The following is a 282,689-nucleotide window of genomic DNA, read 5'->3' on the forward strand; positions in this document are numbered from 1 at the left end:
GCTCACGGGCAGTCAGCCCAGACACTGGGCCCGAGGCCTGTCCCTGAGACCCCTCCCTCCGCAGGACATGCTGGGCCGGTGCCACCCGCTGCTCGCCCTGGTGGGGCTGCTCTGCCTCGGGTCCGGTGAGTCCTGCCAGGTGACCCCACGCACATCCCATGGGGAGAACAGGGCCCGCCTCGTGTCCCCTGGGACGGAAGTTCCCGGGTGGCTGGGAGCAGGTCCCAGGCGGTCGGGGGGGCGGGGGCTCTGCCACTGGGGGCTGACGCGGAACCCCCTCCTGGAGGCCGCCTCCCCCTTTCTGGGCCTCCCCGACCCTCCTGCTCCCCCACTCACCCCCGAGGGGCGGCCCAGGGCGGGCAGCGCCCACTCACTCGCCGGTCTTGCCCCCAGTCCTTGCCGAGGAGTGCACCAAGTACAAGGTCAGCACCTGCCGGGACTGCGTGGAGTCGGGGCCCGGCTGCGCCTGGTGCCAGAAGCTGGTAAGTGCCCGGGGCGGGGCCCCTTCCTGCCACTGAAGCCAGGGGCACCCCGAGGTCCCCCGGCTCCCTTTTCTCCTGGGGGCAGGGGTGGCCCAGAGGCCGCCAGGCTGGTCTGAGACCAGGACAGATGGACCCGGCCCAGGGGCCACCTGTGCCCCGAGGCAGCGGCCCAGGCAGGGTGGGCTGTGCGGGGGCCCTGGCCAGACACCCCACAAAAGAGGCTTCCGGAAGGGGGGCAGCAGCTGGCCCAGGGTGCTCTGAGCAGCACCCAGTGCCCGGGGAGGGGACAGTCCAGCTTCAGGGTGTGGAGGAACTGCAGAGAAGTTTCCGCTCTGGGGCTTCAGCTCCTCTCGTCCTCAGCTGCGGTTCGTGATCTACTCAACACCGCAGGGACAGAAAGGCCACAGCCCCAGACAGCCGGGGCTCAGGGTGAATTCCCGGGCCCTAAGCCCACAGCGTCCTGGGGCAGCCCACCTCCCCCTGCAGGGGGCTCCCCCGGACCCCCGCCTCCCCCTGCCGAGGGCTCTCCTGGACTCCTACATCCCCCTGCCAGGGGCTCCCCCGGACCCCCACCTCCCCCTGCCGGGGGCTCTCCCGGACCCCTACATCCCCCTGCCAGGGGCTCCCCCGGACCCCCACCTACCCCTGCCGGGGGCTCCCCTGGACCCCCACCTCCCCCTGCCGGGGGCTCCCCCAGACCCATTCTAGGCTTGCTTTTCTCTGCGTTCTTGCTCACGCGCTTCTATGTCTTGAGTACCTAAAACAGCGACACGGCTCCAAAAGCCAACGCAGCGTAAACAGCACACCCAGACCCCGCCCCACCTGCTGCTGGGGCCACCAATCCGTCTCCCTTGGTGCAGGCGGCAGGGACACCAGGCACCTTTTCACACTTTCCGAACCCAGAGGCCTTTGGGGGACAAAGTATCAAGAGGAAAGAGCCCTGGACCCAGACCCTCCCCTGCTGCTTCCGTTTCCCTGTGAACCGTGAGGGGCTGGGCCCACAGCCTGGCCAGGGTCCCGGTGCCTTGGGACGGCCGCCCTGGCTGAGAGGGGACACCTGTTCCCTGGGGACAGAGGTTCTGCTGATGGGGGCTCGAAGCCCTGGGCCAGCTACCAGATGCCGTCCGCGGCTGCTCCTCGCACCTGAGTCCTCGTTGCCGCTGGAGGCAGCGGGTGGGTGCCGCCTGGGAGCCTGCAGGGAGGGGCTGCAGGAGGCCGGGGGTCTTCGCTGGCAGCTTCCGACTCCCCCAGCCCTACAGGGACCCTGTCCCCAGTTCCGGGTGCAGAGGAGGAGGGGGACCCTGAGGGTCAGCCGGCCTCCTGCAGCCCCCGCAACGTGGCCCCCACGTTTCTCTGCCCTCATCCTGACCCCCGACACTCCTCCCCCAGAACTTCACAGGGCCGGGGGACCCTGACTCCATCCGCTGCGACACCCGGGAGCAGCTGCTCAGGCTGGGCTGCGCGGCCGATGACATCATGGACCCCAGGAGCCTGGCCGAGGCCCTGGAGGACCGGGTGGGGGGCCAGAAGCAGCTGTCCCCACAACAAGTGACGCTCTACCTGCGGCCAGGTAGGCTGGGCCTCGGCGGGGTGAGCTGGGCACACTGCGTGGGGTGTTCCGGGGCCCTGCTTTGGGCGAGGCTGGATGGCAAGGTGGCCGGGGAGGCTCAAGGACTGCCGGGCACTCAGGGCCAGAGTCTGAGCCCCCACGGCCTTCCTCTCCGTGCCCAGGCGGATTGTCCCCAACCCCACTGTCTGCAGCTGGGTGTCTGGGCTCCCTCATAGCCCTGCGTTCTGTGCCTTAAAAGGGAGAGCGGGCCATTTGGAAACACTATTCTATCCCCCTCTCAGAAGGCCGTGGTCCTCTTAGCAGAGTAAAGGCTCTGATAAGTCCTGCAGCTGAGAGACCTGGGTGACTGTTTAAACCTGCATCACCAAACTGACCCGACCAGAGAGCCGTGTTTCAGAATGCAGTCCCTGTCCGTGCTCCGAGAAGCGCCCTCCCGGGAGAGGCCTGTGGGGGAGCGGTGGACGGAGCAGAAGGCCCGGGGTGGGCGGCTCCACGCTGACTGGCTGGTGCCCAGGCCACGGCGAGGCCGTGAGGGAACAGACGGCCGTCCCTGAGCGCTGCGAGCGGGAGGAGGCCCCGGGCAGCACCCAGGGAGGGGTGGCCTTGGACGGCGGCCGCGGTGTTTGGCCGAGGAGTCCCGCCCTTGGGAGCAGCCCGGGCAGAGGTCCACTGAGTCGGCCCCGGGGCAAGGTGGGCCCGGGGACAGTCGGGCGAGGGCCAGCAGCAGGGAGGAGGTCCTGGGGCCAGCTGTGCGCAGGGGCCAGGAGCCCGGGGGCGGCAGGGGACCTATGCCGGCCCTGGTGTCCCCACCTCCTAACACCGTCACCTTGGGGGTGAGGCTTTCAGCATATGAACTTTGGGGACACAAGCACTCAGGCCACAACAGGTGGACGCTCTTGTGTAGTCCTGTCACTTAGGACGGGGACGTGGGGTCTCCCCCTACACAAGCGTCACGGGTGCCCCACGTGAGCCTTGACGGCGTAGCTGTGCGCCTGGGCTGTGCGGTGCGCTTGGCGCCCCCGGGCTGCGCCTGCCGGCAGTGACGGCACCGGGCACTGCGGGCCCCTGCGGCACGGTGGCAGGCACCCGCGCTCCTGGCCACATCCGACACGGGGAAGGCCAGCGAGACACGGCATTGAAACCTCAGGGGGCCACCGTGGCACGTGTGGCCCTTCCTGGACCCAACGTCACTGCACGGCACACGACCGTTTGGGGACTGTGTGTCCTTTCGCTGACGGTCACGTCCACCCGGGCGTCCTGTGTCTGAGTCTCGCCTCCTGCCAGGCGCGGGGCGTGGGGTCTGCGGGGTCTGGGCTGCCGGAGGGGGCATCAGCACGCGGCCTGGGCCTCACTCCGGCGTCCCCGCGGCAGGTCAGGCGGCCGCGTTCAACGTGACCTTCCGGCGGGCCAAGGGCTACCCCATCGACCTGTACTACCTGATGGACCTCTCCTACTCCATGCTCGACGACCTCATCAACGTCAAGAAGCTGGGCGGCGACCTGCTCCGGGCCCTCAACGAGATCACCGAGTCCGGCCGCATCGGTGAGGCCCGCGGCCGCTGCAGGCCCTGGCTCCGTCCTTCCCCGCTCCCCGGGCTGCCCCCGCCCCCACACACCTCCAGGGCCAGGTCCCCAGGGGCCAGGCGCTGGGGCTCCCCCACAGCCTCTGTCCCGGGGTGTCCACAGGGCTGCAGGGGGCCCGTGTCCCCGCCAGGGCCACATCCAGCCACTGGCTCCCCGAGACCCACAGACACCGTCCGGCCCCCACTTGCTCTTCCCCTGCTTTTATTTGGTTTTGGGTGTGTTTAAAAGACAACCGTCTCACAGTGCTGATTATTAAGCATTAAAGAAGCCAGAAGCATGCAGACCACACGGTAATCACAGCACTGACGTCACAGGCACAGCGAACTCCGCCGGGCCGAGCGTCTCAGCGCTCCACACGCACTGACTCGGTGCAAAGTGCAGGTCTCGACGCACACGCGTAGGGGACCAGGGAACCTCCCACCCCACCCAGTGCCGCCCCCCAGAACAGCACTCTGCCGCCTTCTCCATATGCAGGACGCACAACGCACACTCAAGCACGTGAATGCACGCTCACTCGGCTGCTCACGCCCTCGCTCACATGTGCACACACTTGTGCTCACACTGTACATGCCCACATACATACCTGGTCACACGTGTGTGCATGCACATGCTCACACAGTCATGTCCCATGTATGAGACCATGCATGTGCAAATGCAGACACACTACCATGCATGCGTGAACACACACTTGTGCTCACACTGTACATGCCCACATACATACGTGGCCACACATGTGTGGAAGCACATGCTCACACAGTCATGTCCCATGTATGAGACCATGCGTGTGAAATGCAGACATACTACCATGCATGTGTGAACACACACTTGTGCTCACACTGTACATGCCCACACACATACGTGGCCACACATGTGTGCAAGCACATGTTCACACAGTCATGTCCCATGTATGAGACCATGCATGTGCAAATGCAGACACACTACCATGCATGCGTGAACACACACTTGTGCTCACACTGTACATGCCCACATACATACTGGCCACACGTGTGCAAGCACATGCTCACACAGTCATGTCCCATGTATGAGACCACACATGTGCAAATGCAGACACACTACCATGCATGCATGAACACACACTTATGCTCACACTGTACATGCCCACATACATATCTGGCCACACGTGTGCAAGCACATGCTCACACAGTCATGTCCCATGTATGAGACCACACATGTGCAAATGCAGACACACTACCATGCATGCATGAACACACACTTGTGCTCACACTGTACATGCCCACATACATACTGGCCACACGTGTGTGCAAGCACATGCTCACACAGTCATGTCCCATGTATGAGACCACACATGTGCAAATGCAGACACACTACCATGCATGCGTGAACACACACTTGTGCTCACACTGTACATGATCACACTCACAGGTTCACATGCACACAAAACACACAGATGTACACATGCATGCCTGTGCAACACACACACTCACGGGCCATCCTGGTTTCTCCCTGCATGAGATAGGGAAACAGGCTCTGCCCTCATGCCACCCACTAGCCTCCCTGTCCAGGGCCAGCCCATCACCTCCCCAGCCTCACCCGTGTGCCCCTCAGGCTTCGGGTCCTTCGTGGACAAGACCTTCAGGCACGTGCTGAAGCTGACCAGCAACGCCGACCAGTTCCAGGCCGAGGTCGGGAAGCAGCTGATCTCTGGAAACCCGGACGCCCCCGAGGGCGGGCTGGACGCCATGATGCAGGTCGCCGCCTGCCCGGTAAGGCCACGCCCTGCGCGGGTCCCCGACTTCCCTGACTTGGAGCCTGCGTCGAGTAGGGACCACCTTAGGGACTGGAGCCGAGGGCCTGCGCCCCGCCCGGGACACCACCGCCAGCCTGGGCCTGGGGACAGCAGCCCCCACCCAGGTCACCTCCCAGCGTCCCAGGCGGGAGAGCGAGGGGGGAGGGAGGATGGCGGCGGGGCCTGGAGATGGCCGCACTTCCAGTGCCAGCTGTGAACACGTTGGTGACCCAGACACGCCTTCTGAAGCCTGAACACACACGGGCGGCAGCCCTGGTCCCGGCGGGTCCCCTCACCCATGTCCCGCCCACTGTGTCCGTGGACGGTGCTCACAACAGAACCGTCACCATTGCGTGGGCCCATGATCCAGGTCACACACGGTCCTCACCTTTCCCTGCGGGCCCTGGCCGTGCTGGGTCACCACACAGTCGTGCACTGTGCACACGCGTGTGAGGTCACAGTCTAAGACACGGGTTGCCCCCAAACACGTTCAAGGGGCCGTCGGTGGCAACCTCAGCTCCCCGCCGCGGTCCCAGGTTCTTGCTTCTCTCGCACGGCGTCGGCACCGGGTGGGGGACACTGTCACACGGGCTTCGTTCCTGCCTGGGCGCCACCTCCTGGGATTCACCCCCCGGCGGGACGCTGGCGCTGCGGAGGTCGCGGCCCTGCCCAGCCGTGCGCGTGCGTTTCCAGTGTCCTCGCCGCGCGCTCACGGCGTCTGGGAAGCGGCTGTCGCGGCAGACGCTCCTCAGGCCGCTCCTGGGCGCTGGCGTCCGGCTGGACACGGGACCCCGAGGACAGGCTGGCCCGGGCTGGGTCCGCTCGGCCACCGTCTCCGCCAGCCTCGGGCCGCCCGCGGCCTCTGCCTCCTCTCCTCCCAGCTGTGTGAGGGCACAGTGGGGAAACCGAGGCAGGTGACCCCTCCCCTCCTCACATTTTCTCCTCAGGAGGAAATCGGCTGGCGCAATGTCACGCGGCTGCTGGTGTTTGCCACGGACGACGGCTTCCACTTTGCGGGCGACGGGAAGCTCGGTGCCATCCTGACCCCCAACGACGGCCGCTGTCACCTGGAGGACAACATGTACAAAAGCAGCAACGAATTTGTGAGCGCGGCCCCTCCCCGGCGTCCCCCGCGGTGCTGCCTGGCAGGACGAGGGGCTGAGCGACACCCTCAGCGGGTGGAAGGCCCTGTGGCCACTGGCCATTCATGGGGGTGACGAGGGCAGGGTCACCACCTCGTCAGAGCCAGGCGCCTCCTTCCAACCTAAATAGCAAGTCCTTGAAGAAATTTCCAGAAGCCCCTAGAGGCAGTGTTTGGTCTCTCAGGACCAGCCTCAGGCCGGGGGAGGCGGTGGGAGGTCCAGGCCGAGCCCCAGCCTCACCCTCGTGCGCCAGGGCCCTGCGTCGCCGCCCTGCTGCGGGCCTGGCCGGTGGCGGCACTGCCAGCTCTGGGCCTGTGGAGTCGGGCGCGGCGACCGCCCCAGGCTGCAGCTCGGCCCCAGCCCCGTCCCTCCCACGCGGCCCCCCACCCTCCAGTGCCCGGGCGGGGGTGGGCCAGGGGCGTTGAGGAAATGAGGCTGGAGAGGGCAGGAACCCTCTGGCTTGGCCTCAGGGCCACCATCTTTCCCGGGGATGTCCTTGCCGGCTGTGACACTGTGCCGACACGTCCTGAAATGGCAGGCTCTGGGGGCCGCAAAGGACTTTAGAGAGGGACGGCTCGGGGTCCTCCACCTGCAGGCGCGGGCGGGGGCCGAGCACTTGGCCATGACGGGGCGGGAGGGGGAGCCGCCTCCCCTGCAGGCGCCTCTGCGGGAACCCAGGGCCCTGTGGTGAGAAGAGCAGGTGCCACGTGGGGGTGTCGAGGCATCGCCCCCGCGCCCCAGCACAGACCCCTCCCAATGCCGCCCTCGCGGCTGCCAACCGCGACCCTCGGGCGCGGCTGCGCCACTCGACTCCCCTGTCAGTGCGTCGGTCGGGGAGCACTTAGTGTCCAGCACCTTCTCAGTGCACCTCGGTCCCACTGGTCCCCTGGGGTCCTGCCATTCGCGCATCTGTGCACCTTCCTCAGCAGAGGCGCCACCAGCCGCGCAAGGAGGGGCCGGGGCTGAGCCGCGGCAGCGCCCTCTGGGCCGTGGGCAGTGGCTTCCGCAGGCGGGAGGGGACAGTGGCGGCCGCGGGCCGGTTGACCTGCGTCTCCTCCCCAGGACTACCCGTCGGTGGGCCAGCTGGCGCACAAACTGGCCGAAAGCAACATCCAGCCCATCTTTGCCGTGACCAAGAGGATGGTGAAAACCTACGAGGTGAGTGCGGTCGGGGTCTTGGGCGTCGGGCGGGGCCGCACTGCAGCAGGAGGACAAGGCCCAGCGCCACACGGGCCCAAGCGCCACTGCCACGTGCTGGGCGTGGGCAGCCAGCCTGGCCCAGCCTCGGTTTCCCTGGTTGAGAAGCCTGAGGCTTCTTTGCAGATGACAGGATATCTGCACGTGGACACAAGAAGGAATTTTTCCCGGTCCCTAAAATTAACAGCATCATCCTGGTGTCAGAGGTGATGTCCCCAAGCTTGCTGGGACACAACAGGGACGGGCGTCGGAGGCTGACGCTGCGGACGAGGCCAGGGCAGGACAGGATGGGCCACCAGCCCAAGCATGCGCCCTTGGTGAACAGCAGGGTCAGGACCGGGGCCACCGGCTGCCCAGCCCAAGGCACCAGCAACTTCTCCACGCTGCCTCTGCCCAGGACGAGGCAGGCTTCCAGTTAGCCAGCTCTCCCTCAGGCCATGGAACGTTCCAGGCACGAGTCTGGGGCCTCCCCTCAGTGGGCGAGTCTGGGCAGCTCTCTGAGCATCCACTTCAACCCGTCCAGGAAGACAGGGCAGCAGAACTGAGGTGAGGGGACCACGAGCAGGGGCTCTGGAGGCAGCCCAAGCAGGGCTGGGACAAGCCTTCGCTACACGCCTCCACCAGCAGCAGCAAGGACCAAAGCAAACGCGACTTGGGCCTTGGCGCTGGCTTTGAACCAGCCCGTCCGCCCCGCCTGGAGGAGGACGCGACCGTCTGCAGCCCGTGCCTGGGTTGGGAAAGTGCAAGTGGAATCAGGCCTGACTTCCCCAAACCCCCACGCCCAGGGAGCTCATCTCCACGCTCCCACTGTGGAAACCGAGGCCCCGGGGAGGAAGCCAGAGCCTGACTCATGTTGTCGGGGTGCCCTCGGCCCCACAGCCCCCAGAGCAGAGGGCCCCCCCACGTCCACTTATCTCCGAAGACAGCGGCCGTTGGCGTCACAGAGTGTGGAGCGGCTGCAGGACTGAGAAAGACGACGTTCCAGTGGTCAGGGTGGCACCCTGCAGCCCCTTGCTCCCTCTGCCTGTGGGCGTGCTCCTGTCCTGTCAGCAGTGGCCAGGCAGGCACAGGCTGTTTCCAGAGCACTGACCAGTACTGTGTCCTGCATTTCTGCCGCTATGACATGTGTGGCCGGCCCCGAGAAGACAGCAGGGTGCTGGGTGACGCCTCCAGGGTCAGTTCAAGATGCGCAGGGGTTGCTGGGGTTCCCCAGACCACTCTCAGGTTCCACGATTTGCGGGAAAGACCTGCAGAACCCAGCAAAGCCACTAAGCTCAGCGGTGGTTGCTTACAGCGGAGGACACAGGTTAAAGCCGCAAAGGTAACAGGTGCACAAGTGGCGCCCAGGAGAGAGCAGGCCCAAGCTCCCAGGTGTCCCTTCCCTGAGGAGGGGTGACAGTGCTTCACCCTCCAGCAATGATGTGTGACATGCTCAGAGCACTGTGCAGGGAGGCTCACCCAGGCCTTGGGGGCCAGGGTTTTTACTGGGGGTTGGTCACAGAGTTGGGGCTGACCCCTGTCCCCAGCCCCTCCGAGGGTGAGCTGACACTGCTCAAGGCCCCCTCACACCACACCGCGGGGGTGTCTGGTGAGGCGCAGGGCCCCCCCACACCACACCACTGGGCTGTCTGGTGAGGCCCAGGCCCCCCCACACCACACCGCGGGGCTGTCTGGTGAGGCCCAGGACCCCCCACACCACACCGCGGGGCTGTCTGGTGAGGCCCAGGCCCCCCCACACCACACCGCGGGGCTGTCTGGCGCTGCCCAGGCCCCCCCACACCACACCGCGGGGCTGTCTGGCACTGCCCAGGCCCCCCCACACCACACCGTGGGGCTGTCTGGTGTGACCCAGGGCCCCCCACACCACACCGCGGGGCTGTCTGGTGAGGCCCAGGCCCCCCCACACCACACCGCGGGGCTGTCTGGTGAGGCCCAGGCCCCCCCTACACCACACCGCGGGGCTGTCTGGCGTGGCCCAGGCCCCCCCCACACCACACCTCGGGGCTGTCTGGCGTGGCCCAGGCCCCCCCCACACCACACCGCGGGGCTGTCTGGCGTGGCCCAGGCCCCCCCCACACCACACCGCGGGGCTGTCTGGCGTGACCCAGGCCCCCCCCACACCACACCGCGGGGCTGTCTGGCGTGACCCAGGCCCCCCCCACACCACACCGCGGGGCTGTCTGGCGTGACCCAGGCCCCCCCCACACCACACCGCGGGGCTGTCTGGCGTGACCCAGGCCCCCCCCACACCACACCGAGGGGCTGTCTGGCGTGGCCCCGGCCCCCCCACACCACACCGCGGGGCTGTCTGGCGCTGCCCCGGCCCCAGGTAAACAAAGCGCCCGTCAGGCAGGACACCCCAAGGGCTCGAGGTCACCTCCCAGGGCCCCGGCCAGGGCCAACCGTGCAGGCGTGGGCAGCCCTGCCTGCTGCGTTGCTGTGCATAGCAAGGCCCGGCCGGCGGGAGGGAGCACGCACCGCCCTCCCGGAAGGAGCCGTCCGCTCACGGCAGCCTGCCAGGGAGGGTCCCGGGGCCGGACGCACCCCCGGGTCAGACAGTCCAAAGGAAGGAAGACGACGGTCGTCCTCGCGCTTTGTGAAGCCTGATGACCAGGTCTTCAGAGTCAGAGGGCCGCGGTGGGACAACCCAGACCCAGCTCTGCTCCTCGCACCGGGACAGCCCAGGCCCCCTGCTCACCGTGAACGCTGTGTCCCCTCTGTGAAAGGGGCGCGATGCCCACCTGGGAGGCCCTCGTGGGGGACGGAGCTCACCCGCCCAGAAATTCAGAGAGAGCTGCCCCACAGGGCCCAATTATCCTCGTCCGGACAGTGACCGCAGTGACAGCCAGTCCTCGCCTGGGGCCCGTCACCGCCATCACCATCGCCATCCACATGGACAGACAGACCCGCCAACCGGCCCTCCCCCTGCCTGAGGCCCTGCACAGCCGTCCGCACACCGCCCCCCTGCTGCTTAGGGGCGAGGGGACGGGCCCGGGGTTTGGGGAGCCGTGTGGCCCTTGAAGGGAGCTGAGCTGGGCAGGGGCTGGAGGGGGGCCGGCCGGGCCGCCTGCATCGCAGATGCCCCGCCCACCCCGGGGCCACGCGCCAGCTGGAACTGGCCTGCCACGGCCACTGTCACGGGGACACAGTCAGTGTTAAAATTCACTCACGTAAACTCATTGAAACACTCAGAACTTACCACTCCCCGGCGATTCTACCACATTTTACTGCCATCCGTGCGCTTGGGCTGCTTCCGCCTACTGTCCTTCGTGGTGGGACGCTACCCAACGGTGGCAGCCACGTGTCTCGTCCCAGCTCAGTGAGGCCACGGGCCTGAAATCCACCAGGCTGGCAGTGCTTACACCGCGGCAATGAGCAGGCGCCACGACGCACGGCTTCTACTTCCCAAGAGCCAGGGGTTACTGACCAGCGCGTCACTGCAGGTGGCTCTAACTACGGGAATAAGCAACCGTGTGGACGACTGTCGGAGCCATTGCTCGCGGGCGGGAGCCCCTGGGGCAGAGGTTCCCGTGGCACCAGGTCCTAGCTGTGCCCTGCTTGGTCTTGCCCGACAGAAACTCAGCGAGATCATCCCCAAGTCGGCCGTCGGGGAGCTGTCTGACGACTCCAGCAACGTGGTCCAGCTCATCAAGAACGCCTACAACGTGAGTCCCCCTGCAGAAGGGTGTTCCGGGGGGACAGCCCTGCCTTCTAGGGCGGCTGCAGCCTCCTGCAGCCCCTCGGGGCCCAGCCCTCCGGCCTCCCGGATGCCCCGGCCTGGCCGCACCCCACAGGAGCCCCAAATCCTCTCTCGCTGGTGGTGTGGAGTATGCTGGGTGCTCCCTGAAACACGAGCTGCGACCCTACCCCTTCTGGGCTCTTCCCTGCTGGTTCCTAATGGAGAAGTGGGGGGTGGACGGCTGGGGGGCTGGGTAATGCCCTGGCTGGGAGGAGGCCCCAGAAATCACCAGGGGGGTCTTGGGCCCTACGAAGCCAGCCTCAGGTCGGAGCATCTCCTGGGTGTTGGCTCCCCAACGCCCCTCGGCAGGCCGCGGACAGGCCCTCGTCCGTCACACTCCTCCCTGGCGTGTGGCCCGTCCAGCTGCACCCAGGGCTGCTCCCCGTGGGGCCCCACCAGCCCGGTGGGCACAGGCGGGCACCACACTCCGCTCAGCGCCCCGGCCCCCAGGTCCCCAGCCGCTCTGGAAATCCCGCCCCCGTGAGAGACGTCCGGGCGTCCTGGCCTGCGACCCTTCCAGGCCAAGCATCCTGGTGGCTTGACAGGGCCCAGCACCTGGGGACCCCCGACAGATGCTCCTGTCATTGAATTAAACCAGAGCCCGCGGAGGGGGTGCCCCGTGCCGCTCCGGCCTCCTGTGAGCCCCAGACCCCCAGAGCAGGCTCCCCAGCGCCCAGCCACAGCCCGGCCCGCCTGTCCTCACACAGACGAGCCGGGCACCGCCGTGACGGCTCCTTCGCCTGACCACGCCGTCTGCCTCTCCGTCTGTCTCTCCTCTCTCCTCCTCTGTCACTGTCTGTCTCTCTGCCCCGCAGTCTCTGTCTCTGTGTCTCTGTCTCTGTTTCTCTCCCCATGTCTGTCTCTGCAACTCGGGCTCTGAGTCTCCGTCTCTCCCCGTCTCTGTCTCTGCGACTCGGGCTCTGAGTCTCCGTCTCTGCCCCCGTCTCTGTCTCCGCGGCTCGGGCTCTGAGTCTCCGTCTGTCCCCGTCTCTGTCTCCGCGACTCGGGCTCGTGAGTCTCCGTCTCTGTCCGTCTCTGTCTCCGCGGCTCGTGAGTCTCCGTCTGTCCCCGTCTCCGTCTCCGCGGCTCGGGCTCTGAGTCTCCGTCTCTGTCTCTGCGACTCGGGCTCTGAGTCTCCGTCTGTCCCCGTCTCCGTCTCTGCGGCTCGGGCTCTGAGTCTCCGTCTCTCCCCATCTCTGTCTCTGCCGCTCGGGCTCTGAGTCTCCGTCTCTCCCCGTCTCTGTCTCTGCCACTCGGGCTCTGAGTCTCCGTCTCTGCCCGTCTCTGTCTCCGCGGCTCGGGCTCTGAGTCTCCATCTCTGCCCGTCTCCGTCTCTGCGACTCGGGCTCTGAGTCTCCGTCTGTCCCCATCTCTGTCTCTGTGACTCGGGCTCTGAGTCTCCGTCTCTCCCCATCTCTGTCTCTGCGACTCGGGCTCTGAGTCTCCGTCTCTGCCCATGTCTGTCTCTGCCACTCGGGCTCTGAGTCTCCGTCTCTCCCCATCTCTGTCTCTGTGACTCGGGCTGTCCCGTCACTTAAGTGACCTCTCCGGCTCCTGCCCTGTGCCGGGCCCTGGGGACACAGGGCTGAGCCGTCCCCAGGGGCTTCGCGTGTGTCCACGCTGGTCCCTGCCGTTGGCCTGTCTTGGGGGCGGAACTTGGGCGTTGGCAGCCCGGCCATCCCGTGGTGCTCTCGTGGCCTGTGTGTCGTCAGTCCACGCTGGGACCGGGGGGAGGTGGGAGACAGCCGGGTCCAAACCACTGGGAGGGCAGGGCCAGGACGGCAGACGACTGAGCCCTGGGCACGCCGCTCTCTGCCCGCAGAAACTCTCCTCCCGGGTCTTCCTGGAGCACGGCGCCCTCCCCGACACCCTGAAAGTCACCTACGACTCCTTCTGCAGCAATGGAGTGACAGTCACGGGCCAACCCAGAGGGGACTGCGAGGGCGTGCAGATCAACGTCCCGGTGAGCCTGGCCGTGCCCCAGAGGGTCCCCACCCAGCACACTGGCAGGGTCCCGGGGACAGCTGGAAGGATGGAGGGTCCCTGTCCCAGTATGGTGGCAGGGTGCCGGGAACAGCTGGAAGCACCTGGGGTCCCAGGGCGCAGGGGCAAGCCGAGGCCCCATGGGGACAAGCGGGAGGGAAGCAGGCAGCGTGCACTGGCTGGTCCAGTTTTCTGTCCTTCAGACGTCCACTCTGCCCAGGCGACGCTTCCTTGTGGAGTCTGTGCCAGCAGTGTCGGGGGGGACGCAGGGAGGGCTGAGCACACTCCTCGGCCCCCGAAGTCGCACCCGAATCTCTGGGTCCCGCCAGTGTAGACTGAGCGAGAGAGTGAGGACAGCGACCCAGGGGGCGGGCACTGCACGGCAGGGCAGGTGCAAACCAGGAATCTGGGCCGGGTGCCGTTTCTGGGTTTTGGTTTGTTTTGCTTTTTTGACAAAAACGTTAAGGCATGGGCCACACAGACTCCTGGAAATAGGCATTATTTCCCTAATATTTTAGGTTTAAATTTGTTATCCAATCATTCGATTTTTGTTGTTGCTGGCTGAACTAATATTCAGCGAAATACTTGCTTTCGTCGCATCTTTAACATGACATCGGAAGTCCCCACCTTGCCCTGCTCCCTCCCGGGCCCCGCAGAGGCCAGTGGGTGAGGGGACGTGAGCAGGGTCGTGACCTGCCTGCCCGAGGGCCCCGTCTGAGCCCTGCCACTCCCCTACAGATCACTTTCCAGGTGAAGGTCACGGCCACAGAGTGCGTCCAGGAGCAGTCATTTGTCATCCGGCCGCTGGGCTTCTCGGACACGGTGACCGTGCGTGTCCTTCCCCAGTGCGAGTGCCAGTGCCGGGACCAGAGCCGGGAACACAGCCTCTGCCAGGGCAAGGGCTCCTTGGAGTGTGGCATCTGCAGGTGAGGCAGGTGCAGGCGGCCCCCAGCACCCCTCCCCCACCCCACAGGGCAGGCGTCAGCAGGTGAGGCAGGTGCAGGTGGCCCCCAGCACCCCTCCCCCACCCCACAGGGCAGGTGTCCCCAGGTGAGGCAGGTGCAGGTGGCCTACAGTGCTCCACCCCACCCTACCTTTCGGGGCAGGTGCCCCAGGGCCCTGTCCTGCAGGAGCAGGTGGAGAACTGGGATTTGCACCCAGAGCCGTCCGCAAGCCCTTGCCCTTGCATGGGCACCCGCGATGCCACCTGCACTCCCCAGGCTCTGGCCATGGAGGGCCCACGGCAGGGGGGCTGGGGGGCAGGGGCCTCTCACCAGAGCAGGGCGACCCATCTCAGGGGTGCAAGGAGCCCTGCTGGATGTGCTGGGGCAGGTGACTTTCTCCACCCACCCTCACTTGTCCCGTGGGCCCACCTCTCTGTGACCTTGGGGACCCAGGGTCATCAGGCCGGCAGCCCTGGGGCACGCTGCAGCCAGAAGCCCTCCCAGGGCAGGTGACCACTCGGGTAGCCGGGGCTCTGCGGGGCCCCCTGGGATGTGCACACACCCTGAGGCCTGGGGGGCGCAGTCAGGAGCGGGTGTCCCGCCTCAGGGCGGAGGGAGGGCACAGGTGTGCCCAGTGGGAGCTTTATGTGACACGGGCCAGGGCCGCTCCAGCGGCCATCCACAGAGGACTGAGCCCCCAGGATGTCCTCTTCCCACCACTGTCCACTCCAGTCCCCACCTGCTGACCCCATGAGGTCCTGCCTGCCCTGGGCTAGACGGCTGTCCGCCCTGTCCCTGTCCCCACCTGCTCAGGAGCCCAGAGCCACAGCCTGCCGGCCCAGAGCTGCTGGGTGACCCCCAGGTGCCCACCCTGTGCCCCGCCACCTTCCCCTCCTGACTGCTCTGCCCGCCAGCGCCTGGTCGAGGTGCCCTCCCCACCCCTCAGGCCCCTCGGCCCCACCGCTCCTCCTGCAGCTCAGGACAGTGGTGGTCCCTGTGGCTGTCCCTGTGCCCACCTCAGCAGCCGCTCTGCCCGCCGTCCTGGTGTGCAGCTCTCGGGCGGCCTCCCTGAGGGGCAGAGAGGACGACCCGGTGGGAGTGGGGCCGTTGGCAGCGGGGCCGACCGCGGTCACCGAGATGCTCTGCCCCGCGGCCTCCTCCTCTGGGAGGCAGGACAGCCGCGCAGGGGTCGTCTCTGGCTGCCTGGATGCTCTCAGCACCTGTGCGACAGTGGCTTGGGGCCTGCTGTCCTCGTCAACTAGACCCCTGTCCCGGATCCTCCCGCAACCTGCCCGGGCAGCACACAGATGCGCCGGCGGCGGGCGGGAGTGAGGGCGAAGCCACGGCAGACGGCGGCGCCAAGTCCCCGCCGGCCAACTGAGACCCTGGGCACGGGGAGCAGACACTGGCCGTTCGTGGGGCGCCAGCGTCCCCGCAGGTGCCGTGCGCACAGCCCAGGCCACAGCTGCCTAGTGGGCCTGCCGAGCCACCGTGCTCTCGGCCAGGGTCACGTGTCTGCTTCCCTCTCCCACGTCCTCGGAGGGACACGGCTCTCTCTGCTGGGTGCCCGGGGCCTGCCGCGTGCTTAGCGCATGGCACGTGCTCAGTAGGCCTCGAGCAAGGAGCGCGACGTGCACAGCGAGTCCGAGTGCTCTCAGCCTAGGACGGGGTGGCTGTCCCGGGTGGGGGCGGGGAAGACCTCTGACCCCTCCCCCGCCAGGTGCGAGGCTGGCTACATCGGGAAAAACTGCGAGTGCCAGACGCAGGGCCGGAGCAGCCAGGAGCTGGAAGGAAGCTGCCAGAAGGACAACAGCTCCCTCATCTGCTCGGGGCTGGGGGACTGCATCTGCGGGCAGTGCGTGTGCCACACCAGCGACGTCCCCAACAAGCAGATCTACGGGCGGTACTGCGAGTGTGACAACGTCAACTGCGAGTGCTACAACGGCCAAGTCTGCGGCGGCCCCAGTGAGCCTGCGGGTCCCTGCCCGACGGGGGCCTGGCCAGGGAGGCGGACCAGCCTTGACCGTGGTGGGGGGGCTTTCTTCTCCACGTGCACTGGAGGCCGAGTGTGGGAACACAGGGAGGGGACGTGGGGGACAGATGGACAGACAGCACGCATTTCGCTGAGGCGCTTGGCAGCAAGACCTCGGGTGACCCTCCGCCCTGCCCTGCCTCAGTTTCCTCATCCCCATGGGGAGGGCCCCAAGGGGCGATGGTCCCAGCCCACTCGGGGTCCCACTCACAGGGGCCACACGGAGGCTGGACGGCCAGGAAGCCTCGGGGCTGGGGGCGGGAAGGCCTGGCCGGTGATCCGGCGCCCGTGTCTCAGCACTTGTGCCCACCGCAGAGGGGAGCGGCCCGGGCGCTGTGCGGGGGCTGCAGGAGGGGCCCGGGCGGGGCGGCGGGTGGACCTCGGTCCCTGGGCCCGGCAGGAGGTGAGCCTCCCACCCGCTGTCTTCCAGAGAGGGGCCTCTGCTTCTGTGGCACCTGCCGCTGCCTGGAGGGCTATGAAGGCTCCGCGTGCCAGTATGAGAGCACCGAGGGCTGCCTGAACCAGCGGAAGGTGGTGTGCAGTGGCCGCGGCCTGTGCCACTGGAACCAGTGCGAGTGCGGGTACCCCTACCAGCCGCCCCTGTGCCTGGAATGCCCGACCTGCCGCTCGCCCTGCAATTACAGGTGAGTGCAGCAGGCCGGGCAGCTCCCCACTGTCCAGGGCCACCTCCCGCCGGGCTCCCCTGGGAGCACCCCTGAGCCTGCTGCAGGGCGGGGTCCTTCCAAATGCCCCTGGGCTGGGGCCTCTCCCAGGCCTCTCCTCCCCCGGGTGCACATCTGTGGCCCGGGAGCAGCTGTCCAGGCTCCTCCACTCCGTCCCCACCTCACTCATACCCTGCCCTCGGCCGTGCAGGTACCCCCCCCCTCACGGTGGGCACACGCCCGAGCCCCCCACCTGAGCAACCTCTAACCCCCCCATCCTGCCACACCCACGCCCCTGCGGCCTCGCTCACGCGGGCTCCCCGCAGCTCCTGTGCCGAGTGCCTGCGGTTCGACAAGGGCCCCCTGGGGAAGAACTGCAGCGCGGCGTGCGGGAACCTGCAGCTGTTGGACGTCCCCGCCCAGAGCGGCGGCAGGACCTGCAAGGAGCGGGACTCGGAGGGCTGCTGGATGACCTACACCCTGTGGCAGCAGGACGGGTGGGACCGCTACGACATCCATGTGGATGAGAGCCGAGGTGGGGCCCGCGGCGCGCGGGGTACAGGCAGGGGTCTCCGCAGACTCCAGGGTGCAGCAGAGGGAGGGTCTCTCTCCATGGGCCAGGCGGCCCAGCGGGCTGGGGGGCCGTCAGGACGCCCTCGGGACACACAGGGAGACTGCAGGCTGGTCCTCCTGCCGCCGCCCCCACCGCCTCTCCTTTCCTCACCCGACCCGAGTCGGGCTGGGGTAGCAGACGCCCATCCCCTGGGGACAGCGTCACTGGGGTCAGGCCTGCCAGAGCGCCACGCAGCGAGGCTTGAGGGAGGCCGGTCCCAGGGCTGGTCCGTGGCCGCTGCGGGGGGTCCCCTGGCGGGGATTTGAACACCCCGGTGCTCAGGTCTCAGTCCTGGAGAGGCTGAGGGGGGCCGGGCAGAGGGACCCTCTGGCCGACCAAGTGCTGGGCAGTGACCGTGGGCCCGAGGGCACACACGGGCCAGGTCAGAGAGGCAGGGACTGACGCTCTGGCGTGTGCTTCCTCCTTAGAGTGTGTGCCCAGCACTGCGGCCATCGTGGGGGGCACGGTGGCGGGCATTGTGCTCATCGGTGTCCTCCTCCTGGTCATCTGTAAGGTCCTGACCCACCTGAGCAACCTCCAGAACAAACCCTTTCAAGAAGGAGAAGCTGAAGTCCCAGTGGAACAACGTAAGTGGCCGTCCTCGGGGGTCCCACCTGGAGGAGGCGCCTCCCACACTCCCACCTCTTGCCGCGGGAGGCCGTGGTCACCGCACGTGGCTGCGCAGGCCTCCCCGAGCAGCCCTCCTGAGCGGCGCTGCTGCGGGTGGCCTTGGCCACGGAGGCTGGAAGCCGGACGGCCACCCCCCTTCGGGCTCCTCCTCGAGGCCACGGCTGCCATGTGGCCCTGGTGGCCTCGGGGGAAGGTCCTACCCGAACACCTCCCCACCCAGCAGTCCGTGTTTGCGTTTCTCACCAGGATAACCCCCTTTTCAAGAGCGCCACCACGACAGTCATGAACCCCAGGTTTGCTGAGAGTTAGGAGCCCTTGGAGAAGAGAAGGCTGCCGGGGCCGGCCAGACGGGACCCCTCCAACCACGTCACCCCCCTCGTGCGACCGTGGCACGGCGGCACCCATTAACCACAAATCCACTGTTTTTCCTGCCCTCGGCATGACAGACGTGGCCAGGTGTTTACCCAGACGCCCCGGAAGGCACAGCACCCCCCCCCCATGGGCACCGTCTTCCCAGACACGTGAGAAAGGACTGCCGAGTCCTGGGGGGCTGGATCCGTGGGTCCTGTGTAAGTTAGGACAGCAGTCTGATTAAAGGTGGCGCAAGTTTATTTATTATTCTATAGATCTATTGATGTGGAAATGTTTCAGGTATAGACGCCGAGGCGGCCAGCGTTTGGGACAGAGCACCTGCAGAGAGGGGCTGCCCGGTGAAGGGAAGTAGGCAGGGGTGCTCTTGGATACCTCTGCATACCAACCTACACACATGATGCCACAAAGAGTAACTTTTGAGGCAAGAACGATTCCCAGGAGGTTCAGACAGACCATCCCAGATCTCGCACAGGTCCAGGAATCGCTCTCGTTCTCTCCAGCCGGCGTGGAGTGACTGCACGGAACACACGTGGCATCCAACAGGACACCGGGAGGGCCACACCTTAGACATGGGACGAAATCACTCCTAGGGAGAGGCTGCTGCAGACCTGCCCCAACGTGATTAAAAGTGAACCTGAGAAAGCTCAAATTAGTCTACACGTGCCTTAACTGCCTACCAAAAAGAGGGTCATTTTCTTCGCAGGAATATAATTAAACCCAGCACTCCACAATGAAAACTTCACAATGACAGGCACTCAGTCAAAAATTTACTAGACAGGCCAGGCACAGTGGCTCACACCTGTAATCCTAGCACTTTGGGAGGCTGAGGCAGGAGGATCACTTGAGCCCAGAGAGACCAGCCTGGGCAACACAGTGAGACCCCATCCCTACCAAAACAAACAAAAATTATCTGGGCATGGTGGCATGTGCCTGCAGTCCCAGCTACTCAGGAGGCTGAGGCAGGAGGGTCACTTGAGCCCAGGAATTCAAGGTTACAGTGAGCTATGACTGCGCCACTGCACCCCAGCCTGGGGGACACAGTGAGATTCTGTCTCAAAAAACAAAAAAAAATTGCCAGGCATATTCAGTAGCAGAAAAATATGTCCCACAAGCAGAAGAGAAATCAGATCCTCCTTGACTTATGACAAGGCTGCGTCCGAACAAACCCACTATTAAGTTAAAAAATCCTAAGTGAGCCTTCGTAAGTTGGGGGCCATCTGTGGTCGACAGAACAGACCTGGAAATGACAGAGATGAGGGAACCAGCAGAAAAGGAAACAACTATTTCAAATATACTCGATGTGCTCAAGGGTTTTTTCAAAAGCATGATTATGACTAGAAGAGAAATGGAAAACACTTTTAAAGACCAAAATCAAACTCGTAGAAATGAAAAATACAATGGCCCACGTGGAAAATACTCAGCCTTGAACTAACAGCAGCTCAGAAGAAAGACGTGAACTTGAAGATGCGGAAATACAACCCGCCCAGAACGAAGCACAAACAGAAAATCGCCTAGAGAAGGCAAGCGAGGACCCACGGGCCTGCAGTCGCAAGCATCGTCTCCGTGAGGATCGGCAGCTGCGCTCGGCGGGGAAGAGCTGAGCTCGTGAACAGCTGGAACATTTCCAAATTTCACAAAAATGATAAATCCAACAGATCTCCAGAAACCCAAGCAGGATAAACACACCCCACAAAGCACATTAACTAACCAGATGGCAGAAAAGCAGTGGAGAGAAAAGTCTTAAAAGCAGCCAGAGAAAACAGACACATTATGTACAGTAGAGAAAAACTGTGTGTATCAGTCACATAAATAACCTGAAGAGGAAATATTAACATAAAGAATGGTTAAGCAGGAACCGAGGGTTTCCACGAGAGTGCAAGGACACTCCGAGACACAGGCTCATGAGGTCCAGGGAGCAGCACGACCACCAGGACCAGGCGACAAACCTAGACTGCACCAACTCTCGGAACCCGCCACGGCTGAGATTCGGACCCGGCCTGACGCGCTGCGGTTGCGACGTGCCCCTGTGGAGCTTGCCGAGGGGCAGCAGGCCGGGCCGAGCAGCAGGACACCTCCTGCCGGGGCTCAGCAGGACTCACCGGGAAGCCAGCACTCGGCACGGGAGACAGACTCACTGGGGGCTGGACGGGGGCCAGGAGACTTGCCAGGAATCCTCCCCACTGGGGTGCTCTGGAGACTCATGGGGAGCCACCAACTGGGTGCTGTTAAGCTCCTGGAAGGTGCCACTGGGCACCCCCATGCTCCTGGCAGAGACAGACCACAGAAGCCAGGAGAAGCCAGCTCACTGGAACCAGGAGCAGCAGGGCCCCCCGGCTCCCTCTAGTGACAGGGCTTAACACTGCACCAACTGGCAAAGGAGAAACGCAGGGAGGGCCCAGCTCCAGGACCACAAGGCAGGGCAGAGAAGGATGCACGGAGAGGACAGGCGAGCCACTGAGAACCCGCATGGAATAAAAAGACGCTGCTGGAGGCCAGGCGCGGTGGCTCCCGCCTGTAATCCTAGCACTCTGGGAGGCCGAGGCAGGCGGATCGTTGGAGCTCAGGAGTTCGAAACCAGCCTGAGCAAGAGCGAGACCCCCGTCTCTACTAAAAATAGAATGAAATTATCTGGACAACTAAAAACATATACAAAAAATTAGCCGGGCATGGTGGCACATGCCTGTAGTCCCAGCTACTCGGGAGGCTGAGGCAGTAGGATCGCTTAAGCCCAGGAGTTTGAGGTTGCTGTGAGCTAGGCCGATGCCACGGCACTCTAGCCAGAGTGACAGAGTGGGACTCTGCCTCAGAAAACAAAACAAAACAGAAAGACTCCACGGGAGACACCGTGCAGGCTAGAACACAAAGCAGGAACATCTCTGAAGGAAGAAAAATTTTTTAACTGTCGGCGTAGAACTCTAGCAGTGAAAATGTCATTCCAGAACGAAGGCCACAAAAGGAATCCAATGGAGGACAAGACCTTTCCAACAGATGGTGCTGGGCTGGGGACATGCAGAGCCAAAACAGAAAACAACTTAAACAAAAATTAACTCAGAATGGGCTTAATGTAAAACATAAAACTATGAAACTTTAAGAGAAATACTTTAGGATCTAAAGCTAGGCAGAGAGTCCTTGGACTGGACACGAAAAGCATGATCCAGAAAAGGAAAAATTGCTCAGCTGGACCAAGTGAAAATTAAAAACATTTGCTTACAAAAGACCATTTTAAGATGATGAAAATGCAAATTAAATACTGGGAGAACATACTTGCAAACCACACGTGACACACAACCTGCAGGAAGAACTCACAAAACAGGACAATTAAAATAACCAAATTAGAAAAAGGCAAAGCACATGAAGGGACGTGTCACTGAAGAGGACACACACAGCCATCAGGAAACAAAGAGTAACGGCAAACGCACTGCAAACCATCAGAGCGGCCAGCACGTCATAATACAACAGTGGCAGTGGCAATGTCACAGGCTGGTGAGGAATGTAAAATGGTGCAGCCACTTGAGAAAATAGTGACACTTTCTTGTGAAATGACACACGTGCTTCCTACAACCCCTCAACTGCACTCTGGAAGCGTTACACCAACAAAATGAAAATTTACATTCACACACATTTTTTTAAAAAAAACCCACGTGTACTTGAATTTCACAGTAGCTTTACACATAATACCACACACTGGCAGCAATCCAGATGCCCATGTGCCAGGGCAGGCACACACCCAGCAGCCAGAACAAGCTGCAGCCCGTCACACAACGGGACACTCCTCTGCCATGAAGAGCAAGGACACATTGACACAAACCAACGATCTGGACAGATCTCTAGAGAACTAAGCAGAATCGAAAAGCCAGTCCCCAAGGTTACACACTGCACGATTTCACTTACACGGCATTCTGGAAATGACAAAATCACAGAAGAGGAGAAGCAATTGCCAGGAGTTAGGGCAGGGGACAGAGGGAGTGCTTGGCTATGGCAAGGCGGCCAGAGGAACACCTGGGGCAGAGCTGTTCCACACCTGGGCCACGGTGGTGGTCCCACGCAGCTACACACTCAAGCCACGTGAAACACAAAACAGGGCTCAATGAATCTAAAAGGAGTGAAATCAGCCAAGTATATCCTGGGACCACAATGGAATTTAAACCAGAAATCAGTAGTAACAACAAAATCTGGGGGAAAAACGCCAAACGTTTGGAAATTGCACACTTAGCACCCATGGATCGAAGAAATCACAAAGAAAATGAGAAAGAAAATACAGCATCAATGGACACAGGACACGGGAGGAACACAGGAAGCTCCTCTGCCCCGGTGGCGCCCTCATGGCGAGTCCACTGGCGCTGGCAGGAGCCCTCGGTGCCTTGCCCTGCCGACCTCTCTGTGGGCTGCCTGAGTGTCCCCGTGACCGTGTGGCTGGCTTCCCCCACAGTGGATGATTCAAGACTAGGTGATCCAAGCATTTTGGGGGGTTGTTTGTGTTGTTTTTTTGTTTGTTTGTTTTGAACAGAGCCTCACTCTGTTGCCCGGAATAGAGTGCCCTGGCGTCAGCCTAGCTCACAGCAGCCTCAAACTCCTGGGCTCAAGCGATCCTCCTGCCTCAGCCTCCCGAGTAGCTGGGACTACAGGCACATGACACCACGCCTGGAGAATTTTTCTAATTTTGGTAGAGATGGGGTCTCACTCTTGCTCAGGCTGGTCTCAAACTCCTGAGATCAAGTGATCCTCCTGCCTCAGCCTCCCAGAGTGCTGGGATTACAGGCGTGAGCCACTGCGCCTGGCTGACCCAAGCTTATTTAAGGTGATGTCTCAGAGAACAAGGTCAAGCCTGGGTTTGGATCCCAGCTGGGCAGCTTTGCTGGCGCGCACGCACACGCACACACACGCGCGCACACACACACACACACACACACACACACACACACACACAAGTCCACGGCCACTGGTCAGCACTTCTGCATAACTACACAGTGTCACACGTTTTGGTCCTTCACAGTTACTTACAAACCATCTCAACCGCAAAGGCTGAGCACAAGAATGTCCAGGATTTTCCATCCTGAGGAAAGGGTTTAGAATTAAGGATCAGTATCTTTCTCAGCTAAACACACGCATAACACGGGCCAGCAATTCCACTCCATAAATACACCGAACAGAAATGCTCACGTACATTACAAAAGACGGGAACCAGAGTATCGGCATACTCACCGCAGCACTGTTTCTACCAGCCCAAACTGGAAATTAACCAAACGCCCATCAACCGTGAACGGACACACTGTATCGTCACACAAGGAGCTGAATGAGCCACCAGCACAGTGACAAGGTGGCTGAATCCCACAGAGGCTGAGCAAAAGCAGCCAGAAGCAGTGACAGGTAACTGTCATCAGGCTGGCCACCGCTCCTGCGAGTGGCAACGACCAGAAGGGAACATGGGGAAGGGGGGCCTCATGTCGGCTGGCAAATGTCCCATTTCGCGGGGGTGCAGGGACACGTATGTATTCAGCTGGGCAGATTCCAGTTTGTGCATTTCATGTACACTCTCCAGTTGAATATTCTATGTGCTGTAATCAAAATGGGAAGACAAAGTGTTATAATTAAGAAACATGATTTTTTTTAAATCAATATAAGAGGTAGAACAAAGTCCAAACAATATCCCAAAAAGTAACACACAGAAACTAAAAAAATAGAAAATAGCAGATACAGATAACAAAATTGAAGGGGCAAGAAAGCCAGCCCCCGACAGTGGTCAGTGATGACCTCAGGGAACAAGGACCCACCTTACAAACCAGGAGGTGGCAGGTCCACAATCGCCGCACAGAACGCAGCCGGCCACAGGCAGTCGCAGAGGTCAGAAACAGCCAGGGGTTAAGACGTAAAACCCTCTAGATACAACCTCTGGATCTCGGTTCAAAACAACCAACTGTGAAAGAAATTTCTGGGGCGGCTCGGGTGTCGAAAACACAGACTAGCCAATCAGTCCGGGTCCCAGCAAGAATAGGGCCGCATGGGCTGAGACCTGCAGAGGGCCGTAGTGGAGGGAGCGACACCTGCAGCAGCGAGCCGCTCCTGCCTGCCCTGGGGCGGGGACAGACTCCCCCTCTCCGCCCCTCACCCCCCACGCTGGCTGCCGGGCTTCCGCTGGTCAAGCCCACCCACAACCGAGATCAACGCGTGTCCTGAGGCAAAAGTGGCACCCGCAGATCTGAGTGAGCAAAGAGAGAAGACTGGCCAGCTGTGCACTCGCTTCTGACTGACGGGGCACTGTGGCCGCTGGGAGGTCATTTAGATACCGGGCAGCACAGACCAGGAAATGAGGTAAAGCGGTGGCCTCTCAGGGGAAGACACCGGATGGTGGGAAAGCGGGGGAGGGGTGGGAGGAGGGGGCAGAGGACGGGGAGTGGGCCACGGAAACTGCCAGGCCTCCAGTGCTACGTGGTCTCTGGTGTACACGTGTGACTTTGATGAGAGTAAAAGTCACTAAATTGCGAAGACTGGAAAGAGTGGTTCCTGGGGTCCCCCTCACTCTAATCTCGGCTAACCTGGCACTGCCACATGTGGCCTGGTGCGTCTGAGCCTTCCAATCTCTCAGCCACACCCCTGTGCTGTCCAGGGACACGAAGCCACGGGGGCTCCCTCCCAACCCGAGCCACTGGCCGAGACGACCACGGTGATTACCGTGACTCCGAGACACCTGGCCCACCGGAAACACACACCGCGTGTGATGAGAAACGAGGGCATGGTGCACACGGGAGGAACAGGCTTTTCTAGAGAAATTCACCAGCTCGTTTTTAATACACACGGATTTATAAAAGGGACCTTAAGTTAGGAGCCGACAAACTTTTCTGTCAGGGCACACAGACGTTTCAGGTTTTCCAGGTCACTTGGTCTCTGTCGCACTTTGCTGTCATAACAAAAACCAGACGCACACACGAGACACCGGCAGGTGTGACTCCATCCCAGTCAAGGTTTATTCAGACACTGAAATTTGAACTTCATGATTTTCACATCATGAAATATTATTTTGGTTTCAATTTGTTTTCTATCATTTTAAAAATGTAAAAACTATTCTTAGCTCACAGGGCCATAAAATCAGGCAGGGGCAGCGTGGGACCCGCAGGCCTGTGTGCCAAGCCTGTCTTGAGTGAAGACACTGACAAGACCAAACCTGAATTTCCCCTGAAGCCGAGACCTCAAAGCAGATCACTGAGAACACGTGCCCCTTGCCAGGGGCCCCACAGTGCGAACGAGCTCCGGTCCCTCACACGGGACGACGACCCGGGCATGGCCCTCTGCTCTGGAGCTGCTGCAGCGCGGGAGACGGGGCCTGGGCGTTTCACAGACAGCACTGTTTCCACTAATGTTCAAAGAAAAGGCACTTATGAAAAATCTGAACCATTCCAGCTTTTGAAATACACAAAGAATTTTGTCTCTAAGTCCCCGGTGAAACCCCACGCCAAAGTCATCACCAACGCGCACAGCTGCTCCCACGTCTGAGACGTGACCAGAGTGGGCGGGAGCAAACCAGCTGCCCGGCAGCGAAAGAACCTCATCGCACAGCCAACGCTTCGGTCACAACAGCGCGTGCACCAGAATGCCTGGCTCAACATATTGCGAAACTTGTTCCACGTGTTGTGCTAAACATTTCTGGAAAGTTGCAAAAACCTTGTCCTTATTGATTGGTGATTAGAATTCGGCTAACAACCTGGTTGCTTTGCAGCCTATGCAAAGGTCAAATCAAGTAAATAAACAGGCATGACATCATCAACCATTTCCCTGCAAACCTGGGCTCCTAGCCTCGCCCGTGTCCTCACACTTCCCGAAGCAAATCCACCTTCTGGGCCAGCGCTGCCTCCCAGAGCTCCCTGTGATGACAGCCACGTTTCTGCACGTCCCACGTGGGAGCCACTCGCCACGTGCTGAGCACAGGAAAGCAGGCTGCAGCTGGGAGGAGCAGAGGAGTTAATTCTGCCGAGTCTCAAGGTCCCCACGTGGCAAGTAGCCACCTGCATGGCAGCACAGCTGGAGGGAGACGGGGCAATGTGAAAATGTTTTTGTGGCCAACACGTCACCACGCAACGCCTGCCTGCAGGTCTCCCCTGGAGAAAGACGTGGCGGCATGAATGGTGCTGTGGGTACAGCAGAAAAATCCACAAGTGCCTCTTCCAGGGGTTCGCTCGGCCTCCAACACGAAGATACAGTGCTTGGGGGCGCCTCCGCTCCCACCCTGCAGTCTCCTCAGTTCAGCCAACACCCTGCGCGGCTCCCCTTCAACAAGGGGGCACAGACACCCACAAAAGCCTGTGTGCAGTGCTGCAGAACATTCTAGAGCCCAAGAGACCATCATGTCCCCTGAGCCATGCTGGTTAGGACCTAACAGCCGCCACCTTGTTCTTCTTAAAAGGAGCTGCCAGGGTGAGGGGGAAGCGACAGCGGGCCCTGCTGTCCCAAGCTATGAGAGCCACCACTGGCCACAGGGTCAGCAACTCCAGGCCGCCGGCCCCGGCCTCATCCTCTTGGTCTGCCCGTTGGGCCCAGGCGGGGGGCTCTGCCGCCGCTGCCGCTTCTCCCGCTGCTGCTGCAGTCGCTCCTCTTTCTTCTGCAGGTAGGAGGTCATGTTGTCGAAGGTGGCCTTGTAGAGACCGCTGAAGCTGGCGTCGGCACCAGCACAGCCTGTGACAGGGAACAAGAACAGGCGCCAGGTGGGGCGATGACGCGAGACTCAGCCTCCAGCAGGGGCCCCCGCGTGCCCAGAACTCAGAATTCCCGCAAGGCCCTCCCACAACAGGGAATTAACCTGGCAACACCCAAAGTGGACTGTGGACGGGGCCTTCTGAGATGGCTCCCATGGCGCCCACCTCCTGCACCTACCCCCGGCTGACCCGGGGACCAGCTCCCGACAGAACGCGGCACCCTGGGAAGCCAGGCACCGAGGCTGGGCCTGCACCCGCCGGCGCTCTCCCACCCGCGCGGCGAGCTGCCCTCTGGAGACCGCGCGGCAGGCCCCGTTCCTCCCTGGTGCGTCTCCTCCCCGGTGTGCCTCCCCCTGTTGCGCCCGCCCTCTGGCCTTCTGGGTGGGGACACAGAGGCCACACGTCCTATTCGCCGGGTCTTTCCTCGCTCCTCAGTGGGCCCCCACGTGGGGCGGTCTGTGATCTGCTTCTCTGCACAGTGCTGGGTCCCCCCGCCCCCGTCCTCACCTGCCAGCATGGCCCAGTGCCCACGAAGAACGCCGGAGACTGTCTGCACCACGGCACTTTCGGGAACCGACTGAAGAGGACAAATGGGACACGTTCCTCAGGAAGGAAGACCGAACACCCAGCACCGCTCGCAACGCCCGCTGGGTGTGGCCCGGCTGCCGGGCTGGGCAAGAGGTCAGGGCCAGCAGCCTGGTGACCCCAGCGCTCCCCATGAAGACCCCATGAGGAAGCTCCGCATCCTGTCCCGACTGGCCCTGCACGGGGCCAGCTCTTCCCCGGCTCAGGGGCCCCAGGCGCCTGGCGGCCCTCATCAGGCAGACGGCTGCTTTCCAGATAAAAAGATCTGAACGGTTTACGGGCATCTCCAAAGCTTTGGCAGAAAAATGGGGCTCGCAAAGAACCTCCAACATTTCATCCGCCTCACCCCCAGCAGCCCTGTGAGACGCCAGACAACAGGTGTCACAGGGCACCGTCCACGGCCCTCACCCCTTCCTCCGCCCGGGAGGCTCCTCGTGCCTGAGTGCCCAGCCAACACCCAGGCCGAGGCCACGCTGACAAGCATCAGCAAATGCAACTTCTTCACCAAAGCGTGGCATGGGGAGCCCCCGGAGAAATATGCCACTGACGGCAACCCCCCAAAAACAACTGCTACGGCCATCACCACTGGGACAAGCCTGCCAGGCACTCAGCTTCCCTCACCCACACCGAGGCCCCAGGCCTCTGCCCCTCAGGACACAGCCCCTGGGACCCAGAAGTGACCGAGCTGGAAGAGGCTCACGTGCAGAACCAAAACCCTCGCCATCCCCTGCCAGGCCTACTGGCCCACAGGGCCCGGACGTGGAGAAGCCACCGAGTCTCACCTGCCACTGGCCGTCCACAGGCCTGCAGAGCACCAGCGGGGCCTCCTGGCAGTCCTGCAGGGCCCACAGCCCCCGTGTCTCCTCAAAAGCCACGTCCCACACCCGGTGCTGGAACGACAGCCGCTGTCTGTACAGCAGCTGCTGCCTGAGGGCGTCGAGCTGGAAGACGTAGACCTCAGGGATGCTTTCCGCGAGAAAGACAGGACGATTACTGAGGCCTCGGCCCGTATGGGCATCATCCCAGACAGCACCCAGCACCCAGTCCCTGGGGACACCGTTGTCAAGGGACAACAGAGCCAGAAGACCCAGCCGAGCTGCTCCCAACTCCGTGACCTGAGACAACCGTGACATGCCACGTGTCTGCCCGTACGCTCTAGGCGACCTGCTGCACAGCAACAGACAGCCGATGCTGGGCACAGGGAGAGGGCGGGAAGCTGCCATCCCGCCGTGTCGCAGACGGAACTCTGGTGCTGGGCTCGGTGCTGCCCGGCCAGCACTGCCATCCTTGCGCCTGTGTCCTAATTTCTAAAACACGCCGAGGAACTTCACCAGGCTTGTCACGAGGACAAAGCGGGAAGTGCAGGAGGCACCAAATACCATACTGGGACACAGCTGCTCAGGAAGCATCAGGGGAGTCGCGCTCACGCCCCACGTCACCCGTGAGCCACCAGCCCCCAGGTGGGTTCTGTCACCCTCAGTTCTGCGGTGGGACTCACTGAGGTGGATGCTACCGGGACTGACCCGCAGGGGAACCCTACCACACTCAAAAGACCACATAGAGGCCACTGCTACCCGCTAAGCCCGTGGGTTAAGCGGCGAGTAAGAACACTAGCTTAGAAAGAACCCACAGCCCACACAGCAATCGCCAAAACGCAACATGTCCCAGAGGGAGGTGTTGTGCCAACATCACCGTCCACAGCCACTGAACTGAGAGGACACAGCCCGAGGGCCGACGGAACCCCCCACACCCCGTTACCGCCCCTGCAGCTCTGCGCTCACCAGTCACACAGCAGCGCCACGCAGCTCTCCCGGCGCCAGAACGCGATCCTGGACGCGGCCAACCTCTGAAAGGAACAGCAGCTGATTAACCACGACCACCTGTCGGGACCCAGCGTGGGCCGTTCCGATAAAACCAGGAACAAACCGAAAGATGCTCACAGATCCCACCCAGCATCAGAGAGAAAGAGGAGATAATGCTAGAACATTCTGGAAGGCAGAAGGGCAAAGGAGCGCAACGGTGACTCCCTGGTTCTCAAATGGACCGAAATGCCAAGACAGACGGCAAAGGCCGTTCTGCTGCCCCGGCCCTCCCTGAGCATGCAAAATGCCTCCAAAAACCAACAAATGGGTCAAAAGACGAGAAGGGGGGAGAAGACAGTGCACGCGGAGAAAGAACAAGATTATTAATTATGGAGACAACTGCCCGTGAGCTTCCACACTTCCTGGCAGAGGAAATACTGGAAATGAACCCCCATCACCTGACGTACGGAGGGAAAGACCTGGGGCCCGGCCTGCGGCTCTCCGTGGGAACGGAGCTGACCCACCAGGACCCTTGACCGACGCCGGGCGCTCATGGTGCTGTGAGGTCACCCCCAGGTGGACAGCCCTGCCCCGCTGGCAAACCCACCTCAACACTCTGAGCTCAAAACCACTACCTTTCCCACTTCCAAGCGGGATCCGAGGCCTCTCTGTGAACTAGCCGTCCGCGGCGAATACGGTAAGGCACACGCTGTCTCCCACTCCCGTGCCCAGACACCGTCGGAACGTTCCCCCGCGCTGGAAGGCGGCTGCCACTGACAGCGGCTAGGCGACTTTCCCGCTCCCCCCCCGGGGTGGACACAAACAGCTACCTTCTGGCTCCAGGGCTCCGCCGGCTCTTGCAGACTGGCCAGGTGACAGCAGTACAGTTGGTGACCACTTTTGTACTCCCAGAGCCTCAGGGTGCCATCCTGTACACACCAAACAGACAGGTCAGCAAGCAGGGTCACAGGGCTTCCGCCAGCTGTGGGTGACACAGAGGACGGCGGGGGTGCACTCGATGACAGCCAGCACCACCTGACCCACGAAGGGCTCCCTGCTCGCCTACTGTGCGAGGAGCTCTCGCAGAGCAGCAAGAAAAACAGGTGATCCCACAGCAGAACGGGCCAAGGACACTGACAACCAGACTGTCACACGCTAGGGGGTCGAGACCACGTCTGTCGTGCTCGGGCCAGGCACACGCGTGTACACACAAGGGTGCACTGACACGTCCAGGATCATGCGCTCACACAGGGACACGTGCGTACTCAGGAGCATGTCACCACCGTCCCACTTCACTGTTCAAAAACGGTGGAAAGGACAGGACCATCAGCCACCATGGACAGTGTCGACTGGCATGAGCTTCAAGGACAACAACATGTGCACCAGGGCTCTAAAGTAATCATCAGGAAAAAGAGTTTCTATTTAAAAAACCGTCATTCCAGCACCGATCACAGTGGAGGAAATGGAAAGAGCCGGTGCGTCTGTGAGTGGCAGGAAACTCAGAGACAGAGCTGGGACACGCCAGCACCCACCGCAGCAACCCCCGCGGGACTGAGCACAGACAGGCGCAGACTGAAACTGAGGGGACAGTGGCATCGTCTGCAAGTACTGTTAAACGACCAAAACAAAAAGAGGGAAACTATAATAAATACCCCAAACTGCTAACAGCAGGTATGTGTCCAGCGGGTGCTGGGATATGAGTGTGTGTACACACAGCCATACACACCATGCACACACACCATGCACGCACACACACACATACACACACCCCTCACCACAAATCTGGCAGACAAACATGAGACCAACACACATATCTACAGGTATATACACTCATGTCCAAACCTCTCTACAAGAAAAAGGTGTTTAAAAACCACGAACCCACTAGGACAGACAACAGGCAAAAAGAGAGGAAAAGACAATAGCCGAAAGATGTCAAGGAATCCTGTGACACTAGAAGCAAATGAACAGACTGCCCATGGAGAAGGACGCTCTGTGACAGCGTGAGCGGCAGACCAGGCAGGGGCTGCTGGCCAGAAGGCAGGGGTGACGGGGGAGCTGTGCGAAGTCTTCCCGAAGAGCAACTGGACCTCCCGATCCCTGCCCTCAGCCCCCCAACTCCAAGCCAGCAGAAGACAGAGCTTCACTCTTTGGGGAAGAGGAGCCAGAGGGGCCATGGTCTCAGGGATGTCAGAGACACACTGAGGAGAGACACCTCCTAGGACGCTGGGGACGGGCGATGACCTGAGGCGAGAAGGAAGACCAGAGACACTGGGCACCCGCAGAAGAGATGGACGGACCCACGTGCACTGCAGGGTCCCACAGGAGGTGGCTGGGCCCACGCCCAGACACCTGCCCGGACACCTCCAACGCACCAGCAGGCACCTTGTCCCTGACAGCAGGCAGAAGGGATCCCGGACACCTGAGGAAAACCTCCAGCGAGCAGGCACACACACAGCTGAGGAGACCAACCCACGGCAAGGAGCAACTGCGAGGAGAAAACACACGCTCCACCTCAGAGAGATACAAAGACGCTGCACTCAGAGTCCAAGGATGGGTGGGCAGCTGTAAAAAAACATTCTGAAGACAAGAAAGAGCTCTTGAAAATTAAAAATGACACAATAAAAATCATTTTTAGGCTGGGCATGGTGGCTTACACCTGCAATCCCGGCACTTTGGGAGGCCAAGGCAGGAGGATCACTTGAGCCCAGGAGTTCAAGACCAGCCTGAGCAACACAATGAGGACCTGTCTCTTAAAAAAAAAAAAAAAAAAAATGACCACGTCCAGGGACCTCAACAGCTGATCAGCAGGTGCCCTGCTTCGAGGGTGCCCACCCTGCCCTCCACGCAGGCTGGCGGGTGCGTCCAGCTCGTGGGATGGGCCAGACCTCCAAGAGTCAGAGACGGTCTCCCTGTCAACTGTCTTCAACTGAGATCCGGACACTCGTAGATGGAGCAGTAGCCCTCGGAGTGGATGCCTTTCAGACCCATTCCAGTTCACCACATGTGCGAACGCAGCCCACGTACATGCACACATGCACACACACACACGCACACACACACGCACACACACACACACACACAAACACACACACACACACACACACGGGGCCCTGGATGAGCAGCTGTGAGCGAGGAGCGAGCCACGGGCAGCTCTAAGAAACAAGCACCATCCAGTGTCAGCCACTGATGACTGGGGACACGCGGACTTCAGAACCACAGCTGGGAACAAGGTGACCCCCACACAACTGGCCCTCCCCCACCCCGCGGCAGCCCTGCGCAAAGCACTTACCCCGGAGGAGGACAAGAGCAGCTCAGGATGACCGGGCACCACAAGGATGCGGCTCACAAACCTGTGGCGAGAGGAAGCGGTGTCAGCCGCCCCAGCGGCCTGCAAGGCGGCCGCCTGCTCATTTCAGGGAGAGAACCCTTCTCCGTCCCAGCCCCCAGCCTCCAGCAAAACCAGGCAGGATGGGGAAGAGGAGCACATGGAACCAGGGGACAGCCCCTGCACAGGCTGAGGCAAGTCGGACCCACACCATGTCATCCTTGGGTTACCAACAACATGACAACCTCTAAGCAAGGGTAGGGTCCTGGGCCCGGCGGCACCTGGAAGGCTCCCCGGCACCCATCCTGCCCCAAGGCACCTGTGCTGGAGCCTGGAGCCAACAGAACCCAGGTGAGATGCAGAAAACGGACGGACCGCAGGGGAGGGCAGCCAAGCCGACAGGCAGCGTCGGATCAGAGCCCGACAGCCCCTCACTGACAATGCAGACTCTGACTGACCTGGCCAGACCTGTCTCTGCCCTGCCCAGCCCACCCTCGAGGGCTCAGCCTGCAATAGCACAGGACACAAAGTCCCAGCCCCTCTGCCACCAAAAGAGCCACCAAGAGTCTAACGAGCCACCCAGCTCTCCTGAAACCCATTTGGATGTGCTGGTCATGAACGTGCACCTGCAGGGGGACAACCCTGTTTTTCTTCCCTGCGCTAGGACCACCCTGGCCCTCACGGAGGGCTGCCTTCCACAGAGGCACTGAAGTCCCACTCTCAGGTCCTTCAAAAGGAAAAACAACCACCCTACACCCAGGACAGACAGAGCACAGCAGGCACATTACAGAGGGTACCTGTGGCCTCACAGTTCTCAACAGGAAAGGCTGGAAACCACGATTTCCACAGGTTTGAAACACAATTTTAATAAATAAATTATTAATATTTGTTAATATTTATTCAATCACAGAAGTATCCACTGAGCACCTACTCCACGTCAGGCCCTGTGCTGAGCACTGGAGACACAAATGAACAAAACTGACCAAGAAAACACCAGGACGCTACAGGCAAAGGGCTCAGAACAGCGCTGTCTGGCAGAAATACAATTCCAGCCACAAATGTGAGCCATGGATGTCACTATAAAGTCACGAGCCGCCATGTTAAAAAACTAAGTAAAAACAGGTGAAATTGATTTTAATGCTATGTTTTTATGGAACTCAATACATCCAAGTGATGGGGCACTTTCCGAGGGCTGGGTTGAGGAGACCCCTGAGGAAGGGGCAGCACCGAGGGGAAAGTGCAGGTGAGGAGCCGTGTGGGAAGAGCGCTCCTGGCAGCAGACGCAGCATGTGCAAAGGCCCTGAGACAGGAGCACGTGCCCAGCTGGGTAGGGAACTGCAAAGACCCAAGTGAGACACAGCAGAGGGGAGAGGGCCAGGGGCTGGCAGGTCATAAGAACCTCAGAGCTGCAGAATTAAAGAAAAAATAAAAGCAAGCTACCACAAGGTATCATACAAACAGTGGCCAGTGGCCTTCTTACAGATCGACTTTCTGTGTTCCACTCAAACATCAAGAAAACACAAGCAGGCCAGGCACAGTGGCTCACACCTATAATCGTAGCACTCAGGGAGGCCGAGGCAGGAGGATCACTCGAGGTCAGGAGTTCAAGACCAGCCTGAGCAAGAGTGAGACCCCATCTCTACTAAAAATAGAAACAAAAAATTAGCCAGGTGTAGTGGCTTGCACCTGTAGTCCCAGCTACTCGGGAGGCTGAGGCAGGAAGATCAGTAGAGCCCAGGAGTTTGAGGTTGCAGTGAGTGAGGCTGACACCATAGCACTCTAGCCCAGGCAACAAAGCGAGACTCTAACTCAAAAAAAAAAACAAAAAACACGAGCAATCTCAGAATTGAAGATTGAACTGAATCCCTCCAACTTCTCCCACTGCCTCGAACAATGTATTTTAGAACATTTCAGCCAATAAATAAACTAAGCACTTTTCCTTTGCACAACTCTGCTCAGCCTTTTGCCTGCGAAGGCGAGACTCCAGAACGCCTCCCACGCACGTGGAACCCAGCTCCCGACCGAGAGCTCCTCTGCCACAAGACAGAGTCACAAGGCTCAGAGGCTGGGTTCAGAGTGTGCTCCTCGTCCCCCAGCACATCCATCTACTGACCACTAACAACCGCCAGGCACTGCCCAGAGACCTCTGTGCTGAGAATGGAGTTTTCCGGAAACACGCCCTGGTCAGGAGGCCAACGCGGCCCTCACCAGTGAGGACAGACAGGAGGCAACGGCTCAGAGTGAGCTCCGCTCTCCCCAGGCTGCTGCAGGCCACAAACCAGCGGTGTCTGCAGTGCCCAAGCACAGGGGGCTGGTCTCGCCCGGCAGGGCCTCACCAGCTACGACAGCACTTGATGTGGGGCCTGCGGGACAGGAACCAGGTCCCTTGGGCAAAGGGGGCCTGCCAGTGCGCCACCAGCTCCCAGCACCACAGCTCCGCTGCATCTGTCTGGAACCTGAGCCTCTCTGTGCTGGAGGGGACGGGAGCGGGGCACTCACTCTGTGTGGCCGAGGCAGAAGGACTCGATGCTGTGGGGTGCCGCCGCCCAGCTCACCCGGATCTTCTCGTCCCGGTCAGCAGTGAGGACGAAGCTGTCGTCAGGACTCACAGCCTGTGTCAGAGGGGGTTAGAAAAGCAAGAGCCGCTTGTTTGCGCACGCGCCACCATGGAAGCACCTGAGTTTTCTCCAGTGAGGAGTCTGCCTACCCACTGGCCCTCTTCCCTCTCTGGGCAGGTCCCCAGCCGGGACAGTCAGCCCTCGCTCCTCCTCGCTGGGCCCAGTTCCCACGGAGGCTCAGAGCCCCATCTGCCCATCCTGTTCCCCCGACCCCAGCACACGCAGGCCCAACTCCTCTTTCCACCAGGCACAGCCCGCCGCACCCTTCTGTCTCCAGTGCCCCAGGTCGCCTTCCCCGAGTCCCATGTCCAGCAGACACCCTGTCCTGTGAGGTTCCCTTCATACCCCACCCTGTGTTCCTGCCTGTCCCGTGTGGGTGGACCCAGTTCCACCCCCAGCTGTGGGCCGCGGCCTCACTGAGCTCTGGGGGTCCCGGGGCCTGGGATACGTGGGGCAGGGCTGCTGGGAGGAATATCGAGGAGACATCCGTAAAGCACATGGCACCGCCCGGCCCAGGGCTCGTGGCGTGCCTGCCCCTCCCACCACCCTCCCTCCAAGGCTCCTGACCTGGGGTCACCTGGGGCCCGACTAGAGCAGCTCCTCACAGCTGGGACCGTCGCCCAGCTCCTAACTTGCCTTGTCCGCCCTGCCGGCTGCTTCACCTGCCCAACCTCATTCCCGTCGCTCCTCTGCGCCCCAGTACACAAGGGCTGTCGCAAGGCTCCCCAGAGGCTCAGGCGCACAGACCCAGGCCTCCTCGTGGACGCGCCGACCTCCGCCGCGCCTGAGCCCCGCCTGGAGCAGACGCTCATTCAGCGCACCCCCACTTACCACGTCCAGCAGCATAGACAGGTGCCCAAGTTCAAGACGGCCACACCCATGTGGCTCCGACACGGAAAAGGAGTAGACGTCTCCAGACTTGTCGGCCACCAAGACCTTGTCCTCGGAGGCGGTGAAGGTCAGGGCCGTACACCTCCGCACCACGGCCCTGGAAGCCCAGAGACACTCCCGGTTAGTTTCCGTGAGCCGGACCCTTCGACGCCGCGGCTGCGTGCTCTGTGGCCCACGGCGCACGCTCTTCCCCGGCTGCAGAGACGGTGCCCGAAAAATAGAGGCAACGCAAAGAACTGGAGTGAAGTCAGTGCCTTACACAAATTTTACTTTTATAATTTTTTTCTTTAAGGAAATTACTCCCAATCAGGGGTGGGGAACCTGCGCCCTCCTGATTTCAAGACTGTTCTTTCTTAAGCACCAAAGGAGGCAAGAAAGCTTCGTCCTTCCCTGCTACACCTTTTAATGAAAGGATTTGTTCTATAAAATGTGGATTCAGCTGAAAAGCCGCGTGCAAGGATCCAGAAGGCTACGTGGCGCCCCGGCAGTGCCCCGGCAGTGGCACTGGCACGGACAGAAGCGGGCACAGCCACCTAGGGCCCTCCCAGCCTTGCCGTGCCCCCCGTAGGCCACCTGGCCCACACCCAACCCACCGCTGCTCCTCCAGCCACACCAGACCAGGAGCTCCCCAAGGACTGCTGTGCCCATACTAAGGTGAAGTGACCTTGACTCCTGTCTCCATCTTACTCAGAGCTTTCACAGCCACCCAGACATGACAGGGTTACCATCTGTGACACCTAAAGAGTACCTGCAACTCACTGCCCACCCACCACCCCCCAGCCAGGCCTACACACGCCACCGGGCTCAGCCTCCCCACACCTCTTAAGGCAGTGGCCACCCTTCGAATGGTGGGGCTCACTTCTGGTACCCCGGGTCCAAGCCTTAGCGCCGGGCACACCCTCTGTGTGGTGAAGAATTAACCTGGCCTTTGGCCGCATCTCCTGGGAGGTAAATTCTAGGAAGAGTAGGGCCCTTGGGCCCCACAACACAGCCCAGCATGATTCAGGACAAAGGTCTGGGGCCACGCAGTACCCACTGTACTTCTGGAGGGGCTGGGAACTAAGGTAAGGCACCCGGACAGTATGTGATCGAGTCCCAACAAAAACTCGGGACACCAAGGCTCGGGCAAGCTTCCTCGCGAGTGTGGTCACACATCAGTGCCAGGAGAGTAACACCACCCACACCTCCAGGACGGGAGCCCCTGGATGCGCCACATTGGACACTTTCCTGGACACGGCCCCGCAGGTCTCCTCCCTTGGCTATGTCTGGACCTTCTCACTGTAGTGAACAGTAACCCTGAGTAGCACAGCTTGCAGTGGGCTGTGCGAGTCCTTATGGATCAGTGAACTTGAAGGTGGCCTTGGGAACCCCAAAACTTGTAGCTGGGGTCAGAAGCGAGTGGTTTTGCAGACGACTCCTACAAACTCACATCCGCTGAGTCAAAATGTCTGGAGGTACCAAAGCAGGGAGAGGTACAGGGAACATACCGTTTTAGCAGCGGACACTGGAACTATCCAAACTGTCCCGTAACAGGGACGGACACAACGTCCACAACAGACTGCTGTGTGGGGAGACACGGGCTGCAGGCAGCACATGCTGAAGGCTGCAAGGTTACATGTACAAACATTACATGTGCAGAGGAACACGGAAGGGCATGTGCTTGCGCCCCCATGTTTGTTCACACGGGACTAAGGGGGATTTTCTTGTTCTCACTTGTGCTTCTCTGTGGTCTCCCAATTTTCTCTATGAACCAAAATTAAAGGAGAAAACTGTAAAAATTAACATGGTAGGACTGTGCCACACCGTATTTGAGGGAAAGCAGTCAGAACTAAGAACCTACTCTCAACTTCCATGATCTAACTTATCACGGCTGACAGAGAACCCGGAGGAGACCCTGCGAAGGGCTCCTAACTAGCACGTGAATCTCAGAACAGTGCCAGTTTTCAACCTCGAGCCTTTGCAAAGTTCGCCAGCTGAGGCAAATGTGCTGGAAAACACCAACCCAAAGTCTCAGGGGTTACTGTGCATCTCACGTCACACCTGTACTACTCAAAGTCCACGTGGAAGTGAAACTTTTGTAGATGGAGTGATTTAAAAAAATAAGTTTCCTAATATATAAAGAGCTCCTACAAATCAATTAAAAAGGAACTAATCCCAGTGGAAAAACAAAGGATATTTTTAAAAACTACACAAAATACAAATGATTGCTAAGTGTATAAAAAGTTGGTCTGCCTTACTCATAGTAAGTATACAAGATACCATTTTTCTTCTACCAGACTGTCTAAAATTATATAGTTTGATGATACCATGGGTGTCCAAGGTGGGAAACAGAGACACTCTTAAACTCTGGGAAGTAGAGAAATAAGCCCCTTTGGAAGGCAATTTGGGATTATCTATCTAAATTATAACTGTACCTACCTTTTGACCTGGCAGTTCAGGGGAATTTCTTCTACAGATTTATTCACAAATGAGAACTATTGTTACTGGGTATGATTATTCATTGAAGCACACTTTGAAAAATCAAGACAGCAAAATGCAAGTGAAAAACATCCACCATCAACAGAGGGACAGTTAAGAAAACTGCTGTAGACCCACACAATGATTCCAGACAGCCGCATGATCCCTCTGGATTCTAACTCTTCGCCAGGGCTATAACCTGTGCTGACGTCTGCCTCCCTTCTTTCTGATCCATCCCTCCAGATGTGCCTTTAGAAGCCTCAACAGCCTAAGTTTAATTCTCCTTCCAACACAATCCTTCAGTCCTAGAAACACCCAGGTCTCCTCTTACCCAGGCAGAACACCCCATCCTCTGATCACTGCTCAGGTTCCTTCACCAACATGGGTGACCTGCCATAGATTCACGAGATCTAATGAGGGAGTGGGTCAGAGGGCAATCTGAGCTCTATTACATCCCGCTGCTCGGAGTGTAGGCCACAGCCCAGCAGCATTGGAATCACCTGGGGGCTCGTCAGAATCACAGAACAGAGGCCAGTCATGGTGGCTTATGCCGATAATCCTAGCATTCTAGGAGGCTGAGGCAGGAGGATCGCTTGAGGTCAGGAGTTCGAGACCAGCCTGATCAAGAGCAAGACCCCATCTCTACTAAAAATAGAAAATTAGCTGGGTGCAGTGGCATGTGCCTATAGTCCCAGCTACTCAGGAGCCTGAGGCAGGAGGATCTCTTGAGCCCAGGAGTTTGAGGTTGCAGTGAGCTATGATGACACCACTGCACTCTAGCCTGGGTGGCAGGGCAAGACCCTGTCTCGGAAAAAATAAAAAACAAAAAACATATGGCCCCAACCAGGCCAAATGAATCAGCATCTGCACTTTCACAAGATACCCAGGCAGCTCTTATGCATGTCTGTGTCAGAGCTTGGCCAAAGCCTTTACTTTGGCAAAGGAATCACCATTGGATACCTTTACATCATTTAGTTTTTAATTTTTGGGAGCCAAAGCCCTCTTTAAGAATCTAACGTGAATTATAGAAGCTCTGGACAGTAGCTGGTATCAGAAAAGCAAGAATAACTGTTATGTACTAAACTGTATCTCCCAAAATTCATATGCTGAAGCCCTGACCTACCCAGTACCTCAGAATGTGAGCTCCCCAGAGGTGACACAGAGGTCACATGGCTGGGCCCTAATCAATCTCACTGGTGTCTTTATAAGAGGGGATGAGGACCAGGCTCCGTGGCTCCCACCTGTAATCCCAACACTGGGAGGCCAAGGCAGGAGGATTGCAGGAGGCCAAGAGTTCGAGACCAACCTGAGCATCACAGCAAGACCCTGTCTCAACAAAAAAATAAACAAACAGGAGGAGGAAATGAGGACACAGGCACACAGAGGGGAGACCATGTGAGGACACAGACAAGGTAGCCATCTGCAAGCCTAGGAGAGAGGCCCCACAGGAAACCAACTCTGTCCTACCAACACCTTGATCATGGACTGCCAGCCTCTAGAACTTTGAGAAAATTAATCTGTTGTTTCAGTCCGCTAGTCTGTGGTATCTTCTTTAATCGCTGAGAGGTGAAAACTCCAGCCCGCCCTCCTTCCCACAGGTTGTCCCAAGAAACTCAAGCCAAGGCCAAGCTATTAGAAAGCTCCTGTACCTGCAGCGATCCCTGTGAGAGGCTCAGGGCCGGACACCTCAAAGCCACCATGAGGACTTCACCCTGACCTCAAGAACACTTCACACCTTCTACATCCTAAACAACTTATTAATATTGCAGCTATCCTAGCAAGAGGATGCTGTTTACAGGCCTTTCAAGATAAGGACAACGTGAATTCACAGCAGTTAGCTGGAAGCAGCCATGTAATATCAATTATAACCTGGACACATGGCAACATTTAAAAGTCATCTTCTTATTGGCAAGCCATCATTGCCTTGGGAGGGGAGCAAGAGGGTGCACATGGGGTGAGACTGATGCATTACTGCATAGTCCTTTGTTTAATTTTGTCGTGTTTTAAGTTTTTTAACCATGTGCATCTATTACTTATCTGATATACAAAAACACACATATATAATAAGAACAATGCAGGTCAGGTGTAGAGGCTCACACCTGTAATCCCAGCACTCTGGGAGGCTGAGATAGGAGGATCACTTGAGGCCAGCACTCTAAGACCAGCCTGGGCAACACAATGAGACCCAGTCTCTATAAACAATTTTAAAGTTATCCATCTCAGGAAAGAAGAACGTTAAAAAAAATTTTTTTTAATTAGCTGGGCGTGGTGGCGTACATCTGTAGTCCCAGCTACTCAGGAGGCTGAGGTGGGAGGATTGTGTAAGCCCAGGGCTGGAGGCTGCAGTGAGCTATGATGATGCCACCACACTCCTGCCTGGGACAGAGTGAGACTCTGCCTCTAACAGAGGAAAAAAAAAACAAACAACACCATGTTTGAGGGCTTTATTTTAACCTGACTGGAACAGGGGACAGAATGGGTATTCCTTGCTTTTGATGCCACCTAGAATTTGGCTTTTTACTCTTCTCTTAGAAATTAAGATGAAATAAAAACCTAAACAGTTTAGCAGAACCCAATATGGGTGTGAGACAGCTACAAAGGGAAATTCCACAAGCTTAGTAGTTCAAACAGCATAACCTGAGTGTTTCTCTCTGATTACCAATGGACAGTTAAGCCACGCAGCTTCACGGACAAGGATGAGGGGCCCGGGCGCTGACTCTGCTCATGTATGTGAGTTTACATCAATGTCACAAAATGGTGAGAATGGCTGTAGCCCTCACTCTATTAAGGAAATTGAAAACATGCATATTAGGAGACTGTCAGAGCCAACAAAAATGTAAATCTGCCCAACACTGTGTACCACAGCGTCACCCACCTCCTCTCACCAGGACAAGGTGGCAGTGAGAAAAGGCAGCAGCTTTCACAAAGCTGCAGGGTTCCCTCCCTTTCAGAAAGTGACAGAGAACACGCAGAAGCGCAAAGGCAGGCAGAACACTTACAGGACTCTGCTGCAGAACAGGGGAAGGGGAGGCCCAGGAGTGTCGGCGTGCTGGCCCGTGCTGCTGGCCTCCCCACCACCCTTCAGACACTTAGAGATAAGAGCACTAAACCCACCCGGCTTAAAACTGTGGGGCAGGCACCTCAACCTATCTATAACCCCAACAGCTACATGGTGTAAGCTGACATCCTGTTCCTGCTAATCACAAGGCTAGAGCAACACTGTGGAATACGGGACAACACAGTGGCCAGGGGCACTGACCCTGGAGCCAGAGTGACCAGCCAGGGGGCCCAGCTCTGCCTTTCCAAGCTGGCTGACCTGAGACCAGATGCCCAAATCCTTGCCACCAAATGTGGGAGAGAACAGTGCCCTTGTCACCCCCTAGGGCTGTTATGAGGATCAAATCAGTTAATACAGAATCAGTTAACAATACAAAGCACTGGAAACAGTGCCTGGTACCTAACTGGTGTTTATCACTGCTGTCACTATCGCGACAGGCATGCAAGTACAAGGAGTGCACATGACATCTTAATTATCCAGCATTAGCATTTCATACCTGACACTCAGACATTGCCATGGTTTTGTACGGAAAAGAATCAGACGCTTACTGTCATCGGTTAAAGCAAAATAGCAGCCAGACTCGGAGAAGGTGGATGCCAGAATCACACCGCTCCCCGGGACGAAGGGCGGCCCATCCTCCCTGAGAAAGAGAACAGGAAAACGATTAGGCTCCAACCGAGCAAATACAGCTGCATTCCGCAATGGCCAGCTCAGTGATCCTAACGTGGGCAGAGGTAGAAAATGGTAAGAGTTAAGAGGTTCATGTGGCCAAAATATTAAGACACATTAAGGGGACATAGGGAGGGTCAGAACAGCTCCAATTTGACAAGAGTGAAACATAACTGAACAGAAAACCTCAGCACACATGCCACAACCCACACAGCTGAGCTGGCAGGACCCCCAGAAAGCACAGTGCCCGCCCCTCCTGCAAAGGGACTAATCTGAGGCCAGAGGTAGGGATAAAAGCACATTGAAAATAATAACGATAAATCAAACTGAGCCACAAACCAGTTACACTAAAGAAAGCCACCACACACAAAATCACACATTCTTTCATCTTTCAATGAGCTGAAGTTAATTTCCCACACCCGCCTCCAATGCATTTTAAATGTTCACCATTATTTCAAGGAGCCAGCAAGGGAGCTGACTGATGACAGAAACTAAAAGTATTTAGAAAAGTCCTAATAATGTGCACTTAATGCCTAATCTGGAAGTTGCTTCCACATTTCTTTCCTGAGGTGGTACTTAGTCGTTACCACTCAGCCAAGTGACAGAAATTAAGAATTCAGCAAGTAGGACAACAATTATTTAATACTTCTTAGGCTCTCTGGTCTCATTATTCAAACCATGAATCAGGCCCTGAAAAAGCTTCCCCATCATCTCACCCTTTATTTTCTTGTGACTTCTTCTCTGCAGTGCTGCAGTCATAAACAAAGAGGCTGTTGTCATCGCTAAAGAAAAATAACAGAATGATTTCAAAAGGAACACTTTGTTAATAAAAATGCTGATTTCCCCCCAACAAAAAATATCTGCATATTCATTAAATTACGAGTCTTATCCACGACGTGAAAGTTGTCTAGGCACAATAATGCAAGGAACAGTTAAAGAGCTTTATTTGCTTAATCTCCCATTTGAATCTGTCACACACAACCTGCATGTTTCTGTCCAAATAAAATTAGTTCAGTAAAACAAATGGAGGAAAAAACACTCAACAGATTAAAATACTATTCTTTCAGACACCAGAACATCAATGCAACCTGGTTGTAAGAAATTATGGGCCAGGCGTGGTGGCTCACACCTTGGCCTTTGGAAAGCCAAGGTGGGAGGATTACTTGAGGCCAGGAGTTTGAGAACAACCTGGGCAACACAGTGAGGCCCCATCTCTACAAAAAATTATTAAACATTTACCAGGAGTGGTGGCACACACCTGTGGTCCTAGCTACTCAGGAGGCTAAGGTGGGAGGACCACTTGAGCCCAGAGTTCAAGGTTGCAGTGAGCTTATAATCATGCCACTGCACTCTGGCCTGGGTGACAGAGCAAGACCCTCTTTTTTTTTTTTAAAAAAAAAAAAGGAAAGAAGAAAAAAAAGAAATTATGTTCTGATATTGTTGAGTTTTCAGTGGGATTTTGCACAGATTTAAAATAGGCATTTCTTGTTTAGAAAAATGTCTCACCTACCAAAAAAGCTCCCATGACCCCTACACACTTACCTACACAGGAATTACCCATCGTCCCCACTGATTAAGTTCTCTATGGTTTATTCCGCCCCGCCCTGTCACATATAAGGTATCTTGTACATATTTATAGTCTTTAGAGTGACTGCACCAAAACAATTTCCACCTGGAACACAGGACTGTAGAAAGAGAACTTGTCTTCCAAGTCCAAAACTTTGCCAGCCACCAGATTTCCTCAAAGGGCACGGACTAAAGCAAGTATTTTGAGTCTAATACACCAGTGGCTCAACTGTGCCATGTACTACACTGTGAATCTCTGAAACTAAGTAATCCGGGATGTGACAGGTTCCGAACTGATTTTTTTGAAATCTCAATTTAACATCAAATTGGCTTTTTGAAACTAGACGTTTCAAAGAAAATACTGTTCATTTGACAGACACGTCCTGTTTGAGTACGGAAGAATCACCCACCGTGGGAACGGAAACAAGGGGCTGAAACTGACCACTACTAATTCCCCCGAGGCTCCTGGGTCAAGATTATTCAAACAACAAATATTTACTGATTTAAAAATCGCAGGCGTCATCCTCGCACTGGGGATAACGAAGGCAGGGAATGAAATTGCAGACAGCAAAAGCAGACTGGCGTGACGGGCTACTAGGGAGCTGCGCCCTCGGGTGCGCAGGTGTCGGAGGAAGCAGGCACCACCGCAAGGAGAGGCAGGCGAAAGGGAGTGCGCTCGGAGCTCAGTGGCAGTGCACCGACAGCCCCTCTCCCCAGGGAGACTCGGGGCCCGGGGTTCTCCGAATGCCCCAGAGCGCTTCTGGCCCACCCCGCCCCAGCGTCCGGATGCGCCCGGGCCGAGCGCCGCAGAGCCACACCCAGGGCGCAGGGCCCGGGGCGGGCGGTGAGGGGCGCAAGGCCGGGGCCCGGGCGGGCGGCGCCGAAAGCGGACGCTTCGCGCCCGGAGAGCGGCCGGCGAGGCGGCTGAGGGCTCCCCAGCAGTCGCCCCAGGGTAGAGCAGCCCCAGCGGCGCGGGGCGGTGGGGTCGCCGGGGCTCCCCCCTCCCAGACCGCCTCACCTGCTCGCGGTGGAGGTGGCCAGGAGTCGGCCGCCACCCCGCACCACCAGCGTCTGCCCGCACACCGCCAACCCCGCGGAACCCGCCATGCGCCCGCCGGTCGCGCCGCCACCCGCGCGCCCCACCCATGCCCCTTCCGGTCGGCGCGGGACTGTGACGTCACGCGCAGGCGCCGCGAGGGGACGCGACGCCCGTGCCTGCGCGCACGGAAGGCGCTGTGCGTCTTGCGCCTCCGGGGCAGTTTGGGGTCATTGGCGGCGGGGGCTCGGCTGCTCCCCGAGTTTATGCGACGGAACACACGTCACACGCGATTGCAAGCGCTCGCCTCAGGTTCGCCTTTTCCCTCAGGCTGGGCACGGCCGGCTCTGGATCTCCTTCCCGCTGTAGCTGGCGCGCCGGGGACAAAACCAAGTACCTACTTGGTGCCCAGTAAATAAATGTTCCTCCAAGAAATTAGGGAGATTGAGTGAATGTCAGGTCCAGGAGGGGGTCAGGGCTGGGGTGGCTGGAAGTCAGCTACTTAACCTGTACACTTAGACAAGCCACAAACACCCTACTCTCCAAGTCTCCCAACTGGAAGTGATATTTTCAACCCAAACTATGGTTATTTTCTAGTGTTCTTCCTAAGATCCCCCAGTCTCATCTGATCGCAGCATCACGCTCAAAATCGAGGCTATCCTGGTCCATTCAGGGTCGGAGGTGGCTTCTCCCAGGCAGCTCCTCTCCAGCCAGAGACCTGCCCACTAGAAAGATGAATTGTCTACCCTACACACTCAGTGTATGGTGGTGACACAGGGAACGGTAACCACAATAAACATGTCTGTGTGAAAAAAAGGGGGAGAACAGGAGACACAGAGTGACCCTGGTCCACAGCGACTCTGAAATCCACTTGGAAGTAGTCCTTGACTGGGCCCCGCACTCTGCGTGCTGGCAGGATCTCCCCAGCCTGTATGTCAGCAGGACTCTTGCCTTTGCCCTCTTGGGTGTCCCTCTTTTTTCAGCACTTTATTTGCTGTTTTGAAGACTGTGCCCTTTGAGCAACTTTCTCAACCTACTTCCTGCCTTTAGCAAATTGAGGGCCCAGAGGCCCTTTTTCACTTTAAGCTGTCCAGTCCACGTTACACCAGCTGGCAGGGCTTTGTTCAGTACAACTCCCTGAAATATTTTGTGGCCTTCTCATAAATCTGACTCAAGTGCACTCCAACCCCAGAAGCCACTGGCACTGGTCTTTTGACACAAGCCTCTCCTTTAAGATTTTCAAGAAATCGTTATGTATTGCTGAAAGAGTGTACTAGGCACCATTTAAATCATTAAAATCACATTGGCTTCAACATTGTTCTTGAGGCAACTATTTTACTGGCCCCACCCTGAATTTGATATCTGTCCCAAGTTTTAACTTTGAGAATTTTTTGCCAACAACAGAGTCTGATGATGAGCATCCCCTGCCCACCCCCAATCCAGCATGTCCTCTAAATCCTGCTTGAAAACTAGCCAGTTGTGTTTTCTTTTTGTTTTGTTTTTTTAGCACATTTCTTTTCTATAGTGTCTTAATATATTCAGGTAAAAGAAACAGGGTAATTTCAATATTATGCCAACAGATGAACTTGGTCCAAGTCCAAGAGTTTAGTAGGTACCTTTTTCTTTAGTCCATGTTGCTGCAGGGCAACAGTTTTACCAAATCCTGCACCACAACACAGTATCAGTCACTATTTATCCACCTCCTATAGTTTTCTCACCATTGTTCCGGTGTTCACTACGAATTTCTTCACTGGTTTTCCAGTCTTCTGGTCCCAAGCTAATGCCACATGTTATGGCAGCACCCACTTTTCGGTACAAATATCTATAGCATGCACACCTCCATGGTAGTCCTATATGTAGATCCACAACCTTATGAAAATTACAGCCATGTTTGTAATCGATCTACCAGATAAGACTAGAGTGAGTGTGGACCTTCCTTTTTCCATTAAGAAACTCATGGATTGTTTCCTGTGTTGTACTTCTAGTCCTGTCCTGAGTGAAAGGTATTAGGAACCTGGGAATCCTTGAGTTAGAATAATAGGACAATGGGCAAAAACTCGGCATTTAAATCTTGACATACTGGCAAGACAGGAGGTAAGCATTGTCTCAAGGTCCTTGAGTTTTTTTTTTTAAGTGTACAAAAACAAAAACAGAGACCCCTTCAATTTTATGGTGGTTGTAATGGGTTGAAACATGGTACCCCAAATATCTACCCCTGGAACCTGTGAATGTGACCTTACTTGGGAAAAGTGTCTTTGCAAGTGTCATTGAGTTAAGCATCTCAAAATGAGATAATCCTGGATTTGGGTGGGCCCTAAATCCAATGACTTGTGTTCTTATATGATAAAGGAGAAGACACAGAGGAGAAGGCCATGTGAAGAAGGAAACAGATTGAAGTTACATGGCCACAAGCCAAGGATCGTGGGCAGGACCAGAAGCTAAGAGAAAGGCAAGGAAGAATTCTCCCCTAGACCCTTCACCAGGAGCATGGCCCTGCTGACACCCTGACCTCAGGCTCTGGCCTCCAGAAATGTGAGAGAATTAATTTTTATTGTTTTAATCCGCCTAGTTTGTGTAATTTGTACATGTCAGTGGTTTTTTAGTATATAAACCAAATGTGCACTCATCACCGTAATCAACTTTAGAACATTTTCATCACCCACAAAAGAAACACTGTGCCCATTAGCAGTCACTCCCCATTTCCCTCTCCTCTCAAACCCCTGGCACCCATTAATTTATTTTCTGTCCTGCGGATTTCACTATTCTGAGCATTTCATATAAGTGGAATCATATAATATGTGTGATGTTTTGAGACTGGCTTCTATCACTGAGTATAATGTTTTCAGGGTTCATGCACATTATAACATGTATCAGTACTTTTTCATTTTTTATGGCTGAATAATATTCCATTGGATGGATATATCACATGTATCTTTGGCTGTTATGAATAATGCTGTTACGCACATTCCTCTAGGGATGGAATTGTGGAGTCAGATGGTAACTCATGTAAACTTTTGAGGAACTGCCAGACTGTTTTCCCAAGTGGCTGCAACACTTAATATTCCCACCAGCACTACATGAGGATCCCAGTTTCTCCACATCCTTACCAACACTTGTCATCATCTGTCTTTTTGATCCCAGCCATCCTAGTGGTGATAAAGTGGTATCTCATTGTGGCTTTGATTGCATTTCCATAATGACTAATGATGTTGAGCATCTTTCCATGTGTTTATTGTCCATTTGTATATCTTCTTTAGAGAAATGTGTATTGATAGTCCTTGCCCATTTTATAGTTGGGTTATTTGTCTTTTTGCTATTGAGTTCTAACAATTATTTATATATATATGTATATATATATATATATATATACACATATATATACTGTGTGTGTGTTTTTGAGACACAGTATCTCTCTGTCACCCAGGCTAGAGTGCAGTGGTGTTAGCATAGCTCCTGCAACCTCAAACTCCTTGGCTTAAGCAGGTCTCCTGCCTCACCCTCCCAAGTAGCTGGTGTGCGCCACCAGCCTGGCTAATTTTTCTGTTTTGTAGAGATGGGGTCTCACTCTTGCTCAGACTGGTCTTAAACTCCTAGCCTCAAGCAATCCTCCCACCTCGGCCGCCCAGAGTGCTAGAATTACAGGCGTGAGCCACCACACCCAGCCTTATATATTCTTGATACAGATTCTTTGTAAGGTATATGACTTGTCTTTTATAATTTATTTAAAATTATACTCCCAACAAAGTCTTATTTCCTGACAAAGATAATTATTTGTTTTTTTCTGCCAATAAAAAACAGTCCAAAACAATGTTACTAATAATCAACAATACTAATGAAACTTCTGGGTGATAGACAAGATTCAACATTGCAGCTGCCTTTGTCTTTTGAATGCATACTCTCATGCAGGGAGGGACCAATTACTGTGCCTGGTGAGGTGGCTCACGCCTGTAATCCTAGCACTCTGGGAGGCCGAGGCAGAAGAATTGCTTGAGCTCAAGAGTTTGAGACCAGCCTGAGCAAAATCGAGACCCCATCTCTACTAAAATTAGAAAAATTAGCCAGGTGTGTTGGCTTGTATCCCAGCCACTTGGGAGGCTGAAGCAGTTTAGTTTACATTCTCAATGACTCTCCAACTCTGAGTCAGGGATCTGTACACAGTCAATTTAAACTGTGGAAGGGCTTCTTTCCCTGTGGATGTTGGAGGTGTGAACTAAAATAAAATAAAATCTTAAGGCTCAATCCCGCACCAGCTGACTGAATGGACCCCCTCATGGCCAAAGGAATATCCTAAAACTAAATTGCCCACCATGGGAAGGGAGGTCAGACATGCCTCATCATGTCCCCCTCCCTTCTTGAGGACATCCTTTGTAACCCATTAACAGGCCTAAGAGTATGCAAAACAAACCTACAGGTCCCCATTTTACACAACAAATATATGTCTGGTGGTGTATCTCTGATAAACAAACAGTTACTTATGTTAAAACATTCCAAGCCTTTAGACAAAGTTTCATATCTTTAACCAACTACAAGTCAAAGAATCTTTAAACCCACCTATAACCACCACCCCCTTGCCTCAGAGATGGCCCTTTTCAGACCAAACCAATGTATGCCTCCCACATACTGATTTATGACTTTACCTGTAACCCCTGTCTCCCTGAAATGTATAAAACCAAACCCTAACCCAGCCACAGAGAGTCTACGTGCTCAAGGCTTCTTGGGCGTGGCTTCGGGTCATGATCCTCAAATTTGGCTCAGTGTAGATCTCTTTAAAATTATTTTACAGAGTTTGGCTTTTTTTCCTGTTAACAGATGAAATACGGGGTACTGGGCAGGGGGCAAGGGAGTTTGAATGAATAGGAAGAGAACCTGAAAGCTCATTACACCTACTCCACAATTATGCCTGACTTTGGGGGCAAAATGTTTGCTCTGAAAGTTATAGACATTCAGGTAAAATAAAGCCTCCATTTCCAATCTGCCTAACTCTAGTATTGGTGTTGGCATAGGCCAAGAACAAGCCCCAGCCACACAGGAAGGGCACTGAACGGTGGTGCCCCGTTGGCCGCAGGGTGAGAATCTGATGTGACGCCGCAGCTGTAGCCACGGAGGGAGGCTGGGCGCGTGACGTGGGCCCAGAGGTAACGTGCCGAGGAGCTTAAACCCCACAAGACACGAGCGCCAGAGCGCCAAGGGCATGATGTGTACGGCTGTGCATCCGGGGAGGATTTCAGACTCAAGGCTGAGCCGACAAAGGCAAAGCGAGAAGCGGTCAGGTGGAAACTCAGCCTGATAACTACCTACCTGCGACGTCCACGCACCCCAGCTAAGAGAGCGCGGGGGCCTCGCTTGGCGGGGACAGCAGCCCGCGCGGGCCAGGCCTGCACCTGCCGGGGGCTGACCCTTCGCCCCCGCCTCTGATTGGTGACCCCGGTCCAGGGGCGTGGTCTCGAGGCGCCGCAAAGGGAACCTGGCTGGGGATGCGCGCGCAGGCTCGCAGCCTCTGCCACGCCCCAGCTAGCCTGTGATTGGTGAACTCGGCCCAAAGGGCGGGGCCTGCGGCGCTGGTGCAGGCGCAGCTGCCGCTTCCCTGCCGGGTGCTTCCAGGTGTCACCGCTATGGCGGCCTCGCTTTTGCTGCGGCAAGGACGAGCTGGGGCGGTGAAGGTAAAGAACCCTGCGCCACCTGGAGCCCTGTGGGGGCCGGGGTTGGGGGGGCGCGGCGCCGGCCAGGCCCAGCCCTGCGGGCGACCTCCGGCCGCTGACCCGCTGCCTGGGCCTAAGCCGAGGAGGCCGGACGAGGTCAGGCCGGATGGGCGTCCCGCAGCCCCGCCGCGGCGCGGGCTGAGACTGCGCGCGCCCGGTGCAGACCGGCCCCCTGCGCGGATCACCTGGGGAGCTCCTCAGGCGTGCGTGCCGGGGCAGCAGACGGCTGCCGACGTTCCCGGCGATCCTGCTGCGCCGCCGTGACTTCTGCCAGAACCGCACGGCTTCTCTGGGGACGACATCTGCCTTACCCAGACGAGAGAGCACATGAGGGAACTTACAGGGACCTAGTTGACCCAGTAACTTACCTGGTAGCCGTTAAGAAGCCAGCTTACATTACCTGAGCCGTGAAAAGGGGAAAGAGGGCTTTCTTTCTCTACATATAGAAAGCTAAGGCCACTTCACTATTTTAAAATATAAAAATTGTTATTTCAAAATAAGTTACCATTCACTGCAAGATAATTTGAGGTACAAATGAGGGGAATCCATTGTCCACCATTTACTTCTTTAGGTATCTAGTTCCTGAGAATGTTTTTCAGCTTTTATATGTACAGATAAGCACACATAGACATGCTTACAATCATAAACATAAATGTTATGTTCATATGTGCACATGTTCTGTGTCTAGCTTCTAGAACATTGTACTATCTAGCACTTAGTAGGCCTTGGTATCTGCTGAGTGAATTAAAATGATATAAAATGTTTTTCACTTATATTGCAAACACTTTTGAAGTAGTTATTATTTATCTACATCATTTTTAACGGCCAGATAGTATTTCTTCTCCTTTGCTTTCTCCCCTCGCCCCCCGTACTTCAGTTCAGTAAAGATACTTTACTTCCCAAATATTAGAAAACATTTGACAAAAACATCCATAGTATTTTGGCCCAGGCACAGTGGCTCATGCCTATAATCCCACCGGGACACTGCGGTGGGAGGATCACTTGAGGTCAGGAGTTCTACATCAGCCTGGGCAAAATATGGAGAGCCTTTCTCTACAAAAAAAAATTTTTTTTTAATTAGCTGGGCATGGTGCCATGTGCCTATAGTCCTAGCTGGTCCAGAGGCTGAGATGGGAGGATCACTTGAGCCCGGGTACTAGAGGTTACAGCGAGCTATGATCGCACTACTGTACTCCAGCCTGGACAATAGGGTGAGACCATGTCTCTTAAAAAAAAAAAGACAAGACATGTAATAACATTCATTGGGTGTCTGGCAGATGGGAGGGGGGAGGAGGGTATGGGTATATTCACACCTAATGGGTGAGGTGCACACTATATGTGGGATGGACACATCTGAAGCTCTGACTTGGGTGGGGCAAAGGCAATATATGTAACTGAAACATTTGTACCCCTGTAATATGCTGAAATGAAAAAAAAATTGAAAAGAAACAGTTTGTAGGTTAATAGATAACTGGAGACTACAAAAAAAAGTATAGGAGAGTGGCCTTTCTTTTTTTACAAAACTTTATTTTTTAAAAGTATACATTATCATGCTTGTTTTCACTCAGACAAAAATACTACAAGATGTTATGGGTATAATAACAGAGGGTAGGTAGGTGATGTCCCATCCACATTTTGGGAGGACCGAATAGGTTAATGTCAAGTTTCCCATCACTCCTGCTCTTCCTCTTCCCACGTGGCTTACTGTACAGAGAAGGAGGTTCTATAATGGAAGAAGATATGATCGCAATCTCAATGTTTATTAATAGTAAAAAATAATGATAAATCAACCCCTTACTAGTAGTACCTGCCTCACACACTGTGGTGGCTGCTTTATACAAATTAACTTCATGCATTCCTATTAAATACGTACCATCATTATCCCTCCTTTAGAAACAATTTGAGGGTCAGAGAGGTTAAATAAATTGGCCATTAAGTGGCAGTCAGTTCTCATTCAGCGTCACTATCTCTAGAAAACAAACCCAGAGGTTTTAAATTTTATTTTTTAAGGGGCTTGGCTATTTGTAGCAGAAGGAATCTGCAATCACATATTCTTTATTTTTTATTTATTTATTTATTTTTTTTTGAGAGAGAGTCTCATTGTGTTGCCTGGGCTAGAGTGCCATGGCGTCAGCCTAGCTCACAGCAACCTCAAACTCCTGGGCTCAAGCGATCCTCCCCACCTCGGCCTCCCAGAGTGCTAGGATTACAGGTGCAAGCCACCATGCCTGGCCAATCACAAACTCTTTAATCTCTACTCCCCAGCACAGAATAAACATTTATAAGGATGGCGTTGAAATATTTACCACTCCCTCTGCAGTCTTCCAGACTTTTTCACCTTTGTGCTTTTGCTTGAGCACTATCTGGAACATTCTTCTTGGATGGTAGAGCATTTCCACAGATCCAATTCTTACCTCTCCTTCCGATTCCCGCTGCTTTTCAGAAGTCTTCCCTGATCCCTGCCCAGAAGCACTTCACTGCATTTCCCTCTCACTATATCAGAGTATCTTAAAAACATACGTCAGGACCGGTACCCTTGCTAGAGTGTCCCATCTGTAGGAGGGGAACTCGGCTTAAACTGTCTGGGCCTAAGTTTCAGGTAGAGGATTGGAGCATGGCTGATTATCAAGCTGGCTTCCTCCAGAGGACGAGGACACTGAGGCCTGGAGAAAGTTCTCATTTGCTCAGGTTCTCACAGTGACCTGGATCAGAACCCAGGACTTGTATGACCACAGTCTGTGCACTTTTCACTCCCTGGGCTGCCTCAGAGGACGTGAACACGATTCTCTGCTTGCCCTTTCATTAACCTGAGTATTAATAGTGATTGCCCTCAACTTGGGTGTTTTCTTCTTGCAACTTTTTTGTATTTTCCAAAATTTCCATAATACACATACATTATAAAAATTTTAATAACCATTAGAAGTATGCCGTGTGAATACTTTGCATTTATATGTAGTAATACATAGTATTCATCTATAGTAATTCCTGTTATAAATAATATCCTAAACATCCCTATTTGTTCATTCTTTTGTCAGACTATGTTCCTGGAAGCACAGGTGTTTCAAGGATTTGCTTCCACAGTTCCTCTCTCTGCAGAATCAGGGAAGAGTGAAAAGGGACTGCCACCAAATTCCAAGAAGCAAAGTCCACCAAAAAGTAAGATTTTATTGGTAGTCATAAGGGAAAGAGACTATACGGTAAATCGATCATTCAGCCTTCCAAGCATGAAAATGAATTTTACCAGCTACATAATTTATGGCTCTTCATTTTCAGCAGTGTCCAGATTATAATCGGACATAGATGTGAGTAACAGATTTTAGACCAAACACATCAGTAATATAATAGCGTTTGACTCAGTGTTTAGCCCTGAACTGATGCTTTCTGCATTTTCTAATTGCCAAGCTTCAACATGGGGCGAGTGGTGCCAAGCGCACAGGCTGGGGCAGGGGGGACCTTTTCATGTAGGAAGGCCACATTAATTTAGTTCTAATTAAATAAGGCCACATTCAAGAAACTTCAATTAGATATACTTAAAAATGTACATTGTTTTTTAAAAAAATCTTACTTCTATGTACTTAATAATTTCAAAAAATGAAAACTGTTAATTTTAAAGTTAACTAACCTTTTAATGACTATTGTGTCTGCTTTTTGTTGGAAAGCATTTGAATATTTGGTTGCAGCGTGGAGGTCCGAAGTTTCAGTTGGTCCTCTAGATGGGTATTAGTCATTTGTGACCTTAAGGGCATCTTGATTTGGGTTAGGTAGGAGAATGTAGATTCACAGCAATAAGTGGTTGAAAAGCATTTTTTGGGCATGTTGCTGAAGGCATGGGTATTCTGCATTTTTCCATATTTCGATTGGATCTTTCTTAGCATCAAACAATGACTTTAAAATGTCATTTACTGAGAGCTCAATCAATTCCATCTGTAGTTCTTTAGGTGCTTTGGGGATATTAACTAGGTGAGGCTGAAATGCTTATTTGAGTATGATGTCATGCTTCTCAAAGTCAGTGAACCTTTCTTTGTGGTCTCCAAGTAGTAGGTCTATAACAGCTGCCTATTCTTCAAATGATTTGTGTATATTATCCTGCTCATCAGTGACCTTTGCTAACTGGGGAAAATGTTTGTCAAAAATTTCCTTTTGAAGAAGTATTTTGAAAAAAGATAGCTTTTTTCCGAAATTTTTTGATTTTTTGCCACATATCATGTATAGACTTGGTTTTACCTTGCAATGAAATATTCAGGTCTTTTGATTTGACATGATAATCACACAGAAATACCGCATTCCTATAGAAATCTTCTTTTTTTATTTTTTTACCTCCTTTTACTATCATTCCCAAGAAATCTTTTTTCAATAATTCACATTGCTGATTCTGTCCTTCATAAAATTTAACTATTTGTTCTTGCAGATAGAAAATTTTGGCTAACACCTGTCCCTGTGATAGCCAACGCACTTTAGAATGATATGGCAAATCCACACTGAATACCTCTTCCTTCAACTTTAGCATGTTACAAAACTAAGGATGCTGTGTTGCATTTGCAGGAATATGGTTAACAGTACTTACAACTTGTTGCTAAGTGTCACTTAAAATAGCTTTAGCACAGATTTTGCTGATGCAAGATACAATGAAGAGAAATGAGAGCATCTGGATCTGTTAATACTTTTTTTAATCTGTGCAATAAACCCTCCATGTTTTCCTGTCATGGAAGGTGCACTGCCTGTACATAACACTTACTAAATTTACGAAATTCAGTCCAACTTCATTACATTTATCTTGAAAGTTGTTGAAGGTATCTATTCCCCGTGTTCTGTTCGCAAGAATGCCCAAAGCGAGTAACTCTTCTGTTATGACCCAAGTGAAGTATAAAAACCGTTCAGAGTCAGTAGTATCGGTTGATTCATCCAAAGCAATTGAACAGTATATATTTTCTTTTTGAAGTATTGCATGAAGTTGTTCTGTTAAGTTGAAGGCTAATTCATGCTGCAGATCAGTTATGGTTCTCCTTGAAAGAGACAGTTGTTTGTACTTTGAAACGTTGTCGGGCTCTAAGCATCCTATGACTTTGACAATGCATTCTTTCACAGTTTCTACATCACTGAATGGCCTCCCTTTTTTCCCCAAGTATATAAGCTACTTTATAAGTAGCTTCAGTGGCATTGTTTCCAGGTCCTGTGGCTGCTTGAAAGAATTGTCTTTGCTTTTGCTTTTCATCTTTTAATTTCTGCAGTACAACCTTTCACACCTCTCTCTCTAATTTAAAATATTTGTGGTCCTTATGAGTGTTACAATGCAGATGAGCATTGAATTTCTTTAATGTTGACATTGCAGTATCACAAAGCAAGCAAATCATCCTATCTGTAGCAGAGACAAGATAATATTGCAACTCCCAATCCTCATTTAAAAAATGTTTTCTTCCTTCAGCATTCTCTTGGGTTTCTTTGACATGATGGGCTGTTAAGCAGACAATTAAAAAATACTGTCTAGCTGGGCAACTATTCACAAATTCCACCTAAAACAGAAACACAGTGCACTGTTGTCAAAACCTGATAACAGACTAGCATACTTGACCCCCATAAACTCTGGCCAACCAGGCTAGCACTGTAGTGGCATCAGTCAGGCTGGGGAAGTTAGAACTCTATCATGAACAAAGCAGCCATCAATTTAGACTTCATGTCTTACTGATGTTCTAATTGTGCCAGTGTGGTAGGATTATTTCGGTGAAACTTATTTCATTATTCATTTTAAAAATAAAATAAAAATATAAAAGATGAACAAAAAAGTATTAACAAAAATAAAAGGATTTGTTCTGTAAAATTTGGATTCAGTCAAAAGGCTGCACTTAAGGACCTAGAAGGCACATGTGGCCTTAAGGCCGCAGGTTCCCCACCCCTGGTAAAGGCTATTTGGCATTTAGATGACCCTGACGTGAGTGAGATTCCCCACCTTACTTTCCTTCCCTCAGTTCTGACTTTTTTCCGTCTCTTTGAAACCCATCTGTGGTTTCCCAGGCTTTGCTGAATCACAGTCCAGGACTGCAGGCATCATTTTATGACTGAAGGGAAGTTAAGAGCAGGCAGTTTCCCACTGTGACTCACTTTGCTGGCATAATGTCTGATCTATTGCCAGCTTCTTACAGTCATTTTGACTTTTATCACCAGTTTTTTTTCTTTTTTTTAACAGTTTTTTAAACTTTTTTTCCCTCCCTTAGTGTAGGAATGTAGCATATCCTTATTGAAGGAAAATAAGAAATGCAACAGTATATTTTAAATGCTTCTCTTCTGGGAATAATTTTATTTTCTACCCCCTGCCCATTATTAATAATTGATTATGATGCGGGTGCATTGCACTTAGCCTTAACTGTTGAAACCCTAGTTTACTCTTGAAAGAACATACAGTACTAACTGTCTCTTTGCAAATCCTCAGTTTTCAAATGGGGTTGTAAGATGAAAATTGGGTTTGGTCTTACTCTTCATCAAAATACCATTTCCTCAGTCTGAATGTTTCAAAGTATTTAGAATCTTTTGTTTTTTTCCTCCTTGGTCTGTGCACAGTACATGGGTAGGTTTTTGAATACATGCGCTTTGTAGAGTTTGCCAGGCCCAGAGCACCTCTCATAGTGTGTTGACCTGCGCTGTGGACACCTACCGTCTTGGTGTCTGCACACCCTGTTGGCTTGAGGCCTGAATGCCACAGGAACATTGTTTATTTAGTTCCGTCCTATAATACCTGCCTCGTTTTTAAACCCATTTGCTCTTTTCTTTTTTAATGTATAAATTTTTAATATGTATCTTTTTTAAAAACATAATCAGAATACCATTATCACACCTAAAAAATGTTTGCGACAAGAATGTCAGTTAATTTCTGCATTATATGTGGTATGTTGTTTTTTGTTTTGTTTTGAGATGGGGTCTTGCGATGTTGCCCAGGCCAGACTCGAACTCCTGGCCTTGAAGGATCCTCCTGCCTCAGCCTCCCGAGTAGCTGGAACTACAGATGTGCACCAGCGTGCCCAGCTTACACCTGGCATGTTTTTGACATTGTTTAAATGTTTATTGATGAACAACTAGTTGAATTTCATTATAATATAATCCTATCATTTGGTGAATTTAATCTCATGTCTGTAATCTGACTTCATAGATTATGAATTTGGATTAAATGGATTTTAAAGTATCATGGCAGAACCAAAGAAACGTGTCTGTATGGAGTGGAAATGCGGTGTTCTGTCCTGTGACAGTTTGGGGTGAGGTTATAGAGGGGAACCCTGAGCTGGAGGTTGGCCTTGGGCTCTCTTGAGCATCTGCCTCTGGTCGCGGTGGGCTCTGCAGGCCTCCGAGCCTTGGTTCCTTTGTGTTCGAGCGAGATCAGTGTGCCGGCCTGGCTGGGTTGTTGTGACACTGACTGGTATGTGACGTGTGTGTGCGTGTGTGTGTGTGTGCGCGCGCTGCATAAATCACAGAGTGCTTTCCGGTGGGAAGACAGTTTTCAGAACTAAACTGTCTTCAACGCACATTACACTGGTACCCTGTAATTTTAAAAAATTCCCTGTACAAAGAAAAAGAAATAATGCTCTAAATGGACACAGGCAGGCCTGTGTTTTCCCATGAGGTGTCTGTGATTGGTAAGTATAAGACACAGAGATGCTTTCGCCCTCCCGTGGCACACTGCCAGATCAAACCCCTCCAAACCACAACTGGCAGAAGTTTCCTGCATGCAGGTGGAGGGACCTGAGGCTCTCACGCTGGGGTCACATCTAGTCAAGGGGCTGCCTTCAGGGCAGGACCCGGGGGCTGGAGAACATGCTCTGCTTTTTCCGTCAGAGTTCCAGCTTTCTGCAGCACATGCGATCCCTGAGGACAGCTGCCAGCACAGATGTCAGGGTCCCCGCGTTCTCAGAAGTGCACCCTCTCAGGGAACCACCTGGCACTGCAGCTTTGTGGTTTCCTTGAATCCAGTCATCAGGCAGAACTTTGCAATAGTCAGTAATAAACTGTTGATTGAGTGAGTCAAGAAGCCAAAGTTGATTATCCATTTCCAGTCCTTATTTCAGTTTTAAAAGTGAGGAATCTGTTTGCTATTTAACTCTAACAGTGCCGAGACCTGTTCTAAGCGCATTCCATATATTACCCAGGTCTCAGGCAATCCTGTGAGCAGATGCTCCTGTTATCCCCGTGTTGCAGACAAGGAAGTTGAGGCGCAGAGAGACTCTGAGCTACCCAGGGTCTCACTGGTGTGAGTGGTGGACCCTGCACGTGAACCCTGGCGTTCCAGCTCAGCAGTTTGTATTTTAATCCCTGTCTTGCGTCTGTAAAATCCCAATTCTCGTGTGTTAACTGGAAAAAAAAAAACAAAAAAACTTTTTACAGTCAAATACTTGTTAAAAAGAGAAAGGCTTAATTAACATATAAAATTTGAGTAATTTTATTCTTTAATGTCATGTTTAAATGCACCGTTGTTTCTGAATGTGCTTTGTTTGAGAAATTAGTTTTGTGACCTGTTGACAAGATACGGAAGTATTTTAAGGTTGCTAATCCATTGCTAACACCATAGTCATTTTTGCTTTTGGTAGGGGGACCACTGCAAACTTGAAGGTCACGCTCTCACTTCTCAGCAGAGCAGAAGAGAGATTCAGGAAACTTACGTTCTGTCTTGAGAGGCGAGGGAAGCGCTCAGGGACGCCTGCCTGCCGAGCTGTTCATCAGCACAGCGTTTGTGCGCCTGCGATTGACGTAGGCTGTTGTGGCTCTGAGAGGTTGGAAACGGTGCCTGGAAACCCCCATCTTACGCTAGTCTGATTTAGGTGGCTTTGTGTTTCATTCCACAGTCGTCCCTTGGTTCCAGGACCCCCCACGGATACCAAAATCTGAAGTTGCGCAAGTCCCTGATATAAAATGGTATCCTATTTGCATATAACCTATGACATCCTCGTGCACTTCAAATCATCTCTAGATTACTTATAATTCCTGATACAATGTAAATGCTATGTAAATAGTTGTTACATTGTTTAGGGAATAATGACCCCAAAAAGTCCATACGTGTTCAGTACAGAAGCAGTTTTTTCTTCTCTGAATATTCTCAGTCAGCAGTTGAATCCTCAGATGCAGAATGTGCAGATGCGGAAGGACAATTGTACTTGTCTTCCAAGGGAAGCCACTATGAAAACTGTCAGTATGCTGGCATCCTGCCTCTAGACGTACGTGAGGCAGTCAATGCACACAGTGGATTAGGTAAAGTTGTACGTACACTCAGAGTGAGTATAAGTTTAGATGATGGTGTAACCTCCCAGGGGACACGGTTTCTGTGCTATTTGTTGAGTGCAGACTGGGTGTCGCTGGCAGCAGCTGCAGGTCATCGGGGCGAGCTTCCTTCTGCATCACGAGGAGGGGGCTGGGCCTGTGCTGCGGCAGGGCAGAAACTGGCTCTTGACAAAAAGCAAAATGAGTTGCTGTAGTCTGTGAGCCCTTCCAGGGGTTCTCCCAGTAACTGGCATGAACAAAGGAAATCCTTATTTCATATGATACACAAACGACTCCTTTTCAAACAAAATTTCTAAGTCATTTTGTTGTTAATCCCATTTCAAATTTTCTGTCCATTTTCAGTAGGTAATAAATCATCCTATAATGTACTTTTACTGTTCTTTACAGTTAAAACAATCTCCACAACAAATTTTGGAAGATTCACTTGTTATGATTTTTCTATTTAATGTAGCCTATCTTAGCTGAGCTTTACTTTAAGTTAATTTTTCATACTTAGAAAATTCATGTTCAAAATAAAGACAGATTAATGATCAGGTGAGTGGGCTGGCACGGTTGAAGGCTGGCCTCACAAGTAGCTGGTAGGCCTTTCTGAGCTGTGCCAGGTTTGGTTTAGAGGGACAGGGACAGAGAGATCAAGCCAGCATGTACCCCTTCACCCCATTTTATGTTTAACATGCCCGGAGCTCTGTGTGAATTCCGAGAGTGACCTTCATCGGCACCGACTCTAGGGAGCCCGCATGCAGATTCCAGGCCAGCACAGAGCCACAGATGCCGACGGGCTGTGGTGCTGCTCATACTAGGGGTGGCCGTGATGGGGGCAGGGAGGTGGTTCTGGTGGGGGTGCTCATGACAGGTGGTTTACACACTCCCCTGCAGCTCTGGCTCTTCAGCCATTGCCTCTCACAGTGCCCATTTCTGATTGATTGTGACTCCTCAGTTTTCTTTGGTCATTTTCTTTCAGTCTGTTAAACATAGGTTTCTGAACTCAGAAAACAATTAAAAACCCATTTGGATACCATTAAGATAGGGCAGTTAGGAGGATATTTTTCCAGCTTAAACAAGTACGATTGAGATCTTTTTAGTATAAAATCAACTACTAGACATAAAGACTCTGGATTTAGAGGCTGTTCATCTGTAATATTTTTAAAAATTTGGAATTTTAAATTTGAAAAGTAATTTAATTTATAAACACTTGTCCTATATTTTTCTTATAATCTGTGTGGTTGGAAAAGATTTATCACCACCTGAGGAAATTGAATGAATTAGCTCTAATCATTATATTATTTGAGGCCAGGTGTGGTGGCTCACCCCTGTAATCCTAGCACTCTGGGAGGCCGAGGTGGGAGGATTGCTTGAGCTCAGGAGGTCGAGACCAGCCTGAGCAAGAGGGAGACCCTGTCTCTACTAAAAATAGAAAAATTAGCCAGGCATTGTGGCATGGGCCTGTAGTCCCAGCTACTTGGGAGGCTGAGGCAAGACGATTGCTTGAGCCCAGGAGCTTGAGGTTGTAGTGAGCTACGATAATGCCACTGCACTGTACCTAGGGTGACAGAACAAGATTCTGTCTCACCAAAAAAAAATAAGTAAATAAAATATACATATATATTTTATTTGAGGGCTAAGCATGGTGGCTCACACCTGTAATCCAGCATTTTGGGAGGCTGAGGCAGGAAGATTGCTTGAGGCCAGGAGTTCAAGACCAGCCTGGGCAACATAGCAAGACCCTATTTAATTTAAAATTAGACTGGCATGGTGGCATGTGCCTGTAGTCCTAGCTCCTAGGGAGGCAGGAGGATCACTTGAGCCCAGGAGTTCAAGGTTTCAGTGAGCTACAATCATGCCACTGCACTCCAGCCACTTATTCTATTTTTTACAGCTTAAAAATCTGCTATTTCCAATGATATATGTGATGTTAAATTATGTTAGGCTTCCTTGGTATTATAATACTATATATATATATTTTTTTTTTTCTGAAGAAATCCCCAAATGACTTGTGTAATTTTGAAGAACTTTTCTTCCTTTTTAGGGTGACTTGACTTGAACTACATCATCCCTACCCCCAACCCCCTCTTAAACACAGATACATCCCTCAAACCAGGCTCTTGCCTGTACTTTTGCCTTGCTGTTCTGTTCCGAAAGTTCAAGTTCTGAATTTCTTTAATATTTGAGAAGCCCCAGTTTTTTAGGAATTCAAGAAATTGTACATTGTAAAACTTCAATGGTCATCTGAAAATATCTTTTTAAGTTAGTTTATAAGACAGTTTATCTTAAATTTGGGGGAAATAGTTTTAAAAATAACTATGGTTAGAGAAGCTGTCAGAGTGAAAAATGGAGACAAATTTGTTACTACTATTAGTGAAAATACTCGTTTTTAGGTTTTGCAGCCACCAAGGAAACCATCCCCATTCCTTCCTGCTGCCTCACCCAGGAGGCTCGGCTCTCGCTTGAGAGTGGGTTTCCGCGGAACTGTCCTGGGATGATTGTAGTGAAGACGTTGTAAATAACAAGTTGATATGTCATGAAATGTCTATGGTTTTGACTGATGAGTTTGTTTTTGTTAAATATTAAAAGTATTCCTCTTTATGCCATTTCCTAGATGTAGTGACACCAAAGGAGAAGGGCAAGCTGCTGGCAGCCCAAGCAGCAGCTGAATTGTCTAGAAACGTATCTTCACCCAGTCCTTACCCGTCAGTCACAAAAGGCGGGGTGGTAGCTAGCCCCAGCCCCGATGACAGCCCGCTGCGCGCACACGAAGGGGTTCCGAAAGTTTTGTCAAGAAAGACTTTGGTAGAGTTTCCTCAGAAAGTTCCGTCTCCATTCAGAAAACAGGGTTCTGGTTCAGAAGCTCGTCGGAAGGGCCAGAAAGTGACAGATGATTCATCTTCATCTTCATCTTCATCTAGCTCCTCTGATTCAGAGTCTGACGAGGAGAGTGACGTCTCAGAGGTTGGTCCTCGAGTGGCGAGCAAAGGCAAAGGAGGGTTTCGGAAACTGGAGGTCTCTCGTGCCTTTGAAAGCACAGCTCCCCAAATGGCGATATCAGCAGAAGAGAAAACCAGGGCGCAGAAGCCTCACACAGACCTCACCCATCCAGAGAAGCCCCGTCAGCCAAAGAAGAAAGGGACCACCATTAAGCTTTCAGAGGATAGAAAAGATGCTAAACCAAAAACCATGGCGCCCAAATCACAAGTACATGAAGAGTTCCTGAAGCAAGATATAAAAGAAAAACAATTGCAGAACATATTTAGATCAAGTGAAATAGATAAGGAAAGCCAAAAGCCATTTGAAGTTAAAGGAATCTTACCTGACCACACAAAGTCAGGATTGTCTGCACAGCCGGCCGGTGCCCCAGCGCCCACCCTGGGAGAGAAGGCCAGCGTGGAAGGGCAGCCGCAAGCCGCTCCTCCTGGGGCTGGAGAGACACATCTGGGAAAGCAAGTGCCAGAGCTTCATGGGGAGGCAGCTGCCCCCCTGCTCAGGAAAGAGCACTCGAGGAAGCAGGTAATAGGAGGACACTTGAAGGCTAGAGAAGAGATCCTGGAAGATCAGGTACCAATAAGGGATTTGAAGTCAGTTCCTGCTGAGAATCAAGATGCTTTTCATGAAAAGGCCACAGTGCTAAGGCTTGAGAGTGAGGTCGTGGAAGACTCTGCCCTGCCAGCGGAAGACTCTGCCCTGCCAGCGGAAGACCCCGCCCTGCCAGCGGAAGACCAGGACGGCACACAGGGTATACCTTGACTTGTGCTTGTGACCTCTTCTGTTCCCTGAGGGGGGGTTGACTCTAAAGAACTAGTTTACATTTCTCTGTGATTATAAAGTAGTATTCATATCAGATTTTATAATAGAAATATGGCCTATAGCACTGCCCCAGCTAAGCAGAGCAGTGTGTCTTAATTCTGGGTAACACATCTTAATGTACAAAATGCCTAAGATATTTTAAATTTATTTTAAAGTGAACTTGGTGTGGTAGCTAGTGCCTATAATAATCCCAGCTACTTGGGAGGCTGAGGCAGGAGGATCACTTGAGCCCAGGAGTTTGAGGCCAGCCTGGGCAACATAGCAAGACCCCATCTCAAAATATAAAATGAAAGAGTATGTCCTTGGCACTCTTGACTATTTCTTAACCAATATAATGTTTGAAAAGTGGCAGTTTAGTGTCTTCACCCTCAACTTTTGAGGGTGTCCAAGTGTTCATTTCATGAGCTTGCAGAGCATCTAAGTGAAAAGGGGGTTCTCCTATATAACTTGCCCAGTGAAGACCAGTGGTTACACTTGGTATATAGTGTTCAGGTGAATCAAACCAGATGATTGCTTTTAGCATCCTTATGCACTAAAGCAGTGGGTGTCACACAAAGGCAGCCACGGACTGCAGAAAGCTTTCTTTTCACTAGACGTTTCTGTCTCTGATTTACCTGAAAAATACACATAGGCTGCTTTATTCTTCTATAACGAATTTTATGAAGGGCTTTTAAAGGGAAATAGTGTTATTCCTATTATGTCACCATTTTCTTGGGCACTAAACCTGATAAAATGTGATTGTTTTAGGTGGGTCATGGCAAACTTGAAAAGCAGGACTTCTTCCATTTTAGAATCTGGCTCTTCGAGTCTTCCTTGAAATGCATTATTGCCAACAAATCCAGCTCCTTCTGCGTCTGCTGTTCATTCTTTTTAAAGCCGCCTCAGGCCTAATTTGCATTGCCTGGTACATTATTGTTGGTTACATTATGTTGACAGGATTTATGTGTTTTCTTCCCTTTCCATTTGCTCCCTCTTTCATTAATATGCAAAGTGCTGCTGCTCACCAGACTTCTCCAGACCTTAAGGTCGCATCCCTGGTGCTGCGTTCACAGTCTTGCAGCCCTGTACCAGGGAGGAGTGCCAAAACCAGCAGGACAGAAGATCATCAAGAACTGGGGACTCTGAGATTGCTAACCTTTTTGAAAAGAAATTTGCTTCTAATATTTCAGGGATGTATTATTTCTCAAGTATTCCCTTTACCCTTCAAAGGCTAAAGAAGACACCCAAGAGCAAAGCCCGCTTTTCTCGCTGTGTCTGTGCAGGGCAGACGATCTCTCACTGAGTCACCCCTGCCCTTTGTACAGCGCTGCTTGCCTTCCAGGGGGATTGGTTTTGGATGAGAGTTCTGTAACCCACACCTCCCTTCAGCCGCTTTCTCTGTTAACTATGATAATACATCCCACTTTAAAGTTGTACCAACACCACATGGAAGACAGTCAGCTTATTGAGATTGAAAAGATGTCACCTCTTTAAATAAAACATCATTTTTATTTAACACAACTAAAACAAAAAAACAGAGCTTTTGATATTAATCGAAATAGTGAAAAAAATACATTTTGCACGCAGCATGAGTCAAAGTTGAGACAGCCCTAATGACCTGAGTTCCAGAGATTTTGTTGGTAAGAATCTTAACCCAAATGTTAGCCTGTCATCTCAGGAAGCTTTATTTTGCTATCATGTTGCATTTCACATTGCAGGACAGCAATATTTCTTTTGCTTATCAAATGTTTAGGTGTATGGTTTTTAATTATTTTTTCCATTTAAAGATACAAAGCTAAATTAGTATTTTTAGCCTATGAATCTAAAGTATTCCAATAGTTTTTTCAAAAGTTAAAGCAACAAAACCTACACATTTCATTTCATTCCCCTTAACTCTGTTGTTATAATAGAATTTATCTGATTGTATTCAGAGACTTAGAGTGCTCCCCTAGTTTCTGCTTTTCAAAAGTTTTTATAGGCCGGGCGAGGTGGCTCACACCTGTAATCCTAACACTCTGGGAGGCTGAGGGGGGTGAATCGCTCAAGGTCAGGAGTTCGAGACCAGCCTGAGCAAGAGCGAGACCCTGTCTCTACTAAAAATAGAAAGAAATTATCTGGCCAACTAAAAAATATATATATAGCAAAAAATTAGCTGGGCATGGTGGCGCATGCCTGTAATCCCAGCTACTCGGGAGGCTGAGGCAGGAGGATCGCTTAAGCCCAGGAGTTTGAGGTTGCTGTGAGCTAGGCTGATACCATGGCACTCTCTCTAGCCCAGGCAACAAAGCAAGACTCTGTCTCAAAAAAAAAAAAAAAAAAAAGTTTTTATAAATGGTTCATTTCTATGTAGACAGATTTCTTATAGAAGCAATTTTTTCCATGCATCTTTAAGTGACCTGAAAGTCCTTCCATAATTGCCCTTGGCATTTTCAAACTTCTGAGAAGTCTGAGTCCTAGAAGTACACAAAGTAAGATGTTAAGACACATTCTAACAACTATTCCATTTCTTAAATTGTTAAGGCTATATGTTTTAGGATAAATTTTCAACTAATACCTTTATTTTGCTTTTGAAGATACTGTGGCTTTCATGGGTTTTCTCTTCTAATTAGACAATTTGTTCTGCACAGATAGGATTGCTGGAGAATGACTGGTAGACACGTACATGGGAGCCCAGTCGTTCATAAAGAGCCGTCCTCATGGGCGTTCTCACGGTGTTGTGTTCCCTCCACAGGGCCCGCCCCAGAGGCTGCCGAGCCGTCTGACAGCAGCACCTACAAGAACCTGCAGCATCATGACTACACCACGTACACCTTCCTCGACCTGAACCTCGACCTCTCCAGGTTCAGGATGCCACAGCCCTCTTCAGGGCGTGAGTCGCCCCGACACTGAAGGTCCTCAGTCGAAAGATGCATTTACGTCATCTTTGCTGCATTCTTGCCTGCAAAAATAAAGTCCATTCGAGTCACAAAGCCCAACTTGCATAATTGGTTTCCCTTTTACAGTTTTAATAGTGAGTGGTGTATCAGGAACACTATTGGTGATTGTTTATTCAACATATATTTAGGAATATCTACTCTGTGCAAGGAATTTTTCTTTAATTATAAGGTTATGACTAACTGGACAAATCCATAAAATTAGAGAATTGTGCTTTTGAGCAGTGTAATTCTATGCTGAGCGTAGTCATTTTAGCATTAAACTGAAGAACAGGTAGGTATCAATAGGTGTAAGTGAATTCTAACTTTATAGGCCTAGTTTTTGATAAATTGGAAACGGGAGTTTTAATTTTAACTAATTACTGCATTGCAATAAATAGTACTAAATTACAGTGTTTTATTGTCAGAAAAGGAACAGTCATTTTGTTCACCCCTCTTAGGTATTTGATGCAAACTCAGGGGAGTGTTTCAGTGGTGAGATGGGGAAGAGGTGACAGTTTTGTACCATCCAGGGACAGCTTTGCCCCCACATGGCCACGGGCAGGCTTGGAACTAATGTAGCTATTTAGGGTTTCTGGGTTGGCCAGAATCTTGCCTCACTTGTGATAACTGTAGCTTCACGCACACCTTGGGGAGCGGAGAGCAGCACAAGGCGTCTAAGCACCGGCCACCCTGTGGGAACGAGACGTCAGTCTGACTCAGAGAAGCTTCCAAGTGCAGACGAGGCTGTTGCTGACTGAGAGCTGAAATAAGACACTTGCATCTGCTCCTTAGAGCCGGTGTGTTAGGGCCCAAAGTAGAAGTGTTTGGTCTGCGCATATGTGACATTTTTCCCATGTTTTGCAGTGTTGTGCTCACACTGTCTTTCACGGGCTTGTTCATGAGCCCAAACTTGTGGGTTTTATTTCATTTGAATTCTGGTCCTTGGCCTCTCGTCAACTTACAGCAAACTCAACACAGTGTATTTGTAACTTATGATTCATATTTTTATAATCCTACATGTCTTAAAATTAGTCCAAGAAAGAATACAAAATTGGAAACTAGTATTGTGATCATCTGCCTCAGATTTTGTTACCACCCAAGAGACTTAGCAACTCAGCAAGATGATTCTAAGCACATTTTTTATTATAAAAGTAATAAAACCACATTACCAAAAAGAAAATAGAAAATATTATATCTCAAATCCACTATGCTAACCCAGCCATTATTGACATTGTGCGTGTTTCCCCAGTGGTGGTGGTTTGGGTTAGATGTAGCCATTTAATGTATGTGCAGTTTTCTGTCCTGTTCAGACTTTTCTGTTTTGTCATTTAATTGCTGCTTGAACTGGGGTCTGTGGAGCCCATGTGATGTGTGCTGATGCACTGGGGGGGTGAAGCCTGGACTGTTGGGGCCACAGAGTCATAGAGATTCTTTTTATATTAAAATCAGTATGAATATATTTAATTTCCGTATGTTTTTAAGATGAAGCATGAGGCTTAAATAAAATTCTTCCATTAGAACTGGGCCCTTGGGGCTAGTCTTTCAGCCTGTGAGCTTGGTTTCCGTCCTCCGCCCACTGAAAGGGCTCAAGTGATAACCAGCACCAGGCGAGGCCTCTTTTCTGACCGGCACTGCCTGATGACTTGATATTCCATCTGGTGGCAATGCAGTGGTTACCCACGGAGTCCGCTATGGGGTCTCTGCTAGTTCCCAAGTTCTCTTAAAGAGCGCTGCCAGAAACAGCAGCGTGGACATGACTCATTCTGTGTTTTGTATTGTTGCCTTAAGATGCATTTCCAGACGCTGACCTGGAAATGAATCAGTGTGAACACTAGTACTGCTTTCATTGCTGCTAGTTTAATACGTTTGAGTTAAATAATTGTTTTACCTCCTTTTATATTTTTCCTGTCACCTGAACCTTGGCGACTTTCTAGACGTTTGTTCTGTTACACCTGGTACAAACGCCCTTGAACTGGAGGAGATCGTGTGCAAATCACATCCAGCCCTTGCTAATTACAGCTTCTCCCCTGATGCTCACGGGCAGCTGGCTGGTAACTGACGAGCAGCGGAGGATCCTGGCTCCTCTAATTCTGCTGCCAAGCACGTGCTTTGTGTTATAATAGGTTATGTTCTCCTGCGAGTCTCTCAACTTGCATTCAAAACCCGGAGAAGTGCTCACTGAGTTACAACTCACCACCCAAGGTATCTGTCCAGAGCCCTAAGCCTTGCCCATGGGAAACAATCAAAGGTTTGTAAAATGAGTCCAACACGCAGAATTTACTACACCCTGCAGAGAGGATGCGTGAGCTCTAAATCATACAAGATTGATTTGTTCTGTTGAAGCAGGGGTGACAAACTGTCTATAAGGGGCTGGATAGTAAATATGTGACTTTGCAGGCCACACAAAATCTCTGCCACACAGTCTTTTTTTTAATAACCCTTTCAAAATGTAAAAACTGCTAGCTTACAAAAGGGCAGTGAGCAGGGTTTGTCTGTGGGGATGCAGTTTGTCAACCCCAGTATTAAAGGGGCCACCATAGGTGATTTTAATTTAATAAAAGGGCTGGCCAGAGGTTAGATTAAAATGAGTGGGTGTGTTAGGTGCCCAGCACCCTCGGTTCCACCGCCTTCTCTCCCTGCCTCCCCCACGCGGTGCCTTTACTCTAGAGGGATCTGAAACACTGGGGGACACAGAATTAGCAGCTGTAATAAACATTACTGTAAATGCCTACTGTACGCGGGGCACAGCCTAGACCGTGGCTTCAGAGAAGATGCAAGCAGGAGGCACAAGAAGGGCACTGGACGGTGACGTGCCAGGGTAAGCGAAGTGGAGGCTGAGAGGTGAGCTGCTGGGGAAGAGATGAAGATGGGTATTTATCAGAGCAGCCTGTCTGGAACCTAATGCCTAACCCAGATGTCACCAGGAGCACAAAGATCAGTGGAGGGAGCCCTGGAGCATGGTCCTCAGGCGTTTTCAGGAAGCTGCTGTCCCTTGGTGTTGCGGGAGGCCGTGGTTTGAGAGCAGACCCAGCCTGCATAAGTAGCTGGGGCTGCACCCAGAGTGTTGGGCTCCAGCCCTAGGAGAAGAACTAGCGATCGTGTTATCATGTTTTATTTAAAAAACAAACTATAATTTGTCCGAAAAACTCCAAAAAAAAAAAAAGGTGGGAGGGTGCAGCAGCAGAGATGAAAAAATATCGGTAATTGGTGACGCTGGTGCACATGGGAGTTCATACTTCCCTCTGTAAGTGTTTGGAAACTTTTATAATAGAAAGAACTTTAATAATCCTGCTGGTAATGCGGAGAACAGAATAGGAAAGGAAAAGGCATGAGGCAGAGAGGGGAGCAGGACGCTGCGATTTCCCCCAGACAAGAAGTGGCACCTCGGCAGTGCCCAGGTAGCTCAGAGCTTCTGGCGGTCGCAGCCAAACCGTCACTGTGAAAAGCTGATCCCGTTCATAACCTTTCTGAGAGTTGATGAACACAGCTGTCCCCTCACACCCTCGCCAGCAGGCGGTGGCATCGGTCTCATATTTGCTCATCTGATAACTTACCCACCCTTAAGTGGATGAGCGTCATTCTCTTCAGCCTTAGAGGCATAAAAAGCAGGTTGCTTTGATAACTGTGTCCCTGAATATTGTTCAATGTGCTCTTTCAATTACTTGGTACAATTCTTCCTTCATTTTGAACAAATTTTTCTATAGTATATCTCTAAATACACTTTCTTCTGTATTTCTTTTCCGTTTGCTTGGTGATCCCATTGTTGTCTCTCCTCCGTTTATCCCACCTTCTCACTGCCTTTATGCAGAGCACTTACCACCTACGCAAGCCCTTTGTGGGAGGAAAACTAGACAATGAAATCCAGCCAACCAATAAATGAACTCACATTGAAAACTCAAGAATTGAAGTCTACTCTAAGAGGACTGGGGCCAACCCTCGAGCCCACTCGCGCGTACAATTAAGACTAAACCAGGGAGACTGTGATGCAAGACAGGAGGAAACTGTTAAAAACCCTAGCAAAGTGAGAACGATACAAACCAAGACTGGAGGAGGGACGAGGCACTGGGGAGCTGCCTTCAGAGCAGGGTGGTCAGCACTGTCTGTGGTGGAGGCCTGGAGACAAAAACACAGACTCCCAGCTCTTAATGGTTCCTACAGTCTGTTTCTCAATCTTAGCAGGATTTATGAGGAACCAGTACCTCCTGAAAAAACATTTATCTGAAGTTTAGCGTTCCTTCATTTTACTTCTATTTCTTCTCTGTTAAATTTAATAATGTACAATACTTTTTAAATTAATTAATTTTAAATTGACAAAAATTGTATATATTTGTCATGTACATGCGGTTTTGAAATATGTATACATTGTGGAGTGGCTAAATTGAGCTAATTACCATGTATGACCTCATGCACTTTTTTTTTGTGATGAGACTTAAAATCTACTCTGTTAGCAATTTTCAAGAATACAACATGTTGCTATTAACTGTGGTCACCATGTTGCACAATAGATCTCTTGCACTCACTCCTCCTGTCTCGCTGAGGATTTTTACCCTTTGACCAACATCTCCACAATCCCTCCCCACCCCAGACTCTGGTAACCACCGTCCCACTCTCTCCTTCTACGAGTTTAACTGTTTTTAGGTGAGATCATGGGATACTTGACTCTCTGTGCCTGGCTTATTTCACTTAGCATACTGTCCTTCAGATTCACTTATGTTTTCACAAATGACAAGATTTTCTTTTTTAAGCCTTCTTGGTATCCCATGGTATATACAGATCTCATCTTCCTCACGCATTCCCTCGCTGATGGACGTTCAGGTTGGTTCGGAACCTTGGCTATTGTGAACAGCGTGCAGTGAACACGGGAGTGCGACAGCCCTGTGACCTACTGACCTCAGCTCCTTTGGATGCATACCCAGTGGTGGGACTGCTGGAGCATATGCTAGTTCTAATTCTAATTTTCTGAGGAACATGCATACTGTTGTCTACAATGGCTGTACTAATTTGCATTCTCACCAGCAGTGTACAAGGGTTCCCTTTCTCCACATCCTCACCAACACTTACCATCTTTCATCTTTTTGGTAATAGCCATTCTAGCAAGTGTGAGGTGATAACAAATTGTGGTTTTACTTTGCATTTCTCCAATGATTAGTGATGTTGAAAATATCTTCATATATCTGTTGGCCATTTGTATGTTTTCTTTTGAGACATGTATATTCAGGCCCTTTGTCCATTTTTAAATCAGGTTATTTGTTTTCTTGTTATTGACTACTTTGAGTTCTTTATATAGTGTGGATGTTAACCCTTTATCAGATGTATGGTTTTTACAAATATTTTCTCCCAGCCCATGGGTTATCTCTTCACTATGTTATTTAATTGTTTCCTTTGCTGTACCTGGAAGCTATTTAGTTTGAAGCAATCCATTTGTCTATTTTCACTTCTGTTGCCTGTGCTTTTGATGTCATATTCAAAAAATCATTGTCCAGAGTCCAGGCCAATGTCACAGAACTCTTCCTCTAGTTGTTTCATAGTTTTGGGTCTTATATTTATGTCTTTAATCCATTTTGAGTTGATTTTTATATATGGGGAAAAAATAAGCATCTAGTTTCATTTGTCTGCACCGTTTATTATATTAAAAAGACTGTTCTTTCCCCATTGTGTGTTCTTGGCACTTTCGTCTGGGCACTTTTTAGTAGTAGATTCAAAATATACTACAAAGCTATAGTAACCAAAACAGCATAGTACTGGCATAAAAAGACACATAGACCAATGAAACAATAGAGAGTCCAGAAATAATGCTTTTTATTTTTAAAAAGTGTTGAATGAGTTCTTTAATGCACAAGAGCAGATTCTTGTACAGAAAACACTGTGCAGGGCTTTAAAAAATTAATATCCAATCTTATTAAAAACCTAATTTTTTCTTAAAGATTTAAGTTTATAAATCTTACAGACCTATTTATAATTATAGTCAAATTTTAATAAACAGTTTAAACTTAAAAGTAAGGTTTTACTGAACATGCATTTCTTAATGAAACGGATTAGAACTTTTTTCTCAATTACTTCCTATATTCATAAATAAATATTGCTTAGGGCTATAACAAGTTCAATGAAAATTATAGCATTTGAGGAGCTCTCTTTAATAAAAATAATACAGAATGATAAATTCAAAATTAGGTATGAAAGTAAGTATCTAAATGAGAAAAATAGCTTATAAATTTTATAAGCTGATGGATACCATAAACATCACAAAATCCTCAAAAATAACATTGTTTTTTATATCAACTGCCTGACAGGCCTCTCTATGTTTCAGGCAGTTGATAAAAAATAATTTCTGGCTACAGACTTTTTGATTGCTTCTTCACATGACAATTTCATAAAACTATTTCACTAGAATATAAAGATAATTCAGTCTTTTCCTCCTGCACAGTTGATCAGAACTTGTTTTCTGATAGTTTGGAAACATAAAAGATGTGACTTCACACACAGATGCCCTTGCTTCAAACACAGGAATTCTGATAAATTTTATTTCACGTGACTTCCAGCAAAATAGAAAAAGTAAGGCACATAGTTCGTTGTATATGCTGCAATTATGGAGTACGTTCCTCACAGGAGAGAAATTCTGTTCGTCTGAATATGGACGAGAACAGAATCCTCTGCACAGAATTTTCATGATTGAAAGAATTTTCTACCAACTGGCTTCTGGCTCTGTGCGTTTCAAAATGTCCTTCTCCTTCCCCGACCCACCCCTACTAACAGGCACTGGAGGATGTGGTCTCTCACATCCATGTTCATGTCACAGTACACGCTCTGGTACCGCCGTCACGTCAGGGCGTGGGGTCAGTCGCTCAGTGGGAAGCAGAAGTCGATGTCGTCCCCTCACCAGACAGCTGTCACAGCTGAGCCGTACAGGGACGTCAGTGAGAACCCATGAAGACAGCCCATGAAGCCCACGCTAAGTGTCCCCATGCTATGGTCTGAATGTTTGTGTCCGCCACATTCATACGTTGAAATCCCAATTCCCAAGGTGGTGGTGTTAGGAGGGGGGGGCCTTTGGGAGGTGATTCGGTCCTGAAGATCCGTAAGAGGCCCCAGAGAGCTGCCGGCCCCTTCTGCCAAGTGAGGACACGGTGACAAGGACCGTGTCCATCTATGAACCAGTTACATAGCTTTGAGATGATTCCAAACACATGGTTTGCTACGTGAGTGACATGTTCTTTGCCGTGATAAAAACCTGAAATATACTCCCCTCCTCTGGAGAGTGTTACGTCACACGTTGTCCAAGCCCACGTGGGAACCGCCGACTCCAACCCACATCCAGACCGAAGAGGCTCTCCGCGGGCCTGGGCAGTGGGCTGCACTCTGTTGACCTTTGTGCCACTCTGGGAGCCCTGCCAACACTGGCACTGCCCTCTAGCGATGAGGGACCTTACGTGTCCTTGAGGGTCTCTGCTGTGTTGGTCACACCAATCTCTGAGAACCTCTCGAATAAAGGTACGCCTCAAACTTTAATCAGACTTTGCTCTCCACAGCGGCCCGCCCCCATCCTGGAACTGGTCTTTAATAATTTCACTCACTCACTAGTACCTAATGTACCTCATCTATCAAGTGTTCCGTGTGAGGTCGTCCTCGTTACTCTCCCTCTCTGTAAGGATTGTGAACAAAAAGAAAAAACCCTCTTTGCATGGTTAAACTGTGTGGTTTTTGAAATCATACTGTGATCATGTTTTTTTTTTTTTTTTGGAGACAGGGTCTCGCTTTTTTTCGCAGGCTGGAATGAGTGGTGTGATTATAGCTCACAGCAACCTCAAACTCCTGGGCTCAGGTGATCCTCCTGCCTCAGCCTCCCAAGTAGCTGGGACTACAGGTGCACCACCATGTCCAGATAATTTTTCTATTTTTAGTAGAGACGGGGTCTCACTATGTTTCTCAGGCTGGTCTTGAGCTCCTAACTTCAAGTGGTCCTCCCACGTCAGCCTCCCAAAGTGCTGGGATTACAGGCGTGAGCCACCATGCCTAGCCCATCTCCTTATTTTAACCATACAAAACAACCAGGAAACAGACCTCACCAGCCACCAGATCTGCCAGTACCTGGATCTTGGACTTCCCAGCCCCCAGAACTATGAGAAGCAATCATTTCTGTTGCCTATGTGCCATGCAGCTTGTGGTCTTTTGTTACAGCATCTTCAACAGACCAGGACAACTCCCACTCAACTGCCCCTTCACCAGGTCCCAGTGTGCCCACCACCACCCCGGCTGCAGACAGAGGGCAACGTGACTGAGGCGGGGGACGGAGAAGAGCTACGCCAACGGTCTGTGGCAGAACAGCTGACCTCTGCAGGTCTGACAACAGCACGCGACTGTGGGAGCCACTGCTGGGCCCCACCCCTGCCCCAGCAGCTACGTGGGAAGCCCACCCCTGAGCCCCACACTGTGCGCCCACAGGGGTCCAACGCGTGTTGACGTTAGAGCCTCAGCACTTCCCCGTCCAGCTCTCCTAAATCAGCCTGTGCGTGGCAGGGATGAGTGACAGCAGGGAAGACGGCCCCAGCAAGGAGACGAGTGTGGGTTAGTGTCCAAGTATCTTCCGGCACGAATCAGTGCCGTGTTCTTCCCATGAACCTGAGGGAAGCACAAGGCACTCATTATCTCTGTTTCTTCGACTTGAGGACGTCGCGTTGGTCCATTGGAGATAAACACACGCTCTTTCCCTGTCTCCTTGAAGTCATGCAAACTGTGCAGCCGAGACCCACTGAGAGATCACGCCCAAGCGCGTCCTCGCGGGAGAGACACAGCGACACCCCTCGGCTGGCATCCCAGGTGTGCGTTTTGCAAGTATCGAATATTCAAGTTCTGCGGTAGACAGCCAGGTGAGGTCTCGGATTTGCCAAAAGCTGCTCCTGGGATGAACCGAGTCACCCTTCAGCACTTCCCACTTTATCTCTGCTGTGGGGTCCTAGGACTCTTCCTCATTCTCTCTCAGGAGGTGGAGGAGGCGCGGTTACAGTCGCCCCCGTCCTCACTCCTGCCTTCTCCCTGCGACGTGCACACACAAACACCCAGCCTCTCAACACAGGCCAGAATACCCCGTGTCTAACACCACATTTGGTTGTTAACAGATACATAAGACCAGGGAATCCCAACACAAAGCAGTGTTAAATGTTTGAGGTGATGGATATGCTAATTGCCGTTGTGTAGGTATGTCAAAATATCACAGTGTGCCCCATAAATATGTACAAGTATTATGTATCTATTGACAATAATAATAAAAGAAAACAAAAGACCAGGGAGGACATAGCCATGCGACATGGACATCGCAGCACCTCGATGACAGGCGGCCTCGCCCGGTGTGTTACGTTGTGTCTTTGCTTTGGTGCCCGAGAGATGTTTGCATGCCTGGGACGATGCCCCCAGAGTGAGCTTGCCAATGGGGGAAGCGAGCCTGTCATCTGTGAAGGGGGCACCGGGTGCTGGTGACAGGGGAGGTGGGTGAGCAGCCAGCGACCCAGCAGGAGCGCCCGCTGTCGGGAAGAGCACACTGGACAGGGAAGGTGAGGCTGCACCCTCATCCCTCCAAACGACCCAGGCTGGGCCCCGCGAGGTCTCTGTGTACCTTTGGAGACCGCTGCTCTGCAGCGTATTAAAAATACCTTTCATTTGCACGGGGCTTCACCACTTGCAAAGCAGATATCAACCTAAGCGGTGTTGGGGATGAAACGGGAAAACTCAGTGGACCTCCGGCCAGGGGGGCGGCCAGGAAAATGGGCGTCCTGGGAAGTGGGCTGTTTGGCTCCAATTAAGAAGCAAGTCTTTGTACCAAAAGAGGTTGAAAATGTCTGTTCTGTTGTCCTGCTGAATCCTGAGCCTAGCAGGGAAGATGGCAGGCAGGACAGATCTGGGGAGAAGCAGAACCAGCGACACGGTTCCCAGTCCGACAACTCAAACAGGCAACCGGCATCTTGCAAACCTGGGAAGAAAGTGGCTGGCAGGAGGGAAGCTTCTTTGCACTTTCCTAGTTAGCTGGCCTCCCGGGCAGGAGCCTCCTGGATCCCAAGGGCCTCAGAGCACCTTCCCGGGCTGGTCCACTCTGTCCCGGGAGTGGGAGCAACGCTGCAAGGGGTGAGGTCCTACTGCTCAGCATGGGCACCCGCTAGCTAGTCTTTTTTTTTTTTTTTCCTTCCCTCTTTCAAGCACTGGCTTTGAAACCTTATGAAATCCAAACAGGTGGGGGCCCAGGTAAACAAGCATGTCTTGATGTTTTTAGTTCATCAGAACCCTTGCCAAGGGTTTTATTTTTAAAAGTAGAGCTTAAACTATATTATCCTCAGCTCTGAGCCAAGCAGAGGAAGGCAAAATGAAACACTGTCTCCTGCAGGACACGCAGACAGTGGCAGCCGTGTGACGAGGGAGAAGGTGCCCTGCAGAAGGATGTTCCGGCGCTGGAGCAAAGCTCGCGCCGCCAACCGCCGCCTTCCAGAAGACAAGTTTTAAACTATGGAGTTTATGGAAAAAAGAAAGAAAGAAAGAGGAACGGGCCTTCCTGCAAACTGGCCTAAGCCCTGGGGACTGCAAGTTCCGGAGACACCTGTGAGGACAGGGGAGGGGCGGGAGGAGGGGCTCTCACGTCTGCCCAGGGAGCCCCTGCCACGCTGTGGCCCCGCTGTGGCCTGCGGGGACTTAGAGCAGCCCTTGTCCTTCTCAAGACCTTTGGTTTCTACCCTGTCTCCTTTTCACTGAGCCACCGCGTCCTTTCAAAGATCCTCATTGCACAGCCAGACGCAGAGTTGCAAACTGACGTCATCTGCGTCCAGGGGACATCCTGAGAGAGCTTATGGTGCTTGGAATATTTTTAAGGTTTATTTTTTAGCATCTTTCCATGTTCTCTGTACATGTTTTGATTACTTCATCTAAAACACACAATTCTCTTTCCATACTTGTAATATTCTTGGGGTTTCCACTTCTCCTTTCTCCTCTCAATGTATTTTATATTTATTGTTCTTATGATTAAAGATTTGACAACAGGATAGAAAATTTTACGTAGTGTTACTGGATATTCAAAGTTTTGGATTTTGAATTTATTGTTGGAGTTAGGGTGTCATTAGAGGAAAATATAACAAAAAGGGACGGTACAATCGTGCGGTATTAGGTAATGTATATTGTACAAGTCTGTGTAATGGAGAGTTTTTATCCATCATAAAATTTTCAAATGACTCGCAGATGTGTGGCCCTTGCAGCTGTTCCTCCCTTGCTAATGGCATTAGGCTGTGACTCAGAGAGGAATTTTGTGCCAAGGAATTCTGGCCGCATCTACGGCTCTTGTGATATTCCCAGCGAGGAAATCATTCACTGTCGCAGGGGATGACGGCTGGGAGGGTGGCTGGTGAAGGAGGAAGACCGGCCTCGGCACATTAAGAGGGATGTATCAGCCTCAGAATTCTTACCATGGATTTACTTGAATCTTCTGTTTACGAGGCCTGCTTCTTCCCGGGCAAATCCAAGTGGCCTGTGAGCAAAAGGTGGGAACAGAACTGCAACTGGGAGAGCCAATGCTCCCCCCACGCTTCCAAGATGCCCAAACCTGCTCATGCAGAACGCGGTGTTTGAGGTTCCCTGTGCACCCTTGTGACGTCCCCTGATAGTCCTGGCCCCCAGTGGGCCGCAAGCTGGACTCAGTGTGGGAACCACCCCAGGGTGCCGGCTGAAATGCCCATTTCTGATTTAGAAGGCCTGGGGTGGGGGCTTTCAAATACAAGTGAGGAAACTGATTGTATTCAGATGACTGCAACAGGGAGCAGCCCAGGATGGAAAATCCAGGTCTTGGCCAGGTGGTTGCACCTTAGCCTTGTGTAGGGCAGACCAGACCAGTCATAGGCAGGGCATTTCCAGCGGTGGTTTGTTTTGCAGTCCAGGGAGGTCTCAGGTGAACAGCATGTTTCTGTCTCGCTGGTCTTGTAACAGGGGGAATGGCCTGGAAAAAAAGAGCAAAAATATTTTCTGTCTCTAAAGCCGCATCCCGGCCTCAGGCCGGCGGCTGGGAGGGGCAGGGTGAGTCTTGTGTTATTTGTGGGACACGAGATGGCCCAGCCCGGCCCAGTGAAGGGAGGTCCTGGGCGGTCACGAGATTGTCTTTAGCAGAGATGGGTGATCGGAATTATCAACTGTAATTGTCCGAAGCTGAGAACCCATCCTGTAAAAGCTCTGTATTTCTGTGAATATTCTGAGACGAGAAGGTCTGCCATCTTTCCTCCTTTGCCGGCAGAGTAAGCTCCCGTTCCTTCCTCCTCCAGCTGCTTGTCCCCATTCTTCTTTGGCCTCATGGACAAGTGCTGAGGTTCAAGAGACAAAGACCGGGAAGGCGGAGGGCCTGGCTCTGTCGCGGTAAACACGGGCACCGTCCAGGAGACTTAGGAGCGGACGGTGAGCCTTATCTAAGCCAGGCAGGAGGGACGGGCTGGAGGGAGGGTGCTTCTCCAGGTGGCTGTTTCCCGAGCCCCCAGGCCCGGGTGGGCCCCTCACAGGCAGTGCCAAGAGTCTGCGCTTTGGGCGACTCAGGACAGGCGGGCCTGCGCCACCCTGCAAGAGACTCCGCTTAGAGCCGCAGAGGAATGCAGGCACTGCCCGGGGTGCCTGGCGAGCACCGTTGGCACCTCGAGGTCCGCGTTTGCGGTTGTGATGACCTGAGCAGCCAGGCAGGGCTTGGGAGAGGCCGGGACGTCCAGGAGCCACCTGGCTTCCCTCCAGCCTTGCTGTAATTTCTGCTCACAAGGAGGATTTGTAAACTTTTCGGCCCACGGGCCTACGTGTCCCCCATGTTGATGGCACACAGAGCGTCCCCAGCAGGGATGGCCTGCCAGGTGGGGGAGCCGTGGCCTCTGCCTCCTCTCCTAGGCGACCTTCACTGGCCCCACCCCCTTTCTCAGGACATCTCTGTGACAACTGTTAGTTCTGGGCAGGTGACTACTAGTTAGTTAGTGCTGGGCAGGTGACTGCTGCTCGCTAAGGGCCCCAGGCCGCCACCTCCCCCATCCCCGTGCGCCCCTCGGGGCCCAGTGGGGTAAATACCGCACGCACACACAGACCTCGCGATCCGAAGACACTTGGGCAATACACTGTGCCCTAGCTGTGGCTAAGGGATGCCGCGGTGTCCCCGGGGCCACCAGGAGCTGGGAGCCCACCAACTGAAGGCCACGGGAGCAGCTACTAGAACCCCAGGTGGCAGGGAGGGGGGCACGTGACATGGCAGGGGGACGCTGCTCCCAGGGGAGCCCAGCACAGAGCCCTGACCTCACATTCCTCCGAGCCTGACTGCTGGCAGGTGCCTCCCACAGGCCCAGCGTCACTGGACACCAGAAGGGGAGGGAGCCCAGGGAAGAGCCCGTGTGGGTGGCCCCCGAGGGCACAGAGCAGAGGGACACTGAAGACACTGAGGGCCCCAGCATCGGCTTCCCTGTGGGGACCAGGCCAGCCTGTGCCCTGCCCCTCAAAATGCCCTGCCAATTCTTGGAGAGAGTGCATGGGGACACTCGGGGGACCCCTCTCCAGGGGGAGCCCCTCTGGTGGGGGTTTTCTCAGGGGATGCCGAGGGTATTTTTGTTTATTGCCTGGTCTTTCTTGCCTTTCTCTTCTTTCCTTCTTTCTTTCTTTCTTTCCTTCTTTCCTTCTTTCTTTCTTTCTTTCTTTTTGTTGTTGTTGTTGTTTTGAGACAGAGTCTCACTCTGTTGCCCGGGCTAGAGTGCCGTGGCATCATCACAGCTCACAGCAGCCTCAAACTCCTGGGCTCAAGCGATCCTCCTGCCCCAGCCTCCTGAGTAGCTGGGACTACAGGCATGTGCCACCATGCCCAGCTAATTTTTCTATTTTTAGTAGAGATGTGGTCTCGCTCTTGCTCAGGCTGGTCTTGAACTCCTGGGCTCAAGCGATCCTCCCTCCTCAGCCTCCCAGAGTGCTAGGATTACAGGCATGAGAGCCACTGCGCCCAGCCAGTTTTTCTTTATATTCTTTGTTAAAATACGTTTAGCCTAAAGCTATCTCCCTGCATATTTTAAGTTCGGCCTAAGGGTCTCCATGTGCATAGTGCACTGTCCCCTTGACCGAATGTGTAAACAGACTGGGACCTACTCTTGTAACAAGAGGCTGGTCTTGGCCAAGCACAGGCAGCCACCTGCTCAGAGCCCCAGCTGCCATCCGAGCAGCCGTTTCTGAACCTCACTTCCGCTTTGTGTCCGTCACTTTCCTTCCATCCCTAACGTTACCGAGCCGCGGCCCTGCAGTCCTCTGACCCTGTCCTGGTTGGGGGATGCCCCTCCCGAATCACACTCCGCTCAGTTACGCTCTCAGTGTGGACTGTCTGAAGTTGTCTTTTAACAGCTTCTACAGTTGAACCTCGAACAATGTGTGTTGTTCGATAAATCTAACACAACTGTTTTAAAACATAAGCCAATAAAAGTGCGACCACAAGGAGACACGGCAGAGCTGCCGACAGCCGTCCCCAGCTCAGGGAGAGCCTCCCCACGACCCCCTGAAAGGGTGGCCTGGGACTGATTGGCCTGGGGGCCAAGAAGAGAGGACTTAGGACCCTGGACACTGCGGCGGGACCTGGGGTGGCTGTAGGACTGACAGTAACCAGGTAACCGTGGAATGTGGTCATGTTGGGCTGGCGTCTATTCTCAGTTCTTGGTGTGCTCTTGGCGGGAGAATGACCGGACACGGACAGCAGAGCCTGCTGGAAACAAAGTTTATCGAGGAAGAGCGAGACGGGTTTACAGAGCAAGAGCAAGACACGCTCACCACAGACAAGGAGCAGGCCCTGTCACAACAAGAGGCTCTGGTTACCGTCTGGGGTCCTGTTTCACACTGTCCGGATTGGGCCCTCCCCGTGGCTCAGATGTCACCATGGAACCACTTTGATGGACAGTAAATGACATGATAATTAGCCTTAGGTTACTCTGGGTCACTTTCCAGATCCTGCTGTGCCTGGGCTGCCTGGCCCGTAGGCTGGGGGATTCCTTGCGTTCCTTAGCAGGTGGGCAGCGCTTCCTCCTTCCCCAGGTGAGGCAACTGCTCGGGGCAGCACCACGGTGGAGTGGCTGCTTTTGTTCCTAGGAAAGCCGGGGGTCCCTCACTGTCCACCTAATAGTCACCCACCGGGAAGCTCACGTGGGAGCTGTCATGTTTCTCGGGGGCTTGTTCTGTAGGCATGAAGGATGGGCCGTGGGCCACCTCCCGAGGGTGGGAGGTCAGCCCGACACCTGGGAGCACAAAGTTCCAACCCTCCAAAGACACGGCTGCTCCTTCCCGCAGGACAGGCCCCTCCTGAACCAAGGGTCCACCGTGAGTCACCTCGTGGGCCTCAACTCAGGTGTGGTCCGAGGTGCTGCCAGGAACACGAAGACATTCCTATAACTTGCAAAGTCTGAGGACTTAGAGGCTCCGTCCCAGGAATCGGGACAAAGACCAGCCAAACCCTTTGTTACAGGACAGCTTCCCAGGGGCTCTGCAGGGGACAAAAGACGGCCCCCAGATCAGCCTTCCCTCCTCAGGCCCCCCTGGCAGTCACACTCCTACCGAGGCGTCCGGCAGCACTGGTGGTGCCCAGCGGCAGAGACCGCTCAGGAGAAGCCCCGGGCAGGTGAGGTGGCAGGTGTGGCGGCAGGTGGGGCGGCCGAGCGAGAGCCCAGCGTTCTCACAGGCGCGGCTCTGCTGCAGACGGAACAGCAACAACGACTGAAAGTATTTTTAGAGCTGCAGCTGATCCAATGATCACGCATTTATTCTTTATGACTCCTTCTGTTTGGATTTTAAATAACATTCTTATGAGAAAATGTAACTTTGGGGATTTAGTTTCCTATTTATTCTTTAAAAGGACTCTGGTTTTGAGTTTCAGGAAGTGAGCTCTTAATTTATTTAAATACTTATGGACTGAAACAGATGAATTTTTCTAATTAATCCGTTTGAGTGTCATTGCCATGACTGGGCTTTTGGAGTAAGTGACAGGCTTTCAGGTGCAACTGAGTCACTATGTTCCGTGCACATATCTAAGTCAGTGCTCGGTGGGACAGCTTGGTGTGACTCGAGGACCGAGGGAGGAGAACCACTCTTGGTATTGACCTTCTCCACAGACTCTGTGTCATTTTGGATGAAATTCTTAACTTTTCAGTGCCTCTATTTCCCCGTAAAATGTTATAAATAATACTTGCCCCTACTGCAGTAAAATAACATGATGTCTGGGATTTGCTTTAAAATACTTAAGGGGAAAAAAGGATGGGAAATACATGAAATAGGATTGGCACAATGCTAAAAATTTTACAGCTGAATGCTGGCTGTGCGGAGTTCATTATACTCTTCTACCTTCATGTATGTGGAAATTTCCAAAATAAAAAGCAAAAGAAAATAACAATACCTGGCCCTGCCCGACACACAAGGACACCATGACTTCAAGCACTGTCCTCAGGGCACCTTTGCTCCTTGGAGAAGGATGGCACACAGGTATGAGATCAAGTTGTTACTCTGTGGCCCCAACATCATTGCATCACACTTTGAGGTACTGTTGACAAGGAGACAGAAAATAGATTAGAACCCATGGGAAGAAGGGCGGCGAGAGACAATAAACTCTCGAAGCAGGGGACGCCGCTTGGGGGGTTTCATCTCAGCATGAAGAATGGGAAGCCCATCTGGGCAAACTGGGGGTGTAGGAAATAAATTCACAATGTATCCAAAACATGCTGCCATGTAGCTGGCAGTTTACGTCCGGAGTTCCTTCTGTGTCGCATTTCCAGTGTGGCAAATGAGAACTAATGCATTTTCATTTATAAATCACTGGTTCCCAGAGGCAGCTGAGCACACGGCGTAAAAACAAGCTCTTGCAAAAGCTGGTTAATTTCCACCACCCCAACTCATGGTAACGTGTCATGGTTTGTCAAATTTAGGGAATTAGTGAGATGATGCGAGAACCCAATAAATCAAGGAAACTGTGCTAGCACAACACAAACTCCATATTGTGAAAAGTGCAGTGTGGGTTATAGGATAGAGCGTGTAAGTATGTTTCGTAATGGTGTGCATGTTATTAAGAATCAGTAATAGCCAGGCGCCGTGGTGTGTGTCTGCGGTAGCCGGGAGTCCGAGACCAGCCTGGGCCACATAGGGAGACCCCATCTCAAGAGAAAACAAAATTAGTAACACAAACCTTGTCCCTACTTGGAAAGATGGATATTTGTTTTGTTTCATTTTGCTTTGTTTTTATGTTCTCTCATTCAGTTGAAGAACGATGTATATTTGAAAATAAATTATTGTTGGTTTTTTTAATCTGCTGATCTTTCTATTATATAATGGTATAAAGAGAATTATCTAAACACTAGTAATAAACCTATGGCAAAACACTCAAGAAAAGAATGTCTTGTTAATGTAAAAAACCCCAATTCTGTAAAATAATTCAAAGAGGTTTACTATGAACCTAATATGTGTGACCATTGGGCCCAGGGGTCCACAATCCAAGAAGCCTGGAGCAAGAGGTCCCGAGGCTGCAGGGTCACAGTTTGGTTTTATACATTTAGGGAGACAGGACTTGCAGGTGAAATCATAAATCAATACTGGGGCAGGGTGCGGTGGCTCACACCTGTAATCCCAGCACTCTGGGAGGCTGAGGCGGGAGGATTGATCAAGGTCAGGAGTTCAAGACCAGCCTGAGCGAGACCCCGTCTCTACTAAAAATAGAAAGAAATTATCTGGACAACTAAAAAATATATATATATAGAAAAAATTAGCCGGGCATGGTGGCGCATGCCTGTAGTCCCAGCTACTCGGGAGGCTGAGGCAGGAGGATCGCTTAAGCCCAGGAGTTTGAGGTTGCTGTGAGCTAGGCTGACGCCACGGCACTCACTCTAGCCCGGGCAACAAAGTGAGACTCTGTCTCAAAAAAAAAAAAAAAAAAAAAATCAATACTGGGGCCGGGCGTGGTGGCTCACGCCTGTAATCCTAGCACTCTGGGAGGCCCAGGCGGGAGGATTGATCAAGGTCAGGAGTCCGAGACCAGCCTGAGCAAGAGCAAGACCCCGTCTCTACTAAAAAAATAGAAAGAAATTAACCAGACAACTAAAAATATATAGAAAAAGTTACCCGGGCGTGGTGGCACATGCCTATAGTCCCAGCTACTTGGGAGGCTGAGGCAGTAGGATTGCTTGAGCCCAGGAGTCTGAGGTTGCTGTGAGCTAGGCTGACGCCACGGCACTCTAGCCCAGGCAACGGAGTGAGACTCTGTCTCAAAAAACAAAAAAAATAAAAAAATAAAAATAAATCAATACATGGAAAGAGTAATTGGTTTGGCTGAAAAGGCGGGACCCCTCAAAGGCTGGGTGGGGCCTTACAGGTTATAGGTGAGTTCAAAGATTTTCCATTTGGAATTGGTTAAAGAAATAAAGCTTTGTCTAGAGGCTTGGAATCTGTAGAAAGAATGTTTCAACATACGGAAGTGTGTTAATCAGGGAGCAAGCTACAACATACTGACTCCAAGCATTTTGTAAGCAAATTGGTGGCCAGCAGGCAGGACCTATCCTTTGCCTGGCAGGGCCTTGGGTTCTGTCAATAATTTAGTGCATTTTTGCACAAAAGCTCTGTTTTTTCAGTCTTAGGGTCTCTGTTTTAACAGTAATGCTGGTCATTCGTTACGTCTGAACCCCAAAAGGGAGGGTATAACAGGCACGTGAGGCGTGTCGGACTGCCCTCCCCTTCAGGGCCGGGAATTCAGTTTTAAGGTTTGTCTGAGGTCCCGGTGGCCTAGAGGGAATCCGTGCAGTCGGTGGGTGGCTTAGGACTTTATTTTCGTTGACAGCCGCATCACCCTGCCAGCACGGTTCCCTCCCAGACCCGGATGCATCTGGTCTGCATGCAAGAGGCACCTGCTGAGGGTGCCAGGCCGGTGCCCGCGCCTCCTCAAGGCCTCCGGGACTCCCCGCTGTCTCCAGAGAGCATAACCATGAAGAATTATTTTGAGAACGAGCAGACTTAGGAGAAGCTCTAAAAACAGACAGGAAGGTACCTTGTTGTCAGGGAAATGTACGTTTATAAAGGAGGTCTCTTTTGCAAGGGTGTTTCCCTCTGTATGTCAGAAACAGGAGGACGACTACACACGGGGTGGGGCAGGTGGCTCACGCCTTCCATCCCACACTCCGGGAGGCCACGGCGGGAGGATCACATGAGGCCAGGAGTTCTAGACCAGCCTGGGCAACACAGTGACACCCTGTCTCTACCAAAAAATTAGCTGGGCATGTTACGGAAAGCTCAGCACCTGTCCACGAGGCCTCATCAGAAGAACAAGGACAAGTGGTTTGAGGAGAAGGAAAGGGAAATTTATTAATTTGCCAGCAAATGAGGAGAATGTTAGACTCTCATCTCAAAGGAACATTTTCCTATCTGTAAGCAGAAGTACAGAGCTTTTAAACAGGGTTTTCAGCTCCAGGTGATTGCTGTTTACCTATAGTTGTTGGTTCTGATCTGTCCCATCTCTGGCAAGGACAATTCCGTTGAGCCATCTCCTGTGGTACAAAGAGTGAAAGAACACATTCCCCTGCCCCTAAGATCACTCGCCTCAGGCAGGAATGCAGGTTTTAATTCCCAGAAAGAGTGGGGGAGGTTTGAAAGAGACAGCCTGTAAAACATTTTGTTTCCCTTTTTCAGGCCGTCCCCTCTGTTACAGGCGTGGTAGCACGTTCCTGCAGTCCCAGCTGCTCCGGAGGCTGAGGCAGGAGGATCACTTGAGCCCAGGAGTTCCAGGTTATGATCATGAGCTATGATCGTGCCACTGCACTGAAGCCTGGGCAACAGAGGAAGACCCCATCTGTACAAAAAAATAAACAAGGGCCAGGCATGGTGACTCACGCCTGTAATCCTAGCTCTCTGGGAGGACGAGGCAGCAGGATCGCTTGAGGTCAGGAGTTCGACACCTGCCTGAGTAACAGCAAGACCCCATCTCTATCAAAAATTTAAAAACTATGTTAGGTAGACAGCAAGGGATTCTGGGTCTCCTAGGGATGGAAGTGGGTGCTGCAATTCGTCCCCCACAAACGGCTTTCAGAGAGGCTCATGGGAGATGCACATGCACAGTAAGACTCAGGTCATGCAGCTCCCAACTGTCCAATCACAGTGGTTCCATGGTGACCTCTGAGCCACGAGGGAGGTCCAATCTGGGCACTATAAAACAAGACGCAGAACATAACCAAGGCCCTTTTTTTTTTGCACCCTTCCTTTTGCTCTCCCTTTGCTGTGACAACGGAGCCAGTCATCATCCGTGGCGTATGTATCTCGCCCTGTAAACCTATATCTTGCTCTTGCCCTACAATCCTATCTTTCTCTCCTTAATAAACCTCATTTTCATGCTTGTCTTACTTTGGTGTGTCTCGTCATTCTTTGGCCATGAGCACACCAAGAACCGACATTTTCACACTGAAACCTGACAATTAGCCAGGCGTGGTGGCACATGCCTGTAGTCCCAGCTACTCAGGAGGCTGAGGCAGGAGGATCGCTTGAGCCCAGGAGCTTGAGGCTGCAGTGAGCTGTGATGACACCACTGCACTCTAGCCTGGGTGAAAGAGTGAGACCCTGTCTCTAAAAACAAATTAAATACATAAACAAATAGATAAATCCCAAGGCATACTGTGCTTAGCCAGCCTTACCCTTGCTCACCACACTTGCCTCATATGGGTCGCCATCCCATAACCTGCCTCCCCACACCCGTCCTCCTTTGTTTTAGCTGAAGATGGTATTTAAGCCCAAATTCCAATCCATGTCTTTAAGTTTACTCACTCCTGACTTTCTCCCATGTATACATGACAGATACATGTTAATAAACTTCTGTTTGTTTTTCCCTTGTCCATCTGTCTTTTGTAACAGGGGCCCCAGCAAAGGAAAAGATTTTTCCTCCCTACACATTTAAGCCTGGAGAGCAGTGACCAGGATGAGGACCAGGACCTGGGGCTGGTCTTGAACTTGCCCAACACTTTTCTCCCATGTAAAAGCACCTGGAGAAGTTCCTTCCAGCTCCAGAATTCTGGGAGTGCATTCTCTTTCCTGTTAACAATTCTATTCTTTAATCTTTCCACTGATCCTGACTGATATTCGCACACACACATAGGTGCATTTATTCATAGGTGTGTGATCTCTGTGGAAGCAGCAATGGTTTCCCGGGCTAGAGTGCTGTGGCATCAGCCTAGCTCACTGCAGCCTCAAACTCCTGGGCTCAAGCAATCCTCCTGCCTCAGCCTCCCAAGTAGCTGGGACTACAGGTACACATCACAATGCCTGGATAATTTTTCTATTTTTAGTAGAGACAGGGTCTTGCTCTTGCTCAGGCTGGTCTCGAACTCCTGACCTCAAGTGATCCTCCTGCCTCGGCCTCCCAGAGTGCTGGGATCACAGGCCTGAGCCACTGCGCCCAGCCTGCTTCATTTTTCTTTATCCTTATTGAAAGTATGTTGCAGAAACAGAAACTATGTTCTCAGATGTCTCAAGGGATGGTAAACATTCATTTCAGCACCATTGGGAAAACAGCCAGGAATGTGGGGCTTAAGAAGAAAAAGAAGAATTTTTCCAGACTGATGCTCCTTTTTGTGCTAACTGGGATGTCCACACCAGTGGGCGGTGTGCCACCCCCGCCTCCCTGTGCCTTTGGTCACTCAGCTTCAGCCTCCCCAGCTGGCCCTCAGGAGACGGGTGGTGGCCAGGCCACTGTGCCCCCTCTCACCCTCCCCCTCCTGTCCATGCACCCACTCCTCCTCAGCCAGGCTGTGGGGGGCCAGAGCCCCTCTAGGTGAGAGTGTCCGAGAACTTGGGGGCCTGTGCGGGCAGGAGGGCAACCTGCACAAGTGGCCCTGCTGTGGGCACAAACAGTTAACCATCGCAGGGACCAGAGCTCTGGAAATATCCTGTCCCATTGCAGCTAAGACCATGTGCAGCGCCCTCAGGAGCACACGCGGTGTGTCACGGCTCTTGCATCTTGAGTGACCGTTCACCTGTCTGAGCACACCTGCCTCAGGGTGAGTCCACTGCCTGTGAGGGACCCCGGGCCTTGTTGGGCTTTGTCCCTCCATCTCCCCTGGGCTTTCCTCTCCTCCGTTGCAGACTCTCTGACGGGCTGTCGGTTATCACTTTTAGACGGTGCATCTGTTCATTGACCTCATCTTCGAGAAATTGGCTTTTATGGCATCATATACTCGAGTCATTTGGACAATGGTTGAAGCACATGTTAACTTACAATGTTGGAGCAGTTCTGCCGTGTGGTGTGTGAGAACTTGGAGGGGCCTGTGAGAATCCAAGTCCCCTGAAGACAAAAGCTGGAAATTGTGCCCTTAACATTTAGCACCCAGCCTGGGACCTGGCACCTCATCGGCTCTCAGTTTCAAATTGATAAACAGGTGAACGACATACAGGAGGAATAGAGAACTCTGAAAAGAGCTCCTGCTGAATAACTAATTAGAAACCAGTTCAAAGAAGTTTGTTCTTCTGTGTAACGTTAAAGTCTAACCAGCCAGTCTCAAGAGTGGATCATGGCCCCGAGGGGCCCCAAGACCTGTTCAGGGAGGCTGCATGGCCAAAATTGTTTTTACAACAATATTAAGACGTCACTTGCCTCTTCCCCGGTGACATGGACAATGATGGCACAAAAGGAACGGTGGGTAAAATGGTGGGATCCTCAGCACGGACCAAGGCAGCGGTGAAAAACTACTGGTTGACACCATGCTCTTCCTCGCCACACCCACGCCGTAAAAAACTGACAGTCTCGCTAAGGCAGTCCTTGATGAAACAGTAGAATTTATTCATTTTATGAAATGCTCAACTTGTCAATATCCTGTGCGAGGAAATGGGACGTGCACAGAGGCTCTTCCTGCGGGAGACCCCGCCTGGGGGAAAGGCGCCCGCTCCACCGTTGGAGCCGCGAGCTCGGCGCGGCTGGTTTTTCATGGAGCACTGTTTGTAATTGAAGGAATGACGGACCTACACACTTTTGGTTCTTTAACACTTGGGTATCAGGTAAACACTCTTAAAAATGAGCAAAGCAAGCTTGTCACTTCAGGGAAGCCAGTGGACACTATTTGCTATCAATGATAAAATTTGAACTCTTAAGCAAAAATTAGAATTCTGGAAAACTTGGATCTGTCACTGTGAGCATGACCACTTCCCAACGCCTAATGACTTTTCTGCTGAAGCAGGTGGTGATAGTAACAACTGTGATTTTTGATATTGTCTAGCGAAATGGGGCAACATTTGGAAGATTTGCATAATTCAGTGAATTAATATTTTCCAAGTGGCGATGTTGCAAAATCACATGCGGGTGATAGATCCATTCCAAGTGCCAGAAAGACTTACGGCTTTTACCCTAACTGAGCATGAGAAGTTCACTGATGTAGTGTTGGAGTCCACATCACAACAGACCTTTAAGAAACATCTATGCGTGAGTTTTGGCAGACTATCAAATTATCTGAAAAAGCTATAAAAATACTCCTCCATTTTCTAACTACAAATCTTCACATATTTCAAATTTTCTTCAAATACATCAAGCAAAGCAATAAATCACAGACTGAATGCAGAAGCAGCTAGAAGAATCCAGCTGTCTTCTATTAAAAAGATTTGCACCAGGTGCAGTGGCTTGTGCCTGTAATTCTAGCTACTCAGGAGGCTAAGGCAGGAGGATGGCTTGAGCCCAGGAGTTCAAGACCAGCCTGGGCAACATAGCAAGGCCATCTAACTATAAAAAAAAAAAAAAAAGATTTGCAAAAATGTAAAACAATGCTACTCTCCTCACTGGTAATTTTTGTTTTGGAATATGGTTGTTTTTCATAAGACAAGTTACTTATGTATCATAAGGTAACACGGAATAGGTTTCATATTGTTACTATAATTCTAAATAAATTAACAAAAAAACTTTTAAAACAATTTCTCACTTTTAATTTCTAATGCCATTTGCTTTCATGAGCATGGCTTTGGGCCCATGTGTTGGCATCACTGTCTCTGGCCAGGGCGGTATAAGCAGAACTCATACAACGACTCTGGGAAATTTAAGTCTAACCTTCCCGATTCCTTATATTTAGGAAATGTCTTATCATAAACTTAACTTCTTGAGTATTTCAGGAGGTTGATGGGGGAAAGAGAGAGCGAGCTAAGAAACTGGGGACCAAAGGGATGTAGGACTCGCTGACACCACCTCACACCCATTGGGATGGCTACTATCAAAAGCCCCAGAAGATAACAAGTGTTGGCAGGTATGCGGAGAAATCAGAGCCCTCGTACACTCTGCTGGGAATGCAAGATGGTGCAGCTGCTGTGGGAAGCAGTCTGGAAGTTCTTCAAAAAATTAAACAAAACTTCCCTACGATCCAGCAATTCCACTTCTGGATATATACCCTCCACGGTTGAAACCAGGGACTCAGAGATATTTGCACCCCCATGTTCATATCAGCCCTATGCACAAGAGCAAAAACGTGGAAGCAACTCAAGTGTCCATTGGTGGGTGAATGGGTAAAACGTGCTCCAGACAGCGGTGCAGTGGAATATTGCTCAGCCTTAAAAAGGAAGGAAATCCTGCCACAGGCCACGACGTGGGTGAACCTTGGGGACATCACTCTAAGCAAAATAAGCCTTTGAGAAATGTGTAAAATGCATCACTCTTCATAGCAAATGACAAAGAGAAGCTCAACTCTGCTTATTGTTCCATTTTGTGGGCCAGAAAGCAGGGCACAGCCAGGCTGGCCGCTCCAGGCACAGGGGGCTTTGTCTATCCAGCCTCCTGGCCCCTGTGCTGGGCAGCAGGAGGTAGAACCAAGACTGCTCTGCCCTGCAAAGGCTTTTGTGGTTACTTCTGAAACTTCAGTGGCAAAAAGGTTTTTATAAGAATGACATTCAGACAACCTGCCCTGACTGTTAATCTAGTTTAGAAACTGGCCCATCTTAAAGGAAATTGAATCAGCAGTTCATTTCAGAAAGTTGCTTTGGAGAAAGCAAGCGGCCACCCGGCTGCTTGCAGCCTGGGCAGGAGGCTCCAGTCTGGCCCAAGAGGTGCACCCTGCTTTCCTCAGGGCAGCGTGGGTGTCTCCGGCCAGCTTCAGGGGCTGCCGTCTAACTAAGGTTTGGACAGCCATCGTATGACCCTGTGGCTGGGACCAGGAAGATACAGAGGATCAGAGAATCTTCCTATCAGCACAGCTGTTCTGGGGCTGGTGGTCAGGACAAAGGATTTTTCACCTGGGTAGTTGTCCGAAGCCTTGTGCAGTCAGAGTAAGCCAGGAACCAGGGAAGCCAGACCCCCGTGGAGTCTGAATTGCTGGTTATAATTCCAGGTAAACACGCCTTGCCAGCAGGTAAGCACAGGAGACCAGGGGCCGCCACGGCCCCCTCCCCAAAGTGGACCCTTAGTAAACACTTTACTGATGAGTGGATTAAAGTTACCCACCGAGAGATGCCCAGTGTGAGCTGCACCAGTCTGGTGCCAGGGTCGGAGCCCACTGCTTGGAGCGCCCTTGGCATGGATAGTTGTGGACGGATGGTGGCAGTCATGGCATGGACGTCAGGACCATGTGGCTCTATCAACAACAGGAAGGGACACCAGGAGAATCCTTACTCAGCACGGACATGAGGCTGTTTGATGCTGTGCCTCGAGCTCAGGCCCCAGACAGCCCCCCTCTCAGCCTCCCGACAATTCCGCCTGTCCGGCTGTGTTTCCAGGTGGGAATGTCCTCGACTAGACGCAGGTTTCCAAATGGTGTGGGTCGAATTTGTGTAAGTAGGGAAACAACCCAACACAAAACCCTTCTGTGACCTCAGATGTGTGGATTTCCCCCCTCGCATCCGTGCCCCAGCCGACACCAACTGGGAGTCTTATACTCTAACTCAGTTCCAACCCCGCAGGTTAAGGGCTCAGCCCCACAGAGCTGTTATGGAAACTAACACCTGATGTCCCATCCCACTGCAGGTACCAGTCCCAAGTCCTGGTGGTGACCTGGGATTCTGACTGATTTGCTATAAATCGCAAGTTCCACGATCCCTTCTCCCCTCAGGTTCGCTCATTTGCTAGAACAGCTCACAGAACTAGGGAAACACTTCGCTTACTCATACCCATTTGTCATAAAAGGGTACAACTCTGGACGCCTGGGGGGAGACCCCCCAGCATGCTATGGGGAGGATGCCCCACCCTCCGCAGGTCCTGCTACCTGGAAGCTCCGAACCTGTAGTTCCGGGGTTTTCATGGAGACTTCATCACCTAGGGATGGTTGTTAACCCAACCGGCCCCATGTCCTTCCTGGCAGACGTGGGGGCGAAGCTGAGAGAACAAAGCTTCTAATCCTGGCGTGCGTGGTCTTTCAGGGCAGTGGCCGCCCTCCTGGAGCCCAGCAAGGGTCCCTCCTGGAAGGACAGGCGCTCCTATCACCCGAGAAGTCCTCAGAGGTTACGGGCTCCATGTCAGGGACTGGGGTCATAGACCGAATATGAGCACAAAACATCCTCCTAGCACGCGTGTTGCTCAGGAGATTACAAAGGTCTTGGCAGTTCTGTGCCACAGACCAATACACATCACGTCACATCACAACTGTGTCCCCACAAACTCATTAGTTGATGTCCCAACCCCCATTACCTTAGAATGTGACCTTATTTGGAGATGGGGTCTTTACCGAGCTAAAATTAGGTCATTAGGGTGGGCCCTGCCCCACCCGACTGTTGTCCTTAAAGGGGAAATTTGGACACAGACACACACACACATACACACACATACACACACACAGACACACACATTGAGCACGCCCTGTGAACATGCAGGGGCACCGGAAGTTGCCAGCAAACCACCAGAGGCTGCACTGAGCCCAGGACGGACTTTCCACAGACCCCAGAGGAACCGAACCTCCAAGGCCTGCAGCTCAGACTTCTGGCCTCTAGAACTGAGAGGCAGTAAGTCTCTGTTGCTTAAGCCACCCGGCTTTTTGTTCAGGCATTTTGTTCAGGCAGCTCCTAGGGAACGAAGACAGCTGGTGTAAGGAGCTTTGAATAAGCAAAAACTGAACGGGACACTGTGCTTCCTTCACAGCTCACTCCTGGTTAAGTGATTCTGGCTTTTCACTGCCTTGGCGCTATTTTGCCATCTAGGTTGCAGAGGATGGATGAAGATGCAAATGATTTTTGTCTGTGGACATGCAGATGAATTCCGTGAGCTGGAGGGACAACCCCATGCCCGCAACCCTCCCGCCCAAGAGCCAGTTTTGTGCAATTTGCATTTGCGAGCTCATTCCAATACCGCTGCTCCTTAAACTCGTCTGTGCTTCCCGTTCTCCCTCGATCGGTCTGGTGGCAACATCTTACCTGTCCCTCACAGTTAGTGAGTTCAGTAAGACACTTGCCACATGTTCATGGCATATCTGTATGAGAGTCATGGCTTTTTTCTTTCTTTGGCCAAAATTACTTTTTAACATTGGTAAGTGTGGGGGTGAGGGGAAGTTTCCCCTTTGCCCAGAAGGTTCACTGAAAGGTCGACTCACAGTAAGGCAGATTAATAGGAGAGAGAGATTTATTTACCCTGCACGTGGGGAGAAAGAAGAACCACAGAAAGATGACCCAGTGGCTCTGTGGGGGTCAAAAGTTTACATACCCTCATTTTAGAGGGGCGGGTAGAGGAGGACTATAGGTAATTCTGGTTGGGGGCAGTCAGTGGTTACTAGGGAGTAGATACTTGGGAGAAGGAACGGATGGAGAGAAACAGACTGACTTGTAAATGATTCTCCTTGGAAATTAAATTAACCTGAGAGACAGGCGTTGTGTTTAAAATGATCCGAGCCAGGTCTGGCTGCATTCTTGATCTTCTTTCCTGCGATCGTAGAGATAACAGGGAGGGGAAGGGAAGTCAGTTGTTCCTTTTGATGAGTCTGGTTTTTTACAAAGAGGGAAAGCCCCTTCCAATGCCTGTTGATCTCTAAGGGCCTTGAATTCAAAACACTCTTTACATCAAAGAGTCATATTTTGGGGTGAAATTTCCTGGGCACCTTCATAAGCTTTGTCTCTGGCTGTGGCTCCCTGCCACGTTTTGCAGGGAGGGGGAAGCAAGCTGGTGGGGGCAGCACCCCTACCTGGTCTCTTTAGGGGCGTCACTGTAGCATTGCTTTGCTGAGCGAGCCTGAGGCTGGGGACCGAGGAGCTGTGTCCTTGCTGCAGCCGAGCTGCTTCCTCCGTTCTCAGCTCGGGCCTGCTGAGCACAGGTGCTTTCCCTACAAAAGCGCGTCCCCTCCTCTGTGTAATTCCCTGAGAGATGTCCTACCTATCGTCCCCCTTGCGGATGGAGGGAACTGGCTCCCAGGGGGAGATGACCTTGTTCAAACTCACATGGGGAGTGGCAAAGCCAGGCTTCACACGCAGGAGCACAAGCCAGGGGCTCTTCTACCTGCACCACAGCCTCCTCTGTTATGCAGGAAAAGAAAACACATGTGGGCAGGCTCCAAGGTGGTCTCCAGCAACCCTCTCCCCCTGGTCCTCATATCCTCCCCTGGAGTGTGGCCAGAGCCTGCGACTGGCTTCTGGCCCATGGCATATGGCCAAGGGGACGGGGGGTCATAACTTCCATCTTCCCAGCAGATTGTCTTCCTTCTTGGCTTCAATGAAACGAGCTGCCATGTTGGGGGCCTCCTACGGAGAGCTCCCCGTGGCCAGAAACTGAGGGCGACCTCCAGCCAGCAAGGCACTGGGGCTCTCAGACCATCTGCTCTCGAGGAACTGACATCTGTCAACACCCGTGTGAGCTTGGAAACAGATCCTTCCCCAGCCGAGCCTTCAGATAAGACCCCCGCCCATGCTGACACATGGACTGTAGTTTCAGGAGAGTTCCTGAAGCAAAGACCTGCTCAGCCAGGCCCAGACTCCTGATTCACAGAAACCAGGGTCAGAAATATGTGTTGTTTTAAGCCCTGAAGTTTGGGGTAACTTCTCATGCACCAATAGATAACTTAAAAACACTCATTCAGGCATTCAACATATATTTATTTGCCAGGTACTAGTTCAGGTGCTTGGCACACATCAGTAAACAAAAACAAAATAGAGTAAACTTCCTGCTCTCATGGAGTGTAAATTCTAGTGTTTGTGGGGTTGGGGAGGGAGATGAAGTGTGTGTTGTATGGTAGACGTAAGAAATAAGTTACATAGTGTCTCAGTCCGGGCTGCTGTAGCAGAATACCACAGACCGGGTGGCTTAAGCAACAGCCATTTGTTTCTCATAGTTCCGGGGGCCGGAGTCTGAGAGCAGAGTGCCGGCAGGGTCAGGTTCTTGGCGAGGGCCCTCCTTCAGGCGCACAGGTGGTGGCTCTCTCTCTGTGTCCTCACATGGTAGGGAGACAAAGCTCTGGTCCCTTCTTCCCCTTATAAGGACACTAATTGCTGAAACTACAAGGGAGTTTCCATCTAGGTCCAGGTGCTCATCACACAAAAATCCAATTATTGAGACAAGGAGGATTGCCAAGGAAGAAAGGAATTTTTAATATGACAAATATCTTGTCAGGAGAACGGGAGAAGCTGCGTCAAATCCATCTCTCCGAATACAGGAGGTCATGGGCTTTTTCAGGAGCTACGTGCCTTGGAGCAGGTCACAGTGTGATGGACAAGGGTCTAGGCATGGGGCAGGCCGTAGCGGATGGCGATTCCCACCTGCACCATGCCCCGTCCAGGGTGTACCATGCACCGCTAGCCCCATGCACCCACGGCGGGTTCTGCCAGGCGGGGTCCACGTCCTGCTTTCCTCTCGTGTCCCCACCAGCCTGAGCCGGGCCAGGCACACAGCGCTGCTTATCAGTCTGGCTGCACTTGGCAAAGACTTCTGTCTTTCCTGTAGCTGCCCTCAACCTCCTCCCCCCAGCCACTTCTTTTCCTGATGGGACAGTCCCCAGGCCATGCTCGTCACTGGCCTCCTCTATTTCATCTTCTGGACTCATGTACTCCGTCATTGTGAGTGGAAAAACACAAACTGCTCGCACACCACAACAATCAACGCAGAACTCTGACCAAATGTGTGTTGTGCGTTGGGTTTCTCGCACCACCAAGCGAACGATCAGTTTTGCAGTGGACACAGCTGGGTGTCCTCCGATTCACTTCTGACACTGTCTATCTGGAGACAGCACCAGATCCCACCGGTTCACGGCTCAGTCCCCAAGGATGCCCCACTTCAGACACTAGTCTCAAGTCCAGGCCTCCGGAACCTCTGACTGACTGGCTTCAAGTTGGGGTTCCCATGACCCTCTCTTTGGATTTGAGTAATTTGCTGGAGTGGCTCACAGAACTCATGGAAGAACAGTCACTGGTTTATTATAAAGGATATTACAACGGATACAGATGAAAAGCTGCACAGGGCGAGGTGTGGGAGAACAGGCTCAGAGCTTCTTCGCCCTCCCTGGGTGCACCGCACCACCCTCCAGGAACCTGCATGTGTTCAGCTGCCTGGAAGCTCTCTGAACCTCGTCCTTTTGGAGTTTTATGGAGGCTGCATTAAAGTAGGCATTGTCAATGGAAAAGAACCCAACTCCGTAAAATATTTCAAAGAGCTTTATCCTGAGCCAAATATGTGTGACCATGGCCTGAGGGAGAGCCACACTCAAGAAGCCATGAACAAGTGGTCCTGCCGTAGTTAGGTTACAGTTTGGTTTTATACATTTTAGGGAGACAGGAATTACACATAAAATCATAAATCAATACTTGGAAGACATACATTGGTTTAGTTCCAAAGGCAGGACATCTCAAAGCAGAGGGGGCTCACAGGGTATATAGGTGGGTTTAAAGATTTGTAGCTGGTTATAGAAATGAAGCTTTGTCTAAAGGCCTGGAATGTTTTAAGATAAGGAAGCTTGTTAATTAGAGACAAGCCACTGGACATATACACAGACTCAAGTGATCTGTTAAGTAAATTGATGGCCTGCAGGTAAGGTTTAAGCTTTGCCTTGCATGGCCTTAGGCATGTTAATTATTTAGGGGGAATACCCAGGTGTGTCTGAACTCCCTTTTCCTCAAGGTCCACAATTCGGCTTTGAGGTTTTTCTGGGGCCAAGAGGGAATACATTCAGTTGGCTGGTGAGCTTGAGATTTCATTTTAGTTCATAGCATGATTGATTAAACCATTGGCTGTTGGTGATCAACTTAACTTTCAGCCCCTGTCCCCTCTCCAGAGGTTGGGGGTGGTGCTGGAAGTCCCAACCCTCTAGTCCTGCCTTTATCTTTCCTCTGACCAGCCCCCATCCTGAAGCTACCTACAGGCTGCCAGCCACCAATCACTGGCATACAAAAGACATCACTTAGGATATTCTAAGGATTTTAGGTGTTGTATGTCAGGAGATGGAGGTCAAAGACCAAAGTTTCCTAGTATCACAGACAAAAGCCAGCACACTGGGCTAATTTTTCAATCTTTTCTAGAGATGGGGATCTCACTGTGTTGCTCAGTTTGGTCTGGAACTCCAGGCCTCCAACGATCCTCCTCTGGTCTTGGCCTCCCAGAGTGCTGGGATTACAGGCATGAGCCATCATACGTGGCCAATGTATTGAAATCTTAATACTGTAACTTTCGAACAAGGGACCTTGCATCTCCACCTTGCACTAGGCCCTACAAATTATGCATGGGCCTTGATTATCGAGATTTTTTGTGTCCCCTTGAATTTTCTGCCTGACACTTGTGTCTCACTGGCCTCCCCCTAGGAACCCTGCTACAGGCCTTCCTGAAAAAGTAGGCTCTGCAGCGCCACATTCACTTTGCCACGGCCCATGGTGTTTGTGGAGCCCTGGACATAGGGGGATGTCCTCTCCGCCTATTCCGACTGGACCTAGCCCGGGCACCCTCCAGCAGTTTCCGTCCTGGGCCTGCGTTTCTTCCTGGGGAGCATGAGGGCCCGCAGAGCCACCCTTCTTCACGCTACGCGTGCACTCAATGCACTGGTTGCACTCGGTGTGCCACTGTGCAAATGCATGTTTCTGCAACAGCGAACAGCCAAACGATCGGGGACCTGTCGCTCTCTCCCTAGTCGAGGAGAGGAGAGCCACCCGGGACTGGCGGGTGCACTGCTCGGTTAACGCGGTCTTTCAAAGCTCAGCGGGAATGCAGCCCACCCTGGTCCTCGTGCCCCTGAGGGAGGCCACTGGACCTGGAGCTGGGCCCGCTGGGGTCACCTGGGCCGGAAGGTGTGCTCCAGGGGGGCCAGAGGCCGGCGGAAGCACGCCTGTCCGCCAAGCGGACCGCGAGTAAGTGGCACCTGGCGCCTGGGATCAGCCGGGCCCTGGGCAGGGGACTCAGGTGCCCCGCTCACCCGCCGCCCGCGCTGGGGCGCACGTGTACATCCACCCTACACCGCCGGCCCGCGCCCGCCTGGGCTCCGGAGCCTGGCAGGAGGCGGCGAGACTGCCGGGGGCCTGCACCCAAAAGGGATGCGACGGCGAGGGTTCGGCCAGGACGCCCTGGGGCTGGCCTCGGATGGTACGATCCGCCCTCCCCGCTTGAGCGCAGCGGATGGTTTCGCCCGGCTCTGCAAACCTCTCCGCGGCAGCAGAGCGCGCGCGGGCGTGGCAACGCTCTGACCCCGCCCGCTGCTGCATAGTCATGAGGCAGGAAGCTCGGCCTTCGGGGCGGGACAGGCCCCTCCCCACGCCCGGGCGCGGCCGGCTGGGGGCGGGGACTGGCTCCGGGCGCGAGGCGGGGGCGGGGGCGTGGCCGGCCCCCGCCCGGCCCCCGGCCTCGCTCTCCGCCCCCTACGCGCAGGCCCCACCCCACGCCCGCCGCCGCGCAGGGAGGGGCGGGGCCCGGCCCCGCCAGGCCCCGCCTCCTGCCTGAATATTGATGCGGAGCGCGTCGGCGTCGCCCTCCTCCCATTGAGCGAGGCTGTGTCGCGTGGCCCGGCGTCGGCGTGACGGTTGGACGCGGGCGCGGCACTGCGGGTCCCGATTGCTGCAGCCGCTTGTCAGTGTGATGAAGATTGGCACCCAGGTAAGCTGTCACTCAACCGCTCCGCCGCCGCCGCCGCCGCTCTCGCGGCCGCCGTCCCTATCAATCACACCGGCCCGCGGCCGCCACCGCCGCCGCCGCTGCCGCCCGGGCCGGCGGCGCCCCCAGGCCCGCACTTGACCCGCCGCCCGGGGCAGGGGGCGGGGAGGGGCACGGGTGGGGGAGGGGAGCGCGCGGGGCGGGGGAGGGGGCGCCGTCCGCCCGGCCGGCCGGGGGCGCGCCCCGCTTGTTCTTCCCGGTGGGTTTAGGGATGCGGAAATTTCTGGAAGGCGCCGCCGCTGCCGCGCTGGGCCCGCTCGAGGCGCGCGCTCCTAACCGTCCCTTTCGGAGCGCGACGCGCGCCCCTGGCGGGGCGGGGGCGGGGGCGCGGACGGGGGCCGGGGGCGCGCGGGCGACGCGGGGGCGCGCGGCGGGGGCGGGGCCGGGCGCGCGGCGGGCTGTGGGGGCGGGGCCGCCGAGTGGGCCGCGCGGGCGGAGGCGCGAAGATGGCGGCGGCCGACCCCGGCCCCCCGGGCCTTGGCGCCGGGGGACGCGCGGGCGCGGCGGGCCCGGGAGCGAGCGGTGGGCCCCGGCGCGCGCCGACTCGCGGGACCCCGGGTGCTCGGACGGGCCGTGCTTCGGCGCCCCGCCGGGGGCTCGCGGTCCAGTTCTCCCGGAGTTCGCGGCGCGGCGGTACTTATCAGACGACAGGTGACAGGACGTGTTTGGGGGGCTGCCGCTCGATGGATGTGCACGTTCCTCTGGAGGAAATCCTATCACTTAAGAGAAATGAAGGAAAAGTGAGTCTGCTCTATTTCGTCCCAGGGGCTCTCCGAGGGCCTCGTTCGCGCGGTGGCTCTGCCAGCTGGTGGCGGGGCCCCGCGGAGGTGGCGGCGGGAGTCGCAGACTCCCGGGCTGGCCGGGCCTCCCTGCCCCAGAAGCGGAGTTGCAGCAGTTCAAGACGGGTTTGACAAACGTGAGGGGGTTCTAACTAGTTTGCTTAAGAGTTAGCTTTTTATGAAAGTAAGTGGTTTTTCCGTCGGGAGCGGTTACTTTCCACTTAAGGGTGAAAAAAGCCCCCAGCTTTGGTGAGGTATAATTTCATGATTTTTCTTGGCAAGTTGAAAGGAGGTCTGTCTTTAAATATCATAAGGAATAATTACAGTTATGGGTGGTTTTGGAATCTAGTCATAATACATTGATTTGGAAGATGGCAGACTGACTCAGATTTGCCTTTCATCACTTTTACCTTAATCAGCTTGGAGAGTGACTTGTGAGTCCTCTCACTGCGATGCAGGCATGTCTCAGATACTGGGAGATGGGTTCGAGACCACTGCAGCAGAGCAAATATATTAAGCGAGTGAGATGAATTTTTTGGTTTCCCAGTGTATAGAAAAGTTGCATTTGCACTATACTGAAGCCTATTAAGTGTGCAGTAGCATTATGTCTAAAATAATGTACATACTTTAATTAGAAAATAGTTTAGGGCTTAAGTTAATGATGGACCTGCATGGTGGCTCCAGCCTGTAATCTCAGCACTTTGGAGGCCAAGGCAGGAGGATCACTTGAGCCCAGGAGTTTGAGACCTGCCTGAGCAACATAGTGAGATCCCATCTCTACAAAAAATAGAAAAAATTAGCGAGGTGTGTTGGCTCGCACCTGTAGTCCCAGCTCCTGCAGAGGCTGAGGCAGGAGGATCACTTGAGCCCAGGAGTTTGAGGTTGCCATGAGCTATGATAACGCCACTGTTCTCTAGCTTAGCCAGGGCAACGGAGGGTGACTGTCTAAAACAACAACATGCTAATGCTCATCTAAGCCTTTTTGCTGGTGGGGGAGCTTGCCTCGATGTTGATGGTGAGGTGGTGTTTGCTGAAGGTTAACATGGCTGTGGCAATTTCTTAAAATAAGACAACAGTGAAGTTTGCTGTATCAGTTGACTTCCCTTCATGAAAAATTTCTCTGTAGTATGAGATGTTGTTTGATAGCATTTTACCCACAGTAGGACTTCCTACAAAATTGAAATGAGTCATCTCAAACTGCTGCTGCTTGAGCAACTAAGTTTATGTGATAGATAGTCTAGATCCTTTGTTATTCAACAATGTTCACAGCATCTTCACCAGGAGTAGATTCCATCTCAAGAAACCACTTGTTTTTTGTTTTGTTTTTTGAGACAGGGTCTCACTCTGTCACCCTGGCTGGAGTACAGCAGTTTCATCATAGCTTGCTGCAACCTCAAACTCCTGGGCTTGACCTATCCTCCTGCCTCAGCCTCCCTAGTAGCTAGGATTACCGGCCCATGCCACTATGCTCAGCTAATTTTTCTATTTTTTGTAAAGACAGGATCTTGTTCTTGCTCAGGCTGGTCTTGATCCTCCCACCTTGGCCTCCCAAAATGCTAGGGTTATAGGGGTGAGCCGCTGTGCTCAGTCAAGCAACCACTTGTTTTGCTCATCCATAAAAAGCAACTCCTCATTCGTTATTTCCATCATGTCTACATTTACTTCCTTCACTGAAGTCTTGAACCCCTCAAAATCATCTGTGAGTGTTGGAATCAACTTCTCCCAAACTCCTGTTAATGTTGACATTTTGGCCTCTTCCATGAATCACAAATGTTCTTGGCTGGGTGCGGTGACTCACGCCTGTAATTCTAGCACTCTGGGAGGCCAAGGTGGGAGGATCGCATGAGGTCAGGATTTGAAAACTAGCCTGAGCAAGAGTGAGACCCCATCTCTACTAAAAAATGGAAAAAAAATTAGCTGGGTGTGGTGGCCTGTCCCTGTAGTCTTAGCTACTTGCTGAGGCAGGAGGATTACTTGAGCTCAGGAGTTTGAGGTTGCTGTGAGCAAGGCTGATGCCACTGCACTTTAGCCTGGGTGACAGAGTGGGACCCTGTCTCAAAAAAAATGGCATCTCTAATAGTGAATCCCTTTCAGAAGGTTTTCAATTTACTGTGCTTAGAACCATGAGAGGAATCACTGGCTATGACAGCCATAGCCTTGTGGAATGTATTTCTTAAATAACAAGACTTGAAAGTTGAAATTACTCCTTGATCATAGGCTGCAAAATGGAGGTTTGTTAGGAGGCATGAAAGCAACATTCATGTTTTTGTACGTCTCGGTCAGATCTCTTGGGTGACCAGGTGCATTCTCAATGAGCAGTAATATTTTGAAATGAATCTTTTTTTTTTTTAAGCAATAGAGCTCAACAGTGGGCTTAAAATATTCAATAAACCATGCTGTAAACAGATATGCTGTCATGCAGGCTTTGTTGTTCCACTTCTAGAACACAGGCAAAGTAGATTTAGCATAATTCTTAAATGCTCTAGGATTTTCAGAATGGCAGACGAGCATTGGTTTCAACTTAAAGTCAGCAGCTGCATTAGCCCCTAACAAGAGAGTCAACTTGTTCTCTGTAGCTTTCAAGCTGGCTATTGACTCTTCCTCTCTAGCTATGAAAGTCCTAGAAGGCATCTTCCAATAGAAGGCTGTCTGACTACATTGAAAATCTGTTGTTTATTGTAGCTTCTTTCATCAGTGATCTCAGCTAGATCTTCTGGATAACTTGCTGCAGTTTCTACATCAGCACTTGCTACTTCACCTTGCACTTTTATACTATGGAAACAGATTCTTTCCTTCCACCTCATGAACCAACCTCTGCTACCTTCTAACTTTTCTTCTGCAGCTTCCTCACCTCCCTCAGCTTCACAGAATTGAAGACAGGCCCTTGCTGTGTATTAGGCCTTGGCTTAAGGGAATGCTGTGGCTGGTTTGATCTTCTATCCAGACCACTCAGACTTCCTCCATATCAACAATAAGACTGTTTCACTTTCTTAGCATTCATGTGTTCACTGGAGCACCACTTTTAATTTCCTTCAAGAAGTTTTGTTTTGCATTCACAACTTGGCTAAGTGTGCAAGAGGCCTCACTTTCAGCCTATCTTGGCTTTCAACATGCCTTTCTCACTAAGCTCAATCATTTCTAGCTTTTGATTTAAAATGAGAGACGTGCAACTCTTCCTTTCACTTGAACACTTAGAGACCACTGTAGGGTTATTAATTGGCCTAATTTCAATATTGCTGTGTCTCAGGGAATCGAGAGGCCCGAGAGAAGGGGGAGAGACAGGAGAATGGTCAGTCAGTAGAGTGGTCAGAACATACAGCATATTTATCGATTAAGCTCACCATCTTATATAGGGTGCAATTTGTGGTGCCCTATAACAATTAAAATAGTAACACCAGAGCTCACTAAGCACAGATCACCATAACTTATAATAATGAGAAAGTTATGAATATTGTGAGAATTAGCAAAATACAACACAGAGACACGAAATGAGCACATGCTGTTGGAAAAGCAGCACCAACAGACTTGCTGGATGCAGAGTTGCCAGGAACCTTCAATTTGCGGGGGAGGCAACAAAGTGAAGAATCGAAATAAAACAAGGTCTACGTGTAGTTCATTGAATCTAAAGTGAACCATTTTATTATATGCTACTAAAAAATGCTCGTAGTACCTACTGACACAGTGCTGTCTTACCACAGTTACAGGACGCTTCCCACTTCATAGGTTTAACAGTGTGCTTTAGAATTGATGAAACGTGGTCATCAAAGTATGACTTGTTTCAAAGATTAACGTTCTGTGCTTAATGATTTAAGCGTCAGCAGGTTATGTGGTTAATGATGCTGGATATGACGGTATTTTGTTGGGATTCCTGAATATATATTTATCTTTCTGTGACAGTGTATTGTAACTTTAGCAAAGTCGTGCTTGTGAATAGTAGAAATAGAAAAGTACTAGGTATGAGAAGTAACATTTTATTTGCAACTTTGTTGCAAATTTTTAAACTATTTGAAACTGTAGCTGCTAAAGTGATGCAAAGTATTGGGGGGGGGGACCGGCCACCTCCTAACAATGTGTTAAAATAAAATTGATCAAGAAGAGAACCAGTTATGTTGGAATATAGTTATCTAAATATTGTATTGAACCAAACTAGTGAGAGAGTCCCATTTATTAGCTCACTAAGTAACCAGATCCAGCCATGGCTCTGGTAATATTTCTGTAACAACTCAATGCTTTGTGAAAATACCTGTCACTGGTCTTGCTAAAACTCCAGGCTTCGTAATTGAAAGACTGCTAAATTTCAGCTAGAAGTTACTGCAAATAAAGATCTGACTTATTTTCTCATTCAGGTTCACAGATACCAAGTTCAGAACTTTTTCACTGGATGCTGATTAACTCTCAGCCCCTCCATTAGTAGGAATGTGTATGTGTTGTGTTTTTCCTTCCTCAATTGATGGCACTGGTGACAAGGAAATAATGACAGTGCAGATAGGGAACTCAAAGCCTAGCAGTGTGGGGTCATCATGGGGTGAGGGATGTAGCCATAGCCACTGTCTTGCCCCAGTCGTTCTGGCTCCGAATGGATGAGTGGCAGTTGTGTCTTGTGTGTGCTGTTTAAGAAGATGTGGGAAGTGGGAATACCGTGTGGAAAAAGTTCAGTCTGGACATTGTTAGAATCAACATGTAAGGGCTGGGGGCGCTTGATGGAAAGAGCCAACAGGCCTGCAAGGCTGAGCGTGAGGCTGTGACCCTGCTGGGTCCTGCTGGCGGGGCCCCTGTCCTGGCCTGCTGTCTGCCCTCGGTGGACAGTAGCCCTTTGCTTCCCTTTGTCAGACCTTGCAGGTTTAGTTATGGTTTCTGGAAAATTCACACAGAAGACAGCGTGATATTACAGCGAATGTGTTGTCTGACTTGTGATTAAAACTCCGGATGCTCTAAAGCTCTAGGGTTCTGAGGACATGCGTCAGGGAAGGGACAGAGCAGCTTCTTAATTCTGCCTAAGGTTTCTCTGGGAAAAGGGCCTGCTAGCTACCAGGTTGAGAGACTGAGGGTCTGTGAGTTAGTAAAAATTTCAGATTCATTTTATTGTCTTGAGTCTTTATGTAAAATGATACGGCGCTGTCATCCCGACAGGTCAGGTGACCAGGCCCTGCCTTCCCTCTCAGGGCGAGCTGCTCGGTGTGGGTTGCAGGTGCTCCTTTTTACTTGCTCACCTCCCCCTCCACCAGCAGAGTAAGCCATCGGTGGACTTTACTCTGCGAGGCTGCACAGGATAACTGGAAATGTGTATTGGAAATGCTGATTTTACCGTTTGCCACCCGGACTGATGTGGGAATACCTGGCTGTTTTAGCCAGGTTCTCAGGATGCCAGGGAGCAGGCTGACTTCAGGTATGGGGGTTTAGGATCTCACAGGAATAAAGAAAACAGGAATCTGGTGGGATCCGTGGGACCACCGTATTGCTGGGGCTGTGGACAGTGGAACCACACTTTGGGCTCTGGCAGGATCCTGCTGCCCAGTAGGTGTATTGGCTTTCCCCACTGCGTGAGACTGGTGCTTTCTACTGTCTGCTCCTTCTGCGTGCCGTCTCCCTGACAGCCTCGCCCTCACCCAGCTCTCCCTGTCCTGCCCACTTCCTTTTTCCCAGTAGCCACCTCCAGGAGAGAGTGACTGAGCTCTCTTTCCCTGCACATCACCTACCAGGCACTGACCCCAGGGCTGGGGGTTGCACGGCTGCCTGGTCCCAGCAGTGGTGCCTGGGCAGGGGTAGGCTTCTGCCATCTGCACAAGGCCCCCTTTCAACAGGGCCTGCAGGTGGGCGTGGGTCACTCAGAAGGGGCTATGGATTGGTAGGTTCTGTGATTGCAGCTTCCAGAAGAGTGGTACAAAAGTATGAGAGCTTGGTAAGCTCTTAATATATTTTGTTGTATGTTGTCTGAGACATTTTATGAAGATGCGCATTTTTTTTTGCGTTAAAGAAATTAAGAATTTAACTTTGTAGGACAAAGGAATGTAATAAACACTAAATTGTCAGACTTCACATTCTTTTAAATTCTGTTATGTGTTTATGTACTTTTTTGCAATTTTTTTTTTTTTTCTCCCTGAGACAGAATCTTGCTCTGTTGCCCCTGGCTAAAGTGCAGTGGCATCATCATAGCTCACAGCAACCTCAAACTCCTGGGCTCAAGTGATCCTCCTGCCTCAGCCTCCTGAGTAGCTGGCACTATAGGTGCACACCACCACAACTGGCTAAGTTTTTTTATTTTTATTTTTTGGTAAAGACAAGGTCTTGCTCTTGCTCCAGCTGGTCTGGAACTACTAAACTCAAGTGATCCTCCCACCTCAATCTCCTAGAGTGCTAGGATTACAGGCGTGAGCCACTGTACCCAGCCTCCATTTTTTTTTTTAATTGTGGTTAAATACACATAACAAAATGTATATTCTGTCTTCACCAATTTTCAGTGCACAGCAGAGTGGTATTAAGTTCATTCATGTTGTGTAACCATCACCACCATCCATCTCCAGAACTCTTCTAATCTTGTAAAACTGAAACCCCATACCCATTGAATGCCAACTCCCCATTCACCCTCCTCCCAGCCCTGGCAACCTCCGTTCTGCTTCCTATCTCTATGAATTTGACTACTGTAGGGACCTCGTGTAAGTGGAATTACACAGTATTTGTCATTTTGTAACTGACTTAGTTCACTTACCATAATGTCCTCATGGTGATTGTGTCAGAATTTCCTTCCTTTTTAAGGCTGAGTAATATTCCATTGAATGTCTTTACCACATTTTGCTTATCTACCTGTCAATGTACATTTAAGTTTCTTCCACCCTTTGGATATTGTGAATAATGCTGCTATGAGTATAAGTGTACAAACATTTCTTCAAGACCCTGCTCTCAGTCCTTTTGGGTGCAGACCCAGAAGTAGAATTGCTGGGTCATATGGGAATTCTATTTTTAACGTTTTGAGGAAGCACCATCCTGTTTTCCACAACAGCTGCACCATTTTACTCCCACCAACGTGCACAAAGGTTCCAATTTCTCCACATCCTCACCAACACTTTTTTTTTAATTAGTAGCGATCTTAACAGATGTGTAGTATCTCATGATAGTTTTGACTTGCATTTTCCTAATGATTAGTTATGTTGAGCATCTTTTCACATGTTCATTGGCCATTTGTATGTCTTTGGAGAAATATCTATTCAAGTCCTTTGCCCATTTTTGAATTGGGTTGTTTGCATGTATACATTTTTACATATTAACTAGTTAAGCTAGTTTGTTATATTTTTAGTTGGCTTTTTTTTACACATATTTACATAATCTGCCATTTCTTATGTTAAAAATTTAAAATCTCACACATTTTTGTGATTCTGGTTTTTTGTATTGTTCTATGGCCATGCCTGGTATTTCAGAGCCTTTAGAGCATTTAGATTTTGATATCGTGTTTTGCCATCTTAGAGCTGGCACTTTAAGGTGCCTCTGACCCACCAAGCTCCGTGGGAAAGGGGCCGTTGCCTCAAAGGGTTAGAGTTCTTAGTTTTCATAAAACATGTTCATCCTTAGTGACAAGTACATTATGAAAGGTTTGAATGTCAGTTTTTAATGATGCCAGTGGTAGTCTTTGATATGAATTTAAATTTACCATCTGTAAGAGGCCATCCAGCTCAAAGTCTATTAAAACAAATTGTAAAACCATTAAAATGCCTTTGTTAATAAAATTTTGCTTTGTGAACATATGTGGACATGTGGACCCTTGGGTTAGAAATCCTTTTTTGTACAGATTTTGTTTTACAGGATTTAATATCTGTAAATTTTCTTTGAATATTGAACTTTAAATGGCATCTCCCCAAACCTTGTTTGAAAAATAAAGTGATTTCTTGACAAATGTTTTCCTCGGAATGACTAATTTATTGACTGAACAGCTCTCTGGGATGGGGGTGTGAAGGCCAACGTTGAAGAGAGATGGACAAGCTAGCTTGTGGTTTCTGAGCCACAATTGCCTGAACTTTTCACACACAAAATGAAAACTCACTGAACCATAGGGATATACAAGTTCCTAACTATACCCAAAGGGTATCTCGTAGAAGCTATCTTTTTTGAATGTAGAATTTTGGTAGTTTTCTTGGATACCGTGACAGCTTTTGTAGGTGTGTTTAGTTTGGAAAGGATCATCACCTAAATGTTTTTGGGAAAATTGGTAACAAACAAAAAAGTCTAGAGATACAGTGTGTCATCTCCAGCCCCTTTCTGGAGTCTCCAGGTTGCCTTTTGCCCTGTGCAGATACTAGAACTCAAGTGACCCTAGAATGTCCCGAATTTCAATGGTGGTGGGATTGTGGTGCTCATTCATTCACTCTCCTTTGGAGAGCAGCTGGGTGGGTGCTCTGCAGGAGGCAATCTTTTGAGGGGGACAGGCAGCTTGGACTCATCACATAGGCAGTGCATGGACAGTGTCACCAAACTGAGCACATTTTAGATGGATTAAAGTATAGTTAGATTTTTAAAAAAATACAGCATCTCTTTGGAAAGCTATAATTTAGGCCAGGGGTTGGGAAACCACAGGTCTATGGGCCAAATCCACTGTGGCCTGTTTTTGTATGGTGCTAGGGCTCAGAATGGTATATACATTTTTATTTTTTTAAAAAGCTGTAAAGAAAGAATAAGAAGAATATGAAATAGACTATATGGCCCCAAAACCTAAGATATTTACTATCTGGCCCTTTACAGAAAAAGTTTCCTGGTCAACCCCCAGTTTTTTTTGTTTTTTTTTTTTTGAGACAGAGTCTCACTCTGTTGCCCGGGCTAGAGTGCCGTGGCGTCAGCCTAGCTCACAGCAACCTCAAACTCCTGGGTTTAAGCGATCCTCCTGCCTCAGCCTCCTGAGTAGCTGGGACTACAGGCATGCGCTACCATGCCTGGCTAATTTTTTTCTATATATTTTTAGTTGTCCAGCTAATTTCTTTTCTATTTTTAGTAGAGACAGGGTCTTGCTCTTGCTCAGGCTGGTCTCGAACTCCTGAGCTCAAACGATCCTCCAGCCTCGGGCTCCCAGAGTATCAGGATTACAGGTGTGAGCCACTGCGCCCGGCCCCCAGTTCTTAATTGAAACAAATCGAAGTTGATCTGGATCTAAATGGAATGAAATAGTATAACTATTGGGGAAATATGAACAACAAATGGATAATAGGTAAGATACTTTTCCTCAATCACACCTTGCTGTGATTGGTGTACTATGTTGTCTATGTAAAAATAATCCCTGAAGAGATAGCTCTTAAATCATCAGCAGAATTATAAAGGAATACTTATGAATAAATGCTAAAAGCTTAAATCTAGAAGTCTGCTTTAGTGCCTGGTTCCTGCTGAGCGCTGGGAAGCCTGCTGTGTTGGTGAAGTCTGCATGGAGGGTCACGTTCTTGCCTGTGGCTTCCGGGCCTCACGGGCCTCACGCAGAGCAGGCCGCTGAGCTCTCCCCGCCCCTGGGAAGCAGGGGGGCTCCTGGGCCAGGGCTGGCTCAGGAGGGGCTGGTCGGTGCCTGCAGGCTGGGGGCTGGGGGCACTGGGTGAGGGCCTTTCTGGCTTCTCAGGGCTGCTTTCTTTGTAGAATTCCCCTCCCCCCTTGTTTTTTTTGTTCAATGTCTCTTTTAGAGTTTCTTCTGTAAAAGGAATGAAAAAAAAAGGAGATTGAATAATCCCCGACTTTTTTCAGTGCTTTTGTGATAGTTTTCTCATGGACCTTTTCACTGGTCAGGATAATGTTTAGTTAACTTGCCTGAGGATGTCCTTTACTTACTTAAACGTATGTTTCTGCTTCAGTTTTGATGTTAGTCCACTGTATCTTAAGAATATCATCAGTATCTATTTTAGACTTTAAAAGTCTCTCCAATTTTATGTATTTTTCCTTATTTAAAAAAATTATTCTTTGTGAATTTTGTTCCAAGTAGAGAATTCAGTTGTTGGATTTGTTTTTATGGAATAGAATACATATTATAGGATCTTTCCAGTACCTCTCCCTTCAAAGCTTAAAATGTTTCTCTAATGTAATTTTCTCATATAATATTAAATAATATTGAAAGTGACAATTATAATACAAAACATTTTAATATTTTCTCTTTTTAACTGTATTCTCGATAGAGTATCATTAAAATTATCTGAATTCTTAACTAGTCCAAATAATCGGATGCTCAAAAATATTTACAGTGTGTAAGATGCTTCGTTAAGTTTGATATAGTCCCCACTAAAAGGAGGCATCACAGTACTGTGTTAGTGAATCCGGATAGTATGAAATGTGTGTGTATATGTATTGTGTTATACAGGTTATATGGCATCCATTGGGAATGAAACATGACAGCTAAGTGAACCCCACAGATAATAAGGTTTAACCTTTAAATGCCCTGAAATTCATTTTAAGGGTTTGAAAAATGTTTTCTGAAATGATCCCATATGTGTTTGCCTTCCCAAAATGTTGTGTACTCACAGTTAGCACTGAGAATAAGATGAATAAGTCATAGTCCCTGTTGCCAGAGTGCCAATTCAAATCTTGAAGATTAGTGAACGTAACTTTATATTTAATTAATGATACAAGGATTGTAGAAACCAGTTGAAATATAGGTGTTAAGTGTTGATTTTAGGTAGCGTGAGGGTAACCACTGATGACTGAAGATAGGCTGTGTAACTCCCAAAGCACCAGCGGGGAAAATGGAATAAAGAAAAACTGTACCATTTCAGCAAAAGGGAGTTAAGGAGAATGAAAAAAACAAGGACATTTGCTGCATGGTATATTAACAGGAACAACAAATTGCATGAATGAGCCCAAATCTATTTTAAAATCAAACAAACAAAAAAACCCCAAAACTAAAATGGCATGAATAAGTCCATAAATATCAGAAACCACAGTTAATGTAAATGGATTAAATCTTCCAGGTGATAAAACTTCAAATCTAGTAGAAAAATGACATCTAGCTAAATGCTCTACATAAGTGATATGTGTAAAACTAACCCAAGTAGGTGTAAAACAAAAGGATTGAAAACTATTAAAATCTACCAGTCCTCACAGAAGCAGATTTAAAATGTCAGACAAGCTAAATGCAAAGTGAAAGCATTAAATAGATATTAACATATTACTCAGAGGCATAGTTAATAATCGTAAACTTCTGTATACCTAAAAATAAAACTTACAAGGTTGACGGAAATAGGAGGAATTAACAGTTATAAACACAGAGGGAGAGACTTTAACGCGACTCTCAGTAATCCATAAACCAAGTATGTTAGCAAGAAGTCAGGATGGAGGGCAGGAGTTCTCAACCTGGCACTGGTGACGTTTGGGCCGATCATTCTTTGCTGGGGAGCTGCCCTGGGCACTGTCAGATATTTAGCTGCATCGCTGGCCTCTGCTCATTAGATGCCGATGGTTACCCCTCCCTCCCTGTGATAACCAGAAATGTTTCCAGACATCACCAAATTTCCCCTGGGGGCCAAAATTGTCTCTAGGTGAGAACCACTGATATAAAAGATTTGAATATGTGGCTGATATGTTGGAGCTATTGGGTATGTACATAAATTTGTATGCAACAATCAAAATATAGATTCTCTTTAATCATACGAACATTTAACAAAAACTGGCCATATATTAGGCCACGAAGAAAAATCTCAAGTTTCAAAAAGTAAATCCTATAGGCCAGAATCTTAGATCACAATGATGTCACCTATTTGGAACCTAAGGATAGCTAAAAATACGTATCTGGACATTTTAAGTCCCCCTTTTGTATATCATTTGGGCTAAAGAGGAGATCAAATTGCTGTGAGCTAGGCTGATGCCACAGCACTCTAGCCTGGGCAACAGCAAGACCCTGTCTCAAACAACAAAAAAACCACTCCTCTCAGACTGTGTGTGTCTGAATGACAGTAAGAGGGCGCCACTTCATAACCCGTGGGATGAGGAAGGAAGTGTATATAGCCTTAAGTGTGTTTATTAGAGAACAAGAAAAATAAATGAATTCAGCTTTCAACTTAAACTAGAAAAATAAATCCAAAGAAAATAGAGGCAAATCTCAGCCAGGCGCGGTGGCTCACACCTGTAATCCTAGCACTCTGGGAGGCCGAGGCGGGAGGATCGCTTGAGGTCAGGAGTTCCAGACAAGCCTCAGCAAGAGCGAGACCCTGTCTCTATAAAAATAGAAACAAAAAACTACCAGTCATCGTGGTCTGTGCCTGTAGTCCCAGCTACTCAGGAGGCTGAGGCAGGAGGATCGCTTGAGCCCAGCGATTTGAGGTTGCTGTGAGCTAGGCTGACGCCACGACACTCTAGCCTGGGCAACACAGTGAGAGTCTGTCTCAAAAAAAAAAAAGAAAGAAAGAAAATAGAGGCAAATCCGGTTTGCTCTTAACAAATCTGATTCAGAAGAAATGAGAATACAGTATTTTTAAAAAGGTTGTAAATACAGATACGAAGATTTGTATACTGTGTACAACCTGATGGCAACCAACTGCAGGAGCTGTGCGTGTTTTATGTGAAGAGGAGATAAATGACAGAATTGACCTTTGGGGTGGAAATTCTGTGCAGACCAGAAACTTAGGGTGAAATTGAGAAGGTAGTCAAAGATTTATCTTTAAAAAGGCACTAGGCACAGGTGAATCAGTTAGATCAAAGTCTTGTGGAACAGGTAAGTCCTGTGTGGTACAAATTATAGCAAACATTTCCTAAATAGAAAATCGAGTGCCTATTGTGTACCAGATACTGTGGCCATGGCTGAGAATACAGTGGTGAACAGAATCAGATAGAGTTCCTGCCTACCAGGAAGTTAATCACAGACTCACCTACATAAATGGCTGGGTGGGGTTGGAAGGGAGGAGGAGAAGGCGAGGGCCCCAGAGTAACTGGCTATGTTAAGAATTATGATCTTTTTCTGGCAGCCAGTAGAACTCCCCTGAAGGGTTTTAGGTGTATCATGGCCAGATTGAGGTTTCCAGAAGCTCTCTTTAAAGATCTGGAAACACGCCAGGGAACTGGTCAGTCTACATAATAGAGTATGGGGTAGTGTTAAATAGGAGTGAATGGGCTCTTGACCCTGCTGGGAAACATCTTTAACACATGGGAAGTGAAAAGAGACTCAGAACTGTGTGTAGCATATGGCCTTTTATCTAGGAAAGGCTGATAAATACTGGCTTATGAGTTAAAAAAAAAAAAAAAAAAAAAAAGCTAACCCCAGCATGGGGTTCTCTGTGGATGAGGGAGAGGGCAAGGTTGTAAGTTGAATTTCTGGCTATATTTTCTATAGTTTGTTTATTTTATTTATTTATTTTTTCAACAGGGTCTTGCTGTGTTGCCCAGGCTAGAGTACAGTGGCATGATCATAGCTCATTGCAACCTCAAACTCCTGTGCTCAAATGACTCTCCTGCCTCAGCCTCCCAAAGTGCTGGGATTATAGGCATGAGCCACTACACCCAGCCTGTAGTTTTGATCATGCAACTGTAAGGGTGGAAAAATATGCTTTCCTTTTCCCCATCTTGGGTTCATTGACTGGGACCCCTGTGACAAAAGACAGATTAACAAGAGAAAGGCACACAAATTTATTTAAGATAGATTTTAGATGACATGGGAGCCTTTATAAGAAAATGACCTGAAGAAGTGATTAAGCCTGAGTGTTTTTGTGCTAGGTATGATGAACAGTGAAAAGTCCGGGGAAATATGATTGGACAAAGGGAATGTGAGCTACATGTAATGAACTGGGGGAAATTTAGCAAGGCCTGTTCAGATTTCTCTCTGTGTCCTTTCGCGCACCTCTCACATGAGGGTCTTATGACCTGCTTCAGGGGAAGGTCAGAAAATCCTAAGTTCTATGACCTGCTTCAGGGGAGAAGGATCAGGAAAAGTCAGCAAGACCTTCCTGCACTTGCTGTTTCTTTCAGCTTAAAATATTCAGTATGCCAAGGTGCCATATTTGGGGATAGTAGTATAGTATGTCCTGAACTTTGTCAAAACTATATGAATGTTTTTTGTATAGTTTTAAAATAAAAATAAATCAAAATGGAGGGGGAGGAAGTAGTCTCCAAAAACTGTGAAAGCAAAATGAATCAAAAGAACCTAACAAGGAATTGAGTTGGTGGCTTAACTATACAGGGACAAATTATTTCAAGTGACTTCAAAACAAATTGTACGCCTTAGCAGGGTAAATCCTAAAGACAAAATATCTACAAAGAAACCCTAGGCAGTTTTTAGCACGTACATTATTAGCAATAATATTCATATTGTTATTGTGAAATATATATATATATCACATGATAAATAAGTCATCTTTTTATTATTGTTAGGAAACAAGACTTCTAGGGTAAGAGAAAAGATATACACTTGATTTTAGCCAAAGACTGAGAAGTAAATATGAAATCAACCTTGTAATCCCAAGTTTGAATTGGAGATACCAGTGTTAATTTTTTTCTTTTGAGACAGGGTCTCGCTCTGTTGCCCTGGCTGGAGTGCAGTGGCATCATCACAGCTCACTGCAGCCTTGAACTCCTTTGGCTCAAGCAATCCTCCTGCCTCAGCCTCCCAAGTAGTTGGGACTATAGGTGCATGCCACCACACTCAGCTAATTTTTTCTATTTTTGGTAGAGATGAGGTCTTGCTCTTGCTCAGGCTGGTCTCGAACTCCTGAGTTCAAGTGATCCTCCTGCCTCTGCCTCCGAAGTAACTGGGACTGTAGGCATGTACCACCACACCCAGCTAATCTTTTTATTTTTTGTAGAGACAGGGTCTCGCTATGTTGCCCAGCTGGTCTTAAACTTCTGGCCTCAAGCAGTTCTCCTGCCTTGGCCTCCCAAAGTGCTAGGATTACAGGTGTGAGCCACTGTGCCTAGCCAGTGTTAACTTATTTTAAAAAAATTTTTATGAGAAAATATTTCCTATCTCCATTCACTGAAAAGGCCTAGAAACAGTGACCAACTGGTAGCAGTGGGCACACATGGCACCTAGAGTGTGGTCTCTAAATATCCCCACTGTGAGGAATCAGAGCCCCTTGGACAGATGGCAGAGTCCAGCTTTAGCACAGAAAATGAACAAAATGAGCCTGTAATATCTTGTTTTACCTGGAAGCAAGAAAGTATCAAGAATTACTGGGGTTGTGTTAAAGCCTGTGGGAGCTAACAGAAGGGGCTTACATTGGCCAAAGATGGGATAATTTGGAGCATCATAAAATATGCATATATGTAAAAATACCTCATTTTAAAAATGTTTAAACCCATGAGATTTTAATGTGCTGAAAATAGCCTTACTGGGCACTACTGGGAGCACACTAGAGAGCCAGCACATTATTCTGAAAACGGACAGCCAAAGGGAGAGAAGCAGGTGTTTGAATCCCATCGTGGGTGCGACAGTGTAGGGAATGGACTTGAGGGGTGTGGGTGGGCAGAGTGGTGTAAGAGAAAGGTCCAGGGGCCATTGCTGGGGACTCAGGATGGAGACCCATTCTTTAGTGAGAAACTTGGTGGTTAAGGCTAGATGACTCTTCTCCAGAGTGAAATTCTGGAAAATAATCTTCATGATTGCAGTCAGGGTCTTTGTTACCCACCATTTTAACCCTTATATACTCATGTTAGTGTCAAGAGTCCTTCATGTGCATGTATGTTACGAAGCATACGTGCTTGCTACCTCATATGCTTATCATGTGTGTTGATGGGCCATGGAGGAAGAGTGTTCCTTTCCTTGTCAGTAATTAGTGTTACCATATTGTGGAGATGCTCGACCTCCAGACCTTCACTGTTATTGGGAGATGCCAGTTCAACAAATAGGCCATCATTTTTTTAGAGTCTCAGTGTTTACAGAGCAGGAATAACCATGTGCAGCATTGAACGATATATCCTCATCATAATTGAAAGTCATTCATGAGGGTGTTTCTTTGTTTTGTTTTGTTTTGTGTGTGTGTGTGTGTCTTTTTTAGAGGTGGAGTCTCACTGTGTTGCCTAGGGCCTAGGCTGGAGTGCAGGGTGTGATCAGAGCTCAGTGCAGCCTCAAACTCTTGGGCTCGAGCCATCCTCTCACTCAGCCTCCTGGGTAGCTGGGACTGCAGGAGCACACTGTGACGCCCGGCTAAGTTTTAAAATTTTTTGTGGAGATGGGGTCTCTTTATGTTGCCCAAGCTGGTCTTGAATTCCTGGCCTCAAGCGATCCTCCCATCTTGGCCCATTCGTGTGTTCAGTGATGGATCCCTCCGTCAGCTCACTTAAGTAGTGCTTCATGTTTTGAATGACACCGTAATTCAGAGACTGAATTGAGGTAATTAACTTTTGTCAACTCCAGAGTTGTACAGATTCTTAACTACTGCCCTAATTTCTTTGTGAGTTCTATGTTATCTTAGAAGAAAATTATTTTATTCTCAGAGATAATGTCTCTGGGTAGGGCTTTAGAGCCAGACTGACTGACCTCAGGAAGTTACTAACCTCTCGGTACATCTGTGTCTTCATCAGTGAAATGAGGACAGTGGCCTCATCTGTGTTAGGAAGCACCTGCTGGAGTGTCTGGTTCCCACCCGTGTGAACCACGTGGCATAAAAACATTTATCATGTGCACACGTCCTGTGGGCCAGGGATTTGGAAAGGGCACAGGGGACATGGCCCATCTCTTCTCCAGGACGTTTGGGTCCTCAGCTGGGAAGACTCAGGCTGGGGGTGACTTGATGGCTGAGGGATGGAGTCTTTGGGGAAGCTTTTCCTCAAATCTGGAAGTTGATGGCTGTTAGCTGGGACATAAGCTGGGGAGGTTGACCAGAGCACCTACGTGTGGACTCTCCATGTGACCTGGCGTTCCTCGTGGCACGGTGGTGGTGGTGGGGCCTTCACCACGCTGTGGGGGTTCCTCACAGCATGGGGGGGACACCATACATACCTGGTTAATGTTTTTTTTTTTTTAGAGACGGGGTCTCACTATGTTGCCCAGGCTGGTCTCAAACTCCTGGCCTCAAGTGATCCTTCTGCCTGGGCCCCCAAAGTGCAGCTAGGATTATAGGCTGGTGCCACTGTGCTCAGCCTGGTATTTCTTTTCTTTTCTTTTTAGCTTAAAACAATGTATTTTTAATTATTATGGGTACATAATAGTTGTATATCTTCATAGGGTACGTGTGATGTTTTGATACAAGCCTACAATGTGAATTAATAAAATCAGGGTAATTGGGGTATCCATCACCTCAGGTGTTTGTCATTTTTTTGTGTTAGAAACATTCTGAATCCATGGTATTTCTTTTTTAAGGGTAATTTAAAGCTATTCATGGACCTTTTTCCATTTACATTTGAGAGCAGTTTTCTTGAGTTTCTCAAAAACAACAGTATTTTTATTGGGATGGCATTTGCATGACTTTAGATAATGACATCTATGGAAAAAACCAGTATCATCTCCATAAAGCATTAGAACCAGAAGGTCTGGCAGAGTTGCCAGGTACAAGGTCAGTTCGCACAGTGATGTTTCCTCTACCAGCAACCCACCAGAAAGTATAATTGCCATGAGATAGTTGTGACAGTAGCAGGAAAAACCATACACTGGGAATCACTCCAACCAAGAACAATCTAACCGAGAAGACGTCCACAGAGACATGGGGCTCAGCGCTGGGCAGAGGTGAGGGTCTGAAAAATAAAGCCCTGCGCTCTTGGGCGGGACGGCCTGTGAAGATGGCTCTTCTCCCCAGATAAGTCCATAAATACATTGTAAAAGTTGTTTCTGGACAGCAGGGACTTTGTGATGTTTGGTGCTCTATTCCCAACACTTAGAGCAGAGCCCGGCCCAGAGAAGACCTTCAGTAGGTATTTGTGGAATGAAGGCGCAGCTCAGTCAAAGATATGTAAAATTGCGTGCGCTGCCGTTTCACTCAACTGTCCTGAGAGCTCTCGTCCGTGCTGCCTCGTGTCAAAGACCTGTGATGGACGATCGCAATTGACCTCGCTGTTCCCCTATTGAAAGACACGTAGGTTTGATTCCATTTTTTATTATTGTGGATAAAAAATGTCTTTAGCGTCTAGTTTCTGGCCATGAGTTTTTAATGCCCTTTGAAATGAGGCTTTTGCACACAGAAACAATTACTTGAGGTTACTTTAAAATCAACATTCATTAATGCTATAAAGTTAAAGACCTGGTTTTTCTCTTCTGTTTCATGTAGAATTTATGAATTTATTATTCTCTTTATAAATTCAGTAAGTTTTAACTTTCACCTTTAAGATAACCTTTGAACAACTAAGTTGATGAGACCAAATATACCATTTTTAGTGATTGGTTCCACTTACAACGTAAACTCCCTTACACATAATTTAAAATTGTACATACAGTGAACACCACATGCTCAGACTTCGTTCTCAGACGCAGGGTCAGGGCCTGGTTCTGCTCACTGCAGAGTTCCCAGTGCCCAGAAGAGTGCCTGGTGTCCACACACTGATTAAACGAGGGCACCTTCAGTCTCGGTAAATTTCTCTCTTTTACCTTTTAAGTAAAAAAGAAATCAGCAACTCAGTTACACATTTTAAATTGGAATCAAGGCTAGAATCTAAGATTAACTTGCCAAATTTTCTTAAATACTACAAATGCCTTTAATGCCAAATACATAGATTATTCTGGAGCTAAACCCAACATGTTAAAATTTACGTGGTCAATAGGGGTTAAAGGCACCACTAAGGCGATAAGTACGTCATCTCAGGCAAGTAGGGGTCGTCCCTGGGCTCCGTGGGCAAGAGATTTGTGGCTGGGATGAGAGGGAGTGCCCCTGGCCCTGCACGTCCTCCCCAGCCTCTTGGGGCGCCCCCGCCAGCTCCCATCCCAGACTCAGTCCTCTGATCTGAGCAAAGGGAAGACTTCACCACCTCTTGCGATTCAACTAATCTGTTAATGTCAGGTCCTTTTCTAAAACAGATCCTTTCCCTATTCCGCTGATGATGCAGACTAGAATGCTTAAAAATATTAAAATGCCAGCCTGTTAGAGTCTGCCTGTGTTTCATGTTTTTGCCTCCTTTTAAAGTCACAACTCTAAAGCTATATTATTCAGTTGATTTTGAGACAAGTGTAACATTTTTTATGGCTAAAGTACATATGGTCAAAAGTGTGTACTATACCGTGTGTGACTCGCAGGACTGACTCCTACAGAGTTCCAGGTTTTACTTCATCTCTGCTGGCAAAGTGTATTACTGTTGTTCTAAATTTAATAATTGCTAGATGGAAAAAGGATATATTATTTTAAAATTCTTACTCCTTCAGTTACTACTGAGTTTTTGTTTTTTTGTTTTTTTTTTTTTTTTGAGACAGAGTCTCGCTTTGTTGCCCGGGCTAAAGTGAGTGCCATGGCATCAGCCTAGCTCACAGCAACCTCAAACTCCTGGGCTTAAGTGATCCTACTGCCTCAGCCTCCCGAGTAGTTGGGACTACAGGCATGCGCCACCATGCCCGGCTAATTTTTTCTATATATATTTTTAGTTGTCCAGATAATTTCTTTCTATTTTTAGTAGATGTGGGGTCTCGCTCTTGCTCAGGCTGGTCTCAAACTCCTGACCTCGAGCGATCCACCCGCCTTGGCCTCCCAGAGTGCTAGGATTACAGGCATGAGCCACCATGCCCGGCCTCTACTGAGTTTTAATATTTGTGTACATGAAGGTTGGAAAGTTGTGTCATCTTCATTTTTAGTCTGAATGGAGGCTTTTTTTTTCTTTTTCTTTCTTTCTTTCTTTCTTTTTTTTTTTTTGATACAGAGTCTCGCTCTGTTGCCCTGGCTAGAGTGCAGTGGCATCATCATGGCTCACTGCAACCTCAAACTCCTGGGCTCAAGGGATCCTTGGCCTCCTGAGTAGCTGGGACTACAGATGCATGCCACCATGCCTGGCTAATTTTTGAAAATTTTTGATAGAGATCTGGTCTTGCTCTTGCTCAGGCTGGTCTTGAACTCCTGACCTCAAGTGATCCTCCTACCTCTGCCTCCCAGAGAGCTAGGATTACAGGCATGAGCCACTGTGCCTGGCCTGGATGGAGCTCTTGAAAGGGTACCAAAGTGAAAAAGAAGTTCAATGAATGATGTGTCCTTTTTTATTAGATGAAACTGTAGAAATAAACAAAAACTTTGTCTAACCTTTAAGCACCATGGTATTGTAACAGTGGTCCCCAACCTTTTTGGCACCAGGGACTGGTTTCATGGACAATTTTTCCATGGACGGGAGTTGGGGGGATGGTTTTGGGATGAATCAAGGGCATTTCATTTATTGTGCAGTCAAACCTCTCTGCTAATGATAATCTATATTTGCAGCCACTCCCCAGCTCCCATCACTGCCTGAGCTCCATCTCCGATCATCAGGCATTAGATTCCCATAAGGAGCCACAGCCTAGATCCCTCGCACGTGCAGTTTACAGTGTGGCCCATGCTCCTATGAGAATCTCATGCTGCTGCTGATGTGACAGGCAGAGCTCAGGCGGTGATGCCAGCGATGGGGAGCGGCTGTAAACACAGACGAAGCTTTGCTGCCCGCCCGCCTCTCGCCTCCTGCTGTGTGGCCCGGTTCCCAACAGGCCACGGACTGGTACCGGTCCATGGCCGGAGGTGGGGACCGCAGTATTATAGTACATTGGGTTGGTCTTTTAGAGCCCTGTGTAATGTTAAGAAGTTAAGACACTGTTTGAGTTTGAACATCAGAAAAACTTAATTTTCTTGATTACTTGATTGTCAGGTCAGCCTTTGGTTTTTACATAATACCTAAAATAATAGTTTTTGATAAAGATGAGCCTACTGACCGCTCATCTTTGGGTTGGATGCTTTTAGTTCTTTCCCAGTTAGTGATAGATTTTACTTACTTCCTCCGATTCTGACTTGGGCCTGCCTGTGCCTGTGCTGATTGACAGAGGCCTTGACCTGAGCACAAGGTCATCACCTAAAGCCGAAGAATTTGTGCTGGGATGAGCGTTGTGAATTCCGCCAGGCCGTTTGCCTGCCTGATTGCAGGAACCACTTGGTCTTACTACCAAGATGTGGTGTATCATTGGGCTGGACAGTGGAATTTCATAAGGAGCTCCACAAATTACGAGTGAGGAAGTTACAAATGGCTCTTTGACGTGAAGGCCTCTGTCTCGAGCGGGCGGAGCTGCCGACTGCAGCTCCTCCTCTCAGGCTTCTTTGGTGTCCGAGGCAGTGTGACCACCTGGGGACTCTGCCTCCCTAATTTTGCTCAGCGATGTATGTTAGTCATAAAGCGTTGCCTTTGTCCTTTTAATTCCTTGCATGGTGTTTTATTATAGGGAGAGCACATATTTTTAAGGCTTTTCAAATTTCAAATTTTTATTTTAGAGTGGTTATACCTATATATCAGATAATAGAAGTTTTAACCAGTTTTGGTAGACAGGAAGACTGCAAATCTATAAGTTTTGAAATGAAATTCTGACTTTTCCGTAATATTTATTACGAACATTATGAAACAAAAAAGTTGAAAAAGTAGAATCATAATCACCTGCCACCTAACTAAGCTCAATAGTCGTTGATGATTGCCCCCAATTTGTTTAGTTCTGTGTGTATCTTTGTTGATCCATTTGAAAGTAAGTTGTGGATATCACGATTGTATACCTAAAGCAATTTAGCGTATACTCCTCAAAATGCAGATATTCATGCTATGAACATATAGCATTATCACACCATCAAAATCACATGTTCTCGAATGTTATGTAATATTTTATCTTCTCATCTCCCCAAATGTCCTTAAGTTGTCTTTTACAGCATTTGTTTTTGAAACCAAGATCACATACTGCATTTGGTTGTTGTTTTTTTTTCTTTTGAGACACTGTCTTGCTCTGTTGCCTGGGCTAGAGTGGCATCATCACAGCTCACTGCAGCCTTAAACTTCTGGGCTCAAGCAACCCTCCTGCCTCAGCCTCCCAAGTAGCTGGGACTACAGGTGCATGCGTGGGTAATTTTTGTATTTTTTGTGGAGTTGGGGTCTCGCTGTGTTGCCCAGGCTGGTCTTGAACTCCTGGGCTCAAGCAATCCTCCCGCCCAGGCCTCCCAAAGTGCTGGGATTACAGATGTGAACCACTATGCCCGGTCACGGTATCTGTTTCTTTAGTCTTTTTTAAACCAGAACAGTTCCCTCACCTTTATTATAATTCTTAAAATTTTAAACTTTAAATTTAAAGCTTTTTATAAAAAGCTTTAAGTTTCAGAGGTATAGAGAAGTTGCAAAAATTGTACAAAGACTTCCCATATGCCTTCCCCAAATGTTAACATTTTACCAAACTTGCTGTATCGTGCTCCCTCTCTCCCTCTCTCCTTTTCTCTCTCTGTGACATATATGTGTATTTAATACACACACACACACACATATTTAAACATTTGAGAAAGTAAGTTGCAGATATGGCACCCTTTCCAGCTACATACTTGAACATTTCAAAATAAGGATCTTCTCAATTAACCATAGCATGGTTGTGAAAGTCAGGAAAGCAACATTGATGCAATACTATCATATACCCTGACTGTATTCAAATTTTGCCATTTGTCTCACTAATGAGTTTTATAGCAAAGAAAAACATTTTTTAGGGTCTCAGACCCAATGCAGAATCACACATTGTTTACCTGTCATTTCTCTCTAGCCTGGAGGAGGTCCTTCAGTCTATCTTTCGTGATCCCGACATTTCTAAAGACCATTGGCCAGATAGTTCGTGGAATGCCCTCAGTTTGGGTCTGTGTGTGCATCCCGGAGTTAGACTCTGGGCTTGCGTTCTGGGCAGCGCTGCACAGAGGCCCAGTGCACTGTCCTCTTCAGTGCATCGTGTCAGGAGGCCATGATGTAATTTCCACCCTTTTAACACCTTAACCAGGTGTTTTTTGCCAGGTCTCTCCACTGTAAGGGTACTGTTTTTCCCTCTGTCATGAACAAGCATCTTGTGGCAGGTGTTCTGAGATTGTCCCCCTTTCCCAGTCCTCACCGTACTCCACGGGCAGTGCCGGCACCCCCTGGTGGTTCCCGCCTGAAGCAGCGATCGCTGCTGGCTGCCGGGTGGTGATATTTGCGTGCAGTTGCCCTTCTCTACACATCAGAGAACTATTGGAATTTAGAGATTTTCCTTTCCCCCCATTTATTCATTTATGTATGTATATTATTAAAGAAAAAGTTACTCTGACCCTTGTTAAAGATGGGAAGGCAGACTTTAGTCAGGACTGTCGCGGTAGGTGTAGGGACCACTGCAGTGGGGCTTTGCAGTAGTGGGGAGAGATTGGCCTCAACTCTGAATACAAGGACAAGTGGGGATTGATAGGCAAGGAGCAGGCTTGCGGGGGGTCTGTGGGTGGGAAATTACTAAGAGGAAACACGAGGGCTTGGGAGATTCTTGCTGAACTGGCCTAACAATTCTTACTGAAGGCAGGCAAGTATGCTTAGACATCACTTGGGGGATGGCAGGGGATGAGGAGTTTGATTATGTATTGATGGTGTTCAGATATCAAGGATGGGAGGTTTTGGCTAAAATGACCTGATGCAGGTTTCTTGCTAAAATAGGCAATACAAAGATGAACACGGAAGTCTAAAAGTCGACGCCTAGTTGGGAAGAGGATTCAGAGGAGCCTGACTAGAGTTAGCCTAGGGTAGACTCTTTTTCAATATCTGTATGGACTCATGGATTCTAATTTTATTTCCAGTTACAGCCATATTTTTGCTCAAATTGTTCCAGATTTGGCCAGTGAGAGCTCCTGTGAGATGGTTTGTCCCTCCCTTGGACATGTCTCCGTAATTTTTTGAGCCCAACAAGTTCTAGGCTCATCTTGTACTTTTCCTGTCCCAGCTCTGGAATTGAATCAGCCTTTTCTCTAGGGAGACTTGGTTTATTGGAAAATTGACGTCACGCCCAAAATGTAGGTGCTGAATGTTCGTTACTACTGGGGTATCATTACTTCTAGGCCTTCTCAGTGGACAGAGCTGGGCAATTGGGTGCACATGTTTTCACACATGTATATGTACATGCCTGTATATATGTGATATACACACGTCTGCATCTATTTTTTTTTTTTGTTTTAAGAGATAGTATGTCTGTTGCCCAGGCTGGAGTGCAGTGGCACAATCATAGCTCACTACAACCTTGAACTCCTGGGCTCAGGCGATCCTCCTGCCTCAGCCTTCTGAGTAGCTGGGACTACAGATGCATGCCACCACACCCAGCTAATTTTTAAAATGTTTTTGTAGAGTCTTGCCATATTGCCCCAGCTGGTCTTGAATTTCTGGGCCCAGGCGATCCTCCCACCTCACAGTCCCAGTGCTGGGGTTATAGGTGTGAGCCACGCACTTGGCTATCTGTATCTATTTCTATTTCACTCTCTATTAAAAGCCCTGAACTCACATGGGAACTCTGTTCCCATCCCAGGCATCACAGGGTGCAGCCTGGCCTCTCCACTCTGTCTTTGTCACTCCCTCCTCTGTCACTGAGAACCCTGGCTCTCAGTGTGCACCATATATTTATAGTCTTTTCAAACTAGAACAGCTTTCCCAATCTTAAAAAAACTCCTGCATGTTTAACCTTTAACTAAAAAAAAAAAGCAGAACCCAAGGAGGTATATTTTTTACATCTAAGAGTCACTTGATTATTCTTTGTTGGTGTAGGTGTAGCTCTTTGTAGGTGCTCCTACCAGAGTGTTCTGTCTGTGGGACGCGTTTGTGACTTACTACCTAAATGAAGTGATAGCCCGTTGTCACTGGCAGGAATAATGATTTCAGAGTTGACTGCTCTGTGTGTGTTGAGGGAGCAATGCAGAGATGCAGGGGTGCCACCTCCTCACCTCTGTGCTTTTCCTGTGCAGATGAGCACTGCATCTACTTCCAGGGCAGGGAATAGATGCATGGCACATGTGTGTGCACACACGTGTGTGGTGTGTGCATGTTCTTACAGGAGATGCAACGTCTCTGGGTCAGCTCTTTTTCCTCCCACCCCAACTCCCTGCAGGGTGATACGATGAAAACCAGATGTTCACCCCAGGAGAGAAATCCCAAAATTATGAGACTGAACTCATAGGGTGCCTGAACATGGACCCATCCTGCCCATTGTTGAAGGAAGAGCAAGTTTGTGTGTGTGTATATGCATGAGAGCTCTTCACTCAGGATGTGAGTAGAGCAAGGGTCCCTAGTGTCACTGCTCTGGAACATAAAGAGGTGGGAGTCTGGTCTCTCCTGAGCGATGCACTTGACCCCACCTTCCCAGGTGTGTTTGTTGGTCCGTCATCCTTTCACCAAGTTGCTCAGAAAGCCTGGATGGTGAGACTTGAACATATTCATGGAGAAATGTCTCCCAACAAAGTGGCTGACTGCACTGTGGCTCTGGCTGCCCCAGATGCTCGTGCCGGACGTCTGTTTAGCTGCAGCTGTTTGGAAGTTAGCACAACGGCGTGGGCACCAGTAAATGAGTAGAGGTGTTGGCTTTCTGGTCCCGCTGTTTCTAGACCGACGTGACTTTTGACGTAGAACTGTCTACCATAGGGTCTGATTTAGGTTTGGCCACATCCTGGGAGATGTACATTGGTGACGTTGACAACGGAAGCTCACTCATCACTTGAACTCTGTTTACCCAGCATGGCCAGGGAAGGGACTCAGCCACATAAGGGAGTTCAGTGTCGTTTTCTTTTCTGTGGCTATTTTTGAATGGAAGTGTTAGAAGTAGTGCTCATTTCCATCCTGATGAGGCTCAGACTTTCAGAGATTCGCACCTCCATGTGGCTGATGCCTGGAAACCCCCACTGCTCAGGTTCCGTGTTGGCTCCCTCATTTCTGGGTACTGCTGCCCAGCTTCGGCTGCCTTCTCTGGAAGGTGGAGTTCACACCTCCCTCCTCCACGTGTAAGATCAAATAAACAGACACGTGATGGATCCTCCTGGCATAGGGGTGCTGAGGAAACAAACGCTCGTTTTCCTTCCTTGTGCCCTTTGTTTCTCTTTCTCCAGTAGATTGTCCCGCAAGCCCTCTCCTGGCCGTTGTCCAGCAGCTGTCTGCTGGCCTTGTGCTGCGAGCCGGTGGCTGCCTTCTCTGTGGAGGTGGAGGTGACGCACAGAGCCTGGCTGCCACCGTCTTACACTCCAGGAACCGCTGAAATAACAGTAAAGGTTAAACTGGCCATAAGGGGAACAAGGAGACGCGGGATCAAGGCAAGCAGAGCTGTTGTAAATTATGTGTCACCTCATTGATTCGTTTCAGGTTAAGCTTATGATTCATTCTTCTAGAAACATTTTTATTTAGTACCTACTGCACAGCAGAGACTGAGCTAGTTGTGATGCAGCGAGACAGGGCTCTTGGCCCTGGAGGAGCGCGCAGTCTCCATCAGCAGCGGGAATTCTGCAGGCTGAGCAGAGGCTGCTGTGCGCAGGCCCCAACGCTAGAGGGGAGCGACTCACTGCAGACTCTGGAGAGGGTGAGTGGGTGCTGCAGCAAGGCCCTGAGCTGGCCGTGCAGAGGAGGGCTGTGTGGGCAGAGCTGCCAGGCTGAGGAGGACCCAGGTGGGAGGAGCACAGCACCTGGAGACTGTTCACACAACTCCTGGGGCAGGGAAGGGCCAGTGGGGGGTGCTGATGCCTGACGGTGGGGGTTGGGCAGAGGCGATTTTAAGCAGGCCAGTCACATGATCAGACTTGCAGTTTAGAAAGCTTGGAGGGGCCGGGCATGGTGGCTGTCGCCTGTAATCCTAGCACTCTGGGAGGCCAAGGCCGGAGGATTGCGTGATATCAGGAGTGCGAGACCAGCCTGAGCAAGAGCAAGAGAGGCACCCCGTCTCTACTAAAAAAATGGAAAGAAATTAGCTGGACAACTAAAAATATATAGAAAAAATTAGGCAGGCATGGTGGCGCATGCCTGTAGTGCCAGCTACCCGGGAGGCTGAGGCAGGAGGATGGCTTGAGCCCAGGAGTTTGAGGTTGTTGTGAGCGAGGCTGATGCCACGGCACTCCAGCCCAGGCAACAGAGTGACACTGTCTCAAAAAAAAAAAAAAAAAAAAAAGCTTGGCGGATGGACTGGAGGAAGGCAGGACTAGAGGCTCACACACCCGGCAGGAGGCCATCGCGGGTGACAGTGCCATGCAAGAGCCACTGCACTGGGCAGGGCAGCAGTTGGAAGTGAAGCTGGAGGTCAGGGCTTTGGAGCAGAGCCAGGTGGGGGTCAAGGCAAGGCCATCAGGAGATGTGCAGTGACAAGTTCGCAGGTATGTGGGGTCTCGGGGAGTAGAGGACAACTTTGATGATGGTTCTACAGTTCGTGAAGAGTTTCTTCACATTTTCTAATTGCACGTGCTCCATTTCCTGGGTGGCCATTACCCGGTGTACCAGGCTTCTGTTGAAAGTGGTTTCCAGCCTTTTCCATTGTGTCGTGTCGATAGGATCACCCCGGCACTGGCACTGGGACAGCTCAGTCACGGCCCTTTCCCTGAAGTCTCTCCTGTCCCCCCGCTGGCCATGCTCGGCCCTCAGCCATCCTTCAAGTGGCTGGCACTCCCACCTGCTGGTCTCCCTCCTCCACGAGGTTTCAGGGGCTCCACGTGGTTCCACTCGTGGCCCACTGGCTGCTGCTCCTCATCCCATGCTGCGACCTGCCACCCTCCAGGCGATGTGCTCTGCCTCCTGTCTCTTCCTGGGTGGCCTCACCCAGCTTAGGGCTTTACACACCGTGTTCATTTGCTAGGCCTCCTGTGACAAATTAACACACACTGGGTAGACGAAACACAGAAATTTATTCTCTCGTGGTCTGGAGGCCAGAAATCAGAGATCGAGGTGTCAGCAGGGCTGCGTTCCCTCTGAAGGCTTCAGAGGAGGGTCCTTCCTGCCTCTCCCAGCTTCTGGTGGCCCCAGCGATCCTCAGCCTTCCGTGGCTTATGGACTCATCTTCACGTGGTGCCCCCCTCTGTGTACCTCAAGTCTTCCTCTCCCATCTCTTACAGGGACCCGTCACTGGGATCTGAAATCGGGGGTGGTCTCATCTCGAGACCCTTAACATAATTCCATCTGTGAAGACCCTGTTTCTAAATAAGGTCCCACTCACAGGTGCTGGGAGTTAGGGCCTGGACACATCTGTCTGGAGGACGCAGTTCAGCCCTGCACATACTGACCGTGCTCTGGTGATGCCCAGGTTTGTGCTTCTAGCTTAGACCCCCTTGCTTGGATTTTCCACGTGGGCGTCTGAGGAGCATCTCAGATCTAAATGTCCCACCTCCCTCTCCCCTCTCAGGCCACAGAGGCTGCTCCTGCCATCTGCTGCGACTTGGGACCTGCGGCTCTGCTCTCCCCGGTGCTCGGGGGGACCCTCCAACCCACGCCGGCCCCCCACCCTGCCCCAGTCTGTCTGCAGGCCCTGAGCTCCCCCCACTCGCCTGCTTTGCCAGTGCCCACAGCCTCTGCCCCAACCATGGCCACAGCCACCCCAGCGCTGCTGTGTCCCCAAGTCACACATCAGTGCTTCTCACACAGTGAGGGCACGAGCCCCCTCACCCTTCTGCTCAAACCTTCCCATCCGCTCAGAGACCCAGCATCTTCACTGTGGCACGTAGACTCTGTGGTCTCGTCTCCTGTCACCAGGTCACTTCCCTCCTCCCCCCTACCTCCTCCACCACTCTGCCCAGCCACACCTGTCCCGGGTGACTCCACCTGCGCGCATCAGATCCCTCCTTGCGGGGTCCTTCCTGTCCCCGACTTCACATCAAGGTATTTACCTGTGTACTTGCCAACAGGATTGTGCTTGTGCCCCTCCCCGTATACTCGCCGACCTCCCCTCCCCGGGTACCCGCCGACCTCCCCTCCCCGGGTACCCGCCGACCTCCCCTCCCCGGGTACCCGCCGACCTCCCCCCCCCCCCCCCGGGTACCCGCCGACCTCCCCTCCCCGTGTACCCGCCCACCTCCCCTCCCCGTGTACTCGCCCACCTCCCCTCCCCGGGTACTCGCCCACCTCCCCTCCCCGGGTACTCAGCCTGCCCCTCCCCGTGTACTCAGCCTGCCCCTCCCCGGGTACTCGCCCACCTCCCCTCCCCGTGTACTCGCCCACCTCCCCTCCCCGTGTACTCAGCCTGCCCCTCCCCTCCCCGGGTACTTGCCCACCTCCCCTCCCCGTGTACTCAGCCTGCCCCTCCCCGGGTACTCGCCCACCTCCCCTCCCCGTGTACTCGCCCCCCTCCCCTCCCCGGGTACCCGCCCACCTCCCCTCCCCTTGTACTCGCCCGCCTCCCCTCCCCGGGTACCCGCCCACCTCCCCTCCCCGGGTACTCAGCCTGCCCCTCCCCGTGCACCCCCTGACCCCTGACTTCCCTGTGTACCTGTTCTGTGTGGCGTGTGCCCCCGAGCCCTCTGTCTGTCACTGCACAGGAGAGTTCCCAGCGCATGACAAGCATTTGCACAAGGCTATAAGGAATGATCTTTTGCCCCCATGGCTCCTTATAAACTCATACTGTATGACTGTCCCCTGCCACATGCCAACTCCTCAGGCCGTGAGAGGCTCTGGTTCGTGGTGACGGCCACAGACCCAGAAGGTCCGCGTCCCTCCTGCTGAGGTCGAGTCCCAGCTCAGCCTCTGGCTAGCTCCATGGCCTTGGCCACATGCCTCAGGCTCCCAGACGTAAAGGGGCCCCCCAGGAGTGCCTCTCTCCAGGCTGGGTGTGAGGGCACATTGAGCCAAGATGTGTCAGGGGCTCGGGTGGTGGCCAGGCTGCTGCCTGCACTCTGCTGTCAGTGGGCCGGATGCCCTGTTCCTTTTAACTGTCTCGTTTAGGACATGCTTCTGTTCCTTCCCCACCTTGCTTGGCTTGGACTGGATTTGCTTCTGTTTAGCACAGTGTCCTACTGCAGTGGTCCCCAACCTTTTTGGCATCAGGGACCAGCTTCATGGAAGACAGTTTTTCCACATATGGGGTGAGGGATGGTGTCTGGATGACTTAAGTGCATCACATTTATTGTGCAGTCAAGCCTCTCTGCTAATGATAATCTGTATTTGCAGTCACTTCCCAGCACTAGCATCACCACCTCAGCTCCACCTCAGGTCATCAGGCATTAGATTCTCATAAGGAGCACAACCTAGATCCCTCGTATGTGCAGTTTACGGTAGTGTTCATGCTCCTATGAGAATCCAGTGCCACCGCTGATCTGACAGGAGGTGGGGCTTAGCCAGTGGATGTGAGTGATGGGGAGCGGCTGTAAATACAGATGGAGCTTCACTCTCGCCTGCCACTCACCTGCTGCTGTGTGGCCAGGTTCCTAACCGGCCATGGACCAGTACCGGTCCACGGTCTGGGGATTAGGTACCACGGTCCTACTGTGTTGCTTCCCCTGGGGACCTTTGGTGCTCTTGCTTGTACTGGACAAGTGGCACGACTGCCTTTGAGCTCCACATGACCTTCTCTGTGTAGCCTGGACCCTGAGTCTCTGTGACTCACCCCAGATGTCACTGCCCTGTGCCAGCTGCAGTTGAGCCTGGCTGCCCTGCGCCAGCACTGCCTTTCTGCGTCCCCACTGCAGGTGGTCGCTGTGTCCCTGGCCCCTTGCTGCAGCCTATGAGTGATAGGACAAGGTTTTATGTCATGAAGCAAATGAGCCACTGGTTACACATTTGCATTATGTACCTGTGTTTAGAAGAGTGCTCAGCGTAGCCTCCCCGTCTGGGCTCTGTGCCCTGGCCGGTCCCTCTCTTTGGAACACCAGTCTCCCTGATCTCAGCATGTCATTCAGGTCTCGGCTGAAATGACAACATCTCAGGGAGGCCTGCCCCAACAGCATGCCTGGGCAAGGGACCCACGGCCCTCTCTCACTTGGCACTATGCTCCTGGGTGTGCTGCCACCTGGTGCTCCCTCTGCATGTTGTCACCTGCTCGCCTGCCTGCCGTGCTCCAGGACGGCAGGGGCTCACCTGCCTTGCGTGCTGCTGCACACCAGGACCCGGCGGTATTTGGCACATGTGTTGGGTGGTGAATGCAGGTGGCTGAAAGTGTAACAGCGAGTCAGGGCCCGGCACAGTGAAATAAGTCATTGCTCAGTACATGAGATGCTGCTGGGCAAGATTTGGCTTATAACATAGTGTTAAAGATGATTTTTTCCTCTCCATGTAAAAATGTGTATTTTTAAAAAGTTACATGGATGCTGTGGAATAAGGGAGACCAAACACACTCTCCACCTCTTGACTGACGCTCTTCTCCTTTTGTCCCCAGACTCCATGTGCCGTCACTCAGGATGATCTGACTTCCCGCACAGCCCTTGGGAACCATGATGGCCACACAGACGCTGAGCATAGACAGCTACCAGGACGGGCAGCAAGTGAGACTTGAACTTTGTTCTGCATTCTCATTACAGTCGGCCTGGCACTAAAGCGTGGACAGTGCTTTGTGTGTTTATAATTCAGTTTCCATGAGGTTGCATGTTCAATTTTAAGTATGGTATGCACCTACTCTATGTTGGTGTTCAGAAAGATAAACTGTAGAATTATTCATATTATTTCCTAACGTGATACCAAGATTGCCAGTAATTTTGAACCCTACCCCTCCAAACGTGATAGTTTTTTGGGAATTTACCTTTTTAACATCAGTATTAATTTGTATTGTTGCTTTTAAAGAAAAGCTGGGTGGTTTTGATAATCACAGATTCCCACGTTGACTGGTCACCAATCTGAACATCTTACTTGATCAGCTTCTTGATGGGAATTTTGCAGTTTCATCTCCGCAGCTGTGCGTGTGCCAGGGGACCATCCCAGCAACGTATTTGCAAGTTCTGCTCACGCTTCCACCTGCACGTGCTCGGTGGCCCTGTCCTCACGCCGGAGATGGACTTTGTTTTCCTGGAAGCTACAGTGTTTGTAGTCTTGAGTATCTGGGTATTTTGACCTGTGACCTGAAGGAATTGAGGAGGAGGGGGAGGCAGGAGGCGAGGCTCAGTCGAGGCACTTGGGCAAGAGTGTTTCTCCGTGTGGTCCAGCCCGCTACACTCTGGAGCCCTGAGGCTCATTTCCAGTGAAGAGACTCAGCCCTGCCCTTTGCTCCCCTGCGCAGTGGGTTTTCAGTGCGGAGTCAGGTAGGGCAGGGTGCTCGCTGGCACCGCCCAGCGTGTCTGCGGAGGGTGTTCAGGCACTGAGGGGCCCTGCCTCCCTGGCCTCCCTGTCCCGGCTAATTTTTCTATTTTTTGTAGAGACAGGGTCTTGCTCTTGCTCAGGCTGGTCTTGAACTCCTGAGCTCAAAGGATCCTCCCGCCTCAGCCTCCCAGAGTGCTAGAATCACAGGCATGAGCCACCACACCTGGCCTTTATTGGCATTTTTTAAGTGCTTTTTGCTGCTTACAGGAATTGAGGGAGGAAAATTCCATGATGTAGTTTTAGCCTGCTTTACCAGCCTGGAAGTCCTTTAGTATTTCCAAGTGATTTGTTTTTCTGAAATGCAAATCTATAGCCAGGCATGGTGGCGCATGCCTGTAGTCCCAGCTACTCGGGAGGCTGAGGCAGGAGAATCACTTGTGCCCAGGAGTTTGAGGTTGCTGTGAGCTAGGGTCACATGGCATTCTAGCCCAGGTGGCAGGGAGATTCTCACCCCCTGCCTGAGCCCTCCAGGAGCTCCTCATGGATTGTAGGTAATCCAAACTGCCCCGTGGCCCTCTGACTACCCCCAGCCCCTCTTTTGATCTCCCTCTGCCTGGCACACCTGGGCACTTCTCTGCCTGCTGTGGGTCACTGGCCCTGGGTGTTCCTGTTGCTCTGCTGCCCGTCGGGTATTTGCCAGCAAAGACTCCCTGCCACCTGCTTACCTAGCCCTCTGCCTGCCTTACCCCTGCCTCTGGCAAGGTGCCCTCTCACACTTCTGGTGCTGCCCTCCTCCCAGGCGGCTGCGCCCGTGTCAGTGCACCTCACTGCCCCCCCGGGACCTGGAAGTGCTTTGGCAAGTGTTATTGTAAACAGACGTTGAAATGTGTCTACGATATAGATGTGTCATAATTACTTAGCCATTCCTCCAAGGTTGAACATTTAGCTTTCTCTTTTTCTACAGTCGTTTAAAAAATACCGAAATAAATCTTTTAAGGCTTTTTATACATACTATCATATCCCCCTCCAGAAATACTATGCTGGATCGGGGTTTGGTTGCTTTTATTTTTTAAGAGAAGGAGAAAAACAGTTTCTCAGGTATTTTGTGCCACCTAAAGGCGGCAGTGGGAGGAAAGTTGTCTCCTGGCTGGAGGGAGAGCGCACAGCCCCGCCCCTCCCCCAGGCTGGCTCCTCCAGGGGCAGAGGTGCGGCCAGGCCTGGACGGTGTAACCTGCCGCTCGCTCCTGGATAGTTAGTAGTTTACTGAGCAAAATGTTTTTGTAAACTGAATTCTTTGTTTAAGGACTTAAATGTGTTTTACCTAAGTGACAAACACATAGCTTGTTTGAAGCAATTTAAATGATAGTTTCTTTAAGACTTTAAGTAAATACATCTGGCCTTTATGTCCTGAATTCAGTGATATTTCTTAACATTTTTATAGCTTATGTATTCCTGAGATTTGAGGTATGTATGGGAGAATTTGATTCCTGCCACAAATATGTAGCATATTGGGTTTGAGTTGTTTTTGTGATAAGAGCTTGGACTATTTCTTTATACTTCATACTTTCTTGTATTCTAACATTATTTTTTTGTTGCTTTTTGTTTTGTTTTTTGGTTGAGACGGGGTCTCACTTTGTTGCCCAGGCTGGTCTTGAACTCCTGGCCTCAAACTATCCTCCTGCCTTGGCCTCCCAGCGTGCTGGGATTACAGGCCTGAGCCACTGCGCCTGGCCATGTAGTATTATTAAAAGTGAGGATACATAGCAAGAATTCCCTTCAATGGTGTATAGTTGGTATGATATTAAGAATCATGAGTACTTAAGAGATATTGGTTGGTCATCTCAGTTCTTAAACAGTTTTGGAATTTAACCTTTATCTATTTTTAAAGCATATTAAATTCAAGAGAGTTTTGTTGGCAATATTCCTTATGTATTATTGCCAGTCATATAACTGTCTGGCAATTTGCCATTCTGATTGCATTCCTGTTGGAGCATAGAATACTTAGCGGTTTATTTTGTGTTTGGTAACAAAATTGTCCTCCTCCTTTACAGATGCAGGTAGTAACAGAGTTAAAGACAGAGCAAGATCCAAACTGCTCTGAACCTGATGCGGAAGGAGTGAGCCCTCCCCCTGCGGAGTCTCAGACCCCGATGGATGCAGACAAGCAGGCCATTTATAGGTAGCCCTGGAGATGTGGGTGGGGTTTTCGCAGAAGTAAAGAGAATGGAAAACCTCGTTAGGTGGAACTAGAGCTACCACCAGGAGGAGTAGAGATGACGTGATAACTGCCTGGGTGAAAATCTTCTCAGATTAAGATGTTATTTCTAAAATCTAAAAAAAAGTTTTTGAAATATAACCTGCATTTTAGATAGCCCTGTAAAGGAAATCTTTAGGCCCAGATGGTTTTTTGGGGATTTCTACTGAACATATGAAGAAGAAAAGAACAGCAAGTCCACACAATCTCTTCCCGAAAATAAAAGAGGAGGGAATGCTTCCCAGCTCATTTTGTGATTTGAGCACCACTCTGGTAGTAAAACCAGACAGAGATAACACAAAACAAGAAAAATACGGACCAACATGCCTCATGAATTTAGATGCAAAAACCATCAATAAAATATTAACAAGTTGAATCTAGCAGTATATAAAAAGAATAATACCCAGTGACCGAGTGGAGTTTATCCCAGGAAGGCAAGGCTGGTTTGGGTTGTGAAAGGTATTTAGTGGTCAGGGAAATGAACGTGGAAGCCATGATGAGGTGCCACTATGCATCTATTAGAACAGCTAAAATGAAAAAAGTGATCAGACCAAATGCTGGCAAAGAGCGCTGAGCACCTGGAACTCTGTGCATCGCGTGGGAATGCCGACGGGCTGTCGGCATGGAGAGTGGTGTGTCCTTTCTTACAAACAAGTGCATTTTATATGGCCAAGCAATCCCCGGTACTCCTGGGTATCTACCCTGGAAAAATGAAAAGCGAAATTCCCACAAAATCCTATGTATGAATTTTTTTTAATGTGGTAAAATATACATAACGAAATTTACCATCTTAACCTTTTTGGGTATACAGTTCATTGGTATTAAATTGATTCACATTGTTGTACAACCATCAGCACCATCTGTGTCCAGAACTTCTTCATCATCCCAAACTGAAACTGTCCCCATTCAACACTCACTCCCCATTTCCTCTTCCTCCTCCTCCTAGCTCCTGGCAGCCATCATTCCACTTTCTATCTGTGAATTTGATGATTCCAGGTATCTCTTATATAAGTGGAATCAGACAGTATTTGTCCTCTTGTGACAAGCGTATGTCACCTAGCATAATGTCTTAAGAGTTCATCCCCATTGTAGCATGTGTCAGATTTTTCTTCCTTTTTAAGGTTGAGTGATGTTTCGTTGTATGTGTATGCCGCATTTGTTTATCCGTTCATCAGTGGACACATGGGTTGTTTCCACCTTGTGACTCCTGTCAGTATTGCTGCTGTGAACAAGAATGTACAAATATCTGTTCAACTGTACGCTATTCATAATTGTCGAACACTGGAAACAACCCAAATGTTCCTCAACCGATGAATGAACAGACAAATGGTATTACAGTAAATCCTCACTAAGCATCCAGCCTCATGGAGTCTGTGACTTGAAGTGAAATGATGTATAATGAAACCAGTTTGGTTTTTCTCATGAACATGGTGTTATCTGAGGACCTGCTATAGGGAGCAGCTTCCAAGAACCTGTCAAGGTTAGTGAGGACTTCCTGTGTAACCATGCAATGAAATGTTTCTCGGTAATAAAAAGGAATGTGGATACATGGAACAACTTGAACTCTAGCTGCGTTATGCCTCGGAGTGAAGCCATTCTCGAAAGGTTACACATCATAAGATTGCATTTACGTAGCATTCTTGAAAAGACAAAACTGTAGTAATGGTGACCAGCCCAGTGGTTGCCTGGGCGGGGGCTGCAGAGGGGGAGCGAGAGGTGCGTTGGGAGTTGGGGTTGTCTGCGTTCTGACTGGCGGTGCTTGCACCGGTCTGTACGTGTGCTGAATTCATGGCCCTGCGCTTCAGGGACAGTCAGCTCTACTGTTAGATAGTTTTTTTTTTTTTTTTGAGACAGAGTCTCACTCTGTTGTCCAGGCTAGAGTGCCGTGGCGTCAGCCTAGCTCACAGCAACCTCAAACTCCTGGGCTTAAGCAATCCTCCCGCCTCAGCCTCCTGAGTAGCTGGGACTACAGGCATGCGCCACCATGCCCGGCTAATTTTTTCTATATATTTTTAGTTGTCCAGCTAATTTCTTTCTATTTTTTAGGAGAGACTGGGTCTCGCACTTGCTCAGGCTGGTACTATTAGATAATTTAAAAAATAAATACCATGGTCAGAATTTTTAAAAAATTGGTTACATATATGTTAGAGCTAACTCAATTAAAAAATTTTTATATTGATACCTGTGGAAATGGAAAGAAAAAAATAACAAAAAGATTTTTTAAATAAAATAATTCCAGCCGGGTGCGGTGGCTCATGCCTGTAATCCTAGGACTCTGGGAGGCCGAGGCAGGTGTATCTTTTGAGCTCAGGAGTTCAAGACCAGCCTGAACAAGAGCCAGACCCTGTCTCTACTAAAAATAGAAAGAAATTAGCTGGACAACTAAAAATATATAGAAAACATTAGCCAGGCATGGTGGCGCATGCCTGTAGTCCCAGCTACTCGGGAGACTGAGGCAGTAGGATAGCTGGAGCCCAGGAGTTTGAGGTTGCTGTGAGCTAGGCTGATGCCATGGCACTCTAGCCCTGGCAACGAAGTGAGACTCTGTCTCAAAAAAACAAAAAAAATGTACAGTTTGGTAGTGTAAAGTAGATTTACATTGCTGTGAAACAAATCAGAACTTTTTCATCTCGCAGATCTGAAACTCTGTACCCATTAAACAACTGTCATCTTTTCCTCCTCCTTCCTTGCCCAGCCCCTGGTAACTACCATTCTACTTTGTGTTTTTATGAACCCGACTATTTTAGAGACTTATGTAAGTGGAATTATACAATATTTGTCTTTTGTGACAAATTATTTCACTTAGCATAATGTCCTCAAGGTTTATCCCTGTTGTAGCGTGTGATGGCAATAACTTGGATAATGTGTATGCGATTCCATTTCTAGGTAGCTCTCCTGGAAGATCATTGCATATGTATGTATACCAAGTCTCTCCTACATTGTTTGTAAACAATAATTATCTGCAAACAACCAACAATAGGTGAATGGCTACCCTGTTGGGATTTCACACTGTGTCCTGCATTTGCTACGGTTAAGATATGGATTTCTGTGCAAGGACACAGTCTGTTAAGTAGCACTGGCTATGTAATTTACGGGGCCCAGTGCAAAAAGAAAGCATGGCACTCCTTGTTCCAAATGCATTAAGTGTTTTAAGGACAGTAATAGCAGAGCATTAAACTGAGTTGAGGCCCTGGGCAGCTCCCAAGTCTTATACCTATGAAGCCAGTCCTGTTTGAGTGACATACGAACATTTTGAAGAACAAACCAAGTTACAGAACTATGTGAGGGCACAGCATCCTCTGGAAGAGGACACCCATTAAAACAGTACTAGCAACCACTCTGGGGGAGAGGGGAGGAGGGGAGGGGTACATTGTGGTACCCAAGAGGATTTCTGCTTGATCTCTGTATGGTCTGAATTTTTTTAAGAGGTATGTATTCATTTATTGTGTAATTAAAAATAAATACTAGAGGCCAGGTGTGGTGGTTCACGCCTGTAATCCTAGCACTCTGGGAGGCTGAGGCAGGAGGATCGCTTGAAGTCAGGAGTTCGAGACTAGCCTGAGCAAGAGCGAGACCCCGTCTCTACTAAAAATAGAAAAAACTAGCTGGGCGCAGTGGGGTGTTCCTGTAGTCGCAGCTACTCTGGAGGCTGGGGCAGGAGGATCTCTTGAACCCAGGGGTTTGAGGTTGCTGTGAGCTAGGCTGACACCATGGCACTCTAGTCCGGGCAACAGAGCGAGACTGTCTCAAAATAAATAAAATAAAATAAAATAAAAACCAGAGATACACCACTCATTACGATGACTATAATTAAAAAAACAAAAAACAGAAAATAACAAGTGTTGAGGGTGTGGCGTGATTAGAATCCTCATACACTGTTAGTGGGAATGTAAAATGGTGCAGCTACTTTGGAAAACAGTCCTGCAATTCCTCTAAAAGTTCAACGTAGAGTTACATATGAGCTAGATAGCAGTTACAGTGTATGCACATACCCAAGAGAGATGAAAACATCTGTCCGCACAAAAACTTACACGTGAGTGTTCATAGCAGCATTAACAGTAATAACCAAAAGATAGAGACAACCCACGTGCCCATCAGCTGATGGATAGATAAGATATGGTACATCCATGTGATGGGGTATTATTTGACCATAAAAAGGAATGAAGTACTGATCCATGTTACAACATTAATAAGCCTCAAAAACAGATGCCAGCCACCACAGGCCGTGTATTAAATGATTCCATTTATATGAAATGTCTAGAAGTGGCAAATGTATAGAGATAGAAAGTAGATTCGTGGTGGGCTGGGGTTTGGGGGAAATGGACCCACTGCTAATGGGTACAGGGTTTCTTTTGGAGATGACAAAAAAGTTCTAAAATTGACTGGCAAGGGTTGCACAACTCTATAAATATACTGAAAACCGTTGACTTTTACACTTTAAATGGATGAATTGTGTGGTATATAAATTATAGCCCAACAAAGGTGTTAGATAAAATAATGCGTGCATACGTACCAAAACATTCTCACGGAGGTGTAAAGCATATGCTTATTGTTTTTTTTTCCTCCCCCAGGCATCCACTATTCCCATTATTAGCTTTGTTGTTTGAAAAATGTGAACAATCTACCCAGGGCTCCGAAGGCACGACTTCTGCCAGTTTTGATGTGGACATTGAAAATTTTGTAAGGAAGCAAGAGAAAGAAGGGAAACCCTTCTTTTGTGAAGATCCAGAAACTGACAATTTAGTAAGTAGAATTTTAAACTTATAATTAGAACTTTGGACTGCTTGTAGTTCTGCTAAAGGAGGAAACCATGTCATTACAGAATAACATATAGTGTGTGTAACTTGGATGTCCCTGTGTCTTCTAGCCATCTCTAGTTGCCCTGTACTAAGCAAATAAATAATTTGAGCCTCCGTCCTAACTAGTCTAGGGGATTCAGTTCTCTCCTGTGTATTTGTGAAGGTTTGTTGGGGTTAATGTCTAATCTTAAAAAAAAATAGAAAAATAAAAATTCTTATGATATACTCAGTCCCTACTGCATAATAGTTTTTTTTTGAGACAGAGTCTCTCTCCATTGCCTGGGATAGAGCGCCATGGTGTCAGCCTAGCTCACAGCAGCCTCAAACTCCTGGGCTCAAGCGATCCTTCTGCCTCAGCCTCCTGAGTAGCTGGGACTACAGTCACGTGACACCACACCTGGCTAATTTTTCTATTTTTTGTAGAGACAGGGTCTTGCTCAGGCTGGTCTCGAACTCCTGGCCTCAAGCGATCCTCCCGCCTTGGCCTCTCAGAGTGCTGGGATTACAGGTGTGAGCCACTGCGCCCGGCCATCTAATAGATTTTATAAGCAAGTTATCTGACTTTGAGTCTGTCTCATTCCCTGAAGTGAGAATAGCAGTGCACGCCCCTTTGGGGTGATGATCAGAACTCTCTCTGCCCGAGTCTGTTGCATATGCATCTTTCCATTGGCCCACTCCTGCCTTGGCTCAGCAAGTGGGGAGCAGGTGTCCTCTCTGCCCCTCTGGGTTGGCAGGGACCAAGGCTCTCCTGACTGGCGACTGTTCAGCACAGGGCCTAGCACAGCCTGATGCTCGGTGACTTGCTGTTGAGCGGTTGGTCATTCCTTGGGCACATACGTGTGGATCACCACCACCGCGTTGCTAGGGACGGAGATGAGCTTTGGAGGTGCTGATTCGCAGGCGTGTGGTACTTATGAAAGTGGTTTCACTGGTGATATTAGTTAGCTGTTGCTGTGGGACAAATTACCCCATTAGCAACTTAATGCAAAAATAAAAAACTTAGAAAAACCGTAAGAGAAAATCTTCAAGATCTAGGGCTAGGCAAAGCGTTCTTAGACTTGACACCACAATTGAATGTTATAAAAGTTAAGAACCACCTAGGAGTGGGTATGGACATACTCCTGTTTATGGATGCAGAGGCAGGAGGAGACAGGGTAAGTGACTTGCCCCGCTGCGGGCTGAGTCAGCGGGGGAGCTGGGTCCCGGCCCAGCTGTCCACAGGCCCAGAGCCCGCACTCCCGGCACTGGGACGTGCTGAGGCCGACACTGGGCGCTGTTGTGTTCCCTGCACTCCGGATGCAGCTAGGCACACAGCACTAGAACTTCAGTTTGTGCGACTTCGATGTGAGTCCATTCTGTTATTGGCAGTAAAGGTGGTTCCATCTAATAACTAAGAACTGGCATGTGTGACAATGATAACTTACCATAATGCTATCTTTGTCTCATCTGAAAGTCTTTATTTTCTCTGCTTCTAGATGGTAAAAGCAATCCAGGTTTTGCGCATTCATCTTCTTGAGCTGGAAAAGGTTAATGAACTCTGCAAAGATTTCTGCAGTCGATATATTGCTTGTCTAAAAACGAAAATGAACAGTGAAACTTTATTGAGTGGAGAGCCTGGAAGCCCATACTCCCCCGTGCAGTCCCAGGTACATATGTTTGGGGTCCTGCTTTACCTCTTAGCCACTGCAGACACTGCATTGATTCCTGAGACCACCAGCTCTTTCCGAATTGCTGGGCTGTCTCAGTGGCTTCTTGCCGGAAGGACCCTTTAGGGACCCGACCCTGGCCTGGTTTGGGAATGAACTCTCTCAGGGTATGAAGTGAGTCCCTCAATCTGCGTACTGGACCCCCACTCCCATGTTGATGGAGGGTACAGTACCATTAATTTCTTTCTTTTATTTCTTTTAAAAATATTTATTATTTTAAAAAATTGTGTAAAATATACATAATATAACACTTATGATCTTAACTGTTTTTAAGTGTACAGTTCAGGGGTATTAAGTCCATTCCCAGTGTTTTGCAGCCATCACCTCCACCATCTGCAGAACTGTCTCATTTTCCCAAACTGAGACTTTAACCCACTAAATACTAAATCCCCATCCCCCTCCTCCAGCCTCTGCCCCCCCCCATTCTCCTGTCTATCTCTGTGGATTTGAGTACTCTAGGTCCCTCCTGTAAGGGAAATCGAACAGTGTTTGTCCTCTTGTGACCAGATCATTTCATTTAGCAGAATGCTATTAAGTTTCACCCATGCTGAGGCGCCAGTTGTACTTTAGCCATTCTGATGCTGTGTGGTGATGCTTCACTGTTGTAATTTTTCATTTCCCTGATGGCTAATGATGTTGAACATTTTTTCATGTGCTTATATGCCATCTGTATATCTTCTTTGGTAAAATGCTCATGTGTTTTGCCCATTTTCTATTTGTTTTTTTTTTTTTAAATTGTTGAGTTTTGAGATTTCTTTGCTTATTCTAGATATTAGTTCTTTATTGGATATATGGTTTTCAAATATTTCCTCCAAGTCTATAGCTAAGTATCTTTTCATCCTTTTTTGAGACAGTCTTACTGTGTCACTCCGGGTAGAGTGCGATGGCATCATCGTAGCTCACCGCGACCTCCAATTCCTGGGCTCAAGGGATCTTCCTGCCTCCTCCTCTCAAGTAGCTGTAGCTGGGAATACAGGCTAATTTTTCTATTTTTAGTAGAGACGGGGTCTCAGTCTTACTCAGGCTGGTCTCAAACTCCTGGCCTCAAGTGATCCTCCCACCTCGGCCTCCCAGAATTCGAGGATTACAGGCGTGAGCCACCACACCTGGCCCTCTTTTCATACTCTTAACAAGTCTTTTGCAGTGCAGACAATTTTTTTTTTTTTTTTTTTTGAGACAGAGTCTCACTCTGTTGCCCAGGCTATAGTGCCATGGCATCAGCCTAGCTCACAGCAGCCTCCAGCTCCTGGGCTCAAGCAGTCCTCCTGCCTTAGCCTCCCGAGTAGCTGGGACTACAGGTGTATGCCACCACACCCAGCTAATTCTCTATTTTTAGTAGAGACGGGGTCTCGCTGTTGCTCAGGCTGGTCTCAAACTCCTAACCTCAAGCAATCCTTCTGCCTCGGCCTCCCAGAGTGCTAGGATTACAGGCATGAGCCACCTCACCTGGCCTAGTGCAGACATTTTTAATTTTGATAAAGTCCAATTTATTTTGCTTTTATGGGGCACGCTTTTTGTGCCAAGTCTAAGAACTCTTTGCCTAGCACTAGACCCCAAGAATTTTGTTTTATGTTTTTTACCAAAAGTTTTATAGTTTTACATTTTACATTTAAATCCATGATCCATTTTGAATTAACTTTTATATAAAGCGTGAGGTTTAGGTTGAGGTTCATTTTTTGGCCTATAGATCTCCATTTGCTCCAGCACCGTTTGTTGAAACAGCGATCCTTCTTCCACTGGATTGTTTTTTGTACCTTTGTCAAAAATCAATTGGTCATATTTGTGGAGCCTGTTTCTGCATTTTCTGTTTTGTTCCATTGATCTGTGTGTTTGTACCATATAATCTTGATTACTATAGCTTATTTTCAAAATTGTTTTAACTATTCTAGTTCCTTTGTCTATCCATATAAATTTTAGAATAATCTGGTCTAGATCTACAAAAAAAAATCTTACTGGGATTTTGATAGGAATTGCATTAAACCTGTGCATCAGTGTGGAGAGAATTGATGTCCTTAGTATGTTGAGTTTTCCAATCCACAAGCATGGTTTGTCTCTCCATTTATTGACATCTTCTTTGATTTCTTTCATCAGTGTTTTGTAGTTTTTGACACATAAGTCTTATACATGTGTTTAGAATTATACCTAAGTATTTCACTTTTTTGAGTGATTCCAAATGATGTTATATTTTTAATTTTTGTTTCCATGTATTCATGCTAATATATAGAAATACAATTGATTTTTGTATGTTTATCTTATACGCTGTGGCCTCGCTGAACTCATTTATTAGTTCTAGGAGGATATTTTTGACAAAAGATTCCCTAGGATTTTCTACCTATTCAGTCATGTCATCTGCAATAGGGATGGTTCTGTTTTTTCCCTCCTGGTTTGTTTGTATCCCTTTTCTTTTTCTTGCTGTATTGCACTGGCTAGAACATCTAGTGCTCTCTTGACTGAGTGACAAGAGCAGACAGACATCTTGCTTTGTCACAATCTTAGGGAGAACCTTTTAGTCTTTAACCATTAATGATGCTGGTTGTAGGGTTTTTCTAGATGTTCTTTATCCATTTGGGGAAGTTCCCCTCTGTTCCTATTTTTCTGAGAGTTTTTATTACATTGAATTTTATCAAATGCTTTCCCTACATGGAGTGATGCGATCATGTGGTTTTTTATCTTTAGGCTGTTAATAGGAGATTACATGGATTGATTTTTTTTTTTTTTTTAACATTGAACAAGCCTTGCATTACAGGAATAAACTCCACTTGGTCATGGCGCATAATTCTTTTTATATGTATTCCTGAATTCAATTCGCTAATATTTTGTTAAGCATTTTTATGTTTATGTTCATAAGAGCACTGATGTGCAGTTTTCTTTTTCCTACTTTGTCTGGTTTTGGTATCAGGATAATATGGGCTTCATGACATGGATTGGGGAGTGTCCCCTGCTCTTCTTTTTTCTGGAAGAAATTTTGTAGACTTGCTTTTAATTCTTTTTCGAACATTCGAAAGCTGGAATTCCCTAGTAAAATTACATGGACCTGCAGAGTCCTTTTTCAGTAGTTTTAAAATTATGAATTCAATTTCCTTAGTGGTTATAGGACTATTTGAATTATCTATTTTGTATTGGATGAGTTATGGGAGTTGGTGTGTTTGGGGACATTGGTCCATCTCATCCAAGATGTTAAATTGAGGAGAGGACAGTTGTGTTCACAGCGTCCAGTACGCCCTTCTCAGCCTTCTCCTGTCTGCAGGATCAGTAATGATCTCCCTGTTTCGTTCCTGTTATTAGTCATCTTTGCCTCCTCTCTCTCTCTCTCTCTCTCTCTTTTCTTTTTTTTTTTTTGGTCAGTCTTTCTAGAGGTTTATATTTTGAAATTTTCAAAGAACCAGCATTTTGTTTCATTGATTTTTCTTTTTTTTTATTTTCAATTACATTTATTTCTGTTCTGATCTTAATCATTTCCTGCCTTCTGCCTTGGGTTCATTATGTTCTTCTTTTACTTGGATCCTAAGGTTAGAGCTTAGATTATTGAGTCTGATGGCTTAGCATTTATTATGCAGCAAATTTTAAGCATGTCTACCATTCAAATCAATGGTAGCCCACAGAGTAACCGCCTTTGGGTGATATCCACCTTGCTGTTTAACTGCTCAAACGCTGGGGAGCATGCTGTGCCAGGCCTTGTGCTAGATGCCCGTTTCCCCTACCAGCTGCAAACCAGCCATCATAGCAAATGGATAATGTAGCCCAAATGGATGATTCCAGATGGGTAGAGTTGACAAACATCTGCGTAGAGCTTGCTGCAGGCAGGCCCAGTCCCAAGTACTCTACAGACAAGAACGGGGGTGCTCACATGTGGTCTGTGCTGTGATCAAGGTGAGTAACAGGAATCGGGGTCTTCCTAGTTACACCTCCAGGGCTTTAAGGTGTGTGGCATATGGCAGTGAGGTGAAAGGTAATCTTGTGGAGGCCACAGTGCAAACCAGCATTTCAGTACTGAGAGCCGTGTTTAATGCACAGTTAGTCTTGCATGCCTTGGTTTCCACACGTGGTGCGTGCTTTCTGAAAGCCTTGTCATCTGAGCATGCTCCTTGCCCCTCACAGCTCTTTCCGTTATGAATGGTATCATTGTCTCACTTATTTTGAAGTTTTAAACATGGGCTGTCTGTTTGCTAGTAATGCCTCAACGTGTGTCTGACTTGCAGCAGATTCAAAGTGCCATCACGGGCACCATCAGCCCCCAGGGGATCGTGGTGCCAGCATCTGCACTGCAGCAGGGGAACGTGGCCATGGCGACCGTGGCAGGTACGGTGATGGACACGTGGACACTTTGTCCGCGAGCGTTTACAGAGGAAAGTCCTGTGTGTTACAGTGAGCATATAGATATGATTTTTAATTAATGCCAGTTCATGCTAGAGTAGTGTTAGAAGCTGGTACTCTTTGCCCATTTCTTGTTAATTCTCAATAACAAATATTTTATGTAAATTGTGTTTCTCTACAAAAAATATATTAGAAAGAAAAAAGGTTTTATATAGGAATTGAAAATATGTAGCAAAAACCAATTGTCATTTTCAAATAACATAGTTTTTAATTGTGCTTCTAGAAGCACCCTGAAATCTTAAGTTGTATTATTGATGCTAATGAAATAAAAACGCAGTCTTAGTCTTAGTCTTACTTGTAGAACAAACACCTTACGGGAGGGGCCAGACCCCGGAGTTCCCTGGTGCAGGTGGAACGCTGCCCACACAGCATCATGAGAATGGGATGGGGTGTGTGGGAGGGGGAGAAATTTACACTGAAAAGCCTCACAGGGAAAAGAGAGCACCGTTGGTCCGAAAGCATAGCTAGGAAACAAGTATTCACTGTTTAGTGCCTTTAGCCAAATTTTGAGTATGTGTTTGTTGTAGGAAAAGGTAGAAAGCAGAGGCAAAGCAAAGGAAGGAACCCCGCACCCCCTCGGCTGGCAGTGTGCAAGCTGTGTGTGCCGTCAGGCACAGTGCCCATTGGCCCCGCTGGGGAATTTGTTCTGATGATTTACAGTGACAAGTCAACTGGCAAAGTATTGTTGATCATTTGGAATGATTAAAAAACTCATCAAGGCCGGGCGCGGTGGCTCACGCCTGTAATCCTAGCATTCTGGGAGGCCGAGGCGGATGGATCGCTCAAGGTCAGGAGTTCGAGACCAGCCTGAGCAAGAGCGAGACCTCGTCTCTACTAAAAATAGAAAGAAATTATCTGGCCAACTAAAATATATATAGAAAAAATTAGCCGGGCATGGTGGCGCATGCCTGTAGTCCCAGCTACCCGGGAGGCTGAGGAAGGAGGATCGCTTAAGCCCAGGAGTTTGAGGTTGCTGTGAGCTAGGCTGACGCCACGGCACTCACTCTAGCCCGGGCAACAAAGCGAGACTCTGTCTTAAAAAAAAAAAAAAAAAAAAAAAACCTCATCAAACTAGAGATTTGGGTCCTTTTATAAATACATCAAGAAGAATGGCTTTAAATCATTAAGGCTTCAAAGTGGCTTATTTTTCCTTCTCCCTTTCAAGGCGGCACAGTGTATCAGCCTGTCACAGTTGTCACTCCCCAAGGCCAAGTGGTCACACAGGCGCTGTCACCTGGGGCGATTAGGATCCAGAACTCCCAGGTGCGTGTGTCATTTTATGGGAGGCTCCTGGGGGCAAGTGCTGCGCACGTGTGGGGCACGGGCCGAGCACGCTGGAGCCGGCCCTCTGCATGGAGACCGTTTGCCTGTGTGGCGACGTCTGGCTGGTCCGAACGTCAGTGTCTGGTTTCTTTGCGCTGTTCGTCTCCCTCACTGCAGAGCGTGTGCGCAGTCGGGAAAATTCTGAAGAAGCAGGGAAACAGTAACTCCCAATCCGCACCCCGGAGCAGCCGCTGTTACCGCTGTCAGTGTTGGGTTTTGTGCTTGTCCATCAGGAGGTTGGAGGTCCTATAGGCACCCTCTTCCCGGGGTCCCCACGGAGGGGGGACAGCCGCCAGGCTGGTTTTTCAGTCCAGCAAGCCTGGCCCACACCTCCAGCGTGCGAATGTCCTGCTGGGCTGGAGCCCACGCTCCGAAAAGCTGCCGGCGCCTCTCTGCCGCGCCCGCAGCGCCCGCGCAAGGCTCTCACCCGTGTGCGTTGCCAGTTCTCATCTGAAGACATTGATTTGTTCTTTACATTAGCTTTTGTCTTTGACCCGCACGGATATTTCTACAACCTTAACAACTCTGAGTCCCCAGCCTTGGGATGCTGCGTTTTACTGAACACGATAGCGAACACCAGAGGGCCTGGGCGGGGACTTCAGAGAGCACCAGAGCAAACACGCCGGGGCTGCAGGGACTGCCCAGGCGCCACCAGTGCTGTCCCTGGGCTCCGGGACCAGCCTTCTTTTCCGTTTAGAATATCTGTGAAAATAAAGCAGTGTCTGCTTTGTGGTTTTCCAGTCTCAAACATGCTCTTTTAGAGGAAACATTTTAAAGTCAAATGCCTTACTTACACAGTAGAGGTTCATTTGTCCTGTTAAGAAGGAAGTTTCTCTGGGTGCGGTGGCTCACACCTGTAACCCCGGCACTTGGAAGGCCGAGGTCAGAGGATTGCTTGAGCCAGGAGTTTAAGACCAGCCTGGGCAATATAGTGAGACCCTGTCTATAAACAAATTTTTTTTTAAATTAGCCAGGTGTGGTGGCTTATGACTGGTGTCCCAGCTACTTGGGAAGCTGAGGTGGGAGAATAGATTGAGCCCAAGAGTTGAAGGCTGCAGTAAGCCTGGGCGACAGAGTGAGACCCTGGCTCAAAAAAAAAAAAAAAGGAAATTTTCTAATGAACTGAATCAAATTGCACACCTACAGAGTGAATTACACAGCAGAACACTTGCTCACCTGAGGTTCATGGCGTGACTCCCTCCAGCCCCTGTAGCCAGACTCAAGTGCACACAGCGCCCTGGTTGCTGCCCAGGAGCTACCCCTGCTTTGGTCTGTGCAGTGCCCGTCAGGTCACTGTGTGGCTTCGTGCCTCCACACCGCATCCCCCCATGTTTGTTTGCTTGTTTTTCAGAGTGGGGGTCTTGCTGTGTGACCCAGGCTGGAGTGCAGTGGCTGTTCACAGGTGCGATCGCGGCACACCACAGCCTTCAAGCCCTGGGCTCAAGCCGTCCTCCCGCCTTTGCCCTGCCCCCAGTAGCCCAACCGCCTATGCCCCTTGGAGTTTATTGTTTCTCGTACAGCAGGGCTGGGAAGCCAAATCCACAAGCCGATTAGTGGTCCGTAACAAAAGCAAGTGGGTTTGGCTGAGGGCCTGCAGGGGAGGTGTTCTTTGGATAAAACACACACATGATGCATACAGTTCTGTATATAGCCACTTGGGCTACTCTGGGCTCTTTTTTTCTTTTTTAGCCAGAGTTTGGGTTCCTGCTGTGTTTCAGATAAGTAAGGTGGGTAGCTCACCGATGAGGGTTTCTGCGTTTTATGTCAGAAGCCATCAGAGTTGGTTTTGCCAAGAAAATTGGCGATGGTCTATTCCTCCCATGTTGCTATTTAACGGTCAGCATTATTCACGGGTGAATCTCGTCAGTAGTCACAGCGGCAGTCACAGAAGTGGCGGCTGTGTGGGTGGCGGTCATAAATAACCCTGCAAACCCTGTTCCCACAGCGGTGTCCATTCTGTGTCTCGGGCCACTGCCTGGTGGCCGTGTGTCTGGCTCTCGCAGTAGCCATGGCTCCAGGAGAGTTGAGTCTCCCAGGAGGGACCCCGCTGCCACTGTGGGCACTCTGACCTGCCCACTGCGGGGCTGTCGGCGGGGTGGATCTCCCCCAGGCTGTCTCACTGAAGGTCTTTAATTATGCTTCTAGTGCAAGCCCATTCAACACTGTTTTTGAGAACATGAAAAATAACCAGGGGGTGAGATTTCATTGGTTCCCTCTCCACCACCCACCCTTCCCAGGCAGAGTCTTTGTACACCTGTTACTCATGCATTTGAGTTTTTTGCGTGTTTCCTCTTTATGGTTATTTTTAATGTTTTTATCCAGTTGCCACGTGTCATAGCTTCCGCCATCACAGATGCAGAAGAGCTCGGAACAGATCCTGACAGCTCTCCCCTCGCAGGCCCGGCCAAATCTTTTAGCCACTTTTCGTTTCCAAGTGAAAAATCTCATCTCCTGACTCGCCGCTGGTGCTGGCTTTTGGTTGTGGCGAGGAGGGCGATGCGCTTCCTCACCCGCCCCGTCCACACGCATCGCAGCCCGGGCAGCACCGGCCAGGCCTGCGGTGCCGCTCTGGTCCACATGGTTTCTTTGCCCAAGTTAGTCGTTGTTTTGTGTTTTTCCGTTTGCTGAGCGGTTGTACCAGTGGCCAGGTCGTCACGGCCTCGCCAGCAGCCTCTCAGCAGCTCTCCGTGGGCCCAGCGCTGGGGCGCAGCGGTGCTGGGCAGCCCGCCCTGTAGCTCCCTCTGCACCTGGGCGTCCTGGACGGAGCTTTCCCTGGATGTCACTCTGAGGGTTCCCTTACGTCTTCTGCTTTCTTGGCTTTACTTCCTTCCGTGAAACTTCCTCAGAAAATATGCATGAGAAATATATATTTTTCGAGACTTTGCAAACCTACAAATGACTTTATTTGGTCTCATATTTGACATGAGTCTGTTGAAATGTAGAGTTCCAGGTTGAAGATCCTTCCCACGCGGTGTTGGGGGGGGCATTGCTTCCTTGTTTTCCAACGGCCGGTGTTGCTTTTGAGAAGGTTGTTGCTCTTTCTTCAAATCGTTTGCGTTTTCCTCCCTTTTTAGATGCTTCCCTCTTCTCGTCGGTGCTCTGACTGGGTCTCTTTCATGGGCTGTGCTGGGCCCTCCGTGTCCTTTCATCTCAGTGTCCTCGGTTCTGGGGTGTCCCTGGTGTGTCCCTGCAGTGTTCTGTGGCGGTGCCTGCCCCACCCCAGCACCCACATTCTGTCTTTCTCAGGCTCTTATTAACCGGACATGAGACCTCCTGAACCGACTCGCTTGATTTTTTAAATATATTTTTTCTCCCAATTGCCATTTTTTTTCTATTTTCTGAAAGATTTTATTTTACTTTGCAACCCATCTATTGAGTTTTAACTTTACAGTGTATTTTTAATTTCTAAGAGGTTTTCCTTGCTTTCTGTGTTTTTTTTTTTTTTTTCTTTTTAATAGCATCCAACTCTAGGTTCATGGGTAGTTGCAGTTTTCTTTTGGTTCCTGCATGCTTTCTGTTTCCTCTGCATCCCAAAGTTTACTCACTTTGGTCTCTGCTTTTTATGATAGAGGCTTTCAAGTATCTGGGGGACCCTTGGCTGGCTTTTTAAATTTAGACACGAGCCCCCAGAAAGTTCTTTGGTGTTTCTCAGGTGCTGGGCTGTGGCAAGCTGGCGTTTCCAGTGGCTGACCTCCAGATGCAACCTCCGTCAGCCTTGTCTTGTTCGGTTTCTCCAGAGAAGTGCTCTCTCATTCCCTGCTCGGAGCAGGCAGGGGGGCTCCCACTTTGTGTGCAGACCTTCCTTACCCCCTTTCTCTCTCTCCCTCTCTTTTTTTTTTTTTAGGTAAGAGATGGGGTCTCACTGTGTTGCCCAGGCTGGTCTTGAATTCCTGGGCTCCAGTGATTCCCCTGCCTTGGCCTCCCACAGTGCTGGGAGTACAGGCATGAGCTGCCAGGCCTGCCCTCATTGCTTCTTCTTTTTTTTTTTTTTTTTGGTATTTGTTAATTGTTTATTTATCAAGAGAAATTATTGCTCAGCCCACATATAGCTCAGGAATACAGGTCAGTGACAAACTTCTATGTAAATCAACCCAAAGAAATTCTTTATATTCCAAAATCACTGTGCATGCTGAAAGATACCAGCCTTCCTCATCTCAAAATCTCTTATAGAATCATAATTTCCTTAGAACTCTGCATATGCCTTCTTTCTTGGCTCAGCACAGCAAGCTTGCAGAAAGCTGCAACCCAGGGATACAACGAACGCGCCAACAGCATGAAACCGCAGGGGCTACACATCTGAGGTTCGTCACAGCACCGGACGCCATGGCAGTTGCTGTCCTTGCTGGGCATGCCAGCCTCCACGCGTCCTGCCCTCGCTGCTGCTTAAACAGGCTTCCAGAGCCCCTGCCGCGCCCAGTCCCCAGGCTTTTCTGCAGCTGAGTGGGGTGAATGCACTGTCCGCTCTCAGCCCTCAGCCACCTTTCCTTCTCTTGAATCAGTCCTCACTCCTACCCTGTGGGTAGCGCCGCACAAGTCGACTGTCGCTGTGCCCGCCCAGGAGCCCAGGTTTGCTCTAACCTTGAACCGAAAACGTCAATGCTGAAGCACATGTCACATTTCATTAAGATCACCATCGTGCATTCAACCGAGACAAACACAGCAAACAAACTAAAGTCTGGTCCTGATGCTTTGGAACTCGTTTTAAAAGTTCATTTTCCATTCTTTTTCCTGTCTGCAAACTTGAGCTATAGGCAGTTCTTAATACGATTTGCTCTTAGTCCTTAAACAAACACATTCATGAAATTATTACTCCCTTAGTAATAATCTTGAGTTTTAAGATTTACGATATTAGTATCTCCTTTAAGGTCATAAAATTCAATCCCTGTCGGGTCTTTAGATGTTGGTTTTCAGATTTTTGAAGAATATATCCAAAAAGGTGTAAATCCAGAGGAAGTAAAGGTGAAATCATATAGTAAAAATTTCTCCAAAATAAACTTCTAAATCCTTTAAACCATGTTTATGAATACAGTATACTGAAATTGACCTGTGGAATTAGATGTTCACGTATTCACTAAGTGGGTTCATATGTGAGTGCTCATACAGGCTGGCCTGTCCGTGCTGTGGGCCCTGGGGGGTGAGTTTGTGTCCTTCCTTGGTCTGTGCAGTGAGCGGTGGCGACATCTCCGCTCAGCCCAGGGCAGGGAGACGCTGTGTGGGGAGAACATGCCGGGGCCCGGAGCGTGGCCTTGGGAACAGATTTTTCCTTAATGCTTTTCTGATAAGACACCAAAGAAGTGCCAGGCTAGTCCTTTTCTTTTAAATAGAGCTGAAAGAATGTCATTTATCCTTTCCTCAGTGCCCGCCGCGGTGTCTGAGTGGACAGGGCGTTGCCCTCCTGCTCCGTGTACCTCCGGCAGCCTCCTGTGCTGTGTGTGTCGTTGCCCGCAGCTCACCCGGCACAGCTTGCCGTCCCTAGCGCTGCTTCCTGGTGTCCCTGTGCATTGTCACTGGTTGCTTGAAGTCTCTGTCGGCCTCGGAACGTGATGTCCCCCTCACTACGGGAGGGCAGGTGGGGGCGAGGGGACACGGGCTTCACCTGCCCGCAGAGCGGCCTTAGCGCCCGTGCCAGCTGCGGGGCCTGTGCAGACCGTCACTAGTGTGAGGAGTTCCCTGCAGAGGAGCCAGGTCCTCACGAGGTCAGGGTGTGCAGGACTGGCCTTTGCTGTGAATAAGTCGCTTATCTGTAAGAGCTTGGTTACTTTCTCCATCTGACGTCGGAAGCCACGTGGGTATGTCTTGTTTTCTATGCTTTCTAACATGATTTCTCGATTGTTTAAAAGCTTCAGTTACAGTTAAACCAAGATCTAAGCATCTTGCATCAAGATGACGGCTCATCGAAGAATAAGAGGGGAGTTCTGCCGAAGCACGCCACAAACGTGATGCGATCGTGGCTCTTCCAGCACATAGGGGTAAGGGCAACGGGACCGTGCGGTCAGCAGTCCCCTGGGGTGCTTGCTTTCCGGCTTGTGTGTTGTGAAAAAAGTTTACTCACATGGGTTCGTAGGCCTGACTTTCAGTATCCAGATGTGTCGAGTGTCTGTGATGAGTGGAGCATGGGGCAGAAAGGAGGGTCACCGATAGACAGAGGCCTTTGCTTCAAGTACTGAAAATGCAGCGAGGGGTCCCCTGGTGAAAGGGAGGGCATGCAGCCCCTGTCAGCTGTGCACTGCCCACCAGGGGCAGCTGGGGTCAGGCGGGGTTAACTGGAGAAGGGGGCAGACCAAAGATGCGTTTGGGCAAAACCTGGGAAAGCTGCTGTGTTTTTGTACGTTGGATTGGAAAGGACACGACAAGGGCACAGATGCAGATGTGGAGCTGAGCACACCCACCAAGGGGCCAGCAGATGTGCGTGTGTAGCGTGACCCGAGTCTGGCCCAGCAGGGACCCCCGATTTGTCCAGGGTGTGCGTTCGCTTCCTTTCCTCCTGGGTCATAGCCCAGGTTCTCCTTGTCCCCAGACATGTTGGGAAGCATAGCAAAGGGACATGCCTACCACGTTAATGGGGAAGATGTGCTTGTCACCCTGTGTGACGTGGTTGCTGCCAGCCTGCTGACCCGGGGCAGCTTTTGGAGGGGCCCCCCCACCCCCAGCCTGGCAGCCAGGTCTGGAGTGACCAGGCGTGGCCCTCGGGGAGGAGGGCACACAGCCACGGCGGCACAGTGGGCGCCTAGGAGGAGGGAGAGAGGCTGGGTCAGGCCGGACGCTGCCCTGCGGCCTCCTGCAGCCCCTCCTCCTGCCTGAGGAGGGTTCCGCCTTTCAGCAGGGCTCTCCATGCCGGTGCCAGCTCCCGCTGGGTGCAGCTGGGGCCCCTTGCTCCTTCAGTGGGCCCGTCCTCCTGGCCGCTGCCAGGCGTTCCTGAGAGCTGTGCCCGCTCGGCCCGAGTCTGCCCCTTCTCACGACCATCATCACCGAGTCTCGTCTTCTCAGGGCCCGTGTTTGCGTCCTCCCTGTCCTCCCTGCTGCTCCCTCTGCCACGTGTGCTGTTGCTGTGGGCAGGGGCGTCTGTGGCCTCATTCGTCCTGCCCTGTCTGCTGTCACCTCTCCCGGGTGCCCGCTGCTGGGGCTGAGGCATGCGTTTGTCCTTGGCACTCTGTCTTCATCCTCCCCCTGACTGTGAGTCCAGCGCCCATCTCGCTGTCGTGTCCCCCTAGGGCTTAGCTCACCCATGGTTGAGCGCCTCACTTTCCTCTGACTGTACTTGGGCTCCTCGGTGGCAGGCAGGGGTCCAGTGGGGTGACCGGCTCCAGGCTTAAAACTGGCGGGTGATGTCCTGAGCAGTCTGGGGAGGGGGAGGGGACCCCTTCCCTGGGGCAGAAGGCCTGGAAGGAGCCCAGGCTGCCCCTCCCCTGAGCGCTAGGTCCCCCCAGCCGCCTCCCGGCCCCCACTCTGGTGTTGTGGTCTCCGCTGTTCTGTTTCCACCAGTGCAAGGTAGTGAGCAAGACGTGTCAAGAGGAAGAACAGTGCTGTCTCTGCACCCTGTGCCCACTCCTGGAAACTGGTCCTACAAAGGTCATTCCTAAGCAGTGTACCAACGTTCCAGTGATGTCTGGTATAATAATGGAAATGGTGGCTCACGCCTGTAATCCTAGCACTCTGGGAGGCCGAGGTGGGAGGATCGCTCGAGGTCAGGAGTTTGCAATCAGCCTGAGCAAGAGTGAGGCCCTGTCTCTACTAAAAATAGAAAGAAATTAGCTAGACAACTAAAATATATGGAAAAATTAGCCGGGCATGGTGGGGCATGCCTGTTGTCCCAGCTACTCTGGATGCTGAGGCAGGAGGATCACTTGAGCCCAGGAGTTTGAGGTTGCTGTGAGCTAGGCTGACACCACAGCATTCTAGCCCAGGCAACAGAGTGAGACTCTGTCTCGAAAAAAAAAAGTAAAAAAAAAAATATATAAATGGAAATGAGTTGGTATGTAAATTAGGACATAACAGCGTGGTGGGATATTACACAAGTAGTGACAGAAGCAGCGAGGGCTGTAAGCAGCAGGGCACTTTAGGGAGATGACAGTGAGTGAAAGAGCAGAACGTACGTATTTTTAAATCTATTGTTACTGTCACAGAAGTAAATATATCTGAATGTAACAATGAGAGAACAACACAGAGAAATGCTGGGATTGGGCAAATATTTTTTCCTTGTAGGTTTCCTTTAATATTTTAATAATTTCTAAAACGATAAACCCTATTCATGAGGTTCGGTTAAAATGTCACTTTTTTCCTGTGAAGCTTTTCCTGTCCCATCGTGCCCCCCTTCTTTGCAGTACTGTCCTCCTTTGTGGTTTTCCAAACACACGAGGGCAGAGTTTATTACTATTTGGGTTTTTGCTGGCTTGTGTGCTCTTGTTTCCTGCCCTGTTTCTAGTTTATGAGCTTTTTAAAGGGCAAGAATAATATTTATACTTCCACAATTTTGAGCTCAGAGCCACACACTCATCTATAGGCTCAAACTGAATCGTACTGATAATTGGTCTGAGGAACAAGCAGGTGGCCACTGAGACCCATCCAGCGCTGGGCCCCTCCCACGGTCACGTGCAGTGCTGTCTCCAGGTCACACCAGTGTTCCTCCTGGGTCAAGCCAAGGGGAGCTCCTGCCTTCTTGCTGTGTTGGTGCATTCCCTGTCTTGGGTTCTGGCTGGTCCAAAGTTAGGGGCTTCTGGTGTATTCAGATTTTAGAGTAAACGTCTTCTTGGTTTCCACATGTAGGCAGTAACCAGTCTTGGAGAAATGGTTTATTGCTGCAGATATCATTTTCCTTTGGTACTTCTATGAATTTTGCTATTTATAATTCTGGTTGAATTCTATTGTTTTAAGTGAAATGTCTGAATCATACGTAAACGAAGGATAATATAACAGACACTCCCAAAACCCAGCCCTGGCTTCAGTTCTCTGCTGACCGCACAGGTTAATCCAGCAGAGACCTGGTCCCAGGAAAGCCCTGATGGCGTCCCTGCCAGTTTATTCTCGGGGTGGCAATGACAGAAACGTGTCCCCCCAGCATGCCTGGCCATTTCCTGCCTCCACCTGCCTCCCCACCTGTGAGGTGGAGGGAAGTGCCTCAGTCTCTCATCTGCAGTAATGACAGTCACCATCTCGGGAGGTGCTCGTGGGGAATCCGTGAGTCACTACAGCACGCACCCAGGGAACGGGAGTGCACTGTGCGTTGCTCGGGGCAGAACTCATCCAGGTCCCTACTCTGAATGGATGTGGTTTGTGGTTCATAAATTAAGCCTCAGGATGGCTGGTATGAAATCTGTAGATTGTATAAGTGCTCAGAACAGCGCCTGGCACGGAGAAGCCATCATCGCTGGGCGGCTGCCCCTGGTGCTGTCTGTGGCTGTGGCTGTTGTCATCTCTGAGCCTCAGATGCTGTGGCCAGTCCCGCCTGGGCTTGTGCACTGAGCAGCTGCCGCAGCACCAGGACGTTCTTTGGTGGCTGCTTCTGTGGGACCAGAGGTAGTTTGGGCTAGAAGCCTAGCGCTATCACGGGTTTTTAGTGGTGATTATTTGATCCTTACATTTTGCCTAGATAATCTTGATTTCCTTTATAAAAATCGAAGGTCATGGTAACCCTCCTTTTTGTTTTCAGCATCCCTACCCAACAGAGGATGAGAAGAAACAGATTGCTGCTCAAACAAACCTGACCCTGCTCCAAGTCAACAACTGGTAAGGGGAACTGCTTTCTGAGACTGGCCTGTTGCAGGGGCCCTGGGAGCCCCGGCACTAATACGTGGTGCAGTGGTGCCGACGACATGAGTTCCTCTAGCAGGCAACACTGTTGTCGGAGGGCTGGAACGGGAGGCAGGGTACTTAAGAACAAACCAGCGCTCACTTTCAGCCTGAGTCTTAATGATCACAACCTGCTCACGGACTCTTTCCTGCGTCCCGCTCGCCTGACTGACACGTCCCCTTGTGGTGGCACTGCCCGGGCCCGGCGTCCGTTCCAGCCTGTGCCGTGTCAGTGGGCAGCTGAGAGCGGGGAGTCCTGACCGCTGGTGGGACCCTCTGCTGCTCTCCTGCCTTGGAAACCTGTGCCACGGGAGTGCCGGGGAGGGCTGCTGGCAGAGAAGCACCCAGGAGGACGCTTGCACTTATTAATAAAAGCCTCCTCTAGAGTCCTGCTGCCACACCTTGCTGTGGACACTTGGACCCTGGCCCTGTGTTTTCCCTTAAATAATTACTTAAAACACGTTGCTAAGTGGTGCTGGGGTTTAGGGTGGGCTCCATTGTGATCATTAATTATCTCATTTTTATTTACTTATTGTTCTCAGCTTAATAAAATTGGCATCCATAAAAGAAAGCACAAATTCTGCCACTTGTAAACATTATCTTTTTATTTTAACTAAGCTAAAATGTAAACTTGTTGAAGTTCCAATATAAACAACAAAATCTTCCTATTTATGCAATTATATATGCAGGAGGTATATTTTGGTATTGCATTAAATGTTTTTATTATCTTGCATTCAGGGTGTTAGTTTAGATTTGGGTAGCAATAACAGACCATACTATTTGAGTTATTTCCTGTACAATCTTGTTAATAGTATTAACAGGAATTTAAAGGTTCCGGTATATGGTTGCTGTGATGCGTGTAGCATACCGGGCATGTGGAGGGTTCTTCCCGTGCAGTCTTATGTTGAAACGTCACATTGTGGTCGAGTCATAATAGCGATCGCTGGGTTGAATGGGGGTGGATGTCGGACGCAGAGGTGCCTCTGTGGATACCCAGGTGCTGCGGTCACCTTTTGTTCTTCATTCGTGATTTCCTTGTGTTCCCTAACGTGCTACTCTGTTGCAGTAACAGAATTCTTAACCAGGTTTAGTATTAACTTTTAATTTTTAAAATTAATAACAGTTTAATAACATTACTTTTTTAAATTCCAGATTTCTAAAATCTTTTAATATCTATAACTACTTTTACTTTTTGTGACTTTCTTTCCTTTTACATTTACGATTACATCTTAGAGTAGTGAGATTGAACACGGCTGTCGTTAGCGTGTGCCTCTGCCTAGCAGCAGCTGTGAGTAAGAGTGTTACAGAAGCGAGTGTGGACCGGCGGCGGCGGGGCTGTCCTCCGAGGCAGGGGGCTGGCGTCTTTAAATCCTGAGTCTGCTTTGCTCGTCTCGCTTGTACTGCGGGACCAGCAAGTTACTGCCGTTTGTTAATAACTAGAATGTGTCCTCGTGTAATTTTAGATATTTTTTAATCTTTATAATTTTAAAATTAAGCAACCTTAGAGCTGATCCAGTTCTAGTTCTGTTGTTTTGCAGGTGGGGGCATTAAAGGAAGGAAAAGTTGTCACACAGTGACAAAGGGGACTAGAGTCCGAGTCTAAAAGCAATGCTTTTACCTCTGTGGTACCATGGACAGGACTAGGCAGCTCTCCACAGAGGTGTAGCTTTTCATAGATTAGCATGTGTGACGCTCGCGAGAGGGAACCACCTTATCACTCACTCCTACTACTGAGAAGAAGACAGATGAGTCCTTGAGCTTGGCTGGTGTGGCAGTTCTGCGTTAGGGCGGGGAATGCAGGGATCTGGGCAGGCTCTGGTTTGGTGAGCACTTTTGTGGGACCGCTGTCGCGCTTCCTGTTGCTGGCCGCTCTGTAGCAAGGCGGCCCGGGGAGTGCAGAGCGGCAGTGCCGCAGGAGCGAGGCCAGGTCGTTACCTGCCGCACACGCACGTGCCCGACTGCAGGAGGAAGAGCCAGTTTGGGGATTTGAGTCTCCTCCTTGCACCCTCCACCCCTCCGCCCACTTCTCACATTTAAAGGCAACAGCTTGGGGCACTCAGAGGATGGAGATTGAAGAAAACAGTCTCTTAATGGTTTTTAAGATTGCTGCCGTATTCATTGGACGTGAAACCATGTCTAGCCTGCCCTGCCAATCTGTAATCGCTGCTGGTCCCTTTCTGTGTGGGGTCGTATCACCGGCCTGAGTTCCTGGTAGCACAGACCAGCTCACGTCCCTCAGGGCTTTCCTCACGGCCAGTACGCTGGCCCTGTGCTGGCCACGTGTGTGGGACATGGAGTGACCACAGCTCTGGGCATCTGGGAAACAGCTCATGGTCTGGAATAGCCTTCGGAAAGGTGAGGCTCTGCCTCCGATCCCGCCTTGTGGAAAACGGAGACGGGAGGTGGCCGTCACTCACGTTTCCTGGTAACGCTGGGTCGTTCACCCAGCTGCATGGCCGTGCTGCTGGCGTCCAGACGGCCTCGGGCACAGTGAGACTGCAGGAATCATAAAGTCTTGCTACTGTAACATTTTTCTTTCTTAGAGAAAATAATGTCAAATTCACAAGTCGGACAGTATCATCAGTGTCATCATGAATGTCTGATTCACAAACGTGGAATAAATCAGTTGAGGTTAAAAAGATGCCATGGAAGAGTTGGTTCTTATTTAGAATGATTTTTAAAATAGCAGGCCCTGTTTTTCTGGACTTTTAGGTAATAATTTAGGTAATTGGGAATAACTGTTTGATTCCTCTTAAGTATCGATTATAAGAGAAAATGTGAGTTGTTCTTTGTAGCCTGGCTCACAGGGCGCATTAGCCGCCGCCCGAGGTCCCCCCAAAGGCCACTCTGACGGCGGCTCCCCTGGCTCTCAGGTTCATCAACGCTAGAAGGCGGATTCTGCAGCCGATGTTGGATTCCAGTTGTTCAGAGACCCCCAAAACAAAGAAAAAAACTGCTCAGAACAGGCCAGTTCAGAGGTTCTGGCCTGACTCCATTGCATCGGGCGTCTCACAGCCACCACCGAGCGAGCTCGCCATGACGGAAGGTACGGGCGGCCCCGAGGGCGGACGCGGCAGCTGGCGGGGTGGAAATGCAGGAGCCGGGATGGGGCATTGTTAGCTGTGGGCGTTAGGAAATGCTGTGAACAGAGCACGCTCGGTGCTCTGTCTGCATCTGACAGGAGGCAGCGTCCTTCCGGATCGTGTCAGAGGGGCTCCCGGTAGGAGCAGGGAGCGCCAGTAGGAGCGAATTAACGCAGTACAGATCCGAAGTCAGTACTCCTGTGTCAAGGACAGTCTTCGACGGCATGTCTTGTCCTTTGTTCCCATGTTTGCTTTTCCTTTTCCTCCAACTCTGGGTGCAGGGGATGGGAGGTGACCCTGTCCTTAGCATGTGACTTCCTACCCTTCTTAGTCCCTGCCCTTCTCTTGCTTTTGTTTATTCCCTGGGACCTCTGTCCCTTCCTCCCCTCACAGAGAACCAGTCTAATGTGTTTCATGAGCACCTGTTTGTTTGCAGGCGTTCTTCACGTTTTGGATTGTTTTTAGGTGCGTGTAAATGGTGGTGTCATCTCATTCTGCTTCCGACTTTTCTTCATGCAGCAATACACATTGTTAAGTTAGGGAAATTTGGGGTCATGGTTTTATCAACTGTGTCTTCTGACCCCTTCTTTCAGGAACTTGAGTCGCCTATGTAGTAGGTGGTTAAAGTTTCACGTTACCAATGCTCCTCTCAGTTTACTAGATTGTTTCTGTTTCATTTTGGATGGTCTCTGTTACTCTCCTTCTGCTTCACCAGTCTTTTATTCTGTACTGTTTAATCTTGAGTTAATCCTGTCCAGTGTGTTTTTCATCTTAGACATTGTCATGTTCATCTCTCCAGAGGTTCCATTTGAGTCTTTTATATCTTTCATGAATCTACGTAAGTTTTAAAAATAGAGTACAGTTCAGTAACTGTTCTGATGTCCTTCACTGCTAATTCCAACATCTCTGTCAGTCCCGGACCAGCTTCCCAGCCGGCTGGTCTTCTGCCCATTGTGCGTTTTCCTGCCTGTTTGTGCGCCTGTAAACCTGTAAGGACGCTAGACGTTGTGAACTTGCCTTGCTGGGTCTGGCTGTTTCTGTATTCCTGTCAGTCTTCCTGAGCTTTGCTCTGGGGTGCGGTCATGTCACCTGGGAACAGTGTTCAGGGATGTGTTTGGAGGCCCACGGCAGTGCTCAGTGAGGCTGCATCCCCACCCGCGAGGCCAGGCCTGCCCGGGTTCTGGAGCCTGGGGTGATGGGCTTCCCAGGCCGGCTCTGCGAAGCGGCGCCCGCCATGCTCGTCGGCTTTCCAGGTGGTTCCTCCCCAGCCTCAGGTGGGCTCCTCGCACGCCTGTGCTGATGGCTCCCTGCTGAGTGCACGGGGACTCGCCATGGGCACTGGTCCCGAGGCTGGGTGGGGTTGGAATCGCACCTACGTCGTGTCCGCTGGACTCTCCTGAGTCGTGTCGTACGCACGTGAAGCTGAGTTTTCCAAGTGCCGCTTTGCTTTCTTCATGTAGGCTTTGGTGGGCAGTCGTCTCAGGTCATATTTAAAGAATTCATATTCAGGTTTTTTTGTCTTTTGATCCAAGAACTAGTTAGAAAGGTATCACTCTCTCCGTCTCCTGGCGTCTGACCTTCTGCAGAGCAGTCGTTGTCAGCTTCCCGCACGTGCTCCAGTTTGCAGATGACGTGCCTGAGTGAATGCACCCCCCGACGCTCAGCCACTCCCAGCAGATAGTGCTGCCTCCACCTGCCTTCGCCACTCGCTAGGACCTCGCAGAGACTTTTACGAGTTGGCCTGTCGGGCCCACTGTGTTGTGTGCAACAGCTGCACAGCACCCTGGTTCCGTGTCTTTAATTTGGGCCCCGCTTGTGGCTGTTTGGGCCATTTTCATCCTTTGCTATCGGGCTGTATGACAGGGATCAGCGTGGTACAAGGTTTGCTTTTTTTTTCTTTCAAACTGATCTTACTCTACCTTATTATCCTTTTTGTTTCCCTGGTTGTATTCCTCTTGTACATCCTTCTCCTGTGATTTGGCTTCTTTTCTTCTCCCTGCAGCTCTCTCGGCCTCGGGACGTGCATTCTGCACAGTCCCGAGCTCCACTGACTCTGTCCTTGGGCCGAGACCATATTAGCTGAGGCTGTTTCCAGAAACACTTTCTTAAATCCCTGTCGAATTTTCCATAAACATATACAGAGGTGTTTCAATTTTAGGTCAGACAAGCAAACAGTGCCCAATCGAGTAATAAAGTACTGATGTTTTTCTCTGTGAGTACGAATTTAAATAGTGACACGCTGTGTCCTGTCGCAGGAGCCGTGGTAACCATCACTACACCCGTGAACATGAACGTGGACAGCCTCCAGTCTCTGTCCTCGGACGGGGCCACCCTGGCGGTGCAGCAGGTCATGATGGCAGGGCAGAGCGAGGACGAGTCTGTGGACAGCACGGAAGACGACGGGGGTGCGCTGGCCCCCGCCCACATCAGCGGGCTCGTCCTGGAGAACAGCGACTCCCTGCAGTAGGACGGACACGCGGACTCACCTGACTTTTTATAGTTTGCACAGCAAACATTTTCCACAGTTTTATTTCTAATATGTTTTATATGTAGGTATAGAAGAGTGTGCACTTTTGTATTTCATAGTAAGCTTCAAGCGCGCCTTTGCCGTGCAGCGACTTCTTTCAAGTGTGTGTGTGCGCGTGTGTGTATGTGTGTATGGGTTTTTAAAGAAATTATTTGAAGGTTTAACTCTAGAAATGTGACAAATGACAAACCCCTCCCCTGGTTAGATTAAGGAGTAGTGCTGCCATTTTCTAAAAAATTATGCAGTTTTAATTTAGTTCTGTGGTTTACAGCAGACCCCAGTGGGCTGGTTATTTGTGTGGCCCATGGATTTGAAAGAAGCTTCTGCACCTGACACTGCCAGTGTGAGGTGACAACGACTCACCACGCAGACTGAGTGTGACGTCACAGCGAGTGGGTGGCGGTTTAAACAAGCTCAGTTCTCATACTCAGCGAGCCTGCTTCGTTTGCTATATATAAAAAGAAACTCCTATTTTTACCTTGCTGGAATTATTGGATAAAAAGCTATTTTTATAAATTCATTATGAATTGGATTATGACTATATTGAGGATAAAATTTCTAGAGAAGAAACAATACGTGCTTGCTATTTCAATTTGGAATGTTCTGAATTGACCAAATTTAATGAACCTGCCCAAAGTTGGCCACCATTCCGTGGTCCTCTACCCTCGCAGGGTACTGATTCACATTTACGACTATGAAACAAACACTAATGAAATTTTGATCTCTTCAAATTTTTGTTTATATGTAACGCTCAGATTGCATTTTACACTTGATCTGAACATATATCTAAAGGTAATTGCTAAATAGGTCTTCAGGTAAGTGAGATGGAATGGTAGCCGGGAATTAGTTAAGAGCTCTCCCCGTACATATTCCAGTCAAATCTAAGTTTGACTACCGTTGTTATGTGGTTGTTTTGCCATGGTAGCTGTGTATTGTTTTCGGATTTTTTTATCCGAAATATGTTATGCATAGAATGTTTATCATAAACTAACCCCATTGGCTCAGAGCTAGGGTAACTAGCAAACATTCACACTTTGTTCCATAGTTAGCAGACATCCATGAAGTTGCAGTGAGGAGTTGAACCATGATGGTGGTGTGAACCGTGACAGTGAGTGAACCGTGACGGTGGCGTGATGGCAGACTTCCCACCTGCTTGGTTCACACGCATTTGCAGTTTGTCTTCTGGTGTCAATTATTTTTTTGTACGTTGTTGCAGAATTTCCAGAGCCTTCCCTTCTCACCGATCACATGAGATTTGGAATAATTTTTGCACTTCCATTTTCTGGTACAAGACTTGGAATGATTTTTAGGACTTCTGTTTTCTGGTGACAAGACGAATTGAGAGAGTAGGCTGGGTTTTGTTTTCTTGGTTTTGATTTGTTTACTTAGGAGTGGGGATTTCTCAGGCAGAAAACAGGCACCTTGTTTCAAACAGAATCCCTTTATATCATCTCAGATGGGATGCTGAGGTTCCATTTGTTTGTAAAGGACAGTTACAGGGTTGAGAAAGTCATCAGTTTTGAGATTCAATAATAGTGACCAAGGTTATGTTGAGAGACATTTTCAGCCAGTGCAAATTCTTTTCTGTAACTGATTTTTCCCCACAAATATATTAATCATAAGGGAATACTTCCTAGGTAACTTTGAAGTGAGCAAGAAATACATAAAAATTTCTTTAAAAGTATTTCAGGAGCTATAACTAAAAGAAAAACTTGATTATTAACTCTTTTGGGGAGAGAATAACATTTTTAAGCAGTCATTGCATTCGTTATTTATAAACAGTTTTTAATATTTTAAGTCAGGTCTACACAAGTCTAAAACATCATTCTAACTTTACTTAAGTCCCAGCTTTGTTGGATTTAAAATGAGCACCTGTGAAAGCCAGCCAGCCTTCTTCCTTCCTTCCTCCTCCCTCCTCCCTCACCCCTCAGCCCTGTCTCTTTGGCTGCTGCTCTGTTGTGTAGATTGGTGGAGACATTCACAGAATGTGGACTTGTGGATCGGTCACTGTTTCCTGCCCCGTGAGAAATCATGTTTGCTGGAGCAGCAGATGGTACTCAGGAGTGCTGCCCAGGCCAGGCGCAGTAGTGGCGCCTGGAGTCCCAGCGACTTGGTGGGCTAAGGCGGGAAGATCACTTGAGCCCAGGAGTCTGAGGCTGCAGTGAGCTGTGGATTACACCTGTGAGCGGCCACTGCACTCCAGCCTGGGCGACATGGCGAGACACTGTCTGGAGACCTAGGTGGTATCGGGTGCTCTGGCCAGAGAGTCGCGCCCGTGCCGAATGGCAGGGTGGGATTCCCTTCAGCGGAAAACCGTCTCTTAAGCCCCAGGTTCATTCTTACTAAATTCAGATGAGTAGGATAGAGATTTAGAGAGAGGGCGCTTGTGCACATGGGCTGAGTTTCCTTTAGCCTTTCTCCATGAATAACTAAGATGCACGGCCGGCCACGTCAGGTTAGGAAACTGCTGCCCGGCGTGTCTGTCGGTTTGCGCCGTGCAGGCACCTGCTTTCCAGCCTTCGGACAGTGCAGAGGGTCTGTGAAAGGAGGGTCCCTGGAAGGCTTCATTTTAAATTGTCGCATTCTATCCCAGCTTTGTTCTTGTTAAATTCTTCCTTACGAAGGATCCTTTTGAATGTGTTTTGAGACCCAAATTAAGCATGTTGTTGTCATTCCTCCTGCTGAGCAGATAGCTAGACTGGCAGCTCCCTGCCCCCGCAGGCTCCGGACGATGGACTAGCTCAGTTTTCCATGTTTCAATTCCAGATAGTAAAGTAAGTGGAAGTATTTATCCAGTGTGCAGAGAAAACCCTGACAACAAAGGATTCCGGGAACCATTTCCGTGTGGGCTGTTGGAGATCGTTTCCTGCCTATGGGAGGAAGCGATGGGGCACCTTCTTCCCTCCGACAAACGCAGCACACCCGGCAGGTGTGCACCGTCGTGCAGGCCCATCTCTGGCAGTTAGTGGCAGAAATACTTAGCAATCTTCCGCTGTTCTAGTTATTTTCGGTCTTTGAAACTGACAATCTTAAAATGTGAATACTGTAACAATATGTTTTCTTGGATTGTTGTCTTTAAAAAGGATTTTTGTGAAGCAATTGATTTATCAAAACAAAAAAATTAAAAATAGAAACATGCTTTATGGATGTTTTCTTTTTATAAAGCTCGTGTCACCAAAAGCTGCTTTTCTACTTTAAGAAAAACCTTCAGATTGTTTACATGTCTTGTGGTGACACGTAGGGTGACCCCTGCAAGTTTAAAAAATGAGGAAGGATCACACTGCACTGGAATAGTCAGACCCATTTGCATTTTCGAGAATCTTTTCTTAAATGGCTTACTTCGTTGGTTTTCCAGGGGAAAAAAATGGAAATAGATTTCTTTGTTTTTTCATTGTAGTTTTCCATAAATCTAATCATTCTGACAGTAATGGGAAGAAAATGATGCATCAGTGTGGTAGCGTACTCCCTCCCATGGTTTGTTTACATTGTAGAGTCTCGTGACAGTGCAGTTCCATCTAAGAGGCATGTTAGGTAACAGCGGAGGGTGCTTAACCTTTGGTGTCCAGTGCGCTGTAACTCCCAACAACTGCTTCTGCTTAGAGGCTGAAGTACGTCAGCAGACTCAAGTATTTTTAAAAAGTACATCTAAAATTGTGAATCCTGGCTGGGCGTGGTGGCTCACGCCTGTAATCCTAGCACTCTGGGAGGCCGAGGCTAGAGGATCGCTCAAGGTCAGGAGTTCAAAACCAGGCTGAACAAGAGTGAGACCCCATCTCTACTAAAAATAGAAAGAAATTAGGTGGACAACTAAAAATATATAGAAAAAAATAGCTGGGCATGGTGGCGCATGCCTGTAGGCCCAGCTACTCGGGAGGCTGAGGCAGAAGGATCGCTTGAGCCCAGGAGTTTGAAGTTGCTGTGAGCTAGGCTGATGCCACGGCACTCTAGCCCGGGCAACAGAGCAAGACTCTGTCTCAATAAAATAAAATGAAATAAAAATGAATCCTGTTGGTGATTAGGAGTGACAGGTAAGAGTACATTGTTTGAAGAAATATTTTGATTGATACCCAGAAAATGAAGGCACTGTCTTGTTTCCCCAGCTCCTTTAGGTCAGAGGTGAAGGGCAGACATGAATGTCGTCCGCAGGGATCTTGAGCCAGCCCTGACCTCTCCAGGCTTCAAGGCTTTATTTGTGGAAAGGAAGAATTGGCTTACAAGGTTTATTCTAGCTCTAAAATCATGTTTATAACTAATAAGATTCTATCTAGAAAGAGGTGAGGAAATGAATAATGGTCTAGCAAATCCTGAAAATAAGAAATATTTGGATTAAATATTTAGTGTTACACGTTTTGTTGAATTATGCAGATGCCATAAGAAATGTATATTGTGTTTAGCTCACATGCCCTTCTATATGTCCTAAGAAGAAATTTTTTTTTTTTTTTTTTTTTTTTTTTTTTTTGAGACAGAGTCTCACTTTGTTGCCCGGGCTAGAGTGAGTGCCGTGGCGTCAGCCTAGCTCACAGCAACCTCAAACTCCTGGGCTTAAGCGATCCTACTGCCTCAGCCTCCCGAGTAGCTGGGACTACAGGCATGAGCCACCATGCCCGGCTAATTTTTTTTTTTGTATATATATTTTTAGTTGGCCAGATAATTTCTTTCTATTTTTAGCAGAGACGGGGTCTCACTCTTGCTCAGGCTGGTCTCGAACTCCTGACCTCGAGCGATCCACCCGCCTCGGCCTCCCAGAGCTAGGATTACAGGCGTGAGCCACCGCGCCCGGCCAAGAAGAAATTCTTAGTACAAATTATTTTTGCCCTTGTACAATTAGATCTTTTTACCTTCACTAAAACCTAGGATCTTCATACTATTTTTTTTTTTTTTTTGCAAGCACTTTCAGAAGAACATAATCTTTTTTAACTAAAATTTGCAAGACTGTAGAGCCCATGTAACTGACAACAGGGATGCTGGCCCAGGAGGCAGCGCCTGGGCCATGGCCCGCGGCCCCCAAATCCTCTGTCTTCGTCCCCCGGCCCAGGTCTGGCCTCTGCAGAGGCGGCTGCGGGACGGTCTCCCTTCTGGTCCAGCCTTTGCGGTCTAGGAAGGGCGGGTCAGGCTGCTGTGCGTATGGAAGTGGTGCTCAGGGGGCTGTCCTGCACAGAGTCTCTCACTCTCTATCTCGATATTTGAATGAACCCCAGACTTCAGCCCTGTAAAAACCAGTAATGGCTTTAATATGAATCAGGAATTATTTTATTCCAGCATGTTTGAAAAGGAACATTTTGATGATTTTGGTGGCTTTGGTTGCTTAGACATTTTTAGAAAATGGCTTGTAGAAAAATCCAGGTGTATTTGAACTATTTTGCTTTATATTAACTCAGTTTTCTTCCATGTTTATGATTTCTTGTGTGTTAGTGTAGACCTGGGTTTTTGGAACCGCGGAGGAGAGGCGGGGTCGGAGGAAACGTTAGTGCCAGCCGACTCGGCCAGAGCAGCCCAGGGTGCAGCTCTGGGACCAGGCCCGGTGGCAGGGCCAGCCGTGCGGGTGTGGAGGGCGTGGCCTCGAGGCCAGCGGGAGATCACCTGGCAGTTTGTCACCTTGGGAGGGAGGAAGGCCTTCTTTTAAGACCCCAAGTGCATAAATCCTAGGACAAAACATGGGTGGATTTGGCCGAATCCAAATTCAGAGTTTTTCTGTGCAGTGAAAGGCACTGTGGGCTGTTAACAGCTGGCAGCCTGAGGAAAGCACTTTCCTCTTTCTTTTTTAATGTGCAAAGCTGACCAGGAGTCGGGTTAGGATTAAGGGGTTTCCTGCCACGCAACAAGTGAGGGACTGGAAGTCAGTAGGAAACTGACCGGGTGTTAGTAGGAGACTGAAAGGACAAACCCCATGGCCAGGAAGCGCGGGAAGTGCTCAGCCTCACCGTCGCCAGGGGTGACAGCCGCGCTGTATCTGTAGAAGCGGCTCTGGTGCCCCTGCTTAGGAGTGTCAGCGGGACGGCCGTCTCGCAGCACATCTCGGTGACATTCAGTACAGCCAGGCGTCACTTAATGACATTCAGAGAAACGCGTCATTGGGTGATTTGTCGGCGTGCAAACATCCCACAGTGTACTCACACAAACCCAGGTGGGACCGCCTGCCGCACACCTTGGCCGTCCGGACTGAACACGGTAGTGGCTGTGACACATGGTAGCTGTTTATCTAAAAATACAGCATAAAAGATGAGAAATGGCACCCGGGCGCAGGGCACTGCCACGAGCAGAGTGTGCAGGACTGGGCGTTGCTGCGGTGCGTCAGCGGGCGCGTGCGAGTGCGTGTGCGAGCCTGGGATTCTGCACCACACACCCGTGGGTGACGAGCTGCTGTACGGAGTCACTGCAGCTACGACATTCCTGTGGGATGGAGATTGTCCAGCGCCATTATAGTCCTGCGGGGCCACCGTGCTGCACTCGGTCCATCGTTGGCTAAACACCGTCGCTTTGCAGCGCGAGACTGGGTAGCGCGGTGGAACCCTGTGCTCCGGGGTCCTGAGCCTCCGCCCGGCGTACGCGAGGCCCCGTGCAGCGGTGCTCGCTGCATCCTCGTGTGCAGTGGCAGGAGTGACAAAAGCGGCATAGGGACCCACGACGGGCCGGGGAGAGTGTGGAGTCAGTGTGGCGGCTGCATTGCTGTAGGTGACGGCAGCAGTTGGCCACCAGGAAGGTAGGCCCCGGGGGTCATTCTCGGGTCTGGTTCTGTTGACAGCTTTGTTTCTAGGCGGTGGGTGGCTTTTTCTTTGTTATGTCTCATAATTTTGTATTGAATGCTGGTTCTTTCTGTAGAACAGGAGAGACCAAGGTAAGTAGTTGTCATGCCTGGAAACGGACACACCTTTCTCACAGGCCCTGGGCTTGTTCCCAGATGAGCCGGCTTTAGGTGTGGGGTTGCTGTCCTCACGCCACAGGCTTCCGGCCCTTCCTGCAGTGGCTGCGGCCACCTGTGCTGGGTGTGGGTGCCAGTGGGTCCTCGTGGTCCTGCCTGGCATGCAGTGCCCGCCCCACCCCCCCTCAGGATGGCTGCTGCCACGGGCTCCCTGTGCCCACTCCTGCCTCTGCCGCCAAACTCTGCCCGTCTCTGGGCAGGGGCTGGGCAGGACAGTGCCTGAGTTAGGGTGGGACTTGGGTTTTCTGTCCCTTGTGCTCCCAGCCCGGCTCACTCTGAACCGCCACACTCACCGGTAAGAATTCAGCAACGTCCGGGCTGTTCCTTCCCCTGCTCCCGGGCAGCTGCCTCTCCCTCCTCTATGCTGCCAGAAGGAACCAGTTTGCGTCCCCTCCCTCCGTGGGAGCTTGTCCCTCTTTGGAGTTGAGTCTGCTTGGTGGCCTTGCTGCTCTCTGGGCTCAAGAACAGTCCAGGGTCGATGGATCAGCCGCTTTTGCTCCTTACTAGGGCAAAGGCAGTTTGCTCAGGGCCTGCTGCACCTCAGCGAGAGCAGAACCTCAAAGTCGCAATTAGAAACAAGATTTTAAAACAGGTTTGAACAGAGAAAAAAGCAGCAGAAACAGACCTTCCCCGCCGTCCACGAGGCACACACGCTGGGTTTTCCGAGGACACACACGCACCCCAGAGATGCCCCGAGGCCAGGCAGGAGGGCGGGCGGGCCCTGAGCGCTCACCCAGCGCACACCCGGCTCTGAGCGTTCGACAGAAACACGCGGGGTGAGGACAAGGAAGACTCAGGTTTGGAAATCATTTGTATTCAGAGCGCGAAGCATTGCCCTGTGCTGCCTGCCTGTGGCAGAGCGTGCCAGGCCTGGGGCCTTGTGGCGGGTCACAGACTGCCGGGCGGCAGGGAGTCCCCACTGCTGCCCTCCACACGTGTCAAGGCCGTGGGATGGGGGAAGGGCAGACAGAGCAGGCCGGCAACGTCCACGGCCCAGGTGTCCTCCGTCCCTGCCTCGAGGGCGTTGGCGAGACTGGAGCAGGGACGAGAGGAAAGGGAGGGGGCTGAGGTCGGCGCAGCCTGGACCAGTGGGATGAGAGCCAGGTAAACCCCTCGGCCCCGCATGGCAGGGACCCTGCCTGGGATCCGCAGGGACCTGGTTCCCGAGGCCTCACGGGACTGGCATGTCTGTGGCTGCTGGTTCTTCACCTCTGGCAGGTGGGGGCTGATGGGTCCCGCAGTGTGTCCTCTCCCGGGTCCCCGCAGTTCCTCTGCCTGCCCTCAGTGCCCAGGGTCCTCGTGCAGCTCGGCTCCATGGGAGCTGTCCAGTGCCCCCGCCTGCCCCGCTCATGCTCACACGCACCCCACCGTCCTCATCAAAGTGGTAAACATTAAGTAAGTATGTGCTCGATTAGGCAAGTCTCAATTTCCCCCCTAAATTAAGTTAAAAATAGCTGACATGTATTTGTGAGTGCACACTACATAAATTCTAAATCACAAACTAAAAGAATTAATTTAGAGAACTGTAGAGAATCCGGAGGAAGTACCCGGCAGGTGCGTGTCCCCGTGACCCCTGCCCTGGGGAGCCTACTGTGTGGGCCTCGTGGGAACTGATGCCTCCACGCACCAGTATTCCCTGGGCGCCGACTGCGTGCAGGCACTGTGCGTGGGCCCAGGAGGCTCACAGTTCAGGGGCCGTGATTGCCGCAGCTCCACACCCTGTCCACACCACCCGGCGTCTCGGGCACACGGAAGGGCAGTCTCCGGAAAGAGCAAGTGCCGGCTCTGTCACGTTTCCTGTTACCCTTTGAAACCCGTCCGGTGAAGCCACTCCCAGTCCCCTTCTGCCTGGCCAGCCTTCCCTGGCTCGTGGCTGCCGGCTGGCAAAGCCGCTTTCCCACCAGCCCGAGGGGAGCCTGCGCACCAGGGCCGAGCGCTGGCAAAAGATCAAGCGCCCGAGGACAGCTGGGGTGCCAGGAAGGTCGGGGCTCTGGCCTGGGCCCTGCAGCGGGACAAACACTCCCAGTCGCTCCGGCGTGCGCTGGCGGAGCCGGGAGGAACAACGCCCTGACGGGGGCTTCCCACGCCGCACTGCAGCCCAGCAAGGATGTCACCAGCCTTCAGAAAAAAGGCCCTTGTTAGTGTCCACAGAGACTCTGACCCCCCACGAGGGCAGGCTTGATACCAGGGCACAATTCAGGCAGTTGCTAAGATGCCTGGAGACCCAGGAACGTGAAGCCGGCTAAGCTCTGACATTCAGAAAACCACTCAGCACCTGGCCCCTCACAGCCTTTGTGCCTGGCCCCTTCAGGGTGGGGCTGGGGGGTCAGTTACAGTTTCTTTGCTCCATAACCAACAATCGAGGGATACTGTATCATAAGCGGCTGCAGAGATTTGGGGAGGACTTATGAGCAGTGATCACCATCTGGAGTCACAGCTGATGTGGCTGGGTGTGCAGGTTGTGGACTGCACAACGTCATGTCTCCATGCTTAACACTTTACACCTGGGTAGGCAGATGCAGGGCCCTGTGCGGAGTTTCTCAACTTCCCTCCAACTTCATTGTTCCTGGCTGGCCAGCTCCAGCAGACCCCGCAGACAAAGCACCTCCTCCCTGCAGTCACCCCATCGTCCCTGCCAGGCACCTGTGGCTCCTGCTCGCTCTCCCGCTCCCGCCCCTCGCCCTTGCCCTCCACTCCTGCCTGGATTGCGCCGGCCACGCTCCTGACTCAGGCCTTGCACCAGCTGTGCCTTCAGCCCGGAGTTCTTCCCCCCAGTGTCCACTGGGCAGCCCATCACCTCTGTCCGGTCTCTGCTCAGATGTCACCTCAGTGAGGGCCACCCCCACCTGCCCACTGGGAGACGTGGCTGCTCTGCCTGCCAGCACGCACCAAACCTTGTTCTGTTTTCTGAAATTGTGGTAAAATACACATAACATTTGTCATCTGAACCATTTTTCAATTCACAGTTCAGCAGCATGAAGTACATTCACCGTCTATCTCCAGAATGTCTTCATGTTCCCAAACCGAAACTGTCCCATTAAACACCAACTGCCCCGGCCCTGCCCCGGCCCCCACCATTCTACTGTCCCTGAATTTGGCCACTCTAGGGACTCACACAAGTGCAATCGTACGGGGTCATCCCTGCTGTAGCAGGTGTCGGAACGTCCCTCCTTTCTAAGGCTAATGGCCCCTTGTGTGGATATTCCTCATCCCGTTTGCATCCGTCCATCTGCCAGTTTCTTGCTTGTCTGGGTGGCACTTGCCCCCTCCCCGCAGGCCGCGTCATGGCCGGTCTTACTGCTTGTTCCACTCCTCTCGCTGGCAGGGGAGCTCCGGCGGCTTTCGCTGGGTCGTCCCATCGCTGATTCCCGGGCGTGGAGCCGTCCTGGCCCCATAGCGGGGGCCGGGGAGCCGTGTCGAGTGAGTTTGCCAAGGCTCTGCCCGGGCAAGCCGCCTTCCCGAAAGGTTGCCCCTCCCCTCTCTTGCCCGAGGTCGCGGGAGCTGAGTGAGGTTGACCTGCCGGAGGTGACGGTGCCCAGTGCTCCCCGCCGCTCGGCATCTTCTCCCTCTTTCCTGGGCCCTGTCAACTTGGCATGTAACAAAGATTCTTGCTTTTAACTTGCACGCCCGAGTACCTGTAAAGGCGTAGTATCAAGCCAGTCTCCCGAGAAATGCAGCGTTGGCAGCAGTATTTAAATGAGCTGACAAAATTTGGGAAGAGCTCTTTAGGGCGGGAGCCCTTTCAGGGTTTCCCAAACTGTCACAGGAGAGCGGCTGCTCCTCCCGACGGGACTCCTGAAGACCAAGTGCCTGCGGGAGCCCAGCGTGCGTTCAGCTGTGACGGAGAATGGGGGAGGGACAAGAAACACAGGACAAGAAACACAGCCATCCCAGTCTGTGACGGAGGGAATGTCCCTGCTCAAGGCTCCCCGCTACAGGAGACACAGCCTGTGGCCATTTAGCACAAAGGGGCCTGCGGGGAAGGCCGGCGGGGGGACTCCAGACGTCTCGAAGCCAGTGTGGCCAGCCGGGTCACACCAGCAGGGAGGTGGAGGCCCCGCCCAGACCCCCGAGTAGACGCTGTGCCATTCTCCACGCGCCAGCCACATCCTGCAGAGGGCTGTGCCAGTCCGCCCTGTGGCCCCAGCCACCGCCCACTCCCATCTGGGGAGGCACATGGGACCAGGTCCCCCAGCCCCGGCTGCAGGGGTGATGGGGGGAGAGTAGTCAGCGCTTTCCAGCCGAGGTTGGGAGGTGGGAGGGAGGGCGACCGTCTCCAACAGGGACATAAATCACGAGGTGAGTCGATCACAGCCCGGGAGCAGCCTCGCCTGGTGGCTTGGCCAAGCGTGACTGACGCCCACCACTCCAGCTCAGAGGGAGCAGGGGACCCACCTGGCACATGGCTGATCATGGCCAGAGCCAAGGCACTCCGTGGAATCACCCTGTGGGACACAAGAGTCCTGTGCCCTCTGTCACTGCTGGGGTGTCGTTACAAAGGGCACTTAGGAAGGTGTGTGGGTGCTGTCCCCTCGTGGGCAGGTGGCAGAGACTGAAACTGGCACCAAATCTTAATTTTTCTTTTTCCTTAGGACCAGAGCCCCCACCCCATTCTTAGCTGGGCCTCTGCCCTCGGCCTCCCGATACAAGCTGCCCTGCCCGGCTTCCCTTGCAGCTGAGCGCGGCCCCTTCACTGAGTTCGGGCCAGCGGGCGGGGCAGCTGTCTGTGCTCATTACCCTAGGGCATGCCCGGAGCAAGCTGTGACGCAGGGAGGGGACGTTAGGGCTGAAATCCAGTCTGAGCTTTCCTCTACCAGGCAAGTCCCCTGCCTCGGGCAGAAAAGGCAGCCCTGGGCTCAGTGGCTATTTTTCTAGTTTGCACAAAGGCACTGTTGCCTGTTAAGCTGTGCCCTCAGGGCTGCATTTAGACAGGTTCCTGTTTTCAGATTCACCCGAAGGCACTGCTGGCAGCCCAGTCGGCCAACGGGATGAAATACTACATGCAAGTGTCATGTGTGACTTCAGGAAGTGTCCACAAAGGGGGAAGTGTCCACAAAGGGAGAAGTGTCCACTCTTCTTTATTCCTTCCTCCTCCCTGCTCGCTGGAATGTGGACATAATGGCTGGTGCTCAAGCAGCCACCTTGGATCATGAGGTGGAAGTCATGTGCTGAGGATAGAGGGTGAGCAAGGTAGAAAATCTTAAGTTTCTGCTGCTGATGGAGCTGCCGTATCAGGCTTGGCCTGCTGGTTTCTGGACTGTGACTTGGTGAGAGAAATAAACTAATGAACAAAGCCATCGTCACCTGGGGTTTTCTATCACTTGCAGCAGAACCAAGTTGTAACTGATACAGGGACATGATTTGTACTTGACAAACTTACCTGGCTGCAGAGCTCTCTGCCGTACAGCTCTTTACCTCTTAGGATCCTTTTGTTCAGAGGAACAGAGTTTGGGGCCGACAGCTCCACAGAGATGGAAATCGTTGCCCTCACTGATTATCACACTTCAAAGCGTACTTTCTAAAGAACTAAGTGGTTTGAGACATTCTGGGTCCTGCGTTCCCATTTCTTAATGGTTGTGAGAGATAAACATATTAAACTGTCTTAGAAATAGACACCATGAAATCTTGGGCTCGGTGGTTTTCAAAAAATCTGTTCTCAAAATAAGCAGCTTTGGAATTGCTCCCTGCAGAGGCCGACTTTAGTCCAGCTGCATGATGCTAGGTTGATGCGGGTCCTGGTGGCGTGCGGGGCCTGGGGAGCCAGGTGTGCGTGCACAGGTGTGTTCTAGAGAGCGGGAGGTGCCCCCACGGGAGGGGCAGAGAGAGGAAGGGGGGCACAGGCAGCGTGCTGGCAACAGCCGCCGTGCAGACCGGTCACGAGTGGGGCCCTGCCCAGTCTGTGCTGATGCTAAGCAGCCGTGCGGCAGACGGCAGTCTCCACCCGGTAGACGTGGGAACCGGGGCAACTTGCCTGGGGGCTGGTGAGATGGGACCTGGCATTGGGGCCAGGGCTGCGGCTCTCCGCAGGACCCACGCTTGTCACGGCCCAGCAAGTCCCAGCACCGGAGGCTGCTCAGCAACAGGAGCCCCCAGTGGCTGTGGGGGTGGGGCTGCCCTGAGCTCAGCTGTGTCCCCGCAATTCGTGTGTTGAAGTCCTAACACCCAGGACCTCAGAGTGGGAGCTTGTTTGGAGACGGGGCCTTTAAAGAAGAGGTTAATGTTAAATGAGGCCATTAGGGTGGCCCAGCCCGTGGCCGGTATCTGTATAAAAGGGGTAACTTGGACGTGGAGATGGAGGGGGACGCCGCGGCGGGAAGGGACGGCCACGGGACAGGACAGGCCCCACTGCTCACGCCCGCACAGCCAGAAGCTAATAAAGGACCTTGGATTGGGGTCCCCCACCGGGCCTGTGGCCTCTGGAGGAGGTGCCACTGTCACCTGTTAAATGGGGGGGGGCCTCGGGGCTGCAGTCTTCAGCTCGGTCTGCCCCTGCGTCGGCGCAGGGTCGGGGGGCGGCCGGTCCCTGGGGGCAGCAGGCTCCCTATGCAGACCCCAGGGTGGGCCGGGGGGGGTGGGGCCAAGGGTGGCTCTGAGCCCCTTGGTGACGGCACCGTCACTCCCATGGGATCTCTCCGTGGTCCCCAGGGGCCAGGCCACGGCACTGTCCTGTTGAAAACTGTTCGCTGCCAGCACTGAGTACACTGCTGACCCGTCCCGGCCTCGTGCACCTATGGGGGTCACAGGTCACCAGAGGGTGCTGTGCCCGGCTGTTGCCCCATGTCACCCTCTGGTCATTGGTTCACAAAAGCCTGATTACTGACTACTGAGATTTTCGGAAAAATGTCACCGAGTTATTTCCACTCCCTTCTCCATAAACTAGCTTTCAACAGCTTCGTGCGGACAGACTGTCCTGTCCCAGGTGTGGGACACAGGTGCGCTCGCGGCAGGAGCCGCACGAGCAGCAGCCGCCCTGCCGCCCACCCGGCCCTCCCGGCGGCCGCCCTGCTCCTCCGGCGGATCTCGTGCCGTCTGCACCCACGTTTCTGGGAACCTGCCCGGGCTGCTTTGCTTTTCTTCAGGTTTCGACGTTACCCGCCAACGTCCCCCTGCGGAAGATGAAGACCCAGCTCACACTCCTTCCCGCTGGGAGGAACCGAGTCCGAGCTCCGGGCCAGCCAGCGCGGCTCCGTGACTTTGTGGCAGATCCAACGCTGTCACTCTTTGCTGGGTACTGCGATTGCCTCCTTGTGGAGCTCCCAACCGCCTTTCTCGTTCGTGGTGTTTCCCGGGACTGGTGCCACCCCCAGCTCTCCGTACGCTCACAGCCCTGATGTCTTGGTCTCCTTCCCTCCCCTGGGGTGTCACTCCTGGGGCCTCTGTCCTATCGCAAGGTGTGGCCGCTGGGCCCACTGTCACCCTGGGGGTGGCTCGCATGGCACGCCTGTGAGGAAGCCTGCTCCCTCTCGCCTCCCTGCTTTGGCGAAGCGTGCCCCAGGACGGGGAGGCGCCCGCCGCTTCTTGCACGACGCACCACGCTAATCAACTCATAGTGGATCAGTGAGCTAAAGCCACCAAACTCTTAGAAGAAAATATCGGGGTAAATGTTCGTGACCCTGGAGTTGGTGATGGATATGACAACAGATGCATGAGCAGCAGAGAAAACATAAACAAACTGTGACTTCACCAAAATGAAAAACTGCATCAAAGAACGTTAAGAAAGAAAAAGAAACCCTAGAGAATGGGAGGAAACGTTTGCAAATCACGTATCTGGCAAGGGTCTGGTGTGTGGGACACACTAAGAACTCCTGCAGCCCAACAGGAAGACAGCACAGCCTAAAAACGGACGCCGGGCCTCCCGCAGACACCCAGCCGACCCGCAGGCCCGCGGGAAGCCGCTGGGCACCGTCAGCCATCAGAGCAACGCACGCACGTCCACGGGGCAGCCTCACACACGCTCGCGTGGCTGCAAACAATCTTCCAAAGGGACAAGAGCACGTGTTGGCAGGACATGGAGCGGTTGGAACCCTTGTCAACTGTGGGTGGGGATGTGCAACGCGGCAGCCACTGCGGAACAGCTGGACGGTTCCTCGAAAACCCCACGGAATTCCACTCCCCGGCAGTTGCGCTCCTGCGTAGACACCCGGCCCAAATGAAAACAAACGAGTTTGTGTTCCAACAAACTCGTCCCTGATGTTCGCAGCAGTGTAGTCACAGGAGCTAAAAGGCGGAACCAACCCAAACGTCCATCATGGGTAAAGGGACAACGAAATGCGGTTTCTCCATGCAGTGGAACGCTACAACGGGAACGAAGCGTGTCGAAGCGCACGCTGTGACGGACAAGCCCGGAGACATCTCGCTCAGTGAAATCAGCCGGCACGTGAGGCCAGGGTGTGTGACCGCTCTTATGTGAAACGTCCAGGGAGGGCCGACCCCGAGGCAGGAGCCAGGCTAGTGGCTGCCAGGGGAGGGCAGTGGGGGCGACTGCACGGCTCTGAGGTACTAAATGCCACTGAATTGTTCGCTTTTAAATTATTTAAAATTATTGGTTTACAATAACCTAAATGTTACGCGAATTCCACCTCAATTAAAAAGACCCAAACAGGCCGCTCCAACCAACCCAGCCCCCGGGGACACCCTGCCCGTGAGAGTGGACGCTGCACCGACCGGACCCTGAGCCCCTCCCGGCTGCTCCCCATTCCGGATTCTTCTCCGGTAAAGACATTTGCTTTCGCTTTTAACCCACTTGGCCAACTTCCCTCCCACAGGCCGTGGGGAAACATGTTAAGAGGAAGCTACGTTAGAGGACACATTTAATCTAATGACCATAAGCACGGTCACCTAGGGAGGCTGGTGGCAGTGACGGTGAAACAGACAGATGCCGGCCGGCGAGGAGACCCGCCCGCCCCACGCTGCCTGTCAGGAGAGGTGCGCCCAGCCTCGGGCAGCTACAAATCACACGCGTGTGTCGAGTGTTACGGAAGCAACGAGAAGACTCCAGGCGGGGAGAGCGCGGGAGCAGAGTGCCCAGCACGCCCGGACCTCACTGCCGGTGCCGGTGCCGCTCCCGCGTGGCCACAAAGTTCAGCAGGTCGATGGCGGTGACGACGCCAAACACCATCTGCCGCTGGCTGGACTTGCCGGTGCTGTGGTCTGCGGAGGAGAGAGCAGGGGCAGGTGTGCAGGTGCCCAGCGACAGAGGCCGTCCCCGCCCTTGCCCCGGGCCAGGCCCCACCAGGCCCCGCCAGACTCAGAGCCAGGTGGGCCCGCCACGCCCAAGAGGTCCCGGGTGAAATTCAAACCCCGTTCACACCCCCGGCAACACGCAGCTCCACCTCTGGCTGGTTCTCTCCGAGCCACCCCCTTTTCCTGGCTGGCTCAGGCTCAGGCCACCGCTGGCCCAACCCCGCGCCGCCCGCCCGCCCGCAGGCAGGGAGGGTGGAGTGACCGTCAGCTTTCACACGTCGGCTTAACTGGGCCAGGGGGCGCCCAGACGTTTGGCCAAGCGTTACTCTGGATGAGGTGACATCTGAATCCATGAACAGCGTAAGGCAGCTGCCCTCCCCGGCGGGGGTCGTGGGAGGAACAGGCAGGCCCTCCCCGAGGACAGGGGAGCTTTTCCTGCCTTTGGACTTGAGCAGAAACACCAGCAATCCCCGGCCTCCTGCCTGCCGGCCCCCCGCAGCTCCCGGGCCTTCCCAGCCTCCAGATCGCCTGAGCCAACTCCTTGTGGCAGGTCTCTGCGCCCACACACCCCGTCCGTCCCGTTTCTACGGAGACCCTGACAGACAGTCGCTACGAGCACAGAGAGCCGGGCAGGCAGGAGTGAGGAACATCGAGGCCCGCCCTCGGGTCCTGTCCCCACGCTGCCACGGCTCTGTCACGCCCGTCTCTGTGGGCAGAGGTCCCTCAGGGTAGGGGGAGCCCAGGGGGCCAGGCACTTTGCTGACCCACTTGGAGCCTCAGGAAAAAGCCAGGAGCACCCAGAAGAGATCAGCTCCCTGTGTTGGGGGGACACTGAGGCAGAGGGGCAGCCCGGGGAAGCACAGCCCTGAGACACTGCCCAGACCCGGGCAGGACCCTCTGAGACGGGCCGGATGGTGGATATTTTAGGTCTTGGGGCCCTGCAGACTGTGGCGACCGCTCAGCTCTGCCGCCGTGCCCGCAGGCAGCAGACAGCAAGCCCGGCTGTGCTCCAGCAACGCCAGGCTCAGCGGCCTCGACACTGGATTTGCAGCTTGTCTTTTGAAACAGAGTCTCGCTCTGGCACCCAGGCTGGAGTGCCGTGGCCTCAGCCTAGCTCACGGGAACCCCAAACTCCTGGGCCCAAACGATCCTCCTGCCTCAGCCTCCCGAGTAGCTGGGACTACAGGCGTGTGCCACGACACCTGGCTGATGTTTTTTTCTATTTTTAGTTGCCCAGCTAATTTTTTATATTTTTTAGTACAGACAGGATCTCACTCTTGCTCAGGCTGGTCTCAAACTCCTGACCTCAAGCGATCCTCCAGCCTCGGCCTCCCAGAGTGCTGGAATTACAGGCGTGAGCACTGTAATTTTTTGAGATATTTGAATACAAATAAATGTGAGACTAAGAGAAGGAACCCTCCCCACCCCTGCAAGCTTGGGAGTCCTCGAGAGGCTGCAACTCTGCGCCCGAGAGCCACCTCTGAGGGGCGGGAGGGGCGGGGCGTACATACCTGCAGGCCCCCCACTCCTGACCAGGCCCGGTCCTGCTGCAGAGCCAAGGACGGGAGAGGGGGTTAGACTCGGACGGCCCCAGGCCCCACGGAGCAGCCCGGCCACGTGCACACACCCGCCACGCATAGGCCGCACGGGCAGGGCGGGCTCCGGACTCCAGGGCCCTCCCAACTCCTCCTGTGGGCCCCAGACCAGCGCCTGCGATCCCTGACCCAGCGCGAGAGAAGGCCTCTCCCGGCCTGCGGAGATGTGGTCGGGACACCCGGGAAGCACCACCCGAGAGAGTCGCCCTGAGATCTGCATGGGGGCTTCCCTTCAGAGCTGCCCCTCGAAGGCCAGGAGGCAAATGCAGCCCCTCCAGAGGGATGGGAGACACTGCGGGGTCGAGATTGTCACCTGTTCTAGGCTTCCCTGGGGCTGCCCAAAGCGGCTGGCCCGTGCACTCGGACCCATGGGCTCAGCGCGCCCACCAGCCTGCAGCATGGGGGAGGCTGGGGGGATGCAGGAGAGCACCACCTGCTCCCCAACACCCCCGAGGCACGCAGAGCACCCTGGAAAGCCCAGGCAGGCAAGGCCGTGTCCCAGGCCCGGCGGCCCGGCCCCCCAGAACCCACAACCCGGTGCGCGGAGCCGGCCCACTCACACGGGATCTGCTCGCGCACCGCCAGGGCGAAGTGGTCCGTCTCCAGGATGTTCGAGAGGTTGCCCAGCGTGTCCGTCAGGCGGATCTGCAAGAGAAGCCGCTCGCTGCTCACCCGGCCAGAGGCTGAGACTGCGGCCCCCAGAGACCGCCGCCCGCCCGCCAGGCCACGTGCCCCTCGGGCCACACCCTAGGCTGGGGCATGTGCCGGGTGACGGGAGCCTCCAAGTTTTCTGCCTTCTCCCTGGGACGGGGTCTGGAACAAGGGCTGAAGGAAACCTGCCTCTGTCCTCACCCACCCCTCAGTGCCCAGAGCAGAGCAGGGCCCGGCAGGCCGTGGGACATTCTGCTCCTGCCAGCCGGGCCCAGCACTGAGTGGCAGGACATGGAGCCCTGCCCTGAGAGCCCAGCCAGGCCCAGGGCAAGGGCGGCCCTGGCTGGGTGACGTGGCCTCTGACCACAGCGCAGGCCCTTGGCTCTTTCAGGCCCCGCCAGCTTGGAAATGGAGACAGAAAACCAAAGCCCGGCGCTTTAGGAATATACCAGGTATCCTGAATGAACAGACGCACAGAGAAACGCGAGGGCGGAGCCTGGCAAGAACGCACACCCTGGCAGGCGCCTGCGCGGCTGGGCCGAGGGTCCGTGGGCCACAGCTCAGCTCCAGGCGTCGCCCCCGTGCTGCTGAGAGCCCCTCCCGGGCCTTCTCCATCGGCACAGGGAGCAAATGCACGGTGCTGACGGGTGTGGCCGGCTGGGGCTGGGCTCCCACAGCGGGAACGGCCCCTGGGCACAGGAAGCGTGTGTCCTGCCTCGAGGGCCGGCTGGGGGGTGGCACGTACCTGATTGAACTCCCTGTAGATGACTTTCTGGACCTGGTCTGAGGGCTGCACCTTCCCGGCGAGCAGGGACGACAGCATGTTCCCGAGCGTCACCATTCCCAGGATCGCCCTGGGGAGGTGTCGGGGGTCAGTGTGCACAGCTTGCCCTCCCAGACGGCAGGACACGCCCACTGCCCTCAGGCCAGCGTCTCAAACAATTTCCATAAACATCTGCCGGGCGTCTACACGCGGTGGGAACACAGCAGGGACGACACGGGTGACAATGAACCAGCGGGTCCCTGGGCATCTCCGTCCTGCCAGCGGTCGGGGGACCAGCCACCAGATTCCCGAGACGAAGGACTTGCCGTGCGAGAAGCGGCACAGCTGGTCCCCTGGGTGTGCCTGCCGCCACCTTCCCTGTGGACACTCAGGCGTCCAGCCCTGCCTGCCGGGCCAGCCAGGGTGGGGTGGGCAGAGGCCTGGGGACTCCCACACAGTGGACGTGGCCAGCCCTGCTTGGCTGCAGGGACAGGACCTCCGGGAGAGGGCGGCCCAATGTGTGGCTGCCCCACCCTGCAACACTGACAGGGAGAAGAGAGGGGCACAGGCTGCGGCTCCTGGCAGAGCCCAGGACAGCGCTCTGGACCGAGAGGGGCAGGGGCGGCCGGGACTGACCCTGACTCGTCGACCACGGGCGCCTGGTCGAAGCCCTTCTCCCGGAGGATCTCGATGGTGTGTTCACAGGTGACCGTCGGCAGCACCGTCAGCGGTGCCGACAGGCTCAGCTCCTGTACCCGGAGGTGCCACCACCTGAGGGCAGGGGACAGGATGGGGAGGTCAGGCCCAGGACCAGCACTCTCACTACACAGGTGGCACCGTGGTGGGAGACCTCGGAGACCACCTCAATCCTGCTTGTCACAGCCAGACGTGGCACGGAGCACTGGTGGCCCCGGTGGCAGAACACAGCCCTGCCCGGGATGCCCTTACCACGGCCTCTTCACGGTAAGGTCCGCCTCCTTCACGAAGCCCTTCTGCAGCATCCACTTGTCACTCAGGAACTTGGACCTGCGGGGACAGGGGACCCACTGAGGCCCGACGAGGGCCCTCCACAGCCTCCGCCCATGCTGTGGGCACGTCGCACCCAGGGACGGGCTCTGAGAAAGGCCACCCCTCACTGGCCCGGCACAGGCCGCAAGTGGCCGGGCGGAGGTTCCGGGGAGAGGCCGGGGGACTTCCTGGACTTTGGGAAGACCAGCTGGGAACTGGGGTCGGGGGGCACCCGGCCAGCGGGGTGCCTGGGGAATGAGCTCAGAGAACAGAAGCTTCTTCCTGGAGCCTTTGTGATCGAGCCCCCTCCAGGGCCCGGGGTGGCCTCTTCCCCAGCCCCCCCGCAGAGCTCTGGCAGAGGGGCCTGTTCTACTTGGAGCCAAAGGGCCCTAGAGCAGGTCTCAGGCTGCCAGGGACCTGCCGAGGACCCACACACGGAGTGGGGACAGAGGTGACCCTCCGCCGCCCCGAGGCCAACATGTGCACAAGCACACACACGCAGTCATCTCACACACACACACATCCTCTCCTACTCAATTCCCGCCCCCCACACACCTGTGCTCACATCGCACACGCATGTGCACACACAGCAAGCAGCCAAGTGCGTGGGGAGATGCGTGTTCTCGTGCACTGCTGCTGGGGGCAGGAGCCCTGCTCAGGGCGACCTGCCCTGAACCACCCCACGCCGGGGTACCCAGCTGGCGCCCACAGCCGTGCCTGGCCCCCAGAGCAGCTGAGCTCACCAGAAACGTGCAGCCCCTCGGCTGCAGGGCCTGGAGGAAACCTGTGGGTATGGCGAGGCAGGGCGTGAGGGCTTCAGGTACCGGCTGCGGTGCCACCTGAGGCCAGGTACACAGCATCCTTCCCAGGTTCCAGCCAGCGCACCCAGGCCGCGCCAGCCCAGTGGGGAGGAATTCGAGGCTGCGGGCTCCAAGCCGCCCAGTGAGGAGCCGGGTCTGTGCGGCTGACGCTGGGTCAGGGCACTGGCGCCCCAGGGGCCTCGGAGGCTGCCAGGCAAGCCTGTCCCAGCAAGTCCTAAGGGGCCACCGGAGTCACATTGCGCCAAGCCCATGGCCTGGGAGCCCCTGACCCCAGCAGGGCTGTCCCCAGCCCACGCTGTCCCCGGCCAGGCCAAGTGCAGGTGAAGCGCCTGCCCGCGGGGTGGGCGGGAGGCAGTACAAGGCCCGTCCCACGAGGCGCCGGCGGCTGCAGCCCGGCTGGTCCACGGAGCCTGGAGACCTCCGAGGAGGGAGGGGCGGCACCCAGAGAGCCACCCTTCCCGGGGGCTCTGCATCGATTCTCGCGCAGTACGGGGCAAGGCGGGCCGAGAGACCCGACACGTGGGGGGCCCCCAGGCCAGGACCCCGCTGAGCTGCCCCCTCCCGGCTCCCTGCGGCCGCTCTCAGGTGAGGCGCGGCGTCCCGGCGGGGAGCTAGGAGGGTGGGAGGCGGGCGCGGCGCTTACATGTAGTTCCGCACCGAGTCGGGCAGGATGACCACGCAGCGCTGACCCTCCTGCAGCTCCCGGGCAGCCTTCACGGCCGCGGCCATCGCGCTGCCGGCACTGCCACCTGCCGAGAGGCCCGGGGTTCAGACCGGCTGGCGCGAGTGTGCAGGAGCCACGCGTGTGTGCTCGTGTATGCCTGTGCGTGTGTGTGTGAGCATCCCAGACACGCTCTGGAAGGAGCCCTAGGGACCCGTCAGGGTGGCCGCCTCCAGGAGGGGCTGGGCTGGGAGGGCCGCTTCACTGCACACCCAGGGTCCCTCAGGCACCCGGGGCTCCCGCGCGTGCTCGGGGTGGAACTGGACCCCACGGGACACAAAGACCCTGCAGCAAGGAGGGCTCCAGCCAGAGCGGGTGCTGGTGCCAGGGAGATGCCCTTGGAAATGCCCGGCCCGGGCCAAGCGCCAGGCACTGCTTACAGCCAAGCCACAAGGCCAGGGAGACCGGGTCCCCCTCCATAAAAGACAGGCCTCGGCTCACAGTGCCACCGCCCGCCCCAGGAGCCGAGTCAGAGCAGAGGTGGCCCATGAGCCCAGAGGTGGGCCGAGCTACGTTCCGCCACGCACAGGAGTGCACCGGGAGGGCCCCCCGCTCCAGACGGCCCCCTGAGACTGCCGGGTCCCCAGCCTGAGGCTCGGCACCCAAACCTCCTCCTGGCAACACCCTGGGAACTATTCGGTCGGGAGGGGTTTGCTTCCCATCTGCAGTGTGGGGCTCAGCAGTCGGGACCTGGCCACACTGAGGGCTGGTTTCCTCCCACTTCCCTGTCCCTACCCCAGAGACACAGCACAGGGGAAGGCACATTTGCGTGACCGCATGTAGTGCCTTCCCCGAGTGGGTTTCCAATGCCTGGGGTCGGCTCTCTGGTCCCAAGTCCCTGGGTCTGCACAAGCTGCTCCCCCCTTAGCTTCCCCGTGTGCCTGGGCAGCGGCACTCCCCGGCCAGGGCACCTGCTCTGGCCACCCCCAAGCTCCACAGAGGACAGAGCTGACAAGGAGCATGTCCACCTCCCCTGGGCCCCGGAGGCCAGAGGGACAGACCCTCTCCAGCCCCTCAATTCGGGGCACCAAGTCCCGGCCTTGGACCCGGCTGATGAGGGGCCCGCACCCCAGGACGAGGCTGGTCTTGGCTAGAAACGGGGTCGTGAGAGCTGTGTCTGTGTCCAGGGGCAGCTCACAGCCCTGCACGGGGCCTCCCGCCCTCCCCTGCGCAGGTGACCGAGGGCTGCGGAGCGGGCCGGGCAGACAGATGAGGCCACCTGAGAGGTGTGGCCGCTGCCGCGTCTCACGCGTGTGGGCTGGGGCTGCAGAGGGCAGGCGCCACTCACCGCAGAGCAGCCCTTCCTGTGCAATCAGCATGCGGGCGAAGGCAAAGGACTCCTCGTCGTTGCTCTTGTACCACCTGTCGACCACCTGCAGCAGCCCAGAGGCAGCCCGTCAGACCGCAGCACCCTGGCGGCGGGGCTGGTGCAACCTCAGTCGACCCCTGTCCAGGCGGCTAGGACCCCAGGTGTGGCCCGGGCCCCGCTCCTGGCACTGAACTGACATCTGCACACCTGAACTCTGCTCACTCTCCACGCCCCGTCCAGTCCACAGCAAGGGCGTTCCCTGCTCCACGCCCAGGCCGGTCCTCTCTGCCAGGCCATCTCCGAGCCTTCACCCCGAAAGGTCAGGGCACAGATGTGGCCATCCCACCCTGTCTCTCCCTCGAGACCACCGCTGACCGCTCATGCCAGGCCTGCCCTTCTGATCCCCGTCGGTGGGGAAGTGAGTTCAGGGTCTGCAGCGATGCCACTTTGCAGGGGGGCCCCGGCCCCGACCCACCGTCCTGTCCAGCACGGTGGGGACGAAGTCGTAGCCGATGCCCTCCACCTCGTAGGCCGTCACCTCCGTCTGGTTCAGCTCCGGCGGCTCCGCGAGGATGGACCCTTCGGGATCCACACCGATGATCTGCAAAGCGGGCAGCTTTGGGGCTGAGTCCAGCAAGAGTCACACCTGAGCACGCCCAGCTGTTGCGGGAGGGGCCGACACTGCTGCTAACGGGTCTGTTAACATCTGCCCGCGGGATGCGGGTCTGTTCCCTCGGAGGCAGGAGGAGAAACCCAGGAACGCAGCCCCAGGTGTTCAAGTGCAACAGCCGATCTGAGCTAAACGGGCAGCGCCGACACTCGAAAGTGAAGGCAGGTGCCGGGTCGATGTGACTTCCTAGGGGGCTCCTCTGAGCAGGGACCCCAGGACAGCCCAGACTGACCTCTTCTTGGAGAGCAGGCAACATGGCCACAGTGAGGAAATGCCCTCAGCTCCGCCCACTGGGCGATTCTAGGGGCCCCTCCTCAGACCTCTTCACCCCAAATCCAGGAACCCTCCTGACTCTCGCAAACCCCAGTGGAGCCCGGGCCCCACACGGGGCACTCGGGACCAGACAGCGCAGAGCTGCGGGCTGCTGGCCACCCCCACGCAGCACGAGAAGCCCCTCTAGGACACTGGCCCATGGACGAACACCCGGGCCGGGCTGTTTCGGTCCCGAGCTGCTGGGTTCCTGTATCTGCCGGGCGCCGACATCCCGAACGCCTCCCGGACAGCGCAGACACACACGCCACGGAAGACGGCGGCGCCGGGCGGAAATGTGTGCAACGAGAGCTTCTGCCCAAAGCACAGGGGCCGCTCCATGTGCTTGCGCCTCGGAGCTCAGCCCAGGCCACGGGGGACAGCACAGCCTACCCCGCCCGGCCCCCGCCACTCACTCTGCACCCAGGGCACTTCTCCTTCAGCTTCCTGGCGATGCCCGTGATGGTGCCACCCGTGCCCGCAGAAGCCACCAGCATGTCCAGCTTCCCTGGCGGACGGAGGACATTCTCGAGTCACAACCCGGACACCCCCCACTCCCAGGAACACTCAGTGAGAACAGGCTCCACCCAGCCAAGGCAGGTGATGGAAAGGCCACCAGACAGGCTTATTCTCAGACTTGAGCTGCCCCCATCACAGGGCTGTGTCTGTGATGAACCCGCAGGAGCAGGGAGCCGGCGGCTGGTAAGTCTTTGCCCAGCGACACTCGGCCCTTGAAGCCCCATCTGGCTGGGTGCGTGGCGGCCAATGCTGTGGGCGGGCACAGACGGGGCAGGGCAGCCTCTCACTTATGCAGCTTCCTAGGCTGTTGGATTTGGGGCGATGTGAGAAAGTGGCCTGAATTTTAACAGGAAATAGAATAAATCCCTCAGGCCGGGGCTCAGAGAGCCCCTGGGTGCTGCCCCCGCTGCGCGGCCAGCTTGGGCACCTGGTGGGCGAGTCTAGACATGGGCAAGCCGGTGAGGCAGAGCGGTGCCGGCACTCAAGCCGAGACAGGACTGCTTTTGCCAAGTGAGCCAATTCTCACACATGAAATGCCTGGACGCTACTGCCGGGCTCCCGGGCACAGAACAAGGCTGCGCCAGGGCCACTGCCAGCAGCAGACTGCCACAGGGAGCCGAGAGCGCGGCCTCCCAGCAACTTCTCCCCGCAGGGTCTCCTGGGAAAACATGACCTCCAGCCCCCCGGGGCCCTGGCACTGAACGTGTGGGAAGGTTCCAGGGAGGCTCAGGCCTGCACAGGGAGAAAGCTAATGGCAGGCGTCACCACCCCGTTCTGGACATGAATTCAACGCCCAAGTTGGGGCTTGATCCTAACTGCCGGCACTCAGAAGCTCCTGAGGATCGGAGAGACTGCCGGGGAAACGTGCTACTCCATGCGTTGGCTGTTACAGGTGAGGCACAGGCCAGGCCCAGGAGAGCACAAAGGAGGGAGGAAACTGCTCTAGGGAAATGCTCTGGAAAGCATTCACAGAGAGTAGACATTTGAGCTGGGTTTTGCCAAGGAAAGCGCAAATGACTTGTACTTTCCCAGGCAGCTAGGGATAAATGTAATCGGAAGGGCAGAGGGTGAGAGGAGAAATACACACCGTCACACTGCTCCAGGATCTCCTCCGCGGTGGTGTCATAGTGAGCCAGGGGGTTGCTGGCGTTGCGGTACTGCACGGAAAGAGCACAGAGCCGCAAGCCACAATCGCCTCAGCAACCCCACCCCTGCTGCCGCTGCAGCACCACCCCAATCCCCGACAGAGACCCCCGGGAAAAGCCCTACTTATGCACAGATGCAAACCCACTTCCCAGGCCCCCAGACGCCTCACCTGGTCTAGTATGTGCGAATTGGGGATTTCATTCCTTAGCCGCCACGCCACTCCCACATGTGACTCCGGGGAGTCGAACCTGGCGTTGGTGGGCGTCCTCACGATCTCGGCCCCCAGGGCCCGCAGGACATCCACCTGCCCCAAGGAACGGCCTTCACCTTCCAGCCAGGTCGGCCCCACCAGTCCGGCCCCTCGGCCCACCCGCCCCGCCCCGCCCACCTTCTCTGTGCTCATCTTCTCCGGCATCACGATGACGCAGCGATAGCCCCTCACGGCGGCAGTCAGGGCCAGCCCGATCCCTGGGGGCACACAGACGGCGAGGGGCACAGTGCCCACCTAGCCCCGCCCGCCCTGCCTGGGACACCAGCCTGGGAGGCCCAGGGGAGGGGTCCCTCAGGACTCCAAAAACCACCCAACGGTCCAAGTAGCCCCTTCTGCCCTCCAGCGAGGGGTCAGGAGAGAGCCCCGGGGCAGAAATAAGGGTGCGCGGTGGGGTACAGGGAAGCTCCTGGGTGGGAGACAGAGAGCAGGCCCCGGGCTGGCCCTGTGCCGCCCCCTCGTGCAGTCACCCTCACGCGCAGTCACCCGGACCTGCAGTCGCCCGACTCCCGCACACGGGACACGGCTGGCAACAGCGAGAGAGGAAGCGGCTGCCCCGCCTGCAGGGCCGAGGCCCAGGCGCCCAGGGAGAGGCTGGGCGGCAGCGCCAGCTCAGTCCGGTCCCCACCTGTGTTCCCCGATGTCGGCTCGATGATGGTGTCCCCGGGCTTCAGGACCCCGGCCCGCTCGGCGTCCTCCACCATCCGCAGGCTGATGCGGTCCTTCACACTCCCGCCCGCACTGAAGAACTCGCACTTGGCCACTGGGAGACCAACAGCATCACAGGGAGGAAACCCGAGCCCAGCTGACTCCGGCCCACCCGCCACTACCGGGATGGATGGGCTTGGTGCCGTGAGTCCACCTTGCCCCCGCACCTGCCCCGGGCACCCACCCCTGCCCTAGGAACTGCACGGCACCCGAGGGAATGAGAAGGCCCTGGGAGCCCCCACCCAGTGTGGGTCAGCAACCGCCCCCAGTAGAGTCCCAGGATCCGGGCTTGGATTCGAGTCCCACACTCCCCTGCGCCCAGCCGCGCTGTTGCCCTGCCAGACCAACCTGACCTGAAGCCACCGGCTGTCCGATGGGGACCTGCAAGCCCTCCAGGATGGCCTCCCATCCTTCCCTTGTGAGGAACCCCTCGCCCAGAGAAAGGGCTGTCTATGCCCCCGACAGCCACCGCGCCCGTCTTTCCCGGGGCCCTCACTGAATGAATGTCCTCCTTCCCCAGCCCCGAAAAACATTCAGTTTTTAGAAAAGGGAGACACTGGGCTGCACCAAGTGTGACTTGAAGGACCCAGGACCGGCCTACGGCACCCACAGGATTCTGAAAGCCACCACCAGACAGACCTGACCCCGACTAGGCAGAGGTGCTGTGAGTGGTGGGAGGCCGTGCCCAGGAGCCCCCGTGCCCCGCACTGTGACCTGTCTGGTCGGCTCACCCTAACTACCCTGTAGAGGCCGCTCTGAAGCACAGATCAGAGCTGACCAGCTGATGGTCTTGGGGAAGCCACGTAACCAATCCGAGCCTTGGTTTGTCTGTCTGAAAAATGGGCCTGCTGGGTACTCGTTAATGGTCTCTGTTACCTGACAAGTGGGCACAGAGCAGCCCCGCTGGGCCTTGGGGGCCTCTGTTGGGGGGATGTTTGTTTATTTGGAGATTTCCTTCCCCAGAGGGGCAGGGGAGGGCCAGGCTCCCCCGAGGGTTCCCAGTGCACCGACCCCCAGACTTTTTCAAGCGTCCATGTCCTCACTGCAGTGGCACCTCCTTTCTGTCTAACAGGCATCCCTGAATAAAAATGCCCACAGTGGCTGATTCCCTCCCCTTTCCCCACCCTGGGGCTCTGCGTGCCCCTCCCAGCCCCTGAAACTGCAGTTCTGTCCCCTCCCCCAGGGCCTCTGCACCTGCAGCCTCCCGGGCCCTGTGCTCTCGCAGGCACAGTGACACGACTTCCCTGCACCCTCGCGTCTGCAGACAGCTTCCTGCCACCACCCTTCCCATGCAGCTCTAGTGACATCCCGGTAACTGCGCTGACCAAGGACAAGCCAGCCACGGACCTCCCAGTTCCCGCACCTCGTCTCAAATGATTAGCTGAACTGTCGGTCCCCACAGAACTAGCAAGACAGGGACCAACACGCCCCGTCCAGTGCCGACCGAGACCTGCCACAAACTGTCACATCATCCTATGACACGTCCCCTCCTTCCTATAACACCTGAGGAACCTCCGCACTCAACCTCCCGACTCGCCGGATCCTCCCGCGAGCTCTGTCACATTCGGGCCTCAGCTCAAAGGTCACCCCTTCCTTGCCATGGCTCACTGTGGTCACTTGGTCACCCTCTGACACATCACCCTGTCGTGTTTTCTTCCTGAACTTTACTAACGTGACTGCAGCCACTCATTAACCAGCCTGTTTTCAGACCCCACTGCCCACCCCCGGGCCTTGGCTAAGGGTCCACCCCGAGTCCCCCAGGCCCCAGCCACTGCCGAGCCCAGCGCAGGACGGAGGAAGCCCCGCTCCGAGCCGGGGAACTCACAGAGCTCACACTTCAGGCCAAAGTTCTTCCCGAGCTTGTTGATTCTGACCATGGGGGTGTCCCCAATTTTTTCCAGAATATCTGGCAAGATTTTTGGAGATTTTGTCCTAAAACAGAGGAGTCCACAATTATTCAGGGAGAAAAAAACAGTCCAAGTGCATTGTTTTAAACAGATCAAGAATCAAGGAGTGGTCACACAATCTGTACACACACACCCTGAGTACACACCTGAGACACACACACTTGCACCTAAAAACCTATGAAAATAATGCCCGTAGTTTAGTTACTAAGGCATTATCAGTGGGAAACTCGGTGAAGGGTACATAGGACCTCGATATTTTTGCAACTCTTGTGAGTGTTAAATTAATTCCAAATACGCCAGGCACAGTGGCTCACACCTGTGATCCCAGCACTTTGGGAGGGCAAGGCAGGAGGATCACTTGAGCCCAGGAGTTTGAGACCAGCCTGGGCAACATAGTGAGACTCCATCTCTACAAAAAATAGAAAATTAAAAATTAGCTGGGCATGGTGGCATGCGCCTTGTAGTCCCAGCTACTTGGGAGGCTGAGACAGGAGGATCGCTTGAGCCCAGGAGTTGGAGGATGATGCCACTGCACTCCAGCCTGGGTGACAAAGCAAGACTCTATCTCTCAGAAAGAAACAAATTTTTTTTTCCAAATAAAAAAGTTAAAATAAGAAAATATTCACTTCAAAACAACAGATCCAGGTCCACCTTTTTAGAAAGTCTTTACTGGGGTCTCTGCACCTGGCTGCTGGGATACGTCCTTTTCTTTTCTTTGATCAAGAAAGCGCAGTGCTGACCCTAAGGCAGAGAATCCTTAGACCTCCGGCCGCCAGCCAGTGACAGAGGCTGCAAAGCGCACGCCCAGGTGCCTGACACTGCGGAGAACGTCGTGTGCAGGGTGTGCAGTGCTGCGTCCCAGACAACACTGAGCTGAGACTCTCATGTCCCTGGGGCAGGGTTAGCGGCCAGCCACTCCCCCAGCAGCTCTTCCACCTGACAACATGGTGACAGGCGGCAGAGGCAGCTGTCAGCCAGGCCCGAGACACTTTGCTCTGTGGCATCGGTGTCTGCAAACCCCGATCCAGGTGGTTTCCCAAGTGGCCCCGTGCTGCCCCTGCCATCCTCCCGCTCGGGGATGGATGCCAGTCCCACGCTCACCAAACACCCCTCAGGGACTACGCCCGCCTCCCCTCGGCCTCTAGAGCTGCAAGAGCCTCCTGGCCTTAGACTTCTCACCGGCCACTCCCCAACCCCAGCCAGGCCCTCGCCGGCAGGGCACCTGCGATACAGGTGGGCTCCCTGGGCCCTGCCCTCGAGGGTGATGCTTAGACCAGGGCGGGCCAGCTCCCTGGGGGTCCTGAGGTGTCAGGAGAGCCCCACTCCAGGGCGGTGAGGAGAAGCCTCCGAAAGGCCCAAACCGGCAGTGACGCGGCGAGGCTGGAATCCAGTCGCACCTGCCCAGGAGGCAGAGAGCCCTGCCCCGAGGATGCAGGCAGGAGCAACGACACCCCAAATGGTGCTGGGGGTGCTGTCCTTGGTGGAATGGGACCAGGCTGGGCGAAGGGAAGAGACAGCCTTGGAGGGGGGCCCAGCAGGCGTCCAGGCCCTCCATGACGGGGCTCTTGCATTAATTCAGTTCCAGCTGGGTGGGGAACCCCTGCATCCCAGCACCCATGACACTGAGAACTGGGTGTGCTGACCTAGCACTGGGCCCTGGCCGCCACAGAGCCACCTGAGAAGTCTGCAGAGATGATCAGGGTAAGGGCCTCATCACTTAGTGTGACAAAGAACAGCATTTGTGGGCATGGCCCGGACAGCTTGTCTACTTTCTCTTTGTCCGCAGGAGGTGGCTGGGAGGACAACCCACGGCACCTTAGAATAACCCCAGGGACACACTGCTTTGGGAACTATCTGCCCCCTCAGTGTGCTCCTTAAAAAAAAAACCAAATGAAAGAAAGAAAAAAAGAACAAACCCCAAAGTCTTCACCAGGGATGCGCCCACTGTGGAATCCCGGAACCCCCTTCTCCGGACAGCCACATGCCAGCTCCTTCCGGTACTCAGGTGCCAGCTCCTGGCCCTCCCTTGCCACTCCGGCTACCTCACTGCCCTCGTGCCCTCACTGGCTGGCGTCCCCAGTGTCTGCCCCACCCAGGGACCTTGGTCTAGAGCACCCCAGTGTCCTCCTAGCTGGTGAGCCACCGGCAACCTGAGCACACGCGTGACCTGGGACGAGCCCTTGGCTCTGCATTTCGGGATGAGACGCTAACCCCTTAGGGTGACTCACGAGGGCTGGATCGGGCCAGTGTGGGTGCAGGTGCGGGGCCACTTCCCAACCCGACAGCCTGGCGTCCACGCGTGCCCTACAGCCAGGAGCCTGTGGGAGCCCCAGGAATCCAGCCTGTCTTCCCGCCCCCAGCAGCCACACCCCAGCCTCAAGGGGCATCTCCCCCACTGCTCAGGTGGTCTTGGCAGCAGGGCCCATCCCTCTGGCCGGCGCCTCCTTGGCCGCCGGAGCTCCCAGCACAGAGTAAGTCTTAGGTTCAGAGCTTCTGGGTTTGTCAATTTTCCTTTCTTTCTGTTGGCCCCGATGAGAGTGCATCCCCCACCCGCCACTCCCTCGGATTTTTGAATCAGCAACTGTAAGTGTTGGCAGCAGTGTACTCGGAAGAATCAGACACCTGAAAAGCATATTCTTTGACCCATTTGTTCTACTTCAAGGAAATTATACTAAGGAAATAACCAAACATAATCCAAAGACTTAGTGAGCTCAATTTAAGTTTCATGATGGGGCAGAGATTTTTTTTTTTATTTTCTACTGATATATCTTCTGCACATAGAACAGGGCATGAAATATAGTAGATAATCAATGAAGATTCGTTGATTGAATGAATGTGTAATATTTTCTATTGCAGTTACTCACAATGAAACAATGCAAACATTTATCTAACCAATAGAGTGCTTGAAAAAATATGGTCCAGGCTGGGCACAGTGGCTCACATCTATAATCCTAGCACTTTGGGAGGCCAAGGCGGGACGATCTCTTGGGCCAAAGAATTTGAGACCAGCCTGGGCAACATAGCAAGACTCCATCACCACAAAAAATAAAAATAAAAAAATTGGCTGGGCATGGTGGTGCACACCTGTAGTCCCAGGTACTCGGGAGGCTGAGGCAGGAGGATTGCTGAAGCCCAGGAGTTTGAGGCAGCAGTGAGCAGGGATGACACTACTGCACTCTAGCCTGGGCAACACAGTGAGATCCTGTCTCAAAAAAAAAAAAAATATATATATGGTTTATTCATCCAACACTGTCTTCTCAATTATAAAAAGAGCCCACTATAGAAAAATACGTAATGGCCAGGGGAAACGTCTATGACCTACAGCTAAGTGCAAAAGAGCAGGTACGACCCCGATTACTGGAAAGATGTCCACACCTCGGTCACAGCTGCGTGTGCGGCCAGACGCACTGGCCTTAGAAATCTCACCTCTCCCAGTCACTCAAAGCATGTGACTCAGGCACATTCGTTTATTTATTCAGCAAATATTACTGAGCATTGACTCTCTTTGCAGGGTACTGGCCTAGCTGCTGGGCTACAACGTAAACAGGCCTTGGCCTCTCTGAGCTGCAGCTGACTCATCGGGAAGGTGCTCCCGCCCCCAGCTCACCAGTCCTCCAGAGTAATTACAAGTCCTCTCAGCTACGTGGCTTCCCGGTAACCAACTCCTCCCCTCCAGGGAATAGATCGCCCATCTTGTAACGAAAAACAAGGACTTACGGGGTGGTGTGGTGATGCGGGGAGTCGGCACTGGGCCTGCCCAGCTGCCAGGTGCACCTGCTTGGGGCATCGGGTCGGATCCACAGGTGCTCCTTGGCTTCCTTGTCACCTGGGGGCCCCTTCTCCAGGCTCTCTTTCCCTGAGAGTGCCCCTGGGAGGTGGGGGCACTCTGCAGACCCCTCTTCTGCCTGGGGTGTCTCGGAAGGCATGCTGGGATCTGGCAAAGGCAGGGAGAGATGTCGTCAGGCTTCGATGCTGTTGCAATGCGGAGAGTCCTGCTCCCCTGGCCGTCTGGGCACCACTCACTCCAACGAGCCGGTAGGCACAGGCATGACGCACAGGCTCCGGCTGCTACGGACAACGGTTTGGCTGCTTCTCAAAAAGGTTAAACACAGAACTACCATATGGCCCAGGAATTTGGCTCCTAGGCATATACCCCCCCAAAAATGGAAACAATATTTGCACACCCACTTCATTGCAGTGTTATTCACAGCAGCCAAAATGTGGGAGCCACCCAAGTGTCCAATGTCGTTTATACACAATAGAATATTATTCAGCCATAAAAAGTAATGGAATTCAGACACACGCTACAACATGGATGAACCTTGAAGACAGCGTGCTAAGGGAAATAGACCCGTCACAGAAGGACAAGTACTGTGCAATGCCACTGATCTTATATCTGGCCAATCTGAGGTCCACAGAACAGGCAAATTCACAGGTACAGAAGGCAGAACAGAGGCTGCCAGGGGCTGGGGTGATGGGAAGGAGAGAGTTACTGTTTCAGGGGTGCAGAGGTTTTGTTGGGAATGATGAAATGTTTTGGATATAGATAGTGATGGTATTTGCACAACACTGTGAATATAATTAATGCCACTGAATTGTACAGTTACAAATGGTTAAAGTGATAAATATTAAGTCATATATATTTTACCCACAACTTAAAAACACACAAGCACCTCAAAATAGATAAGATACACACAAAAGAAAGATAAGAATAGAGGACCAGGGCTCCCCACGGTGAGGCCCATCTGGCTGCAGCCCTGTCTCCCTGGCTCCAGGGGACAATGAACGGACAGTGCCCTTGTCATCTCCAGTGGCCAGGACTGGACCTGGCCCCTCTTCTGCCTCCAGCCTCAATTTTCACATTCAACAGGAAGACAAGGCCATAGCCAAGTGCCACAGCGTCACTCACCCAACTGATGGCTTTGATAATGCACCAAGCTCAAACTCTGTAAGACATGGGGACAAAATGCAGTGTGGGATCCCCAAACACAAAGAGGAGAGTAGACAACACAAATCTGACTACAGTACGGACTTCAGTTAGCAGCAATGAAGTCAGCGATGATTACATGATAATGTGATCGGTTCATTACGTTTCAGTAACAAGGAAAGCCGTGTGCTCGAGGGGCAAGGTGCACAGGAACCCTCTGTACTACCTTTTCAATTTTTCTGTAAATCTAAAACTGAGAAAAAAAAGTCTATTAAAAAATAAGTGGGATTGCAAACTAGTACAACCCCTGTGGAAAGTAACATGGAGATCCCTCAAGGAGCTACAAGTAGAACTACCATCTGATCCAGCAATCCCACTACTGGGCATCTACCCAAAAGAACAAAAGACATTCTATAAAAAAGACACCTGCATTTGAATGTTTATAGCAGCACAATTCCCAATTGCAAAGATGTGGAAACAACCCAAGTGCCCATCAATACATGAGTGGATTAATAAAATGTGGGATATGTATACCATGGAGTTCTACCCAGCCACAAAAACAATGGTGATCTAGCACCTCTTGTATTATCCTGGAAGGAGCTGGTGCCCATTCTACTAAGTGAAGTATCACAAGAACGGAAAAACAAACACGTTACTCACCATCACATTGGTATTAACTGATCAACACTTATGTGCACATACATTCAGTAGTAACATTCATCGGGTGCCGGGCAGGAGGGAGGGGGAGGAGGGGATGGCATATTCACACCTAATGGGTGCCGTGCGCACTGTGTGGGGGATGGACATGCTGGAAGCTCTGACTCGGGTGGGGCAAAGGCAATATATGTAACCTACACATTTGTATCTCCATGACATGCTGAAATAAAAAAATAAATAAATAAGTTGCTGGAGCCGCCTGGGTTTGGAAGGTCCCATCAAGGAGCTCACCACAGGGTGGGGCTCAGGTGACTCCAGCCTGCGCCCACCGTCCACGCGGGCAGTTTTGCTGTGAACAGTCAGAGCTGGGCCGAAGGTGCAATCGGCTCCCCACTTGCTCTAGGTAGAGGCTTGTGGACCTCCTCACCCCTCAAGGAGCCCAGCCCCACCGCCCACCCCCAGCAAGCACAGCAGCAGCCCCAGCTCCCCCCACCTCTCCCAGCCCCGCAGACCGGCCCCCAGGAGACGCCCACAGGGGGCGGTGCTTTCCGGGTCTCGGGATCACAGATTTACTTAAGAAAGAGAAGGCTTTGGACCTTCTCTTCCCCGGAAAGTGCACCCATTTTCAGAGGTTCATGTCCCTCCCGAAGCCACCCAAGAATGTCCCAAGCTCTTCTTCCCCGACCTTTAAAAAAGCTGTGAGTGGAATAGCGCCTTCCCTGCGCCGGGTGCAGGTTGGGGGGGGGGGTGACTTTCCCACCTTGCACAAAGCCCTGTCCTACAAAGCCCAGCCTGGCTCGCGCTCAGGTCACATGCTGCAGCTCGGCGGCGCCTCGGCCCGGTGGGTGCGCTCAGCGGCCGGGCTGGCCAGAGCCGCGTAGACCCGGCCCCACGCCTCCCTTCTGGCGGCGCAGCTCGCCCTGCCGCAATCTCCGGTAAGGTAAGGGTCTTCTGGGAACACAGGTCGCCAGCGGCCGGGCCCGAGGAACCCGGGGGCGCTCGGCGGGAAGCCGGCTGGGCGGCCGGTCGGAACCCTCCGGGTTTGGCCCGCAGGCCCGGCTCCTCGCGGCGACGCGGCCGGACGCACGCGCGGGGGCGGCGGGCTCACCTGGCGCCGCAGCTCAAGCCATAAGGCCTCCCCGGGGTCCGCACGCCCCCAAGGGCGGCCCTGCCTGGCGCGCCAGCCCTCGGCGGAGTCGGTTGGGGCCCAGAGTGTGGATAAAACTCAATAAACTCGACGCGAAAGTTTTCAGGTGGGAGGTCGAGACCCTACGGAGGGTCTGGAAACCGCTCGGCCACTCGGTCTTTGGAAGGACACTTTGGACAAAGTTTGGGGCCAGCACACCCGGGACACCCCCACCCGGGACACCCCTGGGACGCGGAAAGTTTGCGTGCCCGCCCCTCCCCCAGCCCCCGCACGTTCCCGGGCTCGGCCGCGCCCGGGCTTGGGGCGAAGCGCGCAGGGCCGCCCCTCCCGAGGCTGCAGCCGTTCCAACCCCCCCACCGTCTGCGGGAAGGAGCCCTTGTGGAAACAGCCGCTTCCCACACAAACGCAGCGACAAATCAGTGCTGCGCACCGTAACCCTGCGTCTCGTGCAAACCTCCGCCCCGGGTCCCAGCTCCACACTCCGGGGTCCGCGGCTCGTGGGGTCCGCTCCGCAGTCGCGGGGGTGGGGGTGGGGGCCCGGGGCCACGTGGACGCTCAGCCCCCGGCTCAGGGCGGCCGGACTCGCGAGAGCGGGGTCCGACCGGCGGGGTCCGCGCGGCGGGAGGGAGGGGCGGGGCGGGGGCCCACTCGCCTGATGGGGGGCGCGGGACACGGGGACCGGCCCTGCCCCGCCGCGTCCAGGTGCAGATTACGCAACTCCGCGCGGAGGCGTGGGGCGAGTGCGAGCGGTCCCAGACCCCAGAGGAGACCCTCAGTCGGGGGAGGGGGGGAGGGGCCTCGGGCTCCGCCGGGCCGGTGCTCACCTGGACGGAAGCGCGGGAAAGAGCCGCGGCCGACTGGTCCCCGCGAGGCAAGTTGCCGCCCGACAGGCAGGCGGGGACCGCGACCCTGGTGCTGGCCAGCCCCCGGGGACCCGCGGCGCAGGGTGGGCGGGAGGCGATTGGCCGAGAGGCGGGGGCGGAGGGCCGGCGCCCGCCAATGCTGGGCTGCGGAGTCCCCGGCCCCGCCCCCTCGTCCCGTCCCGCGCCCCACCGCCTCCCACCCCCGACCCCGACTCCCACCCCCAACCCCACTCCCATCCCCTTCCGGCCCCCGACCCCCCACTCCCACCCCTCCCACTCCCGGACCCTCACTCCCATCTCCACCCCCAGTCCCACCCCCACTCCCACCCCCGCCCCCATCCCCACTCCCACTCCCGCCCCCGCCCCCACCAGGGCCGGGGCCTCCCCTCGCGCCCCGCCCCCCACTGATGCAACCGCAGACCAGGGCCCCGCCCTCGCCCCGCCCCCGCCCCGCCCTCTGCTCCCTGCCATCCCCCAACCCCAGGCGGTCGTGCGAACGCCTAGGTCCCGGCGTCGGGTTCTGGCTTCCGTGGCTGCCTCCTCTCTCTGCTCACCGGCGGGTGGAAACGCGCGGTCCTGAGCGGGGCGCAGCTCGCGGGCCAGGCGCTGTGGGGGCGGGTCCTGGGGGGCTCGACTCGTCCCCCGCCCTGCACCCCGCGCCGCCCTGAGGCCCCGGTCCACGTGCGGCCGTCCGCGGGGCGTCGTCCAGCTGCGCGCAGTGTCACTGCAGGCCGTGTCACAGGGCCCTGGGGCGCCGGCAGGCCGTGAGCGACGGCATTCCAGACACGGGTCAATGCGACATTAGACATCCCAGCCCGCGGGGTGACGGGCAGGCGGCGCCCCCGTTTGGATGGAGGGCTGTGAGCTCTGACCACCACGGTGAGCGTGGCTCAGACTCCTGGTCGCTGTCCCCCTACACTGGGGGAGAACGAGACACACTTCGTAATGAAGTTTCCGCCGATGGCAACTGCTAGGAAGATAGAGGGGACTGGGAGCTGGAGCCAGAGCTGGATCAGGTGGGGTTAGACCAGGAGTCTGTCGGGACAGGTGGCCAGGTGGCCTGCAGCTGACACCTCAGGAGCCACATCTTGCTTTGGGGCAGGAACGTTCCGGGCCGAAAACCACCGCTGCACATGGCAGGGCAGGAGCAGGCCCCGGGGCCCGGGAGCGGGGGAGGGTTAAGAACCGTAGGCCGGCGCCTGTAGACCAAGACCGGGATCCAGATTTCAGCCTTAGTGACTCGGGGCCACTGGAGGGTTTCAAGCTAGGAGGTTTTGAATGTGCTCTGAAATATATTCTTTTACTCCTGGCATAATTTCAGACTGTCATGAAAGTGGCAAGAACAGCACGAAGGACTCCCAGGCACCGTTCTCTGGTTACTCACCCCTGGACCTGCAAATGGGACCTTACTTGGAAGCAGGGCCCTTGAGGAGACAATAAGTTAAAAGCAGCCGGGCGGGTCAGGCGTGCGTGTAGGGAGGGGATGTTTAATCCAATTCAAGGAGAAGTTTGGACAGTCAGCAGAAAGGCTGGTGACGATGGAGGAGAGACTGGAGCTAAGCTGGTGCAGACGGGAATGGCAGGGGACTGCGGCAGCCAGGGGGACAGGGGCAGGCGAGGAAGGGCCCTCCCCGGAGCCTTCACAGAGGCCTGAGCTTGCAGCCCACAGAAGTCCAAGATGATAGATTGGTGTCACTCCATTCGAGTTTTGGTAGCTTGTTACAGCAGCACAAGTTGTTTTTTAGTTTTTAGAAATTTTGACATAATTCCAGACTGTCAGAAAATTGTCGAGAACCACACAAAGAATTCCCTGAGTCCCTCATCCAGAGTTTCCAAGTGTTAGATTTTACATTTGCTTCCTTTCTCTGTCTGTCTCTATGCGCGCATACACACACACACACACGTGGTCTATGAACTAATGTGTCCATCTGTCTGCTTTCTCTGAGTTGTGGAGAGCAAGTCACAGACACGATGCCCCCTTCCCCTAAATACTTCAGCATTTCCTGAAAACAAAGAATTATATTCTACAATCACAATACAACCAACTGTTAATAAAGTCAGGAAATTAACATTGGCACAAAACGATGATCTCATCAACAGCCCTGTTCAGAGTTTGCCAGTACAGTTGACCCTCAAAGAATGGATTTGAACTGCACGGGGTCCACTTATACGCAGATTTTTTTCAAAAATTTTTGGAGATTTTCGACGATTTGAAAAAACTCACAGATTAACCATGTAGCCTGGGAATATAGAAAAAAGAAAAAAAAAGGTATGTCATGAATGCATAAAATATATGTAGGTACTGGTCTATTTTATCATTTACTACCATAAAATACACACCAACCTATTATTAAAAGTTAAAATTTATCAAAACTTGTGGATACAAACATAGACCATTCATGGCGCCATTCGAGAGAGAAATGTAAACAAATGTAAAGCTCCGTGGTCGCCTGGGCCAGAGAGGGGTCACGGTGGCAGATCTGTGCAGTCCCTGCAGGGTGTGGGGTCTGTGGAACAGTCAGGCAGGTTGTCTCCAGCTGTCCCACAGGAGGTGGGGAGGGGTCCCCAGGAGGCGGTGGTGCGAGGCAGGCGTGTGGACTGACCACCCCGAGGAACCAGGGGGAGGAGGACTGGAACCGTGTCTGGGGGCTGAGCCCGGCTGGTGAGAGGGTCCAACTTCCATCCAAAGTGCATTGAGGCAACGTGAGGTAGGAATTCCCTGCAGTACCATTGTCTTGATTACTGTAGCTGTGTAACAAGTTCTGAACTCAGGAAGCGCAAGTCCCTCAACTTTGTTCTTTTTTAGGATTCTCTCGTTTTTTCAGCATCCCTTATAATTCCACATGAAATTTTAGGGCAGCCTTTCTGTTCCTGCAAAGGGGCAATGGGACTGTGACGGGGATCGCACTGTGCCTGTAGGTAACCTTGGGCAGTATTGCCACCTTAACGACTTTAAATCTTCCAATCCACGAGCACAGAATGTCTTTCCATTTGTTTAGGTCTTTAATTTTTTTTCAGCAATGTTTTGTGATTTTCAGCGTGCAAGTCCTGCCCTTCGTTGGTTAAATTTATTCCAAAGTGTTCTGTTCTTTTTGACTCTGGTACGTCTTCTGGTCCAGGAGTGTGGGACGTCTCTTTCTCACGTCCACTCCACCGTGTCCAGCAACATGTGGTCACGTTCTGAGTGCGACTTTTGCGCTACTTTTTGTACCATCTCTCAGCGCTTCTCTCTGCCCCACAGGCCTGTCAGGTTCCTGCCTACTCTCTGCCGGTCGGCCCCACCCTACGTCCGGCCTTCACCTGCCAGGACTGGCCTTCACGCCCTCGCTGCAGTGCACCGAGAGCTCTGCCCGCGGGAGCTGATGAAGCCTCCACAACAGCCGCGGGGGAGGCACCGGCCAGTCCTCACCTCACAGAAGACAGCAGTGGTGCAGAGGGCTGGGGTGACTTGCCCGGGTCCTCAGGAGCAGGGGGCAGAGACAGGGCCAGACCCGGCAGCCCGACCCAACCCAACCTGGGACACGTTAGTTTGAACCACATGAAATTGCGGATGTTTCACCTTTTTTGATCTTATGATTCAACTGATAAAAAGAAAAAAGACGTGCGATTTCCAGGACTTGAAGTAGGTCCCTGAATATTTGTCCACCAGATGGCTGAAGGTGGGCGTTTTGTGAGTCTAAGGTTTGCTGCATACGGTTTGCACGTTCTCTGCAAGGACGCAGCAGCTGGGAGCGAGCCAAGTGCGTGGGATGTGCGGGCGTCTTCTGAGCAAGACTGCAGCCCGTCCCGAGACGCGGGCCCCTGCTTGGGACAGCACCCCTCCCTCAGAGCCACTATCCCCCGTTTAACTGGGTCCATCTAGTGGGTACCAGTTGGGGACAGACTGACACTGAGTGGTCACCTCACTTGCTGGTCCGATAGACCCCTGAGCCCTGGTCTCTCCTTAAAGGGCCACATGGTCTGGCAGCAACTGTCCTGCTGCCCCTGGAACAAGGGCCAGGGAAGACAGCCACCTGGTTGGTCTCGGTCTCAGAGTTGTTTGGTTGAGAAGGTTCCTTTACATAAGATGTGGTGGAAAGAAAGGACCTTGAACTTCAGTTTCTTTGAACATTAAAGTGGGGAAGGAAGGCAATTTCAGCTTTGGACTGTTTTCTCTTAGGAACTTGACAGTGGGAGGAGGGCAGTATTTTCCAGACTTGGCTGTTCTAGATTACTGCCAATGCTCCCCTGCAGTCTCCTGCAAAGCCGCTCAGGAGCCTCTCTGGACGGGGCCCAGACTCACGTGCCAGGGAGGCAGAGGGAGTGGCATGCCAGCGTGGCCGCAGGTGGCTCTTGAGTTAACCTGACTATTGCATGGCCATGGCTCTCCTCTGCACACAACTTTCCTGGGACAAAAGCCACCATCTGCCTGTGGAGCCAAGGGAGCCTCCAAGGAGCAGTGGGAGGCAGTGGGGAAGCAGCTATAGGGACAAGGAGGACAGCCCTGCCCAGCCCGCCCTGGGAAGCTGCCGGCTCAAGCCCAGTGGGCTGAGAGACAGTGCCCAGGAATACTGGGGCACAGCATTGCGTTCCCACGAGGGGACAACATCCTCCCTCCCTTTCCCAGGGAGGAGGTGTGCGTGGCCTGTGTGATGGCCGGGCTCTGGCACTGACCCGTGCAAATCCCGGACGGCAGGACGCTGGCCTGCTGCCAAGGTGTGAGCCCTGGAGACATCCTCCCCTCCCCCACTTCCCAGGCTGGCACAGGGCAGCCATCCTGGTGACTGTGCATTCTCTGTGGGCCCATGGTGACCCCAGGGGGGCCGTCCCGAGGTCAGACCATGGATGGGGTGATACCACATGTTTTGTGGGCCCTGCAACCTAGATTCATGTTCTCTAATCAGCTTTAACAGTAATAAAGTTGATAAAGGCAAAAAAGTCTGCCAAGGTTAAAGCCACTGGGGGTGCCTTGAATCCTCTCTCCGAGTCCACATCTGACCTACCCGCAAACCCCACGGGCCCTCGTGCCTTCGCAGTATACCCTAGGCACAGGGACAGCGGAGAGTCCAGAAATGGGCCCAGCTGCCTATGGCCACTCAGTTTACCACAAAGGTACCCCTGCAGTTCAGGGGGGAACGGTGGCTGCTTTTACTATAAATGCCGCTGGAGCAATTGGATATCCATGTAGAAAAAAACTAATCTCATGCCATGCACACAAAATGATCAGAACTAAATCATAAAGCCACGTGTGAAAGGCAACACAATAAAGCTACGGCAAACACGGAATATTGGCAGGAACTTGGGGGGGGGCAAAAAGCGCCTCCCACAGAAAGCACCGTCTACAAAAGAGAAGTTGATAATTGGACTAGATTAATTCTGAGAACTTGTGTTCTTCCAAAGATACCACTAAGAGAGGGAAAAGCCACAGCCTGGGAGAAGACATTTGCAACTCACATCAACAACGTTTATCTCCAGACTGCGTAAAGAACTTCTAGAAAAAAGAAAAAGGCAAACTACTCTCTTTTTTAAAATGGGCAAAAGACTTGAACGGGGCTCCAGCGAGAGCTGTGCAAGCGGCCAGTGGCATGGAAGGTGCCAATCCCCTGCGAGGTTTCTCCCTCCCTCTGCCGGCAGGTTGGCCGCTGCAGCCCAGCCCCCTAGCGCACAGACCCTCGGAGCTGCAGGGCCCTTGGCGGGAAAGGAGCCCCAAGATTTGAGGGCTGTCTCCACCGCAGGACCTGGCGCTAGCCTGTCCTGACGGCCCACCAAGCTCGTTCCTACCTCAGAGACGTGGCCCTCCCTGTTCCACCCGCCTGGGGCGCCGCCGCCTCCTTTCTCAGAGTCCTTTTCTCTCGCACCGGTCAGTGGCGCCAGCACCATGTTAACTGCTTTGTTCTTTGCTCACCAAATCCATGTGCCTCCAGCTGCAGATTTCAAGCCAGCTGTGTCCAACAGTTGAATGTTGCTGACAAGCTGAGCCAAACAAAATGCATGATTCCATTGATTGATTGACAGGTTCTCCCTCTGTCACCCAGGCTGGAGTGCAGTGGCGTCATCACAGCTCACTGCAGCCTCCAACTCCTGGGATCACACGGTCCTCCCACCTCAGCCTCCCAAAGTGCTAGGATTACAGGTGTGAGCTACTGCATCTGGCCAATTCCATTTATATAATATTCAAGAACAGGCAAAACTATAATTTTTAGTGAAGCCTATGTAGATTGTAAAATAATAAAAACAAAACAAAATGATTATCACAAATGTCAAGATAATTGTTTCCTTTAGGAGAAAGGAACAGTTTTGCAGCTGGGGAGGGCTGACCGGGGATGCTGGCAATGTGCTACTTCTTGCCTTGGGATGGACTTACCAGGATGATCACCTGGTGACTGTCCTTGAACCAGACTCAGGTTTCGGGTACTTGGCATCTGCATGCATCATACATCTCACTGAAAATACGACAAACATGGGAGCCAGCCAGGAGACACAACACAAGCATCATTAGGAGTCTCCTAAGAAAACTTAAAATAGAACAGATCGAATATTTGATATAATTCATCCTTGAATTCTTAGAATAAGTCCCGTCTACTAGTGACATATTTACTTTGGTATGCTGCTAGATTCTGTTTGCCAATATTGTATGTAGGGTTTTTTGCATCCATATTCAGAATTGGAACTCCCTTGTAGTTTTGTGGGCCATTTGGGTGAGATTTTATCAGTATCATACACATTTCAGGAAAAAAATCTGGAAGTTGTCCTTTTTTTCTGACCAGGAAAATAAGTAGCATCGACTTGCCAATGAGACGTGAGACGCTGGGCATGTGCTTTGCTCTCCGTGGTGGCGGCCTGCCGCAGATAGCTCGCTGTTGGCCCCATGCAATGTGAAATCCCACTGAGGGCAGAGCCCAGAGCTCAGCAGAGCAAGGCCACCGGGCCAGATGGGCCAGGAGGTCATGATGCCACGGGGCCCTTCCACATATAGGTGCCAACACGTCTTGTTGAAAGTAGTTCTGAGATTGTCTATCCCTTGTAGCTTTTTGTGGGGGCTACATGTGGCCTTTGGGATGCTTGAGTTCGGCCTTTTGACTCAATCCAAACTTTAAGCCCCGACAGCCACCATCCAGTTTTGCTGCTTCCACGGCCTCCCGAGGTCCCTCCCACGGTGCTCGTCTGAGCTAAGGGAGCCCTGGGAGCAGCGGCGCCTGGGAAGGGCCATTTCTGTTTGAGCCCCACTTCTGGAGGCAGCGGCCCTCTCACTCCGCCCTGCGGTGCCAGCTGGAACGGTCAGGTGCCGGCTAGGTCATGTACTGGTGCCAGCCTGCTGTGGCTGCCAAACCCAAGAGCCGAGGGCAGGTGAAGAGGCGGCACTGCAGCAGCTGGCCATACAGCGGGGGTTGCGCGAGGCTGTCCTTCCCTCCGAGTGCGCAGGGTGGGCAAACGTCCTCGTGGTAGGGATGCAAACTTAGCTGTGCAGGGTCAAAGTGTCTGGGCTTCATTGCAACATTCTCTACTTTTGTGTATAAGTATTTCCCAATGAAAAATTAAAGTGCTTTTCTTTGTGGACAGGAAGCAGGATGTATTGGGCATGAGGAGGGGCAACAGAGTGGAAACCCTCACAGCACAGGGCCCGCCCCTTGTCCAGGGGACCACGATTGGGGCTGTGTGTGCCCCCACAGCCATCTGCGACAAGCCGCTTCTCAGCCACCACGTCTCCAGATCCATCCGCATTCAACTTGGTAAACTCCACTTCCTTGAGATGTGCATGTTCTGGTGGCCAGGGCACCTGAACTTGCCCAGCACAGAGCCCCGGTCACAACCTTGTTCTGTGGCTTGGTGCAGACGGACGTGAGACTTCGCCAGTGTGAACCCTGGCCACGGTGCCCGGGGGCTCGCCAGAGGCACCGCACAGACCTGTCTGGAGCTGGGTGGCGCAGGCGCCCTGCAGGGCTGCAGCCGCATCTGGACTTGAAGCCGTTTTTGCCACTTTTCACCATGTGCTTGCTGACGCAGATGGGGCAGATCCAAGTCTTCAGAGCACAGCGGCTGATGTTCCTTTGACACCATGAGGCCAGAGTGGGAACTCACGCACTTTTCCTTCTGCCCCAGGTCAGAGATGCGAATCTTGGCGTCAAAAGCCCTGGCGGAAGTCAGACTGGGGATGGCCGGTTCCTGACAATACGGGTGACACGGGTGGGTGGTGGCCTACGGCAACACCAGCATCTTCATGCTGGCTCACAGAAGTACAATGCTGTTTCATGAAATGCGGTGACATTTGATGAGAATGAGTTAAAAAGTCCCACTTGGCAAATTAAAAGTTGGAAAATCATGTTGATCACGTTTCTTTGGGGAAACTTACACAGATTGTGAAATCTACCTGGGAACTACCGGACTAAACAAAGGGAAGCTTTCTTAGGGCCAGACACAATCAAGTCCTTTTTTTCTCTTTATTCTTCCACCAGGTCTCGCTATGTTGCCCAGGCTGGTCTTGCACTCTTGGGCTCAAAGGATCTTCCCACCTCGGCCTCCAATGTGACATTTTAGTGTAACAAGACCCAAAGTCTGACTTTCCATTACAAAGGACCTAGAATCAGAATTAGTAATGCCATTCTTTGTTTTCTGTGCTTTCAGACCATTTTTATTTGACAGTGTTGCTGTCACCCCAGATAGAGTGCAGTGGCGTTGTCGTAGTTCACACAACCTCAAACTCCTGGGCTCAAGCGACCCTCCTGCCTCAGCCTCCCGAGGAGCTGGGACTACAGGTGCACCACCCCACCTGGCTAATTTTTCTATTTTTAGTAGAGACGGGACCGGTCTTGCTCAGGCTGGTCTCGAACTCCTGACCTCAAGCGATCCTCCCTCCACACCCTCCCAGGAGCCACCACACCCCGCCAGAGATGTTTTTTTAAAGAAATCCTTTGCAGTTTATGCCTTTTGGTAGACAAGCAGTCCTGAACCAAGCGAGGCAGTGCCCGCCAACCACCACTTGCAGTTCAAGGTAGTGAATCTTCTCCAATTAGCAGGGCAATGGCAACCCCATCGTTTTATTAATAGCAATATTTAAAATGATTCTTACCTACTATACACACATGTACAGTGAACTTAGGCCTATTGACAAAACAAGCAAAAAAAAAAGCTGCAAAGGAGCAAAAGGTTGAGATAATTCAACACAACTGTTGAATTAAATGTGCTGATACTGTACCCAAGTTTGCTTCCGCAGCTGCTCACCATTTGGTGTGACATCCTCACATACATCATGTAATATTCAGGAGAAGACTGATTTGCAGTGGTATTGGAGCCTGAATTCACTACAAAATTATGTCAAGTGGCTTTTGTATTCTTCCTTTTTACAAAAATCCACTTGGACATAGGACCAACGTAAAAGCTGTCCCTTTGGCATTGGCAGACTCCATGGCTATGTCACTGGGCTGTTGACCAGCTGCGACCCAAGCACGCCTGGAGTGGGGACACCTCTGGGACAAGCCTCAACTTCCTGCTTCAGACCCCGAGGAGGCACCCAGGGCAGAGGGTGGAAAAGCTTTACTTTGTAAGCTCATCTCACTGCAAGGTTTGAAGCCATTTTTATGGCAATTTCGTTCACATTTTAAAGACTTTCAGAGGAAAAGCCGATTCTAATCAATGTTAAATATGAAACGTAATTTTTGCCACCTTCTCTACTTCAGATTGAGTGGCAATGACTCAATAAATGGCCACAATTGTGACCGAACTTAAGGTAGAAGAAATGAAATACTGACTTTTGAAGGTACAGAGAGTTCAAGATTTAAACAAAACTACCTACCCTCACTAAAAACCGCCACTTCCATTCTGTCCACCATCATAAAAAAAAAAAAAAAAAAAAATTTTAGCAGCCCAAACCTGAACAAACCTATGTTGAATCCACAGAATCACGTAAAAACTTTCATGAAACACAGTGGCCAAGTAGTATTTCCCTCCAAATATATTAAGTGTGCAGTTGCGGCAAAGAGCTGTTTTCTCCTAGACCAACAGCAGGATTCCCAACACTCACGGAGCTCCCGCTCCCAGCTGGTGGGCACAGCGCCTGCGCACTCGGGCAGTTCTCACCCAGAGCTTGGAGATTCCTCAGGATGAGACACACAAACACCTAGTAATGACTTCAGATGGCCACTCGGAACCACGTTGGTTTTGGATATGAAACACGTAGTCCTCAGCATGGAGGTGTGGGACAGACATGAACAAGTCAACAGCTGGCTGTCACGCATTATGCCACCAGCACACAGACCACCCAAGTCGTGAACAGGAGCAGCTATGGGGGAGCAACAGCGGACAGGAAGGTTTTAGAGAACGGCGGATCTGCACTGCGGGGCTCCACGTGCGCCCAGCGTGGTTTAGGGGTTCGGCCATCAGCAATGCAACCCAGCGAGCACGCTGGCTCTCAGCCCGCTTCGCTGAGCACGTCCGCCTTTTACTCACCACTCACGTTTCAGGATGCATCATAGCTCTTGAAGGAAAACTGGAAAACTCACAGGTAAGAAATGTTGTCTATTAAAAGGAGTTACACTTAAGCATTTATTAACTAGTAAGCAAAGAGATCCCAACAGGCTGTGGATTCCTCAGTAAAATGTAAAAAACAAGAAAGAGATCTTTTTCCCATGTGCATTTTCCCTTACCTGGTGTTTTAATTTCATACCCCAAGTTTAAACAATAGGATTTCATTTATACCCAAAGTGATAGATGGATATTCACCTTTACCTTGAGGACTGATAACTGGAAGGCTTATAAAGGAAAAGAAATTCAAAACAAAGAAATCTCCACAAGAAATAAGTCACACCAAGAATACTGTATCACTACAAATTTTATTCAGAAACCCATCTTTGTGATGTTTTTTTTTTTTGTTTTTTAAAAAAAATTCCCATTATGAACTGGTTTGGTCAATCAACTACAACACTTTCTAGCAGACGTAAGGTAAAAATGGCTCGGCTCAGAATCGCCCGGATCTTTCGCGGTCTCGAGATCGCCTCCTGTCCCGCTCCCGTCCCCCACCGCCACCACCGCCGCCGCCACCACCACCACGACCACGGTCTCTAGACCGAGAACGGCGCTCCCGGGACCGGGACCTCGATCTATGCCTGCAACCAAGGAAAACAAGGACGTTGCAGCATCGATACAAAACAAAACCACAATTACTAACACTTTAAGTTACTGCACCTCATCAAACTGATGGCACTAATAAAGAACAAAATGCTGCCAACTAAATTGCAAGCCCTAACTGTGATTTCACGTGTTAAAGTTTCAGGGAAAAAAATACACATTTTATAACTGAATATGTCTGACACCTCCCATCTTCAACATCTTCTAAACCAACTCACACGCTCATGGGGAATCCTGATAAAACATGAACTGGACGTACATTACCCTCAACCCTCACCGGACAGACGCCAGGCACCCTGCCACCCAAGCCCTCCCCGCGGGTGCTCGTTAGCTACGGTGTCCACTAGGCCCATTTTTGGGATGGGAAAAGCAGGGTTTGCTTCTATATCTTTTTGTTGACAATAAGACAAATCACCAATAATGTCTATGTAACGGGAGAGGGATGAGAACCCCTCCCTCTAGGATCAGAACTCAATCTAATTAGGAAGTAGAACCCATACTCCAACATCTTGATTCTTTCTGCTCTGTGACATGATGGTTGTGCATTTAAATGCCAGACCAGACACATATGACTGTGCCCAATTCTGCCAGTGTTTTTTCTTGAGACACAGTCTTGCTCTCTCACACCCTGGTTAGAGTCTGGTGGCATCATCACAGCTCACAGTAACCTCAAATCCCTAGGCTCAAGCGGTCCTCCTGCCTCAGCCTCCCGAGTGGCTGGGATTATAGGCACATGCACCACTAATTTTTCTATTTTTTGTAGAGATGGGGTCTTACTCTTGCTCAGGCTGGTCTCGAAGCAATCCTGAGCTCAAGTGATCCTCCTGCCTCAGCCTCCCATAGTGCTAGGATTATAGGTGTGCGCCACCTTGCCCGGCCGTACTGCCAGTGTTTGGAAGGGAGGACACCACTAATCTGCCGCCAAATCAACAGAAACCCCAGTGGGCACATGCAGTATTTAAAGGAAGTTACCGTATCTGGGAGAATAAACTACCGAACACTGAATTCTTCATGAACTTCATTTTAGTGGTTACCATTTAACCACTCCCTTGTTTAAGTACCAAGGTTTGATCTCTACTGGAGAAGTAGGATGATTAAATTGTTTTTCTGTGTGCAGGTAGATATAGTGTACACTTTTATATTTTTAAATATGTACTAAGATCTAAGCAGCACTTTCTAAACAGAAATAACACCTTTGCCATTTTTTGTTTTCTTAAGGGCAAAAAAAGCCATCAAGCATTACAACGGCCACACAGGAATACTCACTTCTTGCGCCGGCGCCCATATAGCTCACGCCGCAGTTCCCTGGAAATGGGCTTCAAATGCATGAAGTTACAGAAGCCACCTCGTGTACATTCTCTGTGGGTCAAAAACAGCTTATTACCTGGTGCACACACAACCCTGGGCTGTGCCCAGTCACCGTGGAGGCGGCTGTGTCCCTCTGTCCCACACTCACCCCATCTCATACTGGCGGCAGCAGGCTTCTCTGAAGTCGGTCACAGGTGAGAGCTCAGCGTGGATCGGCTGTCCGTTAAACCAACGGTTATTCAAGTCAATCACAGCCTTTTCCGCATCTTCTTCACGGCGAAACTGAAAAGAGAAAACAAAAATGGCTTGGTGTTCACACTTTAGTAACACATTTTCAATCACTGATCCAAACAGATATTATGTGCTCACTTACATATAACAGGGTGGAATGATGTTGCAGGACAATTTAAAAAACCAGCCAACCCTTTATTTATGATTATGCAAATTGTTGCCTTCGTTTTCAAATCCAATTGGTTAAAGGAACAAATGTAATGACTGTGTAGGCAAATGAGGTTTTATTTTTTTAAAAAAGGAAAGAGAACAAACATAAATGAATTAACTTCTCTCTAGTCCAAACAGCTTCTAAGCAATAACTGCTAGACATTCTTCACTAAAATGCCGCGGACCGGGCCCGCAGCTGTTGGGTTGTGTGGCCGGCCAGACACCAGAGACACCTGATAGCTGGCAAAGCATGGAGTCAACCCTCCGAGTCCTTCGTGAGCCTGAGCCTATGGGGTCAAGGTTAACTGCTACCAGGGCACCCGCTCCTCACTTGTCGGCCTGAGCTGCCGGCACACGAGGCTGCCGCCGCCTTGCTCCTACCTTGACGTACACGTTCCCCACCAGGTGGTCTCCCAGGTTATCACAGACGTTCATCTCCTCAACTTCCCCATACTTCTCCTCCATTTCTGTAAAAACCTCCTAAAGGGAGATCACAGAGGCTTAAGGATAGTTATATATATTAAAAGTATAATTAAATATAGCTTGTGTGTAAGTATGGTTATTAGTGGACAAAAATTTTAACTCCTTCCAAGCGGACACAGAAGGTCAAGAGGTCTACCAACCACAGCAGTCAATTTTCTTACCTCAAAAAATTCATCATAGTGTTCCTGCATCTCAACATCGCTCACCGCACCTGGAAACAACAGAAATCTTGCTGGTTAGAAGGGGTTAACCGAAAGTGAACTCTTGCGCTTAAACTCAAACTGCTACGACAACACACGGGATTATCTAGAGAAAACCCGGCAGAGCTGCACCCTGCAGCACCGAGCAGCTGCGGCACACAGCTGCTTGTTAATGGTGTGAAGTGTGCTGAGGTTTAAATGCCCCCGTGACAGTCTCAATTCTGGTTATTCAAGTATTAAAACCACAACCAGTTTTAATCAGCATCAAAAGGGCCACATTTTCAGAAAGTGTGAGGAAAAGTTGACTCTCAAATTAATAAACTTTTAAATAAAATTTTCTTCCTTTTAAGATTTAGAATACAGGCCAAGTAAGCACACTGATTTGTTCCCCCTTTTATTAGTTTAAAACGAAAGCGGAAATCAGGGTAAGTGATTAAGAGCTTATGTTCCTAACTAATTTCTTTCACAGACTGTCAGCCATAGATGCTATAAATTTTTCTGATGCGATTAAAACCCAAGCAACCGTAAAGACCCGGTAGGATGATTATCAGGCACAATTACCGTATTTTGGATGCCCCCAAATAAAGAGAAAGGTGCAATGCTTTGTGGAAGAAAGCATTCTTATCTTACATTCCAGAACTATTTCCATCAGTTTATTCTTCATAATTCACATGCACTAAGTGAAATCACGTCCCCTGTATGGGTAGATTTTGCAAATTTATCATTCTCTCTACCAAATTTTATGTTCAAATTCTAGAGTTCTCTAAACCCTGAGAAATCAAAAGCTGGCATGTCAATAAACTGATGTTTCAGAGAGCCAGATGGGGGCAGGCAAAGGCCCGACTGGCGTCAGGTTGGGCCAGCTCAGTCTTGGATGGTTACTTTCCGGGGACCACACTCCTAGGTGACTGGTCAGCTGACAAGTCTGGCTGCCTCATCCGGTGCATCCCACCAAAGGCAGCTGACTTTGAGCTTGCTCAAAGACCTTTTTATCTTTAAAAACAAAAACTAACTTATGTTCTGGTTCTAAGAGTGATTTAAGTTCACTTTCTAACCTATCTGAAGCTATATTTCAGTTATTTTTGAATTTCAAGGAATATAGTTTGCTTTCAAACCCAAAACTTATTGAATGCAACAACTGCTACTTCTGACAGCCTGCCAGTGGTACCACGGGATATCCCAATTTAAAAGCTACCAGGAACATCCCCTCCTTCCCTGAGTAGAAATCAAGTTATAAACAACAGAAAAACTAGCCCAGAGAGGCCCACTCCAAACGGCAGATTTTTATATTTAAAACTCATTTCCTTTTCCACATCAGAAAGAATGTGAGGAGGAAAAACAATATTTACATGCTCAAAGTTTTAGCAGCTTTGAGAAAAGGCTTTGTGGTGGTTACTTTAACTACCTGGCTACATCCATTCTGCTCAAAATTTTTGAATCAATCAAAATGACTTGAAAGGCAGAGACAAGAGCAATAAAATACTAATTTACTAAAAATGTATTCATTTAAATGACTCAATCTATTTTAAATAATACAACTTGGAAAATAAACCTGTTTTCTCACAAAAATATTATTCTTAAAGTGGGATTCATATTTAACCTTAATTCACGCATATGAACCTTTTTTCTACATGTCAAAGGGTATGCTAAAAAAAGCCAGTACTTTTAGGTAATTAATTTCTTCTTAAAATGCAGAATTAAAATCTCATTTAACTTGTACAATCTAGACCCCAGAATTGGAATATTTAGCAATAGCTAAACTTTTATCTGTTGTATACACGAAACAAGAGTACTGTGAATTGCAAATAAAGGCACAGATACAACATTCTATTGTCAATAAAGCACACACAGTCCCCAAGTCAACAATCAGGGCAAAGAATAATTACTGTTACTCAGTCACCTGCTTGTCACTCATTTTTATCCCAGGGAGGGGTTAACAAAAATTATTTAATAAGTTCATATATAAACATTTCCCTCTACCTATTGATCTTATTAAAGAAAAAAAACCAAAACAAAACACCAGGTATTTTAAACCAAGGGTTACCAAGTAAATCCTGCTACCATCAGATTCAGGGAAAGAAACCTCTACTGTCAGGTCAGTATTAGCATGGAAAAGCATTCAGTGTCTCAGCAGGAAAATTTGCAAGAAAACACCACCCCACACAGAAATGTGCACCCCTCTCTGAGCATAACCCAGGCCTCTCAATGTGGGGCCAGCTTCTGGGGTCATTTCCCCAGTGCAGGTCACCCTATAAACTGAGGGGCTCCAGGTGAAGGGTGTACCCAATTTAGGCTTGTGGCTGTCCAAGGGCATCTCAACTTCTACTGCCTTGAAACATCTGGCGAATGAGAAGTATCTACCCTTCGGTCTGGACTCCTTGATTTTAATAAGAGTCCAGGTGTTCATTTCAATTTATCTACAAATGACTAAATTCCAGTGATTCCATAGCTGGATAGTTATAAAGAAATTAAATTCAACCTAAATTTCTTATTTCTCAGTACAGGAAAAAATTCGTAATGTCTACTGAATGCCCAGTTTAGACTTATTTCCCCACCAGGTACCCTTTATTTTTCAAATGTAGCAAAGGAACTCCAACTCCTACAGCTGGAGATCGTACCTATGCAAAGCACATTCGTAAAAATTGAGTGTCTTTTTTTGTCAAGGACCTATCTGAACTGAGCACACCCAACCCAGTGTGACTAACTGGCACAGGGCTGACAGGTGAGAAAACTCAAGGGTCAATGCAAGGTGCAGACCCTCATTTGGGAAGCATGCTCAGAACAACGCTTTCACAGCTAAAGTGTGACCTCCAGGATGGAGTTTAAGGAAAAAACGATAATAAGAAATAAAATCTGAAAAATAATTTCAAAACAATTTGTTTTTTAAAGTTCCAGAAAGTGGGAGAAACATCAAACACTGTTGCTCTTAGAGGGAAAAACATAACTCCATGTTTACTTCCAGTACATTCCCCCTAGGATGACGGTCAGAGTAAAGAACGAGAGAGCAGCAGCAGCTCCAGACTGTTTCAAAGGGTGCCCTTTCCAGTCCCTTTTTCCCTTAACACGTGGGCAGGAGTTCAAATCTCCAACAGAGCTTTCCATGGGGTCAGTGGGACAAAAGCTCCTTGCCACCTCTAGTGAAACGCGGTCCTTGACACTACCACGGCAGACCAGATGGAGTGGACACTGAGCTCTGACACGCAAGCCCAGGGAACCAGGGAAGGAACTTGTATGAACTTACAGCGCAAACCGTCAGCAGACTGGGAAGAGTTTTGAGGGTTACGGTAAATGTTCAAGAGGGCAATGGTCTGAAATACAAAACGCAACAACTTTATATTATGGAAAATTAAATGTAAACACTTAACCGGTTGCCTTTGGTAATCGCTTCAGTCGAGATTCAATGCTGAAAAAAGAGCAAGTTATTTTCTTCAGAAGCAGAGAGATGTTTTCTCTTAGTTGATGGCTGTCTTGAAACACCCTAACACTGCAATGTAACAGAGATCTCATGATATACTAATACTGTATTTCTGTTTACAGAATGTAAAAACTCTCCATTTCAAAATTTCAGTTCAGATGAAAGTGCAAGGAGCTTGCGAGGTTACTACTGAAATATTCTTAGATGTTACAGAAAACTTTTAATGAACTGAGAAAGAAAAGTGCCTAAATAAACTGATGAAAAAATTACTGTATTAGAGAAATACAATAATTATATATCATGAAATCTCCCTTCCTAGAGAAAAAATTATAATGGTGAAATAAAACCCACACTTATTGGGCAACTTACCTTCTTGATTCCTTAATATTCCTAAAATTTTTAATTTTACAGAAAGAACTTAACAAAGGCCAGGAGTTCAGTCACTGTAAAGACCAATGATCGGCTGATAATGTTAAAACCCAATTTCACACAGACGGACCTGCTCTCATGACAAAGGTCAATCAATGGAAGAGGCCCGGCCAGCAACTTTCCCTAGAAAAGCCTCCTGAACGTGGCCAAGTATCAAGTTCTTGCTGTGTGCGCCAAGGAGTTCCAGCACCTTGTCCTGTTTGCAACAGCTCTATGTCAGCAGCTCAGAAGCCAACATTGTTTGTCTCAATTAAGAGTGGGCTCTTTAACACCATTGTTTTAAAAAAATTTCTCCAACTGTGGGACTTACAGTGTGAGCCGTCAGCCGTCTGTGCACTGTTTTGGGGATTACGATAGATGTTTTGAATCAAGATGGTCTGCGGGGAAAAAAAAATAAAAAGGGGAATTCTACTGGCTGCTGTGCATATATTAGACAATTGCAAAGAGACAATTTGTTTGCAAATGGCTAAACGTTTGTTTGTTTTTCCCGCAAGTCAGACACTTGTCTTCTGAAGAGTACACCAAAACCATCATATTATGAAAACAGAGTTTGAGCAGTGACTTGGGTCAAGTCAGCCAGCAACCAAGAAGAAATTTTAATTGTTGTTTTGAGTAGTCCCATGTTATTAAATGTTTGAATATAAGATAAATAATAGAACACTAACATTTTCTTGTACTTCAAGCTAGCAGACACTAAGATGTGGAAAAATTCACATTATAATCATATTCCCCACACAAAATAATTTTTCGAAACCAAATGCATAACTCAACCGTATGCAGTACATCAAATTCTCTGGTCTTGGGAAACAGGCACACCAAACAGGTTTCTTAACTGTCATGGATACCTGACTCTTATTTACACTTTCTTGGTGGGATCTCTGTTTACATAATACAATAGCTTAAAACATTTGTTCTTTTCCGATCCTTCTTTTAAGGAAAAAAATCCTTTTAGCCCTTGTGCTTTAAACTGGATCAGGCAGACTTGAAACCTTACACTGTACCGTTCTTCTTAAAATCAAGTTGTCTGAAAAAACAAACCATGTTTAAGTTAGTAGGCTAATATAGTACATAAATCTTAATGTCCATATCACTGTAAGAAGCTTACAAAGAAACCCACCCTAAATTATGCTAGAGATTTACCAGCTAGATCAGTAACTGCAGGATTGAGAAAAATAAATGTTCAGTCTAAACAAGAGGTATGCAAAGCATTTTTGTAAGTGGTTTTACAAAACCAGCCGGTTCCTTTTCTAGCTACCTTTAAAGGGCAGTGGTGTATGACAGCCCCCAGTCAAGGGTCTGCAGCTGGGAAACATACCTGGGAGGAAGGCCCAGCAGCCAGACCACACACGCTTAGCCACTAGACTCAAACAGGCACCTGCACTCAGGGTCCAGCACCCTCCCCAAGCCACAGGTGCTTCCCCAAACTGACTTTACTCAGTTTCCAACTGGAGTCACGACAGCGTGACAACTCTGATACAAAGTTCAACTGAACCCTAATTGTCAAAAGTAAAATTCACTGTGGGTCTCACTCAGGTGATCTGGTAGTGGCTGTCTAACGAAGAAAACCTCACTTAAAGGGGCAATGCAGGTCCGTTAAAATCAGAGGTGGCTGGGATTACCTAAAAGCAACCAGTCAAACAAAACTAGCCAATCAAACTGAGATGCTTCAGCTAACCCAGACTACTAACCCCTCAAACTCTAATGCGATCACCATGTTGTCTGATCCACAGTGCCCCAATTAACTTCACGTTTAGTATTCTGAGGTAATCTACCATTGAGAAAAAAACAAAGCAGGTGTCTCCGGCTAGCTTGAAGAAAACTTGTGTAACATGACTGGGTGGACACACACTTAAGGTGCATGGTTACTGTAAAATCTATGGCTGGTGGTTTAGGTGAGGAGATTTAGTTCATAAATCAAATCATTTGTTTTAAAAAACAATTACAATAAATAGAAATATAAAGCAAGGTTCTCCAATATTCTGAAATTCACAAAAAGAGACATAACCAGAGGTATTAAAAGATAGGTTCTTGTTATACTAACCACTTAGTAATTAGGAATAATGGAGGGGGAAAGCCATCTGTTCCCCTTCTAAAAATACACTGTGCTGTGGGGTTTTCCATGGGCTTTGACAGCAAAACACCCATGTCTCTTCCTTTCAGCTCACTTGTACTGAGTGGTGGATCTTCTTAAATGCTTACAGGAGAACATACAGAAAGATGTGAGCTCAAAGGCAGAGGCTGGCAGCTTCCAGGGGCCATACACAAGAGTCACATGATGGTTCAGAGGCTGCACATTCAGATTGCAACGGAGGATTGGAAGGAGCTCACCAGCCCTAAGTCTAGAAAGACTCAAGTACAGATTTTCAAATTTTCCCATAAACATGGGCAGAAGTTTTCTGCTATTAGAGATGCTTTCTCCCTCTAATCCATCAGTGATTCCTTGTAGTGTGCAAAACCCTGCCTTTTCTTCAATTAACCAAAAATAAAACTATCAAAAAAATCACAATTTTTGGTTCAACTGAACTCAGCAGGTCTAAGCCCAAGATAACAGGCCCCTACCTCTTGATTAACTGAACAGACGGGCTATGAACAATTTATGCCCACCTCCTACTGGTAAGCTCTGTTTCATGTTTGCATGACATGATGCAACTTGCTGTTTCAACTAGGGTCTGAAAGCAAGGACACACCCAGAGAAACTTGAGCGTACAGCACAGTGGACCTGGTGACGATCACTCTCGCTCATAAGGCGGCTCCCTCACCGCTACTGGCTGCAGGGAGCCAAGACCAGAAAGCTCACTCTGCATCCACTGGTGCCTGGAAAAGGGGCGCTGCCAGCCCCTGGACACGTGTGTATTAGAGGGACAGGGACGATGGCAAGGGAGGATGGCAGGGCACTGAGTACCAGGCACAGCCAACAAACAAACATTAGAACTTATTTTTAAACAAGTTCCTCTAATGATAAAAACAGGGAATGGTGCCCTCAGACCTTCCACTGGGAGTGGTTTACCTGCCTTGTTCTCATTTTAACAAAAGAACATATTCACTTAGGAACACAAATGAAAAAGCCAGAGGAAAAAATGACTTGCTCAATGTTAGGAAATTATTACCTCTAAAAAAGTACATGAAGTTTTGATAATTTACATGAAAACAAAAAAAAAAAAAAAAGAAAGAAAAAAGAAGAAAGAAAAGAAAAAGCAAACAAACCTGGCTAAAGGTCGGTTTATTGTGCAACCGAGAGCACCTGTCTCCATGACGACACGCTCCAATTTTGAAATAAAATGAACAGTTGACTCTGTAAGGGAAAATAAGAGCTGATTATTTTGCTGGGAAAATATTAAAGACATGGAAATATGTCATTACCATGATATACACTATCAAACTTTTTTTTTACTTCACAAAAACATAGGTGCATAGTTTTCTGTGGTAGTAAGCACCTTTCTCTTCCTTGCAATATTTTAGGACAGCTTTAACTTCAACTTCCCTTTCTACAAACATGCTAGTCTTTCAACAAAGCCTACTCTAATTCTAACCCAATTCCTTCTCATCAAAAACTAAATTTAACTTAACCGTATCTGTTCTCCAGTTTTCCATAATGAAATTCTCTACTGACGACACCAAACAATATAGTGTGTCAAGATCCTGCCTCTGCAACTAGCTGCCTAGGTCAGGGCAAGTCGCCCCAGGTCTTAGGAGCTATCTGGAAAACGAAGAAAATGCTCTGGCATTCTTCCAAGAACTAGAGAGAATGTGTGTGCTCCATACACAGTGCTCACTAAGTGCTATCATCATCTAAGGAAAACAGGAAAAGTTGGTTCTCTCAAAACCTATGAGACCAAACCAACAGGAAATTAAAAAAAAAAAAACAATGTCTGAAGTAAATAACTCTCCCGGTTTCAGTATTCTGAAAATGAGATATTAGGGGACTGACCCAACATGTCTTAAGACGTACCAAAGGTCATCTTCTGTCACTACTGCAAAGCCCTCTCTTAATACTGTTTAAATACTTTGATGATCCAGACCAAATTAAAACCAGCAATCGTGCCTGTGTGACAGCAATGCCAGGTGGTTTAGCAGAGCTGTGATGAATTATGAAATCTTACTAGATGAACTCCACTCAAATTTCAACTTGCAGAGGTCGGAGGGCTACCCTGTAAATTCAATGTTTTAGCAAGTGCCATTTGTTTCAACAGTCAATCCAGAGTTAAGATGGAAGGTCCTCAACCTTGATGAAATGTAGTAGACCACGAATACTGACTAGCCACTGATGTATTACCAGGTAGCAATAAACATGGGCCCATCTGAATTTATCAGGAGAGGAAAATGATTACTACGTATGTTTGCAAGCTTATCTTAGAAGTCTCACTTTAGATTATCTAACTTGAGTGGACAACAATATTATCTTTAGGAAGTCACCTGAAAATGAAGAAAGAGCTTATTTAAAAAATATCTCAGAATGGGCAAACCCCTTCCTTAGACAATTAATACCCAATTATTTCATATAATTAAAACAATCCTTGTTCCTGCACTTGCAGTGACGGCTTTCATTTCACAACAGCCGGTTACTTAGAGTTTAGTAAATTAATCAAAATTTTTCTAGCAATAAACTTCAGTGGTCTACTTATTAAATTACTGAAATAAAATGGAAAGATATAAAAGATGCCATTTACTATCACATAAAAGCTATTAGAAAGGCTATGCTTGGATCTAGAAAATGTCCATAACTTCAAATGTATAATAAGCTGGCTTTTTGTTTTTTTGTTTTTTTTTTTTTTTGAGATGGGTGTTCCCCTCTGTGGTCCAGGTTGGAGTTAAGTGGCCCGTTCATGGCCTGAACTCCTGGCCTCAAGTGATACTCCTGTCTCAGCCTCCCAAAGTGTTGGGATTACAGGCGTGAGCCACTGCATTCTACCAAAAGCTAAATATTTAACTGGTAGAGACCTACATTTTACTACTAGCTTAAATTAAAAAAAAGTTAATAGGAACCGTCGTCGTCTTCATTTTTTATGAGTTGATGTTGTTTTCTAGAAGCTAAAACCCCACATCTCCTGGAAATGAAGACATAAGTAACCTAGATTAAAAAAAATCGACTTTTCAGAACTGAAACCATGACTTTCACAGTACAGCCCCAATAGGTTGAGATGTGGTTAATTATAGCAGAAATATAAAAATGTTATTAGAATAAACCTTTAAAGTAAGAGTTTTGCAGAGTAACAGGAAAGAAGTTTTTTTTTTTTTATAAGACAGATGTCATGGTACATACAAATATAAATGAAAAGGTGGAATTAATGATGCCCCTGATTCTGCATAAATTCTTCAGCCTAAACTCAGAGAAACCTCTCATTCCAGAAAAGCTGCTCTATTCATTCACCAAGATCATATTTCAAGGCCAGCTTCCCAAGCCACCTCCTCTGTCATTCACAGCATTTAGGGTACACACTTTTCCACAGCACTTAACACATTTTAATGTGTTTCACTTTAATTATCTTTATGAGGACATGTACCTCCTCCCTTCATGACTTCCTTGAGGACAAGACCCAAATTTTATCCATCTTTGAGTCCCCAGAGATTGGTCTACAGTTGACACCCAATAAATGTTTTCAGAGTGACTATGACTGGTGATTCTGGCATAAGATTTTGCTAGAAAGAAACAACAACACAGGAGATTCCAAACAACACAGGACATTCTATTATGTGTAAAGAGGACATTTTACAAGATAGACTCCATCCTGGAAAACAGAAACATTTTAAACAGTGTATGAAAAAAGTGGCATTAAAAACATTATGACAAATGTAGAGGTTTCTCATAAAAATATATATTCATGTAAGCTTTGTAGGGCATTGAAAAATGCCAAGATGATAACTACTTACTCAAAGAGTAGATTAAGCCAGACGTTTAGTCTTTAGGTTTTCAAAATAAGAATTATCCTTAAACTAGAGCCATTCCCCTGAATCTGAATTTCAGCCAATGCACTGGAAATATGTGCCAAGGTGGCAATTAAACAAAAGTGAAATTAAATTATTTACTTTTAACCTAACCATTGATTAGGGAAGGCATGCAACCTTAAAAAAAAAAAAAAACCTACCAAAACATCTCTTCCTTATATTGGAATTGCATATTCAATTACAGACAGTCCCCGACTTAACATCTGTCGACTTTTACGATGGGTTTACTCGGGGCATTAAATGCATTTACGATTTACGATGGGTTTATCGGGACGCAATCCCGCCGTAAAAGGAGGAACTTCTGTATTTTAAGAGCAGACTATGTCTTTCACGGTTAGTAAACTCCGCAGTCTCCGTGATACTTTTTCACATCGTGTCCTTACTGCCGACCCCATAATCGCTAAAACAGGCAAGGAGCTTGTTAAGTGGGAAAACCCCAGCACTGAGGACCCCACGTTATCTGGCGACTTAACGTCGGCTTGCCCGACGTGACACTAAAAGCCTGAAGCTGGAGGAAACGTGCTAACGGCGGAGAGGCCCAGACCCGCCAGACAACTTCAGCACCACACGGGGCGGCTTCCGCGCGCTGACGGGCGGTGGCCGGGACCCGCGGGAGAGGGCGCGGCCGCGGCGCCTCCAGAGCCGGAGCCGGCCGCCCGCCGGCGCGCTTCAGCGGCCCAGCTCCCCGCTCCCGCCGCGCGGCCCACGAGGCGGCAGCGCGCGGCTTGGCAGGGCCCGCGCTCCTTCCCGCCGCCGCGCCCCTCCCCCGCCCCGCGCCGGCCGCCGCCCCGCGCCCCGCGCCCGGCCGTGCCCTAGCCCAAAGCCCCGGCGGGCGGCTCTCACTCACTTGTCTTTCTCGGTGCCGAAGATGGACGCCAAGTACTCCGCCATTTCCCACCCGCCGCCGCCGACACCGCTGCCGACGCTGCCGACGCCGCCGACCCCGCCGACGCCCGCGGGAGACGTCACCCGGACGCGACGACGCTCTCTCCGCCCCCGACGTGGCGGCGCCGCCCAATCCGGCGCGCCGCTCCCTGAGCGGGGGCGAGGCGCAGCGCGCGGGGGCGGGGCGTAGCGTGCGCGGGGGCGGGGCGTAGCGCGCGCGGGAGGCCTCCGCCTATCGGCGCGGGAGCCCGGCGCCCCCTGCCGGCGCCCTCCGGCCCGCACGCTCTCCGCGGAGCGCCGGGGGCTGGGGAGCCTCAGCTCGCCGCGCCGCGGGAGCGCTAGGGAGTGCCGGCTTTCCGCTCCCGGGTCGGCCCTGTCTCCTTAAAAGAGGAGGCCTGAGGCAGAACGAGTATAAGCGGAGTTTACTGGGCCCAGTTTGAGGTCCGCAGCCCCGGGGCGCGGACTCAGGTGGCCCCGAATGTACGCGCGGTTGAGCAGCTGCCTGTAGCTCGTTAAAGGAAAAGAAGAGCCATTTTTAAGTTGTTTACAACGAGTTTACATTAAAATAACACAAGCTCCGGACTCCGGAGTGGCTGCCCAGTCCTCTCCACAGCTCAGATTCCGGGAAGACAAGAGGCGAGGGAGGCTGCTGGTCCGGAGCTTGCTCCGACAGCCGCCCCGGCGGCGGGGAAGTCGGGTGCTCAGTCCAGGGCCTGGCCGGTTTTGCAAACCTCTCGCAGCTCCCACTGCCCGGAGCTATTTTCTGTTCTCGGACCCTCCGCTCCCCTGCCAGCACCCTTGCCTGCCCGGCCACCCAGAGGTGGAGCTGGCAGGCCTGTGACCCGCTCCTGCGATACCCTCTCAGTCCCCTCGGGGCACCAGGTGGGAACCATTCAGTTGGAAGGCTTCTATTCATTCCTCCTGTAGTTTAGCCCCATGATGTAGGCATTTTCATCTGGCCCCCCTCGTTCCTCAACTCACCTTCAATTTACCCAATTTCTAATCCAGCTGTCTACTATGGTTGGGTCTTCCCCAGGCAAGCCCCTGGCCATGGGGCAGGACCATAGGGTCATCTTGACTGTGCGAGGCGAAGGCTGTGCCTGCCACGTTTGGATGAATTTGCCTGTTAGAACAGCATTTCTCTTAACAACAGAGCATCCTCCCACCTGGGAAAGAGCTGGATCAGCAAACTGGAAACCTCTTTGGAGGAGCAGGGCCTCAGGAGTGAGGCTAGAGAAGTGACAGGACAGATGCCAGTCTAGTCATGTCCGGAGGGTGCAGCCGCAAGACACAGTCCAGGAAGGAAGACCGCTGGAGAGTTGAAAGCTGGTGTCGACCTTAAATCGCGATATGCAGAACATATGAATAGGTATAGTGGAGAGTTTATTGAAGCCCAAAGCTGGAGGATGGCCACGGGGGGAGTGGGAGTGTACATTCAGGACAACTTGAATCTGTGCTCCCAGGGGCCCATCATCAAGCTTTGGGCTCAAACTCTATGCTTAATCAAATTTTGTGAATCTCATTATTTGAGGTTGACATTTTGGCGATCCAGAAGGTACCCCAAGCGGGCCTCCAGCGACCCCTGCCACTTTGCAATGGGACCCTCCGTGCCAGCACGAACAACTTGGGCTCTCTAGACCACACTGGAGTCAGTGGACCCTCTGGTAAGGCCCTCTTGGATGTGAATCCTCTTGGCGAGCTTGAGGATTCAGACTTTGTTCAAGCTGCACTCACTCCTAATTTGACGGGGCTGGAACGGAAGCTCTCCCGAAAGGTGGGAGTTATTAATACATCTGTTATTCTCCAGAGATTCTGCCGACCACCACGGATTTGTGATTTTCACTTTTCTGTGAGGTTAAGACTTTGTTTGTTTTGACCTTAGAGTTTGCAACCATGATCCTCTCGTTTGAAATCTGGTCAAGGAGAAAACAGTTTCTCTTTGAAAAGAAGAAGTGAATCTTTGTGGCTTCAGCAAAAGTTGTAATTTTTAAAACTGGCTACATTCTGAGGCTCAGTTCCATTGACAAATCCAAAACTTTCTTGAGTGACCAAAATAGTAACAAGGCTCTTTATGAGACCTACTAGGTTTTTGGTCATTCAGGAAGAAAAATCTAAATTGTGGGCAATTGTACTTGCATAAGTGAGTCTTCCTCCTTAAGGAGAGATCCACCATTAGAAACACCAGCTAGGTTTGTATTTAATACTTATGACACCTGTTCATGCAACTGTGTAGAAAAAATGGGTCTCACATAACTCACAACTACCTCAAGTTACAGTGGCCAAAATGGGGTACCTTCGAAATACCTGAACTAGTTTATCTGTGCATTGAATTAGAAAAAGCTGGCTCTAAAATAAAACAAAATAACTTGGATTGTTATTGTCAATGATAATTAAAAGCTTCTACAAGAGGTTCTGATAAAGTCATTTCTTTGCAAGAGGAAAACAAAAGATTGTCTGAAACTATTTCTAATTTAAAAAAGACTTCAGTGGCTTTCTCCCTTTTGCCCACAAACTGCTCCTTTTCCTTCTACCCCTGTAATCTGAGCTCAGCCCTTTCCACTTGTTTCCTGGGCTCCCACATACCTCTTAGGCAGAGATTTTTGGAATTCCACAATGCATACATTTCCTTCTCTTAAAAGGGGGAAAATATATTTAAGTTTAAAACAAAAGGAAAAAATGGAACCAACTACAGAACAAGAATAAAACTACTGAAATTATAAAGATACAGATCCAAGAAATTTTTTTTTCTAGACCAGGCCTAATGAGTGACACCAATGATTTATTGACCCAATATCAGACAATACCCTTTAAATGCCCTGCTGAACTTTGCAGTCTCTTGGAGACATAAACCTTATCATGTGTTTGAAACGTTAACATCCAAGGAATTAGCTAAGCAGCATTCCAGCTGAGATCCGATCTGAAATTAAAGTCCTTTAAATGCTCAAACTGCCTGCTTTGCATCCTCTGCCGGACTTAACAAAAGTTCTCTACCCCATTGCCCAGTGGCTACGATTCTGTGCCTTAACAGAACCTGCAGCTCAGGTTCAATTCCCAGTCAGGAAACCAGTTTTGTTTGTTAAATCACTCATGTGACTCTTGACCTTTTGTGGTGTCAATGGAAAGGGACAAACTCTGTAAAATAATTTAAAGAGGTTTATTCTGAGCCGAATATATGCAACCATGGCCCAGAGAGCCACGCCCAAGAATCCTTGAGCAGGTGGTCTCACAGTGGCTGGGTTAGTTACAGTTTGGTTTTATACATTGCAGGGAGACAGGAATTACATGCACATTCATAAATCACTGCATGGAAGTTGTACATTGGTTTGTCGGAAAAGGCAGGACACCTCGAAGCAGGGGATTACAGGGTATGGGTGAGTTTAAAGATGCTTTGATTTGTAGTTGGTTAAAGAAATGAAGCTTTGTCTAGAGGCTTAGAATGTTTTAAGTTAAGATAAGGGCCGGGCGCAGTGGCTCACGCCTGTAATCCTAGCACTTGGGAGGCCGAGGCGGGTGGATCGCTCGAGGTCAGGAGTTCGAGACCAGCCTGAGCAAGAGTGAGACCTTGTCTCTACTAAAAATAGAAATGGTGGCGCATGCCTGTAGTCCCAGCTACTTGGGAGGCTGAGGCAGTAGGATCGCTTAAGCCCAGGAGTTTGAGGTTGCTGTGAGCTAGGCTGACACCACGGCACTCTACCCCGGGCAACAGAGTGAGACTCTGTCTCAAATAAATAAATAAATAAATAAAAGTTAAGGAAGTCTGTTAATCAGAGACAAGCCACTGGACATATACTGGACATAGATCAAGACTCAAGTGATCTGTTAAGTAAACTGATGACCTGCAGGTGTGGTTTAAGGTTTGTCTTATATGCTTTAGAGTTGTTAATAATTTTGTATCTTGGGGGTAGGGAGGGGAAAAAAATAGAATAAAAAATGATTTAGTATCCTGTTGTTACAAAGAGCAACTCCCAAAGGGAAGGGGCATAGGACCCTCCCTTCTCCTCATGGCCGGCAACTGGGCTTTAAGGTTTGTTATTTTGGGTGGGGGGAGGGTCCGTGTGGCCAAGAAGGGGTCCATTCAGCCATCTAGGGGGACTTAAGATTTTATTTTAGTTCTCAGGGGTACCCATTTGTTACTGACCCGTTTTCCTGTCATGGACAGCTTTTGGTTTCCTCTTTGTCCATCTGTGGAGCTAAGGAACTTTGGAGCCTTCATGCGGTGGTGGTCAGCTGAGACACTGAGACCCGGAGAATGCAGCCAGACGGAGGTGTGGGTCACACCCCCTGTGTAGAGCTTCGCTCTCTGTGGGCTGTCTTTGGGGTGGTCCTGGGTCTCGTGAGGATGGCGTTGAACATCTTGGCAGGGGCCTAGTTCATTCCTGGTTAAGGCTCATTGGTTTTGGTGAGTCACTTGAAAAGGTACCTTTGGTTTACAAAGAAAAAGCTGTTTATAAAAGAGAGGCCCTCAGATTAAAGTAGGCTTACTTCTTTTTCAGAGCTATCCGAGCTGAGTCCAAACGCAGAGAGTGTTTTCTTTGTCTCATTCATTAAAGGGCTCTACCCTAATATCGCTAATCTAATCAAGAAAGCAGCTAAGTGGACAGGATCACCTGTCTAACTAGGTTGGTCTCCAGCAGACAGCTTTCTGGCATTTAGCTGCTATTTTGAAACTTTTTGTACGATAAATTTACGTCTGTAAGGGAAATACCCGTTTATAAAGGCATCTCCCTTGCTACACCCAAACCTCTAGAAACTTTATGATGGGGCAGACCTTGGCTCAAAGTTTACGTACAAACCTTTTTTTCTGTTTTCTGAGGAGAAGGAAAGAAGAGTTTATTAATTTGCCAGCAAATGAGGAAGTTGGCAGAGTACCTTGGTTTAAGATATTAATACTTTTCCTGGCAATCTGGTCTTGACTGGCATTTAGCAATGTCAGCAATTAATGGTGTTTAGATCTAAGTTATATGCCTTTGGGATGCAAACTTTCACCTATAAGTTATGTCTTTGGAAGTACAAATTTAGGGTTGCCTAGCTAACAGTTATTTAGGGCTTGATCATCTAAAGTGGGGAGAGAAACTATTTGAAAACTAGCAAATGAAGAACCTTATAAAGCTATAAAATATGCTCTGTCTGTGTGTCTGTATGTCTATATGTTTATATGTGTTATGGGTATGTGATATTTCACTACCAAAATATGAGAAAGAGCTCTAATTAATTGACTTACAGAAAAAGTAAGCACTTGGCCGGGCATGGTGGCTCAAGCCTGTAATCCCAGCACTTTGGGAGGCTGAGGCAGGAGGATTGCTTGAGCCTAGGAGTTTGAGGCTGCAGTGAGTTATGATGACGCCACTGCACTCTAGCCCAGGGCGCTAGAGCAAGACTCTGTCTCAAAAAGAAAAAAAAATCAAGCACTTAAATAAAATATTTTATCAGAAAAATGGGAACTAACTCAAATGCATTTTAGTTCACATGACTGGGGTAAAGCTTTGGTAAATAAGACTGGCTTAATTTTGCTGGTTTAATTAAAACAACTATGTCTTCTAATCAGCCAAATATCAATGTATTTAACTTTAGGGTTTTTGCTTAAGTGGCAATTGCTTGACATTTGCAGGCAAAAATAATAAAGAAATAACTTGAGATGATGGCTAGCTTATTTTAATGAACTAGTCAAGCATAATTGTTAAGAATGAATAAATTAAATGAATGTAAGTGGTATGAAAGTTTATAAATACATTTTTCATGGTTCAAAAATCTTTTTCATTAACTGTATTGAGAAGTCATATATGTTAAATAATAGGTAATCATAAAACATCTGAGTCATATGTATAGAAAAGTTAAATATATTTAGATCTATTAATAAACAAAAATTTGAGGAACCATCTCTTTAAAAATTGTGAAATGGATTTCATCTATAAATACTGGCATAAAACAGTTCAAAATTATTTCCTAGGATTTTCACTGGAAAGTAAGGTTACTAAGAGTGACAATTGTATTTAAATATGTCATTAAAACTACCGGATAGAACAGAGAGAATTCTATATACAGAGTGGTAAAGTAAGTAAGATGTGTTTTTGGTAAAGAAAGTGAAAAGAGAGAGTAATTTTTTTCTGTCGCATGAGAGAATTTTGTGTGGTCAAAATGATAACAGATGCTTACTTTCCTTCCCCACCCATGGAGAAGGTGGGAAGGAAAGTAAGGTTTGTCTTGAGGCAGAGTGCCCCTATGAAAGGAAGTGCCGGACAAAACCGAAGGTTTGAGCAAGTTGTAGGTTTTTTTTTTTTTTTTTTTTTTTTTTGCAGTTGCAAGAGAAAAGTTTATAGCACTAAAAACCTATGTCAAAAAAAGAGAAAGGTCTTAATCTCACTTTATATCTCAAGAAACTGGAAAAAGAATAAACAAAGCACAAAGTTAGCAGAAGGAAGTAAACGACAATGATTAGAGTGGAAATAAAGGACATAGAGACGAGGAAAATAACAGAAAAGGTCCGGAACCCGAACTGGTTTACGAAATGCTGAAACAAATCGAATGCTCTGCAGACATGTCTCACAACAGAGCACCTCCTGGGCCGGCTGTGTGGGCCGCTTTTTACAGCAGTAGCCTTGCCATTCTCAGCCTCACCAGAGAGACACAACGTGCAACAAGGGGACACGTCCACAGAGGTCAATACCCTGTTGCAGAGGTTCCATCTTTCCCCTCCCTCGAAGGGAACGTCACAGACATGCCCCAGAGTTCTCCTCGTGTGTCCGGGGACAGAGCTGAGTCACACTGTAAGTCCAGCAGGATCCCTGTGTCTGAGCACGTTGTGGAAAGTTTGTGGAAGATTAATCTCATGAAAGCCGTTTTGTGTGTGATCAGGTTAGCTAAAATTAGAAGGGAATTATTTATAATTTTTTTTCTAAAAATTGACCATTAACATCAAAAGCACACTGACGCAAGACCAGAGTCGGGCCCTGTGTCAGAACAGCATGGTTTTTTTGGAGCATTCACCTGTTTTTTAATGGAAAATTGTAAGAGGTCATAAAAGTGTTCTGGAAATCTTAACTTGTATGGTCACAGCTGACTGAGATGGGTTGATTCGTTTGCAAGGTTTTATTAAAATTAGCTTTAATGCCAGGTGAGGTGGCTCACGCCTGTAATCCTAGCACTTTGGGAGGCCAAGGCGGGAGGATTGCTGGAGGTCAGGAGTTCGAGACCAGCCTGAGCAAGAGTGAGACCCTGTCTCTACTAAAATAGAAAAATGAGCCGGGCATGGTGGTGGTGCCTGTAGTCCCAGCTACACGGGAAGCTGAGGCAGGAGGATCGCTTGAGCCCAGGAATTTGAGGTTGCTGTGAGCTAGGCTGACACCATGGCACTCTAGCCTGGGCAACAAAGCAAGACTCTGTCTCAAAAAAAAAAAAAATTCTCAGGGAATTAATGTGGTTACTAGAACCACAGTAGACGACCAGACCAGGGCCACCTATACCACCCACCTGTCTATCCATCCATCCACCGATCCATCCATCCATCCGTGTGTCCATATATCCAGCCTCCACCCATTTGTCCATTCATTTCTCTTCATCTGTCCATCCTGTTTGTCCTTCCACCCATGCGTCCATGCATTCACCTGTCCACCCATTTGTTCATCATCCATCATTCATTCATCTGTCCATCTGTCCTTTCATCTTTCCATCCATCCACCCACATGTTCATCTGTCTCTCCATCCATCTACACATCCATTTGTCCATCTGTCCATCCATCTGCCTGTCTGTCCTTTCTTCCACCCATCCATCCATCCATCCTTCCATCTGATATTTAGGGGGGCACATCTGATCTGTCAGATACTGTGGCAGGTGCACTGACCCAAACTAGGAAGACAGATCTCCACTTAGAAGTCTGCCGGACACCTTGGGTTCAACATGTTCCCAGCTGGTTTCATTTTCTCCTCCTCCACCTCCTGGCCTTATCCTGCCCGGTGTTTGGTGCGTGCCAGTCATTGACACCATAAGCCCACCTGGGTTGCCCTTGGTTTCCTGACTCTCATATCCATGCTGACTCCTTGGCTTCTCTCAATGTGGACAGCACAGATTCGATCCTGTTACTTCCCAGTGGGAGATCTCCGTGGCTCCCAGTCCCCCGCCCACGCGAGGCCCTTTCAGCTCCTGGCCCTGCAGAGCCTCCCACACATGCACAGCGTGCTGCCTCCAGGGCCCGCTCCGCCTCCCTCCTTCCCAACACTCCAATTTGGCCTTGAGATGACCTTGGAGTCGTCTCTCTGCCAGGTGAGCAGCTCATTTTGGCTGTCACAGCTTCCCCTCCTACCTGTAAGGGTGGAGCAGAGCTGGATTTGACACCCTGCTTTGCCACTTCCTGCCCTGTGACCTTGGTCATGAAGTTCTCAGGGTTTCCAGTTGCTAATAGGATCAACCACACCTGCCTTGAAGAGGGGGTGAAGCTCAGCACTTGCAGGTGCTCTTGAAGCAGCAGCTATCGACGTGGTTGGACAGTGCTCCAGTGGAATGTTCCCGTCTCTTCCCTATGACACTGTGGGCACGTGGAGGACTCCGGTTCCATCTCTTCATTCTGACTCCCTGGCGGAACAGATCCGCAGTCCCTTACCTGTAATTCCACAATGCAAAAACCTCTGAAAATGGAAAGTTTTTCTTTCTATAAAATCAGTGCCACAACTGAATTTGCTGCAAAAGCTGACCAACACTCCCTCTGGCACAGGTGCCTGTGCTGGTCACTGACACTGTATGTGTTTTAATTTTTAAAATGTATGTGTCCTTTTGTGACCTTGGGTTTAACTACATTATGAATACATAAAAAATGAGTCACAGGCACTCCATTGCTGACTGTGAGAAGGACACAGAAATCTGTCTTTGTCAATAGTGCAGGAAGTGTCGGTGAGGTTGGGAAGTCCAATGACATGGAAAATGGAAAGACAAGCAGTTGAGGATTTACAGTGACGGTGAAGACCCGGAACCATCAAGGAATGGAAAACACCGGGCCGGGGTGGGGTCGGAGGGAGATCTTGCCCAGGAGTGGATTGAGTGGAGCTGGCAATGGAAGAGCCGCCATATGCCAAGGAGAGGTTTTGGTGGTGAGACAAGCTGGAATTCAGCAGGAAGGACTGAAATTTAAAGGTGAGCATGAATATTCAAGAAGTGTCCTGGTGTAAAACAATCTGAGTCACTGTGGTGGAAGAAGTTGCCATCAGGAGACGGGTGGATTTGTATCCGATGGAAATGTTAGTCCGAACACGTTTATGGCCCCGATGAGACAGCTCCTTCCTGTGCCCCTTTCTAGGGAGGCAGGACAGTTGAAGGGTCACAACAGGTGTCCGGGACGCGACGCGGGGGACGAGGCCGGCTGTGGTTGGAGAAAGCTACAGGTGTGGGTGCGTGTGCCAGTATGCAAATGGCACACACTGGGAACTTGAGAGAGGCTTTCTGCCTGGCGGGATAATTCTTTTGTGTCAGTGCCATGAATTCTCTGCAGATGAGCTGGCCCGAAAGAAAAGGAACATTTTGTTATTTCTGCACAGCCGTTCCACACATTCCCACCCTGAATGTCTTTTGAAATGGAATGTTTCTGACATTTACTTTTCACCGATTTGTGAAAGGAGTTTTACACTCCATGAAGAGTGAATATAAATGCTTGTTTGGGAGGGGGATCCTGCCATTAACAGAAACCAGGGCTTCTTGACTACGTTCAGTCCCAAGATGCCATTGACACAGCCATAAGGCTCAGACAGTGTGCAGAGCTCCACTAGCACACGCTTGGCCAACCACGTAAGCACTTTGACCTAAAACACTTCTTGAACCTGAACCTGGAGATGCAAATATCCCATAGCAGAAGGTAACGGCAAACCTCTTTATTTACCCCAAAAGTTTATCAGCCAGGTAGAAGTCAGAGAAGGAATGCCAAAGGTTGATGTCAGGCCACTGTTCCTTCCTTGCATCATGGAGAAATTGCTGGAATGGGCTAAATGCAAATGAGAACAAGGAGGGGAAGGTGATGGATACGTGTGCACGCTGTGCCCCCACAGACCCTCTGGCAACAGTGTGTGGCCTGCTAGTTGCGGCTTTAAGGGTACTTCTCAGTGAGCAGAGGACCCCGGAGCTAGAGTGACGGCTTGGTCATGGTGCTGGAGATTGGGAAGACGTGCTGAGAAACGCTGTCGACGTGGTGCCACCGCAGGACTCCAGAGTCCTCCTGGCCCATGACCCCAGCGATGCAGCCCTGCAGTGCCCCCGGCCCAGGACCCCCACGCAGCCAGACATAGACCCGATTCATTGCACGTATATAACGTAATCAAAAGGGTCAGAATCTTGTTTAAAGAGAATTTATTCAAGTGCAACATTTAAGGATGGCCACCTGGGAAGCTTGGATTCCACAGGATGGAAGTCAGTGTTCTGCAGTGTAGACATTTGGGATCATTTATGTAGACAAAGCTAAAGGAAGCTTAACAGGACTTCAACATTTCTATAGAAGGCTTAATGCATAGTTACAGTGATCTGATTAGTCGAGGTGGTCTTTTTCTTTTGGGAGGGGTGTATTTATCATTCCACACTGCAGATGTAACAGTCATGGGGTCTTTTAGTGTCATCTGGTCCACATTAGGTACAGGACAATAAAGGAGGTGGTTAATTTATAAAAAAAAAATCAGTGATTGGAGGGGGGAGGTGGGTCTCTGTTCTCTGCTAGTCACTTACAGAACAAGAAACTGAGGAAGAGAGTTAATCTATGATCTAAGAAGCAGAATTGCAAACATATTACACGACTCAGTCTCCAGGGCTTAATTTATCTCTTGGCATAATACATTTAGAGGGTTCTGAAATTTTACTTTCTTTTACACAGGCATTTAGCTTCACTTAAAACTGTATATGTTTGATGCTTGGCTGGACATTTTTTCCTTGAGAGTAAGAAGTACTATGAGTAGAAAATCTGTGGCATGTAGTTGTCTTGCTGTTTCCTGAACTGGTTTATCACTCTACAAGTCAGCTGGAAGCAAGCTGTAATACCAGGCGATATGTGTCCCACTTAGAGTGATGAATTTGGCTGTGGAAATATTAATGTGTTTGGTTTGGGGGGTCCTGCCCCGGCCCCCTGATGAGTTTATGCAACATATAGTATTTGCTCTTATTCATTTATTCAACTCTGAATGGTTTGTTTGAATGTTTTGTTTGCAAAATTGGCCTCAATTTTCTCTTTACTGTTTCAGTGTCCCTTAGAAATAAGACGTTACAGCTGCGTGTGGGGACTTGCACCTGTGGTCCCAGCCACTCGGGAGGCTCAGGGAGTACCATCACTTGAGCCCAGGAGTTTAGGTCTAGCCAGTCAACACAGCAAGACCCTGTCTCTGCAAAAAAAAATATGGTTTTTAGTTTCCCTCTCCTTGCACGTGGCACGTCTAGGAGCATTGCTTTCGGCAGCAGTGGGGCGCACACGACTGTGGTGCCAGTTCTGAGCCGAGGCCTCCAGAGGGACATGTCCCCTCTCAGAACTGCCCACCCCTGTGTGACGTGCCGGGGCCAGCCTGCTGGAGCACAGAGCCCACCTGCGTGGAGGCCAGGCCATCTGCTGCGGGCCACAGGTGCCGAGGGTGCGCAGTGGAGAGCAGACAAACACCCAGTAGGGTGGGTTTTCAAACTGAACTAAAGACCCGCCCCATCATTGAAATGATGTTCCACCCAGTGACAGGATTCCTGCCGGGCGTGTCAGCTGGGGCTTTAGGAGGAAGATACGGCAAAGGTGGATCCGGAGCTGAACGTCCCTGAGAGCCGGCATTCCAGCAGCGAGGGCACCTGAGCTGGGTCAGTCCAGCACGATCTCCCTGGGTAGGAACAACCTCCTGGCAGAACCCAACGGTCGACTGGTGCCTTTGAAGCTTCTGCTGGTTAGAGGTTTTTTGTTTTGTTTTTGAGACAGAGTCTTGCTCTGTCACCTGGGCTGGGCTAGAGTGCCGTGGCGTCAGCCTAGCTCACTGCAACGTCAAACTCCTGGGCCCCAGTGATCCTCCTGCCTCGGCCTCCCGAGTAGCTGGGACTACAGGCACAAGCTGTGATGCCTGTCTAATTTTTCTAGTTTTGATAGAGAAGGGGTCTTGCTATGTTGCTCAGGCTGGTCTCAAACTCCTGACCTCAAACTATCCTTCCGCCTCGGCCTCCCAAAGTGCTGGGATTAAAGGCATGAGCCACTGCACCTGGCCCAGAGCTGTTCTGTATCCTAAAGCCAGCACAGGGTGTCTGTTCTTTGTCATCTTGTGTTTAAAGGAGAGTAAGCACACATAACCTGCCGTGTCACGAAGTCGTGCAGCCCTATGGAAGGAGAACGTAGCTTCCTCTGTGGAAGGGCAGATGTCTCTGATGATACAGGATAGAAACCAAAAATCAATATCAACCCACCAGCCAAACAAGCGGAACCCCACAAACACACCAGGCACGATCACGGAGGAGCAGCAGGGTTTTGTAAAGGTCAAAGCTTTATGAAATGAAACTCTGGCCACTGCCTTTCGTTACTCGTTTATCGTGGGTTTCTTGGTGCTGCCTGGGGCACTGGGGGTGCCAGGGCAGATAAGACCAGGTCCCGTCCTCGGGGACCCCAGGGTCGGGGGAGGGAGGAGAGAAACAGGAAACAGAGCGAGGTCATTTCAGACGGTGCTGAGCGATGGGGAGGATGAAGGAGCATTTGGAAGGCTCGCCCGCCCGCCTGGGTGCTCAGGCGTCTGAGGCTGTGATATTGGGGCCGACCCTGAAAAGGCGTAAAGACCTGGGAGTGAGCAAAGGCTCCGAGTAGGGGAGGAGTTCTCTGTGGGAGGAGCGGGGGTGCTGGGGTGCCTGGGGAGGTCCCCCGGGCCAGATCAGGTGGGCTGTGACATGGAGAATGATGTCATCCTAGGGCCTTTCTAAGGCCACCACGGGGGGTTTGAACAAGGGCAGAAGTGAGTTCGGATTCATGCTTTCAGTAGTCAAAAGTAGAGCATGCCCCACGTCCGTGCAAACGTGTACAAGAATCTTCACGGTAGCCTAGTCACAGGAGCTGAAAGGCGGACAGAGCCCAAGTTCCTCGACTGACGGATGGATAAGCAAGCTGTGCCCCCGTACGGTGGGGCAGTATCCAGGCGGGAAAGAATGAGGCACTGACATGTGCCACAACACAGATGCACCTAAAGACTAGAAACTGGAGGAAATTATCTCCGGATATGCTGCCTTTACTCAGGAATGGACGTGAGGATTGTACTCTGGAGTGCGTGACACGGCCAGCCACCAGTGCCTTCGCTGGGGAAGGGGGAAGGGGAGCTTTTATTAGCAGGAAGAGATTTCTGTCAGCTCCCGGAAGGTCGTAGGGTCCAGACGCTCAAAGCCAGCGTCGTGGTCAGTGCCCTGGTGGTGATGCCGTCGGTGGCAGGGGTTCCTCCAGGGCCATCTCTGGATTACTGCCGTCCCGGCGGATGCCGGTGACAAACCTTGTCAAAGCCGGAGATGTTAAGGAGAGACAGGGTTTACAAAGTCCCTGGACACAGCTCTTACCCCAGACACGCAAGCACGAGCCACCTCCGCCGTGGCCTTCTCAGCCCTGTTGTGTCGGGTCTGACGAGTGATTTCCCCTTGGCGTCTGCAACTTCCACAGAATACCACGCTGCGTGAACGAGACCACACACACGAGACCACGTGTTGTGTGATTACATTGCCGTGAAATACCAAGATAGGCAAATCCTACAGAGACAGGAAAGAGATGAGTGTGGTGGCTGGGGCTGGGCCAGGGCAGGGTGCAGGGGTTGCTGACGCGTCTGGTTTACTTTTGGGGTGATGAAAACGTTACGGAATTTGATAGCGGTGATGGAAGAACAATTTTGTGAATTGGTAAAAATCGCCTAAGTACACTTTAAGAGGGTGAATTCTGTGGTATGTGAATCATATCTCAATAAAGCTGCTTTAAAAAAAGTCGAGCTTGTGGTGCTGGGGGTGAGGCAGCAGAGGGTCACAGGGGAGGGTGATCCCGGGACAGGGCAGAGGGAGGCCGGGTGGAGGCCGGGTGGAGGCTGGGTGGAGGCCGGGTGGAGGCCTGGCAGAGGCTGGGTGGAGGCCAGGTGGAGGCTGGGTGGAGGCCTGGCAGAGGCTGGGCGGTGCAGTGCTGAGGTCGGATGCAGGCGCGTTTGGCAGTGCCGGCGCAGGCCCTTGCTGGGGGGCCGGATGTGGAGGGTGGGGGAGCAGAGGCGTTTGGCCCGAGTGCCTGGGTATCTATCACGGGGTGGGGTGGTCAGCGGCTCATGTCGGGTTTGCCCGTTTCTCACCCGTAGAGGCTGATGGGCATCGTGGGAAGCGTTGGGGCACAATGGCTCAGGGCCTGGGCTCTGGAACCTCCAGACCCAGCCGTGATCCTGGCTCCACCACGGGACAGAGCTTGAGACTTTGGGCGAGACAGTTAATCTCTCAAGGTCAGTTTCCCCATTTGTACAATGATAGTAAGTGCTGTGGCTTGAATGTCCCTCCAGAAACTCTTGTTGGAACTGGGTCCCCAGCATGGCGGTATTGAGAGGGGGCCTTTAAGAAGAGGCTGGGCTGCGAGGGCTCTGTCCTTGTGAATGGACCAACCCGTTCGTGGGTTACTGGGTTGATGGGCTCCCATGGGAGGGGACCTGGGGGCTTTATAAGCGGAGAGAGACCTGAGCTGGCTTGCTCAGCCCCCTCACCAGAAGGCTCTGCCAGATGCAGCCCCTCCACCGTGGACTGCTCAGCCTCCATAATCGTAAGAAATAAACTCCTTTTCTTTATGAATCACCCAGTTCCAGGCACTCTGTTATAAGCAGCAGAGAGCAGACCAAGACAATCCGTGTACCTGCCTCTCTGGGTGCCGTCGGGGCCGGTTCGTGGAGGCTGGTGAAGGGCTGGGTGCAGGCTGTGCGCCGCGAGGGCCAGGTGTGGCTGGCACAGCCGAGGGACTTGAGTGTCACCTCCTTGGGCCCTGGTTTGCTGCTCTGTCAAGTCGGGTCGGGCTAGGTGATTCCTGAGGTCCCCTCTCAAACCGCAGTTCTGTGATCCGTGACGCAGAACGCAGCTACCAGCCTGGCCTGTGGAACCTCCACGCTCGGATGTCGCCACACACGATGGGTCATCAGGAGGCCTCTCAGGACAATCGTGTAACAGGTGATTCTCGGTAAAAGGGAATCTGTGTTTTCTTTTATAAGCATCTGCAATTAATAAGACCGTGTAGTTAGAGCTTTACAAAGGCTTAAGGTCTTGTCTCATTCAGCTTGGGCTGCTGTCGTGAACGGATGCTGCAGACAGGCGGTGTAAACAACAGAAGTTTGTTTCTCATAGTTCTGGGCTGCAAGCCCAAGATCAAGGTGCTGGCAGATCCCGTTCCTGGTGGGGGCTCGCTTCCTGGTTTGCAGACGGCTGCCTTCTCATTGTGTCCGCACGTGGTGGGGGAGAGAGGGTCGGGAGAGAGAGGAGGCAAGTTCCCGTGACCCTTCTCATGAGGGCGCTAGTCCCATCCTGCGGGCCTCCCCTCCTGGCCTGATTACCTCCCAGAGTCCTCACCTCCTGAAACCATCCCACTGGGGGGTGCAGTCTTCACATATGAATCTGGGGGTACAAACGTTCAGTCTGTAACAGATCTGCACCTGGGGCCCGTGTGGGTCACCCTTTATTTCCAGCAGCGGTGGTCTGCACACACAGGCAACCCAAGTCACGGCTTTCCATGAGGGCTTTGTTCTTTGCGATTTTACTTTAATTACTTTACATGTGGTTAACACATTCTAAAGATCCAAGATCAAAAAGCAAGGAGTCCTCCGAGGGTCCTGTGCCCAGCCCTCACCAAGAGCAGCTGTGTTACCAGTGTCCCGTGCGTCCTAGAGATAGTTTTATGTAGTTACAAGCAATTTCGTGTGCATGTCCTGTTTTGGTATAAATGTTAGCGGACCATACGTTGTTCTCTACCTATTTTTTATGTGATGTCTTGGAGATATTTCCATATTACAAAATAACAAGTTTCCTCATTTTTAATTGTGATGAAATATACGTAACATAAACTTTACCATTTCAATCATTTTTAAGTGCAAAGCTCAGCGGCACTAGGCGCATTCACACTGTTGCACAGCCATCACCACCATCATCTCCAGAACCTTCTCATCTTCCCAGCTGAAGTTCTGTCCCCGTTAAGCACCGACTCCCCGACCCCTCCCCGGCCCCTGTTGCCCACCATTCTCCTGTCTGTCTCTCTGGTTTTGACTCTAAGAAAGTCGTACGGGTGGAATCATGTCCTATTTGTCCTTTGTGTCTGGCTCATTTCACTCAGAATTTCCTTCCTTTTTAAGGTTGGATAATATGCTGCTGTGTGTGCAGACCCCATTTTGTTTATCCACCTGTCTGTCCGTGGACATTTGGCTGTTGTGAACAATGCTGTTGTGATCACGGGTGTGCACATTGTCTCATTTTTTTGATGGCTGCAGCATATTCCTGTGGCAGAATCTGCTAACCTACTCTCCACGGACGCACACGTAGATAGCGTCCATTTCTCGCTGACACAAACACGGCTGCAACAAGGAGTCTCGTGCATAGGCATGTGTGCACGTGTGGCTGTGTTTGTGGAAGACGTTTCTAACAGTGGAATTGCTGCAGCAAACGGGATGTGCTTTTGTAATTTGGTAGCCCTTGTCTGCAGGTCATTTTGGTTTGGCAGCTGTTAGAGGCTGGTGTCAAACGTGCCAAGTCTTGCAAGCAGCGGAGGGTTGTGGGCGTGCTGATGAGGCAATAGTCACGGACAGAGCTTGCATAGTTCAGACTTTTGCTTTCTTCAGGTTGTGTCTTTGAAAGAACTGTCTTCCCACCGCGGAAACAGCAGCGCGGTACTTGCTGCCCCAGCGGACACTAGATGGCGCGAATCTCCCGCTCTTAGGCGGCAGGAAGGGTCAGTCCAGCTCGGCTTCCACAACGGCAGAGACGGTTGTTAGGACGACTGAGTGGGGGAAATCGGTGCTTCCTAGGGGTGCAGCACCGGACAGGGAACAAGCACTGGAGATGAGACCAACCTGGGGATGTGGAGATTCCTTTGTGACGTCCTGGCCTGAGGCCAGCCCTGGCTCCAGCCATTGCAGCCCCTCAGAAACAGGGCCCGCGGGTCGCTACTGCAATTTATTTATTTAAAAAAAAAAAAAAAAAAAAAAAAAAAGCCGGGCGCGGTGGCTCACGCCTGTAATCCTAGCTCTGGGAGGCCGAGGCGGGTGGATCGCTCGAGGTCAGGAGTTCGAGACCAGCCTGAGCAAGAGTGAGACCCCGTCTCTACTAAAAATAGAAAGAAATTATCTGGCCAACTAAAAAATATATATACAAAAAAATTAGCCGGGCATGGTGGCTCATGCTTGTAGTCCCAGCTACTCGGGAGGCTGAGGCAGTAGGATCGCTTAAGCCCAGGAGTCTGAGGTTGCTGTGAGCTAGGCTGATGCCACGGCACTCACTCTAGCCCGGGCAACAAAGTGACACTCTGTCTCAAAAAAAAAAAAAAAAAAAAAAAAAAAAAAAAAAAAAAAAAAAAAAATAAAAAAAAAAAAAAAAAGAAATTATTTATTTATTTATTTATTTATTTTTGAGACAGAGTCTCGCTCTGTTGCCCAGGCTAGAGTGCCGTGGCGTCAGCCTAGCTCACAGCAACCTCAGACTCCTGGGCTCAAGCGATCCTCCTGCCTCAGCCTCCCGAGTAGCTGGGACTACAGGCATGCGCCACCATGCCCGGCTAATTTTATATATATATATTTTTAGCTGTCCATATAATTTCTTTCTATTTTTAGTAGAGATGGGGTCTTGCTTTTGCTCAGGCTGGTCTCAAACTCCTGAGCTCCAACGATCCTCCCGCCTCGGCCTCCCAGAGTGCTGGGATTACAGGTGTGAGCCACTGCTTCTGGCCTGCAATTTCTTTTAAACAGGTAATGGCATACAGCAGATGCTCACAGCTGTCACAGATTCTTGGAAACTGTGACTTTCAGCGAGGTGATGTGTAAGGAGACCAGTTTCACCGCAGGCTGATTGATATAAGCAAGGCTTAAGCTCCTGAAGCATATTTCTGGTCACAAAAAATCAACGACTTCTAAATAAAGACCCAGAACACTTCTAATACTAAAAACACTGAAGTAAATGTGAGCTAGATCTTTATTTAAGAAAGATCAATAAAAGCAAGTAAGATAATTACCCATTTTCTGGTGAATCGGTGAGTGATGGCGGTCACAGTGGTGGTGGTGAAATCAGGAAATAAATGTTGCAAAGCACAAGCTCTCAGTAGCGCCCCCTACTGCCGCACGGCGCAGACGCGGTCACCAGGACGGGCCTCGCTGGGGGTCCGTGGTTTATCGTGGTGCATTTGTGTGATTGCTGCAGACTTCGAATCTTTATTTGGCGAATGCAGGCGCCAGCTGCCTCCATCCAGCTCCAGCTCCACTGCAGTCGGGCCGACCTTGAGCACTCAGAGGTCAAGTTCCTCAGCCTGTCTTTGCCTCGGTTTCCTCCTCTGTAAACGACGGAATCAGTCGTTCTGCCTCAGGCAGCTGTAGCGACGTTTGGGTGAGTTACTGCTTTCATCGCCATTTTATAGTTGGGGAAACTGAGGCTCGGAGGGCTTAACCGCTTGTGTAGGAGAATGGAAAGAGCGGAGAACGGCAGTGGGCAGGACGTCTCCATCCCTGACAGAGTCTCGAAATGGAACCTTGGCTGGCCAGATGCGGTGGCTCACGCCTGTAATCCCAGCACTCTGGGAGGCCGAGGCAGGAGGATCGCTTGAGCTCAGGAGTTTGAGACCAGCCTGAGCAAGAGCGAGACCCCGTCTCTACTAACAATAGAAAAATGAGTCAGGTGTGGTGGTTCGTGCCTGTAGTCCCAGCTACTCAGGAGGCTGAAGCAGGAGGATCCCTCAAGCCCAGGAGTTTGAGGCTGCAGTGATCTACGATGCCGCCACGGCACTCCAGCCTGGGCAACAGAGTGAGACTGTCTCAAAAAAAAAAAAAAGAAAAAGAAAAAAGAAAAGAAATGGAACCTTGGTCACATCTGGTCTGGGTCTCCTGCTGCCTTCCAGCTCCGAGGTTCCGGGACCTGGCAGTTTCTAAGTTAGGAACAAGGAAGGTGCCGTGAGTGTGGGGTTCCAGAAGCCTCTGGCTGGTTAGGTGGAGGTGCTGGCCGCCCTGGTCAAACAACCCCAAGGGTAGGGGGCATGTGGGCAAAAACAGAATGACAGTCCCGGATTGGAGACCGAGTGACTGCCTGGCAGTGTCCATCTGGACAGAACTTTCTCTTCCTTTCTGTCCAGGACTCATGGGAGGGCACTGGTGAATGTAGACTCAGAACAAGGAAATTAAAAAAATCCATTCACCCACGAATGGATTTACAGAAACAGTCTGGGTGGGGTGTGGAGGCTCACACCTGAAATCCCAGCACTCTGGGAGGCTGAGGTGGGAGGTCGCTTGAGGCCAGGAGGTGGAGACCAGCCTGGGCAACACAGTGAGACCCCATCTCAACAAAACAGCACAACATAGTCCGTGCATCAGTCCCTTGGGATGGAAATGCGAATGAGACAGTGCTCAGCTGAATTTCTGTGTCCAGACTCAGTGACGTGCAGACACTGATGTGGGACCCTCCTCCAGCAGGGCCACCTCCCAGCACTCCCCCACCGTGGAGGTCACTCAAGCTACGGTGGTAAAATGCCTTGTTTGCTCCCATATCCCTCATCTCATCTATTCCAACGTGTGAAGGATTCTTCATGCTTATCTAACTCGATTTAGAGAAACTCACTTGTGTAATTTCCCAGAGGGGGAGGAGAGGATAGAAGCGTTATACTTGATCGTTTTACATCCACATTTATGAATTTGTGGGGAGAGTTAGGAGGGAACTGTGGTTCTCATTTCCACCGAAATTTGATTATTTGATTCAGCAATTTCACTTCTGGGAATTTGATCTGTGGAAATACGCGCACAGAGCTGTGTGTGAAGCGGTAGTTACGGTGATGTTATTTACAGTAGCCCCACTGAGACCCCCGAAGTGTCCATCGCTAGGTGGCTGCTTGGGCACAGTGCCATGTCCACCTGCAGCAGGGTCTCCTTCACCTCTCGGAACGTGGTGGTCAGTTCCCCGTGCTCCTCCTGTCGCGTCCCACCGTCCAGCCAGGGTCTGCGGCAGGAGGGGAACGCCCGTCCGCTCGCACCCAGGTGCCCACGTAGGAGCTCAGAAAATCAGTACAAAGTCAGAACAAACCCAGGAAACACAGAGGAGAGAAAACAGTGAAGATAAGAGCAGAAATGAATGAACTAAAACTGACATACGGTAGAGAGGCTCAAGAGAGCCAAAGTTCTTGACAAATCTGATAAAACGGATGAGCCCCTCAGAGCACTCCGGGCCAGAGGGGAGACTGCAGGAGCAGGGTCAGTGAGAGCCCAGCCCGTGCCCATGCGCGCACGGGGACCCCAGCGGGACCAGCATGCTCAGAGAGCCGCCGCGTGCCGGCAAGTTGGAATGCACACACAAAGGAGTATTTCCTAAAAGTAATAATAAAAAAGGAAAACGACAACTTGCCAAAATTGGCTTAGGAAAAAAATAGAAAATAGGAAATCCTATAACCATTAAAAAAAATGGAATCAGTGGAAAAAATGTCCCCAAGTAGAAAACAACAAGCCCAGATGTTTACAGATGAGTTTTACCAACATGTAAGAATAGTGTCAATTTTATAGACACTCTTCCAAGACTAGAAAACCAGAAACCACACTCTCGCCCCCCATTTTTTGAGGCAGTCATGACCTTGGTATCAAACAGGTAAGGACCATATGAGAAAGAAGAGCAATGGCCAGTCCACCTCAGACCAGGATTTATGCAGATTCCTAAGCATAACTCAGCAACTAGACTCACATCCCACCTCACGCCCCAGCAGCTGCCCAGAGGGACACATCAGAAAGGTGTTGGGGCGTCACCTTTGGGGCAGATCTGGCCCACGGGAGGGAAGGCTGCCCGAGGCGCCCTGGCGGCAGCAGCTGCTGTGACCAGCTCTGCAGAGCATCCCCTCCCCTCCCCGGCCCTCCCGGCTTCTGGTCACACCTCCCATTAAAGTCTAAAGGCCCGGCCCTGCCCCAGGCTCTGTGTTCTTGGAATTAGACAACTGGGGCATATAGTTCACTGTTTTTTAACAGAGCAAAAGGGGAAAACACCCATGACCTTTTCAATAATGTAGAAAACCATCTAGAAGCAGCCTATCTATGAAACAGCCAGAGCCGTGATCAGGTTCTTTTGGGGTCCTGATTCTAACAAATCAACTGTAAGAGGACATATTTGAGACAATTAGGAACACTGGGCGAGGGACTGGGTTTCAGATGATGTTAAGAAACCGTTAACAGTGCTGTGAGTGCAGATGGAATCTGTGCTGATGTGAAGAGAGTCGTGTTTGTGAGAGGTGCCTGCAGGATGTGGGGTGCGGTGCCGGGGTGTCTGGCTTTGCTTCAAAGTTCAGGAAAGAAAAACAAAGAGAAGCAGGAAATGGGGCAGAATCTTCATCATTGGTGAATCTGGCTGATGAGCATATGGGGGTTCACTGTACCCTTTTCTCTACTTTTTAGAATGTGCAAAAATCTTTATCATAAAAATAAGCTTGAAATAGCACCTTCCTACTGTGGGGGGGGCGGGGGGAGCAGGGGGGCGCCCTGTGCTGTTGCCACGTCCAGGACCCCACGCGTCGGGCAGGTCGTGAGCTCCCAGTGTGTGCCGTGGGACAGAATCGTCCCCAAACCCCGAAAAGAAGATCAGCTCCCGACTTAACTGGCACCCCTAGGCGCGTGCAGGGCGCCCAGGCCCTGTGCTGGCCGGGGCTGGGCACAGAGGCTCCCCCGCTGTCGGGAGGGGCCGGGCCCGTCCCGCCTGACCTGCCGACCCCAGGGCAGCCTGGGCTTAGCCCGGCGCATTCCCCGCTGAGCCGCCACAATGCCCATCTGCCTGCGCAGGCGGATTTGTGCTCCCTGCGCCCTGGAGTGGAAAATCCAGCGCCGGCTTTGTGCGCCCAACTGCTGGGCTGGGCAGGGGAGCCGGGCCTTTGTGAGCGGGGCTGGCGCGGGCTGTGCTGGCGCGGCACATTGCAAATCGCTGAGAGCGGGATTAGGCCGCGGGAGACAATGCAGAGGGGCAGAGGGGACAGCGGAGGGGCAGCCGCTGAGGCCCCATTTCCTGCCTGCAACAGCGCAGCGGGGTCCAGGCAGGCCCCGTTTTAGAGACATCAGGGAAAACAATCCCAGGGATGTGGCTGACGCACCCCCAGACACACACATACCACACGCTACACACATGTCACACATCACGCACACATATACTACACCACACGCCACACGCTACACACACGTCACACATCACACGTCATACATCACAGACTAGACACACCACACTTCACACACTGCACATATACCACATATCACACATCACACATCACACACCACCCACACATCACACACCACACATATACCACACACACACACACACACACACACGCACGCACGCACGCACACTGCCAAGCCCAGTCTGGGTCCTGCCCTAACACCCGCGCCTCCGTCCTGCTGGGTCCTGCGGCCTCTCCCCGGTGCCTGCCCCCAGGACTCCCATGTGCCCACACTGAGGCCTGTCCTGTCCCCCTCGGGCAGGAGTGACCATGTCTGTGCACGGCCCCAACCGCAGCGGCCCCTTCCTCGGGTGGGCTGGGGATCGAGGTCTGCACGGGGCTGCCGTGGGCTGCACTCGGGGTGGACGGCTCACCCCAGGGTCACCAAGGCCCAGGGCGGGCGCAGGCTCCCTGGGTGGCACTTGGGTCACCTCATGGCCTCCGTGGTGGCTGCCCGCCCTCGGCCTTCTCAGGAGCTGCTGGCTTTGCAGCTCCCCTGCCAGAGCCACCTTCGAGCTGGCAAGGCTGCCCTCGGGGCTGGTCACTCTCTTCCCAGACTCTCGGTCCAGGGCACAGGCCAAGGGTGATGGTGACTCTGCAGGAGGCCAAAGTTGGGAGCTGGGAAAAGGCCAAGGGACGTCCCCTGAAGAGTGGCCAGCTGTGCCAAGGGTCACCATGTTCACACAGGCCCCGGTGGCTGCCTGGGCCCCTCTCTTGGCAACCTGTGGTGCCTGGGCCGGCGGCCTCCTCCCTGTGCCCCCCCAGGTGGGAGGCTGCAGGGCAGTCCCTGCTGTTGCCCTGCCCAGACCGGGCCCGGGAGTCAGACACATCCGTGGGCTTCCGTGTCAGGCTTCCAGGGGGGTCCTGACATCCACCTGGAGGTGGCCTTGGGCCAGCTGGGTGGACCTCTCCATTGGCCCTTCTCTCACGCGGGTGCCCTTCCCCTGACACGACCAGACCAGCTCGGTGGCCTGAGTGCCAGGGCTGAGGGACAGGGGCAGGGGCCGTGCTGCTGCAGGTGGGGCCAGGGCTGGTCCCAGGTGGCCCTGCACCACCCGGAGGTGGCCGGGGGCCCAGAAAGATGGCACCCACCCGTCTGACATCCTGAAGTGGACTCTCAGCTCCAGCATCATCTCTCTCCCGGGGCCCCAGACTTGCTAGTGGCGAGCGGGTTGCGGCCTTGGGCTCGGGCGGGGCTGAGGTCAGAGCCCAAGGGCTCCGGGTCTGCCCGAGCAACCTCGGGTTCGGTGCACTCTTGCAGGGCTGCCAGAGCTGCTGGAATGCCGGCACGGAGCTTGAGCACCCGGGGCTGGGGCCGGACCTGTCACACGTGACACCCAGAGCAGATGACATTTTTGAACGCTCCATCCTCCGTAAGCAAAATTATTTTCAGTATAATCATGTAATCATCATGGACAGTCAGGGTTTTCCTGGTTGTTCTTTAAAGCAATTAACAGAAAGAAGGACACATTTCAATTATAAAGTCATGCTTCTAATTCCATGACTGACTTCGTGCCTGAGCACACCTTTGCACTCAAATGCTGCTCCTCAGCTTGCACTTGGCGTCCCAGTTTTATTTATTTTATTTATTTATTTATTTTGAGGCAGAATCTCACTCTGTTGCCCAGGCTAGAGTGCTGTGGCGTCAGCCTAGCTCACAGCAACCTCAAACTCCTGGGCTCAAGCAATCCTCCTGCCTCAGCCTCCCAGGTAGCTGGGACTACAGGCACGCACCACCATGCCCGGCTAATTTTTTCTTTTAGTTGTTTGGCTAATTTCTTTGTATTTTTAGTGGAGACGGGGTCTCGCTCTTGCTCAGGCTGGTCTTGAACTCCTGAGCTCAAGGGATCCTCCTGCCTCGGCCTCCCAGAGTGCTAGGATCACAGGCATGAGCCACCGTGCCCGGCTGGTTTCCCAGTTTTAAATTTTAAACATGAAATTAAAGCACCCAACAGGTCACATAAGATGACAGAATCGAAACAACTCCAGTCTGTTTCTCTGTGAGGTTTATGTGAACTGTCCTGTTTAGGCACAGAAATCTATCGTTCCATCCCGGAACGCCCCAGCCCCGGGGCTGCAGGTGAGAGCCTCCCCTCCCCACCCCTGTGAGCCTGCCCGTCCCGGCCTCCAAAAGCTGCTCCGCACAGATGCATGCAGTGGCATCCATGGTGTCGGGGACAGCTGCGTACCCGGGAGTCCTGCACAATTTCTGCGTGGTGAGTGTTTAGGAAAGGGTGAGAAATGAAACTGTGCTTATCTGAAGGTTAATAAATACCGTGACTGCTCATCACTTGTGTGCCCCAGATGTGTGACTTCACCTGCCGCACCAGTCCGCTCGGGCTGCCGTGACAACTCACCGAGGGCGCAGTGGCCTCAGTGACAGGTGTCCATCACCTCACAGTCCCGGGGGCTGGACGTCAGGATCAGCGTCATCGGCAGGGCTGGTTCCTCTGCGCCTGTCTGCGCCCGTGTGCACGGGCCTCTTCCCGCGAGGTCCCCACTCCCTCTGCGCCCTTCCCTGGTGTCCCTCCCTGCGTCCAAATCTCTTCCTGTAAGGGCACCCATCACGCCGGATCGGGGCCCACCCCTGTGACCTCGTCTCACTGTAATTATCTCTTTAGAGACCTTGTCTTCAAACACAGTGGCATTCTGGGCACTGGGGGTTAGGGCTGCGTCATACGACTTTTGGGGGACACAGCTCGGCACGCAGCCCTACCTGGCCACGTTTACTTGTATCCCTGCAATCAGCATTCGCAGAGCTTCGCGGCCGCTCACAGACACGTGCGGAGGGCCGGAAGATTTGCCTCATGACACACACGGTCCCGGCCGAGGGCACAGGGCAGCACTCTGCCTTCTTGTTTCCACTCTCACGCTGCAAACGAGTGTCCTTTTCGGGGTTTATGTCATGTCATTTTTGGGTGTTTTTGGTGTGTTTGGTTGGTGATTTTGGCACTTCAAATGCCACCAGGCACGGTACGGAGGTGCCGTCGGGTGTCCGGAGCAGGAGAGGCCACGAAGGGTCTTCGGAGAAAGGCCGAGCGAGCCCCGGGGGGGCCCAGTTCAGGCCAGTCACAGCGCTGGGGGCTCAGTGTTGGTGAAACAGCAACGCATTAAACAGGCGTCTCTAGACAGAGACAGAGCATGGGGTTCCCTGTCGGTCATTGAGGAGGATGTTGTGATCAGGGACTCGCAGGGGCCCAACCCTGTAACCCCCAGAACAGCAGCTCTGTGTCCACGCTAGTCGCTCAGCCGGTGCCCGCAGGAGCTTTCCAGAACAGCACTCCCTCGAGCATCAGCGTGTTATTAATGCAGCAATTGCCAGAACGCGGCCCACAGACGGGGAGCCTGTTTGTGCTGATGGTGCCTGGAAGTTGCGGCGAGGACGCGGCTTCCACTGGCCGTGCGTGCCCCGCACAGATGTCCCCGCCCCCCTCGGCGCAGCCGCCCGGCTCCTCGCCCACGCCGCGGCCTCTGCAGCGTGGATTCTGGCGGGAGCCCAGCCTGGGGCAGGATCAGGAGGGGCCTGTTCCCCAGAGCCCAGGTGGGGGGGGGCTCTGCCCAGGCAGGACTCGCTGTGCTGCTGAGAGACCCCGTTGCTTCCCACCCTGTTCCCGCCTCACCCTCTGGGGGGTCTCGCTGTGCCCTGAGCAGGCGTCTGCCCTTTGCTGTTTACCCGCTAGAACGTCAGCCCCACAAAGGCAGGGACTTTGCTTACAGCCGCGTGTGCCGTGTACGCAGGACTCCGCCAGCGCCGGCCCATGGTGAATATGGTCCTCGTGTGGCCTTGGCGGTGGGAGAGGTCGGTGCACTGGGAGGTGGGACAGGAAGGGCAGGCGACGGACCTCGCTTCGGGTTGAGTGAGGTCGCAGAGTGGAGTGGCCTGAGCTGGGCTGGCCGTTACCGCTGGCCCTTCCGTGAGCCGCGGGAAGCGTCCTGGGCAGCTTTTCCTCACACGTAACCTGGGAACGTGTCACCTGCAGAACACGGGAGTGAAGGCTCCTGAATGAAGACAGCCAGCCTCGAGCCGGGCCTGGCTCCTCCAGGGGGGCCCAGTGTGTGCACAGGGGTCCTCGTAAGAGGGGCAGGACCGTGACCGCGGAGGGATGCAATGGGGGAGAGATGCCACCACCACCGCTGCCCAAGGCAGGAACCGGACTGTCCCCTGGGCCGCCAGGAGGATCCCGCCCGGCCAGCACCTGAGACACGGTTCAGACTTCTGGCCTCCAGAACTTTGAGACAATACATTTGTGTTGTTTCAAGCCACCAAATTTGTGATGTGTACGGCAGCAACAAGACACTGATGCAGCACCCTAAACTCAGGATGGAAATGGCCCCTGAGCTGCCCGCGTCCCGGCCTTCACGGCTCGGTGTGCTCTGCGGGCCTCCCCTGGGGCCCGGCCAGCCCTGCGCAGGTGCCTCAGCGTCCCACACCCCGTGGGGTCCCATCCTCGTGGGGGCAGGGACACGGGTGTGCATGCCGGGCACCACCCATTCCCGTGTCTGAGGGATCCCCTCCACCCCCTCCCCAGCCTCAAGTGCCCCCTGCCCCTGCCCGCAGCCCCTGCCTGTCTGACCCACCCTGGGGGGGGCCAGGTGCAGGGAGGGCAGTAAGGCTGTCCCCTCTGTGCCAAATGTCAGGGGGCACCAAAAACCACCGCCACTGAGAGAAATCATTTTTTAATGCAATGTTTAAAAAAGTAAAAATGAATGCAAAAAAATCTGTGAACAAAATATCAAAATTTGAAATAAAGAATGAACACAACTGAAGTTCCAGCATGACTGGCTGGACCCTCTCCTCGGGGGACACGGCTTCCCTCCGCACGGCCCCCTCCTCCCCTTCCCCGTGGCCCAGGAGTAGGTGGCCGGCACCGCTCTGCCAGCCCCTGCCACGGCCTGGATGTCGACCCGCTTGGGGTCCCCTCCCCGTCTTCCAGGCTGAGTGACCTGGGCCCGCAGCTGAACCTTTCTAAGCCCCCTTTGCTGGTCTACAGAGCGGGGGCTGCTGGGAGCTGCCCAGAGGGCGACTCTGAGGCACCACAGGGTCGTGGGCAGGGGGGCCGGCGCGGGCCTGGGGTCACTCCCAGTGTTGCCCACACCCTGGTCTGGCGCTCGCTGCCTGACACCTGGGCGTCGTTTCTCGGTGTTGCAAATGTGCAGGACGAAGGTTGTCATTTCAAGATCTTCCGGGCCCTGTCCCACCGGGAAAGTGCTGCGTGCACAGCCGACGTCCCAGTGCGGGAAGCGTCCGGCACCGAGCGCAGCGGCTTCCGCAGGAGCTGCATGGGGGGCACTCCAACCCCACCGCGCACCCGGTGGACCTGGGACGTGTCGGCTCGGCCCTCCTCACGCACAGGGGGTCTGCCCTCTCACGACCGCAGGTCCCCTTGCGGGGACCCCGGCGCTCCAGCGTGAGTTCCCCATGCAGACGTGAAGGGGACAGAGCTGGGAGCCAAGGCAGGACGGGGGGACTGTGTGCTCTCCCTGTGGGAGGTGGGAGGCGTGATGCTCCCCAAAGATCAATTTACCCTGAAATATCAAAAGCCTTTAAACTGGGGGTGCCCCGACCCTTGGCAACGCTGGACGAGGGCCACAGGTCGGGAGCAAGGTCACCGCCAGGCCTGCCTCTGACAGCACGGCGTGGACGAGGTGGACACGTGGCAGCCGGCTGAGCACCGTGGGGGTCACCCGGGGAGGCACGAGGGGAGCCGTGCAGAGGAAAGCCCACGACGGGGGGTCCCGTTGGCATAAGGGAAGCCGGTCTCCGACCCCGTCGGGGGCACACGGAGCCCGCAGGACGAGCGCGTTTCCACGTCTGCTCCGTCTTTTCCGTCTTCCCTGGGAATGTGGTGAGTGTGCACAGCTGTGACAATCGCGAGCGCTGGCAGCGGGTCCTGGTTTGGAGACACAGTGCACTCTCACCTAGGAGCTGTGAGACTTGGGGACTACGCGTCTGACCACTGTGCCTCGGTTTCCTCCCATATGGAATGGGTATGAGCCCCCTCCCAGGGCAGCCGCGAGAACCACACAGGACAAGGTGCTGTATGTGGCACGTCGTGCCCCCGCCCGGCACATGGGAGACAAGAAGCCCCACCATCCCCCAGGGCCAGTGTGGGGCACAGAACTCCTCCTTGGGGACGTCTGCCCCCCTGGTGGCCCTGAGCGAGCCCAGGCTCTGTGGCCGTCAGCGCAGCACCTCCCGGGGCTGAGGGCAGCACCCGGCCCAGCGCGACTCTGCTGACGGGGCAGCTTCCTCGTGAGCTCATGCCTTTCCAGAGAAATCCCTTAATGCCTCCATTCTGCCGGCGGCGTATATAGGCAGGGCTCGCGCCCAGCTCCCCACTGCGCTGCCCAGAGGCCCCTGCCTGACTCCCCTGCAGCCTCCGGGTCCCTGCGGTGCCGAAGCTGAACATGGACGTCACCATCCAGCACCCCTGGTTCAAGCGCCCGCTGGGCCCCTTCTACCCCAGCCGGCTGTTCGACCAGTTCTTCGGCGAGGGCCTCTTTGAGTACGACCTGCTGCCCTTCCTGTCGTCCACCATCAGCCCCTACTACCGCCAGTCCCTCTTCCGCACCGTGCTGGACTCCGGCGTCTCTGAGGTAAGGCACGGCCCACGCTGGCCTCTCCTTGCTGGGCACAGGGAGGAGAGTTAGGGACAGCTGAGGGGACACCTGGCTGCCCTGGCTCTTGCCTTGCTCCGTGGAGCAGGTGGCCACGGCACAGAGCCACATTTCTGCCTTCCTCCCCTGGCCTCTGCCTCTGCTGTGCAGAGGCTGGCGGGAGCCCGCGCACCCAGCTCTGCGGCCACACGGCCACGGGGCACAGCCTCCCGCACACCAGGGGGGTCGGGAGGAGTCAGCCTGAGCCCACCCTTGTCTTTTCCTCCGTCAGCTCATGACCCGTATGTGGCTTGTAATGCACCAGCCACATGCTGGAAACCCCAAGAGCAACCCCAGCAAGGCAAGTTTGACGGCCGCCTGGAGCTCTCTGGGCCGGGCTGTTCTCTGCACTTCCCTGCCCGAGTCCAGGGGGCCCGGGTGGGGTGGGGGCTGCTGCCCTGAGATCCAGAGAGGACGGCTGTCCCAGCACAGCTGCACACATGGTGGCTCTTACCAGGTCACCCAGGTGGCCCCGCCAAAGCCGAAGGAGAAGCAGCGACACCCCCGCCTCCCCTCCCGAGCCCCAGGTGGTCAGTGCAGGGTCCACAGTTCTGGAGGTGCGAATCTCCCCATCGCCTGAGAAGCAGGGGACCCCCAGAGCCTGTGCAGGGACATGCAGCGGGGAGCAAACCGAGCTAGTGCCGCGAGGCGGGGGCGGGAGGGCTCTGTGGGCAGCAGGTGCTCAGCGCCGTGCGGGCTGTTGGGCAGCGTCGCGTGCACAGAAAAGACGAAAGACAGGCTCCTGGGCCACTGTGGGCACAGCGATGCTAAGGGCAGTGACCTTAGTCCAAGGCTGAGCCCACCCAGCCAGCCCACCACCAGCCGACAACTAACCCATGACCAGCCCCCAACTGTAACCAGCCAGCCAACCCCCAACCAGCCCCCAACCGTAACCAGCCAGCCAGCCCATAACCAGCTGCGCCATCTGCATCCAGCCACCTGGTCATACCCAAACCAGCGGCCCCACGACCAGCCAGTGGGCAGCCGCGCCTCGGCTGAGCCCCGGGAGCGTGGGGATGGGTCAGGCGGGGCTCCTACCCGGGTGACAGCCCCAGAACTCGCCCACGCAACTGGGGAAGGAAGAGGCTGGCGGGTGACGGTTCCCTCCCCGGGCCACAGCCCCATGGGTAGCTCCACACGAGGCGTTTGGCTTTCAGGTCCGATCCGACCGGGACAAGTTTGTCATCTTCCTCGACGTGAAGCACTTCTCCCCGGAGGACCTGACCGTGAAGGTGCAGGAGGACTTCGTGGAGATCCACGGCAAACACAACGAGAGGCAGGTGAGCCAAGACCCGGCTGAAGGAAAACGGGTGCGGAAAACTCTCGGGGTCCCCAATCCGGCCCAGCTTCCCCCGCGGGAGCAGCCACGTATGCCTAAGCACAGCCGCCTCTCCCCGACCCTGCGGCTCACTGTCGTCCCGGCAGGGCCAGGCAGTGGCGGGACGTGGCTCAGGGACCCGGGTGTGGGTCCCGCCTGGGCCACTGTGCCCAGCTGTTACCAGGTCCCTCTGGGTCAACCGGGTGACAGGTGGGCTTAGACGACCCCAGGAAATGGGAGCACTTCGGTGGCGACCTCCGAGCCAGCATGTTTTCACTTAAAACCTAACGTTGGAAGGCCGGCCCCTGGTGACCCGTAGCTGCATTTACTGGCATCCAAGTGCTTTTCGTGCGTTGACGCAGTCCCTTCTCAGTGGCCCTTTGGGACCAGTGCTCTCGTCATCCCAAAGGGCAGAGCTGAGGCAAGAGAAGGGCCTGGGGCTGCCTGGGGCCCCCAGCGAGCACAGGGCGGTGGGGCAGGGGCTCCTCCCTGGCAGTCACCCCCCCGCACGGCTCTTGCTCGGGTCTCCATGGTGTCGAGGGAGCCCCGGGCACAGGAACCCTGTGAGCTGCCCCTCCGGGCACAGCCAGGAAGGGCCAGTGGAGGCGGAGAGGGGCTGGGACGGGGACGCTGGCCCAAGCTGCAGTTTCTCCTGGCCGGGTCTTCCCTGAAAGGCTGAAGCAGGGGGTGAAACCCACAGTCGGGTCTGCTATCTCCTGCCACGTGGGCCGAGTGAAGCTCCCCTGGCCGTCGTAGCCGGCACAGCCCAGGGAGTCCTTCCCCGAGAGCTCAGCTCTTGGCCCACACCCAGGGAGGAAGAGGTCGGCCCAGGGAGCTGAGTGTGGCTTAGGGTGACCGCAGGTGGTGGCATTCTGCCCGCGTGGCTGGCAGAGACCCTGGGCTTGAGCAGCCCATGCGGGTCCCAGGAAGGGAAAACCCGACAGGTGCAGGGATGGAGCGCCTCCTCCGGTTTCGGAGTGGAACCCGGAGGGTGAAGAGCCAGCTCCACCGCTCTAGTTGGCCGTGGGCAGGTTCTCGCTCCCGGACCACCCGGGCCAGGCAGAGACCAGGGCTCGGGAGCCCGCAAGGCCGTACAGCCCAGGCGGGTCGCACCCAGCGCCCCCCGACCGCGTGCCCCTCCCCGTCCCCTGCCCAGGACGACCACGGCTACATTTCCCGCGAGTTCCACCGCCGCTACCGCCTGCCCTCCAACGTGGACCAGTCGGCCCTGTCCTGCTCCCTGTCCGCGGACGGCATGCTGACGTTCTCGGGCCCCAAGGTCCAGTCCGGCCTGGACGCCGGGCACAGCGAGCGAGCCATCCCCGTGTCGCGGGAGGAGAAGCCCAGCTCCGCGCCCTCGTCCTAAGCAGGCCCCGGCCTGGCTGCCCCCCGCAGCCCCGACCCACCCCGGGGGTGCAGCACGGGTGGCCTTTGTCTCCCTCCGCTTCCCTCCGCGTTTCCTTCCCGCCTCCTCCGTTGGACGAGGGTCTGAGAGAGCGGCCGGGAGAGCTCAGGGCCTCGGGGTGTCCCGACCCCAACACCGGCCGGGCGAGCGGCCGTCTCACACCTCCTCAGCCAGCAGAGCAGCCCGGGCCTCCCGGGTGCGCGGCCCGGCTCTGCTGAGAGGCCTGGGGGTGCCCACGCCCCAGAGGACGCCCAGGGCACCTCCGCTTGCGGCCGGCCCTGCCCACGCTGCCCGGGGGGCCCTGTGCACCCGGGCTCTCGCCGCCCCCTTCTCTCAGACTGTCTTCCTCCACCCTCCTCTGTGTAGTGCCACTCTCGGGGACGCCGGTCACCTATGAGAGTGCAGCCCGTGGCAGTCAATAAAGAGCAGGTGACACAAGCAACTTGCTGTCTGGTCGTGCGTCCCCACCAGGGAGCTCTAGAGAGTGGGGGGCACAGGGGTGGCCCGGGGAGGGGGGAAGGGGCGGCCGAGCGACCGGCCTCTCCCCAGCTGAAGCCCCTCCCCAGCCCTCCACCCCGGCTTGCAGGAAGGAGGGGGTCTTCGGGGTGAAGCGTCTGAAGGGAAAGAGGGGAGAGGAAGTCTGGGGGCTTGGGGGGACGGAGGCAGGAGCACGGGAGGGAGAGGGCTGGGGGTCTGGCCTCCCTCCAGGCCCCCTGGGCTGGTGCTTCAAAGATGCTCTGGCTCTGGTGGGCCCCGAACTCGGCCACTCCCGCCGGGCGGTGCGTCCTGGGCCGAGTTGGAGGCGGGCCCAGCCTACCCTGTCCTCCCAGGCTCTGGGCCCTCGGGGCTCCTCTCGGGCCGTCTCCCTCCAGCCCTGACAGGGGGCTGGGTGCCCCAGCCGCACCTCCATCAGAGCCAGGCCGGCCTCCGGGGGAGGTCGCAGGGGGAGACTTGGCCTGAGGCAAGCAGGTGGCTTCCTGATGCCCCCTCCAAGGGGGCAGGGTGGGCAGCCAGAGGGGTTCTTGGGGAGTGGGGAGCGAGAGACGCCACGCCGGGGGGCCCTGTCATTGCCGGCAGACCCTGTCAGAGGCCCTCGCCCAGGGAGGCAAAGGTCATGGGGCCTGGCAGGACAGCCCAGGGGGTGGAGCCAGCATCCTCTCCTGGGGGGACATGGACACGCGGGGACTTCCAGAGTTCAACAGGCAGTGAGAGAGCACATTAACCTCCAGTGACAAACAGCACGTGCCACACACCATGCACACACCATGCACACACTGCAAATCCACGCATACACATACATCACACACCACACGCCATGCACACACTGCAGATACGCACACACATACACACACCACACACCATGCACACACCATGCACACACTGCAAATCCACGCATACACGTACATCACACACCACATGCCATGCACACACTGCAGATACACACACACATACACACACCACACACCATGCACACACCATACACACACTGCAAATCCACGCATACACATACATCACACACCACACGCCATGCACACACTGCAGATACACACACACATACACACACCACACACCATGCACACACCATGCACACACTGCAAATCCACGCATACACATACATCACACACCACACGCCATGCACACACTGCAGATACACACACACATACACACACCACACACCATGCACACACTGCAAATCCACGCATACACGTACATCACACACCACACCACTCACACACCATGCACACACTGCAAATCCATGCATACACATACATCGCACCACTCACCATGCACACACTGCAAATCCATGCATACACATACATCACACTGCACACCATGCATACACCTCAGATGCATGCATACACACACATCATACACCATACACCACTCACCATGTACACACTGCAAACCCATGCACACACATACATCACACACCGCCCACCATGCACACACCATACACACACACACTGCAGATGCACACACACATCCCACACCACACACACCACACACCATGCACACACTGCAGATGCACACATACACACACATCACACACACATATATGCATACACACATCACACACACATGCACACACCACACAGACACACCACACTCACACACTATTCCCCTCACGTCTCCCTCATGTACCGTGCACACCACACACACATGTACCACGCAACACTCACATCACACACTCCCCTAACTTGCATCTCTTTCGCGGCTCTGGGAGCCTCATGTAAAGAATCGTTCTGGGCCGGGCGCGGTGGCTCACGCCTGTAATCCTAGCCCTCTGGGAGGCCGAGGCGGGTGGATCGCTGGAGGTCAGGAGTTCGAGACCAGCCTGAGTGAGACCCCCGTCTCTACTAAAAATAGAAAGATAGAAATTATCTGGACAACTAAAAATATATATAGAAAAAATTAGCCGGGCATGGTGGCACATGCCTGTAGTCCCAGCTACTCGGGAGGCTGAGGCAGTAGGATCGCTTAAGCCCAGGAGTCTGAGGTTGCTGTGAGCTAGGCTGATGCCACGGCACTCACTCTAGCCTGGGCAACAAAGTGAGACTCTGTCTCAAAAAAAAAAAAAAAAAAAAGAATCGTTCTGGCCCCTGGAGGGATTCCCTAGACCCCGGCCCACCCTCCTGTCCCACAGGACCCCTCCCTGCTGCTCTGCCACTTAACCCTCCTCTACAGAAGGGGGAGTGCCCTGTGGCAGGTGAGGAAAACCGGCTACTGCACTTCAGGGCTGGTGCTGGGTATCTGGAAACTCCCTCACGCTCCCTGCCCCTCCCAGGTGTGCCCCGGGCCAGCTTAGCAGGCGCTTAGCTTCGCACAGCCTGGAGCCACGGCGGGGCGGCTGGGGCCTGTGTGTTCTCTGTGCACGGGGTGGGTGCCGCTCACAGCCCTGGCCCCCCACCCGCCAGGGCCCCCCCCGCCGGCAGCCTCCGCATCCTCACCACCATGTCCAGGCCAGACGGGCCCAGCTGGGGGCACCTTCCAGGCCCCCAGCAGGCTAACGCCAGGCCCACACTGAACCCACCCCAGTGAGCCCCAGCTCAGGGCTTGCCCGCACCGGGGCAGGGTGCCCACGACCCCCTTGGAGCCGTGGGAGAGCGTGCCGGACGCTGCCCTGGTGAGGAGAGAGGACACAAGCTCTGATGCGCCAGCTGCCTGGCTGCCCTGCGGGGGTCTGACCGGCCCCAGAGTCTCCCTGACAGACGCTCCACCCCACGCCCGCCCATGGCTGCTGTCGGGAGAACTTCCGAGACACACGAGGCTGTCTGCTCCCCTCGCCTCCTTTCCCAGCTCCCTCCGCCTGCCGGAGCCAGGCCTGCAACTCCTCACCCAGACAGCCACAGCCTCCCACGGGCCAGACAATGACATCATTGCCACTGCCGGCTGGCCCTCCCTCACCCTCGCCTGGCCTCAGACACGTGATGAGTCGCGAAGCTCCGACTGCGTCTCCCCTCTGCTCCCCACTGCTTGGCCGGACTCCCAAGGCCCCTGTGTCTGTCCCCCGTGTATGCAGGTCAAAGGGTGCCCCCCAGCCCAGCCCTGTCCATGCAAGTCCGTGGCCTTTGCGTAAAGGTGAGATTGCTGGCACCCCGCAAACTGCCTGCCCGTGAGAGCCACCTGCAGCACTTTGCAAACACAGATTCCCAGGCCCTGCCCCAAACCTCCGAATGAGAGTCTGGAGGGACGGTGTCCGGGGTCTGTGCTTTCGGTCACCTCCAGGTGACTGCTAGGACCAGACAAGTGTGGGTGATGCTGATATACAGCGGTGGCCTCCCGGGGGACAGCCAAGGGGTGAGGAGTCTCGCTGGAAGCTGCCTGGCCAGTCTCGGGGGCTCGGCCTGTGGATCTCCAGGTGGGCACACTCTCGTCCCACCACGTGTGACACCCAAGCAAGAATTATCCGCATCCCTCCAGGACCTCGCTTTCACCTCCAGCCACAGTATCGTCGTCATTATCGCATCATCATCATTGTCATCATCATCATGTCATTATTATAGTCATCAGTGTCACTGTCATCGTCATTGTCATCATCTTCATCATCAGCATCATCAGCAGCAGCAGCAGCAGCATCATTGTCATTATTGTAGTCATCAGTGTCATTGTCATCATCATCATCGTCATTGTCATCAGCATCATTGTCATCATTGTCATCCTCATCATCACTGTCATTATTGTAGTCATCAGTGTCATCGTCATCGTCATCATTATCATCATCAGCATCATTGTCATCATTGTCACCAGTCATTATTGTCATCATCATCAATATTGTCATCATCACGATCATTAGCAGCAGCAGCAGGAGAAACATTAGTGAGCACCTACTGTATGCCAGGCCTTGTGCCAGCCACACCAGTGACTGGCAGCCCTGGTGCAGCCTGTGGCCTGGGCTCCGTTGCTGGCAGGGGTGGGGCTTAGGGACTGCGTCCCTGGCCGGGCACCCCTAGCTGGTGAGGGCTCGACCTCCAGCCACGGCTCAGGACGCCTAGGCAGCTGATTATCTCTATGTCTGGGGTAACCTGTAAGCCGGGAGGCACTGAGGAAGCCAGGTGCTGCGTGACTGTGACCCCGTCCTCAGGGGTCAGCTGGAGGAGGCGGACTGAATGCCCTGGGAGCGCCGCCCGCGATTCCTTCCTTCCGCTCACTGCCACGTTTCCAAGACCCACCACCAGGTGGCAGCAGAGGCCTTGCTTGGCGGCTGGACCAGGGCCGGCGGGGACTCGCAGAGCATCCGCCTTGGAGGTCACCTTCATTCGTCCGACAAACATCCGCAGCCCTGGCTCCTGGGAGCCTCAGGGCTGTGTGCTGCAGAGCTGTGGGAGACCCAGCCCGCAGCCAACCCCCAGGGAGCTGGTGTCCCCAAGGAGACTGACGAGGGAAGACACAAAGCCATATGAGGAGACAGTGGTATTTCTTTACAACAAGCATTTTTGGTTTCATTTGCCCAATTTGTAAAATCATCTGAAAAAGGAGAAGTCACCCGGTCAAGGCTGGGCTGGGGCCCCCGGGGCTTTGGCGGGGTCTCTGTGTGGGGTCTCTGTGTGCAGAGTGACGTCAGCCCCTGGCTCCCAGCCGGGTCAGCTCCGGCCTCTTCCTGCCAAGACTCTTGCGGCCACTGTCAGAGCAGCTGTGTCCTGCCCACATCCGCGGCCTGTGTGTGGCAGGGCGGGGAAACGTCCCTGGCAGGCAGCCCCGGCTGACACAGGTGTTGGGTCACAGGGTCAGAAGTCCCGCCAGGCAGAGGCCGCTTGTGGCCGCCTGGGAGGGGGCTGAGACCCAGAGACAGCCCCCATTTGAAAGGAAACAGCAGCAGGGGGCCGTGGAGCTTAGGGACGGGCCCTGCTTCCTGCAGGCAGGGTGCCCCCAGCACTCCTCTGGGCCTTCCGTATGGGGTGGGAGCCTGGGCAGGGGAACCTCACTCAGGCCCGGGGCCTTGCACAGGGCGGCCGGGCAGAGGCCACAGCCGCCACGGGCCTGCGTCAGTGCCAGCTCCTGTCCTCCTGGACGGGCTGGAGGCCCCGCTCTGGGGATTTAACCCAGGACCCTGGACCGAGGATTGAGTCTGCAGGGGCAGGAAAGGCAGGCAGGCCCCGAACCTGCGTGTGCAGGCTGCTGCCATTAGAACAGGACAGAAGGAGAGATACACACGCATGCACACGCAAACACGCAGGTGTGCACTCCAGCACACACGTGCACACCACACACACGTGCACACAATTGCACAACACAAACACAATAAAATACACATGCACAATCACATAGTGTGCACATGTGAACACACATATACACATGCACAACACACAAACACATGTGTGTGGACACATGATTCACACACATGCACACAAATGCACAGCACAAACATGCCTGTAGCACACAAACACATGCACACATAACACACATGCACAGCACACTCGGCACACACATGAACACACATGTGCACACAGGAACAGACACGAAGCACAGACTACCCACACATGCACAAACATATACACACATAGAGCACACAGGAGCACATGTGCATGCACACATGGACATGGACATGCACACACATGCACACACCTGTAATGGTCACGGCCAAGCTCTGGGCTCTGTTACTTGCCTCTCATTGCATTGGCTTCACTCTGAGTCTGATTTGTGCTTGAACTTGAAAGACACGATCACACGAAGACATTTTGCTCCTGTGTCTCCACCTTGAGGAAAGTCTCCGCCTCGTGTGCGGGTCAGCTGCTTTGATGCCAGGTGCTGTGGGGACCGGCTGCGGGTCAGCTGCTTTGATGCCAGGTGCTGTGGGGACCGGCTGCGGGTCAGGTGCTTTGATGCCAGGTGCTGTGGGGACCGGCTGTGGGTCAGCTGCTTTGATGCCAGGTGCTGTGGGGACCTGCCGGCCTTTGCTCTGCTCGCAGCCACTGTTTACCTCTGGAGTTGGAGACTGCGAGAGAGAGAGGTGGTGCGCTGCACTCAAGGGCACCCCAAGGTCACCGGGAGGGTGGGTGTTGCAGGGACGCCTGCTGTTCCCAGGAGCCCCCAGCACCTGCCCTTTGCCCCCAGGAGTGAGAAATCCATTTGCAAAACAGCCTGGCTCAGAAACAGCTTCCCTGGGACAGGGCTCCCGGCAGGTGACGTGGGTCTGCAGACCGCTGGCTGCTGCAGGCACGGGGCACCTCGAGGGAAGGTACGGGCAGGACACCCCGAATTCAATTGCAGTTCTCAGGAACACCGAGGCCCTACGGTGACCCCGGGAGTGGCTTTCAGAGGGTGAAAAAGGAAGTGGCCGTCCTCCAGGGCTCGTGGCTTCCTCATTTCTGTCATTGGCCAATGCTGGCCAAGGGTCAGGGATGTCAGGGAGCAGGACTGTGCTGCGAGGCGCCAGGGCTCACTCGGGGCCCCCCGGGTGGCTGCGAGTCTCCTGCTCCATGAGGAACACCGGCATTGAGTGAGCGCAGAGCCTGCGTGCTGTCCCTGCGGCTGCTGTGAGCAAGTCTTCTGTGAGGGCCAGCACGGGCCAGCGGTGCTATGTGAGTGTCCTGGGGCTGCCGTGACAGATGACCACAAGCTGGTGGCTTAAAACAGAGATGCGGCCGGGCGCGGTGGCTCACGCCTGTAATCCCAGCACTCTGGGAGGCCGAGGCGGGCGGATCATTTGAGCTCAGGAGTTCGAGACCAGCCTGAGCAAGAGCGAGACCCCGTCTCTACTAAAAATAGAAAGAAATCAGCTGGACAACTAAATATATACACATACATAAAAAATTAGCCAGGCATGGTGGCGCATGCCTGTAGTCCCAGCTACTCGGGAGGCTGAGGCAGGAGGATCGCTTGAGCCCAGGAGTTTGAAGTTGCTGTGAGCTAGGCTGATGCCACGGCACTCACTCTAGCCCGGGCAACAGAGTGAGACTCTGTCTCAAAAACAAAACAAACAAACAAAAACCCAGAGATGCACTCGGAGGCCGGAAGTCCCAAACCCAGGTGTCTGCGGGGCCCCCAGAGGCTCTCGGGGCGCAGCTTCCCGGCCTCTCCTGCTCCGGGCCGGGCGCCCCGTGGCTGGAGGAAGTACGTATCTGCAATGCGCCTCTGCCCCGCCCCCCCTCGCCTCTCCCCGCGTCTCCACGCTGTCCATGTCCTCTTCGTGTGAGGACACACGTCACTGCATCCAGCCCCCCTCCTGCCGGTCTCACCTCCACCCTAATTACGTCTGCAAAGACTCTTTTCCCAAGTAAGGTCACGTTTCCAGGGTCCGGGCTTCAGAACTTAGACACACCTTTTTAGGGGACGCTATTCCAACCCAGGACAAGGACTGAGGACAGCCCCGAGTGACCCTGTCCTTGCATGCTGTACACCACTGTGCCTGTTCCTTGCAGGAAGCCCCGAGGTTGGCAGGACAGACGCCAGCCCATTTTAAAGGTGACGAAACGGGCCCGGAAATCCACAGGGCCCGGGGGCAGGAGGCCTGGGTGGGGCCTCAGCGCAGCCCCCCGCGGGCAAACCCGGGTCACACACCACAACGCTGAGCTGAGGGGTTGCTAAGGTCCTTCGTGAGAAAACTCTTAGATCTGTGGATTTTTTTGCAAACTAAAGTGAGTGCCCCGTAATGCGTTTGATGGAAAAAACCCACAGAAATCCCCCAGGCCCCCACGTCTTGTCTGCTGGGTTTGGACACGTCCATTTTGGGGGTCAGAGAGAGGCCGCCTCTTCTGACTCTGAGAGCTGAGCCTGCTTCTAGCGTGGAAGACCTGAGCTTCCCTTCTAGACGTTTCTGTGGCAATCCACGGTGACAGCTCGCAGATGACTCGACACCCAGCATCCGTCAGTGATTCACCTATTAGACTGTCGGGGCAGCTGAGGACCTGCGCCCTGCTGCTGCCACCAGCAGGGCCCCAGACCCTTGGAGCCGTGGAGCCAGGACACGCTGCGGGTGCCTCTTGGGAACAGCGGCGCTGCTGTCAGGGGTCCGGCCTGGCGCTGCCAGGAAGATGGTCCTGGACCTCGAACCTGTGCTCAGGGCCACAGGCAAAGGAGGCCCTGGCTGGGCCCTGGCACCATGAGGCTGAGAGAAGGGCGCTGGGGACCGGGGGTGGCGTGCGGTGTGTGCCGCGCGCTGTGGTTCCTGCTGCCTCCGCGTGTGCGCGTGGACGTGTGTGCCATCTGAGGTCAGGGGGCCGGGCAGGGTCTGTGTGAGGTGGCACCGGCGTGCCCCGCAGGGACCCGCTCCCTGGCCTGGGAGGCCTCGGGTGCTGCGCGCTGGCGCGTTTCAGGGCTGGAGTCACTGGCGGTGTCGTGGGCGTCTCAGAAGACAGAGTGTCCCCGGGTCCTGGGCCTGGGCCACAGCAGCCGCACCCTGAGGAGCCCGCGCCCTGGAGGGTGGCTCTGGGACCCTGGCACTGCAGTGGCAGCCCTGGCTCTGCTGCAGAAGTGAGAAGGCCCTTTGCGGGGTGCCATGGCCTCCCTTTGCCAAGAGGTGGTGGTCACCCTCCCCTTCTTCCCTGGGGGCCTCCCCGCCTTCTTCTCCAAGGCTCCCGGCTCAGCCGGCCTCGGCACTCCCCACCCTGGGGGGTGGGAGCCATTCGTGGCCTTGGGGGCCAGTGGCTCTGGGTGAAGTCCCAGCTTGGAGCCTGGGCTTGTTGCCTCAGTTTCCACGTCTGTAAAATGGGACACTGACCTCCCGGGGCTCAGCTTCCACGCGGCACCGAGTGATCCTCACGGGGGAGGAAGTGTCCGCACACCCGACACGCGCTGTTGACACGCAGGCACCCGCGTCACGCCTGGGTGTCACTGGCTCTCCAGACTGGTCCCCCACGCCCTCCGGATCAGAACAGATCCAACAGGTGCGCTTGGAAGGTCCGAGCACCTGGAGGAGCTGCTGGAACACAGTGTGCAGTGCTTGTGGGAGTCCTCGGTCCGGCCGACGCGGAGTGGCCCATGCCCTCCTGGGCCCAGCTTCCTCCGATGGCCCCACCTGATTCCGAGGTGAAAGGAAGCCTGTCCCTGGGCCTGCAGGGGCCAGCGTGACGTGGCTCCACCCCTCTCAGTCCTCAGCTCGGCCCATTCGAGCTCTGCCACCCCCGCCCCTGCCCCGGGGCCCTTGCACGTGGCTCCCTCTTCCTGGTGTGTTTCTGCACAGCTCGCCCCTTGCTGCCTGGCCCGGGCCCCGTGCTGGAGGGGACGTTTGGGAGGGCCCCATCCAAGGCAGCACCCTCCCACCCAGCCCCTCTGGCGTCAGCCCACGGGGCGTGGTTGGCCCATGGCAGGTGCCGCTGTCCACCCCCGGCAGAGCCTGGCACCACGTGGGTGCTCTGCAAACACTGTGGACTGAACGGATGAGTGAGTGAGTGAGCGGCCGATCAGCGCATGGCTAAGTCCAGCGACTGTCACTGAAGGAGCAGTCTCAAGTCTCCTGTCCCTCCACCACGTCACCCTTCCCCCGGCTCCGCAGCTTTCAGCCCTGGCAGGACATTAGGGTCCCTTGAGGAGCTTTTAAAGCTGCGCACACCCAGGTCCTCGCTCCTCTGGCCCGCACGGACAGCAATCTGGGCGGGCCTCCACAGGGAGGCTGTGGAAGCCACCAGCTGACTCTACTGCATGGCCAGAGCTGTGGACCACGGGTTTAGCCTTGTCACTCATTTCAATTCTCCACCACTCAGAGGGCATTTGGGCTAATTGACAGGTTCTGGCAGGCTCTGTCAGCCCCTCACTCTTGAGTATGAATTAGCGGAGGAGCCTGCTTTTTCCCCCACTCAGGTCTGACTGAGTGGGACATTTCTGGGTGGTGGGAGAGAAGAGAGGAAGGGCTGGCACAGTGGCGCGTGCCGAAGTCCCAGTGACTCTGGAGGCTGAGGTGGGAGGACCGTTTATGCCCAGGAGTTGGAGGCTGCAGTGAGCTGTGATTGCACCGCTGCACTCCAGCCTGGGCGACAGAGCAAGACCTCATCTCTGGGGTCGGGGTGGGAGGAGAGAGGGAGAGAGAAAGGTAATTTGGGGACAGAAAGTCCCTTTGCGGGTGTGTCTGGCAGGAGGGGATGATCGAGGACTTGAATACAGGAGGAAAAGAGGCAGCACGGAGGAGTGGGGGCGGGGGGTGCACCCCGCGTTCTGGAGTTTCTCAGGCCAGCCCCACTGGAACAGCCAAACCTGGGACACCTTCCCCGACCGCCCTGCCGGGGTTCCCATCCTCCTGCCGGTGTCAGCAGCCCGAGGTGCTCCGGCCGAGGCTGATGGCCGTGGGCGGCAGTCGCGTGGATGACGGGGCGAGCACAGCCCTCGGCCTGCAGCACCCTCTTGCCCATTTTCACCTCCCAGCAGCCCTGACCAACCATCGTACAGCCCAGGAAACCAAGGCCAGGGGCAGGAACCAGGGCCGGGGGGGCACGGGAAGGCCGTGGGGGTGGACAGCTGAAGGGGCTGCGGGCAGGGGGGTTGCAGGACATTTTCCCATCTGGCAGTTGGGGAGGACGGGGGTGCAGGCTGTCCCCACACCTGATCCTGGGAGATGTCCGGTGTCCGGCGCTGGGTCCTCCGCAGGAGCAGCTGTGCCAAGAGGCCCCCGGGCAGAGCCGGGAGGGGTGGAGCTGGCGGCTCATTGCTGCCTTCAGGAATTCCGAGCTTAAGACAGAGGGGAGGGCGGCCAGAGGGGCGGGGAGGCAGGAAGCCGGACGGGCGTCTCCATGGGGCCTGCTGCTGGCAGAGGGGCAGACGCGAGGGTCTGCTCGGTCTTCGCGGCAGGTTCAGGCCGCCGCCCAGCCCAGCTGCCCCTCCCGGGCGCCCCAGCTGCCAGACGTGGCTGTGTGCTCCTGCTTCCCCAAACCGGGCCGGAAGACCCTGTGTAGCCAGGTGAGGTCCGGCTGTGCACCTTAGGCAGCGTGTGGGAACTCGAGGGGGCGTTGGGTGGGCTGGCAGCTGCTTCCAAGGCCTTGCCTGGCGGCTGCGCTGGCACCAGACCAGGCTTGGGCAGCAGCCCTGGGGCCCTCAGACACTGCGGCACACGGTACGTGGCTTTGTGGCCAGCCAGGTACCCGGGGCCAGAGCTCACGGAGGGTCTGGTACCCTTGGAGGTCCTCAGGGGTTCTGGGTGCTCTGTGCCCACCGGGTGGTGAGGATGCGGACAGCTAAGGCAGCGCGGTCTCGCCCCTCACGTTGCGTGTGCGGTGGGCTCCCAGCACGAGCCATGCCAGCCCCAGGCGGGCAGGCCCTTTGAACAAGTTCCCGCACAGCCCACCGGGCCAGTTGATTGCTCGAGTCTCCTGCTGGAGCTGCACCTGCTCTAAATTGTGATCAGGCTAAATTAGATGGAAAAACATGCAAATGCAGTTGGAGCTTTTTGGCAAATTAGCATGCAAACGGGCGGAGGTGAGGATTGCCGGGAAGGGAGCACGCACGTCGTTTGACTAATTATCGAGGCAGTCAAATTAAGTCAGTGGGCTCTCCGCGAGGACGGGTTTTAAAGGGGGAATTATTTCAGCTACATTTTCTAGTTTTCTGAGGCTGCCTAAAAAAGCCAAGAAAAGATACTCCCCTGCTGGGGCCCTCCCCACGCTGGATGGTAGAAGTTGGACACCTTTTTCATACTAAGTCCGGGGGCTCCTTAGCCTTCGGTTAATGCAGACTTGGACACAGAATCCCCGGTGTTTTAGGCTGGGAGGGGTGAGTGGATTGGAGAAGGACTGGTCAAGGCCCGGAATCCGTGGTCGCCGTGGTGAAGAAGCGATCGTTGTTCTCCATGCATGTGGGGGCCACGCTTGGTGATGTCCCAAAGGCACAGATGGCAGCTGGATGTGCTCCAGGTGTCGGCCACCCACGGGAGACCGCAGAGCAGACCCAGTGGGAACCGGAGGCCAGGCACGGAAACAGGACCGGACCTCTGCAGCTGACCCTGACCCTGACCCTGCAGCTAGCATCCAACTCCTCACTGGGTCCTGTGAGTGGCTGTCATGGTGGAGGCACATCTGGGTGCCAGTGGGGACCATGCGCATGGCAGTGGCCATTCAAGCAGGAGGGGAGCCTTCCCACATTGCCTGTCCTGTGGGGCCTCACGCCTTCCAGGGACACCTGGCACACTTCATTCCCAGCACTGATGTGGCCCTTACGTTGCCTTTTCTCATGGTTTTCAGTGCACATTTTTAAACTCTGCCATCAGATGGGAGCTCTGGCTAAGCCTTCCAGAGTTTGACTTCCCCGTCCTCCCTCTTGCTCCGGTCCTGTGTGCACACGGCATGTCTGGGGGATGGGCCCGCCCGCTCGGAGCAGGGTGGGCTCCCGGATGAGGCGTCGGTGCTTTCTCTGAATGAGCGGGGGGCAGGAAGGCATCCCTGGTGTCCGCAGGCCAGTCTCCCTGTGACGGTGTCATTACCCGTCTGCCCTCTGATTTCAGAACCAAACTGAGTTCCGTGGCACACACTCGTTCCAGAGATGCCAACAAGCTGCTCTCGCCTGGTCCCCGCGGGGCTCACACCTGTGGCTGCAGGGGCCGCGGGGGCTGGCGATGTTAACCGTCTCGCTAGTGGGCAGGATCCAAGAAACTCTCTTTTTCCTGGGATAGGACTTGAGGGTGAAAAATAATCACATAAAAATCCATGTAGCCAATTAACAAGTGTGCATAGGACAATTGCCATCATTTTCTGTGTCTGTGGTCCTGCAGGACCTAAGGAGAGACTAAAACAACAATGGCAACAGTGACGGAGGACACAAACCCTGCTGAGATAAGCCTTAAGAGCTCGACATTTCCGAGCCGTCCTCTGTGGAGCTGCCGAGGTTGGAGAGGTCGGCGCTATTCGCGCAGCTGGAAGACACAACTTGGGAACGTGGGACCCCAGGATGCTGCAGATGCCTGACGCAGAGACACGAGAAACCCCCACTGCAAAGCCACCGGCAGCCGCTTCGTCACAGAACAGACCACAGTTGCAGTGGGGACGACCGTGGCTCTGCAAGTGCACGGCCAGGTGCCATGTTCCTGTTCTCAGAAGACCTGGAGGATCTCAGTGGTGTGAACTGGAGATGCGGTTAGCGGGTCTGTGTCTCTGTGGGTTTTGTTTTCTTTATATAGAACGTGTCTGCCCTCATCCCTCATCTCCTGGGAGAGGCGCCTGTTCCTCCCGAGCGTGGGAGGGGACAGGGCAGCGGAGGGAAGCGCTTCAGTCTGGAAGTGGTGCCACCACGGCACGACCTCTGCTCTGCAGAAGTGCCACGGACCAAGATAAACCTGACCACGCACCTCCAGTTTCCAGAAAAATTCTCGTTTACTGACCTTTCTGCTGATTGTAAACTGTGGACAAAATAGAAACAATTATTTGAAGGCATTGGAAAGTGACATAAAGCATGAAAAAGTCCCCCAAACTAGAGAGGTGTAGACCCTTGAGAAAGAGGGAGGCCCACTCACCCGGCTTTTCTCCAGACTGCACGCGTGGGACTGAGACTGAGCAGCAGGCTTGTTGGGCTAAGAGGTCAGAGGCCAGAGGTCAGGGCTGCCAGAATGTCTGAAAATTTAGCAAGAAATCCCAGAAAAGAGGGTGCCAGAGAGGGGAGCCCCTAAATCCAGTACAAACTTGCCTGAAATCCCTGGCTGATCCCTGATGTGTACGCACACAGGGCAGGACTCCAGAAAGCCCAGGACAAAGCAGCAGTTGGACGGCCGAGGGTCTGAGTAGAGAGCCCAGTGTCCGGCCCGTGCCGGGAAGGCCGCCTTTGGGGTTTGTGTGTCCTACCAAGTTAGAGGAACTTGACAAACACCTCGGGCCTGCAAACCCTCTGGAATGGAAGGCGTCCTTCTGTGCCGAACTAAAATCATTGTCAGTTATGCAGCCAGAGGACAGGTGGGGACTGTATTTGAACTGCTGAGGAGGAACCGCATTAACCTGCATGTGCCCAGATAAACTATCTTTTGAGAATGATAGTCAAATGCAGACATTTCAGATACACGGAACCCGAAGTTTACCAACACCAGGCTCTCACCAAAGGACTTCCATCTGATGGTTTAACAAAAGGTAGATCTAGGCCGGGCCCGGTGGCTCACGCCTATAATCCTAGCACTCTGGGAGGCTGAGGTGGGAGGATCACTTGAGGTCAGGAGTTCGAGACCAGCCTGAGCAAGAGCGAGACTCCGTCTCTACTAAAAATAGAAAGAAATTATCTGGCCAACTAAAATATATATATATAGAAAAAAATTAGCCGGGCATGGTGGCGCCTGCCTGTAGTCCCAGCTACCCGGGAGGCTGAGGCAGGAGGATTGTTTGAGCCCAGGAGTTTGAGGTTGCTGTGAGGTAGGCTGACGCCACGGCACTCACTCTAGCCTGGGCAAGACCATGTGTTGAGGCTCCCTACAGGTACCCCAAGCCTGCAGGACCTGTTGCATGTCACGGTCAGCTGCCAGCCAGCCCTGGGGACCCAAGGGAGGGCTCCGTGCCCTGGGGTTGGGCAGAGTGGTGGGGACAAGGGAGGGAGGCCAACCCCGAGATGATGGGAGGCCACCTGCGAAAGAGGACAGCCGCGCCCCAACTGGGGCCACTTTGTGGAATGAGCCTTCCCAAGGCCTGGGGAGGGCGTTGTGCATGGGAAGGCCCGAGTTTTGAGGTCGGACATCAAAAGCAAGATGGTCTTGCAGGGCAGAGATGTCTGGGACTCTTGGGATACAGGAATGTAGCTGAGCCGTCATCTGGTCCCTGTCACGTTGCAGAGCAGAGACGTCTGGGACTCTTGGGATACAGGGGTGTGGCTGAGCCGTCATCTGGTCCCTGTCACCTTGATGTGGGCGTCCTCTGCCCCACCCCGCTGTGCCGGTTTGGCTTTGACCTCATGCTCTGATTGTGGGTTCAGGGGTGGGCGTTTCCCTAGATGAGGTGATGGCTCAGGATGCGTAATCAGCGCGGGGGGGGGGGTGGGCTGGGTCTGCGGGACGAGGAGGTCTCCCCACCCTGGGAGAGCGTGTCCGGTGACCTTTCCCCCTCCTGCTCTGACATCGCCATGTGTGGACCTGGCTTTCAGCAGCCGCTGGGCGAAGCCCCCACAGGGAGGGGGCAGAGCTGGGGCAGCCTCAGGGACCAGAGCCCGGCCCGGACAGAACCAGGTCCGGCCGCCTCCTGCCCTGCGCTTCTCTGGCTCTGCGCGAGCCCACGGGCCGGCCTTTCTGTTGCTCGCAGCGGGACACGTCCCGCCTGGTACTCAGTGGAAAAGTGGAGTAACGACTGCACGTTACCAGCAGCAGATGCGACTCGGTGCTTATGACGGCTTGACCTCAGGTTTTGTGACAGCCCACCTACCCACGGTGCAGTCCAGTGATCGTGCTAGAAATAATTAAGTAGGGCCAGCACGTGGCAGGTCAGCTGCCTGCCGGTGTGGGAACCCTCTGCTGTCACCCGGGTGGTCCCGCTGCTCTGCTCACGGGTGCCCTGCATGGAGCAGGTGGAGTGGGGGTGACGCATGCTGATCCTGGGTGCCGGCCAGGCCCAGGTGTGTGCAGTCTGAGGTGGGTGTCATTGTTACTCCTCCACTCTCAGGAAATGGGTGGCAGAGTGGAATTCAACCCGGGGCTTCTGCTTCCGAAGCCAGGAGCCAGCTGTTCTTGCCCCGTCCTCTGTGCCCTGCTGGTCACTGACCAGCCACGCGAGCAACCCGACACTCAGGATCAGGTAGCCAGGGCCATTTTCTGTGAAGACCTGGTAAAATATTCAAGTGCTTTGTGAATGCTCCCCGAGCCAGGGCCCTGTGGGCTCTGTGCAAGCCCCCCGTGTTCCACGTACCGGGTCAGTCCTTTGTGCCATCCTCCGCAGCGCCACTGCTCCTCACCCCGCCACTCTGACGCTGCCACGTGCCTGTTGTCATGGCTCCTGTGCGGTGCACACCGGAGCTGGTGAGCAATTAAGGCTCCGCTACGGTGCTGCGCCAGGGCTGGGCCCCTCAGCACGTCGCTGCTGCCCAGAGCCACGTGTGCAGGGCCCCTCACACCCCACGGTCTGTCAGGCTGCTGGGACCCCTGGCGGTGCAGATGTGGTCGGTGCCTGGTGACCTCACTGCGAGGCAGGTGGGGCAGGTACAGCGCAGGTTTCCAGGGCAGACCAAGCAGACCAACGTGGCCGCTGGGGTTACTGAGACCCTCAGCACGGCCTGGGCCACTTCCTGAGTCCCAGGGGTGCACTCGGCCCGGGGCAGGAGTCGGGAGGTGGGACTTGGGCCTCTGCTTGGCCCTGGCTCCCTGAGGCCCCTGGACCTCAGCTCCCTCTTCTGTGATGTGATGGAGTGGGGTGGGTTCACAGGGTCCAGACCACCTCTGAAAATATGATTGGCAGACATGGACTCGATTTCAGGAAAGCGGGCACACACGCACATGCATATGCATGCACACATGGACACATCCGCACACATGCATATGTGTGCACACAGGAACACACACGTGTGCATGTACAATACACACACAACGCACAGATGCATGCACACTCACACAAATGCATACATGCACATGCATAATGCATGCATGTACACACAATGGACACGTGTCTGCTCACACATGCAATGCACACAAATACACACATGAACACACACAATACACACTCTGGGGGCTCATGGGCTCCGGGAGCTCATCCATAGATCCCAGGATCAAAACCTTTTTCAGATGGCCTTTTTCAAGCTGTGGTCACATCCTATTAGTGGCTCATGGATTAATTTAGGGGCTCTCCACCAGCATTTTTTGAAACAAAGGGATAGACTAGAGTGGGATGAAAGTAGAAATTATTCAAGGCCTTTACCTCAGTGTTACCTGCACGCGGCACACACGTGTGCACAAGTGCGTGCTGGATCGTGTTGTAAAACTTGTCTCTGACTGAGGGTCATGCTCATTGAGTGTGCAGGACACAGAGCCAGGTTGTTTATCATTCACTCGGAGTCCCCACAGGGCGGCTGACAGGACGCGGACACTGCAGGTTACCTAGATCTAGGCAGAGGCTCTGGGGATGCGTCCTCGTGACTTGGAGCAGGGAACCAAGTCAGGAGGCAGATGATTTTCATTTCCTGGAGTTTAAGGTGAGTCTTTCCTTGTTCCTTTTTTATTTTGTTTTTTCTAATTAGTCTCACGTCTTCCGCTCCCATCCCCTTTCTCCTCTTCTCCCTTTTCTTTTCTGTGCAGAAATGTCAGCCAGAGCTGCCCCCGCAGCCTCACTGGTAATCACACTAATTAGCGAACTCGCTCCAGCATCCCCATGTGACGCCTGGCTCGGCCAGGAGCCTTGTAGAGTGGCCAAGCTCCCTCCTGGCCACCGCCGGCCTGGGAGGATCTTGCGTTTCACAGAGAGCGCGCCAACCGCGGCGAGCCCGTGGCGCTTCCCCACGTTTGCTGAAAGCAGAGCAGAGTGAGAAGAGAAAAAACGATGGTCTCGTAGCTTCCCCTGAACTCTCTGTGCTCTATTTTCTTCCTATAGATTTGTCTGTTTTTGCACTAAAATCACAATGCTTTAGTTATTTCACACCTGGAGTGTATAAATAGAGGTTTTCCCTGCACTATTTTTTTCAAGTATTTTTGTGATTTAAGACAATTTTGTCTTTTCATTGTGAAATATATGGTACACATAGAGGAGTATGAGCATACGTACACACATTTTAAGGAATTTGTAGCCTCTTTCCAGATTAAGAAATAGAACAACAGCCAGAATGTAGAAGCTGCCTGTGCCCCCTCTGTGCTCACATCTTACCCATTCGTTCGTGCGTTCATTCACTCAGCAGACCTTTATGGAGCCCTTGCTGTGTCCCGGGCATCGTTCTCAGTGTCCGGGAGCAGCAGCAAACAGCACAGATGAAACTCCTGCCCGCGTAGCCCTGACGTTGCCCCGCAGGTGACAACATTCGTGTCTTTGTGCTGACCGTTGCTTTGCTTTATTTCAGTGTTTCCGTATCTGCACATCCCAAAGTGGCATCTTGTTTTGTTTTTCAGTTTTGGAACTTAAGGTGAACAAGACTCTACTGTGTTGTCCCAATTGCCTCTCTCCCATGGCCCTGTGTGTGGACTCCAGCCCGGAGCTGTGTGTGGCTGTGGGTCACTTGTTTTTATGCCTGTGTCGCGTGCCATTTTATAGCCATGTGCCTTGATGCATTTATCCACTCTGTCGGTGGCGAACATTTGGGTTGTTTCTGGACTTTGGCTGTCACAGAAGATGCTGCTGTGAGCGTTGTCACGTGTGTCTCCCAGGAGCCCAGAACGGATCGCTGTGGCCTGGGCTGTGCCTGTGCTCAACTGCACCGGGTGGTGGCCGGTGGATTTCCCACTGGCAGTTCCGACTTGCAAACCCGTCTGCAGTGACCGAGGCGTGCCTCCCTAATAATTTGCACTTCCCTGATGATCGAGGAGGCTAAGCCTCCTTTCATAGGTTTAGCATCCTGCATTTCTTCTGTTACGTCGTTCTCTTTGACTCGTAGGCATTGTTTATGTCGGTGGTTCTCAGCTGGGATGATTCTGCCTCCCAGGGCATATGCTGGCTGCGCGGTCCCTGCTGGTCCAGCTTGCAGGCTGCAGCTCTTGTCAACACTCACATGCCAGCTATCGTCCCCTAGGTGTGGCCACCATGCCAGCCCCAGCCCTCCCCAAGGGACGTCTGAGCCATGCTGTTAGCCCCCGGCCATCCGAGGTCTGGAGTCAGAGATGTCCCCTGGGGGGCTGCCGCCCTAACCCGTTCCTGTCAATCAAATTGCGTTTGGAATGAGACGTGGGCGCCCCCATTCGGCAGCGCCCTACGGCAGACCTTTTGGAAATGGACAGGTTTTTCTCTGACACACGGATTTTCTGAGGCCATTTTGTTAAAAATGGAGTTTGCCTGCTCAGAGTCAATGAAGGATGAGGAAGTGGGGGTGTGGCAGGATGTCCATTGCAAATGCAAGGAGAGTCTGAGGTGTGGAGGGGAAGGGGACAGAGAGAGCGGGTGGCAGGTGGGAGCATGGGGCGGGGAGGGTTCCGGTCCCTGGGGGAGGCGACCCCTTCCCCATTAGAGGAGACCCCCTACCTCCTGGGCTCTCACCGGTAATTACCAGCAGTGAAGGAGGCCGGCCTGGCACGGAGCGCGCCGTGCGTGTGCACAAAGCTAGCGGTGCCTTAGATGTTTTCCTTTACACCTTTGAGTCATTAGCCACAAATTCCCTCCCCCCGACAATTAGTGCTGTGCTAATGTAAGACGTGCTAATTTTTGTACTGGATCAAACTGCCACCCGATGGGGATCTGTGCAGCTGAGCCGAGCTAGGCAGGCTGGCGCCGAGCTTTCTCCTGTTCTGGAGCGACCCCCACCCCAGCTCCTCTCTCCGGGGTCTCCTCTCTGCCGTCATTCCGCGGGCACCGGGCACCTCCCCCAACCCGGAGCTTGCGCTGTTGCCAGAAAGCCCTCCAGCGGCTGCAGGCGAGGGCTGGGGGCAGGGGGGTGGGCCCCAGCTGGACCCCAGACTGGGTGGGGACTCCTGCTCCAGCTCTGGGCACCCAGGGACACCCCGCTGGGCTGTGTCTTGCTTCCCGGAGAGCAGGAAGGGGACAGCCCAGGGGCTAGGGCCACACACACACCTCACACACAACACACACACACGCACCCCTCACACAACACACACACCTCACACCACACACACACCTCACACAAACACATACCTCACACACACACATCTCACACCACACACACCTCACACAAACACATACCTCACACCACACACACACCTCACACCACACACACCTCACACCACACACACACCTCACACCACACACACCTCACACCACACACACCTCACACAAACACATACCTCATACCACGCACACCTTACACCACACACACACTGCACACACACACACACACACACACACACCCCTCACACAACACACACACCTCACACCACACACACCTCACACCACACACACACCTCACACAAACACATACCTCACACACACACACACCTCACACCACATACACCTCACACCTCACACACACACACCTCACACACACATACCTCACACACACGCACACCTCACACACACACACACCTCACACACATGCACACCTCACACCACACAAACACACACATACACACACCTCACACACATATACCTAAAACCACACATACCATACACAGAACACACATTACACACCATCCTCACACCACATAACACACCACGTAACACATGCACAACACTCAACCACACACCACATACTGCACTCATACACACACTCACACCACACACACATACGTGCACAGTGCCTCCTGCATGGCCTGGGAGGGACCTGGGGTCCTCTGCCTCCCTCCCCGTCTGGGACCCTGCTCTTAGCACGGCCACCTCTGAGCACGGGGCTCCATCATGGCCTGGGTGTGCCCGGCCACATATCTGAGGACCCTCCTCTCTTCCCACCTCCACGGCATTCTAAATGGTCAGCTCGGACCACCGTAATAAATTACCGCAGACCAGGGGCTTAACCCACGGGCATTTATTTCTCGCCGTCCTGGGGGCTGGGAGTCTGAGATCAGGGCTCTGGAGGAGTTTGTTCCCGGTGGGGCTCTCCTCCCGGCTTGCCCACGGCCGCCCCCTTGCTGTGCGCTCAGGGCGGAGAGAGCTCTGGGTCTCTGCCTCTTCCTGTAAGGGCACCAGCCCTGTGGGGCTAGGGCCCAGCCTGGGAGCTCATTTACCCTCATCCCTTACTCAGGGCCTGTCTCCCAGCGCAGTCGGACGGGGGCTGGGCGGTTGGGGCTTCAACAAGGAGTTTGGGGACACAAACACCCACCCTCCAGCACTGGGCGGGCTGGGGCCTTGCTGCACCTCACCTGGCTGCTTTCAAGTCTGGATCTTGGGACCTTTGAACTTTGCCCCCAGAGGGGCAACGAACCCCAGGCTCCCCAGGATCTGCTCAGTTTCTCAGTGTTGTACAAGCTCCCCCGCCTCCTACCAGCAATCCCAGGAGGCTTCAGCTCCAAGGAACTCCAAGCACGTGGGCTGGCCCAAACCCCACCCCGTGTAGCCCACCCCCAAGGCCCCATCCAGCCCACCCTGGGGCCTTCTCTCTCTGTTCCTTCCTCCTGCAAGAGAGAGGCCCCCCTGGCTGACCTCTGAGCTGCTCGCAGAGATTACGGCGGGAGCGCTCTGCTTGCAGTGTCCTTTCTGACGAAGTCGCTCCTCGCCTAAGTGCACGTTGTTTCTGTTTGACAGCTGGAGAGGCCACCCGTGTCCCCTATCCCAGGCCACAGAAGCTGACCCTTCTCTGGAACTGACTGACTGATTCCATCCTTCAGGCCACTGAAGGAGTCATGGACTGGTGGGTGCCTTGTGCATTTATTTATATACTTATTTTATTTTGTTTTTTTTAGAGACAATGTGTCACTGTCACCTAGGCTGGAGTGCAGTGGCGTCATCACAGCTCACTTCAGCCTCCTGGGCTCAAGCGGTCCTCCTGCCTCAGCCTCCCGAGTAGCTGAGACTACAGGGGCACACCACCACACCTGGCTAATTTTTAAAAATTTTTCACAGTGACAGGCTCTCACTATGTTGCCTGGGCTGGTCATGAACTCCTGGGCTCGCATGATCCTCCTGCCTCGGCCTCCCAAAGCACTGGGGTTCCAGGCAGGAGCCAGCACGCCCGGCTGTCATGCGCATTTAGAGACCAGGTGGGGACAGGCAGTGCTGTTTCCCAAAAGAACGTTCTGTAATGGTGGGGAAGAGTTAGGGACAAGAGGGGATCACAGACACTCCCAGGGACCTTGAACTCCAAGCAGGCAGCAGAGCCCCAGTGGTAAGATGGATTCTGCGGCACCCGGGGTCCTGTGTCTTCCTTTCTCAGGCCCCAACCCCGGGCTCACGTTGCGGGGAGGGGACCAACTACCACATGTCACACTGCATGTGACGGTAAAGTGACATTCAGGTCTCAACCTGAGACCCTCGATGGACTGTGGGCGATGTCAGGGTGTGCTGGGAGAGGATGGCGGGAGAACAGGCCCCTGCCCAGGCCGGAGGAGCAGGCCGGCCCTTTGCAGACAGAAGCAGAGTCAGGCCCCGCGGGAGGCTCGGACCGGTGGGCTAGGTCCCCTCAGCCTCAGCGCGGCCGTCTCAGGCGTTGCTCCCGCACGTCCCTAGGAGGGGCGTCCACCCGCGCATCCCTCCTGGCTGAGACTCAGGGTTTGGTTCCGGCTGCTATTTTTAGGTTGTTTCCTCACGTCCAATCCCAGCTCTAGCTGCTGGGACTTAGCGGTGTTCCCATGCCGCCCCCGCAGGCACCCGCTGTGCAGTTGGTGGGAGGGAAGACGACATGTCCCCCCAGACGGGCTCCTCTCGCTCCTGAGGGACGTCTGTCAGGGCAGGACCCCGGAAGCTAAGCGCCAGTAAAACATCTTGCGAGGGAGCCTTGACCCGGCAGCTTGTCCTGGGTGAGGCGGGAGGTCCGGTGGGGAGGACCCGGGAGACGGCTCCGAGATACCCTGCCGGGTCCTCGAGGCCGAGCCTCAGCTTGACCCTCAGCTTGACCCAAGGGAACGGCTGGGACAGCGCCTGGAATGTGGGGGGCCCAACACCTCAGTGGTGGCGAAAATGGACCTGGCTTTAACTGGAAGCCCAGACGTGCTTTGGTCACACGGCCACACACAGCCCCAGCTCTGAAGGGAAAGGTGGGCGGCTCCTCTAGGTGGGCAGACAGGTGTGTGGGGTGCGGGCTGACAGAGGCCGGGTGTCCCGGGGCCACCGAGTGGGGGGAGGGCCTTGCAGCCCAGCTGGCGGCAGGCAGGAAATGCTGGCACCTTCCATCCCCTTGGCTGAGGGGCCCAGGGACAGGAGAAGCCCTTGACAGGTGTCAAATGGAAAACATACCCGGCCTTAATCAGGAGAGACTTTGTTTACTGGGAAAGATGTTGCAAGAGGGCGTGGGGTCTATGGCAGCAGGGAGCCCAGTGAGCTCTGAGGGGGCAGAGAGGGGCTTTTCTCAAGTGGGGAAGCGTAAACAGAGGGAGGGGGGGGTGGGGAGTGGGAAGAAGGGGTGCACTGGGCAGTGGAGGAGGGACGTTTGCTCCAGAGGGGCTGTCTGGCGTTCAGGGTGGGAGGAGCAGCTTACCCCAGCTTGGTTAACCGGCCTTCTGTTCCCGCGGATGGGGGGCGGCGGGAGGAGCGGCTCAGCCGGTCACCAACAAGGCAAAGGAAGGGGACACAGCAGGGAGTGCGCAGGGCCTGGGTCTGGCTGGTTCTCGGCAACAGGGGCCTGGGTGGGTGAGTCGTGTCTAGTCATTCGGGAAGGTGGATCCTTGCAGGAGGCTGTTTCTGGAACACAAAGTGTGAGGGAATTTCTTCAACTACGGGGCTGGGACCCAGTTCCCCATAGTCACAGGGGTTTGCCTCCAGGCACTAAATATGCAGACAGGAGCCAGCGTGGCGGCCGACTGAGGTCAGGTGACCTACTGAAGGTCACTCAGCAGGCAGAGGTCGGGGTGGCGGGCAGAGCTGGTAGGAGGACCCATGGCCTCTGATCCTCAATTCATGTCTCTTTCTACTAGATCAGCTCAGGGATTTTGCTTCTGAAACAGAAGAGCCGATAGGGAGTGAATGGATTTTCCCTGGGGTCACGTGTTCAGGCCCATGTGGCACCCTGCGTGGGTGGTGGGGGCGTTGCAAGGTGTAGAGACCCTGCCCCATACACAGCAGTCGCGGCCTCTCAGCTCCAGATGGCTGTTGTCAGGGGAACGCAAGCTGAGTTTTACCACATTTCTGATTTGTCAAGAGAAGCCAGATACCAGGATTTGTCAGCTTACACTGAGGACGTGCTGTACAAGTCACACTAAACACGTCTGCGAATCAGACACAGCTCTTTGGCCACATTTCCGCCAAAGCCTTCCTGGCCCTCCAGTTTGCCAAAACCACCCATAGTTAATTCATATCTTGCTAGACCACCCACGCTCAGTCCTAGCACCCCTCCGAACGACGGTGATTGTTTTATGTGTTAGGTTTCCTTGGATGCAAATGAGACTCACGTTAGCTCAAGAGGAGGGAAGATCACATTAAAGACAACGTGGAGGAGTGAAGGCGGCAGAGCCTCCTGGCAACGCAGAGCAATGCTGACAGTACCGTGTGGCTCCAGCACGGGCACCAGCCCGGGCAGCGGGAGGCTCTGCCGTGGAGACAGCGCCATGCACCTGCACCGTCTCCACTCGCTACCAGCGGTGTGTTCTCACTTTTCTATCTTGTATATCCCCCTAACTTGTAACTTCCGCAAGCAATGGCCTCTCGTGTCCCTGTCTATGTGCGGTCCCCAAATGAGCTTATGGCCCATCTCCTTAAGTATACGTGTTTCAGTTCTCGCTACCAAATGTCTTGCATCTTTGGTGTTTATTAGCTCATTTTCCTTTAAGCAAAGGAGTTTTTCCCCAGTAGGGCCCTCCACAAGCCACTGGCAGGCATGTAGATTTGCTGTTCTAGTCAGGTGTCCACTCGAGGCTAGTCAACTAGAGGAGAAAGGCGTGGGCTAATGTGGTAGCCTGGTCTGCCGCTCGGAAGGGTTTGTGGGCTGGGGACTTTCCTTTAGGAAGGGCTGTGGTTGTAGGCAAATGTCAAACACAACTGTCTTTAGACCTAATCAAACTTTCCTGAAAGTGGCTTTGCCAGGATCTACTAACTTAGATGAAAGTTCTTTAATCCTAGAACTGTAAAGTGCTTCAGTGGTTTGTTGGGTTGATAACAGACCTAGGTTACTCTACTTAGAAATGTGGCTTTTCCAGGAGTATGATCAGCTGGGAATCCCAATTCATCCCACTTTAATTAGAGTCATGTGTTTGAAAATTCTGCATTTTACTTTTTGAATTTTTAAAAGAGGGAGGGAGTAAATAAATATGTTCATATAAAATAACAAAACCGCAGATTGTTACAGTTAGAAGGAACTCTGTGTGCATCCATCATTTGTTCTGCTCTCGAACACGACTTGGCTTCTGTTCCTGGTTGACCACACACAGATGTGTTCCCTCTTCCCCAGACCCGGGGGACGCTCGCTCATCTTGGTCAGTCTCCCCAGATCTGGTACTGGCAGGTGCTGCGTACATATCTGCTACGTCGTTTGAACCTTCTCAACTTACAATTCTAAGGAGTCCCAAAGAAGTGAAATGGTTTTAAAAACACAGAAAACAGTTTTCAGTATTTCTGTAGCCAGCCATGAAGGAGTAACTGGTTTGGAACTTATGCTAGCTCTTTTGTTTTTCCAAAAAGAACTAGAAAACTAAACAAGGCATATGAAACTACGGGATTCGCATATCAGGACAACAGTCTGTGCAGGGCTGTGATTCCCAAGAAAAAGAAAATAGATGAAACGAGTTGTACAATCAACTCAGTTTTCTCCCTGGAGGCAATTTTCATACTGCCAGGTGTGGGGGTGGGGGGAACCCACGCAGAGCACGGTGGTCCGGCTGAACTGAGGACAACACTGGGCTTTGGGGGGTTGGGGTGGGGGCAGAGGACCAGAGAGGAGGAAGGTACTCAAATACACAAATACCTGCCTAAGGTCTCTTTGAGTCTTTACTCTCTGTGCATGTGTAGGTGAAATTTCATGAGGTGGACAAAGAACACTGAAGCATAAGCCGAACAATTCCCAGAACTCACATCAGGCCGGGAGATACTTGCATTCCATCTACCCAGTTAGAGCCCTCGTAGAACACTTAAAGCAATCAACAGACAGCACAAAGGCTCAAGCCTTGGTAGTGGGAATAAATTAGCTCTAGAGTAAAGGCTACTCGAGATCCATCACAAGGAAACTCAAAAACACGTGTCAAAAGGATCAACTTCACCTACAAGTGACTTTAACTGCCTTCCAGAACAAATGTCAACACTCTTTAAGCTAAGACAAAAAGGGAAAAAAATCCATACACTCTTCAATTTTACATTCAAAATGCCTGGCACCCAATAAAAAATTATGAGATATGAGAAGCAGCAGAGATTGAGACCCATAACTAGGAGATATATTAGACAATAAAAACAGATCCAGAACTGACAGGAATGATAGAATTAGTAGATAAAGAATTTTAAATGGCTATTACACATATTATAAATATACTTGAGCATGTAAACGAAAACATGAACATAAACAGAAGAGAAAAGAAGAATATTAAAAAAATAAATGGAATATCTGGAAATGAAAAATAACTATGCAAATGAAAAATTCACTGTATGGAATTAATAGCAGATTACTCACTGCAGAAGAAAAGATCAGCAAACTTGAAGACCAGGTAATAAAATCTCTCAAATGGAAGTATATAGAGAAAAAAGACTTAAAAAAAAAAATGAGCAGAGCCCCAGGGCCAGTTGCTTTACATGTATATAATTGGAATTCAAGGAAAAAAGAAGGGTGAGAAACAGTAGCAGAAAAAAAGCTTGGAAATATAATGGTCCCAAAGTTTCCAAATTTAATAAAAAGTATAAACTCACAGATCCAAGAAGTAGAACAAATCACAAGGAGGATAAACACTAGTAAAAACACATAAAAGCATATCATAATAAAGTTGCTAAAAATCTATGATAAAGAGAAAAATTTAAGAGCAACTAGATGGGGGAAACCTCACATTTAGGGCAACACCAATTAGATGACTGCAGACTTCTCTTTAGAAAAATGCAAGCTAGAAGACAGTGGAAGGACATCTTTTTTTTTATTGTTGTTGTTGTTGAGACACAGTCTCACTTTGTTGCCCGGGCTAGAGTGAGTGCGTGGCATCAACCTAGCTCACAGCAACCTCAAACTCCTGGGCTTAAGCGATCCTACTGCCTCAGCCTCCCAAGTAGTTGGGACTACAGGCATGTGCCACCATGCCCGGCTAATTTTTTTTTTCTATACATATTTTAGTCGGCCAGATAATTTCTTTCTATTTTTTTTTAGTAGAGACGGGGTCTCGCTCAGACTGGTCTCAAACTCCTGACCTCGAGTGATCCACCCGCCTTGGCCTCCCAGAGGGCTAGGATTACAGGCGTGAGCCACCGCGCCCGGCCTGGAAGGACATCTTTAACATGCTGAGAGAAAAAGAATCTATTAACCTAAAATTTTATATTTAGCAAAAGAGCTTTCAAAAATGAAGATGAAACAAAGGCTTCTTCAGATACACACAAAAAAGCTGATTTTTTTTCACCAGTGTACTTGCTCATCAATAAATATTAGTAATAAAAGAACTTGTTCACGCTGAAGGATGGGGATACCAGAAATTACTTCAGAAGGTAGAGAAGAGCACCAGAAGCAGCAAATATTAAATCATTTCTGTTTCATTTAAAAATGTCTTTAATAAGTAATAGGAGTTTAAAACAAAAGCAATAACAATGTACAGTGGGTTTATAACACATGTAGATGCATGACAATAGCATGGAGGATGGTGGGTAGAAATTCTATTGTATGGTTCTTACATTATACATGAGGAGGTATAATCTTATATGACAGTAGACTGTGGTAAGTTAAAAATACATATTGTAAACCTAAGGGTAACCTCTAAGAAAAAACCAAAAAAATTTATAGTTAATAAGCCAA

At 52.2% G+C, this 282,689-nt stretch overlaps 7 protein-coding genes across 16 annotated transcripts in view; 4 read left to right on the forward strand and 3 right to left on the reverse strand.

The window, feature by feature from the left end:
• Positions 1–18,961, forward strand: part of LOC123630775 (integrin beta-2-like) — a 20,740-nt gene extending 1,779 nt beyond the window's left edge. Inside the window, 16 exon segments of the mRNA XM_045540734.1 lie at positions 65–125; positions 394–482; positions 1,872–2,052; positions 3,424–3,594; positions 5,223–5,380; positions 6,351–6,506; positions 7,608–7,703; positions 11,318–11,407; positions 13,304–13,444; positions 14,203–14,390; positions 16,129–16,373; positions 16,871–17,084; positions 17,429–17,637; positions 18,144–18,258; positions 18,260–18,302; positions 18,592–18,961. Coding sequence (XP_045396690.1) covers positions 68–125; positions 394–482; positions 1,872–2,052; positions 3,424–3,594; positions 5,223–5,380; positions 6,351–6,506; positions 7,608–7,703; positions 11,318–11,407; positions 13,304–13,444; positions 14,203–14,390; positions 16,129–16,373; positions 16,871–17,084; positions 17,429–17,637; positions 18,144–18,258; positions 18,260–18,302; positions 18,592–18,654 — 2,217 coding nt within the window. The 5' untranslated portion in view covers positions 65–67 and the 3' untranslated portion in view covers positions 18,655–18,961.
• Positions 18,962–25,657: 6,696 nt separating this feature from the next.
• On the reverse strand, positions 25,658–45,553 carry WDR4 (WD repeat domain 4). Of its 2 annotated transcripts, XM_045540736.1 has the most exons (11): positions 45,391–45,553; positions 43,523–43,588; positions 42,634–42,777; positions 36,563–36,719; positions 35,613–35,725; positions 33,078–33,138; positions 30,619–30,717; positions 29,768–29,832; positions 28,769–28,952; positions 27,909–27,978; positions 25,658–27,381 (listed from the first exon to the last, which is right to left on the reverse strand). In XM_045540736.1, exons 1-11 carry the CDS (start codon positions 45,477–45,479, stop codon positions 27,188–27,190), a joined length of 1,242 nt encoding a protein of 413 aa, XP_045396692.1. In that variant the 5' UTR covers positions 45,480–45,553; the 3' UTR covers positions 25,658–27,187. The 2 variants fall into 2 exon arrangements, with proteins under 2 accessions (XP_045396692.1, XP_045396693.1); XM_045540737.1 differs by lacking the exons at positions 43,523–43,588; positions 45,391–45,553 and having other exon boundaries at positions 42,686–42,772.
• A 5,407-nt stretch (positions 45,554–50,960) lies between these two features.
• NDUFV3 (NADH:ubiquinone oxidoreductase subunit V3) lies at positions 50,961–67,108 on the forward strand. 2 transcript variants are annotated; one of them, XM_045540738.1, is made up of 4 exons: positions 50,961–51,068; positions 54,143–54,263; positions 62,959–64,089; positions 66,871–67,108. In XM_045540738.1, exons 1-4 carry the CDS (start codon positions 51,021–51,023, stop codon positions 67,026–67,028), a joined length of 1,458 nt encoding a protein of 485 aa, XP_045396694.1. In that variant the 5' UTR covers positions 50,961–51,020; the 3' UTR covers positions 67,029–67,108. The 2 variants fall into 2 exon arrangements, with proteins under 2 accessions (XP_045396694.1, XP_045396695.1); XM_045540739.1 differs by lacking the exon at positions 62,959–64,089.
• A 32,756-nt stretch (positions 67,109–99,864) lies between these two features.
• PKNOX1 (PBX/knotted 1 homeobox 1) lies at positions 99,865–165,831 on the forward strand. Of its 5 annotated transcripts, none has more exons than XM_045540740.1 (11): positions 99,865–100,013; positions 131,988–132,093; positions 134,893–135,020; positions 139,667–139,838; positions 141,370–141,540; positions 145,800–145,899; positions 147,140–147,237; positions 153,138–153,266; positions 156,944–157,020; positions 159,957–160,129; positions 162,422–165,831. In XM_045540740.1, exons 2-11 carry the CDS (start codon positions 132,043–132,045, stop codon positions 162,631–162,633), a joined length of 1,311 nt encoding a protein of 436 aa, XP_045396696.1. In that variant the 5' UTR covers positions 99,865–100,013; positions 131,988–132,042; the 3' UTR covers positions 162,634–165,831. The 5 variants fall into 5 exon arrangements, with proteins under 5 accessions (XP_045396696.1, XP_045396699.1, XP_045396697.1 ...); XM_045540743.1 differs by having other exon boundaries at positions 145,803–145,899; XM_045540741.1 differs by lacking the exon at positions 99,865–100,013 and adding an exon at positions 126,550–127,223.
• Positions 165,832–178,405: 12,574 nt separating this feature from the next.
• CBS (cystathionine beta-synthase) lies at positions 178,406–198,856 on the reverse strand. 2 transcript variants are annotated; one of them, XM_045540746.1, is made up of 17 exons: positions 198,746–198,856; positions 194,908–195,124; positions 191,109–191,215; positions 189,204–189,338; positions 188,696–188,775; positions 188,477–188,611; positions 188,249–188,318; positions 187,059–187,150; positions 186,139–186,264; positions 185,643–185,727; positions 184,277–184,382; positions 182,753–182,830; positions 182,441–182,575; positions 181,787–181,895; positions 180,951–181,035; positions 180,307–180,342; positions 178,406–178,762 (listed from the first exon to the last, which is right to left on the reverse strand). In XM_045540746.1, the coding sequence occupies exons 2-17, from the start codon at positions 195,114–195,116 to the stop codon at positions 178,653–178,655; spliced, it is 1,698 nt and encodes a 565-aa protein (XP_045396702.1). In that variant the 5' UTR covers positions 195,117–195,124; positions 198,746–198,856; the 3' UTR covers positions 178,406–178,652. The 2 variants fall into 2 exon arrangements, with proteins under 2 accessions (XP_045396702.1, XP_045396703.1); XM_045540747.1 differs by lacking the exon at positions 180,307–180,342.
• Positions 198,857–209,570: 10,714 nt separating this feature from the next.
• Positions 209,571–223,091, reverse strand: U2AF1 (U2 small nuclear RNA auxiliary factor 1). 3 transcript variants are annotated; one of them, XM_045540748.1, is made up of 8 exons: positions 222,951–223,091; positions 219,365–219,452; positions 215,558–215,624; positions 212,278–212,327; positions 212,015–212,113; positions 211,341–211,474; positions 211,151–211,243; positions 209,571–209,862 (listed from the first exon to the last, which is right to left on the reverse strand). In XM_045540748.1, the coding sequence occupies exons 1-8, from the start codon at positions 222,992–222,994 to the stop codon at positions 209,715–209,717; spliced, it is 723 nt and encodes a 240-aa protein (XP_045396704.1). In that variant the 5' UTR covers positions 222,995–223,091; the 3' UTR covers positions 209,571–209,714. The 3 variants fall into 3 exon arrangements, with proteins under 3 accessions (XP_045396704.1, XP_045396705.1, XP_045396706.1); XM_045540749.1 differs by lacking the exon at positions 215,558–215,624 and adding an exon at positions 216,471–216,537 and having other exon boundaries at positions 222,951–223,078; XM_045540750.1 differs by lacking the exons at positions 219,365–219,452; positions 222,951–223,091 and adding an exon at positions 216,471–216,519.
• Positions 223,092–251,711: 28,620 nt separating this feature from the next.
• Positions 251,712–255,116, forward strand: CRYAA (crystallin alpha A). Its single transcript, XM_045540751.1, has 3 exons — positions 251,712–251,955; positions 253,173–253,295; positions 254,490–255,116. The coding sequence occupies exons 1-3, from the start codon at positions 251,767–251,769 to the stop codon at positions 254,697–254,699; spliced, it is 522 nt and encodes a 173-aa protein (XP_045396707.1). The 5' UTR covers positions 251,712–251,766; the 3' UTR covers positions 254,700–255,116.
• Positions 255,117–282,689: the final 27,573 nt, after the last annotated feature.

Source organism: Lemur catta, chromosome 1 (genome assembly GCF_020740605.2).
Source record: "Lemur catta isolate mLemCat1 chromosome 1, mLemCat1.pri, whole genome shotgun sequence".
Classification (NCBI taxonomy): Eukaryota; Metazoa; Chordata; class Mammalia; order Primates; family Lemuridae; genus Lemur; species Lemur catta.

What these genes read in the sequence shown, in the direction of transcription:
- CBS (XM_045540746.1), bottom strand. Translation starts at nt 195,116, where the DNA reads ATGCCTTCCGAGACACCCCAGGCAGAAGAGGGGTCTGCAGAGTGCCCC. An exon ending in AGAAGATGAGCACAGAGAAG is followed by an intron (nt 188,612 to 188,695) that starts GTGGGCGGGGCG and finishes TCCTTGGGGCAG; the next exon opens with GTGGATGTCCTGCGGGCCCT. An exon ending in CCCGTGGTCGACGAGTCAGG is followed by an intron (nt 181,896 to 182,440) that starts GTCAGTCCCGGC and finishes ACACCTCCCCAG; the next exon opens with GGCGATCCTGGGAATGGTGA.
- U2AF1 (XM_045540748.1), bottom strand. Translation starts at nt 222,994, where the DNA reads ATGGCGGAGTACTTGGCGTCCATCTTCGGCACCGAGAAAGACAA. An exon ending in TGGGGAACGTGTACGTCAAG is followed by an intron (nt 211,475 to 212,014) that starts GTAGGAGCAAGG and finishes TTCTCTTTTCAG; the next exon opens with TTTCGCCGTGAAGAAGATGC. An exon ending in TGCCGCCAGTATGAGATGGG is followed by an intron (nt 211,244 to 211,340) that starts GTGAGTGTGGGA and finishes TTTGACCCACAG; the next exon opens with AGAATGTACACGAGGTGGCT.
- NDUFV3 (XM_045540738.1), top strand. Translation starts at nt 51,021, where the DNA reads ATGGCGGCCTCGCTTTTGCTGCGGCAAGGACGAGCTGGGGCGGTGAAG. An exon ending in GACGAGCTGGGGCGGTGAAG is followed by an intron (nt 51,069 to 54,142) that starts GTAAAGAACCCT and finishes TTCTTTTGTCAG; the next exon opens with ACTATGTTCCTGGAAGCACA. An exon ending in GAAGCAAAGTCCACCAAAAA is followed by an intron (nt 54,264 to 62,958) that starts GTAAGATTTTAT and finishes GCCATTTCCTAG; the next exon opens with ATGTAGTGACACCAAAGGAG.
- PKNOX1 (XM_045540740.1), top strand. Translation starts at nt 132,043, where the DNA reads ATGATGGCCACACAGACGCTGAGCATAGACAGCTACCAGGACGGGCAG. An exon ending in ATCCAGAAACTGACAATTTA is followed by an intron (nt 139,839 to 141,369) that starts GTAAGTAGAATT and finishes CTCTGCTTCTAG; the next exon opens with ATGGTAAAAGCAATCCAGGT. An exon ending in GGCCATGGCGACCGTGGCAG is followed by an intron (nt 145,900 to 147,139) that starts GTACGGTGATGG and finishes CTCCCTTTCAAG; the next exon opens with GCGGCACAGTGTATCAGCCT.
- WDR4 (XM_045540736.1), bottom strand. Translation starts at nt 45,479, where the DNA reads ATGGCGGGTTCCGCGGGGTTGGCGGTGTGCGGGCAGACGCTGGTGGTG. An exon ending in TGCTCTTGTCCTCCTCCGGG is followed by an intron (nt 30,718 to 33,077) that starts GTAAGTGCTTTG and finishes TGGTGTGTACAG; the next exon opens with GATGGCACCCTGAGGCTCTG. An exon ending in CTGTGGACGGCCAGTGGCAG is followed by an intron (nt 27,979 to 28,768) that starts GTGAGACTCGGT and finishes TGTCCTCTTCAG; the next exon opens with TCGGTTCCCGAAAGTGCCGT.
- CRYAA (XM_045540751.1), top strand. Translation starts at nt 251,767, where the DNA reads ATGGACGTCACCATCCAGCACCCCTGGTTCAAGCGCCCGCTGGGCCCC. An exon ending in TGGACTCCGGCGTCTCTGAG is followed by an intron (nt 251,956 to 253,172) that starts GTAAGGCACGGC and finishes TTTGGCTTTCAG; the next exon opens with GTCCGATCCGACCGGGACAA. An exon ending in GCAAACACAACGAGAGGCAG is followed by an intron (nt 253,296 to 254,489) that starts GTGAGCCAAGAC and finishes TCCCCTGCCCAG; the next exon opens with GACGACCACGGCTACATTTC.